The sequence below is a fragment of the Cricetulus griseus genome, chromosome 2 (genome assembly GCF_003668045.3).
Source record: "Cricetulus griseus strain 17A/GY chromosome 2, alternate assembly CriGri-PICRH-1.0, whole genome shotgun sequence".
Classification (NCBI taxonomy): Eukaryota; Metazoa; Chordata; class Mammalia; order Rodentia; family Cricetidae; genus Cricetulus; species Cricetulus griseus.
In genome coordinates this window covers 336,801,585-337,063,440 of record NC_048595.1, presented here as the reverse complement: position 1 = coordinate 337,063,440, position 261,856 = coordinate 336,801,585, and the positions used below count along the sequence as shown (strand labels likewise).

At 39.7% G+C, this 261,856-nt stretch overlaps 4 protein-coding genes across 14 annotated transcripts; 1 reads left to right on the top strand and 3 right to left on the bottom strand.

The window, feature by feature from the left end:
• Positions 1 to 36,792: 36,792 nt before the first annotated feature.
• Tmem267 (transmembrane protein 267) lies at positions 36,793 to 47,400 on the bottom strand. Of its 2 annotated transcripts, XM_027401406.2 has the most exons (5): positions 47,254 to 47,400; positions 45,338 to 45,446; positions 44,963 to 45,176; positions 40,521 to 40,907; positions 36,793 to 37,326 (listed from the first exon to the last, which is right to left on the bottom strand). In XM_027401406.2, exons 4-5 carry the CDS (start codon positions 40,833 to 40,835, stop codon positions 36,991 to 36,993), a joined length of 651 nt encoding a protein of 216 aa, XP_027257207.1. In that variant the 5' UTR covers positions 40,836 to 40,907; positions 44,963 to 45,176; positions 45,338 to 45,446; positions 47,254 to 47,400; the 3' UTR covers positions 36,793 to 36,990. The 2 variants fall into 2 exon arrangements, with proteins under 2 accessions (XP_027257207.1, XP_027257208.1); XM_027401407.2 differs by lacking the exons at positions 44,963 to 45,176; positions 45,338 to 45,446; positions 47,254 to 47,400 and adding an exon at positions 44,654 to 44,801.
• An 81-nt stretch (positions 47,401 to 47,481) lies between these two features.
• C2H5orf34 (chromosome 2 C5orf34 homolog) lies at positions 47,482 to 68,078 on the bottom strand. 3 transcript variants are annotated; one of them, XM_027401404.2, is made up of 13 exons: positions 67,747 to 68,075; positions 64,661 to 64,889; positions 64,433 to 64,522; positions 61,406 to 62,052; positions 59,330 to 59,431; positions 57,856 to 57,979; positions 56,778 to 56,869; positions 55,195 to 55,264; positions 53,302 to 53,472; positions 52,263 to 52,357; positions 50,795 to 50,890; positions 49,125 to 49,165; positions 47,482 to 47,891 (listed from the first exon to the last, which is right to left on the bottom strand). In XM_027401404.2, exons 2-13 carry the CDS (start codon positions 64,853 to 64,855, stop codon positions 47,698 to 47,700), a joined length of 1,917 nt encoding a protein of 638 aa, XP_027257205.1. In that variant the 5' UTR covers positions 64,856 to 64,889; positions 67,747 to 68,075; the 3' UTR covers positions 47,482 to 47,697. The 3 variants fall into 3 exon arrangements, with proteins under 3 accessions (XP_027257205.1, XP_027257206.1, XP_035296471.1); XM_027401405.2 differs by having other exon boundaries at positions 67,824 to 68,075; XM_035440580.1 differs by lacking the exons at positions 47,482 to 47,891; positions 49,125 to 49,165 and adding an exon at positions 49,287 to 49,924 and having other exon boundaries at positions 67,747 to 68,078.
• A 5,799-nt stretch (positions 68,079 to 73,877) lies between these two features.
• Paip1 (poly(A) binding protein interacting protein 1) lies at positions 73,878 to 99,923 on the bottom strand. Of its 4 annotated transcripts, none has more exons than XM_027401415.2 (11): positions 99,786 to 99,923; positions 98,306 to 98,472; positions 90,073 to 90,258; positions 87,310 to 87,422; positions 83,418 to 83,529; positions 82,318 to 82,443; positions 80,418 to 80,524; positions 79,612 to 79,729; positions 78,656 to 78,710; positions 75,181 to 75,274; positions 73,878 to 74,196 (listed from the first exon to the last, which is right to left on the bottom strand). In XM_027401415.2, the coding sequence occupies exons 2-11, from the start codon at positions 98,399 to 98,401 to the stop codon at positions 74,103 to 74,105; spliced, it is 1,101 nt and encodes a 366-aa protein (XP_027257216.1). In that variant the 5' UTR covers positions 98,402 to 98,472; positions 99,786 to 99,923; the 3' UTR covers positions 73,878 to 74,102. The 4 variants fall into 4 exon arrangements, with proteins under 4 accessions (XP_027257216.1, XP_027257213.1, XP_027257214.1 ...); XM_027401412.2 differs by lacking the exon at positions 99,786 to 99,923 and adding an exon at positions 99,036 to 99,502; XM_027401413.2 differs by lacking the exon at positions 99,786 to 99,923 and adding an exon at positions 99,276 to 99,499.
• On the top strand, positions 99,702 to 201,835 carry Nnt (nicotinamide nucleotide transhydrogenase). Of its 5 annotated transcripts, none has more exons than XM_027401410.2 (23): positions 99,702 to 99,839; positions 113,513 to 113,616; positions 120,716 to 120,918; positions 125,605 to 125,834; positions 129,099 to 129,316; positions 133,876 to 133,963; positions 137,321 to 137,409; positions 141,969 to 142,156; positions 156,726 to 156,859; positions 157,405 to 157,596; positions 158,091 to 158,244; positions 161,294 to 161,455; positions 162,504 to 162,614; positions 163,492 to 163,637; positions 165,941 to 166,136; positions 167,060 to 167,293; positions 168,355 to 168,515; positions 170,498 to 170,677; positions 179,437 to 179,596; positions 182,155 to 182,236; positions 196,243 to 196,361; positions 197,671 to 197,786; positions 200,177 to 201,835. In XM_027401410.2, the coding sequence occupies exons 3-23, from the start codon at positions 120,768 to 120,770 to the stop codon at positions 200,324 to 200,326; spliced, it is 3,261 nt and encodes a 1,086-aa protein (XP_027257211.1). In that variant the 5' UTR covers positions 99,702 to 99,839; positions 113,513 to 113,616; positions 120,716 to 120,767; the 3' UTR covers positions 200,327 to 201,835. The 5 variants fall into 5 exon arrangements, with proteins under 5 accessions (XP_027257211.1, XP_035296470.1, XP_027257209.1 ...); XM_035440579.1 differs by having other exon boundaries at positions 99,723 to 99,825; XM_027401408.2 differs by lacking the exons at positions 99,702 to 99,839; positions 113,513 to 113,616 and adding an exon at positions 116,352 to 116,505.
• The last annotated feature ends 60,021 nt before the right edge of the window (positions 201,836 to 261,856 follow it).

Genomic DNA, 261,856 nt, shown 5'->3' with positions numbered 1-261,856 from the left:
AGAAACAAGTAGCAAATGCAATAGTGTCAGAACTATTGGACTCCACTGTCAAAAGAGGACAGATCATTCACATATGAAGTCAGTGAGGAAACAACAGACTCGAGCAACACTAGATCAGACGTACCCAGCAGGTACATACACAGCATGCGACTCAACCACAGCAGAGTACATATTCTTCTGCTTGCACAGAGTAGTTAGTCTCCACAATAGATTACATACTAGGTAAGAGAATAAATTTAGGGAGGTTGAAACCATTCCAGATATCTTTTAGGTATGACCACAATGACAAAAGAAAACTAATAAATACAAGGAAATTTAACAACACACACTTGAACAATTTGTTTTAAAGATTTATTATGTATATAGTGTTATGTCTACATGTATGCCTTCAGGCCAGAAAAGGGCACCAGATCACATTGTAGATGGTTGTGAACTGGTGGGAATGGAACTCAAGACTTCTAGAAGAGCAGGAAGTGCTCTTAACCACTGAGCCCCCTTTAACAACTTTTTTTTTTTTTTTGGTTTTTCAAGATAGAGTTTCTCTATGTAGCTTTGGAGCCTATCTGGCACTCACTCTGGAGACCAGGCTGGCCTCAAACTCACAGAGATCCGTCTGTCTCTGCCTCCCGAGTGCTGTGATTAAAGGCGTGTGCCACCAACGCCCGGCCGTAGAACAACTTTTGAGCTAAGGAAGAAATCAGAATGGAAGCTAGGAAATATCTTGATATAAAGAAAATAAAAACAGAACACACCTTAACTTGTGTAATATTGCCAAATAGCATTGAAAAGAAAGTTTGTTTCAATGAGCAGCTACAGTAAAAAAGAAAGACCCCCAAGAACTTATTCATAATGTCCACTAAAAGCTAAATAAACTGTAGCACATCCAGTGAAATGAGGGATGTGCTAGATATAGATATGTTCAGATATAAATGCCCATACCTTAGAGAAAAAACACAAGAGCTGCAGTAGAAAGCCCATTAATATCCTGTCATTAGAGGGGAGTAGCCTACAAGGCCCCATCCCTCCCAGAGGACACATAGGCAGTTAATGGTTGCTGGGGGAAGGAGACACCTTTTTCAGTGGTGTAGCCCCTGGTAAGGTGCCCATTGTCCTATAAACAACCCCAAAGAAATTCATTGAGTCATAACCAAGAACAACAGCAGCAAGAAGACAAGGAAGTAGAAGGGTTCTAGTTTGGATGAGGATGAGGTGATGGCGGTGAATATGATCAAAATATGAAGATGTCATAATGAAACACATCACTATGTATGTTTAATATATGCAAATAAAAACTTTGGGGGAAAAGAATAAATGGTTTTTAGTCCAATGTATTTTTGTATCCTTGGGAAAATAGGGTACACATAGACTCTCCAAATATATGTTGATTATGTGTCTATGTAAGCTTATTCACAAAAGTCCTCAATAACTTCTAAACTACAAATTCTGGTTAATAACTGTATTTAAAATACAGCTATACAAGTGATATAAAGCATTTGTACTTCTGCTCAGCTCCACTGTTCAAGGGAGGAAAATGAACATTTCACAGACTAAACCATCATGCAGCAAGGATCTTCTTTTCCCCCCCAGTAATCTAGATGTAGTAAAAGGTTTTCATTTTGTCATGCGTATGAATATGCATAGAGTCAACTAGATGACATAGAAGTAGAAAAACATAATTCGTCCAAAAAGTATTTTTTGAGGGACCATCATGTGATAGACTCTCAATTTGAAATATCCAAATAAACAAGGCAAAGTATTTGACCTTATGATGCCTAATAGTCCAACAGGAGGCTGGAAGAAGAACAAGTTACTATAACCCATTAAGTAAGTATTAGGAAAGGGGTGTAGCTCACTGGTAGAGTGCTTGCCTACTGTGTAGGAGACACTTGGCTCCATCCCCAGCAAAAACCAAACAAAATAAGTGCCCAGTGAGATATGTTCAAAATGCTATGTGGTCATAGGTGAATGAATCCACCCACAAAAGTCCACATATTGTAGGACTCTGTTTGTGTGGAATGCCCAAAAAGGCAAATTTATAGAGATGAAAAGTGGATCAGTGGTTGCCAGAGGCTGGGAGGAGGGGATGGGAACAATTGTTAGCAGGAACAGGATTTTCTTGTGGTGTGATGAAAACATGATATAATTAGAGTGATAAAGCCTCCACGAATGTGATTATTAAAAATCATTGTCACATTTTAAAATGATGAATCTTGCTTTAGAAACACTAGCTGTAGTTATGTTTATTAATACATTGATTCCCTAAAATAATTTGTTATTTTAACTGCTTACTTTACAAGTCAGACTCTTAATATCCCAAACAAATTACAGTATTGAGTTTATCCATGTATTCATCCACACATTTATCCACCTCACTGTGTGTGTGTGTGTGTGTGTGTGTGTGTGTGTGTGTGTGTGTGTGTGTTATGGTTTGAATGTGGAGTAACCCTCACACATTCCGTATTGAACAATTGGTCTCTAGATGATGGCATTCTCTTGTGAGATGATGAAAATTTAGGAGATGGGACCTAACTGAAGGAAGTGAGTTATTGAAGGCATCCTGTTCTCTCACTTTCCTGTCTGCCATGAGTGAAGTGGCCTCTGCCACATGGTCCCAGTGAAGTCATGTTCTATCTTGTCACAGGCCCAGAATCAACAGAGTTGAGAACTGTAGACAGAAACTGCTAAGCAAAATGACTAATTTCTCCTTTTAGATTGTACTTCTCAAGTATTTGTCACACACAAGCAGAAAAAAAATCTGATTATTTTGCTATGCACAGTTCTTGGAGTGGAACCATGAGGAACCCCTAGTTTCAGGACTCGGATGTCAATTGTGTTCCAAGCAACTCTAAATCATGAAATGTACCTTTCAGAAGCCTGATGAGAATAAGGAGTCACAAGAGAACCTGTGAGTTGAGTAGTATAAGTTACTCAAGTGCTGATATCAACTCAAGGGATAGCTTTAAATCAGAAAGGCACCCAGGACCTATAGGTGTTTCATAAAACTGAGATGCGTTTCTCATATAAAAATGTAGGACTAGTTCAGCAGGAGACGACTTGATCTGTGAGATTTACTAATTAAAAGGCTGTGTGCAGCTAAACATTTAGTACATGTTGGTAGTTAAGGCCAGTGATGCCTTGACGTGATCCAAAATACAAAAGACCAGAAATAAATTTGAAGTGGTGCATAGGGGTTGGTTGGGTGGTGAAGAATGTGAGCAGGGTAGATTGGATGAGGGCAGCGCTAAGATTCTGTTGGATGACATTGCCCCCTAGAGGTTCTCTTATGCAAAGTCCTGTCAGCATTTTCCTTTTATAAAGCACTCCACTGCTTATTTTGATTTCAGTCACGACTCCAGAATTTTACATAAGAGAGATTTAGAGTAGATTCAAGAAGGTTGAAGAAGAGAATTGCATTTGACACTGCTAGTGGAAACATGGAGAGAAATCGTCAAGACACAGATAGAGGCAATGAGTTTCTGAGTATTGCTCTGGTAGCTTAAGGGACAACAGCTGAGATTGACAAATTGGATCACATCAAGTTAATAAGCTTCTGCACAGCCAAAGAAAAACAATGAAGAGTCAGACCTCAGAGTTGGAACAACTCTTTGCCAACTATCCATCAAATATCCAGAATGTATGCAGAACTGAAAGAAACCAAGCCCTTCAAAAGAATAACCTTATTAACAAATGGGCAAATAAACTCAATTGACACTTTCCAAATGAAAAAAAACCTAATTTATAAATACATAGAAACAATTTTCAGCATATTTAGATACCGGGGAAATAAAAATTAAAGGTACGATGAGATTGCTTTTCGTGGCAGTCAAAGTGATAGTCACAAAAAACCAAAACCAAAGCAAAGCAAAACAAAAAAACAGTGAACGCTGGTAAAGACACGAAGGACCCGATACATTGTTGTTGAGATTGCAAATTACCGCTGCCACTGGAAAGAAAAAATCAGCATGAAGATTTCTCAAAAATTAAAAATGGAACCACTATGTGATCCAGCTATACCATTCCTGGGGATGTTCCCGAAGGAACTGAAGTCAGTATACCACAGAAATACTCACAGGCCCATATTTATTGTGGAACTATTTGCAATACCCAAGTTATGGGATCAGCGAGGTACTCCTGGTGAATGAGACTGTCTCATTCACTTGGTACCCAGTGGGTGGCGCTGTTTGGTGGAGGTTGTAGAACCTTTAGGAGGTGGAGCCTTGCCAGGGAGACGGTATCCCTGAAAGTGGGCTTTGAGAGAGCTGCCTCTCTCCATTTCCTGTATGCAGTGGAAGTTGTGATCTCCCAGCTTCCTGCTCTGATTGCCTGCTGCCACGGTTTCCTTGCTTTTATGGACTCCCTCTCTGGAACTGTTAATAAACTCTTTCTTCTACAAGTTGTTCTTGGTCATGGTGTTTTATCCCAACAACAAAAGGTGACTTACACAGTGCGCATCAGTGGATGAGTGGATCCAGAGGAAAATGACGTGAACATAAAAGGGGCCTGCCAAGATTGCTCAGCGGATAAAGGGACTGACCAGCCTGATGACCCAAACCGGGTCTCTGGGAACCACATGGTGGAAAGAGAGAACTAACTCCTGAAACTTGTTCTCTGACCTCTACATGCACGTCCCTTGGCACATGTATTCCCAAATCCTCCCCCATACAAAGTGATAAAAAAAAAAATAAATAAAGGTAAAAGGGGTCTACTAGGAATGTGGAAGGGGAAGAGAAAGTTAAAAATGGTAATAGAAAGAGCACTACATACATGTATGAAAATGTAATGAATTGCTAATGAAAGGTAGGATAACATTCCAATTATTCTGCAGCTACATTGTTCTTATTTAGGCGACACTGTTACTTTGAGAAGGGAGCTGAGGAGGTTATCTCCTCCTAAAGACTGCACTAATGCCACCATTGCATGGGGCCAGGAATATCAGGGGTCATAACCTTTCTTTCCAACCATAGATTACACAAACAGATCTGTCTGATGGAGTTAGCATTTCTCTGAAGGGAATTAGATGAAAAATGTAAGTTCTAGAGAGGTCTGGCAGGGTGGGCTTGTAAAGCTGTACACACCTATAGACTAAATCCTACTAAAGTGGAAACTAGCCAGAGGCTGTGAACTGCCATTTGGTTCCGCCTGATCGGCTCCAGCTTCACCCACAACCAGTCCTACAGGTGCCAGTTTGCTTCGGAAAGGGCATGGCATAACAGATCCACATCAGAATGTCCTTTAAGAAGTGATTTGTGAGGTTGATGAGTGCCTTTTCCTGCTGCCAAGAGAAATAGACAACGAAGTCAATCCTGGAAGAGGCAGTTAACAATCAGTGGACACTGAGTGACTCATTTATCAACCTAGCAGAATGTCTTGCATGGGGTGGAAATCAAAGATGGACTACTTCTGAAGCAAATGTCACCAGAAGTTTATTACACGGAGGAAGGACAGAGAAGTCTGGAGTGAATATCAGGAAAGAATAGCAGCAGGCTACCCCAAAGGCAGAGTAGCTCATGACCTGATGGTTAAGCTTATACCCTCTTTTAGGCTTCCCTCTCTTGATGCTATCACATGTAAAGAAGTGAAGAGGGGGGCTGGAGAGATGGCTCAGTGGGTAAGAACACTAGCTGGCATATTGGTCTAGAAATGTTGAATTTATTTTTTTTTCATTTTGTACAGGGGTAACACACTATTAAATATGTAAGGTCTTATCTATGTGGGTTTGATTACAAAAACTAATAAAGTATTCTCTAACTAATGAAAACAAAACCCAACTAGCTGGTCTTCCAGAGGTCCTGAGTTCAATCACCTGCAACCACATGGTGGTTCACAACCATCTGTAATGAGATATAGTGCCCTCTTCTGGCCTGCATGGATACATACAGGCAGAACGCTGTATATTAAATAAATAAATAAATAAATAAATAAATAAACAAACACATCTTTTTAAAAAGTGAAGGATAGGCACACACACTCATATAGCCACCAACCAAATGTTATCAATTATACCTCATTTCCATGTCCACTTTCAGTCTTGTTTGAAGCAATCTGCTTCCAGGACTTCATTATTGCAAGCAAGATAGCACTGGTTATTCACTGTGCATGAGACATTAGTTCAATTAATCTTCACGGCAACTATAATCAGAAGGAACCGTCTGTATTCATTACATTTAGCAAGTGCCCAACTAATGTGCAGAAAAATTAAAGTTCCCTAAATCAAAGGACCTGGAAAGGGTGGTGCACGGGTCTGCATCCAAACCGGCCAGCCATTTAGAAAGCCTGGCGGGCTGTACCTGAACTGCTCCTCTGTATGTTTCCCTGGAGCTGCACAAGAACTCCACAAGGTCACCATTTCTCAAATTATAGCCGGCATCAGAATCGTTTGGAGTTATTTTAAGCCAGAGACAACTGTCAGTTCCTGCCATCCTCACATTTCTGACTAGTAAGTTGGGGTGACATCTGAACATGAACAGCCCCCTCAGCGTCCCTGGTGAGGCTGATACTGATGTTCCCAGAATACACTGTGGACCACAGAACAGACACCTGCCGGGAGTTGCTGGGTTGTAGGATGTGAGTGCATCTCCGCCTACACTTGAACCGTGCAAATAGCTCTGCAGTGACTATGCAGTATGGTGATGTATGAACTAGATGAGAGCTATACTTACAACGTTTTCAACATTTCATAATATTATCTTGAAATGTTTGTTACCTTTGCTGGGATTGGTGTAACTCAGCGGTAAAGCACATTCTTCGAAGGAACAGGCCCTGGATTCAGTCCCTGACACCAATACAGAAATAGCCGATGGCAGTTTAAAACTATCTCAACGTGATTTAATTTGTATTTCCTCATTGATGAGTTCTAAGCATTCAGATTTATGCTTTGAATTGCCAAGTACTAATCTGACAAGTTTTTTAATTAAAAAAAAATCATTTTGGCTAGGCGGTGGTGGCACACGCCTTTAATCCCAGCAGGGGCAGAGGAAGGTGCATCTCTGTGAGTTCGAGGCCTGCCTGGTCTCCAGAGCGAGTGCCAGGATAGGCTCCAAAGCTACACAGAGAAACCCTGTCTCGAAAAACCAAAAAAAAAAAATCCTGTCATAATAAAAAGTAGCTTTTCTTTTTACAGCTGGCATTTATTATATGTATATTATGAGTCAGAAATCTTTTTTTAAAATATGGCTACCCATTGTCTTAGAACTGTCCATTTACAAAGAGCAAAGAAACCATTTTCCCCTTTCCTAAGAGAATTTTCTTGTAGACATAGTGAGTGATTTGTGTATTTACATTTAGAACAATATAATAACATGTATACTAATATGTGTGCTCTTTTCCTTTAGTGGGGTAGGGCCTTGCTCCAGGCTGGCCTCAATTTTGTGATCCTACTTCCTTGGCCTCTTGAGAGTTGAAGTTATGGGCATGTGCTGCCACTATCATGAGAAATATGATTACATAGTCTCAGAATTATTTCCCACAAAAATGCGTAGGGACTACTACCAGGTGCAAATCTTAATCTTCTGAGGAGATGAGAATTTAGTCTTTCTCCCGCTCTGCTGTGTATGATTCTGTCTAACTTCAGTCAGATTCATGCTACCCTACTTCCTGGTACTCTGTTCATGCCTACCCAATAATGAAATGTGCCCATCAGTTGACAAGATGGGCCTCTTATTGGCAGAATTCTTCTGCTTCCCCAACAGAACTGCCATGCCTTCCTGATGCAAGACACACACCTCTTAAGTCTTCAAGTTTCTGTGTACACATAGGTCTGTTTCTGGACTTTCTCTTTAATTCCATTTACCTATATTTGCATTGTGCTGGATAGCTTTATGTCAACTTGACACAAGCTAGAATTATCTGAAAGGAGGGAACCTCAATTGAGAAAATGCCCCCATAAAATCTGGCTGTAGGGAATTTTCCTAATTTGTGATAGGGGAGAGCCCAGCCCATTGTGGGTGTTTCCATGCCTGGACTGGTGGTCCTGGCTTCTATAAGAAAGCAGGCTGAGCAAGCCATGGAAGAAAGCCAGTAAGCAGCACCCTCCATGGCCTCTGCATCAGCTCCTGCCTCCAGGTTTCTGCCCTGCTTGAGTTCCTGCCCCAATTGCTTTTCATGATGAACTGTTATATGGAATTGTGAGTGAAATGAACCCTTTCCTCCCCAAGTTGCTTTTGCTCATGGTGTTTCATCATAGCAGTAAAGACCCTAAAGACATGTACCAAGTCCACATTCTCCACTAAGATGCTTTATACTAAATCTTGATCATGATACAGTAAATCTATCCATGAAGTTTATTATCCACTGTTTTGTTGTCCTTGGTCTTTTATTCTTCATATAAATTTTAGAATGGATCTTATCATGGATCTATTTATAGGTATCTAATATATTTTATTCCATTCTGAATGTTCCTGCCTTGGATATAGGGCCTTACTCTGTAGCCCAGGCTGATCAACAACTTTCAATTCCCTTGCATCTATCTTCTGAGTGCTAGGATTATAGGTATGTGTCATGACCTCTACCTGAACAGGTTTTGAAAATATACCTGTAAAAATTAGCTATTTTTACATATTAGAAGGCAGTATATTGAGCTACAGGGAACCAGAGGCAGGGTGATGTCAAGCTCAAGGTCAGTTTGAGCTGTGCAGCTTGTGTGTGTGTGTGCGCGCACACACACACACACACACACACACACACACACACACACACACACACACACACACACACACACACACACGGGAGAGAGACAGAGACAGAGACAGATAGACAGAGGGGTTGGATGGGTGTCATATTTCAGAAAGCTTGTTGAACTTTTCTTAGTTATAACAATCTGGAGTAGCTTCTCTCAGGCTTCTTAATAGCTAATTTTTCATCTTAATTCCTATATAGGAAATAAAGGTGCTATGCTTTGGATGTTAATGTCCCCCAGTGGCCACTTTTAAATGCTCAGACTCTAGCCTGTGGTGCTATTAGGGGGCAGTTTAGAAGGCTGGGCCAGGAGGAGGAAGTTTGGTCATGGGAGGGTGTCTTTGAAAGGGAGAGGGACCTGTCACCTTCTGTTTCTCTCTTTGCTTCACCATGGCCATGAGGTGAGCAGCCTCTCCCACCATGCGCTGTTGTCATTGATTACTCCACTAGACCACTGCCCAAAAAGGTAAACCTACCACAGAGTGAAACCATAGGAAACTATTGGCCAAAGTAAAGGTTTACCCCCCCCCCTCACACTCACACACACACACACACCTTTCCTTTTTAACCTGCTACTCTGCTAACTGCCTAAAACAGTGTTTGGACCATGTAAGATGAATACACAATCTTATAGTTAATACTAATTAACCTATTTTTTCCCTTGTACAACCAGGAAAATTATACTTGGTCATAATTTATTCATTTTATTCACTCATTTGTTTGTTTAAAAATTGTATCTGTGTTCATAAATTGGTTTATAACTTTATTACCTGATGTTATCTTTGGGAGACTTGAGTATTAAGTTTACATTCATGTCAATGATGCACTAGACAGCTTTCTCTGACTTTTTTTATTCTGAATTCTTTGAAAAAGTTTGCATAAGTATTATTTGTTCATTAAGTTTTGGGCAAAATCTCTGGGCATTAGAGGCTTGAGTCTGAAGGAAAGATGTCTAACTCTTATTTTATAATTATGGGATACTTATATTTTTAAATTATTCACTGAAGGGCTGGGGTTGAAGTAGCTCAGCAGTAAGTTACATGCCTGGCTATGTGTGGAAGGCCCAGTTTATTCTCCAGTACTGTTTCCAAAACAATTTGCTTAAAAAATTGTGCTTCTTATCCACAACTTAAAATTTATTTTTACAAAGTTTCATAGCTATCTTACTGTGCTTGATATATATATATATATATATATATATATATATATATATATATATATATATATGAGAACACTGGCCCATATGAACATGTGACTCTGGCAAACCTTGTCTTTCTCTCCCACTCCCTCTGCTTAAAACCATTGGATTACATTCCTAAAGCTATCCATGAAGGTCTATTCCCTATTTGGCTAATTCCCTCTCCAGACTAACTACCAAGATCCAGCTATCAAGAGACTGGGGAGATGTAGAAAGGGAGGAGTGATGAGCAAAGGGGTCATGACCATGTTGGGAAAACCTACAGAAACAGCTGACCTGAGCAAGTGGAAGCTCACTGACTCCAGACTGACAGCTGGGGAAACCGCAAGACTGAATTAGGCCCCCTGAAAAGTGTGTGACAGTTGGGGGACTTGGGAAGTCTATGGGGCCAGGACTTATCCCTAGTGCATGAACTGGCTTTTTGGAGCCCATCCCTATGGAGGGATGCCTTGATCAGCCTAGGTACAGGGGGGAGGGCCTCGGTCCTGCCCCAAATGAAGTGACAGACTTTGATGATTTCCCATGGGAGGCCTCCCCTCTCTGAGGAGTAGATGGGGGATAGGATGGGGGTTGGTGGGGGGAGTGGGAGAACGGGAGGGAGAGGGAACTGGGATTGTTATGTAAAATAAGATTGTTTTTTTTTTCAATTTAAATAAAAAATGGAGAGAAAAAAAAGAACCAGCTATCAAAGTATTAAAGTCGAGCAACCAAACGCCCCTTTTGGTTCACTTAATTAACATACCCAATCAAAACAAAATATACCACCGCATCCTAGCCCATTCTGACACAGACCTGTCATTTTCTCTTCTTAAAAATGACACCTGCAAAGTCATTTGCTGCTGTTTTCTGCCTAAGTCAGAAAGCGGTCTATTCCCTGCTTAATAAAGAATCTCTCTGTGAAAACAAGTGTTTGGGTGTGATTTGTGCCTAATTCAGGGTCTGACAGAGACCCCCTGCTCTTTGGGGGATTTCCTTCAATATAATATTTATAAAAATGTTTTATAATTACATACTGGTTTGAAGAGCAATCCCTATGCAAAATAATAAACATGTACACACTTATTTTGCTTAGAAACTAAAAGATGCATTAAACTCATGGATTAAGGTGAAAAATCACAAAATACTAATAAAACCAGTGCAAAAGAATAATACTTATCTCCGGGCGGTGGTGGTACAAGCCTTTAATCCCAGAACTCGGGAGGCAGAGGCAAGTGGATCTCTGTGAGTTGAAGGCCAGCCTCATCTACAAAGCAAGTTCCAGGACAGTCAGGACTGTTACACAGAGAAACCCTGTCTCAAAAAACAAACAAACAAGAATAATATTTATCACGGATAGAATAGAGTTAAATTTAGAAATCGGTGTTTTTATTTAAAACTCATATAGAGAACAAAACTAGAGCTCTCATTAACCTGGAAAAATTAAGTCTCAGGGGACCGGAAAGCACGACCTGGCGACGCTTTACGGCTGTCGTGCTGGTGTCACCTAAGCCGTGCTGCTCTCGTTGGTACCTGGCGGCTCCAGAGCTGGAGAGCCTGGCCAGGGCGGTAGCCGGACTCGGAGCCGGGTGGCAGCAACTGGAAGTGGTGTCGCTCAGTGTGTTACTGTGGGGTCACCGCTTGCTGTCTCTCCTAGCGCCAGCCAGCTCGTGCACCTTAGAGAGCGAACCCACGCCAGGCGGCCTCAGAGCCGTCCCAGGGTCTAGAGGGGGAGGAGGTGCGCATGCGCACCCCCACACCTTGTCCCTCGGTTTCCTAGGTGGCCCAGGCCAGCCTCCCCATCTTGGATCTATCTGAGGATATCGTCACTTCTGAAATAAATCAGTAGGAGTTGTATAGTGTTTTCAGATTGCCAGGGAAACACTATCTATAGTCATATTTAAGTGCATGAAAATGGAATTTGTAAAAACTAATAAAATGCACACTAAAGTGAAAACAGACTCTAATCTCTCTCTCCCAGCACTCTGCTCACTTGCCTCATCTGGTGTGTGCCCTGTGTATGGTTATTGATGAAATTAGTTCAGATTCTTGCATTCATATCTCCATTGTAGCTTTTGGCTGAAGTCTTTTCTTTGTTAATATTAACATTGCTACACTAACAATTGGTTCAATTTTTGTTAAATTCATTTTTCAATTTGCCTTAGTTCAATTTAAGTGGCGGGTGCTGGGGACTGAGTGTCGTGCCCACCCACCCATGCTAAGCACACCAGCTCTTTGTCTTAAGTTTTATTTTATTTTTTTAATAGTTATTTATTTGTTTGATTATTTGTTTATTTATTTATTTTTGAGACAAGGACTCACTGTGTAGTCCAGGCTGGCCTCTAACTCATGGAGATCAGTCTGCCTCCTGACTGCTGAGATTAAAGGTGTGCATTGCTGCACCCACTTGTCTTACAGTTTTATGTCACCCTCTTCTCGGCTTTTTGTTTCCCTACTGATGGATTGGTAAGTTTTGTACATTTCTTTTGTTGTCCTCGGAGCTGAAGCCACACAGAAAGGAAAGACCGGGGATCGGGAGTTAAAAGACAACTTCGTTTTTCTTGCAGTAGGTGGGAACTAACACAGAGACCCACAACTGGACAACACTCAGTCCTAAAAATGGGAGTTCTTCATCAAACTTCTCGAGGCTCAGGGACCCATGTGGAAGAAGAGGCAGAAAGATTGGATGGGCCAAAGACAATGGATGGCACCATGGAAACAGTATCTTCCAGCTGACAGCAATGACGGACTTTTGAACTCACAGAGGCTACAGCAGCAGGAACTGGGCCTGCACAGATTCAAGTCAGGTAGGGTCCCAGGGCTGTGCGGGGGGCTGGGGCAGGGCAGGAAGTGGACATAGGTTTCCACCCCTAACTGAGAATCTATCTACAACTGATACCCTCTGGCAAACGAAATTTTAGTTTTCTCACTGGTTTATTAACCACACTTCAGGGTAGGCCCCAGCCTAGGAGTAGTTGGCAAACATAAAATGAACTCAATTGTATTTTTGTGGATGTTTTTTGTTTCATTTTGCTTTGGCCCTTTATTTCTGTGCTGGTATATTTTGCTTTCTATTTATTTTTTTGTTTATTTATTTTTGTGTCTGTGTTTCTTTCTTTTTTTTTTAAGAACGAGAGGAAAAAAACATAAAATTGGGTGTAAGGATGTGGGGAGGATCTGGGAGGAATTGGAGGTGGGGAAAACTATAATAAAAATATACTGGCTGAAAAAAAATTCAGAAAAAAAATTCAGAAAAGGCCAGTTTCGACTGGGCAGTGAGTTTGAGGCTGCCTTGGGCTACAAGAAACCCTCTAAAGATACAAATCAAAACAAAATAGAATCAGCCTTATTTGATGGGTTTCATCTATTAAAATACTGAAATAGGTTACCAAATACTATATAATGAAACTATTTAAATTGTAATATAACTTCACCTTTTTTTATAAATAAAAGGTTTTTTTGCATGTGTGTGTGTGTGTGTGTGTGTGTGTGTGTGTGTGTGTGTGTGTAAAAGAAAAGTGCAGTGTGTGCTGAGTGTGGCCATACACCTATAAGTTCAGCACTGTAGGCTGAAACAGGAGATTGTGAGTTTGAGGCTATCCTGGGGTACACAATGAAACTCTAGCTTAATAAATAAATAAAAGTGATGTACATAGTAATCCCAGCACTTGGGAGGTGGAGGCAAGAGGACAATGACACAACATACAGTGATATGGGATGAAGAAACCTTAACTGAGGGATTGATTTCCTAGATGGAGATTGACCTGGGGCCATGACTGTGAAAGATGATTGATGGAAGAGGGCCCAGTCCACTTTGGGCAACACCATCCCTAGGCTTGTGGGTCTGTGCTATATAGGAAAACTAGCTCTACATGAGATAGAGATAGAGCTCTTCCATGCCTGACTTTCCTGAATGGTAGACCAAGCAGAGCTCCTCCATCCCTGACTTCCCTGAATGGTATATTAGGACCTGGAAGTAAAAGGGGAAATGAAGCCTTTCCCCGTTGGCTGCTTTTGGCCGGAGTGTTTTATCACTCCAGCAGAACCAACCTAGGATAGTGAGAAACGTATGTGCCCACCTAATGGACCGCATAGTAGAGGCGCTGTGTCACATTGGATGCCCACTACTGTAAATGCGTAGACAGATTTATCAGTCTGTGATGTGTAAAGTTGCCCTGCCTGAATGAAATCCTCCCATGTACTTTTAGAACCATGGAATGTTTGGAAGAATGGAGAGGGTGGGAGGTTTCTTTTACTCAGGGTCAAGATGCAGTACTTACAGAATACACTCTAGAGTGCAGAAGGAGCTTGGGTTATTTTGTACTTTAAGGACGGTATTGAAACATGTGGAAAGGGACTACTAGGCTTAAATACTGCTTGTCACTTCTCAGCTGACACTGGGTGGGTTATCACAGACTTAATTCTGTTTTATTTTATCTATACTATGGAGATGGTCATAGCACCTATCTCCCAGGGCTATTATGAAGACTGTATGCATTTATACACATAACTGCTTAGAACATGGACAAGGAGCTGGAGAGATGGCTCAGTGGTTAAGAGCACTGGTAGCCCTTCCAGAGGACCCAGGTTCAATTCCCAGCACCCACATAGCAGCTCACAACTGTCTGTAACTCCAGTCCCAGGGGATCCAACACCTTCACAGTGCACATAAAGTTAAATGAATTTGAAAAAAAAAAAGAAAGGAAGAGAGGGCAGGAGAAAGGAAGGAAGGAAGGAAGGAGGAAAGGAAGAAAGGAAGGAAGGAAGGAAAGAAGGAAGGAAGGAAGGAAGGAAGGAAGGAAAAGAAAAGAAAGCGAGTAGTGGTCAGATAGCAAACACACCAGGATGCTAATGTGGGGGAGTGACTGTCTATGGTACATATCTAGACATCCACAAATGTCCATTTTTCACTGGTTATTTATTTTAGGTGTTAGAGCCCAAGGCCTCCTATGTGCTAAATGCTGTCCACTGAGTTGCATCCCAGCCCCACTTTTTTTTTTTTTTCAATTGATTTTAAAAATCAGCAAGAGAGGCCAGTGAGATAGCTCAGTGAGTGAAGTGCTTGGCACACATGTTAAAGCCCAGAACCCACATAAAGGTGAAAGGAAAAAATATCTACTCCACGGAGTTGTTTGTCCCCATCCCATCATACAAACACGCCAATCAATAATTTAAAAAACCTGAAAAATAGAAAAGCAAAAGCAAAACCTGTGGGAGGGGCAGGAGGGGAACTGACAATTGCGGAATGCCTACTCTATGCCAAACACCATGTATGTGATATGTGATTTATTTAACCATGAGGATAACTAAGAGAAGTATTGTTTTATAGAAAAAGAAGTAAGCTACGAGAGACTACGCAGTTTCCCTTGTTCATGTAGTTAGAGTTCTTAGTCTTGTAAGTCAAAGCCAGCATCCTAGTATGTCAGCATTTTTCAGGCTGGGTTTCATGGACTCTGGAAAAGCCCAGCAGGTGTTTTCCCAGGATCCATGAACTCTCCAGAGATCCAATGTATCAGTCCAGTGACTTTCCTGATCTTCCAGAAGGCCATCTTAGCAGAGCACTTTGAGGACATTTGAATTTTTCATGGTAATGCCAGTGAGGTTAGCAAGTACAGTATTGCCTTCATTGTCCCTGGACAATCAGAAAAGAACCAGCTGAACTTCTCAATGCATTCACACTAAGGGAAGGCTAAGTTACATCACTGAGGTTCATACAGAAATAGGCAAGGAGTCAGTAAGCACTTGTCACTTGGCCTGGCTGTATGTGCATCAGACCCTCACTCAAGCCACCTCTGCCAAGGATGTAGTGCTGTTCACAAGTGATTTTTACTTGCAGCCTAACTGTATTAAATTAATGTCAACATATTGAAGTCAACTCAGCTTTGTGGTTGTGGTTTTAAATTTTGAGCACTTTGTAGTAGTAGAAGTGATTTATAATTGCACAGTTATACTTGGTTTTGTTTATACATGAAGTAACAGTAAGATAATTTAAAAGTCAACACTGAGAATGAAGAGGGTGTGTCCCTTCAAAGGGACACATATGTTACTCATTTTGGAAAAGACTGCCATTATATTACACTGTTTCCTTAACATAGACAAGGATGTTTAAAAAATAATTATAGCCACACTACAGATACAACTGCTTTTAGGAACCTAAATATAACACTTTTGATGATCTAGGTTTGAGGAACTACATAAACTTGTGTTTTAACTGCAGGGTACACCTAATGAGAAACTGAAGGAAAGCAGGTTACTGGGCCTATTATGTCATGAACCTCTCTGCTGGTGAAACAGAGAGCCCCATCTGGAAGAGTGACTTTCCAAACATAAACATATATTGGTAATCCCCCTCTTTAAAATGATTCGGTAAGGCTGATTTTGTTTTTTGTTTTGTTTTGTTTTGTTTTTTGTTTTTTGTTTTTTTTAGTATCAAGCATATAACAAGTATCTGTGTGATTCAGGAGTCATCTGATGGTTGTGAGAAAGCAGGCCACTCACAGGTCAAGTAGGACTCGTGGATGAAGTGAAATCTTATAGCCTACATCTTTTTGAATATAAACGAAACCTGAGCCAAAGTACAACTAAAACAGCTTGGGGCCATCCAGATGGCTCAGAGGGTAAAGGCACTTGCTGCCAAGGTTGATCTGAGTGTGAGCCCCAGGGCTCATATGCTGGGAGAGAATTGCGTCCTACAAGCTTGCCTCTGACCTCCACATGATTCTATGGTGGCCCCTGCTAAGCATAGATTAAAATACACACTCATATATAAACAGTCAAGTGAGCCTAACCCTGGTTTCTGGAGTTAAATAAGCTGTCTCAGGACTACTAGACAACAGACAGCGCTCATGGCGGCTCTGGAGCCAGCAGCCACATCGACAGATGAACGGTGTACTCTGCCTCTGGATAGAGCCCAAGGTTTTGGTCATGGATAACATCACCTGCTTTGTGATTATTTTAGAACACTTTGGAAATGCCAATTCTTGAAGCATCACACTGAGATATTAGTTTAAGATACCATTAAGATAATGGAACAGTATTGTTCCTGAAAGAACAAAATGTGTTTCCCAGTCTCTAATTGGCACAGGCCACTTCCTTGTATCTTCCTCCAGTGTGCTGCATTGCCAAGGCCACCTGTCGTCTTTTCTACTCTGCCATGTCTTCCTCACCTCCCCCTGTATGTGGCTTTCTACCCCCATTTCCATTTTGGATCCAGAATCATTTAGTACTACCACAGGGCACCCTCCCCCAAATGGAAATTTACTGGAGAAGAATTGGCATTGGGCCTTCTTAGTTACACAACTGTTCTCAGTCCTACCTCCATTAATTTTAATTTAGTATTTTTTCTTTTCTTTCTTTCTTTTTTTTCCCCTGAGACAAGGTTTCTCTGTGTAGCTTTGGAGCCTATCCTGGCACTCGCTCTGGAGACCAGGCTGGCTTCGAACTCACAGAGATCCACCTGCTTCTGCCTCCTGAGTGCTGGGATTAAAGGCGTGTACCACTAATGCCCGGACTTAGTATCTTTTTTCAAGACAGGGTTTCTTTGTGTAGCCCAGGCTGTCCTGGAACTACCTCTGTAGACCATGCTGCCCTAGGACTCACAGAGATCTGCCATCCTCTGACCCCTAGAGCTGGCATTAAAGGCATGTACCACCACTGTCTGGCTATTTCTGGCAAGCAGTGCCAGAAGAGGCCAGAAGAGGGCATCAGATCCCCTGGACCTAGAGTTACAGACAGTTGTGAGCGGCCTTGTACGTGGTGGAACCGAACCCAGTGCTCTTTAACTACTGACCCATCTCTCCACTCCAGCACATACACAATCTCACTTATTTTAAATGGGGGAAGGTGGGGCTTGTCAGACAATGTGGTTTTCCTGTTCAAAACAGCCTCCAGTAAGGGCCCGAGGCTGAACCACAGGCTGGGAATCTCAGCTTTCTCATTATCATCACCAGATGTGCTTTTCAGCCACCTTCGCTGTTTGCTTCTTATCCCTCTCTACCAGGATTCAGCCTCTGTGAGGTTTGGTGCTGCAAGGCGGAGCCTTCCTTATTCTCTGCTGCTCTACCCTTCCATTCCCTATAGGAGGGCTGCTGGTGTGTGTGTGTGTGTGTGTGTGTGTGTGTGTGTGTGTGTGTGTGTGTGTTGGAAACAGATCCCAAAACCAGGAGCGAGGCCTCACCTTCATTTTAAAGCACTGCATGAAAAACATATTTGGTAGAGTTGCAGATGCCGGCTATCAAACCTGAGCCAGTAAATTGAGAGTCCCTGAAGGTCCTGCTGGAGCAACGGTGAACTTCTCTGGAGAGATATTGTGAAATAAATGAAAAGTTTCCTTCTCTAGACTGATAGAATTGGAGGAGGGCCAGGTTTTTCCTCTTCTGGTTCACTTAACGCCAAGTAACTTGCTGGACTACTTCAAAGTCCTCAAGCAAACGCCAAGAGGAAGCGCACAGTTAGTAGGGTGCAGACCACCCCAGAGAGGGACAGAAGCTCATCTACTCCCACCAGCTGTAGCCAGCATAAAGAACCACTGTTGTCAGGTCTGAGAGTTTTTTCTGCACAGGGACTTGAACCCAGGGCCATGAGCTTGCTAGGAGAGCTCTCTGAGAGCTCCAGTCTCCAACTCTCACTTCTAAGAGAAGCTGTAAATCCTGTTTGCCTGTGTGTGTATACAAAGGTGTGATTGTGAACTTTGTTTTGAAATGTTGGCATGTGCACTTAAAAAGCAGACCAGACAAAGTTTATACTCCACGTCTTCTCTGGACCCAGGGCCCATTTAGGATGCAGCATAAGAAAAGATAACTGGAAGAGATACATTATCCATAACTTTCTATGTGTTGAGAGCTTCTTTCTCCCTTCCTTCCTTCCTTTCTTATTCTTTGGGGAATTAATGCTCTATTTATAATCTATCTCCAGGAAGATACACTACTTAAACTTTCCATGGCCAAAATTAGTGTAATAGTTCATTCACATACATATTCCAGTCATTAATTAAGTGCTAGCAGGGTGTGGTGACTCATACCTATTATCCAAGCATTTGGGAGGCTGAAGCAGAAGGATTGCCACAAGTCTGAGGCTAGTCTGATATACATATGTGTTCTAGGCCAGCCAGGGCTGCCAAGTGAGACTCTTCAGTCTGTCCATAGAGGAGGGAATCTTAAATGGAGTAGTGATTGCTGCTGGAGTAGGTTGCTTTCAGTCCAAATGCAGCTATGATCTCCACATATTCACTACCAACACAGAAGTTAAGTTCTCTTCAGTACACTTTGTCTGGCTCATTCTCCTTGATCATGCTCCCCTTTCTAAGGGCTAGACTGAAGTTTGGTACCCACACGGCTGACTGCTCAAGAAACCCAGAGCTTGCCTGCCAATACTGTTTTGTTTTTCTCTAGGGGAAAAAACACATATACAAACACATAGACAAAGATGTGCACACGTGCCATGTAGACACATACACATACACACACACACACACACACACACACCTCTGTTCAGAGAGGTGTTTGGGGCATTTAAATGGAGAGCAGTGGCCCTGCCCCAGCTTCTACCTAGGAAAAGCTAGTATTGTGTCATAGAAAGAGCATGGAAGGGCTAATCTCTGATAGTCGATTAATTTTCCCAGGGAAATATTTCCTCCCCAAATCCCTGAACTTGAACTTGTGCTGTTCTCCAGATGATCAGAGAGCAATGAAAAAGTCTCACCCGAAGACAGAGACTCCTTCCAGCACCAATTTAGGAGGTATCCCCCCTTCCCCTGGAGCCCCAGGTCACTGGTGCCCCCACCTCACCTTCTGAAGTTCGAAGAGACACACACACAGCCACAGCCATGAGGGTAAGTGCTGCCTGCTGCATTCCTGCCTGACCCATTGAGTCTGGCAATGACTCAGGTGAGGCTGTGGGATCAGGAAGTGAATGTAAAGGTGTCCTTGGGTGCAGAGAAACAGCCTAAGTTGGCCAGGTAGCCCCGCCCTGGGAGGTTCTCACATTTCTTTCTTAACACCTGGTTTCAGCCTGGCGGTAAATTTGTAAATTCACAGCCTGATAGGTTCACATTGCCGGGGACTGTAGAACATCTGTGGCCGCTGAAGAGATCCTTACAAGTTGGCAGTATTCATTACAATCATTTGGATGCCGTTAAAAATATAGCAGTCTACATATCTGCCAGACTCCATCTCAACAACAGAGTTCTAGGGTAAGAACATCATTTGAATTTCATAGGAGCTTCATGGATGATTCTGATGGGCACTGCTGTTGAGAATCGTTGCTTAAAAGGAAGAGTTATTTTTGGTTCGGTGGTGATGGCACACACCTTTAATCTCAGCACTCGGGAGGTAGAGACAGGTGGATCTCTGAGTTTGAGGCCAGCATGGTCTACAGAGTGAATTTCAGGACAGGCTCCAAAGCTACAGAGAAACCCTGTCTCAAACTCCCTCTTCCCCACAAAAGAAATTGTTATTATTATTTCTTTCGTGGTTTGAAACAAGGAGTTTCTGGAGACAGGGTGTTAAGTCATAAAAAATGATCTGCATAGAAAAATAGGAGAAAATTCACCTGGCCTTGGTATGCAGTCAGATTTGGGTTTATTTGGGAGAGAGGCCAGTTAAGCCTCTGGTAGTGACTGTGGAAAGACTCAGGGCAGGGACCGGAGACTCCTGTTCTAGGCCAACCTTGCTGCCAACCGGCTTCCTAAGTGAATCCATAGGGCACTGAAGATCTCTGGATTCTAAAACTGCCTCTCCCCCTGAGCAATCTGTTAGCACTGTAACTAACTTCTCTGTAAATAATGATGCCTTCTAGCGTCATGCTTTGCTCCCTCTAGAGCCATGCAGGGACCAAGCTCTGGAGCACCTGCAGTGTGGCGGCTACTAATACACCAAATTCCAAAGAGTGACAAAATAATTTAAAAATGTCATCAGATGTCATGGCTTACTTAAAATGTATTGTTAAAAATATTTTCATTCAGCACATTCATATAACAAAGACATCTATCTGTTCAACGATGTTCATAGCAGCACTATTTGTAATAGCCAGAAACTGGAAGCAGCCTAGATGCCCCTCAACCGAAGAATGGATAGAGAAAATGTGGTACATTTACACAATGGAGTACTACTCAGCAGAAAAAAACAATGGAATCTTGAAATTTGCAGGAAAATAGATGGAACTCAAAGAAACCATTCTGAGCAAGGTAACCCAATCACAAAAAGACAAACATGATATGTACTCATGCATATGTGGATTTTAGACATAGAGTAAGGGATTACCAGCCTACAATCCACACTGCCAGAGAAACTAGTAAACAAGGAGCACCCTAAAAGAGACAAACTTTGTCCCCTGGAGAAGGGGAAAGGTCAGGATCCCCTGAGCAAATTGAGAGTATGGGAAGAGGGGGGAGGGAGCTAAGAGAATGAGAAGGGAAGAAGGAAGGATGTAGAGGTCATGAGGGAGCAGAAAAGTTGAGTCAGGTTTAGATTAGAAGAAAGGATATGTGATAGGTAAGGTTTTAGTTGGGGAGGTGGTAGGGGAGGAAGAGAGGGAGAAGGGAACTTGGATTGTCATGTAATTCAATCTTGTTTGTAATTCAAATAAAAAAATATTTTCATTTATCTCTTTGGTTAGTCTTCTGTTCTGAGACAGAGTCTTCTGTAGGTCAGGCCCTGGAATGTGTGATCCCCCTGCCTCAGCCTCTCGAGTGCTGGGATTACAGGTGTACCACCACACTTGACCTCTTTTTGATTTTCTAGATTACCTCAATGCTGTCCCCCTACAACCCTTCCCAAATTCATGTTGAAACTTAATCTCCAAACAGCACTGTTGAGAAATGAAGACTGATGGCAGATGCTTAGGTCATGAGGTTAGAGCACTCCTATGTGGAACAGTGTCCTAACAAAGAGGCCCTGCGTAAGTGGACTATGTCTCTTCTACTTCTCTGCTATGTAAAGGATGCAGAAATGGGCCATATCTTGGAGGCAGAGAATTAGCTTGGCAACCCCCTTATTTAAGACTCTCATCTCTGTAACTATGACAGAGTTTCTACTCCTTAAAATCATGCAGCCTTAGATACTCTGTCCTAGCAGTGAAATGAATTAACACAGTTACATAATCCCTGCCCGTGAATCAAAATTGTCCTCAGTTGCCAACCTATGATTTTACCTCCAAGAGCTAGATTGATAATAAAATAGACAACAAGGGCTTCTGAGAGCCAGTAGACTAATGAAAACTGTGACCACCTGAATGAGAAGCCTGCAAAGTATCTGTTCTGGCCTTTATTGATCGATCGGCATGGAGCTTCTGCTAGAAAAGGCCACGGTGTCCCCACCTGAAGCAGGCACAAGGCAGGTTCTGAGGACTGCAAAGCACAGGGATGCATTTTTCTCTCATATTCCTTCCTTGGGGCCCTAGAATGAAATGGTGGTTGGACATGGACCCTAGAAGACAGGCTTCACAGCATTTACAACTGAGGAGATTAAAATCCACTAGTGGAATGACTATGATGAGAATCACAACCTTGGGGCAAGGTTCACACCGTCACTGAGTTACAAACTAACCTGACATCCACTAGCAGGAATCTATAGATTCCCTGGAGGGTCGGATGCCACATTCTTCTGAATCAAGACACAGTCGAGGGAAATACCGGGTAGATTGGTTTTGGTTAAGATGAGGGAAAAACTGAATTATGAGGCTTTGTCGAGAGAAAATATGGTGTAAGTTCTGGTTATGGACTATGTGATGTGTGAGGAGAGGACAGTAAATCTAGCCTATGTCCAGGAGGCTACATGTGGCCCAGGATAGCTATGAGTGTGGCCCAATGTATTTATAGATGACAACATCAAGTTGTCAAATGGCAAAAGTTGGACACTCCTGCACATGGGCCAGCATTAACTCAGACCCTAAAATGGTGCTGTATGATGTTACAACATGGCTTACTCATGTAGCTCACAGCTTGCGAGGTTCAATAGCAGAGTGTCATCATCTTAGAATTCAGCTGAGTCAGAACACAATGGAGATGCCTGTGTCTGTGTGAGTGTAAGAGGCTTACAACATCAAACAGGAAATTGGATAGGAATAGGCTGGCATCCTACAATCCTTTGTGAGGATGCACTCTCAATAGAGTACCACTCAAAGGCTCCATCACCTCCCAACAGCATCCCTCTGGGGACTAAGGCTTTAATCACAGTCCCTGGAAGGATACTCAAATTCAGTTCATGGCAAGTGGCTTCTGAAGAACCTTTCCTATTTAAGTGAAGCTACCAATGAGATGATCTGGAATTGAGTGTCATTGGGGGCTAGGATGAAGCTAGAGGACAGAGAGTGAAAAAGCATTTGAGGACATTGAGGATATAAAATTATATGTGGCTTTGCGCTTTCCACCGTGAAACATCTCTTAGGCTAGAAAGCACCAGCTGTCAACTTCTACAGATTTATTTCTTTACCAGGAAAAAAAAATGAATAGTTTAAAGAGCAGTGAGATGACATGGATGGGCCAGGAGAGGGATTATGCTTTATGAGAAAAGACAGAGATAGAAAAATGCCGGGAATTCTTGTATATGGAAGCTGAGTATGGAAATCTGCAGCAGGGTGGTGGTCTCCAGAGTCTGAGGAGGGTTGGGGGCAGATGGAGAAGGATGGTTATAGGCGTGAGGGTGCAACTCAAGAGGAGGGATAATGTTGGATGTTCTGTAGCACAATGAGTAGCTACGACCGACAAAAATTAACCGTATATCTCAAGAAAGGGGTAGAAAAGATTCAAATGTTCCCAACACAAGGAAATGGTCAACATAGAGGTGGTTTGGGCTACTCAGTGTCTGACCTTTTGCACATAAACATTGGAATCTCACACTGTATCCAACAACTTACACTTTATGTTAAATAAGTATACACATATATACTTAAAGAGAGGGCAAAGTATCAACTTCATCCAATCAAGACAATGCCTACTGCGTTGAAGGAAAAAGACCTTCTAAAGGTTTCCAAACAGCACATTTCACATAACAACAAAAAAGTGGAAGTTCCTTTATCCTTTGTCTTGAAAATTTGCATACAGATATGCTATTTCAAAACTCCTATCAGCATTAAATGGCCTAGAATAATTACCTAGTCACCAAGACCCTCCCAACCCTCCTTTTGTATTAAGGATCATCACCATTTAGTGTGTATTAAGTGTGAGTTTCAATTTATGTTAATGGATTTGTTTAAACAGAGCAGGATCTCTTATTAAAAACTAGGCTCCAAATACTTGCTTAATAAAATGTAAGTATGTTCCTGGGTGTGGTGGCACACTCCTTTAACCCCAGCACTTGGGAGGCAGAGGTAGTGGACCTCTGTGAGTTTGAGGTCAGCCTGGTTTACAAAGCAAGTTCCAGGACAGCTGAGGCTGTTTCACAGAGAAACCCTGTCTCAAAAAAACCAACAGGTGTGTGTGTGTGTATGTTTGTGTGTGTGTGTGTGTGTGTGTACATGTGTGTGCATATATATATATATATACATATATATATATATATTACTATCTTCATATTGTATTTTGTTGTACCCATTGCAGAAAATTTGGAACATGTATAAAAGTATACAGTAAAAACTTAAATATCTAGAAACAAGCATCCTCAAGGATTTGTTGGCACATATCGTTCTATTCTCTCTATGCAGATCTAGTCATTTCTTTATGGAATAAATTTTGAGGAATGATCCGATTTATGAGAGACAATGTGCTGGACCCTGAAGACAAACGGTGAGCCAGGGGCACAGTCACTGCCAGCAGAGAGGGAGACAGCTCAGCAAGGCACACCTATTAAGTGTGGTGATGCCAACATAAACTTCGGGCAAGCCTAGCAGAGACATTTCTCCTGCCTAGGAACCAGTTAGCTCCAAGCTGTGATTTGTCACGCCTGACTAGTGTTAGCATTTCATAAAACAGACCTACTGTATTTTACAGACAACTGCTCTTAATGTCGAACATTAAGGTTGCAGGTTTGTAACAAGTTACTGATGCAAATCTTTGTACCGTTCTTCGGAAGTGATTTTGAAAAGCACTGTTGCAAAGCTCCTGCTGCAAATTCAGACTCACACTGTAGATCTTGTCCAATTCTTTTCCTTCAGCACACTATACATTTTCCCAGCACCCTGTAATGGTAACTATTATTATAAGAAAAAAAACAGATCACAAACTTTGTTATGATTTTCAGAGCATAGGACAGGGCTTTTCTACCCTCAGTAGACATTGTTAGAATTGCCTGTTTCCAAGTCAAGACTCAAGGGCTTTCTTGGTCAGGGGTTGCAAAGAATGGACACACAGGGATGGGGAGTTAGTTGGCTCAGTGGGTGAAGCATGAAGACTTGAGTTCAAATCCCTAGAACCTATGGAAAGCTGGGCACTGTAGTTTATATCTATAATCCCAGGGTTCCTATGGTAAGATGCAAGATGGAGACAGGAAAATCCCCAGAAGCTTGAGTGAGAGGCAGCTAGACTCCTCCACACAGTAGCAAATGACAAAAGAGACACCCTGATTTCAAACAAGATGAAAAGTGAAGATGGACATTTGGGGTTGTCCTCTGACCCCCATCTGCTTACAGAAGCATACACAAGCAACATACACTTGAACACATCCACCTACCCAAAAGAATGAACCAGAAGATGTTTGCAAAAACAAAAAGGCTCTTCTCTATTAATAACAAGGGGGAGATGAGGAGCACCTGTTCCTTTGGGCAGACTCCAGTGAGATGCACAACTTTTCAAGCAAAATGCCGACTGCGTTTCTTCCCAGACTTTTCCCAAAACAGGAATCTCTGTACAGCTATACACGCAGCCCACACTTTCTGTTTCTCTTTATGATTCTGTCTTGCTGCTTTTATCCGGACAGTCTTCCTGGTCTCTCTTATCCCATCTAGAAAACCCATTTATTCTTTTAGGTACATCTCTGACGCCTACCCACATCTCCCTACATCCTCATCCTCAGCTACACAAGGCTGCTTTCGTGGCTTTCCAGGTTGCCCCTTGAGAGAAGGGACTGCTAGCTTTGTTTCCCTCAGGGGCAGCTCTGTTTTGGTAGTTCCACCTCATATTTTCTGAAACTTATTCTCACTTAAAAATATACATTCTTTGTAGCATGTGAATATGTGTTTACATCAACATTTTTATTTTGGGAAGATATGTAGAAATTCAGTAGCCAGATACCCAACTTATACCAAATCATTATATAGCCACTTATTAATACCATTGCATTTAAACAAAAACAATCTGTTGTAACTCTTCTTTAGTGCTTGCTTGTATATCATTCTAATTTTCTCTGTGTTTGTAAACATATCTTTACAAAAAGATAGTACATCTTTTTTGTCAATTTTTTCTGTTAATGGGTCCATGGCTTTTTCTGTAACATTTAACCTTTCAATGATTTTACAATATTAAATCACAGGTCTGTTGTTGTTTTTGCATTTTTGAGGATTTCATTTTTTTGTTCTTTAAAGATTTAACATAATGTCGTGTGTGTGTGTGAATGTGTGTTCAGGTGCCTGGAAATGGAACTCGGGCTTCTACAAAAGCAGTATGTGTTTTTAATCACTGAGCCATCTCCCATGTAACCTGGGTTGGTCTTGAACTGGCTACACAGCTGAGAGTGACCTTAAATCCCTGATCATCCTGACACACCTCCAAATTCTGGCATTACACGGGTGCACGACAACTGGCCAAAATGTGCACTTTTGTTGATTATTTTAACTGAATATTCGGATAGCTTGGTTGTATTATTTTTCTGGTGTGTATTATTACTAAAATAATTTTGTTGCTGGAAATCGAACTCTTGGCCTTAAGCATGCTGGGTAAGTGCTCCATTACTATACTCTCATCTCCAGTAATGCTTATTACGACTATAGCAATGCAGCGGTGGTCAGTCTTGTTAACTGTGTCACTCATCTCAGTGTTTCCTTAAATAAATTCTTAGAAATGAGAATTCTCCAGGGCTAGGGAGATAGCTCAGTGGGTAAGGTGCATTCTACACAAGTGGGAGGGCTCCAGTTTGGATCTCAGAAGCCATGTGCAGGCAGAATTTGGCAGTGCACATCTGTAATCACAGCACTTCCACTGCAAGATGGAGGACAAGCCAGGAAAACCCACACAGACTTGAGGGCCCGCAAGCTTTGTGTACCCAGGAGTGAGCAACAGACCTGCCTTAGCAATGTGGCAGGGTGGGACTAACACCCGAGTAGTTCTCTGACTCCATCCACGTATGTTAAACCCACACAAACACACACACACACAGCATGCACATACACATGCAAACATTTTTAAAACATATGTCAGAATTCTAAAAATGTATGCCCATCTGAATCACTTTTAATAAAAATCGCTGACTTATCTCACGGCTCGAAAACATCTCTGCTCAACTTTCCTCCTCCCATTGGCTGAGCTCAGGAAGGGCAGGAAGTGTTAGTGTGCTCCTCATTATACCGAATGCCTAGCTCAGTCCACAACAAATAATAGATGCTTAATGTTTGTTGAACGGATAATAAACTGGATTACTGAGATGAGCTGGTCTTCAGTGTGTGGGGAAAACCACACCAGTGGGTTTGAATGGTTTTCAATTGGTACCCTTGGCCTCTTCTATGTACTTGCCATTTTACTGGCAATAATGCTATAATTATAATGCTATGATAATAATAAAATTCATCTCTCCTCAGGGATGATGTTCTATATTCTAGTAAAAACAAAAAGTATGAATTAGAGGAGGACTAAGGATCTCTAGATTAAATCAGGGGCGGGGGCAGGGGACACTGGTGGGGTACTGTGATATAATTCAGAAAACCGTATTCTCTAGGAACAATATTGGGCCTTTTCCAGCTAAGGCAACTTTGGATCTGTTTCATGGTTTATGCTCTCATGAAATTTGTGATAGGGATGGGCACATAAAATGCCAAAGCAAACAGGAAAGCATGGAGGACTAATCATGGGACACAGTTTGAGCCCGGAGCAGTGAGAAGGGGGTTTCCCTCCTGTAGAAATTCCTGGTTAACACTATAGTTTCCTGACTGGAAAGAACACTTTATGCTGGGCGTTGTTGGCGCACGCCTTTAATCCCAGCACTTGGGAGGCAGAGGCAGGCGGATCTCTGTGAGTTCGAGGCCAGTCTGGTCTCCAGAGCGAGTGCCAGGATAGGCTCCAAAGCTACACAGAGAAACCTTGTCTCGAAAAAAAAAAAACAAACAAACAAACAAACAAACAAAAAAACACTTTATGCTGTTGATGCTTTCAGATTTACGTTTCCCAGATCCCTGAATACTCTGAACTCATCTCCATGTCACTGTGCTCCATTTTATGCCGATGCTGAGGCACAGGAGGCAGGTGACTTGCCTGGAGTCTGTCCACAAGCTGGAAGGCAGAGCACAATGGTACTAACAGCTAGCAGAAACGAAAAAGCAAACTAGGAGCAACCAGTTGTTAAAATATATCTCCAACTGTAACTAAAAACAGTAAATGACTTGTGTTGTTATTTGAGAAAAGCAGCGCTTGAGAGAAAGATGCCATGCAACAGGGTTCAAGCTGAGGGCATTTTTATTAGGAAAGGGGATCATAAAAAGGGGAAAAGGGAGATAGGAGCAGCAGAAGAGAGGAGAAAGGAAAAAGGGTTGGGGGGGCAGACAGAGAGGAAGAGAAAGAGAAAGAGAGAAGGATGGGAGGTGGGCAGGGCCCTTTTAAAAGGGAACATAGTGAATGTGCACAGGTGGTGTTCTTAGTGGCTGCAGTTGAGGGCATATCCTGTCAGAACCCCAAGGACAGGCCAATACAAATGCCCAAATACTAACAACTGATGCACAATCCGGAATGTGCAGTGCTTTTGGGACTGAACACAGTTAGCCTGGGGCACATGGGAGCGAAGTTAGTTTTGACACTGGGGAAACTAGATCCCTCATTGACTGACTCTCAAACAGCTGGTTACCCATGTGTAAAAGCACAAAGTTGGAGCATTAAATTCTAATGTATTACATGTTTAAAGAAGTGTGGATTTTTTTTAGGTTGCAGAACAGGGAAACTCTTTTCATACAAAACAAGATTCATAAGCCATTAAGGAAATACATCATTTTACCCATGCAGGGGGATGAAGAAATGGCTCAGTGGTTAAGAGCACTTGCAGGTCCACTGTTCTTGCAGAGAACCTGTGTTTGGTTTCCAGAATCGAAATGACAGCGCTCAACCATCTGTAACTCTAGGCACAGAGAATTGCATCCCCCCTTCTTGCCTCCTCAGGCACCAGGCACATATGTGGTGCACATACATACAGGCAAACACTCATACATATTAAAAACAATTTAAAAAACTGACTATTCAAAAATATCAAATCCCAGCTGGCGGTGGTGGCACATGCCTTTAATCCCCGCACTCAGGAGGCAGAGGCAGGCGGATCTCTGTGAGTTCAAGACCAGCCTGGTCTACAAGAGCTAGTTCCAGGACAGCCTCCAAAGCCACAGAGAAGCCCTGTCTCGAAAAATAAAACACAAAACAACAACAACAACAACAACATACCAAATCCATTGTTGGAGCTCCATTACCCCAAAGTAAGGGAAGGCCTCCAAGCCCCCTCAGCAGCTACTTCTGCTGCCCTGATGTCTGCCTCATTCTCCAGTAAAACAACTCATGGAATCCACAGTTGCTCCTCTCTGAGGCAGGCCTCAGAAACTAGACCCTTCCCCAAAGCCAGCCATGATATTTGAAATTCCCGCCCTTCTGCACTTTGCTGTTTGGCTCTGTCAGAAGGGTCCTGCTTCACATTGTTGTCACAAAGAAGTCAAGAAGAACCTGAGCATTGTCCTTGCCAGATTCTCCACTGGATAGTCAGCATTAGATACACTCCATTTGGATAGTCAGCATTAGGCTACAGCTCTTCACGACTGTGCTGTTGTGAAGCTAGGCATAGAAATGAATGGTTTACTCAGTGCCTGAGGTCTCCAGTGTGGACGTTCTTCTGAAACTGTCTAATAATTGGTGTGTTTGTCTTGTTGACCTGTCTCTTGCTATGGAGTGTTGGCCTTGACTGTGATGAGCAAGAAAAGCTCACACCACTTTCCATTCCTGTACCATGACAGGTACAGACAGACAAAAGGCAAAAGGGTTCAGGTAGGTAAGGCCATCTTGTATGTTCACACGAAAGAAGTGAATGACTCAAAAGAAAAATCGGCTCTATGTATAAACAGGTAATTCAGAAATAAGGGCTTACAAATACTTCTGAGACAAGCATAGTGGTGAGTGCTTGTAATGCTTGAAAACACACACACACACACACACACACACACACACACACACACCCCACACACACACACACACACACACACACACCACCACACCACACACACACACATACACTCCACACATATACCCCACACACACATACACACACACACACACACACACACACACACACACACACACACACACACAATCTACCTCTCCTAGGGCCTCCAGGAGGAATATTCCTGATGATTTTACTCCAGTGAGAATGGTGATGGATTTCTGATACACAGAACTATAATACTTTTGTATTTTAGGAACCACCATTCAAGTCAATAATTAATTAAAGACAAAGCCTGTGTAGCTCATGCTGGTCTCACACTTGTAGCCATCTTCCTCCCTCAGTCTCTTGAGTACTGGAATTACAGGCAGTCACCACACTCAGCTGTGCGTGTGGTTATTATAGAAGCCAAAGAAAAGTAACCTAGGCAACACACACACACACACACACACACACACACACACACACACACTCTCTCTCTCTCTCTCTCTCTCTCTCTCTCTCTCTCTCTCTCTCTCTCTCTCTCTCTCACAGCCTATATTCCCCAGAAGACAAACTCAACATACTTTCTTCTCACCCTGTTGTCATTTTTACCCTTTCTAAGATCCCAGGGTTAAGTCTCCTCGAGCTCACTACAGCTGGCATGTTAAGAAGGAAGCAGAGAGCTTCCCAGAGATATGCTCTGAATGTCACAACCTAGGCAGGCTGGGCTCTTTCCAGAAGAGTTGGCCTGCAGCCCAAGCCACCTTCTGTGGAGGCTGGATTGCACAAGAGCCACCTGTGCCTGTCAGGTTAGAAGGTAGGGGAACACCATAGTCCCTGTTTGTAGGGGAGCCAGGTTCAACATATAGACTACTGTGAAAAAAACAAACAAATAAACAACAAAAAACAGGCAATTAGCTGTGAAAAACAGGCAGAGTGAACCGTAGTGTTTACGTAGGACTCTGTGTGAATGGAACCTCTGTGCACATAAGGGGATTTTATGTGCACACACACGGAGTTTGTTGTCTAGCAACTATCCTACTCTTAGGCTTTATTTAGTTATCAATCAAATGAACTTCCTTTGCTTTCTGACGTGGGAACACAAGAAGGGCTCAGATCAAGTCAGATGAACATGAAGAAAGGTCTGTGACCTCAGGAGGGCTTTCGTTGAAAGCTTCTGAAGAGATCCAAAGAGGAACACCCCCTCCATGGTGATCCTGGACTCCATCTGACCTTCTCCTACTATCTAGGCAACTCTGGGTTATAGGCTGGGCTGCCAGCATTGCTAACAGTGCTGTGAAGTGGACTCAAACAGTGTCTTGCAAAGTGAAGTATAAAAGGTTTATAGACCTTTCCATTGTTATCGTTATCCCCGAGGAGTAAAGAGATACCAGGGAAACTGGGCAATGGTGGTGCACACCTTTAAGCCCAGCACTTGGGAGGCAGAGGCAGGTGGATCTCAGTGAGTTTGAGGCCAGCTTGGTGTACAAAGCAAATTAAGTTCCGGGACAGCCAAGGCTGTTACACACAGAAAACACTGTCTCAAAAAAAAAAAAAAAAAAAAAAAAAGGACAGGAAAGAAAGAAATACCAGGGGATACTGATGACAATGCCTTGGAATTAAATTATTTGAAGTGCAATTTAACTGTGGAAGTTGGTTGGTTATTAAAAGAAATATCTCTCTTGTCGAAGAACACTGTCATAGTTCATTCACTAGCAGTGGATCTTTGCTCCTCTTTTCTGTGGTAATTTTAAAAACAAGTGTCAAGTTTCAAATGAGATCTTGAACTCATTTGAACTGCTTCTTGAACTCTGTGCTGGGCCTCAAATAAATACATGTGTAGTCTTTCCTTGTGTGTGAAGAAATAGTCACACTCTCAACAGAATAGGATGAAAACCTGTAACTATTTCAAGTTTTATCTTGAAATTTGGCCTGGAACTATGTTGATGAGCCTCGCTGGCCTTGAACTCACAGAGATCCATCTGCCTCTGTTTACCAAGTGCTGGGATTAAAGGCATGAGCCAACACCATCTGGCTCAAGTTTTATCTTTTAAGATATGAAAATAAATGATACTAACAAGGGAATTTCTCAGATCAATGAAAATGCCATTGACTTCCTGACTTGGGGCACCTTGGTATATATATTGCTGATGGAATAGTATGTTAAAAAATAGTGATATACATATATGCACAACGGAGGCATTGAACCCAAGCGTCGAGCAACAGCTGATCAAAGCTGTCTGTCCACGAGGACAAATAGCACCAGTGTCTGAGTGTCTGAGTTTGGGGAGCCAGGTGATGGTGGCAGGCCAAATATCCGTAGCCTAAAATTGCACTTATGGTAGGGGGTGGAAATGCCTTAATTGAATACTGTAAAGCATGATATAGATAGACATTCCTCATGACCCACCTGACTTACTAACTCCAGAGATGATCACCATCAACTACTTGATTTAGTGATTATTTTCTACACACACACACACACACACACACACACACACACACACACACACACACACTTTACAAAATGATAGCATACTGTCTGACTGATTATTTTAATTTTTAAATACTTAAGGCAGACAGTTTTATATAAATTGTGTAGATCTGGATCACACACTTAAATCTGTAGGCATTTTATTTCAAGGTTTGCATACTAATTTAGGTTAGTGATCATTTAGTCAAAGACTTTTAGGTACATTCCTGTCTGGTTTTTGCCTTCTCAGATCACCAACTGCCATCTCTTTTCCTCTGTGCTTATTTGTGTAGCTCTTTAGAATTAACTTCCTAGAATCGGAACTTCTGGTTAAAGTGGCTTGTATTTCTAAATATAGCAGCAGGTTTTCTCTGGCAATGATGTGGAGTTCTCTATACCTGCTTCCAATAGTGAGAATCACTTATCCTTTAGAAAACTACTAGGAAGGATTCAAAAACTACCTCTTAATTTTGCATTTTTAACTAACTACAGTGAATGTTTTGGGATTTCCCTTCAGATGATTATTTCAATATTTGAAATAAACCCTTCCTGCTGTTAACTGAGAAGTAAAAACTATCCCAGCCACACAGTATTTCTGCATTTATTTTAAAACAGCATTCATATCCACCCACGTTTGCACACTCCATCAGAATTAGGTTCAGCATGTGCTCCATTATGAAACATCACACACAGAAAAGTACTAGTTAAGAAATTCTCTCCGCCATACATTCATGTACACTGACATCTAGAAATGGCACAAATTATACAAAGCGATGGGCACTGCTTGCCAGTGAAGTACACACAATGGCTTTCAGTTCTGTTCACTTCCAGTGAGACCCTGCTGTGCCTGCAGGGAAGAAGCTAACACAGTTCTCAAGGTGCTTCCTCTCTGCAGCTGACCCCATAACAAGGCCCTGAAACCAGCCATCAATGAGAGACCTGAGCACCAACCACCATGTTGGAAGATATTGCTAATTTCTAATTTGCGGGCACATTGCTCATAGTACTTATATTTTATCACCTGATTATAGATGGTATTATATTAGATATTGGTAGGCTGACAAATCTACCTTTAACGGAGCATTTGCTATGTACCACAACATACATAATTATCCACACTTAAAAGGCCACCACTCGAACACGCCTTTAATCCCAGCACTTGGGAGGCAGAGGCAGGTGGATCTCTGTGAGTTCGAGGCCAGCTTGGTCTCCAGAGCGAGTGCCAGGATAGGTTCCAAAGCTACACAGAGAAACCCTGTCTCGAAAAAAAAAAAAAAAAAAAAAAAAAAAAAAAAAAAGCCACCACACTGAAGTACAGTAGTCGTAGCTAAAGGCTTTTACGGAACTTCAGACGCAGAAGTTTGAGTATCACTTTATCATCCCAGTGTTTGCCTAGTTGCCATAAAATTATGCAAGGTCCCAATGAAACTTATAGCTCTGTTATATAAATCAGACTTTGTATATTCAGATTTTATATGTATGAATAATATGGCATAAAGGGTTACTTTATTTATAATAGGATATGAGAGGCATAAAGTACTGAGATTATTCTTTAAACTTGTGTAAATGTATGACCAACTATCACGGGACTTGTCTGATTTGAAGGGAGGGCACAGGACTGAATGACCTTAGTCATCATTTTGTAGCTTTAGGAGACAAAGTCTATCAACTGAAATTCCCAGTATAAAAAGTAAATCCAAGCCAGGCATGAGATTGAAAGCTTATTATTCTAGCACTCAGAGGCACTCTAGTTGGACTACATAGAGAGATTTTGTGTGTGTGTGTGTGTGTGTGTGTGTGTGTGTGTGTGTGATATACTCTCACAAATGTACACAGGCCTGGATGAAAACACCCTGGGCTTTGGGGCTTGGAGAATACAAACCTTTAACAGTTGGGCATGGCTGTGTCCTGTGCTGCCTGCTCTCTTCTAGTCATGCTGTGGGTCAGAGTTTTCACCAGGTCGTCTCTGAAAACTAATCTGGTACCAGTTGGCAAGATGAGGGGATGGGTGAATGAGTGGATAGTGCAGTGGTGGCATTTTCCTGAAGACAGCAGGAATAAGCTGCTGTATGAATAACATAGCTTAAGGAGCTCAAGAGCAGCCTGGAAGGACGGACCAGTGAGGAGAAAAGTTGGTAAATAGACTTTGGGAAGAGGATGGAGAAGACACACAGGCCAACAAGAAATGGTGCATTCACAAACTTCCTTTATCAGTAGGACCAAGAATAGAGGGGTAGTATGGAGAGGGGGCTGCTGGATGTCCGTGTCCTAGAGATTGTAGCTATGACGTTCATGTAAAGAAGGGACATTTCTGAGGGTGGAGGTAGAAGCTGTGGTGAACCATCCCAAAACTTTATTATTTAAGGAGGGAATGATGGTCTAAGTGAAGTTTCTTTCTAGCAAAAGATAGATGACTCCCAAAGTGCCAAGGTGACATTCTTAAGCAAGGTCTCTTTTTTGTTGTTGTTGGCTTTTTGTTTGTTTTGTTTTTTTGAGATAAGGTCTCTCTACATACTCCTGGCTGTCTTGGAGCTCCCTAGGTAGACTAGTCCTCTATTTTAATGATGTTCTTATGTTTAATATGAAGAGAGAAAAAAAATAAAGGTTTTACAACTTAGAGAAATTTATATAAGATACAGACTTCATTTTTCATGGATTTAAGCCAGATGTTTAAAAATAAATTTAATTAAATTTATTCCTTATATAATATTTACTATCATACCAACCAAATTGACAGTTGCTTTTGAAAGATAATAGGTTATAAGATTTAGGCCATATAAAGTAATAGACTGCAAAGAATTTAATTTAATAATAAGAAAAATACTCTCCAAAGATCATGAACCTTTCTAACAATGTATAGAGCTCTCTGTAAAGCCAGAAGCTTGGTTCCAAACACCATGTTCCCAGTCGTCCACTTTTCCTCAGAGAATAAGGCACACAATTTCTAGTATTAAAAATTGCAAGTTTAACACAAATCTGAAGAAAACAGGAATCATATATGCCACAGAGACATATTAAGACCATGATAACATCAAACTGCAAATGTAGAATTTACAGCAGTGCACTTCCTTCTCTAGCAAAGGTTAATCATTTCAACAGTTGAATCTGAAATACCAAAAGGCGAGATTTCCAAAAAACTACTTTATCTTGACCATCTTTTAATTCTCACTACAGAGAAGACTTAAAAAAAACTATTCCACACAGTCTTTTACATTAGTTTGTAACAGTCTCCTGACTATTGCAATGTCAGTGGCCGTCAGGAATCTGCATCTGAAATGACAGCATTGTTCAGTATTGTTTCTATATAAGTTCAGTGATGACCCAGATATCACTTTATCAATGCTCTTTGTTAATAAATAGTTTTTAAACTTTCAGTTATGTTTTTTGAATTAGTGAAAATGCTACCATGAGATTCCTGGGCAAAGACACTAACTAACACTCTCCCTCCATAAATTTCAGTGAACGTAACTATAGGTAACATGTGATAATAATGACTTCCTAAACTGATTTCTGAAATCATAACTTAGATTAAATTCTATTATTTTAGATAGATTTTTTTTAACCAATAATTACAGTCCATAAAACATTTAAACTTATTGTTTCAGTCAGGATCAACATATCAGACACAAAATAACTGTTAGCCCTCAACATACAACTTATCATGATCTTATTTATTTTGTCCACGTCACTGTTTCCATATCTCAGGAAAATGTGAATCCACATATGATATGAGTTTTCCATAAATCAGTCACCCTAAATTTTGAAGTTTTTAATCAGGAAATGGACTGGTTTTGAAGAGAGACTGCCAGACAATTCAACAGGTGTTAATGTGACAAAACCAGAGAAGTCAGAGAAAACAACAGCAATATAACATAGCCTGAAACAAGGGCAAACCCAATACTGTACGAGACGGACATGTGACAGGGAAGTGTAAGCACTGAGCATGCCTCCTGAGCAAGAGGGCCCAAGGATTACAAAAACTAAATAAAGCACCTAACTTCGCTTTAAGAATTTCACTTGAGCCGGGCGGTGGTGGCGCACGCCTTTAATCCCAGCACTCGGGAGGCAGAGGCAGGCGGATCTCTGTGAGTTCAAGACCAGCCTGGTCTACAAGAGCTAGTTCCAGGACAGGCTCCAAAGCCACAGAGAAACCCTGTCTCAAAAAACAAAAAAAAAAAAAAAAAAAAAAAAAGAATTTCACTTGAGGTGGGGTGGTGGTGGTGCAGGCCTTTAATTCCAGCAGAAGCAGGTGGGTCTCTGAGTTTGAGGCCACCCTGGTCTACAGGGGGAGTTCTAGGACAGCCAGGGCTGCACAGAGAAACCCTGTCTCAACAAAAACAAAAACAATTTCACTTGAACATCACTGTCTTGCTTTACCGTCACGTGAGCTGTTTCCTTTCCGTAGGGCCATGTGGTCATCTATCTCAGACATCAATGCGCATCTCCTGTTTTGAAGACATCACCTGTCTGGTCCCTGTTAAATACATGAGGAATGAACACATATGTGGTAAGGATAATGTGGTTATCACATAAAGCCAGAAGGGCAAAGGAGAAGTTTTTCCAAATGGGCATATCCACAGGCCATGACGAATTCCGTCTCGGATATGGTGCGAAGCCCAGGAAATGAATAACATCCACGGGAGGAAGCACCATGTGTCTCTGAGCCTGAGCAGGTGCATGGCGAGCTTCACACTCACAACTGCGACAGGAATCACGGTGGAGCAGTGCAGAAAAGGTCTTCTCGGAAGGGTCAAAGCAGCCTGGGGGAAGAAGGGGCAGCTAGCATCATTTCCTTTGTACAGTCTCACTGCTGCTTCCTAATATTTTAACATGTCCAGCGTCAACTGGAAATACAAGAAAAACTAACACTGCACATGCACCAGACACACGGTTTCCAGGTCAATGCTTCTGTTTTCACTCTATGGTATTCTACAGTAAAATAAGTTTTCAACTTAAAAATATATATGACATGATAAAAGCAGAACCACCATATCCTTTGCATCAACAATAAAATGGAGGACGTGGGCATATAGAATTGGGGCTGCAGAGATGGTTCAGAAGCTAAGAGCACTGGTTGGTCATCCAGAGGGCCTGAGTTCAATTCCCAGCAACCACATGGCAGTTTATAACCATCTATAATGAGATCTGATGCTCTTTTCAGGTACACAGGCAGACATGCAGATAGAACACTGTGTCTATAATAAATAAATAGATTTTACTATTGTATTAATTTTACAAGTTTCCCAGTATTTGCTTAAAAAGTTACAAACATAATTTATATACTAAGTATGGGATTTGAACAACTGGGGTTTAAATAATATTTAAAACTAAAAACATTTCTATTTATTTTGTACATTTACATTTACTTGCTGAGCCATTTTATCAGCCATATTTTAAAGTTGTTTTCTTCCTGAGATTTTTTTCCTTTTTTTAAATTTAAATTAGAAACAAGCTTGTTTTACATGTCAATTCCAGTTCCCTCTCCCTCCCCTCCTCCCCTGCCCCCCACTCCATCCTCCTATCCCATCCCCTCTGCTCCCAGGGAGGGTGAGGCCTTACATGGGGGAATCTTCAAAGTCTGTCATATCATTTCGAGCAGGGCCTAGGCCCTCAGGTTCTTGAGATTTTTAAAAATTTCATTTATGTGTTTCTATCTGTGTGTAGGTATGTGTATAAGATGTAGTTGACCTTGAGGCCAATGTTTCCATTGGAGTTGGAGTTACAGGCAGTTGTGAGCAGCCACATGGGGGCTCGAAGCTGTACCAGGTCTTTGGAAAGGGCAACCAGTGCTCTTGACTGCTGAGCCATCTCTCCAGCCCTATTTTAAAGTTTCTAATTGACAAACAATATTTGCACATGTTTAAGAAGTACAATGGTGGGGTGGCACATGCCTTTAATACCAGCTGTTGGGAAGCAGAGGCAGGCAGAACTCTGTGAGTTCGAGGCCAGCCTGTTCTACAGATCAAGTTTCAGGACAGTCAGAGCTGTTACACAGAGAAACCCTATCTCAAACAAAACAAAACAAAACAAAACAAAAAACAAACAAAAAAGTACAGAGTGACATTTCCTACATGTATATAATGTGTGATGGAATATCTATGACTTCAATAGTTATAATTTTTTGTGTTGAAAATACAATTCTTCTTCACCAGCTATTCTGAAAGAGATACTATCTGTCAACTACAGTGCTATAGTCATTAGTAGTTTTTCCTCCTGTCCAGCCTCACCCCTGAACCTGTAACTCACCCTTGTTCCATCCCTTCCTATTCTACAGTTTGTGTTTTTAAAGAACTTCTTGAGACATCTAAGAGTATATACACACACACACCCCAAATAAAATATTCCTTCATTAATGCAGGGAAAAGGGAGAATATTTTTTATTATAACTGTTTCATAATAGCCATGAATAGTTCTGGAATTTACTACCAATACTGAAAGATAATTTTGAAGGGACCAGCTCCCCATTTTGGCAGCCATGACAGTAACACGTGCTCACCATGACCTTGTCCTAGTCACTAGAAGTCAGATGCCTGCCTCGTGGCAAGGAACCAATCAGAAGTTAGCTAGTGGTGCTATGCCTTACGGCTCTGGGTGTGCTTTACGGACAAGTGCACAGCAATGATGCGCAGAACATAGCAACCACCCTGGGAGGGCCTATGGGCCATAACAACCAATTGGCCAATCAACACAGGGCAAGCCCTCCAAGCCTGGAGGCACACCAATCCTGAGCCTGTGTGTACCCCTACACACTTACGCTGCCCTACAAGATCTCTCTCTGCAGCCGGTTTGAGCTGTCTTTTCTAGCCATCCGCCATGGCGGGTGGGTGAAAGACCTGAGCTAACATGGGGTTAGCTGGATAAACAACAATAAAGCCTCATGCAGTTTGCAGCAAGTTTTCGAATCCGCCTGGTGATTGGGGTGACCTCGGTCCTGGGCTGGGACCCCAGAAGCCTGAGTTTTCTAGGGGTCTCACAATTTTAAATTATTATTTTATTATTCTCCATGCTAAAGCAGAAGGAATAGAATTTTAACCTTGTGTTGCCTTCACTTACAGGAAAAAAAAGCTAAGATTTGTCTCAAACCAACAATCATTCCTCCTTCCCTACTGAGCTTCAGAGTCAGACAACCCTGATAAGTCCTTTGAGTGTGACAAGCAGGAAGAATGCTTTACCACCACTTGTCAAAGACTTACTGAACACCTGATAGGCGGGCCAGGTACTTCTCAGGCCAGTGGCTAACAAGGCAAAAGCCTTGCTTTGAATTATACTTCTTTTCCGCAATGTTTATAAATCATATGCATATAAAAAGGCAGGAAAATCTTTTGATATTTGGAAAGTATAGTATCTAGAGAATATTAATTGAGACATCATTTTAAGTTTAGTTTAAATTTGCAAGGCTGGTCATCACAAAACTAAACACTTGAATGCCTCGATGCAATTTTTAGTTTCTCTGCTACAGAGTACTGCAGCCAGTCTGTTGAAATTCAAATTGTTGGCCACAAGAGAGACTGGAGGAGTTAAACTACTGAAGTCATTCCCCTGGAATGAGAACAATTATAAGCCTAGTCAATTAATGGCACACATAGGAGGTGAACACTAACTGGAAGATATAAAGAGTAATAGGAGAGATATAAGTGTGGCCCTGAAGAGCAGACACTGACCCAGGAACACTAGCAATGAAAGCTGCTCATTTTCAGCAGTTTGCTAATGTATCCTCTGGGAACCAGAACCCAACTTCTCAGCACAGTTAATAGTTCTTATATCTACATGGGACTTCGTGACAGCAAATTTGATTAGCAACATGTCTGTGTGAATCCTTAGAAACTCAAAAAAGTTGAATGAATTAGCTTTCCTATTTTAAAGTAAGACATTCTCTCTAGTGTATGATGGCCAACAAAACCAGCATGGCAGTACTAAAGGCATTAAAGCCAGGAAAATTATATCGATGTCTTACCTTTAAAGATAGGGATCCAGCGAGAAAAAAATGGTCGATATCAATAACAGAGGCTAAAAACCCAGCTAAAAGGACTTCTCCAAAGTCAGCCTTCTTCTTGATTCCAATGACGACTGCCCATGACCACATGCCAATCACACCGTGTACTATGTTATCTGAGAGGGCACGAAGCCAATCATTTTGGTGAATTATGGAAAACCGGAGGAATCTATCAGCCACTAGGCAAAAGATCCCCAAACCAAGGCTGGAAATGAGAGATTCTGTGCTAAAACACTGTTGTAAAGCATGAGTCTTTTCAACTTTGGATGCCATCATAAACTGTGTCAGTACATAGTAAAAGCCATGGGGAACCAGCAGTCTATTCTTGTTGTCTTCATCCTGAGTATCCTAAAAGAGAAACCAAAAAAAAAAAAAAAAAAAAAAAAAAGAATGAAGATTATAGACTGTCACATAATATTTAAGCAAACAACGTCCATCATAATTATAAAACCAAACTGGAAAAATTAGCATCCTTTACATGGTACACAACATGGTATATGGTCAAAATAGTAAGTCAGTTTTACAGGAAAAGTTTATGTGGTACCAAGGAGAATTTCAGGAAGCCCATTGAATGTAATTTATTCCTGCCAGGCATTGAAATAGCTCTGTCAGAATGCATATGATATGACAGTGGGCATTCAATTTGTAATCCCAACAACTACTTTTATGTTTTTGAGAAAAAAAAAAAAAAGTCCCCTTTTAGGCCTGGAGAGATGGCTCAGTGTAACAGCACTTCCTGCTCTTTCAGAGGACCTGGAATACCGACAATGAGCTACTCACAACAGCCTGTAATTCCTTTTCTGAGGGATCTGATGCCTTCAGCCTCTAATGCATACCTGCATGAACGTGGTGCATATGCATACATGTGGCACACACATATACAAACAAAATAAATACCTAAATCTTTTTTCTTAAACACATGTCTCTTCCCTTTGGGAAAACTGCTTGTCCCTATGGTCCCTAAACTCTAGAGCTGTTCAATTAGAGTTCCCTGCCTCTCATATAGTGATGAGGGTCACCCAAGCTAAGCCCACCAGCTTTCTTTTCCTAAGCAAACCCAATGTGGAATGGTCCCCTTGGAGGCCACAAGCTCCAAGACACAAAACTGCTGAGGACAAGAAAGTCCTAGAGAAGCCCTTAACCCCAGCATTCTGCAGGCAGGGACAGGTGGATGGATCCCTCTGAGTTCTGGGCCAGCCTGGTCTACACAGAGAGACTTTGTCTTAAAGAAAAATATCCCAAAGAGCCACAAAGACAAAAAGCTAATAATGAAGCCATCAAATCCTTGCCTTCAGTGTCCAAGATTTTCAAAGATTCCCTAGTTCCTACAGCTCACCCTTTACTTCTAAGAGCTACTCTGACATCTCCCTTAACAAACACCCCTTTTATCTATTGCTTAGAATAACAACAAACCCTGAAATTTTAGCTTATATACAAAAGCAAGCATAATTCTGCACTGAGTTTTAACCTGGCACAGGCTACTGAAATAATCTGTCAATTTGTCAAACGTTTCGATGCTATATCACATCTGGTTTTTAATTTTGTGTGGGTGTTTGCCTACATTGTGAATGTGTGCCACCTGCATGTAGTGCTTACAGAGGTCAGAAGAGGGTATGGGATCCCTTGGGACTGGAGTTACAAACGAGTGAGCTGCCATGTGGGTGCTGGGAATTGAACCTGGGTCCCCTACAAGAGCAGAAGCCAGTGCTCTTAACCAGCCTCCTGTACGGACAAATAGATTGTAGTTCTTCATGCTGTTTTCTATTTTTCTGTATGCTTGGCATTTTCACTTAGAAAGAGAGGAGAAAGAAAAGGACAAAAAGTTAGGCAGTGAAAGATTATAATTTCCTCAAAGAGAAAAAGCATTTGTAGCATGAATAGTAAAACCCAGAGACAGATATTGGGGTTCAAGCTGAAGATCAGAGAAGCAAAGCAGCCATCCAGTAGCTCTTACCTCTACCAAGGCTGAAATAGAGATCCTGTCTTCCCTGTGACTGGAAACTAAATCTCTCATGAGACCCTTTGCTTCTTCCTTATATACCTCTCTAGTGCTGGGATTAAAGGTATGATCTCTGTTACTCTTTTAGACTGATTCATTCTCTTGTTGCCCTGGGTGGCCTTGAACTTAGAGAGATCCATCTGCCTCTGCCTTCTGAGTCCTGGGATTAAAGGTGTGGCCACCATTGCCCAGCTTCTATGGCTAATTAGTGTGGCTGGCTTTGCATTCTGATCCCCAGGCAAGCTTTATTAAATCATAAACAATATATCATCACAATCCTTCCAGTTTCTTTTTCTTTTCTTCCCTCCTGCCTCCTCCTCCTCCCTCCCTCCCTCCCTCCCTCCTTCCCTCCCTCCCTCCCTCCCTCCCTCCCTCCCTCCCTCCCTCTCCCTCATTTGCAAGGCTGAGTGTGGTAGTGAATGCCTGTAATCCCAGCACTTAGGAGGTAGAGGCAAGTGGATCTTTGTGAGTTCAAGGCCAGCCTTAACTTCACAGAAGGTGGCTTTAATTCCAGCACTCGGGAGGCCAAAGTAGGTGAATCTCTGTGTTAGAGGCCAGCCTGGTCTACACAGTTCAAGGCTAGCCAAGGCTACATAGTAAGACTCTGTCCAAAAAAAGAAGAAGAGGAGGAGGAGGAGGAGGAGGAGGAGGAGGAGGAGGAGGAGGAGGAAGATCTATCATATTATCCTTAATATGAAAACACTTCAGATTGGTAGCATGGTTCAGTGAGTAAACGTATTTGTTGTACAAGCCTGGAGACCCAAGTTCCACCACTATTATCCATGTAACAAAGTGGAAAGCTATTTTGTTATACTACAAATAATATTTATATCACACAACGTTTTATTAATGTTAATTGGTATGTATTCCAAAAGGGATTGAACCCAGGTCGTTAGGTCGGCAACACTCTCCTACCAAGCTACATACCAGCCCTCAGCTGATAAGCTAAACATTCAGAGGTGTTATTTGGGATGACTTCTCTACCATAAGAGCCAATCATCTAATTTTTCTTCGACTTCAAGAAGCCATTTTTTATAATGGTGTTTCATTTCATCCTTATTATAGCAAATGTCAGCAACTATGGGGACTTCCCAGCAAGCAAAATGGTCTTCTCCCTTCCCATAATTTCACACATATTAGCTGGTCTTTTAAATTATATGAGGATTTTTTTTTTGCTACCAATCATACATTTCTGTACAAACAAATGAGACATTCCCAATGTAAATGTCATGTCCTTCTTCAGTTCCTCCATCTCCCTAACCTTGGGGGAAACGCACAAAACCAAGATCTTGGGGTAGGTTACAAGCCCAGAACTCAGGAGGTTGAAGCATAAGTTCGCTTGAGTTCAGGGATTCCAGACCAACATGAAGGACATCGTGAGCCCATGTCTCAAAAAACAAGCCACCAAACAAACTCATCGCAACAAAGAAACAAAAACATGCTCTGCCCCAAACTGCTTTACAAATAAGTTCTCCTCATGGAACTAGAGTTGCTGTAAAAGTTAACACATTTAAATTCTTAAGTGCTAAAATACCAAAAGCAGATGCCAAATCCAATACTGGTAATTAATAAGGGAAATGAAAACAAATCTTGTTCACTTCACCATGACTCTAAGGCCATCCCATCTCTCTCTGCACGTAAAATATTTAGCGCTTGTAACGACTACGAACAAAAATATACAATTATGCTTTTCAACATGTTTCTAATCTCAGCCAATTCCTTAAGTCATACTTTTCAGAGGTCCGTGTGATCTAATAAGTTTTATAATGTCAAACGGGGACAGGAAGTCTTAGTGCTTGGAGGGAGGATTGGCTAACTCCGGCGTTTCAGTGGGCTGTCCTACTCAAGCAAAGGAGGCAGTGGGCTCTTCTGCCTGGACGCCCACCAGCTTCCTGCACCAGGCTGGGAAAAGCTCAGAGCCCAGGAAAGCAACACCCACGGGATCCGGAGGGCGAGAGAGGGAGGAGACGTAGGTAGGTGAGCCTGCCCACCCAGCCCGCAGCCCCGACCCTGCTCCGGCCCACCTTTGAATGCTGGGCTCTCCCGCCCCCCCTCGTCCCTCCCTGCCCGCCCGCCCGCCATAGCTCAGCCATACCCAGCTCGCTTCGCCTTCGGCGGGCGAGCCAACAGCGCTCCGCCCCTCGGCCGCACCATAGAGACGCAGGCGCCGGCCGGAGCGGCCGAGTTCTGGGAGTCCCTGCGGACGCCGGGATGCAGGCTCCTCTCTGAGCCGCTCCTGGCGCTCGCATGTTGATCTGGTTGGTGCCGTGAGTTCTGCACGTCTCCAATACCCCGGAGAGAAATGGAAAACGTTCTGTCGTTTTCTTGGCTTGACGGGCGTCGAGTCACCCACCCCGATGCACCCAAGTGGAGGCGAGCAGCCGGGACTGAAAAATCACCTCACCTGGTGCAGGATGCGCAGTGGGGCTGGATCTCGAAGGCACAAAAGTTTCTAACTTCCTTCATTGGATGCCCCAGGGCTGGCGATGCAAGATCTCAGACCTGACACACCCGCAGTGCTCCACCGCCCCCTTGGGGATTTCTCAAGTCTTTGCTAGACAGCTGAGGCTGCTCTTAGGACAGCAGGGGTCATGGCAAGAACAATCAGGACTACTAACCTGTTGGAAGCAAAAGAGCAATGCAAACTACACTCAAATCTCCCTTCTGAAACTGTGACTATATATATACACTCTTACTGCCTTGCTGAGGCAGGTGCTATCTTAGCACAAGGAAACATCTGGGGTGAAACAGCCCAACAATGCTGAGGGACATTCTTTACCTCTTCTTACTTCCTCAAAACAAGTATCAGGATGGAAAATGAGGCCAGAAGTACTCATGACAGTTGGAATCTTCAATATCAAGCAAACTTCTCGGTCACTTCACATAACCTGAAAAATCATCAACTGAACTTTCATTTGTACTACTTTAGGATTAGGGAGATGGCCCTTATGGCAGTGTGGTTTGTCTATGTGCCATACAGTCTAGGCTTTATGGAAGCCCACTGGCTGAAGGCAATGATTCATACAACACATACTGGATATTTTTGTTGTGCTCTGGCTGCAGAATAGCTTCAGATTAACTATGGAGCTCGATTACTGGAGGGTATTGACAACACGGAAATACACTGGGCAGATACTGATAAATACTGTTAGGGAAATAAACAGGGTGATATATTTGATTTGGGAGAGGCTAACTTTGGTGAGGTAGTTTTGAGGACTGTAGACAGAAACTTGTGCTGAGACCAGAAAAGTGAAGGAGCGCAGAGAGCTATAAAAGGAGGGCATTTGTCCACTCAACTAATTAGCCTTATCACTCTTGGTCCATTATCACTCCTTCCCTTTCCTTTGTCTCTTGTTTCCTGCCTTTTGATGTTAAGAGCCCGAAAGATTAGGAGTTAGACTCCCTGGGAGGCCAATAGGGAAAGGGGCCATAGCTGAGTAATAACGGTGGCAAATTTCCAAGATGGCCAGCTTCTTCCCACCAGCAATCCCCTGCTGATGGACTGGCTCAAGTTCAAGGCCAGATGAGGATAAGAACAGCTAGGACCAATCTACCATCCTGTCTCCAAACTGACCAACCCTAAGTAGGGAGAACTCTTCAAAGGCTTCAGATCCCCAGTCCTAGAGAGACTAGATTTTCACTTTCTGAGTGACCCTTCCGCTTTACAGAGGGTTTTTCCCCCTCTGGGAGTTTGCTGCATGTGTTTCCTCATCCCCAGTAAATGCTTTTCTTCAACTGCAGATTCTGTCTGTGATGGAGACTGCTCTGCTGCTCCCTGTTGAGCTTCAGATTTCCCATCTTTTAACAGAGAAAACAAACCTGATCCAGACCTCTAGACTGCATCAATAGATTGCAACAGGATTGCCTAGATTAGTTTTCCTTTTTGAAATAGTTTGTTTTGCTTTTTTAAAAGATAGTTCTGACAGAGATGGGAGTGATCCCCGGTTTTAATTGGAGCCAGTTACCATACAGTAGGCTCAAAACCCCCTGGATATTTTTTAAGTTATCTCTTTTGAGATAATGTATCATTTCTCCCCTCCTTTCCCTCCCTCCAGGCCCTCTCATATACATCTCCTTGCTCTCTTTCAAATTCTTGGAAAGTCTAGGAGGCCTCAACCCTACATATAGAATTACAGGCAACTAAGGATGCTGAGAGCCAGAGAAATAAGTCTTCCCTGGGGAAGAGCACACCACCTGGTTACCCAAAACCAGTCAGCCCCGAAAACACACATACAAGTAACATTACAAAGACTGAGCAGGTTGTATTTACTTAGGGATATGTGTGTGTGTGTATATGTATATATACGTGTGTGCATGTAACAAGTTACTGGGTTGCTGCCCTCCAGATAGCTGAATGCCTGCCTCCTCACCACTGTAAGAGCAAGAGGAAATGGGGCCACCAGCTTAACTGAGAACTCGTCCTCTTTCAGGTTTGGCAGGCTCTCCCTTAATTGAGCCTTATCTTGTTAGTCCATTTCAATATATCCCAGCCAATCAGAGCCTGTTTGGTGACTATGAAAACTCCCCAGCACCTGCCTTTTGCTGGTCATTGCCCACTCTGTAATCTTGCTCCTGTTTTTCCTCAACAGGCTTGCCCTCAGCCCTCATGTGCCCTTGGATGGCAGGCAGCCTGTGGCCACTCAGAGTTTTCACTGTCAATCTTAACTGTTACTCTCCTTGCTTTGTTCCACTTACCTTTCATTGTCTGTGTACTTCATTCTTTAGAGTAGTGAGACAAAAAATGGGATGAGAAAGAAGAAAATCTGCTCATTAGTTCTCCAGGAGAGATTAAACAGCAAATGATCAAATGTGTAATTCTGCACATTAAAAAAGAAAGTTGGGAGTTAACATTATTCTACAAGATTAAAAATGGCAAAACACACAACTTTTCTTATACATTTGATGTAAAAAATGAAATAGTTCAAAATTTAAATAGTTATTTATTTTAAAAATGTATATACATACATATATATACACACACACACACACTAACATTTACAAGTTAGGTAAAATACAATCAAAGGTAAATCAGTTCTGTACATTCTACAGAAGTAATTTTGCAATTCCTTGGGTTACTAGCAATTTCATATTAGTAATTTGAAACATCCTTAAGATTTAGTATTGTAATAATTCCATTCTTCACTTTCTAGAGTTTGACAGGAGACAGTCAATATCCTGAAGGATTTCAGAAGTTCTTTTCAATGCTACTGATACACTCTCTTTATTAGTTACTTCTATTGAGGTTTCTGAAGATTCGGATGTACAGTCATCAGAACACTGTTCGTTTTTCTTGCTAGAAGTCCAGTGGAGTACACCACTGTTTTCCAGGAGCCCTGAGTTACTTAGTTAAGGAGCTCCCCTCACAATTTCCATTATATAATCTGATTTTCAGGTAATCCGAAACCTGGCTTCGGTATGAAAATATTTCTCAGTTGCAATGACTATCTACTGAATTGATGATCCCATTGGGACTTCAGAGTTTATGGAATCCATCCTTATACATAGGGAAACCAGTCATAGTGTATGGAAAGTGGGGAATTTATGAGTTTGGATAGAGGTTTAATGGCAAAGAAGGAGATGGAGGTTTAGTAGGAAAGAAAAGAAAATTTCAGTAACACTTCTTAACCTACTAACATAAAAAGGGAAAAACAGACAGATGATAGGGTTAGATAGGGAGTGCATTTTTTAATTAATAAAGATCTAGAGTAAAAGGCAATTTGCCTTCTCTTGCAGAACTAGTTTATTATTTGAGTAAGGTTGTATAACTATTTGCTCCCAATTGAAACAGTCGCTTCTAGTGAGAGGAGGGAGCTCACGAAACTCAGAAGTAGATCAAATACATAATGCACAGGAAGAATATGAACCTTACAAAGCTCAGGAAGCTTCTAAAAGTTATCAAATTCCTAAGGTCCCTTTCTGAGGCTGTCTCCACAGGAGCAGCTGTTGGTGAGAGGTAACTCTGACTAGGTGAACTACTTATAAGTTGTGCAGCAAACTCCAGGGATGCAGTTTTTATGAATTGTCGGCAATCCTGGGCTGTTAAGGAGGCTGCCTTTGGGTCATCCTGCTTCTGTAAATTCCATCTCACAACCACACTCCTGTTAAGTGATCCCAGTAAACTCAGTTCACTATGGTGGACTTGGGCAAAACTGTCTCTTTGGTCTGTTGTTGGTCACCTATACGGGGTGAATAAATGTCGAATCATATCTCCCCAGGAAAAGTCACACAATAGTAAGATTACAGAAAAATGAAAAAACAAATTTAGATGAATGAAAAGGGTTCATAATAAAAGTTACAGACATATTTTCAACAGCTATGATTTAGATAATTATATAAGAGAAAAAGTCTCCAAAAGAGATCTTAATCCTACTTCATAATTCCTTACCCAATTTAAACATAAAAGCATAAACATTAACCTAACATCTATAACAAGAAAATATCTGACTCAGCAAAACTCAGCAACATGCATGTATGGATTAACAGTCATAAAGTCAAGTTACAGTCATTATTAAGCCCAGATTGAAATGGAATACTTCTGTAAATAATACATTCTCTTAAAAGGATACAGTTAAATTTCTGTATTTTCTCAAGTTCAGAAGCAACAGACCTATGAAAGATAAAGGATGACACTGGAACATGAGTTCTTACCACATATGACAGAAAGGGACAGAGACAAGTATGAGGGATGACTATAAAACTCTAGTAGAGCCCCTTATGTGAATGTTCTATCTTGTCTTCCCCACCAAGTTGGAACACTATACAAATACTATAATGACTACCTCTGAAAGATGAGTGAGGACGTTGTCTAAAAACAGTGTTTTATTCAAGTTACTAAGAAGCTGAATCAATAAGCTAATGATGGCAGGTAGGAAAAATACTGAAATACAATTTATTGTGCAATTGCTTCTCTTCCTTCAAACTACAGTCTTTGGCAAGACAGAGGATGGTGTTCAGAGCTGCTCCTCACTGCTTTCACCGGCAGCTGCTATCACCAATTGCACTTTTACTTTCGGTTTTATTTTTGGAGACAAAGTCTCACTATGTTGCTCTTGGCTGGCTCAAACTCATCAAGATCTACTGGGTTCTGCCTCCAAGTGCTGGGATTAAAGGCATGCACCATCATGCATTACCACACCTGACTTCCTTCTTGTTTTTTTCAAGGCAGGGTTTCTCTGTGTAACAGACTTGGCTGTCTTGGAACTCACTCTGTAGTCCAGGCTGGCCTCAAACTCACAGAGATCCACTTGCTTCTGTCTCCCTAATGCAGAGATTAAAGGTGTGTGCCACCATGCCTCGCTTCCAGCTTCATTTCTTAGTATGTCAACAGTAATAACCCTCTTTCAGCTTTATGTAAACAAGGCATTTACTAAAAACAAAAACAAAACCAGCTATCACTTGAGCAGTGCTTAGTGATCAGTTTTATAATCCTATGCCATTTCCCTTCTTCCCAACGGCTTTATGCAACTTTCCTGCTCTGAGTTAGAGTTGAAGGATGAAGCATCTTCAAAGTTGGATCCTGAGATGGTGGGCATACTAAAATCACCTCTACTATCTCCATTTGATTTATTCTAACAGGTATTCAGCCAGACAAAGGATATAAATCAGGCTGTGTGTGAGCATTATCCTGCTATATTGCTAAGTCACCTTAAACTTCCTTTTAAAAAGGTTACTAGATTAGGCTATGCTATAGTTCAGTAGAGTATTTCCTTATTATAAGCCTTTATCTACTTATACCCAATAACCAATACCAATTATATTTCCCTACTATAAGCCTTTACCTACTGAGCCATCTTGCCAGCTCTTGTGTCTTAGTCACTGTACTACTGATGTGAAGAGATACCATGACAAAGGCAACTCCTATGAAAGTAAATATTCAACTAGGGGCTTGCTTAAAGCTTCAGAGGCTTAGTCTATTGTCATCATGGCAGGGAGCATAGCAGCCTGCAAGGCAGTGGAACAGTAGCTGAGTGTTATATCCTGATCCACAGAGAAAGGCTGGATCTGGTATGGGCTTTTGAAACCTCAAAGCCCATCCCCTAGTGACATACTTTCTCCAACAAGGCCACACCTCCTAATCCTTATAATCCTTTCAAATAATTCCATTCCCTGGTGACTAAGCATTCAAATATATGAGCCTATGGGGGCTGTTCTTATTTAGACCATCACGCCTTGATACTAATTTTTAAGTATTAACTGGCTCTTATTCACAGATTAATTTTACAAGAAATATAGATACCAATTTTCTTTGTGAACAGGTGATAGATGTTTGGGCGCCTGTCTTGGACTAGTCTGGGTCAGTCTTCTGCACCATGATGTTACTGCTGTCACGTATCTAAAAAGAACACATTACAAACATTTGATAGGGAAATTCATTAATTTGTATAATTAATTTGTGCAATAACAAAAACGAACTAAAGTAAAAAAAAGACAAAAACACTTTGATTCTAAAATACTATGTAGCTAAGGAAACACAGAACTTCTAATTCTTATGACAAGTGTTAGAATTACACAGTGTGCTACCACACCTTGTTTTAGGATTTCTATTGACACCCCCCCAACTCCCCTTTGCTGGGTCCTTGTCTATGCTGAGGAAATGCTCTATTACCTAGCTATACTCCCAGCCTTAAATTGTATACTTTCTATAAATACATAAGAAATGAAAAAAATCAGCAAGACAGTTTCAAAAAAAAAGGATAAGAAAAAATTTTAAGTGAGGCAGTAAAATTATCTAAATCATATATATGAGACACAGATGAGATAACCTTTTTACATCATTCATAAACAATAAAATAATTTTATTTATATTCATAATATTATAAAGAAAACATCTACCTCAAAACAAGAAAGGAATACTTGCAGTTCATTTAAAGCTCAAATTTAAATCTCTAAAACATTTGCCAAAGGTATTATCTTTTTGAGAGAAATTGTTTAAAATAGCAACTGAAAGTTGGAGCATTTAGACCAAAACAAGACCACCCAACAGAAAAATAAATTCAAGATGTTAAGTAAGCAGTTTTGTGAGTACTGACAGGTGAAGTTGCTGTAATGTCAAGATGACTACAAGTAGAGCCACTACAACAACAGTGAACTACATCAACAGAAAAGTTACATTCCTAAAAACTAAGTTCAAGCTTCCTCCCACTTAAGAATATCTATCAGCTAGTTCTACTGTTTTATTCACAGACATATATACAATTTCAGTCACTTACAGTCATTTGTAAACTACCTGTCTTTCAATTTCGTTAAGGAATTAGAAAAGCTGCTAACACAACTGGCCATACTCTTCACAGCCAGTCAGACATGTTGGAAACATTATGTTGAAAAATCACTTGGATGCTAATAAATGTTTAAAGCCAACTTGATATGTTTCACTATATTAAATTTCAGTGTAACTGAAAACTCTGAAATCTGGAAAAACTAAAAATGCACATAACATTTAAGTTACATTTACGCTCTATCAGTTGAAACATGAAAATAAAATTGCTCGCTGGGTGGTGGTGGCGCATGCCTTTAGTCCCAGCACTTGGGAGGCAGAGGCAGACGGATCTCTGTGAGTTCAAGACTAGCCTGGTCTACAAGAGCTAGTTCCAGGACAGTCTCCAAAGCCACAGAGAAACCCTGTCTTGAAAAACAAAAACAAAAAACAAACAAACAAACAAAAAAACAACAAAAAAGAGAAAGGAAATAAAATTGCTCTTTTGTACCTGTCATATGCTCCAGGACGCTCAGTTTGAATTAACTGATCCTGTCCATCAGGAAACGTTAATCTGCACCAACCCAAGTTGAGACCTTCATTTACCTGAAGAAGCAAAAGGAAGAGGCAAGTTTTATCACTCTAAAACTAAAAACTAAAATATTAGCAACCTCTTTAAAAAAAATAAAGGCGTGGATGAATCATCACAAATTTAGTTTGAAAGACTGTACTTGAATAGGTTGTGAGTATGTATAAGTCATCATTCAACAACAATTATCAGAGAATACAAATGCCAATCCGTTTTTTTCCCCCCTTTGGTTTTTCGAGACAGGGTTTCTCTGTTTAGCTTTGGAGCCTGTCTTGCAACTTGACCTTACTGTAATGTGCTTTATATACATAGAATGACTATTTGTCATACTTTTCTGATTTTTGCTAGGAAATTCACTGAGATCAATAAAGCCTCTTGACAGGTCTCTGGCACCCAAATGGTGGCTCACAATTGCCCATGACTCTAATTCAATGAACTCAGATGCCCTCTTTTGATCCTAAGAGCTCCTGTGTGCACATGGTGCACATAAAATTACACATATATACATATCAGAGAACCCCAAAACATGATAATTTGAGATACAGTAGCACTGTTTTCTGTCGATAAGTAACCAATCAGGATACATTTCACACTGCAGATATCGGATATTTGAAAACACCCAGAAGATAGGATCTTGAATCATAAAGAAACGATAAATACTTGAGATAGATAATAATAATATATATTACACACATATAATAATATATATTACACACAAGATCAGAATGATATCTCATATGTGACAATTCTCAACCTGTGGGTCACAATCCCTACAGGGGTCACATATCAGAAATTCTTCATATCAAATATTTACATTAAAATCCATAACAGTAGCAAAATTATACAGTTATGAAGAAGCAACAAAAGTATACATGGTTGGGGGTCACCACAACACGAGGAACTGTATTAAAGGGTCATAGTATTAGGAAAATTGACAACCGCTGGTCTTAGGCATACTCACTTGTCTTTTTTCAGCTGAGGAGCTGAAATTCCAATTCAGCGTTAGAGTGACGCCATCTAAAAAGACAGCGTGAACTTTGTCATCAGAGTAGGCAAGAAATCTCCCCACACTGGGTATGAGTGATTCCTTCAGAAGTACAGGCAAATTATTGTTAACATTTACTCCAGATACCTAAAAACAAGTAAAAAAGATAGCACAAGGCAAAGCCCTCTATGAAAAAGATTTAAATAAATGAACTTTGAAGCAACTCAAGATTTTTATTGAAAAGTTGACTGCTACAGAACCTTTGTCCATATTTTAACTCTTCAAGAGTTACACATCCAAAACTGTCTACCTAATAAGATTAAGTTCTAACATTTCTGTAAGCTACCATCCTGCTATAACCTTTACATAAGCAAAAACTGAATTATAACAGCATACAAGTTTACAATTAAATGAGTATGGATCCCCAAATTAATGTCTAAGAATTATTTCCTCTAAGCCAGGATTAATAAATTTACTTTTACATTTATAAAATTAAAATATGATACTATCATAGTTTGTATTGACAGTGCTTTTACATAACTGAAATTCAATCAATTCCCATCTCTCCTCCTCCATTAAAACAAACAAACGAACAACTGGACAGGGTAGCTCACACATAATTGTAATTTCAGTACTTGGCAGGCTGAGGCAGGAGGACCTCAAGTTTGAAGCCAGCCTGGGATATGTAGTAAGCTCAAAGGCTAGCCAGGTCTACATAGCAAGATTCTGCATCAAAAGGCCAAAGAAAAATAAAAATGGGCTAGTATAGCTTTGTGACAAAGAGTGAGTGATTGGCATGCTCTGAGCCGAGGCTTGAATCCCAACAAGGTGGGGGTGAGGATTACATACAATAAGTATCTATGACACTAAAAGTAAAACATAGGGGCAAAGGGTGTGCCTACGTGATAAAGAATATCTGTACAGTATATACAGTATGCCTTGAGCTTAAAAAAAGAAAAGACTGGTTTTCCAGTCTATGAGGTAGGTATCTTTCTCTCTTTTAAGTATTCTGAGACAGGGTTTGTGCTGGCTGGTTTTATGACAACTTGACACAAGGTAGAGATTAGAGGGGCTCTCAATTGAAAAACTGTCTTCATAAGATCTTCATTTTCGGGGCTGGAGAGATGGCTCAGAGGTTAAGAGCACTGACTGACTGCTCTTCCAGAGGACCTGGGTTCAATTCCTAGCACCCACATGGCAGTTCACAACTGTCTGTAACTCCAAGGTCTGACACCCTCACACAGACATACATGCAGGCAAAACACCAATGCAAATAAAATAAAAATTAATTTAAAAAAATTTTCATTTTCTTAATTAGTGATTGATGGGGGAGAGCGCAGCCCATTTGGGTGTTGCCACCCCTGAGCAGGTGGTCCTGGGTTCTATAAGAAAGCAGACTGAGCAAGCTATGAGGAGCAAGCCAGTAAAGCAGGACCCCTCCATGGGCTCTGCATCAGCTCCTGCCTCCAGGATCCTGCCCTGCTGGAGTTCCTGCCCTCACTGCTTTTGATGATGAACTGCTATATGGAACTGTGAGGGAGATAAACTTACTCCTCAAGTTGCTTTTGGTCATGGCTTTCATCACAGCAATAGAAACCCTAAGTCAGGGTTTCTCTGCATACACCTGGCTGTTCTGGAACTTGCTCTGTAGACCATGCTAGCCTTAAACTCAGAGATCCACCTTCCTCTGCCTTCCAGACCCCCAGTGATAGGCTTAATGCTGTGTACCACTACACCTGGCTCAAGGTAGATATTCTCTTGAATAAACAAATTTGAATGTTACTAAGAATTTCTCACATGATTTAGATGAAAGTAGTTTGAATGTACAAGTATGAATCCAAACAACTAACAGTCTTGCTTTCAGCATACCATTTTCCAGCAGCAGACATGATAGTTGTGGCTTAGTGAAAGCCTTGTCTTGGCACAATGCTGAAGAATTCTGTGAACATAAAAAACATTTGATAAGTGTTTGCAAATAATGACATTTTCTCTATTTTCAAACACCTGGTTCTGTAAGGCAAAGTTTTTCCAACTGAGTTGACTGTGGCAACTCACTTTCCCAGAAAGTGTTAAGTTCCTAGATGGAGCGACCATGTTCTCCCTCTTCTCTATCTGGGCTAGCTAAGGAACTCCATGGATAATTTTCAGGTGCTCCTTTAAAACTGTTCAATTAGTTATTTGTAGTGTATGTCTGTGCACTCATGTGTGCAAGTGAGCAGTCACATGTGCCATGGCATGTGTGCAAAGGGCAGAGGACAACTTTGTGGATTTGGTTCTCTCTTGTAACGATAAGTCTTTCTGCCAAGGTGCCCGAGCCCCACCGCCACATGGGTGCCCGAAATAACACAGAGTCTTATAGTAGTAATTACAATGCTGCTGGCCAATGACTAGGATTTCTTATCTGCTATCTATATCTTAAGTATCAACCATAATTATTAATCTATATATTTTATAAAGACTTATCTGATTGAGGACACTGGTGGCATGCGTCCTCTCTTGTCGAGCTCACATTGTGGCTCCCAGAGAAGAGAGGAGGAGGAAGAGGATGAGAGTGATTTCCTGCTTGTTCCTGCTTATATTCTTAGTAGGCCTGCTATCTCACTTCCTGCCTGGATCACAAGATTTTTTTTTACTACATTTCCTAGAATCCCCCTCGATTCTTAGTCCCACCTATCTTGCTTCCCTATTGCCAACAGTACTTTATTTACCAATCAATAAGACAAACATATGCACACAAGGACTACTCCCATCACTCTCCTACTTTATGTGGCTTCAATAGGTAAAGCTCAGGCTACTGGGCTTGCACAGCAAGCACCTTCCTTGCTGAGCCTTCTTGCTAAAGAGGTGACAGAGTCATATGCCCAAGAGGTTTAGCATAGTCTAAAGATGGCAAGAAAAGCAGTTAACTATGTGTAGGATTTCAAATAATAATTTCCGAGCCTGTTAATAATCTGTTTTGGAAATTGTTTACAGATAACTTCATAAAAACAAATTAATTCAACATTGTGTTTCATTTATTTGGGTGCTGTAGATTAATCAAAGAATTTTAAAATAGTGAAATAAAGAACTAACCCACACTTTTATCTTTAGTACATTCTCCTAAAACTTTATTACTGTGAAAACAAGAAAGTGGGAAAATTCCAAATGTTCCCTCAAACCCCCAACTTCATTAAAGCAACCATAACGATGCTACACTTGTCCAGAGAAATGGCACTGTAGTCCTTCTCAGGACCTGCTCACTTCCTGTTTATCCAGACTTAACTTTCAAAGCCAGAAATACTCTTGTAATGACATGGATTACTTTTTAAATTACGAGACCAGAAAACTAGACAGATTTGTAGCAAAGACACTTATTTCCATTCCACCCACTGAGTCCTAACCTTAAGCAGAAGAAACACATCAAGGCATTCAGAAGCATGACTTTTCTGTTCAGTTGAACGTCATGAACTCACCTTGTTGCCTGCTTAATCAGAGAACGTACAGACAAGAGGCTTCCAGGTCTGTCTGGAGGGAGGTTATTTACGGAATAAGTTTTCTCTTCTCTCTGAAAGTTTAAAACAAACAAATCACAAATAATAAATCTGGCCCTTATTACTTAATTATTTTTTTCCTTGAAATATACATGTGTGTGTGTCCCTTACCACTTAACTATTTTTTTTCTTGAAGTATGTATGAATGAATGTATGTATGTATATGTGTGTGTGTGTGTGTGTGTGTGTGTGTGTGTGTGTGTGTAGGTATGTCTGTAGTACATGCACACATCAACAAAGCAAGCAATTATTTTAATATTCTAAAGCCCATAAAACCTACATATTTTAGTGGTATTTTTATGATGCCTTTCTGGTGGAGGAGAGATGCATGCTACTGTGTCCACTTTTTATGTGGGTCCTGGGGATCTCAACTCAGGTCCTCATGCTTGTGTGGCAAACATTTTACCCACAGAACTATCTACCTACCCCCAATACATGCTTTTTACTTTGCAAATATTAATTAAAAGTAGTATAATGATTCAAAGGTAATGCTCTGGGCTTTAGCTTTTTTAATCTACAAATTCTATGACAGAAGAAATTTAGCTTCCGATATAAACAAACTGTTTAGGGTGTTAATGGTAACAGTGGGTGTGACTATAGTAAAAATAAAGTGACTGGGGGCTGGAGCGATGACTCAGAGGTTAAGAGCATTGACTGCTCTTCCATAGGTCCTGAGTTAAATTCCCAGCAACCACATGGTGGCTCACAACTATCCGTTATGAGATCTGGTGCCCTCTTCTGGTATGCAGATATACATGGAAGCAGAATGTTGTATACATAATAAATAAACAAAATCTTAAAATAAAAAAAAAAGGTGACTGATAATTCACCAGGTGTCAATGCTGAGAGTAAGATTATATTAATTCCATGGTGAGGAGTGGGAAGTAATGTCACATAAAACAGCAAATTTCATATATATATATATATGTATATATATATATATATAAAACTTTAGAAAGAACTTTTAATCAGAACTTTTGAATTTTCATAGTTAGCTTACCTTTTCTGATTCTTCTTGACTTGAATAATATGTAAAATAGCTACCAAAATAAGTTCCTTCTGACTTGAAAATGGATCCATCTCCAGGATAAATCTCTATCGAGTTTACATTTTTATGGGTAAGCCTAAAGTAGAGAAATAATCATTTTTTTAAAATCAAGACTCATGTTTCTATGAAAGCAATCATTAAAACAACAAAATCCCAAGCAACAACCAAAAACAGAGAATAGGTAATTCTGAATGAAAGAGAAACAGAACATACAAAAGTGCCTTATATGTATATTTCAACAACTAAGCTCAGAGCTTCTAGAATTCAGAGAATCCTGTCTTCATATCCCCAATGCCAACCATAGGGACTAATACATAAAGAGTCATCAAAGCAAAGTCTATGCATAGCAGTTGAATACCACACTTCTAGGTTCTGAAAGTAAGACCATTCCTTAACAAAAATAATTGGTGTAATTAGTACCTGATGGCTAAAATTAACTATCTGTGTTAGATATATTACATAAGGAGCATCCAGGTATAATCAAAGCATCCGTTACATACAGCATGAAAATTACTTTTATTAGAATAGATATATCTTTTATATGTTTCTGGGACCATCAAAATGGCTCAGCAGGTAAAGGCACTTGCTGCCAAGCCTGATGCCCTGAGTTGAATCCCTAGGACCCACATGGAGGAAGGAGAGAAGTAACACTGGCAGGTTGTCCTCTGACTTCTACATGCTATTGAACACACACATGTTGCCATTCCCAGTAAAAAAAAATAAGTGCAATTTAAAACTTATGCTGTCAGAAGTGGGTGGGTCTTTATACAGGAAAGGGAAAGTCTTCTAGCAACCAAAAAACATCAGGTATGCTTTTCTAGTATTATTCATGGACGTAAAGATACATCTAGCCAACACTGTATTTCAGTAACTAGACAGTTACTCTGTGGTGGGGAAGGGAGAATTCAGTGGAGTAGTATAGATGCAGAGCAGCCACGAAAGGAATGATGTCCTGTGACTGAATTGGCCTTAGGCTGATTCCATGCTCACCAGGGAACACAACTAGACCTTCTAATACCCAGAAGGATATCCTAAGTCCCTGCTACAAACATTCATTTACCAGCAAGGTTGACTTTAAATGGCATTGGAGCTGCCATATAAGTCTTGTAAACATGTTTAGTTCAAGTCATAAAACCTCTGTGTGAACTAATAAAATTAGTTTCGTGACCTGTAAAAGTAAAGAGAAAATACAGGAGCCCAGTTGACAAAACTGTGTCTTTCTAAGAATTGGTTTGCAAGTATAGTCTCATTCCCACTTTGAGTTAAGAAACAAGCAAACAAAACTCTCAGTGCAACACAGGAGCCTGGCCTGTATGTAATACCCTTACTCCACACACAGGAACCTGACCTGTATGTACCACCCTTACTCCATACCAGAGGATCCTGACTTGTATGTACACCCTACACCGTACCACAGGAGCCTGACCTGAATGTAATACCCTTACTCCACACCACCTTCACAAGCTCAGGATAGGAATACTCTTCTTCATCAGACTGTCTTGGTAACAGTGAATCACAGAAGTTCCACCTGTGAAAGATAAAGTATGAGTATTAATTTTGGTTGTTCAAAATAATTGCTATTAAAAGTCAACAAAACAGCTGGGCGTTGGTGACACACGCCTTTAATCCCAGCACTTGGGAGGCAGAGGCAGGTCGATCTCTGTGAGTTCAAGGCCAGCCTGGTCTCCAGACTGAATGCCAGGATAGGCTCTGAAGCTACACAGAGAAACCCTGTCTCGAAAAACAAAAAAAACAAAAACAAAAACAAAAAACAAACAAAAAGAAAGTCAACAAAACAGAGCCACCATAATGCTTATTTCTTGCCTAAGTAAATGTGTGTGTGTGTGTGTGTGTGTGTGTGTGTGTGTGTGTATGTATGTATGCATTAGAGAAATTTAAAAGCAAGTCTTACTTTGCCATATATCTTTTTAGTAATTCTCAGTAATCTCATTAATGGATCTCAGTATGATGTAAATTTAAATTTTTATTAATCTTTAAAATCTACCCTGAATTCAAACTACAAATTTTTACTGAAATATCTATGGTAGGCCAGGCATAATGTTCTACGCACTGAGAATTTAATGTCCCCAAAGCAGGTGTGTTTTCTGTCCTCAGTGGAGACTTCCTATCTGGCAGTGTGGTAAAATCACCAAGTCTAGAGAGAGGGGAGGCAGTGAGTGCTATGGGCATGAATAAGGACCTAGCTTATCGACAGACTTTGAGAAACCACTCCAAGGCAGTAAGGCTTGAGCTGAGACAAGGAAAAGAGGTGGTGGGGAGGAGGGCAAAGTTCCTGTTGGAGCAAAGAGCAAGAGCAGGAGCAGTAGGGAAAGAGCCCGAGTGAGCACTCAAGTAGTTCAGCAAGCACAGGGAAATCAAGGACAAGAATGATGGCAGAGGTGAGGACTACAGAGAAGGAAGGGACCATGAAAAACCTGCTGAGCCATGTTAAGGAAATGGATTTCACCTAAAGCCAGTCAAAGAAACAATTTAGAAGCATAAAACCTCTTCTGTCACATATTTATAATCCTGGAATTTCCAGTTTTAAGTAGATAATTGTGGCAAGGCCAAGAGCTATTCCTGTATTTTGTTTTAAGTAAAAATGTATACTCAGAGAAAACCTAGGATCAAATTTCAATTCTACAAGTGCTTCTTTATCATTTCTGGATCTTAAGCTCCTCTATGAAAGGATCATAGCAATTCTTGTAATAGAGTCACTACACCAAATGCACAACTAGAACAGTGTCTTGTAAGTACTTTGTAAATGTTAATTTACAAAAAAAGATTGACTGGAATACTTATATAAAGTTCATGTTGCAAATGTTTAACTATTATTCATCTTTGAATGGAAGTTAAGTTTTGACCTAGCCATGAAGGTGTCCATATACTGAACCCTTTTGAAAAAGGACATACTTTAGTCAGTCAGCTAAAAAATAGGTAGCCTTTGGGGCTGACAGCAACAAAAGAAGCCATCATCAAAACTGTTGGGTCCATGATCTATCCTGTGGTGTCATGGGCAGGTCCATGGTCTATCCTGTAGGTCATAGGCAGGTAGGTCCATGGTCTATCCTGTGGGTCAAGGGCAGGACCATGGTCTATCCTGTGGGTCATGGGCAGGTCCATGGTCTATCCTGTGGGTCATGGGCAGGTCCATGGTCTATCCTGTAGGTCATAGGCAGGTCCATGGTCTATCCTGTGGGTCATGGGCAGGCCCATGCTCTAGCCTGTGGGGTCATGTACTCTAGCAACCAGCCAGAGGTTTCCCTATAGGCTTTCTCCCAAAGAGCTTTGAGCAGGCTCCTGCTCTTCTACACTTTGGCTTAGAGGCCAGCCTGGTCTATAGAGTTCTAAGGCCAGCCAAGGTGACAGAGAGACCTTGTCTCAAAAAACCAAAACCAACCAAACAACCCACCAGAATAGTATCAGATCATCTAGAATGTTATGCTCAGGTAAAGACGGTTCTCCCCAGATCTTTCTGAGCAACAAGCCACTCTTGCTTTACCTGTGCATGTGTGGAGCAGGGCAGCTGAGTAACAAGGCCCTGGGAAGGACGGAAACCTCCTTTCCACTTTCTTCTGGAGTGTCAGAAGTTACAATTCCACTTGCAGGGAAATCTGCATCAATTTCAGACACAATGCTAACTTGGTTGTAAAAACGAAGTGCTAAAGACAAAGGGTATTTCCACTGCTCTGGACAGGAGGCAATAGACCAACACTGCTTCACCCATGTGTACACACATCTGTGCTTTGTACTTGGGGAAGGCAGCTCCTCCCTCCCCTCAGCTCCATGCACACAACATATGTTTGCTGAAGCTTCTTTAGATTTCAAGATCTGGTAACGAAGTTCGTCTTCTTTATTCTTTAATCTTTGTCCTGATAAACTTCCACATGTGCAGATTTTGCTGGTCTTTCCAACTAGTTTATCTTTCGGGACTCGATTATTTGTTTCGGATAGTATTACAGATGAATCTGGCTTTTGGCTTACTTTACACAAAAAATGTACTGTAAATTCACGCTGAGATCTGGGCAGGCAAAGGTATGCATGTCCATCTAGGGATGTTATCTTCACAGTGCCACTCTCTGAATATGTGATGCTGTCATATCTATCAAGACTAGGCCATTTTACTTCTGAGAAATCAATGAAGATATGCTGAATTGAGAGAGGAAAAATAAAAACCATGATATTTTCTGTCAATGATCATTCTTTTCATAGTTTTAATATTACAAGTATTTTGTAAGAAAGAATTTATATACTTGTGTTTTTACTATCTAGGAAATAAAAACTGGAGTTAATATATGGGTTTTCAGACAATACTGATGGTAATAATATTTCTCTTAGAACACACACACACACACACACACACACACACACACACACACACACACACAGTGAGAGAGAGTGAGAGACAGGAAGAAAGAGGTATATACCATCTGATCAGTGCTAAACTTACTTTGAATTAGGAAGAGTTGGATTTACAGACCACTCACCCCAAAACTCTAATCTGAAAAAGCACAGACATGAAGGAGATGAAGGAGAACCTGGACTGTGATATGCTGTACACAAGCAATTGAAGCTTACATGGTATGGAACTAGTGAAGAAGTCATTGAGAAAACAACACAGATAACACAAAAACAAATTCAGTATTTAAAAATGTCACATGAGCTAGAAGAAAGATGAGAATTATTATTTTTAAGTGGGAAGTTTTATTGGGGGAAGGGAAGGGACTGGAGAAAAGGAAGGGAGATAGACACAGACAGACAGACAGACAGACAGACACAGACATACACACAGGGGGGTGGGGTGTCGGGGAGGGGACTGACAGGAAAAGTCTTGTCTGCCCTTCAGAGGAACAACAGGAGAGGCAGAATTATTTTTTTTAAAGTGGTATTGGAATTAGCAGACAGCATTAGGGAAATGCAGTATTATCAGATGAACCAAAAAGTAACATGAAATATCTGTCCTAGAAGGTGCCCAGGACAACACTGGCTAAAGTAAATTCCAGATGGCTTTAAAAATAATTTAAAACAATTCAAACACTCAAAGGGAAAGTGACCCTACCAAACAGCAGACTCAAAACAGTTAACAGTCTCTTTCTGCTTTTCATACAAAAAAAAAATCAGCAGTACAATATTTTAAAGATCAACTACTGTATATAGTTCAACATTTCAACTTCCATCTTTATTAAACCTTCATTTTACTAAAACTGTTGTCAAGAAACCTCTGTACAAAGCCACCCATATCAGAATACTCATGTTAGGAGAAGTGTTTTGTGCAAGGAGAAACAGTTAGGAAAGCCCACTGCCCTGTGACCACACTGCAGCATTGGAGCAAATAACACTGGGAAAAAAGCCCATGGAGTAAGTTACAGTTTACAACACTTTACAGCTCCTCTGCCTGCTAAGGTTTGCATATGAGGTGTCCTTCACAAAGGTGCAGGTGTTAAGTGGGTGCGAACTACAGGAGGAGGGGGACTTGCTGAGAGGTGACTGGACCATGAAGACACTAACTTCCTCAGAGGATTAATCCACTCATGAGTTCACAGATGAATGGGCTACGCTGGAGGAAGGAGATCTCTCACTCCCTATGCTTCCTGGTTGCTAGGATTTGTTTCCACCTACATTTCCCGCCATAGTGTTCTGCTTCAATGTAAGCCAAAAGGGATAGGGTCACATGACCGTGAACTATGATCTCTTTTCGGTTGTTCACCTTAGGTATTTTGTTGTAGTAATGTACACAGATATAAGACTACTAACACAGCTACAGCACAGTATGAACTTACTCAGTAAGGAGGCAAGAGAGCACCGGAAAGTAGTAGCAAGCAATTAACAGGAGCAGCTGGGCTGAGGGTGTGGCTCAGTGGTGAAGTGCCTGGTTACTAAGTGTGAAGTTCTGGTACTACTACCAAGGCTCATTTAGACTAGGCTCAAGTCCTAACTTTCCCACTTTGAAAAATTTCACAGATAAATCAGGTAAACTCTTTGAAACATAGTTTTCTGTCTGTATAAGAGCTGGTAACTCAGGAAATATTAGCAGATACCCATACCTCACTGGTACTACTGAAGTTCTGGTTTGTTGGAGACAGGACCTAACTACATTGCCTACGTTGGTCTCAAATTTAGGATGTCAAGTGATCCTCTTGCCTCAGCCTTTAAATATTTTTAAGATTGGCTGCTAGATGAAATAAATCCTTTTCTTCCCAAGTTGCTTTTGGTCAATGTTTTATCAAAGCAAACTAAGCTCATATCCTATTACACATCGACAGACACACAGTTCACTAAAATGTGTTTATGGAATTTCTTAATATTGAGACACATGAGAATAAAAAAATGATGATTTGAAATGCTATAACCCTTGGCTACAAGGAAAATGCTAAGGAGTTGAAATATGTGACTTCTATGTTCCTTAGACTGGTGAAACACAAAGGCCTGTGCATTCTGTAGCATGTGCCTATTTCCAAGTGCTAAACCAACTGTTTACAATCAGCCTGTACTCAAACATTACTTATAAAAATGTGGCTTTAAAACATACCTTTTTTCTTTCAGGAGGTATGAGGCTTTCAGATAAAAAAGGGCATGTAGCTGAAGAGTTTCGAAAATCGAGGGCTCGCTGTACTTGTTCCTAGAAAAAGAAATGTAAAATTTCTTTTAAATGAAAATCAGTTTAGAATAAGAAAAGTCCAGAATCCTAGTTTATACCCTTCATAGCAGCTTCAGCAACTTCTTTGTATTAAAAAGAGTATGTTGCGATATTACTTACTCGGTAGGTGCTAATGACAAAGTGTGTCCGTTGACGAATCCTCTCTGGTTGTTGTAAGGGATGTGTTGAAAGATGAGGTGCCCTTTCAAATAGGAATTCAGAGCCACAGGGCGAGAGCTGCAGTGTGGAGCCATCGGCATACTGCACCTGCACCGAGTCATCTTCATAAAGAACCATGCGCACTTCAGCTGCCATGTCTGCGCCTGGGTATGCCACACTTCAGCACAGGCTAAAGGAAATGGGGACACAGTAGCACAGGCAGCTTTCTCAATGCTCCAGAGTTCCACCAAGCTAGACTCATGCATTGCCTAAGCCCATAACGGTGACACACTGCTACTGTGCACACTCTTGGTGGAAGAGCAGTGGTCTCACCTCAGTGATCTAAAAGAACTTCCTTAACAAAATGCCTTGAGTAACCCCCTGAGTAACGTTACTCCACTGTTAAAACATAATGAAGGAGAAGACAGTTCACAAAGTCACAAATGTCCTTCTAAGTTTTGTGGTTTTACTGTTCCTCAAGTTTAATTTTTGTATATTATATGCTCAGGGTCTCATTTCAGATAAACCAGTTATATTTGGTAAGAAAAATGTAGCAATTTGAACAGGCTTGATGGTTCAGCGTGTGAAGGTGCTTGCCATGCAGGCCTGATGGACTGAGTTGTGTCCCTGGAATTCACCATGGAAAGCAAGAACAAAGTTATAGCAAGCATGTGCATGCCTGCACTCACACATCATAATACATACAAACAACAACAATAATAAAAATAAAATAATACAAAAAATCAGTTTTAACACCTGCAAAAGACAGGCTGAAAGCAACAATTAAGTCTAAGGAAAAAGACCATTGAAGAACTACAAATGCCACAATTTATTGTCCTTCAGTCTGGCATTAGGGAAGCAGTTAGTTAATCCAGTGTCTTCAATTCATTCTCACTTCTTGAATTCTATTTCTTTCCTCCAAAATGACTCTGTTTTCAGTACCTGTGTGGTGCAAAGGGGAGGTGGGCTTCATTTACACTCTACTACCAGCTAGGCAGATGCCAAGGGATGTTTGTTCATTTGTGAAATGAGAGGGTTACAGGACTGCTGTAGGGTTAAGTGACAAAATACCTATGACAGTGTGTAGCACCATGAAAGCCACCTTGTAAGGTCTCTATAAATATTATGAAATGTTAATTCTTTTCCTACATGAACCCTATCTGCCTCTATATTATCCTCTCCAAGTCAAGTGATCAAGTCTCATCTATTGAAAGCAACAAAATACTATTCAGGGATAATACTTCCCAAGTTTACGACCACTTCTATCAACAAACCTGTAAAGTACAGTAAACCCCTCATTGCCAATATTCTCTTGCTAATCATTATATTACAATCCAACTTTCTCCTCTACCATTCCACTGGCATTGTTTCATAAGCCCAATGTCTTCATACACTCAATGTCTTCAGTTGTCCTTCTACTAGACCTAGTCAGTCTGTAACACAGTTGTGCATTGTCCCCTCTTCCAAACTCTTCCCTCTATCCTACCTCCAACCCCACTTTGGGCTACTAAGGTTTTTTTTTTTCCTCTGCTTCTACTGCTGTTTTTACTTTAAACATTCTTATTCGTTACCTAAATCAAGAGATTCTTTAAGACCTTACCTTAATAACACTTAGTACGCTTTAGCCTCATCTTTTGGTTTTGTTTTTAAATATGCAATAAGCTATAAATAACATAGGCTAACATCTTATGTGGCGTATGTTTGGATGTAAGTAAAGGTTTGACTATGTGCTGTCTCTTAATAAGATTCACACAGTTTTAATTATTTTCTCTCTCTAAAGAATTTCTAAATCTACTCCACTCTTTGCAGAGATTTCAGCTAGAATCTGATTAAACTAGAACAAAGGCACTCCCACCTAAATCAGACTCCTGTAACATCCCTAAATTCACTCTTTAGCTGAAACCCACCAATCCTATCCATTTGCACACAGAATGAGATCTATATTCTTATACTAGAGCCTGCAGAAGCCACATGATCTAGCCCACATTGCCTCCAAATGTCACCTTGTTCAGATCACTTTAACAACATCGGCTTTTAAAAAATGTTCTCGAAATAGGTATTTTCCACCTCAAAATCTTGGTGACGTTCTGTCTAGCTTGTCTTCTCCTTGGCTTATCACACCACAAATTCCTGGTCAGCATTCAGGTCTCAACACAAATACCACTTGCACAAAGGCTCCACTTTATCCACTAAGCTAAACTGCTCCACATATTCATATCCTAGTTCACTTTTTGTTCTCATAGACTTCATCAATATCAAAACAGAATGGACCTCACCTGTCTTACTCACAAATCTATCACTGGGACCTAAAAGCATTAGGTAAAGAGTGATGTTAGGCGAATATACTTGCATCAAATAATGAGAAAGTGAACGTTTACCTTCTTTTTACCTGTGAGTTTGCCATAGGAGTTAACAACACCTCTGACTTCTCGATGCTTTCTTCCTGTAACAAGTTTGCTGCTGATTTTTTAAAATCTTGCTTGAATTTGGTCTTTTACCTCCTTTTGTTGGAAGCTCACCTCTTAATCCCTACAACTAAGCTCTTTCTCCTGTTTCTTCTCTCTCCAATGTATCCCAATATTCCTGTCACAGTTAACTTCCCACAAGTCAGAGGCACTGACTGCTTTATATCACTCGTTTACATACTTGCCAAATGTCAATAAACAAATACTATGACAATAGGTGCAGATACACACACACACACCTGTACATACTTTACGTGGTATTTTAAAAGAAAATAGATATTGACACATAATTGAAAGTCTGTGTTTTCTGATACCAGACTGTGAAATGGGATCACTGTCTTTGCATCTCCCATATAACAACTTCACTTCAGTTATTATATAAATAATCAAGCATACACTGGAGAGTGTAGTGTTTAAAACTCTTGGTGCTACCAAAGGACACCATAATCTGGTACCCAACCACTCTTTTTGGCCTCCTCTGCATTGTTTTATTCATGTTTGCATTCTCACTATTCATCACATTATGTCTGGTATAACGAACTGGAAAACCTCATCCAGACCGCCGCCAAACCTGACACTCACAGGGCAGGTCTCGGCTGTGAAGTTTCTTTCCACATCGAGAGGAGAGCAACCACGGCCGACCTCTATTTTGTCCGTACCGTTCGTGACTGCTTCTCCGGGGTTACTTCAGGAAAACAGTAACTATCGATGAAGGAAAAGAATTTCATCTGCAGAAGAACATGGACACAAGAAGTGTTTCGATTGAGGCGCCCGTTCAAGTCCTGGTGGCTGGGGCAGCAGCGGCGAGCCGGAGGGCCAAAAGGAAAAAAACAAAACAGGGAAGTAGCAGTTTGAACCTCCCGCATCAAAAAAGGGACGTCTCTGGAAAAAGCGGGACCGGAAGTCCCGCCTCTCTCACGGCGAAGGGTCGGACCGGAAGAGCATAGGTTTTTCCGGGTCGGACCCTGCTCTCCACATAATGGGTGTTCAGTCCTCCTGCGGAAGCGTTGAAGCACGGTAGAAATTAGGTTTGTGGACCACCTTTCTCCCCTACCAGGCAAATACTAACGCAAGGATGAGGTTTAGCGGAGTGACTAAATTCTTAAAGGTAATCGTGGAGACTTTGTTTTAAGAAGTGCCAGGAAATGTCTTTTAATTTTATTGCCTTTAGAGGTGTACAGACAGCCTACTATCTCAGTAACGTATGAGGCAGATTTGCCCAATTCATTGGGAGTCAGGATGGGGATTGAAGAATGACTGGGAAGACAAAATGATCATTTGATTAGTTGTGGGTGTTCCTAACACACACACACACAAAAAAAAAAAAACAAAAAAACAAAAAAATACAGCGATCTATAAGAGCATATAGTAGATCGAGAAAACATTTCCACTGAAATCTGAAGGGTTTTTTTGTTTGTTTGTTTTGACCATGAGCTCAGAGCAAAGTGGGCAAAACATCCACAGGGACAATCCATATGACCTTAGCTTGAAATCTGGAGTTTTAAATAGGTGCTTGGTTAGTACAAGCAAAGGTTACGGTTTTGTGTTATAGCAGTCCAAGGGAAGGATGCTTTCCCTTAAAGGGGCTGAAGAGTGTTGGGAGGAAGGAAGCCCAAGCACTGGGACCAGATCACTATGGATGGATCAAGTGTTAAGGGAATTTTCTGATTCTGAATTATTAAGAATATATCTAGGCAACTATTTTTTAAAAGTTTTATTAGGTATACTTGTTAGGTGCAAGACCTTTAAGGAAAGATAACAGCATCAAGGGGCTGGGAAAAAATTAACTCAATTAACCATTTGAAAAAATATACTGATATGCAAATTGTTCCCAATCTTATGTATTTTTTGTTTTTTGAGACATGGATTCTCTGTGTAGCTTTAGTCTATCCTGGAACCTGCTATGTAGAACAGGCTGGTCTCAAACTCACACAGATCCGCCTGCCTCTGTGACCTGTGACAGTATGTTTTATACATTGCACAGTTGTTTTCCACCCCTGCCCTTTCCCCCTCCAATGTTTAAGACCTGAATGGAATTTTTACTATGGGAGATTTCATGAATTTCTGAAAGATGTCTGGAATTGCCGATGGAGAATAGATTGTGGGCAGCAAGGATAGAAAGAAGAGTGCAGTAGGCGGCTTTTGAACAAATGAGAGAAAATAACCCTTAGAATGTAGGTCCTCAACACTAAGGAGACAGCAGCTCCAGCAATTATTTAGAATTAATTATATTCTTGGGAATTACTAGACTTGGGACTTCAGAGAAAGTAAGACTCTAAGATTGCACAAGTTTCTGATTTGGGCAAGTGGGAAGGTAGCAGAAATTATAATTTACAAAAAGTTTGAGCTGGACTCAAATTTTCTAAGCTCACTTGGTGAAAATTAAGATTTGGCTGGAATCGGGAAATACCTAGAGAACAATGGCTGTTGCATGCAAATTGAAGATTTAAGAATGAAAGGGTTGGGGTGCTGGAGAGATGGCTCAGAGGTTAAGAACACCAGCTGCTCTTCTTTACCAGCATTAGAAAAGGTCTTAAATCCAAGAACCAAGATGCTAGCTTCCATTATTGGAAAAGAAGAGCAAATATAACCCAGCATGAGAAGAATATAGGAAAATATAAGACAGTAAGTAAATAGAAGATACATAGAGACACTGAATAAGAATGATTCTGTGAGAAAAAAAAAAAAACCCTGAAAAAAAAAAAAAAAAAAAAAAAAGAACACTGGCTGCTCTTCTAGAGAACCTGAGTTCAATTCCCAGCAACCACATAGTGGCTCACAACCTTCTGTAACTCCACTTCCAGGGTACCAGACACTATTCTGTTCTCCCTGGGTACCAGGCACACACTGGTCCAGACAGACAGACATACAAAATAATTTTTAAAACTGAAGAATCAGGTAATGTTAAGAGAAGCCTACAAAAGCATTGCAGAAGAGCACAAAGCTAATTATTGTGTCTTAGATGCCTAGATGTTTTAAAATTTGTTCAGTATTGCTAGAGAGAAAGCTGAAACAAAGATCTATTAGGTTTAGTGAGGCAGGGGCCAGGGTCATTGGTGATTTCAGTGAGAATCATTGCATATAGTAGGAAAGAAAACAATGGATTTGAAGAACAAATAGGGAGACAATGAGAGGGATAAATATGGGCCACTTGAGAAGAGTATGTTCTCTGGCCCAAGAGAGCCAGATTTTACTTTTTTAAAAATTTGATAAGAATAGCATGGGGTACAGCGCATGGGGGGGGATTAAAAGAAAACAAAAAATAAGCATCATTAACCATTTAATAACAAAATTTAATAATTCACTAAAGAGGCAGAAATGTCTAGTAAGGATGCTTCCTGTAGAGGAAGATAAACTGGATACAGATATATTTGTGTACATTTGATTTTTAATGTTTTTCCTGTAAAGCAACTAATTAGGTAATGAAAGGTTAGAGGAGGGATGAAGCAATTAAAAACAGACCAAGGGAACACAGCAATCACTAGCAGTACAGACAGGCTAAGTGACAGTGGTGATTCTGAATTTTCAGTGACACATAGCTCCCAGAACCATGGCTTCTGAATGCCATGTTGCACTCACAGGATTATTTTTGCTAGACCAACATAATAGGGCAGCAGCACACATGAGCTTAAGTTATTCCTGCCTGCCAAAGTAGTCAAAGATCACCAAGCTCAAAGTCTGTTTGTTGGTAAAATTGGAAGGGTATCCTTCACAAGGGATGGAGTCCCATCTTTACTAAAATTTGAGTTGTTTTTTTTTTTTAAAGATTTTATTTATTATGTATACAACATTCTGCTTCCATGTATATCTGCACACCAGAAGAGGGCACCAGATTTTATAATGGATGGTTGTGAGCCACCATGTGGTTGCTGGGAATTGAACTCAGGACCTCTGAGCCATCTCTCCAGCCCAAAATTTGAGTTCTTGATGAAAGATTCTGATAAGTCCTGAGGGAAGGGAGACTAGTTTGGTGGAAGGGGCTGTTTCTGCAGCAACATAAGAAGCAGAATTTGAGTGCTGCCATGAAACAAGAGCAGTTTAGGAACTGGGTCTTTCTAGTAGAAGACAAGCAGAAGCATTTCCTGGGAAGATTGCTAGAAACAAAGCAATGGTCCTGCCAACAAGGCTAGCATCACATTTGCCCTTTAAAGCCACTTTAAGACTGGATGAAAACATGTTAACTTGACAGCTGCTCTGTGTTCACCCCAAGAACCTGATGGTAAAGGGGCTTTTTTTTTTTTCCTTTTTGAGCTGACTTTCAGCCATAACAGGTTTCCCATAATCCTACCAAACACCCTTCTCATTAAATATGATCAAACTTTTTAATAATAATAATAAAAAACTACACTCACCTGTCCTCCATGCAGGTTACGATTTAGTGGGATACCTACAGAATTACCTGGTCAAAGACTGTCTGACTTTAAACTCTAACAGCCTCTGGAGATAAGCTCTATGGTTCCCTCAAGTATATGTCCTCCATCACTGTGACAAGCCCAGGCCACTGAGATATAGCATGTTCTTGCCTTCTAGTTAAGACTGGGCCAGAGTTCATAAACTGACTGCCAATTAAGACCAATATTTCTTTTGTCGTCACAACTCAAGACTGACAATGAATGGCACCAGTGCCTATGCTCACTGGAAAGCACTGTGTTCCCATTTCTACAAGATATTTATATTTGTTCCTAGTGAAGACATGCATTCTACAAGACAATGTGACACAGGACCAACTCATTACAGATTTAGAACCAAGACAATAAATGCAGCCGCATGGCTTCTTCCTGTTTTGGTATGCCCAAGCCCAGAATCCAGCCAAAATGCTGTGAGAAGTTCAAGAGAAATGAAGCCATCTGCAAAATGTCAGTGCACCTAGCTTTAGTCTTCATGGCCACAAGATGGCTCCAAGCATTACAGCCCCCAGCTGCTCAAGCTATCACCATTCCACTGTTTTCACTACTAAAGTGTTCTTACATTTGATAGGGATCGAACTTAATTAAGGCCTCTTCTGCATGCTAAGCAGATGATCTAGCACCATTAGACCCTGCCTGAGTAGTTTTTTTTTTTTATGTAGAATCTACAATGCATGTAGATTCTGTTGATAAAGTACAGTAACAGGTGACAATGAGGTGAGTGGTTAAATACTGGATGTTTACACAGTGACCACTAAATGTCTAAAATATATGCAGCCCAGTTGTCTCTTGGTATCTATTTTTTAAAGATTTATTTATTATATATACAGTGTTCTGTCTGCATGTATGTCTGCAGGCCAGAAGAGGCCACCTGTTCTCATTACAGATGATTGTGAGCCATCATGTGGTTGCTGGGAATTGAACTCAGGCCTCTGAAAAAGCAGTCAGTACTCTTAAGCTGAGCCATCTCTCCAGCCCCTCTTGGTATCTGTTCTAATGTGCTATTAACTGTTAGGTTCCAAGAGTGCAGGCTGTGCTGGTATGACAAATTCCATAACATCCAACTACATATGTACTTGTTCTAGAAATTAATGTATTTGTTAATTTCCCAGGTTCATTCATTATTGAATTCACTTATTCAATTGGTATTGAATATCTTATCTATAATTTTTTTTTTTTTTTTTTTTTGGTTTTTCGAGACAGGGTTTCCTCTGTGTAGCTTTGTAGACCAGGCTGGTCTCGAACTCACATTGATCCGCTTGCCTCTGCCTCCCCAGTGCTGGGATTAAAGGCATGCAACACCACCGCCTGGCTGAATATCTACAATCTTACAGCAATTTGTCTTAACTTTTAAACCTTTAGTTTATTCATGTAAGCAAGCTTAACAACAAATTCTTTAAAATACCATTTCAAAAACTTAGGAGAACAAAACTAAAGTTTTATTTTCAAATTCTAATTTTAATATGGACTGAACAAACAAGCAGAAACGTGAGAAAACTAACTTTGTAAGCAGACACAGATGTACCAAATGTAAAACAATGAGTTATTAACATAACTATTTACATGCATATTTACAAGCAACCCTTTTATATTTTTAGTTAGTTGGAAAAAGATTTGACATTAGGTAAAAACATTAAACAGGGCTGAGGTGGTACATTATAGTAAAAGTATTAGAAAAGTGGTATATCAATTATAAAGCAGATGAAAACTTGAATGACAAATACCTAGTAAAATTCTCTAGTAAAAAGTCAATACAACCCATGCTATGAAATACAAATGAGAACACCATATAAAGAAAGCAGAATAATGCTGTAGGATGGAGGGTGATGAAGTTAGTCAGGTGAAACAAACAAAGCAAATGATTCTTGAATTGGAATAAATACACAATGAAGTCTTGGCTCCTTAGCTGGTGTTCCAAGCCCCACCCACCCCTCAATTAATGAGTTTAAAAGCCCTTGATATCAAATAGCATCTACATATGTAAGTTGTTTATATTCTCCAAGACTTTGGTGCTAAAGATTTTCATGATTGTGATTAGTATTTGAAACTCAATTTATAGAGAAACAAATGTTAAACTAAAATTAAAAGCAGTAATAGTCATGTCTAAAAAAGAATGCTACATTTTTGCAGTAATATGTATTTCCAGGCTAAGACTTTTTAACCTCAAGAAAAAGATGTTGAATGATAAGCATCTATTCAGCTAGCAAAATTTTCTTTCAACATTTCATTTATTTCAAAATCGATTTTATTGCAGCCAAAACAGTAGAATTAACTGTACATAATAAAACTATTATATATATATACACATTTTAAGTTACAGGGAATAAAGTTTATTTTGGCAGGTAGTGTTAAACAAAATTACAGTTGCATACATTAGTAACATAACTCAACATCCTTAATTTGGTATAAGTTTGACACAGTTTCTTGCTTTCCTGTGTTCTGCTAAATCACCATACCTAAACAAAAAAAAAAAAAAAAAAAAAAAAAAAAAAAAAAAAAAAAAAACCCAAAACGATAGCCTCAAATTTAACTTTACTGTTTTCGCTTACGCTCTGATTCCAAACAAAACTTTTCATAAGCTTCTTCAATCTCTGGGTCCATCTCATCATCAATATCATCCAAGTATCTGCAAAAAAAAAGCCAAAAATGATTCATGGAACTTTTCAGTTCACCGTTTTTCAAGTGTGGAAATGTCTGGAGATGTTAAGCTGCACTTTCCTAGACTGAATTCTGTTATACTTTTAGATATGTGTACCTAAAAATTAAAGATTTGACATATGTAAGTTCACACCTTATTAATAAACACATTAACTAGAACATGATTTCAGAAATGACATTTGCTTATGTTTTTTTTTATCCCACTCAAAGTTTTATCCTTCCAGTAGTTATGTCTAACTAACATTAAAGCTTATTTATGCAAGGCTCTTTTCACAATGATACAGATCTCAATGAAACCAGACTGTGTAACAGGAAGCTACTTCTGAGATTTATGTAATCCAGATGGCCCTGTGCTCCAAGTTCCAGCAGTTTAAAATGATGTAGGACACTGCAGCATGGTGGTGCACTCTTGTTATCACAACGCTCAGAGGACAACTTTGTGAAGTCCTTTTCTCCATCCACTTTACACGGGGAATCTAGGAGTCATCAGGCTTATGAAGAAAGAAGCCCTTCTGCCAGCTGAGCCATCTTCCTGGCCCCCCAATGCCATTCCTTTATCATCTTTCTTTTCCTTTAGTTATACTCAAAACTTGGTCACAAAAGCTTCATAAGAACAATGAGTAATAAGGGGTGGGGGTAGGGAATGATTCAGTGTAAAGCAGTTGCTACACAGCATGGAGGCCTAAGTTTAGCTCCCCAGTGTGCATGTAAAAAGCTGGGTGTGGTGGTTAGTGACTATAATCCCAGAAATGGGGAGGCAAGACAGGCACATTCCTATAGGTCAGCCAACCTAAGTGAAAGCAGTTACCTCCAGGGTTAGCAAGAGACCCCGATTCAGAATAACATGGACAGTGACTAACGGAGACACCTGACATCAACCTCTGGCCCCCTTATGCATGTACACAACAATACACGTTCATAAAACACATCAGTAATGAAAAAGAGAACTTACGGGTCACCAGCCCCGGATAAATCTGTTCCATTTTCTTCATAATCTGGAAAAAAGTCCTCTCTTTCAAGTAACTCCTGATACTTCTCTTGGTAATCTGTGATAGGAAGAAAATGAGCAGATCATCTTATGAAATGAGCAGTTTTGTCCCTACAACCTCTTTAAGAAGGACTTGTTTAAACAGAAAAAAATTACATAATATGCTTTCATAAAATGTATGTTCTATTCAGCTTGCTCTTATTTCCTTGCATGCTCCCAAACTTATACACACTATGTTTTAAATGTAAATATATTCCACAGTTGGTTACTGAGGATTGAACCTCAGGTCTCCCATATACTATGGCAAATACTCTACAGCTCAACTAATAACTCTGATATCTCCTAACTTTTTGTTTGTTGAGAGAGAGTTTCTATAGCTCCTGGAACTCCCTGTGTAGACAAGGTGGGCCTCGAACTCAAAGATACTCCAGCCCTCACCTCCCAAATGCTGGGGTTAAAGGCATGTGCCACCATACCAGGCTCTTTTCGCGGGGGGTGTGTGTGTGTGTGTGTGTGCGTGCGTGCGTGCGTGCGTGTTTTGAGACATGGTCTCTTTTTGTGGCCCTGGCTGCTGTGGAATTCCCTATGCCAACCATGCCAGCCTTGAACTTATGGAGATTTCTCCTGCCTCTACCTCCAAGCACTCAAAGCTTTGGGCCACCATGCCTGGCTTAAATTAGATTATCCTGAACCAGGATCTTACTAAGTTACCCAGGTCTGTGTTGTAAGCCTCCTGACTCTACCTCCAGAGCAGCTAGGATGACAAGCCTATATCACAGCAGGCTAATCTTCATTTTTATTTGGAAAGTTTATTCTATTTCTGGGTTAGGGCCAAGTTTTTCCAAGACTGTCTTTATAAAACTCTAATATAACATCAGGGGTTGGTGCCATTCTAATTTTGACAGGTTAGAGAAAATTTAAGCATAAAAACTCCCTGCTCTAATATATTTTTAAATGTATCAATGCACATCAACAGGGAACTCCAGATCATGCATATACACACTACAGCTTGGAGGCTCACAGAGGGTGCTGGCTTCAGTTGTCAAAGGGCTTGGCATTTAAAAACACACAGAACATTCAAAAGCAAGGCCCTGGGTCTGTGTAGAAGAGGAAGATAGAACTCATGCTCTATATACCTATCTCTCATCCTTCATAAACATCTAAGGGTCGACATCTTAAAAGGTTGAACCTGGAAAAGCAAATAAAACACCTCAGTGGCAAACAAAAGTTGATTATACGTTTGAGTATGGAATGAGGTCAGACACTCTGGAGAAACCATTTTCCCAGAGTTTGTAACTCTCCACATTAAAAAAAAAAAAAAAAAAAAAGCTGAATACGGAATAATTGTTATCAAAAGAACATCTGGGAAAAGGCCAATGGAGAATCCTTGTGCAATTTTTACTTTTCAGTAATTTTGAAGTAATTCCTGATTAAAGGTTTAAGAAAGATAAAAATGAGCTTGCAATAAAAATTTCTTGGGCTAGAGTGATTAATAGTTCAGTGATTAATAGCACTGGTTGCTCTTCCAGAGGTCCTGAGTTCAATTCCCAGCACTCATGTGGTGGCTCACAACCATCTATAATAGGATCTAATGCCATTTTCTGGCATGTAGGTGTATATGCAGAGCATCCATACATAAAAGACAAATAAAATTAAAAATCAAAAAAAGCATTGATGCCAAAATAATCTTTCTTTCTTTCTTTCTTTCTTTCTTTCTTTCTATTAAGATTAAGATGTGGCTTACCAGAAATAACATGATTTATTAAGAATAGTTCAGAACAGGTTATTGGTGTATAAAGACAAATACATGAACAAAGAATCTACATGAATGTATGCAGCATACCACAGGCAGCTTATTATAACTAAGAGAGGAAGAATAAGTTAATACCTGCTGCTGAGACAATTCAGTGAAAAAATATTTTACCTACTATATTCTCTATGTAAAAATTAGGTAGATATAAGGCTTAAATAGGAAAAATAGCAAAATGTGATTTTTAAAAGAAAATAAAATGTAAGTAAAAAACAACACAAATAAGACTGATAAATTAAAACTCAAAGCATGTATATGAAAATACATTATAAAGAAAATGGAAAGACAGTTACATAGCACAAAGGGATAAAAACCTTAACTGATCAAGATCATCATTTTGTAGACTTTGTAAAGAACTACAAATCATGCGGGGCAGTGGTGGCACATGCCTTTAATCCCAGCACTTGGGAGGCAGAGGCAGGTGGACTTCTGTGAGTTCGAGAACAGCCTGATTTACAAGAGCTAGCTAGTTCCAGGACAGCCTCCAAAGCTACAGAGAAACCTGCCTTGAAAAACCACATACCCCCCCCCAAACAACAACAACAACAAAAACAAAAAAACCCAAACAACAACAACAAACTACAAATTACAAATGATCCAGCAGAAATATGGGAAAAAGACAACCAACGGGCAATTTTCAAAGAAAAAAAAAATCAAAGGCAGGAAGAAATTCAGTATTATATTAGTCATAAAAATAACTACAGAGGTTTTCCTATAGTTGGGCTGACAGTAATTATGTCTATTAAGTGTTTTCAAGAATGAAAAATGAAAGTTATCTGAGCTTCGGGTGAGAAAACTAAATGGAACAATCATTGCTGGAAAGCAATATAGCAACACTGGCTTAGTGAAGCTGAAGATGCTAACCCTATAACTTAGTTCTACTTACTCATCCTAAAGAGACTTTTGTGCCAGAAGAACATTACAATGTTGTTATTCAGAGGAAAAGACTGAAAAAACTGTTATAGCTGGCTTTAGTTTGTACTAAATTAGAAGACTTTCAGTCTACTATCCCACCTGTCACAATTACTGCCATTTTTATATAAATAACCCTTTCCTGGAAGGTATGTAGAGATTTGGCTTGTAAAAAGGGTACTAATATGCAATCTGTAATTCTTAGTAACTGTAATAACATAAGCTGCTGACTATGTATGCAGTCCACTAGATTCACCTCTGCCTTCTAAGCATCTGAAAATGTAAGATGAAAACAAACTAAGCAGTACAAAATAAAAATGGCTGCACTTAATTGAGGGAAGAAATGTCTAACTGGTAAAATGACAAGACACTAAAAACAAATTACTTGGAATAGTCCCAAGTAATCAATTTAAATACAACATATGACAAATTGTAACCCTACAATTTTATAATATATGAAATCCTCCAGTAGGTGGTGGCATATGCTTTTAATCCCAGCACTCAGGAGGCAGAGGCAGGAGGATCTCTGTGAATTTGAGGCCAGCCTGGTCTACAGGGCGAGTTCCAGGACTACAAAGAGAACAAGCCAAACACCCCCCCCACAAAAAAAAAAAAAGAAAAAAGAAAAAAGAAAAGAGAAAGCCATACTTTGTACTGTCAAATGTTTTATATAATTACTACTTAAAAAAAATAGGGGAAGTGACTGAGACAACATACCTGGGTCAGCTGCAGTGAAAGGAACACCATCAGATGTATAAAATGTTGGTTCATTCTAGGATGAATCAAAATGATAAAAGTAGCCACTCTATTGTACACAAATAAGTAACCCCCAATTTACTGGCAATGCATATGGCTTTTAGGTTTCCATTTGGTCCTCATACCCTCTGTAGTTCTGGGTCCTGCTGTTTAGTGTTTGATGCATCCCTGGGAACTGTGATTTATGCTGACTTAGCTTTTAGCTTTGTTTTATTATCCTGCCATTTTTAAGGTGGTTACAAGATTGGGGTTGAACATTCCTCGGTAGCTGCTTTTCATTTGGTGACGTCAGAAGCTGTCCTGGTCTTTTTTACTTTACTACTACATGCACAGAACATCTGAGATGTAGGAATTTGGTTATAATGCTGACTCAAACCCAAGCATCATCACTCTTTCTTGACAATGGATGATCCTTTTCACTAGAGGGTCTCTCTGTATTTACACAATCTACTGGCTCCTATGGCAATACATTTTTTTAATTGGCACTGGATTATCAGAATAGCATTATATAAGCAATATATATAAGCAATTTCCAAAACTGAATTCACAATTCGGTAGTTTGAACAAGAGCCCTGTTAGGCTCATATGTATGAATATGAGTTGGTGAACTGTTTGGGAAGGATTAGGAGATTTGCCTTGCTGGAGGAAGTGTGTCACAGGGGGCAGGATGTGCAGTTTCAAAAAACTTTCATATCATCCCCAGTGTGCTTTGCCTTCTTTTTGTGCACTGAGACATGAGCTCTCAGCTGTTCCTACTTTTGCCTTTGCTCCACCATCACAGACTCTAAACTTCTGTAACTGCAGGCCCAATTAAATGCTTGCTTTTGTAAATTGCCTTGGTCACAGTGTTTTATCACAGCTATAGAGAAGTAATAGACAAAGCATTAAGTGAAACTTAAAATACAAACACAGCATACCATAAAGTAGTTAGGGTCATTTTCAGGGGTAGCTTCTCTGTATGTTGAAGTTGCATGGACTCTGCCCCAGTTACTTGATCGAAGTTCTACAAGCTTCAAGAGCATCTGTTTTACATCTCTACAGACAAAAATTAGAAACAAATTAATATGCATCCACTGCCCAAGTGCTGTCAGGCTCCAAAGTATTTCCAATGAGGCTCCATTTACTCAATTTAACACAGACACCTAATGCTTTAAATTTCTAGACACTTTCAATGACGTAATTCACTGTATTATTTTTACTAAAAAAAAAAAAAAAAAAAAAAAAAAGGCTTGAGTTCCAGGATAGGCTCCAAAGATACGCAGAAACTGTTTCAAAAAAACCCCACAGGCTTGAAACTTGGTTTAGTAGCACATGCCTTAGTCCTAGCACTTGGAGGCAAAAGCAGGCAGATCTCTGTAGGTTAAAAGACAGCCAGAGCTACAGTGAGACCCTGCCTTGAAAAAAACAAAAAGCAAAAAACTTGAAATCTGTTTCACTTAACTGACTATATATATGGTCATTAATTACACTGGTCTCTTACATTACTTATGGTAGAGTTCACTACACAAACAGGTCCATGTTTAAAGTCTAAATCATTTTCTTTCTCAATAGACTCATCATATCTTACCACAAAGAAAAATCTAAGTTTTTAACTGAACAAAACTTAGTAGTGAGAAGCCATAGGCAAAATACTAGATTGATCCATAATCTTAATTACTTTGATGAAGCATAAAAACCGGAAAGAAAAAAAAAAAGTCTGAGATCTACTGGCTTCTTTTCCTACCTGCTGCAGTTTGCATCTAGGACAACATTTTCAATTCTCTGAATTACTTCTTCCATATCAGTTTTCCCCTTTTCCTTCCAAGTATCTTCTAAAACTGACCCTGTCAACTAAAAGCACAGATGTCAGTAAAATCAGGAATGCAATAGAGGAGAGATTTTTAAAAGGTATTGGCAAAAGCTAGAACTTTTATTTTTTTCAAGACAAGTGTTTCTCTGTGTCAACAGCCCTGGCTGTCCTAGAACTCACTCTGTAAATCAGGCTAGTCTTGAACTCATAGAGATCCACCTGCCTCTCAAGTGCTGGGACAAAAGGCGTACACCACTACTGCCCAGCTCTATAACTTTTTTTTTTCTTTAAGCAAGATGAATTAAATGGTTAGGTATTTCCAAATTATTCTCTGCCTACTACCTATATTCAGAGACTTCTATACCATCTTTGCTTTTGACTAATTAGAAAATAAAGCTACATGGTTTCATGTCCATAATTATGTTATAGTCCCTATATGACTAAAATTGGCTATTAAATTTTAATGAATGCCTCTTTAAAAAATAATCAACAGCCAGATGTGGTGGCACATGCCTTTCATCTCAGCAACTGGGAGGCAAAGGCAGGTGGATCTCTGTTTGACAGTCTGGTCTACAGAGTTGATTCCAGGACAGCCAGATCTACATTGTAACACTCTCTCAAAACACACATACATAGATTCATATTTGTGTGTGTGTGTGTGTGTGTGTAAGCTCTGAATTAAAAAAAAAAAATCTCTAAGAAAAACATTAAAGGGGCTAGAGAGCTAGCTCATCCCATAAAGGCATTAATTGTGCAAATATGATGACTTTAGTTTGAACCCCTGAAAAAAAATGATGTGGTAGTACACACCTTTAATCCCAGAGTTCCTACAGAGGAATGGGAAGTAAAAGCAGGAGACTCACATAGACGCTCACCAGCCATATAACCTAGAGTATGAAGGCCAGCAGCATAAACAAGAGACCCTGCCTCAACAAGGTAGAAAGTGAAAGTCAACTCCCAAAAATCATGTGCTCTGCCCCCTGCATGTATACTTCTGTGTACAAACATGTGTACACACACATACACACACACACACACACACACACACACACACACACACACACACACACACACACACACACACACAGAGTATGTAAAATGTTTAAAATACAGAAATTAAGGATATGAATAGGCCATTCACAAAAATGGCAATTAAGCATGAAGGAATGCTTAAATTGACTACTGATCAGGTAACTTCAAATTATACTGAGGATTTCTTTTATTCACCATGACAAAAGCAAACCCAAATTGATTCTACTTTTCCCTGGCAGATGTGGAGAAAGGTATACTCACTCATTACCAGGAAGAGTATACTGTAGCTCAGCAAACTTGGATATTATCTGTCAATATAAAATACCTATGTTCATTGACCCTCTGAATCTGTTCAAAAATTTAATCTTCAAAAGTATCCATAAAGAGATAATGAAAGACTACTAGCAGTGCTACAGTAGCCAAATGGAAAATAGCCCAAATGTTCATTAAAATAATAGATGAACACTATATTTGAATACAACAGGATACTAAGAAGTTACTCAATACAGAGCTAAATTCTCTCTGAAATGATTAAGAATTTTCATCTGGGAGTCAAAAAAATAAAAAACCTAAAATAGACTAAGAACTGTTTTGTAAAAGGCACACAATCATAGAAAGGAAATTTACAAATGGGTTAGGATGAAAGATTTCCAACAACCAGAGTTCAATTCCCAGAATCCACACGGTAGAAAGAAAACCCCTCAAGTTGTCTTTTAACTATATGTGTGCACAAGCACACAAAAAATGATAAAAATTATTAAAATTATAATATTGTAAAATTTTTTAAAAGAGAAAAACCAACCTTTAGCAACTTTACTGCACAAATTAAGTTGTCATCCATAGGATTGGAGAACAGAGCATTCAGCAGTTCCCGTAGGCCAACCTGAAGAATATCTGCTCTTGTAACCTGTCCATTTGTTCCTTTGATCTTTAGGAGAAAAAACAGTAAGATGACTAAAAGCAACAATACTCAAATGTGATACAGATATATAAATAGCCTATGAATTAGTTGCAAAACTAAGAATCTCAGTTAAATATAGGAACACACACTGTGGTAACTTCAAATTAATTACAATTGTTCTCTATATAAATAAGACCTCTAATAAAACTGTATAGGTTATAGGTAAAATTTAATTCTTATTCATCACACATAAAACACCATGGAAATGTAAGTCTACTCAATACTGCTGCTTCACTAAACATGCTGTAATTTAAGCTAAATTGGTATTTAAAGTTTTTGTTTTGTGTGTATAGGGTGGCTAGGTGGTGGTGGTGGTGGCAGCAGTGCACACCTTTAATCCCAGCACCCAGGAGATAGAGGTCTGCCTGGTCTATAGAGCAAGTTCCAGGACAGCCAAAGCTACACCTTGTCTCAAAACCAAAACTAAGCAAAACAAAAAGACTGAAAAAGGAATACACTAAGACTTTAAAATAATGTGGCACTGAAGCTGGGTATGGTGGCTCTGGCTTATAATCCTAGTATACGGGAGACTAAAGCAGGAGGATTACAAGTTACAAGTTCGATGCCAGCCTGGTTGACAGAGTTAGCTTTCTGAGACCATAAGGGTTTTTAAAAGCTTAGTGGTGATTTTGTAACATCCTGCTCATGAGTAGAATAATGTTCCATTCAAATATAATTGGGTATGAAAAGATTTGCTTTCTCTATTACTCTTCATTTTGCTTAACACTCACAGGGTCAGGTCACACTATGCAACCTGAGCTAGCCTAAAACTCAAGATTCCTAAGTGCTGGGATTGCAGGCAGTTATCACCTGGTAGAGTTCATTACACTAATACCCCCCCCCCCTTTTTTGATGTTGTAAAAGTATAATGTGGACAAAAATTTCTCCCTGGAAGGATCTTTCATGTTCAAGCCTTGAGTACTAGTAAAAAGTGCTCTCACCTCCAGGTTAAGATACAGTTCTCCCAGAAACAGAACAAAGGCATGGAATCGTTTTCGAGTCACTTCATCTCCTTTTGCAGCTTCGTCTTTAGCTTCATATTCCGTCCGGCACCTAATAAAGATGTATCTTTTACCATCTCACACTGCTTTGTCTTTTCAACAGTAAAATGAGATAGTTGTCAGTCTAGTTACCAACAGTAATAAAGGCAAGCACAATGACTGTTTTGACCTCATCAAACAATGCAGTTTTAAGATACAGATCAAATTGTAATATTAACAATATAGATTTCAAAGGATCCGAACATTCTAGCACTAAAAGAGGAAAAATGACGTGCCTCAAAGGTATTTTTGCCAAAGAAACACTACTTTTCTCCAACTCTGAAGTGTTTTCTTTCTTTTCTGTAAAGAATGTATGTGTTTATCCAGTTACACTGAAGGGGTAGAGGGAGAAAAAGAAGCCTTGTCTTTTTTTTTTTAAGACTGACTCTGGGGCCTTGTGTGTATGAGGCAAGGCAACTATGAGCAATATCCCCAACCCCTTTTAGTATTTTGTAAATGGGTTTTGCTGAGTTGTTCAGGCTGGCTTGAACTCATTATGTCACTTAGCCAAGCCTTCAACCCACAGCCCTCTGCTCTGCCCTCCCAGAGTCCCGGTTTAGATGATGCACCAGCACACCCAACTACATTCTTTACTCCTGTATTTCCCAGATATATTATTAGAGATTATACCTAGGGTAAAAATGAACAGAGCCTCACCAGTTGAAATCACAAAGTCCAATTAATGTCTCTATTTTCAATGGAGACCAAAGGTGTCAAATAACTGATTTTTTTTATTTATTTATTTTTCCCTAAAACAGATAATGAACAGAAAAGTTGGAGTTTATACTCACAGTTTCAAGGCATCTAAACTAATCCTAACTGTCTACCACAGAATCTAGAGGGAAATTATGGTTAGCCACTATTACTATAATGGATGTTTTTAAAAGGTTTTCATTTTCTTTCTTTTTTTTTAAAGTAGGAAATGTCTGGGAAAGTAATTCATTTTATAAAATTGATGTTGGCAGCTATTAAGAGAAAGAGAGACAGACAGACAGACAGACAGACAGACAGACAGACAGACAAAGGAAGAGGCTGGAAAGATCACCCATCAGTAAAGAGCTTTTGGAGACTGAATGGTTCCCATATAGCCTCCCTGATATAAAGTAAATAACAATTTACTTTAAATGAAGAAATCCTCTCTTGCCCAAACATTTACCGGTCAGTGTGAAATGACCACAGACTTGTTTGCATGTAGTCCAATTCTAGTCCAATGCTATACCCTAATGAGCACCATCTTTTGAGTCAAACCTAGCAAGATACACATACTACCTTCTCATGCATATTAAAGCAATTCTCATTAGAAGAAATGTATGTAAAGGATACTGGTTAAGATAATAAAAGGGCTAATTAATGGCAACTCAGCTATCCAAATCTTTTCCTATTTTCTTTCTGTTGTAATTTTGTAGTTAAGTTTCGATAAAGCAGACGTTTTCTCCCCTAAATTTCTAAGGCCATATGATGTAAGACACAAAGTATGTGCCCAAGTAAATCCTTACCCCCCATACATGGATATTATCCAGGTGAAAGACCCTAAATCCTCTAAAGCTAATTATTTTCAATTATAGAAAGAACCTGTGTTTATTTCACAAAGGTGAAAACAAAGACCAGATAACACCCCCATGTCACTGCAACTTCATTTTGTCTCTTTCAAAGTATACATACATACATACATACATACATACACACACACACACACACACACACACACACACACACACACTTACTTTTAAGGGTAGAGTTGTGTTGTTCCCCACTCAGATTATTGATAGTATTACAGTACTATAGAAGTTCACACAGTGGAAAGTCAAAGAAAACTCAAACAATGAGAAATTTAATATGGTGGCCTTTTTGTCATCATACCCTGCTTATAGTCCAATTCCTAGAGATCTTTTACTAATAGAAGCTCTTATAGGAGAGCATTGCTATATATAAAATTTCTAATTTTTACTTCATATAAATTTGACTTCCCCCAGATGTAATTTGTATCTACATTTTGCAAGTTTATGGCCTATGTCTTGCTCAAAATAGCTTTGACAACCCAAGATATGTTTGCTTTTTAAATACTTCCCTATTTGTCTCCCTTCAGTCTGATGTGCTTGGTATTTAATCTGGTATAGGACAGGAACCCATCTCTCCTTTTACTTTTTCTCTGAATGGTTATACACTTGAGCTGCTAGCACAATTAATTCATCTTTTACATGTGCATTTGAAGTACCACTTTTATCAATGGGTTAACTTTTTAAATTTTAAGAAATTAAAATATAACTATATCATTCATTTCACCCCATCTCTCCCCCAAATACATAGCCTCTTACTTTTTAATTGTTGTTGGTGTATGTGTGGTGTGTGTGTGTGTGTGTGTGTGTGTGTGTGTGTGTGTAACCAGCTCAGACCCTTTGATGTTACTTGAATGCATATGACTTCAGGGCTGACCACTTGGTACTGGATAATCAGTGGGCTCTTTCCTAGGTGTGCTGGCTAGTTTTATGTCAACTTGACACAAGCTAGAATTATCTGAAAGGAGGGAACCTCAAGTGAGAAAATGCCTCTATAAGATCCAGCAGTAAGGCATTTTCTTAACTAGTGATTGATGTAGGAAGGCCCAGCCCATTGTGGATGGTGGCATCCCTGAGCTGGTGTGCCTGGGTTCTACAAGAAAGCAGGTTGGGCAAGACATGGAAGCAAGGCAGTAAGCAGCACTTCTCCATGGCCTCTGCATCAACTCCTGCCTCCAGCTTCCTGCCCTGCTGGAGGTCCTGTCCTGACTTCCTTTGATGTTGAACTGTGATACAGAAACGTAAGCCAAATACATCTTCTCCTCTCCAAGCTACTTCAGTCATGGTGTTTCATCACAGCAATAGAAACCCCAGGACACTAAAGACTACTTTCCCCATTCTCAGCATTCCTAGTTACCTGCAGTTCTGTCTAGGGTTGGGAGACTATGAGTTTTTTTCTGGATTAGCTGGGTTCTATGTTTAGAATTCTTACTCAGAAATATCTTGTAATCATTAATTGTTTGATGTGTGTGTATGAAGGCATGTACAGTGGAAAATGAGCTCAGAGGTTTGCACTCTAGTCTCAAAGTACATCTTTAGCCCTCCATTAGAAGTATGTTCAAGTAATTAGCAGACAAGAGATATTAAGCTTTTAAACATGAAAATAATCTTATTGCTAAAGGCCCCTCAAATGATGAGAATTTTTAAAAAATTAGTTTTAATTTTCTGAGGAAGTATCTCACTTTGTAGCATAGGCTGGAGTGGAATTTAGTATGTATCCCAGGCTAGCCCTGAACTTGAAGCAATTCTGTCTCGGGGTGAGTTACCACACTATAAGAAAATTAAAGTTTTCCCTAATAGTTCATGAATCAATGCCAACTATTAAATATGTAATAAATACCAACAATATTTGTGCAATCTAAGCATTAATTCTACACAGTAAAAATGTGTACAGCAAAGATTTCACAAGAGCAGAGAGACAATAAAAATTTTAAAGCTCATTTTAAAATAAGTATTACATAGCAATTAGAAGGACAAGAACAAATGATAGATGGAACATAATGAAGAGTCCATATATAAAGCTCAAGTTTAAGAATGTAGTGTGATGCAGGTGGCATTCCTAAATCCGAAGGCAAAAGCTATTATAGGAAAAACTGACATATTTGACTATAAGTTGTAAATATTTTGGAAATCATACTGGTCTGCCTATATTCCCCTGCAACTCTCTATATCAAAATGTCTTTTAGAAAACATCAATGGTCAAATTCTATTATCTGTAATTTTATATTCACACTGACCTTTGAAGTAGCAATTGGCGGAAGTTGCCACTCTGTGGGCTAATTGTCAGATGATGGGACAGGTAATTACACAGGCGAGCTCCCATGTAAGAGAAATTTGGGATAGACGTGGCCTTTTAAAAAGAAAAGTTTTGTATGACACAAATACATTATCATCAATGCAAACACTTAGCAATATTTTATGGAGGAAAACCATTTTGGCTACCAAAATTAACTATATACTATATGTTAAAAGGCTTTTGTTAGGCATAAGGAAAAATGAATCCTCTCACCTATCCTTACACTAAGAACTACAGTACAAAGAAAACTGTAAGGTGACTTCTTCGATTCCTTATTTACAATTAGAAAATGTCTCTTGATGTTAACTCATTTTTGCAGAAAATACAGATGTGTACATAGCTGCTTGGTAACAATTATGAATGACCAGAATAGCTGGCAAACTATTGATCAATGTTGCTTCTCAGGGTAATATAACACACACTTTGAGATCTAGCAGTCCACAACAAGACACCCAAATATTCTGCTTTGTGACCTTGGCTACTACTAAAACCTCCCTGGCTTCACTTGGACACACAAAAAGGTGATTAACAGTACCTGGCATAAAGATCCCAAAACACTTGGAATAAAAAGGAAATCAAAGCAACTACTTAAAAATAAAAAAGTAAAAAGTAAAAATTCAGTGAGGAAATACTACATCTTGAAGAGCATGGAATGTAGTGAAAACAGCACTTAAGAAATCTGACTGCAACTGCAGATTTCAGAGAACAGCGGAGGACACAGTTTAGCACCTCATGGTAGACAGGAAAACACACCAAGTGATTAAGAAGCCTGACTAGGGTCACAGAGATCACCAAACCACCACAGATTCTAGCCCCTTCTGGATCAATTATTCAACAGATGAGTTAACTTTTTTGCTCAGGTGTGTATAAAGTGGACAGAGGAGTGACACTTTCGACCACTGAGCTACAGTAACTGTTTATAGAGAATCTTAGCATTATCAGAAACATAGCAAATGCTTTATAATTAGACCTTTTTATTTCTAGGTTTTTTTTTGCTCACATTTGATTCATTTTGAAAAGAAAATACACTGATTTCTCCTTATAAGATATATGCTTAACAAAAGAAACCCAAACTTTTGCTTTTCCCATTATTGGTGATGGATTTTAGCTTCTGTAGGTGGGATTTTTCAGTTTAAACACAATTTTCTACTTGTTTCTCTACATCAGAAAATGGGATTTTAGCTACCACTTGCTTTACCCAATCTTATCTCCCAATCTTTCCACCTACAACATGATCTTTTTTTTTCTTTTCTTTTCTGAGACAGGATATATTCTTTTGTTGAACTTTCCATGAGACTGCCCCACACCCAAGTTAGAGAGAAACAATTCAAGGTCCACTAGGAATGCAAACCTTAGCATTCAAGTGTAAACTAGAGATCCAGTTTTAGACTACCTGCCCTTTCTTGTTGGTCTTATGTGGCAGAATTAAGTTATACACTTGATGATTAAGACAACCTTACTATTTTTTTGGTTGTGAGCCTAGCCTTTAACGGCTGAGCTATCTCTCCAGCACTCGGAGGCAGAGGCAGGCGGATCCCTGTGAGTTCGAGACCAGCCTGGTCTACAAGAGCTAGTTCCAGGACAGCCTCCAAAGCCATAGAGAAACCCTGTCTTGAAAAACAAAACAAAACAAAAAAAAAAAGACAACCTTACTAATCTTGATACCTAAGAATGACATACCTCTTAGAAGCTGGAGTAATGCCTGTGGGTTCATTCTATGTAATGTATGCTCCTCTGTACATGTTAATAACTCCTTTGGGTATGGTAAAAAAGGAACCTTCTCAAATTTAAAATTGTTCTGAAGACAATTTTAAAAAATAAAGTTCTGGGGGGAAAAGACAGCATTGTCTAAAACAGTTTGACATGCCCAATATGTGACTGACAACAAAAGTTGAATGTTATATGACATAGAAATATCAACTGGCAAGTCTTTTAAGGACTTAAGATACCAATATTTAAGCCCTAAGAGTAGGCATGGTCAAATCCTACAGCCTAGAGGGCTGAGGCAGAATTACCATTAGTTCAAGGTCAGTTTGGGCTAGATAGTGAGTTCCAGGCCAGCCTGAAATACAGTGAAACCTTCTCAAAAGCATATGAACAAATACATGAAGACTTAATACTGGACTATTTTGCAGCCGGACTTAACTATTTCAGTGCTAGGGACTAAACTCAGGGCCCTGCACTGGCCTGGCCAATACTCTGCCACTGAACTCAATCCTTAACACCACTTTGGCTTTTCGGAGAATTCATTTGTGAGGCAAGAAATTTCTCTCCCAACTTTTTCTCACCTTCTCCAATAATCCTACAGAATTAAACAGAGGGGAGAAAACCCACAACTATTTTGTGAATATTAGTTTCAGATGCAACAAAATGGGGGTATATGGAGGGTAAGTGTGATTCTTGTGTAGATTTCCTTGTCAGAGCTGACACTCCCTTCTGTACTACTGTTTGTGTGTACAGAGCCCTGGCTAAGCCATAAACACTGCTTCTACAGAGTAGCGACTATGTGGGTCAACTGACAGTGTAGCCTGGCTCTAGCCTTGGATCTCTAAATACATGATTTTTATCCAAGACAATACTTCAAAAGCTCCTATTAACCACAATGCATCAACAAGTACAGGAGCGTGGCCTCCTTCAAAGAATAGTCATCATCTATGGGCTCCAGGGAAACTAACAGGTCACCTCTGGCTACAAGCCTGCCTACCTGCTGGTAGATGAGTTCCACAAGCTCTTGCAAAGCATCGTCTGTTGTGACCCATCCATTCAGGGTTTCTGCAAACTGTTCAATTTCTGTTTCAAAACTGCCAGGCTGCTCTGTGAGATGATTCAGGAAATCCTGAACATATTCTGGTAGAGTGGGATAATCCTCACAAACATCCTCATAGGATTCCTATAGTTCAAAATAAAAACAAAACAAATGAAAACAGAATAAAACAATTCAACTCATATAACTAGCAAAACAAGCATGCAGTGGCTTTAAGTTGGGGTGTTTCTAGCAATGATTTTGTTTAGGGATCTCACATAACTTTAAAGAGCATAACAAAATGTAAGTGCACTCATATAGCTAATCCTCTTCCTTGCATACCTCATGTGTTTTAACATAAGGAATGCCATTAAGACAAAGAATTGTCTTTTTAATCCCTAGCAGACTTATATTATGGCAGAGAAATAAAGTTTAAAGTAACTTCACTATAATAAACAATATAAAAAATCTAGTTACAGATGAAATAAGACCTAGTTACTAATTTTTTGCATTAAAGGGGGCTGGAATGATAGCTCAGCAGTTAAGAACACTGGTTGCTCTTCCAGAGGACCCAGGTTCAATTCCCAGTACCCACATGGCAGCTCACAACCGTCTGTAACTCTAGTTACAGGGCTTGACACCTCACGAAGACATACATGCTGGCAAAATACCAGTAAACATAAAATAAATTTAAAAACAAACAAACAACCACAACAAAAAACTATAGGGAAAGGATAGCCCAAACATACAAAAACCAGAATTGCCAGCCCAGCAACATTCACTATACTGTACTCTACCCTACTATTCTGTATATCCTTGTAGATGTTTGACAACATCTGTATTGAAGAGAAAGAAAGAAAGAAAGAAAAACCAATCTGGATAGTAGCAATAGTTTTAAGATCCTTCTTGTTCGTAACAAAACTGTGCTGTTTTCAGGGATTTTGCTTTTTATTTATTTATTTATTTTTTTAAATGGAGTGTGCTGGATGTCTCTACAATTTTGTTTAAATGACTGCAGAACCTGGAAAAGCTGTTGCTGCTATTGATGCATAACATACTGCTATTATTGGTCTTTTTATATAAATATACACACACACACACACACACACACACACACACACACATATACATATATAATTTGAATTTTTGGAAACTTTAGCTGTGCTGTCAACGTTGGAAAAAAGTATCCCAGTTTACCGTGTTGAGTTGGCATAGTACAGAAATTAACAGCCATATTGGTCTAGAAATGTTGAACTTAATTTTTTTCCATTTGTACAGGGGTAACTTACTGTATTAAATATGTAAGGTCTTATCTATGTGGGTTCAATTACAATAACTAATAAAGTACTCTGTAAATAAATAAAAAAAAATCCTTCTTGCTCTCATTACATGGAATACTACCCAAAGCATGTTAAAGTTTATCTGTTATGTTCAAATACATACACCACTTGAGATTTTATCCTTCTGCAAATAAATTCAAATTGGAAATCATATGAAAAACTAATGAGCAAAATAGAGAAGCAACTTATGAAGAGCTTTAAGTTCTAGAGTCAGTGAATACAAAAACAAAACAAAAGAACACATAAGGGCAGTTTTTTTTTTTTTCCTGTGATGGATATATTCTTTCTGTAAGACTGTCTTGCATCCTTTGAAGGCACACACCAATAACCCCAGCACTGGACACTGAGGGTGATGGTCAGCAGTTCATGTTGAGTACCTACTAAGTGCCAAACTGTGCAGGTACTGAGAGTACTTCCACAAATAAAGCAAAGTTCTCTTCTCATAATCCCATGATGCAAGGTACATTCAGATGTTGAAACAACTATGGGAAGCAAGGCCAGACAAGAGTCTCGAGGGTTAATATCTGGGGCTGTGTGGACTAATGCTTAGTGGCTAACACATTTGTTGTATTTGCAGAGGATGTGGGCTTGGTTCCCATCACCTACATGGTGGCTCACAACCACCTGTTAACTCCTGTTCTATGGGATCCAATGCCTTCTGACCTGTGCAGGCACCAGGCATGCATATGGTCCCCACACATTACCTGTAGGTAGAACACTCATACACATAAAACAAATCTAAAAAAAAAAAAAAATTGAAGTAGGAGTTAACATCTGAACTGACAGAAAATGCAAACAAACAACAAAATCATTCCTTCCCAACCCCTAAAAAAATCTGTGGGACAGTATTCTATGCCCTAGGTATAAACAGCACGCTGGTTCTAAAGAGGGAGGGACTGGACCTAATACCTTTGAGGAAAAAAAGTCAATAGCTAAAATAGAAAACTGAGGAAGGGATGATGGCTATTAAGAGTCAGTTAGGGAGATAGATCATGTACAACTGGGGGGCGGGGTGCACACTAAGGAGGCTAATTCTAAATGCAGTGCTGGGGACAAGAAGTGTTCATATAAGGAAGAACTGCACACAATTTGAATAACTTGTATACAGTCACAAAGCTAATGGGCTTTCATATAGCCATTTAAGAAAACACAACAGAATATATATATGTGTGTATGTGTGATATATAATTCATTATAGGATATATATGTCCATCCTTCCAGAAATAGTTCCAAGATAATTAAATAAAAAAATAAAAATAAATAAATAAAAAAAGGATACATAACCCCCTCACACGCCCTCCCTTTTTTAAAAGAAAGGGACTTATTAGTACAGACCTAACATTTCTGCAACGCCAAACAACTGACAACACATTTGGACTGAAAAAATGTTCTTGTTACAAACATTGCTACTTTGTTAGAAAGTTGTGAAAACAGTTAAGCATTAAAAACATACACATTAATATATTTAACTATATCTGTGAATTTCAGAATTAAAAAGGTTTTGGTATATATGGTTAGTTTTATAGACTTAAAGAATTCTAACTTACTAATAAAATGACAAGGAGAATTCTGAAGGCATCAGGTGAAGCTACAAATTTCCCACCAAGTGTCATTCACTGTGACAACAGAACCCTCAAAATAGACCTCAAGTCTGGTAAGTAGAAGCAGAGTTGATGAGAGGCTCAGTGGTTAAGAGTGATGACTGCTCTTCTGGAGGACACTGGTTCAATTCCCCACCCACATGGCAGCTCACAACTGCCTGTAATTCCAGTTCCAGGGTCTGATACCCTCATACTGCCATATACACAGGCAAAACACCAATGCCCATAAAAAAAAAAAAAAAAAAAAAAAAAAAAAAAAAAAAAAAAAAAAAAAGGGTGAGCTGCTCTGAATACAGAACAGAGAAGAGCCCTCAGGCCCACCACCTTCACGGTATTCTGAACAGAGAGGCAGCACACCATGTTTGAGTCAAAGTCTGCATCACTTCGCCAGCATTAGATTTTTTTCAAAGAATTTATATGTCTTCAACTGAAGAATATCTTTTCAAGCTTTATTTTTTTATTTTTCTTAGAATTCTACAGAGAGAGATAAACCTTTCATGAAAGTATTTACTATGGGCTGTTAGGAGAACCAAATCGCAGTCAGTGGGGAGAGGAACCTGACCAGACAATTGTGAAAGGATTAAGACTACGTAGGTTAGCTGGACTTATTCGTGAAAAGCATGGAGAAGTGAGTCAACACTAAGTTTCTGCCATAACCTTGTTAGAAAAAAGGATCTAGAAAAGATAATTGTTTCACACTTAAGTTTAAATGTGAGGTCCTCATGAAGACCTAAAAGAAGTGGAGACACAAAGCCTAGAGTTCACAAAAGGGGTAATAAAATGGAAAAACACAGAATCTGAGGGACTATGACCTGAGGAGGATGATGATGATGGAGTAACATGAACTCAGAAACAAAAGGAGAGCTAACTAAGTGAGAATTCATAGGTTAAAATCTGAAACAATGTTGTTACAGTCTTAGAAGTAAAGGAGATTATACACAAAGACTACAAAAGGTAACTTTGACATCTACCACAGGACATATCATACTGGAACTTTGTGTGTGTGTTTTCTTTTGATTTTTATTTTTTTACATACCAATTCCAATTCTCCACCCATCTCACTCCCCCATTTGCTCCTCAGAGAGGGTAAGGCCTTCCAAGGGGAGTCAATGAATTCTGTTCCATTGAGGCAGGACTGCCCCCCCCCCATTGTCTAGGCTGAGCAAGGTATCTCTCCATAGGCAAGGAGCTCCAAAAAGCCAATTCATTCATTAGGGACAGCACTGGTCCCACTGCACACTGGAACTGAACACATTTTTATATTGTGTTCAGGGCCTAGGAGGCAGTTTAAAAAGATTACATATTTAAAAATCAGAGACCATTTACAGTCATAAAAATAGTATCGATGCATCTAGGGGATCAAACTGCAGAGATTTGCATTTAGTGAGCTTCAAGTAGTACCAATGATGATAAATTTTTACTACTGAAAACAAGAGAGGAAAAAGGCATCTTAAGTAGTAACTTAAGATGCTTTTAAGGAAAAAAAGCTTTCTTGCTGGTGACACACAAACATTTTTTACCTTTTAAGAAAGGCTTTATGAGTTCCTACATAGAACTTCTTTCTTCTAGTAAGTAAACTATGATTAAATATAATAGCTGTATTAGTTTGAGAAGTGACCAGGAACAGATGGATACTGTAACTTGCTAAAACAGCATGAAAAGAAGAAATTCTAGCAGTTGGACTAGAGGGGAGACTGAAGACAAAGAGCACAGGGTTTTACCACAGGTTCGTTTCTTTGTGTGTGCACGTGTGCATATGTCTGTGGGTGACAACCTTTGGGAATTGGTTCTCTCCATCATGTGGGTCCCAGGAACCGAATTTAGATCATCTGCTTAGCAGCAAGTGCCTTTACCTTCCTGGGCCATCTCATTGACCTAAGTATGTATAAAAGAGCAGATTCCAGAGATTCTGGAAACAGAAAGAAGACTACTAGAAAGAGCTCTATATAGACAGTTTTCTCCACTTGGTACAACATGACCAATGCCTGACCTGCAAGTATTGAACTGTTTGTGGAATGAGTGAATCTAGCTAACTTTGGATCATGGCTATTATCAGGAAAGTTTCCCTCATAGGAGCTTACCTGAAGAGTTGGGACAAATGAGGACTCTCCTGTCCTGTAACTAAATGGACTGAAAAACATTTACCTGGACTACAAGTAAACATTAGTGTAATTGAGGAAGGTTGAGAAAATACTAGGACAAGGTAGCAAGCCCAAATATCCATGAAATCCAGAATTACCACAAAGGAAGCTAGCCAGGGAAGAAACTGTTAATTATGCTGTCATTATGCTTCAACCAATTTTGCTTTTAGAATTCTAGTCCACTATGGCTATTTATTATGATCTGAACAGAAACCAGTACAAATAAACTTTTCAATATCCTACTTAAATGCTGACAACTAAAAACAATCTTTGAAATAAAAGATTAGATATCAAGAGCTAAAGAAGCTTCTGTTCATCATTTGTTTTGGTATACTGAACAGAGAAGCTGTACTAACAGACACCAAAGAATTCCTACAAGAAAAGACTGATTCTAAGTAAGTGGTGGTGGTGGAGCAGAGAACATCATCTCAGTGGTTAAGAGTATTGCCTACTCTTCCAGAGGACCCAGGTTCAAGTCCCAACATCCACATGAAGGGTCAACAGCTACCTGTAACTCCAGTTCCAGAGGACTCAACAACTTCACATAGGCATTCAAGCAGGCCAAACATCAATGCACATAATAAAAACAAATCATTCAAAAAAGAAACAAAGAAAAATGAGCATGTACCACTCCTACAGAAGACCTTGTTCCTTTCCTAGCATCCACATGGGCCACTCATAAGCGTCATGTGAATCCAGTTCTAGAGAGATCTGGCCTCTAGCCTGCTCAGAAAAAAAACAAACTCACCTGCACATACCCACAGGTCATCTGAACTGTATTCAGGACTTTGGGGAAAAAAAAACCAACAAAATTATTTCTCCCATCATAAAATAAATAGTCCATGTCAACAGGAAGTTAAATAAACAAATGGTTAACCATTTTTGGCAGCTAAAAAAAGTAAACATTTTAATTTTTCCTTTTACAATTTATTTTTATGTATATTGGTATTTTTGCCTGCATGTATGTCTATGTGAGGGCACCATATCCCCTGGAACTGGAGTTACAGATAGTTGTGAGCTTCCATGTAGGTGCTGGGAATTGAACCTTGGTCCTCTAGAAGAGCAGCCAGTGCTCTTAACCCCTACGCCATCTCCTCACCCCCCAAAGTAAACATTTTTAAGAGTTGAATTAGTCACCCGGTGATGATGGCACATGCGTTTAATTCCAGGACTCAGGAGGCAGAGGCAGGCAGATCTCTGTGAGTTCCAAGGCCAGCCTGGTCTACAGAACGAGTTCCAGGACAGGCTCCAAAGAGTTGAATTATTCAACTACTCACAGCTCTTCAATGGTTCCTTCCCTCTCTGAGCCAAATACACCTTTTTGGCAAGCTACTCTTAATTTTTATTTTTCATAACAAATGGCTCTTTTCACCAAATCAGCTGTTCTTCCTGCCATAGTCATACTCCCTCCTTCTAGTCCCAGAGCATTTTTCTAAAATATTCATGGAGTTTCTATTTCCACAAAGTGCAGATTCTCCATGGGTCAAACAGAAGAGAACCAAATACAGATTACAAAAGGCATGCGATCATTAATTCAAAGAAAAACAGAAACTGAAACCATACCTAGCTATAGCATACCTATCAGGTTGGCTAAACAGAAAATACCATATGCTGACTAGGCAGGACAACAAGTAGCAACCAAACCCTGAATGAAGAATGCACAGTGGAATGATCTCATTAGAGAAGACAGCTACTTCTACTAAGGCTGGCTACAGAAATTCTACTTTTACATATTAAGCAGAAATAAAGGCGCATATGTCAATCAGGAAATGGACAGAGATAATAATCTTATTCCCAATAGCCCCCAAGTAGAAGCTATCCATTCATCAATGGACAAATGGAACCTTGATACAGTCAAGTGATGTGAATACATTACCTTAAATTATATGTTACAATATGAATAGATATACTTAGAGCAGCAATCTAGTCTATTGACCTTCATTTATGTAAGCTTTGAAAAATGACTCTAACATGCCAGCACAAGAGGCTGTGAGGCAGGAGGGTATCAAGTTCAAGGACAATTAGGAATACACTTCAAAACTATCTAAAACAAAACCAAAACAAAACAGAGCCCCTGTGGCTACACCTGGGCATGAGGCATAATTCCAAGGGGATAAACAGGGCTTAGAGGATGTGGACACGTTCCTCTTTGGCTGTGATGCTAGCTGTCTGAGTGTTAACTCTGAGCTGAGTTCATACTGTTTTCATTCAATAATTAAGTGAGGCCTCATGTTAAGGTATACCAGTCATCTTTTCAATTCACCACTATTATTCCTAAAGTTAATCTCTATTCATTGACTCATTTGGGTTTAACACGAACAGCAAATTTCTTCCTATATATTCCAACCATGCTTTGTGCTTCCTCTTAAGAAAACAATTAAAATTTGCTACATTATTGACAGAGATAAAAAAAAAAGCATGAGAAGTTCTTTATACCTATGTATACTTTACTAAAATTGCTTACATACAATGCATGGTGAAATATACCTGTTAATTCCAGACTTGGGAGGCTGAGGCAGCAACACTGCCTTGCTTGCCTCAAAATCAAAACAAAACAAAACAAAAAATCAAGACAAAAAAAAAAAAAAAAACAATCACTAAAAACTTTCACAATGTTTCTGCATACAACACATAACCAGCACTATTAATATTATTTTAACATAATGGATGAATTCCTCTAGAAAGAGAGCCCTGATATGCATTTCTCAACTTTCATGGAACTACCTATTTGCATAAAAATGGCCACCAAAGAATATTCTGCAATCTGGCTAAAATCAAATTAAAGGAAGCTTTCCTGGCCACTCACTGTACAGGCCGTCCATAAAGTTCAGAAGTAGATTTTAGCTTCACGAATTGAAGATAGCCTTGACATCTTTTCTAAGTACTAGGAACACAACAATGAAACAAGCAGACAAGAATTCCTTGTCTTACAAGCTTACACTTAACACCTTGAAAAGAACTACAAATTATATTCCGGAATCCGTGACTTCAATGAATGGCTATTTCTGTGTGCAATACAGAAAGCAGCCAGCATACCGTAGTGAAAGACTTAACCACATTATTCCTAATAGTATTAACACAGAGTTGCAGGAGGTAAAAAAAATGTACTCACGGTATAATTAGAATAACCTGATGGGTAAAATTCGGGGGCGTTCGCAGACAGCTTAGACATTAGCACAGGAGCCACAACCACCTGGGGCTTAGCCATTGCTGACTCCGAGTTCTGCTGTGGGATTTTATCCTGTGAACTAGGTGGAGCTCTCTGGGGCCTCGTTTGTTCTGAGAAAGAAAAAAAAAAAGAGTGCTAGATGTATTCATTCCTTTGTATAAAACAACTTAACTACATACTGAGAAACCGTCTGAGAACTTCCGGATTTTAGGAGTTAAATACAAAATGTAAGATGGTTAACAGTCATACAAAGAGCTTGCAAAAAGGGAACAATAGCCTTGCTTTGGCTCACCAATGCACATACCTGCCTCCAAAACGAACGTTCCAGGGCTTTTCCCACCCCTTCCCTCTCTCTCTCTCTCAAGGAGTTGGGTTAAGAAGTGGATGCTCGTCTGGGGCCCGGGTTCACCACGGAGAGGGAGGGGATTCTGACTTCCTCCCTGGACGCCAGACCTCGCACCGGGCCTCGGCCCCTCCCCCAGCCGGAGCGCACAAAGGATTCCAGCCACCACCTCCTTCCAAACCCAGTTCCTACCCCGTGCCGAGCGGGCCCCTCGGGGAATGCTTTCGGGGAACCGGGGGGCGGGTTCGGCGCGCCAGGGTTCGGCGTGCGCGAAGGGCCGCGGGGGAAGGCTGGCCCAGGGGCACCGGGGCCCCTCGAGCTGCTCCGTACCTGGGAGCGCCCCAGGTCGGGGAGGCCGCGCGGAGCCGGCGGGGGCCTCGCTCTGGGCCCCTGGCGGCGGGGCGGTCCTGGGCTGGCGCAGCGGCGGCGGCTGCAAGAAGCCCGGGGCTTTGGGCTGCGGCGGCGGCTGGTGCCGCGACCGCTCCGCAGGCCCCGCTCCGTTCGGGAACCCGCCGCCCTCAGGCCCGCCCCCTCCGCGGCCCAGGCCCCGGCTCCGGCCCCGACCAGCACCTGGAGCCCGATCGAAACTGTCCGACATGCTCCCGCTCTCCAACCGAGGCCGCCGCCGCTCCGAATAGGACGCGCGGGAGGCGCCACGGGCCGCCCTGTCACCGCCGCGCCTCACTCAGGCCTCATGGAGGAGGAGGCCGGCGGGCCCTGCTCGGTCCTCCGCGCTCCGGGCCCCCGCCGACGCGCCGCAGCACAGTGCCCGCCTCCCCGGCTCCCTTCGGCTGGCGGACGCTCTCACTTAAGCCCCCGCTTCCCCCGCCCTCCCGCGACGCAGCGGGGCCGAGGCGGGTCACAGCGGCCCCCCGCGGCCCGGAGGCCCCGGGCTCGGCTGCCGACGTCTGCTCGCGTTCGCCTATGGAAGGAGGGAGGGCGGCCTCGCCTCTCCACCCCGGCCGCTTGGACCAGCGGGGTGGGGGTGGGGGGTCCCGGCCAGCAGGCGGCCCCGCAGACAGCCGCGTTCCGCATCTCGGCTCTCCGGGTCGGGCTGAGGGAGAAGCGGGGGACGCTTACCCGGCGACTCCGACCTCCTCGCTAGTTCTCTGGAGAAAAAGTGCGAGACTGACGGTTGGTGGCAGGAAAATAATCCGGGGGGAGGGGGCGTGGGCGCAGCGCCAGGGTTCGCCGACGCGCACCTCGGTGGGCGCGCAGGTGTGTTCAGAGATAGCGCTCCGGCCGAACCCCGAGGCCAGGCGGCGATGAAGGCCCGGGGCGCAGTCCTGCTGTCTTCTCCGTCTGCTCTATTAGCTGCCAGGGAGGGAAGTGCAAACAGAATCCAAATACAACCCGCCTCCCGGCTCCCACCGAGTGTCACCACACTAGGTCAAGTCTACCAAGCTTCCACCGCTTCCCTTCTCTCTTCCTCTTCCAGACAGTTTTTAGAAAAAGCACTGCCTTCTATTGCACGTCACCTTCGCCCCTCTTGCTTCTTCCATCCGTTCAGTGCAATTAAAACAACAACAACAAAACAAACGTGAGCAGAATTTGCTAGCCACTTAAGTGATTTGTAAATGTGATAGAAGCCTCCTAAAATTAATTTCAATATACTTAATCCTATATACTCAGATGGTATCATTACATCATGTGATTAATGTTAAATGTGAATGGCATAGTCTCTCTCTCTCTCTCTCTCTCTCTCTCTCTCTCTCTCTCTCTCTCTCTCTCTCTCAATTAGTTGAAGTCTAATGTGTATTTTATTCTTAAAGCATATCCCATTTGGGATCAGGCACATTTAGAATGCTCAAGAGTTACATGTAGTTACTGGCTGCTGTAGTGCACACCACAATTCTAGTAATTATGTGCAAATTGTTGTTTTTGTCAGGGCTGATGGTGCTAATGCCAAGTGAAAGGTGAATGTAAATAATGAAAAGTAGATGTGCTTACCATTGGATCGAACCATCTCCAGAATTCTGAGTTTAGCCCTGTGATTTAAGGAGGGCTTAATGCTTTCCCAATTTTCATCTACAGAACTATTTCAAATAGGGCCAAAACTTTCTTGTTAACTTTTCTTATTAACCACGAGAACATGCCTTCACATATACAAAAAAGAAAATACGGTTTTATTGAGTACAACCATGAGTAAATGATTTCAGTTTAAAAATTGAGTGGAGACAATGCTCTTGCATTTTAAAATGTGTGTGAATATGGGTCGTGGTCACTTTTCAATCACTTGTTTTTGTTTCTTTGGTGGTTTTTTGAGAATAAAGTCCCCTGCAGTTCAGGCTGGCTTCAGACTTTGAATACTGGATGCACCTGCCTCCACCTCCCAAGTGCTGAGATTACAAGCATGTGCACCATGCCTGGTTCATTGGTTACTTCTTGCTTAACCTTCTTCAGTTAAGACCCCAAACTCTTCAAAATCTGAAAGTGAGTTCTTACTCAAGCAGTTGTCCCATGCCTGTGCCCGGCTTTTGATTATTGCCCCTTTGTTTCCGTTTAACATTTTTTTTTTCTTGGTGGGTACTAAAATTGAACACAGGGCCTTGTGGATGCTAAGCTTGTCCTTCACTACCGAGCACACTGCCAGCTCCTCCCGTTAAAGCTTTCCTGGTGGATAGTCACCTTTTCTAACACAGACATTACTAGTGAGTATATGGTCATTCTGCATCAGAGAATATTTATGAGCTTCTTGTACTAGGGAATTAACTCAGAGACATCCTTGGCCATCTCCCTATTTGCTGTTGTGTAATTTTAGCCCTGTTCTTAGGAAATATTAGAGATGGACTTGGGGGTAACGCAAATGAATTTAATTTGTAATGTGTAACCAACATTTATCGAAGATTTTTAATCACGAATCTGCTACTGTTTTAAGAGTCTTGTCTTTATCACTTTATATAGTCCTCATATCCTGTGGGGAAGACATTCTAATATGCTCATTTTACAGAAAATATGCCAGGATATTGCTGAGACTCAGATTAGTCTGGGGACTATTGTAATGCTAACCTCCAGGTACTGGATACTGCATGACAGTAAGAGGCCACAGGAAAAAAAATAAGAGTACAGTGTGGGGCTCACTGAAAATCACTAGAAAAGCTAGAAAAGCTCTTCCTCTTCATTTATACATTGCTTATTGATTTGCAGCAAAAGGAATATAGAAAAACTCCATTCCAAGAGGTGGAAAGTGTGGTGTGCACTGTCAGAAGGGGACCTGCCACAAACTAGGGCCAAGGTACCTTCCCTTTACCTGTGCTTAGGAGGTGTTCTCCAGGAAGCCTTCATGAAGTTGCTAGACTCTCCCTTGAGACAGTTGTGCTCTGAGAGGGTGTTATCATGGAACCTTTGCATGCTAGATTGCTAGAATTTTTGTTTGTTAAAAAAAAAAAACTTTCTTATATGAGCTAGCTTGTTAGAGCCCATTCCCTATGGTAGGATGCCATGCTCAGTCTTAATGCATAGGAGAGGGGTCAGGCCCTGCCCCAATCTGTTGTACCAGACTATGTTGACTCCTCATGGCAGCCCTTACCTGTGAAGAGGAGTAGACTGAGGGTGGGCTAGGGGAGAGGTGAGGGGGGTAGGAGGAGATGAAGGGGGATGGGAGGAGGGGTAGGAGAGAGAATTGTGGTTGGAATGTAAAATGGAATCAAAAATAAAAAAAATAATAAAAACCTACTTCTTTACTGAACTATCTCTTTGAAGTTAGATAGTACCTTATCTGTACTTTGAGGTTACTGGTTCTCAGTCTGTGGATCATGACCCCCAGGTTCGCATGACCCTTTCACAGGGCTCACATATCAGATATCCTGCATATCAGATATTTACATTCTGATTCATAACAGTAGCAAAATTACAGTTATGAAGTAGTGACAAAATCATTTTATGGTTGGGGGCCACTACAACATGAGGAACAGCCACAGCTACACAGAGAAACCCTGTCTCAAAAAAACAAACAACTACAAAAATACAGTTCCTTAATCAAAGAGATACAGACTTAAGCTGCCACCTCCCAGCATGAGGAACTGCATTAAAGGCTTGAAGCATTAGGGTGGTTGAGAACCACTGTTCTAGGTTCTGGCCCAGTACTTGGTCTACATAATCTTCAAGCTGTAATGGTATTAAATACAATAGACTTGCCTTTCCTTTCGTCACCATTATAATTACAGTGATGAAGACTGGTTTTTAAAAATGACTTCAGGTTCATCAGTGGACTTCATGGGAATAGAAAGAGCATCTTTCAAGACCCCCTAATGAGAAAATTTTCATAAATATGAAGGAGGAAATATTTGCAAGGCATATATTTAACATGTATGTAGGAAATATGAAGAACCATTAAAACCCAACTATAAAAACAAAACAAAACAATCCAATTAGAGAATGGACATATTGCATTTATAGAACAAGGAAAAACCTGCATGAATAGATAGTTCACTGAAGAGAATATACAGGGAACATTTAAGTTCATGAAAAATGTTCAACATAATTAGCCACTAGTTACTGAAAATGAAAACTAATGACATTTCAATATTCACTTACCAAAAAGACAAAATCAAAAACCAAAAACAACCCACCCAGTAGCTTATACCGTATTTCAGAGGAAGATTGGGGAAATCAGGCAGTGTGTGGCAGGGTCAGTTTTCTGGCAAGTAGAACTTTATAGGGTGATTTTGAGGCTATGAGTGTGAAACCAATGTAATGGAGACCCCAGGAAGTTGGAGATGCCAGAAATATAGACTATCTAAGAAAAGCAGCATAGCCAGCTACTCCCTGGACCCCACAAAAAGAATAATAATGCAGGGCTGGAGAGGTAGCTAAGTGGTTAAGGATGCTTGCTATGCATGCATGAGAATGGGAGGGTTGGAATTCGGATCCTAGCACCTATGTAGCAAGCCAGGACCCAAGCATGCCTATAACTTCAGCATTGTTGGGTATGAAGACAGGAGGGTTGCTGGGGTTTGCTAGGTACTGGCTAGAACAAAAATTGTGAGCTCTAAGTTCAGGGAGAGATTCTGCCTTAAAGAACTAAGGTGGAGAATGATGGGATACTCAGTACCTTTCTCTGGCCTCTGCATGTACACACACACATATATCACTCACTCACACACACAACTTTGTACACATATTGTCTCCCATACACAAACAAAAGACCACATGGGCTGCAACTGGAAAGGCAATGATGGCAGGACTGCCCAAGCACTGTAGAACTCAGATGGTGCCACCATGTGCCTCAGCTCCCAGACATGGAACTTATGAGACTTAATATTTACCCTTCAGGGTTTTGTCTTTGCCATGGTCCCATTTTCTATTCTTCAGCTCTATTCTTTTTTTGAATGGGAATATTTAGTCTGTGCCATTTTATACTGGATTAATGTGATCTTTATTATACAAGGAGATTTAGACTCAAATCATTTTGAGTCTCAGAGATGTTGAATTTGGGTTTTTGAACAATGTTGAAACTGATGAGACTTTGGGGACTCTTAGAAATGAATTTAAAGCATTTTGCATTGGTATGAAAATATGCTTCTTGGGTGGGAACAGAAATGCAATCTGAAGATTTTAATATGTAATATTACACCCGCCCCCACCCCCCACTCACACATACTATGGTGAAGCCTTGGCTCCCAGCTGGAGGGAACTATTTTGGGAGCTAGTGGAATTTTTTTTTCTTTTCTTTTCTTTTTTTCTTTTTTTTTTTTTTTGAGACAGGGTTCCTCTGTGTAACAGTCCTGGCTGTCCTGGAACTCGCTTTGTAGACCAGGCTACTCTCAAGCTCACTGAGATCTGCCTGCCTCTGCCTCCCCAGTGCTGGAATTAAAGGCATGTGCCACCACCGCCCGACTGAGATAGTGGAATTCTTAGAAGACAGGGCTTAGCCAGAGAAATTAGGTCATTTAGGGATAGGCCTCTGGGGGCTCCCAACTGCCCTTTTTCCTCTTGTACCCCCTCTTTGCTTCCTGGTTGCCATAAACCGATCAGCTTTTCTCTGTTATCTTTCCTCCATGACATTTGCTCCTTGTCGTGGGTCTTAAAGCACCAAAGCCAGCCAGCCATGAACTCTGATAATTCAGAAACTGAGCCATAATCTTTCCTCATTTAAACTGTTTTTCAGGTAATTTGTCACTGTGCTAGAAAGTTTTATTACACAATAAACCTTGCTGCATCTTACTCAGTCATTCCTAGCTGATTCAATTCATAACCACCACAGTGAATTAAATGCCATTATCAATGAATGGAGGCATCATTAAGGAAGAGAAGAAGAATTAGCTGACGTGTCTGTCCTCATGGGTCTCATCTGTGTAAATTATCTTTCTCTGCGGGTCTCTTGGGTTCTCTGTGAAATACTTCAGCCTGTTAGCACTGGAGACTTCTGGATCAAGGAAAAGTCTCTGCTGGCCAAGAATGCTACCTGAGATCTCTCCAGTATCTACTGATACTTGTTTAATGTTGATTTATTATCTGCATTGTAAACTCCATGAGATTAAAATGTTGTTTATTTACTTGTTCATTCACTCAGCAAATATTGTTGCATGGCTGCTTTTCACTAGACACAGTCCCAGGAGCTAATCACATGTTAATTATAATATGAGATTGATGGGTGTGAGACCTATGAGAGTGAAGCTAGGAGACCTATTTGGTGTTGGTTATAGAAATTCATATAGAACAATATGGTGGTTACTGAGGTAGCAATAGTCTATTGGGGGGGAAAGTCAAATTGGGTGGATTCTCAATGAGCAATTGCCAGATTGTGTGTTATACATTAGTGAGAAGTCATGGATGAGTATAACTTACAGGATTCTGGATTGGTGCCCCAGCCATAAGCAGAATACCGGAAGGGCACAGGTTCAGGAACACGGGGACTTTTATTCCATTTGGACATTCCATTTCACATCTGAAGTACCCAAGCAGAATTGCTTAATGGGCAGTTAAGTTTAAGCGTTAGAGCCCAGAGGACTGTTGGGTGGGTGAAGGAATTGATGGCTAGACTCACAAGAACAAATGAGATTGCATGATGCCTTAGGGTTTACTATTGCTGTGAAGAGACAACATGACCATGGCAACTCTTATAAAGAAAACATTTCATTGAGAGTGGCTTGCTAACAGTTTCAGAGGTTCAGTCCATTATGGTCATTAAGGGGAGCATGGCTGTATGCAGGCAGTTATGGTGCTGGAGCGGAGAGTACCACATTTTGCAGGCAACAGGAAGTAGACTGACTATCACACTGAGGGAAGCTTGAGAAAGAGACCACAAAGCTCATTCCCACAGTGACATACTTCCCCCAACATGGCCACCCCTCCTAATAGAGCCACTCCCTTTGGGGGGCATTTTCTTTCAAACCACCACACATGCCAAATGTATAAAGGCAGGAAAAGAAAAGAGACATCTAATTTAGCAGCTTTACGAAGGAAAAAGTTTTGTTTTCTTTATATAGAACTGAAATTGAGCCAGGCATTGGCTCAGCACTGGGGAGGCAGAGGCAGGTGAATCTCTGTGAGTTCGAGGTCAGCCTGGTCTCCAGAGCGAGTTCTAGGACAACCTCCAAAGAAATACATAGAAACCCTGTCTCGAAAAAACCAGAAAAATAAAAAGAACTGAAATTGAGAGGCTAGCATAAAACAGAAGGTTGAAAAGGAACTCCAAGAGTGTCAGTTGTTGCAGAGCTGTCAAATAATAGGATGATAGAGTCCATGACAGTGCCCCTTGTCTGTGATTAAGCACTCCAGTGCCTACACCGGAGGTCTCTTACCTGAAGTCATTAAGCAATGGAATAAAACTACCCTTGAGAATCTGATGCACATGAAAGTTTACTATGTTAAATTTGCATATCGAGAGAACCTAACAGCAAAAATTATGGCTAATATTTACATGCTTATGTTTCAAGTAAATACTTTGCATTGATTATATCTCACTTAATCTTCAAAACAACCCTATAAAACAGGTACTATGTTCCATTATATGTATAAAAATATGGAATACAATTCTTTGAGTGTGAAATGTCCCCCCATAGGCTTGTGTGTTTGAATATTTGGTCCTCACCTGGTGCCTAGCAGTGGACATTGCCACTACAGATGGACCTCGAGGATTATATCCAGCCCTACTTCCAGCCCAGGTGCTCTTACTTGGTTGTTGAGCTCCTCTGTCACATGTTCCTACTGCTCCGAACACTGATAGCCTTTCCATACTGTGGTGGACTGTGTTTTCTCCAATCAGGGAGCTAATTATATGCAAAATAGAAATTCTTCCTCCTCTAAATTGCTTCTGTTGGGTATTTGGTCACAGTGATGAGAAAATTGAATAAACACTGCTCAAGAGCCATACTTGGCGATCGTTCTTGTTCTAGGTAGAATCTACAAGCTTAAATGCTACACAAGACGTCCAAAATAAATGGACCACAGAGACACAAAGCATCTTAGTCTCACTGAGGTCTATTTCTTACTATAAGCCAATAAGGAGGCAACTCAGTGGTGTTCTAATAGTAGTCAGAATAATATAGATTTGTGAGTAACTTGGTTGCAAGTAATTTTTAGTATTAGCAAATATAGAGAATGTAGACAGGTTTACTTAATTTTGATTAAATCAGAGGAAAGGATGGAATTAAAACCAAAACACAGACAAGAGTATGTCAGCTAAAGACAAATGAAGCAAAGGAATTCACCAGGGAAAAGGGTCATCATTGAAGGAGTAAAAGATGACAGGTCTCAAATTCAAAGACGAGGAGGCAAGCATAATCAGAAAGGATGAGAAGTGTGTGGGGGACTGAATATCGGGTCCCAGGCTCTAGCTGTCGTGGCCCGGCTTGTCTCAGCTTTAACCCACAACAGAAGTGAACACTAAGAAATAGAAACAGATGCGTGTAGTGCAGGAGTGGTCTCCTTGTCCTCAGTAAGGAAGGAGGAAATGTCTGCTAAGATGGAGGATGGTAGACTTGTCAGACAGGGAGTTTGAGGGAAGTAGCAATGGCTGTAAGGGCTTCTTGGGGAGAAAGGAAGTGCCCATAGGAGACCTGCCAGCTGCTGCTAATGCCAAGCTGAGATTGGGTGCTGCAGATTTAAAGAGAGAACTCTCCAAGTCATCCCCTGACCACCTGATGAACTGACAAACCTGTTAGTGGGAACCCAGCTGCATTGTGCCACTGAGGTTCTGGACTGCAAACTGTTCATGGTCAAGGCTAGATTGAGAAGGGTTGAGGAAGAAAGGCAGGTGATAGAAGGAAAAGTGGGGATCAGAATCAGAAATAAGGAGCCTGGAAATAAAGGGGTAGCCAGAGCCTGAGCTATAAGAGTAGAAAAATTTAAAGGAACTATGAATGAATAATTATAATATTCAATATTATAATTACACAGGTCAACTAATTGAATGGAGTGCTTGCTGGCCAGAAAGAGGTAATATAATAGCTGGGACTACTCACCTATCAGATGATGAACATAGTCAAAATTTTTCATCAAAGGAAATGGAGTATTAATGTTTAATACATAAATATCAACCATGAGGTCTTTTGTTTCTGGTGTATTATGTGTCCATATCTCTCTAGCTCAGTCTACACACTTGCCCTTTTATTGACAGGTGGTCCAAGTCAGTGTATTCTATTAATTCTTTAAAAAAAATGTGTATGGGTATTTTGCTTGCATTGATGTTTGCGTACCAGTTGCATGCCAGTGCTGGCAGAGGCCCTAAGCAGTAGTGGGGTCCCCAGGAACTGGAGTTACATATTGTGAGCCACCATGTGGTTGCTGGGAATTGAGCCCTGGTCCTCTGAAAGAGCAGCCAGTTCTCTTAACTGCTGAGACATAAATCTAGCCCCTCTTCCTTCTGTCTTAACTCCTATAATATACTCACGTATTTTCTTAGTTTTAAGAAGTATTTGCTGACTGAATAATGAAGCTACATATTCCTTTAGGTATGGATAGCCTTTAAATGAGTAATATGAAATGCAAGCCCTTATGTGAAAAAAACTTATGTGTAAGTGCAGAAACCAGACAGGTAGATAATAATAATGCAGGGTAGATTGAATGTTTATGTCCCTCCTGTATAATGTTAGAAACAAAGACAGACATGTTTATGTCTTTCCACAATAACAGAATTTATTAAATAACAATATATCCACACACTGCATCACTTTTATTGACTGCAATTTGCAAAGCATTCCTGGTTTCCCTTAATAGCTGGCCATTGGCCACGGCATTGTTGGAGGAGTTCAGTGGACTTACTGGAGGGGGCAGAGAGCTGAGAGTGATGCAGAAAGCCACTGCAGTGTTTAGATATTAATGAACCCGGCTGGAGAGCTGCTGGAGGTACTGAGGAGCAGAGGCTGCAGGATTGCAGGACTGGGTTTAGCTGCAGAGTTGAAATGAACTACAGAGCCAAGGTACAGGACAGTGGAAGAGGTAGAGGCCAGGCACAAAGAGATGAATGGATGAACATGAATGGAATGATAATAAGTGAAGCCGGTAATGTCAGTGGTGGGGACTGAGGTTGGAAAAGCTGCTCTGAGAAAGGAAGCTGATTAGGAAAGAAGGCACTTATAAGAGACCTGCTGGTTGCTCCTGAAGCCAGCCAGCCATAGAGTAAGAGTAAAAGTGAGATATACAGAAGAAAAGGAAAAAGCTCAGAGGTAAAAGGTAGCCAGGTTAATTTAAGAAAAGCTGGCTAGCAACAAGCTAAGCTAAGGCCTGGCATTCATAAGTAATAATAAGACTCTGCATGTGATAGGCAGCCCCCCCCCAAAAAAAACAAACAAAAGAGCAAAAACAAAGCACAACAGTGGGCTCTTGGCTCTGTTGTTCCTGCATCATGATGTGGCAGAAAGCATCTGCAAGAGCAGAACTTCTTATCTCATGGTCCTTGCAAAGAAAAGAGAAAGACACAAAGGGCCCAGGGACAAGACATAGCCTTCAAAGACTTGCCTCCAAATGAGCCACCTCCTCCCAGCAGGCCCCACCTCTTAGCAACGCATTCAGGACAAACTCATCAGTAGATCAACCCATCCTTATGACTCATACCTTTCAAAATGGCACTTCTCTGAGGACCGGGCCTTCAACACACATGAGCCTTTTAGGAAATGGTGCTTCATCTTCAAATCACAACAATGGCATATGCTTTTGCATTCGTATACCCATTATAGAAAATTAGGAAACATAACATTCCTAACAGTCAGTATGGATCTATATGTAATTTTCAGGTTTCTGAGGTTTAAGCCCCTGTTGTGGAATATTTGTATATTATGTTAAAATGTATTGCTGTGATTGGTGTAATAAAAAGCTGAATAGCCAATAGCTAGGCAGGAGGTCTAGGCAGGACTTTTGGACATAAAGAGAAGATGAGATAATTGAAGAGTAGGGAGATGCCAAGGAGACCTGGAGGGAGTTGGACATACAGAATGAAAGAAAGGTAAAAAGCCATGAAACAAAATGTAGATTAATATAAATGGGTTTATTTAAGTTATAAGAGCTAGTGGACAAGCCCAAACTAAAGCTGAGCTTTCATAATTAATAAGTCTCTATTATTTGGGAGCTGGCTGGTGGGACAGAGAAAGACTAGTTAAAAACCCCTAAAGTAGTTATTCCCCGAAACTATTTAAAAATGACTGAATTAATGCCATTTTGTCCTCTCCCCCAAAAGCCATCACAGGGAAGATGTCGCAGCTGATATATCATCTAGCCGTAGAATGTTTGAGCCATGCAACCCTTAGAGTGAACCTTGACCACTCAGGAGAAAAAGACAAGCAGGGAGAGGATCTGACCAGCACTAGGACAAATACTTTGGAAACTCTGGAGCAGAGAGTTGTAAAATCCTTGTCTCTAAGTTCAGGATGGCTTCCTGAACCAGTAACATTTGCTTCCTCTGCTTTAGAAAAGCCCCATCAATGAGAAACCTCCCAACAAATTATACCACAGGTAAAGAAGTACTACCTGATACTTTAAATAATTTGGCTATATGTTACATTTATCCCTTGTATGATGAGAATCTTTGGAACTTAATGTGGTGGGTTATTTGTACACTGTGAAGATGTATTGCTGTGATTGGTGTAATAGAAGCTGAACTGGCCCAATAGCTACGTACGTATGAGAGATAGGCAGGACTTCCAGGGGCGGAGAGACAAGAAGAAGGGGGAGTCGCCAGCCAGAGGTGGAGGAGTAGCATGGGCAATGTGGAGAGATGAGGTATCCATGCAATAGAATGTAGATTGAAATAAATGCGTTATTTTAAGTTATAAGAACTAGTGGGACAAGCCTAAGCTAAGATTGAGCTTTCATAATTAATAGTAAGTCTCCATGTCATTATTTGTGAGCTGGCCGCCCAAAGAAAAGTCCAACAATAACTTAGTCTCAGAATAATCGTAAGAGTCAATATATTATTTTTCTAACTTAGACATTATGTAAAGATTCAGCAAATTAAAAACATTTCATTGGTTCATACATCTTTCTCCTAGGTTTTTTTAATTAAACATTTTATTTCAAGGTAGTCATAGATTTCCAAGAAGTTGTATTGCTTAAAAGCGAAAACCTCTGTACTTGTTTCCTGGCTTCTCTCAGTATTAGCATCCTACAAAGATATAGGACAGTTTCACAGCTCAGGTTTTGTCTGTCATTGGTACAGTGAAACTACAGGACATCTCTAGTACCACAGGAACCCCTTGGTTACCTTTTTATAGTCACATCTACTTCTCCCATACCCACTCCTTCTTTAAATCCTGGTCACATGAATCTATTCTGAATTTCTATAATTTTGTATTTTCAAGAATGTTTAAAAAATGAAACCCATGTTATATAACCTTTGAGGTTGGCTTTCTTTTAGCATATTTGAAATTCATCCAAGTTATGTCTTCCTTTTCTTTTTTCAGTAATATTTCATAGTAGTCATGTACAACAGTCTCCCAGGTAGTAGTCCATTTAGCCATTCACTATTCACTAGGAACACCTAGACTGAATTACTACCAACTTTCATGTTTATGTTTTTGTGAGAGAATAAATTCTTATTTCTCTTGAATAAATGCTCAGAAGTATAATAATTGCTAGGCTATATGGAACTGTATGCTTAGTCTCTCGCCTACATTTCTGTCTTAGGGTTTCTATCTCTGTGAAGAAACAGCATGACTATAACAACTCTTTTTTTTTAAAATTTTGCATTTCTTATTTATTATTATTATTTTATGTGTATTGGTGTGAGGCTGTTGGATCCCCTGGAACTGATATTATAGACAGTTGTAAGCTGTCATGTGGGTGCTGGGAATTGAACCTAGGTCATCTGGAAGAGCAGCCAGTGAACAGCTATTAACCACTGAGCCATTGCTCCAGCCCACTATAACAACTCTTATAAAGGAAAACATTTAATTGGATGGCTTATAGTTTCAGAGGTTTTGCCCATTATCATCATAGATCAAGAAGTAAGAGTTTTACATCTTGATCCACAGGCAGCAGAAGGAAACTGTCACACTAGGCCCTGCTTGAGCATATAAGACCCCAGAGCTCATCCCCCAGTAACACACTTCCTCCAACAAGTCCACACCTACTCTAACAAGGCTATATCTCCAAATAGTGCCACTCCCTGTGGGCCAAGCATTCAAACACATGAGTCCAGGGCCATTCCTATTCAATCCATACCTTTGAAATTAGTTTTTTGTTTTGTTTTGTTTTTGTTTTTTAAGACAGGCTTTTATTTTGGTTGTGAGCTTAGCCTTTAACAGATGAGTTATCCCTCCAGCCCAAGACAGGGTTTTATGCTGTCACTCAGGCTGGCCTGGAAGTCAGTATGTAGCTCCCTGCTGGCTTTGAACTCAAGGGACTCTTTCTGCTGCAGCCTCCTCAGTGCTTGGATTTTAGGTGTGAGGACACCATGACCAGCTTGGGGACTTTTGGCTGCTTTTAAAAAGACATTTTTTATGGTTTTGAAGGCATATGCTACAAGTCTGAATGAAACTCAAAGGAAGGTAGGAGAAGCAAAGCTTAAGTAGCATTTTGAACTAAGGCTGAAAATGCACCCAACTAAAAGGTCATGTTATCGGCTGATCAGGTCTCAAAGGTAACATGCTGTCTGTTTTCAGAAGTCACATTTGTCAATCCCTGTCTGGGTTAGTGTCAGATCCCCAGTTTCTTCCTCTTGTGGTAAGTTCTTTGGTTGGTATATGGTGCTCAGGGAAAGCCTGTGTGCATCTGCCATTTACTCTGACTAGAACTACCTCAAAAGGATCAGCCTTTCAGTTCCTCTTCTGCTGTCTGCAGTCTCTCTGAAGAGTAATCTTTAAATATGTTAAACAAGTATTTCCGGGTAGCCTAGCTTGAGCTCCCTCATGGTAATGTGTTACAGTAATCCAAAGATGCTAGCAGAGTCTATCCTCTATTGTTTTCTCAGGTCCCCAAAGATACCATTTATCTTGATTTTTTTTTTTTTTTTTTTTTTTTTTGAGACAGGGTTTCTATGCATAGCTCTGGCTGGAACTCGATTTGTAGACCAGGCTGGCCTCAAACTCACATAGATCTGCTTGCCTCTGACTGGGATTAAAGGCATATACCACCACTGCCTGGCAATATCATTATCTTTATATTAAGTTTTTATTTTTTTTTGTTTTAAGTATTTATTTTTGTTTGTTTTTTTGAGACAGGGTTTCTCTGTGTAGCCTTGCTGTCCTGGGACTCACTCTGTAGGTCAGGCTGGCCTTGAACTCATTAGAGAAACACCTGCCACTGCCTCCTGAGTGCTGGGATTAAAAGTATGTGCCATCATCACCTGGCAAAGATTTGTATAATTAGCACTTACCACACAACTCTGCTAAATTAGTTTTCTTTTTTTTTTCTTTTTATTATTTTAACAGGCCCAGCCATCCTATGTTGCTCTGGTGCATCTCCAGCTCCCAGGCTCATGGTAGTCCCCTGCCTCAGACTCCCCAGGAGCTGATGCCACCTTAACCAGCAAAAGGTAGGTTTGTGGATGCTCACAGTGATTCCTAATGTAGGTGCTTTTACTTAAATAGATGAAACTGTCAGTTGGTGGTGTGCTGGCTGTTTGGTGTCAGTTTTCTTCCAGTTTTAATATTGACTAGCATCAGTTCAGTTAGTTCATGAATATATTTATTTCCTGAGGTCAAACACTCCTGATTGGTCGTCCTAAAACACTTAATTTCAACATCTTGCCTCTTTTGGCAAGTGCTTTGAGCCACACTCCCCAGCCCTAAAGATGATTCTTTTAAACCTGCCAAGTTTGTGATTGTTAGATATTACCAACTAAGATGTTTATCTCATGGAGCCTTTCAATTAGCCAAGAACAATAATCACTTTTTTTTTCTTTTCTTTTCTTTCTTTTTTTTTGGACACGTCCTTCTGCCTGGCCCAGTACTCACTATGTAGCCAAAGCTAACTTGGGGCACTCCTCTTGACTTAGCCTCCCAAGTGTTGGGATTACACATATGAACCATGCATACCCAGTTTAACCGCTATATTCATAAAAGGGAAACTTGAAATAGTAAACCGCTGACAAAAAATAATAACTGTGATAAAAATATATTAAATTAGTTACTTTTTGGCCTGGCTTTAACTAGATGTCAGGTCTTGGTAACAAGTTATCGCTGGAGTTCAGTATTTATTTAAATTTCTTTTTCAGTCAGGGTCTCATGCATCCCAGACAGGTCTTAGAGTTCAATGTTTAATTAATAGCACATCTTCTCAGCTTCAGTTTGCACTTTTGAGTGTTAGGTACCTCTTTGGTTTTCCGGCTTTAAAGTTGATGGTAATAGTATGTTGTGAATCTGATAGATTTTCTAGAAGATAATACTATCTTTAAACCTTTGTTGGCCTAAAAGTCTCCTAAATTTCGCAGGATTTAAATTTATATGTATCCCAACGATAACAAATGCTGATGTGGATGTGAGTAAATGGGAAACCTTATACACTACTGATGGGAGTATAAACTAGTGTAGCCAGTTTTGAAATCAGTCTGGAATTTTCTCCCCTAAACTAGAAATAGGACTCAGCCATACCACTCCTGGGCATATATCTTAAGTGTGGTTGTTTGAATAGAAATGGCCCCCATAGGTTCATGTATTTCAATGTTTGGTCCTTTAGGGAGGGGTGCTACTTGAGAGGGATTAGGGGGTGTGGCCTCTTGGAGTAGGTGTGGCCTTGTTAGAGTCTTTGGGAGTAGGTTTGGGGATTTCAAAAGCTCAGACCAGGCCCAGTGTCTGGCTCTTCCTGCTGCCTGCAGATCCGGACCTAGAACTCTCAGCTACTTCTGCCTGCCTGCCACGGTGCTCCCCGCTATGATGATAATGGACTAACCCTCTGAAACTAAGCAAGCCCCAATTCCACGCTTTCTCTCATGAGGCCATGGCGTCTGCTCACAGCAACAGAGCCCTGTCTAGGGAATCTGTATCCTACTAGAGGGACACTTGCACATTCACTCTCACTGATGCACTATACACAAAAGCTGGGAAGTGGAATCAGCCTAGATGTACATCAGTTGAGGAATGGGTAATGAAAATGAGCTACATGTGCAGAATGTAAGTTTATTCAGCTGTTAAGGAAAATGAAATTATGATATTTGCAGTTTAATGGGTGAAAGAGCAAGGCAACCCCCGGCCCAGAAAGGCAAATGCTGTATGCTTTCTCTCACATGCAGATCCTATCCTCAATTCTTTAGTTCTGTGTGTTTAACTTGGAGCACCTCAGAGAGCCAGGAAACTAGAAAAGGCCAGTGGGGTTCCCCCAAGGGAGGAGGGGTGATAGAACATTTTGTAAAATGAAGGTGGGGAAATATTGCTTGTGGAACAGTTCCAAGAGGGAGATAGGAAGAAGGAACAGGGCAGGGGAGTGTTAATCAAAATGAAGGGAAGGAATATGAAAAAAAACCAAACAATACTAAGAAAGCAATTTAAAAAAACATAAAAGGGAGTGTGGAGGCAGATGCCTTTCAAGGTTAGATTTGCTGGTTGTAGAAGAGCCTTGTATCGTATTTTTAAAACACCGGGCTGAGTTGACTTTGGATTGCAGTGGAGACTCTCTCTCTCTCTCTCTCTCTCTCTCTCTCTCTCTCTCTCCTCTCTCTCCTCTCTCTCCCCTCTCTCCTCTCTCCTCTCTCTCCCCTCTCTCCTCTTTCTCCCCTCTCTCTCCTCTCTCCCCTGTCTGTCTGTCTGTCCTGGAACTAGCTCTTATAGACTAGGCTGGCCTGGAACTCACAGAGATTCGCCTGCCTCTGCCATCCCAGTGCTGGGATTAAAGGCGTGCGCCACCAATGCCGGATAAGACACTTTCTCAAAGTAAGGGTTTCTCTGGGGGTTCAGTTATTTTTTAAAAGATACTGAATACCTATTTTTTTCTTCTGTCTGTTAAATATTTTAGTTAAAAAAACCCACCAATATTACACTGATATTTCCTGTCGATTCAGCGTTTAATAAGTTTAATCAGACTGCACCTGCAGAACAAGTAACAGACCCTAATCACTAACTACTGAATAGGTCGTTATGTTTTGAATTTACTTAGTCAGGAACGCGGGACAGAGTCAACTACGGGTACATTCCAGACGCTGCCTATGTTAACAGTAACACAGGGTTTCCTCTTGGCTGGCTTCGTTGTTGGAAGCCAAATACGCACATGTGTGTTCATTTTCAGGCCTTGACTTCGTTGGTGAGGAATTTAACCCCACCTCCCGTCCAGAATGGAAAAACAACACCCCCATTCCCGCCCTCGGCTTCCTCCCGCTTTAGTCCTCTCCAGTTACAGAAGTTCGGATTTTTTTTTCCTAGAGAGCTAGACGAAAGTCCGGCACCAAGAGTGGAGTTCAGAGTATCCATTTATTTGTTCTGCTGGGACCCGGGTGAGGAAATCACACTTTGTAACTTAGTCTCCAGGGGGAGAAGAGGCATGAATTCCTAAAAACTTGAGTTGCAGTGCTTGGCACCAGGTTTGATTGACAGAGACCGATTGAGCAAGAGCAAGGGGGCGGGGCTGCGGGCCGGGGGCCCCGGTTGAGACAAAGGGGCTTCAGCGGTCACCCGGAGAGGAAGGACCCTTACCGGCTGCTGCGCTCTAAGGGTGCATTTGGTGGCGTCTCTTTTTCCTTTGCAGGGAGGGCGCCTGATCGAGCGAAACGGGCTTGGCAGGAGGCAGCGGGAGGTGGAGAGGGGGTGCCGAAAGGGGTCCGGGTGGGGGCAGTGCTGTGTCACGTGGTCGTCGCTGCCGCCTCAGGGTTGGGGCTGTTCTTCCGGGTTGGAGGCGCAGCACCGCGGGCCGAGCCCGGGTCCGCCAGCACAGCGTGGCGTTTGCTCGCAGCCTGGGGTCGCCAGCTGTCCTGCCTGCCGGTCCAGGTGAGGCAACCGGCCCTGCGGCGCCTGGGGGCTGCTGGAGAAGGCGGGCAGCCAGCGCTGACCCCAGGTCCCGCGGCGAAGGGGACCTGTCAGAGAGCAGAAGGGGGGCGGGGTCGGCAGAGTCTAGCAAATGGGGTGCAAAGGCTCCTGCAGGAGACAGGCAGGCGGAGAAGGAATACCATGCCTTCAGGGCCTTCTTTTTGTGTGTGTATTCGATTGGGGTGACCGGGTGACGTGGAAGGGAATGGAAGGGTGGATGTGGGAACAGGGTCCCGGCAGAGGACAGGCAACGAAGACAGCTGTTCAGGTGCAAATCTTGGATCCTGGGGTGAGGGTGGAAGCAAGGACTGCAAAAGTTGTACATGGCTATTTGGCCATAAGAGGAATCGGAAGAGAGGTCATAGAGGACTTTTGATGAGCGGTGGACCTAGAAGAATGGCAGCTGGACTCCCCTAAGTTGTACTTGAACCTTGAGAGTGTTCAGGCAGAGTGCCCAGTTGGGTACATAAGAAAAGGTGTGAATGTAGGTCAGGACTGAGTGGTGGTAGTGGGGTGCCAGGTTCTACAAGAATGGGGGTTGTATTGGCAACGCAGGAGAGTGGGGTGAGGGTATAGGCCTGGGCAGAGCTGGTTCAAACTTGAGAGGGACAATGACTACTATGTGGCCAGAGCCAATGGGCTTCCACAGGAGGTTATAAATAGCTGTCCAGTTGCACGTGCCAGCGGGTGGCAGTTTAGTTGCTGAGGGAGGGGCACCACCTGTGACAGGGGCTATGGCACCCGTGGCTTTGGGCGAGGTCATGCTGCCTGCCAGGGTAGGGTACTGTGTCCTTGTTGGTATGCCTAGCTTTTAAGAAGCATGACTTTGTTTGTGCTTGCAGGTGTCCTTTATTCGTCCTGTGGCTGTGTGCAGTCATTAGGAAACTTTGTCTAGAGGGATGGAGCTTACTTGCCCACTGAACCCCATTTTTTGGGCAAATGTCAGTTATTTTTCCGTTCTTATTTTAGTATTTTTATCCTATTTTTTTATTTTGAGACGAGGAAGATCTCACTCTGTAGCTTTGACTGGTTTGAAACTCTATGTATAACCCAGGCTAGCTTTGGAATTGATTTGATCCTCCTGCCATAACCTCTCCAGTCCCGGCATCTACAACTATGAGCCACCTCTCAGTTCCGTCCATTTTCTTTCTTTTTTGTTTATTGCAAGGACAGTTTAGGATTATTCTAGTATCGGCAAATAGTTTATCTTTGCTGATGGGATTGGTTTTCTACAAGGCTGCACAAACATTTTGTTTCCAAAGGAAAAGTTCTGAAACTCTGTTTCAGAAATCTATTGAAAAATGGTTCTAGGATCCCCAGACCTAGTCCTTTAAGCGTTCTGTCAAAAATATTAATTGACTTACTCTGTTTAGTGCAAGGCACTGGGCCAAGGATAATAGCTGTGAGTGGAACAACCAATCAGGAGTTTGTGTTCTTTAAATCCTCTACACAACCCTGTGATCAGGGCATTTTGGTTTAATCCTCACAACTCTATGAGGTAGGTTTTTACTATTATTCTGACCTTAAAGATAAGGAAATCAGGCACAAAGAAACTGGGTGATTCAAGAAGGTCACCCTATAATTGCAGAAGGGGCTTCCAACCCAGAGTTCATACTTATAGTCTTCTATGCTATCTTCTTTTGCTAGTTCAGGTGTTTGCCTTAGACTCTAGAATATTAATATTTGTTTGGGGAAGGTTGAGGATGTAGTTCAGTGGTACTGTACTTTCCTAGTATGTGTAAGGTCCTGGGTTTTATCCTTGGCAACACACACACACACACACACACACACACACACACACACACACACCTACCTATCTACCTACTGGGGAGGCAGTTATCCTTATAACTTACATCATGAAGCTTCATGAATGCTATACAAAGCAGGTATTATATTCTTTTAAACTTTGAGTTGCAAAATTATCCCAATGTTGAGTCAAGGCTTGAGAAATACATGGAAGATCAGGTAATTGAGAATTTTGAAGTGAAGAAAAAGGGAAAATGTGACATTTTTGGAATAAACATGAATTAGCCAATGATAAAATGGTTCAGATATTTTCTGAATCCCTTTCAGAACCATTTATATTTAAATTAGGGCAAGTGCAGTGGACTTTTCTTGCCAATAAACAACCTCCTGATATTTGCTTTATATGTTTAAGGCTTGAATAACTTTTTGTTTATTTAAGATTGGGCTCCTGATATATGGTGCCCCTATTAGAGATCTGTTCAACACCAAATTATTATTTTCCAAGTAGACAAGACAATCATGGATTTTCTAGAGTCTAAAAGGACTTAGCAAACTGCAGTTTTCTACCACTTTTGTTGGCTAATGGGTTGAGGCCCAAAGTATAAACAATCAGGAAGTGGCAGACTTGGGCCATGTAGGGCTCCATTAAGGCCAGTTTCATTGATTTGCTGATGAAGTCTGGGGAAGTTTGGCCAACACACTGAGAACAGTGGTTGCAGGAACATGGGATTGCCCGAGAAGAGAAAGGGCCTCTCAGATTCTGTCCTTGGGTCACATTTGTTGAATTAAAGGGCATCTGATTAATAAGCAACTCCTGCATTGACAATTCCTGTCACCAGTGTGCCCTCTTGGTGTTTTAACGAAGTTTATTTAGGAAGTTGTAGTAACAGCTCTGAGATTTAAAATGAGCTAAATACTTCTCTGATGCCTGGAAGAGTGCTTGTAGAGCCAGCTTGGATTGAATGGTTGGCCCAATGAGATTCCATGGCATGGATCAGCACCTACAGGCATAGTGGGTAATATTAGCCAGGTTTGACTGATAGGCTTTAGACCCTCTGCTTCTTCCCATTTTTGAAGCAAAGAGAAATGTAGAGGAATGTGGAGAGTATAGAGATGCCTTCTGTGCATCCCTGGTGATCTGTCAAACAGGGCAAAGGTGCTGAAGATACAACAACAAAGTGATACTTCAGCTAGTTCTGTTAGGATTGGTAATGAGTGGCCACATTTTGGCTAAATAAACTTTATTATAAAAAAACTTGCAAATAATACTGGCCACTGTTGAGAACCACTTCCAAAAGAGTTCACAGTTATATGCACATCTGCAAGCACAGCCTGAAGTAGTAAAGATATTATGAGATTTTTTTGAGTCTTATCCTATGCATATTTATTTTCTTGAGAGGTAAACATGAATATCTTGTTCATTTAGGCATAGATCAGGAGATCTTACTGGCAGAACTGAGTATTTTACTGCAGCAGATAGGATGACAATGTGTTTTGTATAATTTAGTGCCTACCAGTGCTTTTTTTTAAGATAACTTAGGGGAAATTCAAATGTAACTTGATTATATGTAACTTTTTGGAAAATATGTTGACTTAGAAGATAGCTTTAGTGCAAGATGTGGTTTAGCTCTGATGTGTGTATGCATACATACACACACACACACTTATGTGATTCAGGCTTGGAATTTGATGCTAAATTTATAATCCCAATTTTAGGTAGGAATTGGATTTCAAATTTTAAAAGCCAAATTCAAAACAATTTTTGAAGTGTTGTCTACAAGTAAAAGACTTGACAGCCAAACTCTTTGTAGATGGCAGCATACAAATGTCTTCCAGATATAGGCCTTTAGATGAGCAGTTTATATGGTTTATCATGCTCAAATGGCAAGGTAGTTTTTTCTTGGCATATAAACATTTCCTTTTCTTTCTTTTTAGAAATTCACCTTCAAAGATTCAGTGATTCGGAAAGCTGGGAGCACAAAGCAGCATGGCACATCTACTGAAAGCGGTGGTGACTGGCTGTTCATGTCCTTTCCTTGGCAACTTTGGGTCCTGTAAGGTTCTACCTGGGAAGAAAGGCCTTTTACGATCAATTCATATTCATCAGGCACTGTGGTGTAAATCACCTGTAAAACCAGGTAAAAATTTACTTCACTGTGTGCTTCAAGTCCTCGATGATACATGCAAGGAAAACTCAGTATATTTTTATGACCCCGGTACTTGTGGGTGATCATTATACACAGAAAACAAAATGAGCATTGTTTTTTTCTTCATATTTTCCACTTACAGAAATTCCATTGCCATTGCTAACAGAGAAGAAGAAAAAAAAAAAAAAGGTTAACTGGTTGTATTGTATTTGGGAGCCTTTTGCTCATAGTAACCATTTCTCCTAGCAGCCTTCCTTTGTTCCTAGAAGGTATTGGGGAATTGTGCCATATATAGTTCACCTCTGCTCAGGAGTTAGCAATGAAGTGTATTAACTCATTACAAGAATACTCCTTTATTTGGTAAAAAGCAACCCTACTGCAGTTCATGTCAGAAATGTTAGCCATCCTACATGCTGTTAATAGCTACTGTTGAGCTTGGTTTTTGTATCTGTTTATATATATGTCTGTGTGTCTTTGGACACATGGACAAGTAACCTCTGAGACCAGAAGTGGGTGTTTGGTTCCCTGTAGCTGGAGTTACAGGCAGTTGTTGGTGTCTTGATGTGGATTCTGGGAACCAAATGTGAATCCTCTGGAAGAGCAGCAAGCACTTTTTTTTTTTTTAATTTTTAGCCATGAAAAGTTTTATTTTACTTATGTAATATAATTTTGCTTATGTAATACAATTCTATTTCCCCTTTCTAAAATGCAGCAAGCACTCTTAACCACTGAGCCATCTCTCCAGCTCCACCATTACCACTTTTATCACTTGGGTTCAAACCATCATTCTCTGTCACTGAAGTGATGCATGAGTTCCCTAAATTGTTTGTGTGCTTTCAGCCTCTGCCCTCCTACTGTTCGTCCTGCACATGGTAATGCACATACCCTTCTAAAACTGTAAGAGCACACCAGTTCTTTCTTCAAAACCACTACTGTCTGCTTGGCTCTTAGAGAACAAGAATGAAGGTTTCCAGTGGCCCATCAGGTCTTCTCTGATAGGAGAAGTCTCACTTGTTTCTGTCTAGGTGCAGGCCAGATGGAGGAGAGGCTCAAGGGGTCACCTTCTAAGCTGAGTCACCTCTTGTAGCAGTCTTCCCAAGGCTTGTCCCAGCAACACTGCCACTCATTGGCCAGACCTTAAGCATGTGGACATTTGTCAGGAAGACTCAGACATTTAGTTTTTATTCCAGATGGCATTATGCCCAGCTAAGAATGGCATTTCATTCCTAAGATGAAAGAATGGCATGGATATTTCTTCTTTCTCTTAAGGCTTGCAGGGCTGTTGTCTAGTCACCAAGGAGCTCTGTTACCTTGAATAGACTTTGTAGCCACTCTCCGTGTTCTCAGATGACAAATCACTGTTGGCATCGTACCGTTTCCCAAGTTTATCTTCAAAAACTTCCCTTTAATCTGCTCTGCAAAGCCAGGTTACCTAGTGATAAAGCTGATAAGATAGAAGCAAATGAAGACTGTATTTGTGAATAAATCTATAGACATCAAGATCTCTGCATTAATATGTTCAATTTTTGATTTTTTAAAAAAAATTTTCTCAACTATTTTTAAAAAATATTCTTTTTCTATAATAAAATATTAATTATCACATTGAAAAGCATGAAAAGTAATTCCAGTCAGTGTGGTGATATATTGTTTGTGATCTAATAAAACTTGCCTAAAGATTAGAATGCCATAGAAGCCAGGCACACACCTTTCACCCCAGCAGCCACACTAGTTAGCCGTAGAGGCTGGGCAGTGGTGGTGGTGCACACCTTTAATCCCAGCACTAGAGAGGTATATAAGACAGGAACACAGGGTCTCATGCAGCATTGAGTCTCCAGCCACACTGACAGGATCACCCCGGCCTTGGTAGAGATAAAAAAATCTCTAGTGGTTGGCTGCTTTGCTTTCTGATCTTCAGCTTGAACCCCGATATTTTCTTTGGGTTTTTATTATTTGTGTTACAAGTCAGTATTCCAATTTTTTCAATTGCTTCTTTTCTTTCTTACCACCCCCACTTTTTTTTTTTTTTGAGAAAAGATTTCTCTCTATGTAATCCTGACTGTCCTGGGGCTTGCCATGTAGACCAGGCTGTCTTGCCTCTGCCTCCCTAATGCTTGGATTAAAGTTGTGTGCCACCATACCCAGCTTCTATTTTTATAGTAGGCTTGCTCAAAGAATGGGCTAGAGTTCATGCGCTATATTTGCTTGCTATGTCTCTTATGACATATAAAAGACTTTTTCATTACTGGAAATCAGACCCAGGCCTTCAAACATGCTGGCCAGGTATGTGACCTGCCCTCCTACTGTTCGTCCTTCACTTGGTTACATCCTCAGCCCCTCCTTCCTACTTTTCTCCCTTTACTCCTTGAAGAATACAGTTGTTACTTGGTAGAATTTCCAGTGTTCCAAATTTGACTGATAGAGTTCCCTTGATTGGTTCTGCTGAATCAGTTTCTCTTCCTCATATTTTTTGGTAACATTTAGCTATACCAGAAATCTCTGTCAGCTTAAGGATACATTTCTGACAGGAATACCTCACTGGTAGCGGGTGTTGTAGATTATTGTATTACATCAGGAAGAATGCTTGGTAAGTGTAGGTGCTATTCTTGTGATCAGTCTGATATGAAGTGCCTATCAGCTTTTTTCTGTTCATATACTTTCAGATGCTTTGATTGATGGTCCTTAACTAAATTCATGATTTTATTAGGACTTTCGAAATGGTGAGGATCTATCATTCTTCATTTATCAGCTACAATTTTTCTATAAAGGAAATACATTTTCTCTGTTGTTTAGTTGTCTTGAGATGGAACTGGAATGCTCCATCTCCACGAATAAATGCTCTTTCCCATGACTTATTAGTTTTGCTAACAGTTGGCTCCCTTATGTGCTGATTTTCTACCCCCACTGTAACAAATAATCATGAGCCTACTGGCTTTTTAACCTCTGGAAGTCAAAGTCCAAAGGAGTTGTCACTGGGCCTTTGTCCAAATGTTGGCAGTTCTGCCGAGTCCTGGGAACTGTTGAGGAGAATGTTTCCTGTAGTTTCCCAGCTTCTGGGGAGCTGGTTGTGGCCCTGTCCTATCTTGACAGCCTTAGTGTAGCATCTTCTCATTGCTTCTTGACTAGGACTCTTTGGTTTCCCTCCTTTACATGTAAGGACTCTGTGATTGCATGCAGCATTCAAGCTAACTCAGGGTATTCTTCCTACTGTAGTCCAAATGATTAGCAACCTTAAGTTTATCTGCCATCAGAATTCTCCTATAGATAATGTATTCAGAGGTTGTAGGGATCAGGACGTGGAAACCCTCTTGGGAAGCTGTTATTCTGCACATCACTTTGCATATTCTCTCTAAGTTGAGCAATAACATTTAAAAGACTAAGTACTTTTTTCTGATAATCAACATGAGCTCATGGATTATAATGTCTTTGGAAGCATACTTTGGAAGCACTCTGGACTTCCCAGTTACAGCTTGTTGTTCTTTAAATAGCCACAATTGCTTTGCCTGCCAGTGTTTCCCTGACTTCTCTTTGATGATTGCCTCATGGCCTCATTGACAAATAACTTCTATATATCCACTCTCCTAGTCTCTTTCTGTGGCTTCTCTGTTTAAACCTTGTAGGAGAGAACACCATTTGGTATGTACTTTAGTTTCTTTTCTGTTTCTGTGATAAAAACACCATGCCCAAAAGCAATTTGGGGAGGAAAGGGTTTATTTCAGCTTATGACTTTCAGGCTACATTCCATCATTGAGAGAAGTCAGGGTAGGAATTTAAGGTAAGAACCTGGAGGCAGGAGCTGAAGCAGAGGTCATGGAGGGACTCTGCTTATTGGCTGCTCCTTGTGGCTTGCTCAGCCTGCTTTCACATACTATGCAGGATGATCTGCTCAGGGGTGGTACTGCACCCAGTGAGCTGGGCCCACCCACATCAATCATCAACTAAGAAAATTCACTATAGACTTCTCTACAGGCAAATCTTCTGGAGGCATTTTCTCAATTCCTCTCTTCCCAAATGTTCTATCTTGTGTCAAGTTGACAGAAAACTAGCCAACCCAGTAGGTTAATCAGTGGCCAACATGGACTGTCCCGAATCCACAATTCCTCTGTAAGTCATGTCTTAGACAGTGGCTTCTGGCTTCTCTCATGTTTGGCTTGTAGATGATTATCTTTGACCTGATTGCTGAACTCTTGCCTAATCATTTGCTGGTGGAGTCTCAAGATCCAGCATTTGGAAATCTCTGGGAAATTTCCTCTGGCCAAATTGCCAGGAAAGAGACTTGAGATGTGGCAGACATTAAAGTATCTATTGTAAAGCTATTTAGCAGTATTTTATTTCTGTCTTTATTAAAGGCCAGGATAGGAAGATTATAACCCCAGAGGGCGGAGGAGGGAGGTTAGCATGGTGTGTGATATCTCAACTCAGGTATTTTTCTGTTATGGATAGAGAAAACTTATCATGTGCCTTAAAGAGAGGCATTCAATTAAGTAAAATATCTAGTGTGTTCAGGGCATTTTGTACAAAAATTGATCACTTTCAAAAAAGATAAATGGATCACAATTATGAATCATTATTTTCAGTAACAACTTGTGTATAGTATGCTTTGAAGAACAGACTTACCTGATGTCTCCTTTGAAACATGCTCTTCAGCTTTTTCTAAACTTTGGCTTTGTTTGTTTTTAGGAATTCCATATAAGCAGCTGACAGTTGGGGTCCCCAAGGAGATTTTCCAAAATGAGAAGCGAGTAGCATTGTCTCCTGCTGGCGTTCAGGCCCTGGTCAAGCAGGGCTTTAACGTTGTTGTGGAATCAGGAGCAGGCGAAGCTTCCAGGTTTCCAGATGATCTCTACAGAGCAGCAGGGGCCCAAATCCAAGGGACGAAGGAAGTCCTGGCTTCTGATCTGGTGGTCAAAGTAATTATGCCTTTTTTTCTTCCTTTTGTAGTTTCTTTTCCTTTTTGAGACAGGGTCTCACTGTGTAGCTTTAGCTGGCCTGGATCCCACAAAGATCTGCCTCAGCCAATGTTGGGATTAAAGCAACTCTGGCTTTTCCAGTTTTCTTAGTGCTCTTCTCTTTGCTTTTAATTGGCATATAATAATTGCCCATATTCATGCACTGTGATATTTTGATATGTATATGCAATGTAATTATCAAATCAGAGCAGTTTGCATATCCATTGTATTAAATATTACCCATTTCAGCTTTTCCAGTTTTAAAATCATGCTCTTTTCCTCAATGAGATAATTCTGTATTGTGAATATTCTTTATGTCCCAGGATATGTGACCAGTTTTTAACCATTGAAGGGAAATGGAGATCTTCATATTTATATTCTCTGGGTGGAAGTTTCTTCTAATTGACTAGGGAAAGTTTTTGCTGCATGGCCCGTGTATATGCAGACTTCCTGCTGTTGATTATATACTGCTAGGATGAGAAGAAAACATTTAATCCAGCCTGGGATGCCATGTGCGGCATCTGATGACTGAAGGCAGTTATTTACACTGACACTGTGCTGTTGTTCTAGAAATGGCGGGAACATTCTGGAGGATGTAGCATTGGGTTGAGTGACCAGTAGGCTAACTGACCTTTAAAGGTCTAGGGATGGCGCAGAGGTTAAGAGCACTAATTATTCTTTCAGAGGACCCAGGTTCAATTCCCAGCACCCACATGGCCGCTCACAACTGTCACAACTCCAGTTCCTGACACCCTTACATGGGCATACACGTGCAGGCAAAACATGTAAAAAAAAAAAAAAAAGTCTTGAGATATCAGACAGCAGAAATCTTTGTGCTGAGGAACTTTATAACTAAAATATGAAGAAAAAATTAGATAAAAGGCTGTACTGAGTTTAACATGGAAGATAACTATAGTAATGCCTTAAATTTAAACCATTAAATATCCCGCAACTTAGGCAAGGAGAGAAATAGGGATGAGAAAAGTGTGATTATTACTAGGTTAAAGCAAACTCACTTTCTTTATAGAAAAAAAATAAGTTTTTCTTTTCTTTATTAATTGCTAAGAGGAATCACTCAAATAGTTGTATTTCTTTCCTCTCCACAACTCTAATGAATAGCATAATGGTATTCTTGAGGCTGAGATTAAAGCCAGGTCCTCAAGCATGTTAAGCATGAGCTCTACCACTTAGTGACATCCTGACAGCATGATGGGGTGATTTTTGAGAAGATACAAAATCAGTTTTTGCTATAGAAAGTTATTTATAGAATTTATGGTATAAATATAAGTTGTAATTTAGCTAGAACTTTAAAAAAAGTTTTGGATTTGCATATACTTGACAATACTCTTGATATATAGGAAAATAACTTATAGAAAGTAAAAAAAAAAGTACAACCCATTTCAGAATATGTTTTAGGACCCAAACCTTTTTGAGATAGCTCAAAAGGGAGGGGGGAGAGATATTAAGTGATTACACAAATTTGAAAATATTCTGTGTTCCTCCTAGCAATTCTTTTATTAAAATTGAACAAGTTATTAAACAAGTGCATGAACAAGATAAAGCTGTGTTGAGAAATGTGTACTATAAAAACTTAGATTTGACCCAGTTCCTCTCTACTGAATGGAGCCTGTTCACGTCCTGAGGAACACATTCAGGAAAACAGTCGCTTGGGTTGACATGCTCAGGTGACAGTAGTCTCAGCTGAACAGTTGATAAGGGCCAGTAGGATCAACTCTAATTAGCAGTCCTCTTATTTTTTCTTAATCTCTGAAGTAGATTTTTACGGAGAGAAAAAAAGCAGACCTTATAAAAGAGGTGGTTATGTGTATGTGCGTACACACGTGTGCACGTGCATGTGTGTGTGTTGCTGGTTTCACACATGCCAGGTAAGTACTCTACCGAATCACATCTCTAGCCCAAAGATTTGAAAAGTTCACAGCCCAGAGTCACATGAATCACCAGCTCAACACCTGGCATAGGAGTAATAGGCAAAGGTGTCAGGTAAGTTAAGATGAAATGCCATACTAGGAAGCAATGGAACCAGTGTTTTTGTTTGTATTTAAAATGCAAGTCATACAGGCTATGTTTTGTATATTTATTTCACACAAAACAAATATAGTAAAACATATATATATATATATGCCATACATACTGCATATATAATATACTATATCAATATATATTGACAATATATTATTGTCATTATAATAATATACTGAAGCTAGGGTAAGCTTAATTCAGTAGAGATACTGGTTTGAATTGTGTTTTTTTATAGGAATGGAATTTAAAGTGACATAAATCTATACCATGGAGTCTTTAGTTGACAGCATTATTAATGTCTCACTTCCCCCTATATTTATATTTGCCCAAATTAATAAAGATTGAGGACTGAGTCTTTCTTTTTCCTTTTTCTTTCATTCATTCTCTTTTCTTTTCTTTTCTTTCCTTTTCTTTTTCTTTTTGAGACAATGGTTCACTCTGTAGCCCTTGTTGGCTTCTGACTGGATTTGTGAACTAGGCCGTTCTCCCACTCAGAGAGATCTGCTGACCTCTGCCTCTGCAGTGCTGGGATTAACTATGCACACTACCACTCAGTTCTAGGACTGAGCCTTCAAACACAAAACAAATGTTTTTCTGTCTTTTTCCCCTAATATCTGTTAATTTTTAACAGAGTAGTAAGTTTGGGGAGATGAGGTTCATTGTAAAATCTTTATAATATTTCAGAGCTCTGCAGTTGTCACACCTGATCTGGTGCTGTGTATTCCCAGGGTGTGTGCTTTTTACTCAGAACGGTTTACCCAGGCCGCTAGTCACAGGTAGGCAGTATACATCTTCATATACATCTTCATGTGGTTATGTATGTTGGTTACAAGATAGTCAGTATACATTTTCATGTGGTTAAGTATGTGAGTCACAGGGTAGGTAGCATATATCTTCATGTGGTTAAGTATGTAAATCACAGGGTAGACAGTATATATCTTCTTGTAGTTAAGTATGTTAGTCATAGGATAGATAGTACATATCCTTATGTAGTTAAGTATGTGAGTCACAGGGTAGGCAGTATATATCTTCATGTGGTTAAGTACAGGTAGATGCTTATAGATGAAAGATTTACCTCAGAAGTATTATTTAAATAACAGTGTCTTACATAGATTATCCTATTTACTTAAAAGACATGATGAAGGCACTGATGGTTTTAATCTGTGGTTTGACTTTTTTTTTCAGGTGAGAGCGCCCATGGTCAATCCAGCTTTAGGCGCTCATGAAGCTGACTTTTTAAAGCCATCGGGAACTCTCATTAGCTTCATTTACCCCGCCCAAAATCCAGATTTGCTAAATAAACTTTCTGAAAGAAAAACTACAGTTCTGGCAATGGACCAGGTTCCAAGAGTCACAATTGCTCAGGGGTACGATGCTCTCAGCTCCATGGCCAACATTTCTGGGTAGGTATATTCTTTCTCCCTTCAGTTGAACAGAAACGTGGGAAGGGGGCATGGGCATTCATATTGCAGGTCTTCTAGAGTTTTACCTTGTCGTAACTGTTGGGGACTGAGCTTTTTACACTTCAATTAGCTTTTATGGTTTATTTTAGTTTTTTTTTTAAATAGTAATATATGTTACATGTCTTATCTTTGTAGTTGGAAGCAAATATCTACACTTACCAGAGGAAATAGCTGCCAGAGTGTTTGCATGAGGAAGCTATTTTTTTATGTTGTTTATACATGCATTGTATTGTTTTTATAGATCACTAGTATTTGAATACCGGCAGTTTTATGTGTTTTAATGGGATACAGGTTGAGAGCCACTGAAAATTTGGGACCAGAAGTGTATCAGATTTCAGGCTTTTTCAGATTTGGAATATTTGTATAATAAGGTGTCTTGAGCATGGGATGCAAGTATACACCTGGGATTTATTTATGTTCCATATGCATTTTATACACATAGGTAGTCTGTAAATAAGTTTTGGTAATATCACATATGAAATGGTGCATTTCAGAAGGTCTTTTTCCCTTTGAGGTATTTTGAATACCGTGTTGAGCTTTTGTATTTGAACTGTGACCCATGTTTTCTGCAAGGTTAGGTATGGGACTTTCTGCTTGTGATAATGTCAGTGCCCAGTGTGGAACAGTTTTGATTTTGGATTTTATATTAGCAGTGCTTGGAATGCTGTATTATTAGTTAATTAATGAACTATTTTGTAGTCTAACTATGAAGTTCAGGCTGGCCTAGAACTTGATATGTAGTTCAGGGTAGCCTCAGGCCTCAAAGTTGTGATCCCCCGTCTCAGCCTCCTGAGATCTGAAATTCCAGGCACATATCATTATGCCTAGAGTGATCATCTTGCTTAGGTTTCCTCTAGTAAATTCATAAAACAGTTAATGAATCAAGAACATTTCCACTAGAGTGGAGTTTTACCTTGTGTCAAAGTCTGTGTTTCTGACTTAAGCCTGTTCTCTTACTTCTGAGGCCACAATAACAATGGACTTCATTTTGCCTGTCAGCACTGCTACATTCCCTGTTTCTATTCTATTTTTTTTTTTTAGAACTCACCACTTTACCCCACCCCCCACAGGGTTTCTCTATGTAGCCTTGGCTGTCCTGGAACTCACTTTGTAAACCAGGCTGGCCTTGAGATCTGCTTGCTTCTGCCTCCAGAGTGCTGTGATTAAAGGTGTGTGATGCTGCCCCCCCCGAATTTTTACTTAATAATATTTTTTCATAATTCTAAACAATCTTTTTTTATTAATTTTAAAATTTAAATTAAAACAATCTTATTTTGCATCCCAATCCCAGTTCCCTCTCCCTCCTGTCCTCCCTCTCCCCTCACTATCTCCCCATCCCAACCCCTCCCATATACACCTCAGAGAGGGTGAGGCCTCCCATGGGAGATCATCAAATTCTGTCATATAATTTGGGGCAGGACTGAGGCCCTCCCCCCTGTTTCTAGACTGAGAGAGTATCCCTCCATAGGGAATGGGTTCCAAAAAGTCAGTTCATGCACTAGGGATAAATACTGATCTCACTGCCAGAGGCCTCATAGCCTGACCAGGGCTCCCAGCTGACACCCATGTTCAGGGGGCCTAGTTTGGTCTTATGCAGGTTCCCCAGCTGTTAGTCTGGAGTCTGTGAGCTCCCACTTGCTCAGGTAAGCTGTTTCTTTGGGTTTCCCCAACATGGTTGTGACCCCTTTGCTCATCACTCATCCCTCTCTACAACTGGATTCCAGGAGTTCGGCTCAGTGAATCTCTGCTTCTGCTTTCATCAGCTACTGGATGAAGGCTCTAGGATATCATATAAAGTAGTCATCAATCTCATTATAGGGGAAGGGCATTTAAGGTAGCCTCTCCACTATTGCTTAGATTCTTAGTTGGGGTCATCCTTGTGGACTCCTGAGAATTTCCCTAGAGCCAGGTGGTTACTACTATAACATTTGTACCACTATTATATCCTCACTACTGACACTGGGCTTTTTTTTTTTTTTTCAATTCATGGCTTCTGGGAGGAACATTATCTCCATGTGTAGAGTAACTTCAATTAAACACAAATACACACACACACACACACACACACACACACACACACACACACACCCCTATATATGCTTATAAAAGTAGTAGGTTTCTATATGACTTTCCCAAACATCCTTAGCAATTAAAACATTGTTGGAGGCATCACCATTCTTGATTTCAAATTATACTACAGATTTACATTAAAATAACATGGTACTGTCATAAAAATAGACATATATTGATCAATAGAATAGAACCAAGAACCCAGATTCCATATACCTACAGTCAACTGATTTTTCACAAAGATGAGGAATGATAACATCTTTTACAAAACTGGATATCTACTGGTAGAAGAAACTTGGTCCGATCTAAACACTGAGCTGAACTCTGGAATTCAGTTGCAGAGAGGGAGGAGTGATGAGCAAAGGGGTCAAGATCAGGCTGGAGAAACCCACAGAAACAGTTGACCTGAACAAGGGGTTGCTCATGGACCCCAGACTGATATCTGGTAAACCAGCATAGGATTGTTCCAGACCCCCTGAATGAGGATGTCAGTTTGGATGTCTGGACAATCTATGGGGCTTCTGGTAGTGAATCAGTATTTATCCCTAGTACACTAATGGACTTTGGGAGCCCACTCCACATAGAGGGATACTCTGTCAGCCTAGACACATGGGGGACGGTCTAGGCCCTGCTCCAAATGATATGACAGACTTTGTCGATCCCCATGGAAGACCTCACCCTCCCTGGGGAGCAGAAAGGGGTTTGGTGTAGGGGGTGGGAGACAGGGGAGGAGGGGAGGGAGTGGGAACTTGGATTGATTTGTAAAAGAAACATGTTTAAAATTTGTCTAATTACAAATATATATGTATGTATGTATGTATGTATGTATGTATGTATGTATGTATGTATATACGTAAAGAAACTTGGTCCTTACCTCTCACCATGAACTCAGATCAGATCCAAGTTGGACCAAAGACCTCACTGTTAGATCTGAATCTCTAAGACTTCTAAGAGGTAGTGTAGTATACACAGGATCTAGCTATGTAAGGGACTTTCTGAATAGGACCTCAGTCACTCAGGAAATAGGGCCAGCAATCAACAAGTGGGACTTCATGAAATGAAAAAGCTTCTGTCCTGAAAAGGAAACTATTAATCAAAGGAAGAGTCAGCCCACAGAATGGGAGAGATTCCAAGTGTCTTCTACCAAATGTTACATAGAAAGATCTAAGATCTGCTCTGCTTGCAGGAGTGTGCCCATGACCATGCTTGTCATGTCGTGAGGGACAGGGATAGTCACTGACTTCCTGCAGGGGTGGGAACATCTGGAGTAGGGTAATGCTTAGCAAAACAGCTTCTCAAAGAAACTAATTGAATTAGATTTTCAGCTAATGTGAGTGGGACACCAACAAAAGTATTAAAATGGAAAACAGTGCATGCAAAAAAACAACAATATGAATAAAGTCTTTCACAGAATCTTGCGTGACCTGGAAGGTTCTTAGGTTTTTGTTTTCTAAGTCTATCATTCTGTGTGTGTGTGGATGAGTGAATTTGGGCATACATGTATGGTGGTCAGAGCCAGCTTTCAGGAGTAGGTTTTTCTGCCTCATTGAGGAAGGGCCCCTTGTTTGTACTGAACTATGCGCTCCAGGCTAGCTGGCTTGCATCATCCTCCAGGTGATCCTCCTGTCTTCACCTCCTGTCATGCTAGAGCTGTGCTAGGATTACAGATTTGCACTACCATTCAGCTTTGAAAACATGGGTTCCGGGATCACTGTGAGGTTCTGTGAGGTTCACATGGCACTTTTATCTTCTGAGTCATCTCACTGGCCTTAGTTTTATGTTTTAGATGTAACATTTAAACTATGCCATGCATTGGATATGCTGCAGAATCTGCTTTGTGTTTCAGCTGTTCACCCCATTCTTGTGGGTTGTCATATGTTAAAATTAAAGCAAGTTAACTCGTTTTGGGGGCTGCAGTGATAGCTCACTCAGTATAGTGCTTGGTGCACATGCCTGAAGGACCCGAGTTTAATCCCTAATGCCCATGTAAAAGTTCCCTAGCCTCCCCCTCTCCTCCTTTACTCATTTCCCTCTTCTCCCTCCCCTTCTATTTATTCCCTCTGCCTGGCATCCCAACTGATCCTTTCTCTAACCAAGCTATTGGCTGTTTAGGTCTTTATTAGACCAATCAGGTATTTTAGACCAGCAAAGCAGCAGAGCCTTACAGAGGTAAACAAATACAACATAAAAGAATGTAACTCATCTTTGCATCACTAAACAAATATTCCACAGCATAAACGAATGTAACACATCTTAAACTAATATTCCACAGCAGGTTGAAGGGGCAAGTATATAAAAAATGCTTAGAAATAATCTTGCCATAGAGTACTATATAAACATTATGTTTCTGCAGTTAGGTAGCTGGCAGGTTATAATAATCTATGGACTCTTTGCCTTTTATTTTATTGTGGTTTCTATTTTTTTTTCAGTTATAAGGCTGTTGTTTTAGCAGCGAATCATTTTGGAAGGTTTTTTACTGGTCAGATCACAGCTGCTGGAAAAGTCCCTCCAGCTAAGGTACGTACAACTTCCAGTGTTTCTTCAAGAGAAGAATTGAAGGTGTCATAAAATAACTATTTTTAAACGCGTTGCTGTGTGTTAGCTTCACTGATGCTTTTGTACTTTGACATCTAAAGTAAAGCCTTAGTGTTGAACATTTAATACTGCCTGAGAAAGAAACTTTTGGCTTTTTGCTTGTTTTTTTTTTTTTTTTCCAGTTTTTGACTTATTTCAATTCTTAAATGGATTTTGGCTAGATTGATCTGTGGGCAAATTTACAATTATTTTTTAAAATGCTTCAAAGTATTTTTCAGTAAATCTGTAATTCTTGATTCCTGCAACATCATTAGATTGTAGAAAACACTTCGATTTCTTCACCCTTGTCTATTTTCTGGGAGGGGTGGCAAGGGGACAGGAAGTAACGGGATTTGGTATTAAGTTTATGAAGGAAAAAAAAAAAAGCAGGCCATGGGAAAAAAAAAGCAAGTCCTTTAAAGGAAGGCCCCAGTGATTAGCAAGAATGTATACATGAACTCCGTAGATGTATGGTTCACGAGACATTGAACTTCATATGTCTGAAATATGAAAGTTCATCTTATTGCATAAGATCATGAGGAAATGTCCGGCATTCAGACTGGCCATAAACTTGATGCTGTTCCTAAGCTGGCTGAATGTGTCGATGTGTGAGCCAACAACTTAGTTTTGATTAGGATCTTTGTAGAAAGGTATGGACATGTAGAGGTAATTTCTAATAGGGGATTAAAAATGTGAGACAAAAACTAAGAGGCTTAATAGGAAAGTCAGTGAATTAGTAAGAGATGGAAAGGTGACTGTGTCTACTAATGTTGGAATTCAGTGGCCCAGGGGTAAAGGCTTCTGCCTGCAAGCCTAATGACCTGAGTTCAATTCCTGGGACCAGCTGGTAGAAGGAAAAAAACCCTACAACTGTGAGTTGTCCTCTGACCTCCACATGTGTACTGTGGCACGTTTTCCTCTCCCCTACCCCTTGCACGCAAATAAATGACATGTCACTAAGAAATAAATTCAACTTAAGTAGCTTTGGTTTGATGTGAGAAATAATTTTCTAAAGTTGAAGAATTAGATCCCATGAGGCTTATCATGCAGAATATTTAAAAATTATTTTCAAACTTGTCTAGAATGAAGTAAAATCATTTTAATATATATGATGTGTTGAGTACTCAGTTTAAGCAAAAGGGACAAGTCTGAACAAGATAAACACCATTCCTACTGCACAAAAACTGCATTCCAGTGTGAGTCATGAGGATGGGAAAACCAACCCATCCTCATGAGATAAATATATGACATAAATGTAGTTATAAAAAATGAACCAGATAATCGATGATGTGCAATGACAACGTGCTAACCTCCTGAGCTATGGGCTAGGAAGGTGTAACACGAATTCTACTTGTTCTTATTGATAAAAACCCAGCTGAAGATCAGAAAAGCAAAGCAGCCAGCCACTAGAGAGTTCTACCAATGCTCAGACTGAAGGGGCGAGCCTGTCCTCAGGTTGCAAATCCAGACTGCAGTGCTTCTCAGACTGCCTCAGATTGCATCTGTCTCCACCAGACCTCAGAATGCTCTGAGCTCCTGTCTCCTCCCACCTTATATTCCTCTCTGTTGCTGGGATTAGGGCCATAGGGTTCCAAGTGCTGAGGCCACTATTGTGTGAGCTCTGTTTCTCTTTTAGACTGGCTCAGTCTCGTAGCTCAGGGTGGCCTTGAACTAACAGAGATCCATTTACCTCTGTCTCCTGAGTGCTGGAGTTAAAGGTGCGTGCCACCCCTGCCTGGTCTCTATGGCTAACTAGTGTGGCCAGCTTTGCACTCTGCTCTTCAGGCAAGCTTTTTATTTGTTAGATCATAAACAAAATATCACCACATTGAGGCCTCCCCTGTCATCTGAAACTAGAGATTTAAGATGCTGGCCAAAGGGAACATCCTATGTGTGTGTACATCAAGCAATGAGCTGTCTTCCTAGCCTAACTATTAGTTATCTTGGTGTACAATAGATCTCTTGAATCTTTTAATCTCCCAACTGTAATCATGTGTCCTTTTCATTCTTCTCTTTTTGTTTTTGAGAGACTGTCTTGCTCTGTAGCTCAGGTTGGCCTTCAACTCCTTATCCTTCTTGCTTTAGTAGCTCAGGTTGGCCTTCAACTCTTTATCCTCCTTGCTTTAGAATATGATTAGAATGATTTCATGCATCTGTGCTGTTTCTTAACAGGGGAATTGGCCTAGTCCTGTATGTTTTTTAAGACTGAGTGTTGTTATTAGCATTATTGAAACTTTTGTGTAGAACAGGGTTGGTTTGGAGTTTAGTCCCTGATGTTTGTCTGCCAAGGTCCCTTTCTGACCCAATTTCTGTGGACTTTGTCCTCTTCTGAACAAGCCACCATCATCAAAATCCGTTGGCATGGTTTCTGAGGTACTGCCTAGGGGGACACTGGAGCACACAGTTTTGACAGCATAGACTTGTTAGAAAAGCAGAAGGAGCCTGGACTTGATGGGTGGGTGAGAATTTACAAACTTCCTTATTTCTGTGGGTGACATTTGTTTGTTCCTACAGGAACAAGGAGTTGCCTTCATCTAGTTATTTATGGGAGGCACAACAAGCCTTGTTTTCTCAGGAAAGCCTGTTCAAGGCTAGAAGCAACACTGTTTTCACTGTTTCTGAGCAGGCGGAGGAGGCTGGAGTTTCTGTGGGATTCTTGGGTTGTCTCAGCTCTGATCGTCCTGTGGTTAGGGAAATTCACTTATAGTGCATCAGATTTCAGATGTGGGTCGCTCAAGACGGTCCTCAGCTCTGTATTTGGTTACCAGGTCTTCCGAAGCATTTGAGCTCAAAAGAGCAGTTGACATGGATGTTTTGTGCCCATCTCTGACACATATTTTTGGTGTTTTATGAACCAGGAAAGTCTTGGTTTTGGAGAGAGGCACAGGCCACTGGCAGAGGCTATTTGTTTGATTGATTTTAAAAACACCAGTGATTCAGCTGAAGGATAGACCCTTTGCTCCATCTATGTGGTGATCTGCACTACCATTCCTACCATTGATCCAGTGCTAACTGTGTACCAGGCACCAGGAGTTGCCAGCCGGTGATCTTTTGCCATCATCTGGTAACAAGCTTTAAAAGATTCCATGCCAGGCATTGGTGATACACGCCTTTAGTCTCAGCACTTGGGAGGCAGAGGCAGGTGGAACTCTGTGAGTTCAAGGCCAGTCTGGTTTACAAAGCAAGTTCCAGGGAAACCCTGTCTTGAAAAAACAAACAAACAAACAAAACAAAACAAACAGCAATGAAAAACCCAAACCAAACCAGAACAAAAACCATTCCTTGTTCTTTTTTTCTCAGATCCTAATAGTTGGTGGTGGTGTTGCTGGACTCGCTTCTGCAGGAGCAGCAAAGTCGATGGGCGCAGTTGTTCGAGGATTTGATACGAGGTGAGCACTTAACTAGTAATTAATGTTTAACTGAAAACACTTGTTTCAAATGGGGTGCATTACATTTGAGATAACAAACAGTAGCTCACCAAAGCTTTTCTATTTTGTCTTTCCAATTAAAAATGTTTTTCTTATCCGCCCAGTGTTGGTGGCGCATGCCTTTAATCCCAGCACTCTCGAGACAGAGGCAGGCTGATCTCTGTGAGTTCGAGGCCAGCCTGGGCTCCAGATCGAGTGCCAGGATAGGCTCCAAAGCTACACAGAGAAACCCTGTCTTGAAAAAAAAAAATTTTTTTTCTTTTTAAAAGTTGGCTCAATAAAAAATTTATTATTTACTGGGGAAGAATTAGACAAGCTTAGCCTCAGCATAGCAGAAATAATAAAGTACCTGAAAATTAATAGGCCACAGTTCTTTGTTTATATTGACAATGGGGCCACAGTTGTCTCTGGTGTGCTTGTAGCATGTTGCTTTACTGTGTCTTTTTTATCTTTAGAATGCTTCTGGGTACTAGGGAGGGTGTGAGCAAAGCCAGTGTGTACAATGGGAGGAGACTGCTAAGCATTGACCAGATGGAAGCAGCTAGGACTGACTAGTAACAATCTGCAAATACTTTTTTGTCTGGTGAGACTGGGTATTATACTCAATCCTCATACATGCTGGGCAAGTGCTGTGTCACTGAGCTACATACAGCTTCAAATCACTTCTTACCTAGGAATAGCAACACAGGGACTGTTAATTGTAGTATCGATGCTAAAGCGTTTGGTTTGGATATATAGAGAATTGACAATTTTTACCTGAAGATTATAGAACATGGGGAGAAACTACTTTTCTGTGTACACTGTATTTCTCAAGATAGCCATAAGACGTTTTCCTAGCTTGTTTGCAAAGAGAAGTTTAATTAAAATTCTTCATTGCTGATGATGCCAGATACCAGCATTTGTTAAACGCTTATTAAGTCCAATGATCATTTTGTTGTTCTATTTTTTTTGGGTGCAGTTCAGGACACATAAATGTTTATCGTCAACGAGGGCACTAGAGTAGTAACTCTACTGCCAATCTTATTTATTTTCCAGTGCCAGAGATTGATTCTAGGGCCTTGCGTATGCTCAGCACACGCTCTGCCAACTGAACAATACCCTTCCACTACCAATCATGAGTATAGAACAAAAATCAAAGTTGGAAAGACTGTAACTTTTAAACATTCATGGAATATGACCAACAGTCCTTTCCTGACCTTAGAGAAGTGAGGTGCTTATAAAGTCCAGTTCATCTCAATGAGAAAATGAGGCATTTCTGGGATAGCCATGATATCAGCTAGGGAGAGTTGGAGCCAAAAGTGACATTGCTTTTGTCCTTTCATTTTTAAGATTTGCTGATGATTGGATTTCCCCAAACCTTGAAGCCTTTAGAAAGTGGATTGTTCACCTTTTTGATATAATGGATAATGATAGTCAAGTAGCGATATATTGACCTAGAAATGATTTGAAACTTGCCCGGTTAGTTATTGAACATTTAATGTAGTGATGCCATTGTTCAAATTGTGAACTGCTGTTGTTTAAGTCTACTTGTGGTGGTTTGAATGAGAATTAACACCCCCCCACACACCAACCAGACTCATGTTTGGATACTTGGTCCTCAGTTGGTGGAAATGTTTGGGATGGACTAGGGGGTGTGGCCTTGTTGGAGGAGGTATGCTCCTTGGGCATGTTTTGAGGTTTGAAAAGCCCACACAGTTCCCAGTTAACATTCTCTCTGCCCCATGCTTGTGGATTGAGAGGCTGCCTCTCAGCTACTGCTCCAATGTCATGCCTGGCTGCCCGCTGCCATGCTCCCCACCATGGTGGTCATGGACTCTATCCCTCTGCAACTGTGAGTTCCAGATTAAATGCTTTCTTTTATAAGTTGCCTTGGTCATAGTGTCTTATCACAGCAATTGAAAAGTAACTAAGATTCTTTTATTTGTAATATATTTACTTAATATAAAAATCACCATAATGTAACAAATTACATTGTAATATAATAAAAACATCATGCAGCTAGCTTAATGTAGGTATCCAAGCAAACCCTTGCCCAGTCCCGAACTCCATCCATCTCATTGAATTTCTATACAGTTAGAATGGCCATTCTGAAGTTGTGGGTTTACAATTTTATTATCAATTACATTTTTTTGTGCATCATAAAATAACCATGACTGAATTAAGCCTAGAAAAGCAGTTCCCGGGAACATGTGTCCTTTGCTTGCATCCCACCTCTCCTCATCACCTAGTATTGCCTATTCTTGTTCTCCTCTCTAAATTATTCTATACCCTCATGTACATTTGCTTGTATATGTTCATATTCATGTATACATTACAGGCTAGGGTCGGAATGTGAGGGAGAACACAAGGTTATTATTACTTTTTCTTTGTGAGATTGGCTTTCCTTACTTAATATTATACATTCCAATCCATCCATTTTCCTGCAGATTTTACAATTTCATTTTTAAATTGAGATGATTTTTTCCATACAATATATTTTGATTGTGGTTTCCCTCCATCTATTTTTGGATCCTCTCCACCTCCCCATTCTTCCAACTTCATGCCCTCCCTCCCTCCCTCCCTCCCTCCTCTCTCTCTCTCTCTCTCTCTCTCTCTCTCTCTCTCTCAAGAAAACAAACAGGCAAATAAAAATGACAAACACAAATAAAACAAAATGAGCAACTCCCCCCACACAAATGAAACTAATAATAAAAGAGAAACAGAGAAAGAATATGAAAAATACACACACACACCACACACACACACACACACACACACCACACCCACCCACCCACCATAAAAACATAAAATCAGAAACCATAATACAAAAGCAAAGGACTAGTAAGATAGAAAATGCCCAAACAAAGCAATATGAGCCAAAGCATCTCAAAAGAACCTTTAAGTTCATCTTGTTTTTGGCATCTATTGCTGGGCGTAGGCTCTGCCCTTCAGTGTGGTTTGTATACTCAGGGAGGCTTCACTGTGAGAGTTTATTACTTAGACATAGCTTCTTGCTTGGGGATGAGAGTTTTTGTCTACTTCTCCATCTCAGTGCTGGGACCCTGTCTTGTTTGAAATTACTGCAGGCCCTGGGCATGCCATCACAGTCTCTGTGAGTTCACTGTACATCAGCCCTGTTATAGGTGTGCACACTAGCTCTGGTGTATTAGGTGGTTTTCTGTTGTTGTGATAAAATACCATGACCAAAGCAACCATGACCACATGCAGGGTTTATTTGGCTGATGGTTCCATAGGGAGAAGAGTCCTGTAAGACAGGTTGGTAGCATGGTGGCTGGAGGAGGAAGCTGAGCGTTATGGGGGACTTTCCTTCAAAACAGCACACCTGGTTAATATCTTCCTTTATGTAGAATATTTTGATGACTATATTTGTAGTTGTAGTAAGCACGTCTAATGATTGTTGTTATTAAGGAGATGTGGGATTTATTGTAGTGGCAGAGATATTAGTGATTTCCACCACTGAAACCTTTAGTGGCTTTTATTTTCCAACCAGAATCTAGTGATTGCATGGCATTTATTTGTTTCAAATTGAATATATTTTGCATAATTTAAATACGTTGGCTCTTCACATCTTACCATTTATTCATTTACAGTTTTCTTTTGAGATGCTGTATCATATGGTTTAGACTTTCTTTGAAGTCCTAATCCTTCTTCTGCCTCTACCTTCTAACTCTGGGAATGCAGGCATGCACCACTATATATGTTTGCTCTTTTAAAGCCAGTTTGCCCATTTATGAGGACTGAAGCCCTCAAATTACTTAGTTTAAATTATAAATCTTACAATGAAAATGAACTCAGGGCATTTGTAAATGAAAAACCTCAACATGTATGATGTGAGTGATATCTAATCTCAGTGTATATCAGATGTCATATCATTGTCAATATTGGGACCTAAAGGGCTATAACTGATATGGCAATAGTAACATTCTTCTTTTAGTTTAATTGAAGTTGGGATTCTTCTTTATTCCCCTAAGAAAAAGTATGTAAGAATTGCCTAAGTCTAAAAAGTCACTGAAGCAGTCAAGCCAGAGATAGCAAAATAAACTTTTGACTTTTGACTCTGTAGGGTTTACTTAAATCAGTGGTTTTCAGCCTGTGGGTTGCAACCCCTTGGAAAGCCTCTATTTCCAAAAATATTTACATTATGATTCATAACAGTAGCAAAATTAAAGTTATGAAGCAGCAATGAAATAATTTTATGGTTATGAGACACTGCATGACGAACTGTATTTGAGGGTTGCAGCATTAGGAAGGTTGAGAACCACTGACTTAAAGTATATGTCAAGTCTGGCAGTGGTAGCATACACCGTTAATCCCAGCACTCGGGAGGCAGAGGCAGGCAGATCTCAGTGAGTTTGAGGTCAGCCTGGTCTACAGAGTGAGTTCCAGGACAGCCAGGGCTACACAGAAACCGTGTATTGGAGCACCCCGCCCCCACCCCGAAAAAAGTGTATATGTAAATGAAGATTTTGATGTATGCATCAGGGGTCTAATTAGGTGCTGTTTCCCCTTCAACATTCCAGAGCTGCAGCTTTGGAACAGTTCAAGTCTCTTGGTGCTGAACCCTTGGAGGTGGACTTGAAGGAATCAGGCGAGGGCCAAGGAGGATATGCCAAAGAGATGTCCAAAGAGTTCATTGATGCTGAGATGAAGCTCTTTGCTCAGCAATGCAAGGAAGTGGACATCCTTATCAGTACAGCGCTGATTCCAGGTATGCTACTGGGGAAAGGGTTGTCTTTAAGGTGCATTTATGAATGATAATTTGAAATGTAAGATGAGGGTTGTTAGGGTTTCTGCTGCTGTGATAAAATACCATGACCAAAAGCAACTTGGGATGGAAAAGGTTTATTTCAGCTTACAGTTCTCAGATGACATCACTGATTGAAGTCAGGGCAGAAACCCAGAGGCAGGCACTGAAGCCGAGGCCACTGAGAAGTTCTGCATACTGGCTTGTTCCTCAAGATTGCTCAGTTTGCAACACAGGAGCTCCTTCTCAGGGGTGGCACCACCCACAATCAGCTGGGCCCTCCCTACAACAATCACTAATGAAGACAAATGCTCCAGTCTAGCCTATAGCACAGTCTAACGAAGACATCTTCTCAATTGTGGTTCCTTCTCAGATAACTCCAGCTTGTATCAAGTTCATAAAATACATGGAAGATAATTTTGTAATTATATTTATGGACAGAAAACTTAGCAGAGGACATTTAACCCATTTTAGTGACAAGTTCTTTGGCCTTCGACTTTTCCAGCTTGGCAATGTGAGTCACAGATTTAGTACCTGCAGTAGTAATTTCTCGTGGGGATCCCCAACCCGAAAATAATGACACGGAGAATTATTATTAATTATGAAAGCTTGGCCTTAGCTTAGGCTTTTCCTCAACTAGCTCTTACAACCTGTCCCTATTAATCTACATTCTGGCATGTGGCTTAGTTACCTCTGCTCTGTACCATTTGTCCAACTTCTTTAGAGTCTCGCTGATGTCTCGCCTTTCTTCTTCCTAGAGTCCTCTTTGCCCGAAGTCCTGCCTATTCTCTCCTGCCTAGCTATTGACCATTCATCTTTTTACTAAACCAGGATACATCTTCATAGTGGCAGCGGATCTCATCATATCTGTCCTTATAATGGCTCCTAATAGCTCCCACCAGCCTAGCCAGAGGACCCCTGTCTTCTGGGTTAACCTGTGTGAAGGCCATGGTGGAGAATGTTTTCTTGTGGACCAGCTACCCCAGCCTGGCCTTTCCTTTGATGATGCAGTAGGGGACCAACATCTTACCACACAGGACAGGCAGGAAGACCACTAGCTCAATGGGGTCTGTGTTGTAAGCATTTGCCCCCAGCTGAGCCTTCTTGTTTTCCACCAAGGTGGCAACTGTATTGCCCCAGGAACATGCAACCCACTTTCCCTGAGTGCTTGGATTGCTATAGTTACAAAAAAACAGTTACAGAAGCTGTGACTTAGGGTTTAAAAGCTGGATTTCACTCTCCACAGTGATTTCATTTTGAAGAAATTCACACACCATTGTGCTTGTTTAAATTTCTTTTCTAAGTGAGGTGTGTGTGTGTGTGTGTGTGTGTGTGTGTGTGTGTGTGTGTGTGTGTGTGTGTGTATTAGGAAAGTGAAAAAAGCACATGACAAAAATCACTGTAGGCCCTATTGCACAGAAGTCATTAATAACATCACATGATTTCTTTTAGTGTATTTTCATGTAACTGTGTTTATATCATAGGTTATTTTCTATGTACAACATTCTATTTTTAAGTGGTGTCTTTACTGTTTCTGATGAAGTGCTAATTTGTTTCTGTTCTCTTCAAGACACTATGTTTTCATTGTCAAAAAGCACCAGAAAAATCTAAAGAATTAAAAACAAGTCAGAAATTCTATCAGAGATCATCATGACTAATATTTTGATGATAATGTTTCCATATGAGAAGGTATTTATGTGTATCTATATGTATTTATGGGATTTCCAGGAGATGCTTTTATTTAAGGATATGGCAGTTTTTTTCCTTATTATTTCCTTTGGTGTGCTTTTATGGAAAGAGTTATTATGTTTATTTACATGTATGTGCATGTGTCCCTGTGTGTGTGTGCCACGTTGAGTGCAGTGCATACAAGCCAGAAGCGGGCAGCAGATTCCTTGGAGCTGAGTTAGGGGCAAAATGATACAAATGATAGGTGAGCTGGTTTCTCCAGCCACCATCCCACCAGAGTGCTGTTAGATGAAGCTGGTAGGCAGGAGGGCAATGTGGGCTCTGCCCATGGGCATTGTGGATGCAGATTGAAAGCCATCCAGGACAGTGTTTGTGGCATCTGTCAGCTAGGATGGAAATGACACACAAACAGTGTCAGGAGAGCACCCCAGGATTCCCCTTTTGTGACAGTGACTCCTAAGAAGTTAGGCAACCCATGCTGTAGGAACACCTGCACGGTTGGTGGAGAAAGAAGTCAGTGTTAGGAGCTGATGAGTATGCAACAAGTGGCCAGTAGATGGTGCTAAAACATTTGCTCATTGAGCGAATGATTAGGACAGGAAGCTACCCAGCATTAATCAACTCAGATTCCTAATAAAGAAATGGCAGTAATTTTGACATAGTGTGTAGCTTTGTTATTGATTATAAAGCTGTGAGTGATACAACTCAGGCTCTCTTAGGTAAACATACCGAGCTTTGGGCCTACCTGTACGGCTTGTTTTGAGACAGGATCTGGCTGTATAGCCCAGGTGGGCCTTGAACTTGTGATCCTCCTGCTTCAGCTTCCTAAGTGCTGGAATACAAGATTATAGATGGCCATTGTTTATTTATTTACAAGTAGTTTCTACTCAGTGTATTGTAGTAGAAGGTCAAATTGTGTGATAATCTTGAAGACTGTCTAAAGAGGTGTTGCTATCCCATTTCATTGTATTTCTTAAGCCATGATCTTCATGTTAAACTTGCAGGAAGTTTGTGGTCAGTACATTGTCCCAGAACCTGCCCTCATAGAGCTGGATGGTTTAAATCCTGAGAGAGAGGGAGGGAGGAAAGGAGAGAGAGACAGAGAGACAGCACTAGCTTAGTACAGATTGTATGTGGACTGACATAGTTATGGAATGAGGTAATTGTTGTGCTGCTGCCTCTACTGGGTCGGGTGATGGGTTAAAGGTGGGAATTTTACTTAATGCTAGTAGCTTCAGGATGAGCTATTTACAGTCTCAGTGGTGCTGAATGCAGAGGAGACAGTGACCAAGCTCCCTATATAGCCTCTGCTAGGTTTACTGTGGCAGAAACTACCTCTTTTACATTGAAAGTCATTCCTGATGATAACCCAATTAAAAATTCATGATCAGGGCTGTGGAAATTGCTTAGCAGGTGAAATGTCTACCATGCAAGCTTGAGGACCCAAGTTTGGATTCTGGGCACTGACATACTAACCAGGTATGGTGACGTGTGTATGTATCTCTAGCACTGAGAGGGAAGGTCCGAGATAGGTATATCCCGGAGGGTTGCTGGCAAATCAGCCTAGCCAAATGGCACTTCCAGGTTTAGTGAGAGGCCCTGTCTCAAAAAAAAAAAAAAAAGTAAGGTGGAGAGCAGTAGAGAAAGACACCTATCTGATGTTGACTCCTGGCCTCCCATGCCTGGGTGCGTGCACCCACAGGCACACACTCACACATACATGTATGCAACACATATGTATATGAACATGCACATATTGTACACACAAAACAATAAAAGTTCATGAAGACTGTGATTATATGGCTTTCCTGATCTCCCCTCTCTGTACTAGGCCTTGTTATTTTCAATGTTCTTTTATTGGCCCATTACTCCTGAGATTTTATTTAGTAATGGTGACTGTGTCTTGGTCCACTCAGGTTTCCAGCATCATTAGATGAAGGTATCTAGATTGATCAAGGTTAGATCATAGTCCCCTGCTCCCAGTTACCCATGTTATAAAGTTTGTATCTTTGGTTACCTTTAATTTTTTTTCAGTCCTAATTTAGCTTTTTGGTTTCATGTTAAACTTCTGTCCAACTAGTGTCTGCTGTCAGTCATGCTAACCAGTTACCACCTCTAATAATCTAAGATACTTTCATAACTTCACATACATTATTATTGTTATTATTTTGCTTGGTCACACTGTCTCTTTTCTTTCCTGCCTTTTGAAGTCCCACTCCATTCAGTTGCCATCTCTTCCACAGTGGCTACCACAGCAGCAGATAAGAAGTTTTCTGCACCCATAGCACTTTGCCTGTGCTATCATGGCAGTGCTTAGTCCCCTCCGCCCTTCATTGTCCTGTCTTCCTGTGAACACAGTACAAATGTTCCAGTCATCTGTCAGGGCCAGTGCTTGGGCCTAGTATTCATACATAATAGTGGCTCAGCAAATATTGCTCAACTCATAATCCTGGATGTCCTCATTAGGTCTTGGTTGGCATGGTCACTTTTATTTTTTTCAAGTCTATCTAAAGGAAGGGCAGAACACTCTGTTGGCTCACTTCCCCCCCCCCCCCACAATGTAGGAACATTGTGGAAGCTAATTTAAGACTAGAAACTAGCTTTCTTAAATTATTCAAAACTAGGATGTATTCCCTGTCTGCAATTTGAGTTGGTTAGTAGCTAGACCTTTCAGGCCCTGGAATCAGGAGTAGTGGAGGGTGTGTTTAGGGCCTGTGAAGTGTCTCATCAGGAAGGAATATATTCATTGAATATAAATTATAATATCTTAGGCTATTGTATACTTGGATTTGTTTTTTAGACTTAATCCCCATTAGGTAGCAGTGAGTTTTGCATTTACACTGGTTAGGGTCTATAAAATGTCCTTGTCACAGGACATTTAAATCCTCCACGACTGGGGAAGAGTTGGGAAGGAGGTGCTTTCCTCTGATGGGGCTCAACCTGAGATGTTTCAGTCTCCTGCAAAGTCCACATCGATTCTGCATCTGACGCTGCCCATATATTTTTTGAATGTATTATTCATAGAATAAGATAACAGTCCAAAGAGATGGCTTTCAGACCTGTGATTTTAGGTAGAATAATAATATGACAATAACTGACACTTGCCCGTGGAATTCCACTGAGATAATTTTTGTTTTGACAACTGCACATCTTTTAAAAAGTTAGATTTATCCTTCAGAGTCTTTTCTTCTCAGTGGATGTTATGATCTTCATTGTCAAAACTACACCATGTAGGTCAGTGACTCCCAATGCTTTGGAGATTATATTACTTTATTTTGACACTCTGATTCATATTTCATGCTCCCCTCCCTTCCATGTCGTTTATGACTCTATGGAATTTTAAAACACTGCTTCCACCCAACCACTTGTTTTGAGCATTTTGAAAGAGAGGAATACTTCTTTGTTACGACATCAAGGATCGATAACCACAGGCTGTCTCCATACCTCTTGGTAGCTTTCAACACAGATAGGGCCACTTGTCATCATATGGAGGGTGCCAGAATTCTGGAGTTTTCTGTTGCCATTTGTCAGTCTTGATTTCTTAGGGTGTGTCTGACACACTTTGTGAATTGCTGAGCCGTGTTTAACAAATGTTCTGTTAGGAAAATTTTTGCCACAGAGTTATATTCTGGTTTGGTCTGTTATTTCTCCAAAAGTATGTTGCAAGATGGAGAAGTGTTAACGTTCCTCTCTCTGCCAGTCCCTGAGTTGAGGCTCGGGAGGTGAGACTACTTCTAGGGAAGACCTATCATTACTGTCTAATCCTTATGACACAGCAGTTCTGAATTCCCGATCACTTCCATCTGCCCCATTCTTTCTTGTTGAGGTCTGGCCCTCAGTTTGCCATCATTGCTGTAACACATTAATCCGAGAGTGTAAAACTGTTTGATTCTTGTAGAAATCTACTTTTTTGCACACTTAACGTTAACAGGTGGTAGTTCTCATTCCCACCTCATGGGGATTCAGACTAAGTGTTGCTTATACCACGATGAAAGTCTGAAGGATCCTCTGGGCATGGTCTCTGTTTTGAGGAGTGTGCATGGGTGGTGTCACACATCAAATTCATGCTGTATCACTGCAAGTGTCACACATCACTCTTATTTCCACTTTTTTTTTTTTTGCTAAGACCAGTCACATGGTCAGAGCCATCTGTGAAGGAATCTATGAGTTCTTGTTTAGTGGTGTGCCTAGGAATAAGGTAACATTATTTTGGTTTGTTAAGGCTTCCATAGCAAAGCACAACTGACTGGGTAGCTTATAAAACAGAAACTTATTTTTTCACCCTTTGTGGGCAGGGGTCTAGAAATTTATGATCAAGTTGTGGGCAGGATTGGTCTTTCCAAAATTGCTTTCCTTGGTTGAAGAAGGCTTCCTTTCTTAGGCCTCTGTGTGTATGCATCCCTGGTGTCACTTTTTTTTTTTTTTTTTTTTTTTTTTTTGGTTTTTTTGAGACAGGGTTTCTCTGTGTAGCTTTGGAGCCTATCCTGCCACTCGCTCTGGAGATCAGGCTGCCCTCCCAGAGATCCGCCTGCCTCTGCCTCCCAAGTGCTGGGATTAAAGGCATGCGTCACCAACGCCTGGCTGGTGTCACTTTTGATATTTAATTTTTTTCTTCTTTAAGGATAGCAATAAAGTTAAGCTCAGGCCCAGGGTTAATCCAATCACACCTTTAACAACCCTATCTCCAAACTCAGTAAGTTTCATCGTTACTGCTGGGGCTTAGGATTCAACATATCAAATCCAAGAGAGGATACTCACACATCCCTCACCAACTGTGATGAAGTAGCTTTGATCATGGTGGACAGGAAGGAGGAGAGGAGGAGAGAAGAGAGGGCAGCGAGACTGAGAACGCTGTCTCTGCAGTCTTGTCCTCAGTGATGTGCGTTCTCCAAGAAGTCTACCCATCTCCCTTTCTCTCTCAAATCCCAAAAAGTCATCATATTATGAATCTACCAAGGGATTGATCTATTTATCATTGCCCTCAGGATCCAGTCATCTCCGCCCCATCCCATTAGCAATCAAACCCCAATTATGCAAAGCTCTAGAGGATAGTTCCTATTCATACCATGATAGTGCAAAATTCTTGTTATGCTGGGTATTTCTTCCTCCCCCTCCTCTTCTAGGGTCTCATATACTGCAGGCTGGCCTTGACTTTGCCCTGTGGCTGATGACTAGGTTGAATCCCTGATCCTCCTGACTTCCTCTGCCAAGTGATAAGATTACAAGCATATGCCACCATACCCAGTTTATTTGTTTGGTGTTTGGTTTTATGAGACAGCAGGGCTTCTCTGTGTAGCTTTGGAGCCTGTTCTGGCACTCACTCTGTAGATCAGGCTGGCCTCAAACTCACAGAGATCCACCTGTCTCTGCCTCTCTTGTTCTGGGACTAAAGGGGTGCCCCACCACCACTCTGCTCACTCTCAGTTTATACTGAAGTTTCTTAATGTGTAAAGCACTGATTGATGATAGAACTGTTTTCTTTACTGTTTTTCAGTTTTATGTTTAGTTAACACATAGTATGCCATTGCATTTAAAACTGTCCTTTGTAGTATGTGTTGATGAGGAATCCGTTTTGGTTTTAGGTGAACAGGTTCTATGATGTATGTTACACATCTGTAAGTATGGAGTTAAATTTATTGTGCTGTGTTAACGTAGAAAGTTTTTTTTGAGCCTCTAATTTGATGCTTTACAGGACAGGAAGTTAGGAATTTGCCCATGATTACATGCCATTGAGTAATTCCAGTAAATAATTCTCTGTGCTTTTTGGAATCATTATAAAAACTTGTGGTTAATCCATTCATCTTAGAGTCTTTTTGTTCTTAATAGTTTTAGGGGCTTCTTAATTCCTCACCCCTCCCCTACCTTCTACTCCTCTCCTCATCCTCTCCCCCCTCCTTCTCTCTTTCTCCCTCCTTTCCCCCTCCTCATCTTCTCCTGTCTCCCACCTTCCTTCCCTCCCTGCTCCCTCCCTGCCTGTGAGGATTTGATTCTTTTCCCAATACGATAGCCTCTGTGAATTTACTGGCTTTAGATGACCATATTTGCCTTCATTTATTCAGAGAGGTACATTCCAAGATTTCCCAGTAAACAGTTAAATAGTTTGTTATTTAGTTTAGCTGAAATCACTCTTTTTGAACTTAGTGCTACAGAGGAGCCAAAGATGTATTCTTTTGCTCTATGTCAGTAAGCTGTCTTGAAGTTGTTTTCAGAAATGAGCAACTTTTCTATTAGCTTATAATTTTGGTGTTTTCAACCTGAATCTCAGCATAAACTTACTGAGGAAATCATGATTATGAAAAAATTCTGTAAGTTCACTAACATTCAAAAATAAATTTCAGATGAGCATAATCTTGTAGTCTCATGTCTGCAACCCCAGCACTCGGGAAACAGGCAGGAGGATTACCAGTTCAGTGTTTGAGTCCAGGCTGAGTGCCACAAGACTGTGATTCAAACACAATGTAGATGAGTTACAGCCCAATATGCTTATATCAGAAAACAGGTTGTTTATAGACTGTACGGTTACATTTATGGTGCGACACAGACATTCCAAGGAAGCCGTGCACTAACCTGACACACTCTTGTTCATCTCCCACAACAGTTAATCGAACAGAAAATGGCATAATTGAAATTTTCATATGGTTTATGTGTTTATTTATTTGGGCACTAGGAACTGAGAATTGAACCTAGGGCCTCATGTGTGCTAGACAAGTGCTCTACCACTGAGCTACAACCAGATGAGTGCTTTTAGAACCCTGCTGCTTTTCTAGCAGGGAAAGGACCCCTAATGTCCAGGCTCTCGTCTTAGTTAGCTCTGAATCCATGACCAAATAGTTTTTCAATCTATTTTAAAAGCCTCAATTTAAAATTTAAGGCAGTTTAACATTAAAAAGGGTTATATAAATGAGTTATTTCCTTCCATATTTGGCCTATTGTGGTCAGGTACCAAGTGGTTGCCAGTTGAGTCTGTGAATGAATGCACATCTGCCAGCGCAGATGTCTTACCGGGGTCTTGGCAGAAGAATGGAAATAACTCCCAAATAGAGAGGATCTGAGTAGCTTTACTAGAGGGAGGAACTCAATGTCTCTGAACCAGGAAGGGCCAAAAAACATTTCATGAAGATTGTGTTAAATCTTTCACTCACTTTGTATCTTTCCAGGAAATAATGTAAATGATCTTCTCTCCTTGTTATTTTTTTTAAATATTTGTTTATTGATCTTTAGATGGGTGGTGTTTGTAAATCCTATCTTTTTTTAGATAAACAATTAAGTTTGAACCCTGGACTTCAGAATGGGAAAGCCCCACTGGTACCTTGAAAAAACAAGAACCCCCAGTCTCTCTCCCAGACCTCTTACCCATGCTTTTATGAGGTCCCCTGCTTTCTTCTGCATTTACGTCTTAGAAAATATGAAATTCTGGTTTTGCCTTTTATCCTTTTTTTGTTGTATCTTCTATTTGAGAGGTGTTGCAGTGGGTGTTGGAGGTCACTGTTACGTGGTGTGAAGTCTGTGTACATTTTCCCATTCTCATCTTTGTCTCCGCCTTCTTCTGTCAGGTTGTTCTAAGCACAGCTCTGTAGTCAGTTCACACTTTTTGGGTTGGTATGGTACGTAAATAGGTCAGCCCATTGTTTTTTTCCTCCTAACTTATTCTAATATCGCTGGTAATAAATATCAAACCATGTTCTTAACTTAAGTGATGAATTGACTGATTATCCAGGAATACTTTTATTTTTTTTTTAAACAAAAAGAACATGTGGTGCTGCAGAGATGACACAATACTCTGATAACATTATCTGTGTAATTGCTATGTCTGCATTTTCATTTACTTCTCCAAAATCTAAGGTAAAACTAATGACGGGGATGAATTCCGGTACTTTGTCTTCCTAATTTGCACATACCCAACAAACGGCTTTCTTGAGATTTTGTTGTCCATAATCTCATCAAGAGATTGTCCAGTTGTTTCATCTAAATATAGAGCACACTACTTTCTATTTATTAGCTTATGTAAACTGTGCATTTCCATATGTGCATATAATGTATTTGGATTATAGCCACCTCCTTATTACCCATCCTTAGCTCTCTACCATCTGTTTTCTTTCCCATCTCCATTCTTATATTGCTTTAGGCTCTTACTTGAGAAGCCAAAACAATTTCTCACTTTTTATACTTAATATTTCCATAATTGTCCTGGGGGTAAATATTTGTTAAAAATTAGTTACTATTTTTTAATTGATCATTTGTTTATATTGCCAGTTAACTATAAAAGTCTTTTAAAAAATGATTCAGAACCATTTTTAAAAAAATTTTTTCCAGTTATTTTTATTTGTGTGTGTGTGCTTGTGTAGGAGGAGGTCACTGGATCCTTTGGAACTGGAGTTAGAGGCAGTTGGGAGCTGCCTGATGTGGGTGCTGGGAATCAAACTCGGGTCCTCTGCAAGAATAATATGTGCTCTTAAGCACTGAGTCATCTCTCTAACCCTCTATTAAGCTCTAAATGTTTTATTTTGCATTTTAATTTCTGTGAATTACATTATTTTTTATTTACTTTCTTTTTGTTTTCCCCCAAATTTTATTTATCTGAGACAGGATCTTACTTTGTTTGTCTTGCTGGCCTTAAAAAAAAAACAAAACTTTTTTTTCTTTGTGTGTGTGTGTTAAGCATCCAGATGTCAGTATGTATATCCATGTTATGTCAGTGTTTCTTGGTCAACAGACCCCCATTATTGTGCTTAGTTGATGGATTTTATTCTATTAGCTCCATCCTCCAGAGAAATGACTATTTTTGACTTTTTTTTTTTGTCCTAGAACTTTCTGATTTAGTTTATGCTGAAGTGACAGACAAGAATCAAACCATTTCCCCCACTCAATTACATGTATGTTAGAATTTGTATGTGGATGCCTGTGCAATAAGTTTGTTTTCTCTAGCTTATTCATAGAAAAATGGATGACCTCCATTTTTCTGATTAGAAAAATGTAATTCGTAGACCTTGTAGAGAAAAGCACAAGGATAAAAAATATCACTCTAATCTCATCATTTAAAGATAAACTTTTGCCAGGCATTGGTGGCACACACCTTTAATCCCAGCACTTGGGAGGCAGAGGCAGGCAGATTTCTGTGAGTTCAAGGCCAGCATGGTCTCCAGAGCGAGTGCCAGGATAGGCTCCAAAGCTACACAGAGAAACCCTGTCTCAAAAAACCAAAAAAAAAAAAAAAAAAAAAAAAAAAAAAAAAAAAAGAAAAAAAGAAAAGAAAAAAGCATCCAGATGCTCATAGAGTTGGAATTATTTAAGCTGGCTTGTGTCTTTTGTAATTTTCCTTATTGTTTTAAGTTTAGGAAATCCCATTTTAAGTCCACAGACTAGAAAAAGATTCTAAAGTGTTTCACTTTCCTCTTTCTCTTTCTGGGTCAGTTCTCTTACAATTAATTTTAACCTACCTGGACCAGTTAGAAATACTAAGTTCAGTTTGAATAGAAAGCTTGCCCCCAGACCTATCTAAACCATTCATTGCCCTGTCCTTCCTTCATGTTTTGATTTACCATGCAGTTACATTTTTATCCTATTAGACCATTACACTAAAATCCTATGTTGAAATCTCCTTCCCGGTTTTCTCTCTCTTGACTATTCTTTTGAGGCTCTCTCATTTGGAACACTGTTCACTCTCCTGCTTCTCTTTTGGCTATATTCTTTCCCCTTCTGTTTTTAATTTTCATTTTCGAAGTTTCCAGAATAAAAAAAAAAAAGTTAATCCACATGTGAGTGCTTGCAGGCAGCTGTGCTGCTGTCCTTCATTGTTACCCCCTCCCCCCAGCCCTTATTGAGATTTCTTAATTTTAAAATTAGGACACTTGGGAGATAAGCAAAAGTACAGACAAGAAAATAAATTAGTTTTACTACTTAATAAATAATACTCTGATACTGGCAAAAGCTATATGACTGAATTTATTACAGGGTATATAGTCTATGGATAACTTACATATGCACATATAAAATAGGTATATGTATTATTATTATTTTTTTTTTTTTGGTTTTTCGAGACAGGGTTTCTCTGTGTAGCTTTGGAGCCTATCCTAGCACTTGCTCTGGAGACCAGGCTGACCTCCAACTCACAGAGATCTGCCTGCCTCTGCCTCCCAAGTGCAGGTATATGTATTTAAATATACATATTCTGTTATGTGCTTTAAAAATATGACCAGCAACGGAACTTGAAAACTGCCACTGAGCAAGACATCACATGGCCTAAATTTCTGGACTCCTTAATCCATCTTCTCTCATTTTATTTATTCAACCTTTATATGTTAAATTTGGTCACAGCTGACACAGCCTTCAAAAGACACCTTTGCACATTGGTGTCTTGACATAACTTAGATCGTCTGTTTTTTATTATTGTTCTAAAATTCAGTCATTTTTGAGATAATAGTATATTACTTCACATTGAATACTTAGTGTAAAGACCATAGGGTATCGCTAGAACCATTTGATCTAGCCAGGTATGGGGACACAAATACTCGTACAGCAGAGGTGGCATGATCAGAGGTTCAAGGCCAGCTCTAGCTACATAGTGCCTTTAAGATCAGCCTGGGCTATAGGAGACCTTCTCCCAAATCACCTCCTCCTTCCCCCAAATACAACTTAAGTTATAGATAAGCCACTGAGGTATATTTTAAAAAGATGAAATTTGGGTTAGAAATATAGTTACAGAGGTCAACCAATTGTTTAATATGCTTGAGGCCATAGATTCAGCCTCTAGCACCAACAAACACCCTAAAAGACCAAAACCCAAACCAAACACAAACAAACAAGACATACTTCCAAGTCAAAAGCACATAGCAGAGTTGGTGAGATGTATCAGGGGGTAAGAGTACTTGCCACCAAATCTGATGACCTGGTTTTGATCCCTGGGACTCACACAATAGAAAGCGAGAACTGACTCCCACAGCTGTCCTTAGACTTCCATTTGTACACCCTGGCATTCGAATACTCCCTACCCCCATCCACAATTACACTTAAACTTTTTTTTGTCAGATATAGACAAACATAAAAGAAATCTAGCATTACTGTAGCAGAACAAATTAGTTAGTTGCCAAATAAAATTTGTGGCATCATTAGTTGGGGGATTTATTCAGTGTTAGTCAGAAGCCAGAGGGGACCATCCTGCATTTAAATGGTTGTTTGAGGCCTCGTGGGCCCAAGTCTGGAGGGTATAAATAAGGTGGGAGTAAAAGCTACAACAAGAATGTGGCCAGTTTAAGCAGCAGCTCTGCATAAAAGGGTGGGATGGCGATGACAGTACACATCTGGAAAGTATAGGCTAGCACTTTAGATTTGCCTTTGTGTGGATGCGGCTACCTCGATTCAGTTACCAATCTCCGGGGAGCTGAGAAGTATTGGTTTTCTTATGGGAAAAGTTCTGGATATATATGGTTTTCCTTCTCAGATTCTCAAGGTTCAGGAAAATATCCAAGGTGCCTTTGTTTACTACTTGAGTAGAGTAGGGGGAAGGAAGACTGCCAAGGAGTTAAAAAAAAACAAAACAAAAAACAAAAAACAAACAAACAAGAAAAAAACACTGAAGCTACCAGGCTGTTGACTGGGAGAAAATGCTTCTTGATTCTTGTTTATTTATGGGGACTTGGAAGAGAGAACCATGTCATTTAAGGGATCTTATGGTAGCTGATCCAGTGTTGCTGAAGTGGATGGCCCAGAAGAGAAGCAACCAGTGGGGATGTTAGAAAGAACTGTGCACCCGGGGAGAAAAGCCTTTGGGAATCAGGATTTGGACTCTATCTTGTACAAAGTTTGTACCAAAAAGACTGAGGTAACACCAAACACCCACACATATCTTTATAATTGTTTTCATGTGCATTGCAACTAAATATTATTTTTTCCTTTTGGAATTGTATGAATCTCAGTCAAGTGGCTTGATAATTTTAATGTGAGAAGATTTTAATGCAAATGTAATGTTTGTTTGACGTCAGTATAAAAAACAGACTGCATATTTACTAATTGAAAATAAAAAGTAGGGGTAGAAATGAGGCTGTTGGTGCCCAGCTTTTAGTCTACCGACCTTGTATTGGCTCAGGTATTTGTTGGGACTTTATCTCATTGTAGGAACTAGTGAGCCTCCTAAAGCACCTTGTAAATTTAAACTGTGAGATAGCACATAAGCAGAATGTGTCTCACGAGAAAAGGGAATGCTGCTGTTTGTTTACCTCTGCACTCCCAGCACCAGGTATAGAGAGGGCTGACTTCACAGGATCAGTAGTTGGGGATGGAAGTACAGGCATGCTTCCCAACTCTTTGGAGCCGTGCAGTGCTACAGTGTTTATTTCATGGCACTTTCTGGTCTCTTCTAGTCGCTATCCTGTGTTAAATTAAGGTGGGTAATGATTTGGAAAATCTGGTGACATTTGCTAAAAGGAATGGAAATAGCCTATTTTGTAATTCATAAATTAGTACTGAATGTACTCTTGACATGTATGACCTTTGCGAATTGTTCAGCTTGGGTGGACATAGTTTCCATAATGGCTTATTTTACGTATTCTTTTTAAACAAGTAAAACCTCTCTGTAAATGGTCCTAGATGCAAGCCAGCTGGGAAAAGCATGGCTGACATAACTCAGGGCAAGCATTTGGCCAGGTTTGCTTGCCAACTGAATGGTGCCCTCTTTGCAGCCCACACGTATATCTTTCCCGAAGTGGATGACTGGTCTCGTTTATGCTCTAGTCTTAGGTGTATCCTGTAAAGAATTGACTTTTCACATAACCAAGCCTTGAACGCACAGAGCACACTGAAGCAATGAGAAGCATATCCTAATTTGTGCTGTTTTCTTTGATTTCATCAGGTAAAAAAGCTCCTGTTTTGTTTAGTAAGGAAATGATTGAATCAATGAAGGAAGGTTCAGTTGTTGTGGACCTAGCTGCTGAGGCTGGCGGAAACTTTGAGACCACTAAGCCCGGAGAACTTTATGTTCATAAGGTATACCGAGAAAATGTCTTCTGCCTGTCGATTCTGGTATCTAGTGATTTGTGAGGTTTAAAAAAATATTTTTCCCAATTCTTTGAGAATGTAATACACAGATACAATGTCTTTGAATTGTATTGGCTACATACTCCTTGTCCCAAGGCTTCCTGGGTCCTAGCCCCAGTCCCAAATTGAGGGTTTACTGTCCTCCCCCCCCCCCCCCCCCCCCCGCTTTTAAATTTTCTTACAGTGCTGGTGCTCAAACCCAGGGCTTCATGCATGCTAGGCAAGTTCTCTTCCACAAGCTGTACCCCAAGTTTTCTGTAAGAGCGGTTTATTCCTCTTAAGTATTTGTAGAAAGTGAAGTCAGAAAGTTTAAAAAAAAATCCTGGGAAAAGATTTAAAAAATGGACATAATTAAAGCTCACTTTGAAATGTGTATTTGTGTTTGAAAGTATATATGTGTATATCTACAAAGATATGTACTCTGTAAACCGAGCTTCAACTGTGAGTGAGATTGTAGGGGACTTACTTTTGTGACAATATCCTTTTTCATGTAGGGAATTACTCATATTGGCTACACGGACCTTCCTAGCCGGATGGCCACTCAGGCCAGCACTCTATACTCCAACAACATCACCAAACTCCTTAAGGCCATCAGCCCTGACAAGGATAACTTTTATTTTGAAGTGAAGGATGATTTTGACTTTGGTACAATGAGTCATGTCATTCGAGGAACAGTGGTGATGAAGGTAGGCCATTCCCCTCCTCCTGTGTTTTTAATGTAACTTGGATTTAAGGTTTCTGTTCATAGAGGAACCCCGTTTTGGAATAGAGATATATTGTAGTAAAACATTGGTATGCCAATTGAATTTGTTTAAAAATAGAGAATGATTTAAGGGAAGTATTTCAAAGACTCAAGTATGCATGAGCACTGAAAAATATATATCACTTTTGAAAAACAGAAACAAATTTAATAAAGTAAAAATGAACTATTCTCTCATGCACTTACTTTGCAGGGTTTGATCAGAATTCTTTTATATGTGCCCCAGAGATATAAAAATTATATATGTATAACACTAATACTATACTCTTACATACCGATTTTGTAAATTATATGAACTTACATTATTACACATATACATTAATATACATTAAATTATATTTACATGAAAGTTTTTTTTTCAGAGTAAGCCACCTTCTGTAAGTTATTTTGACTTTGAAAATGTTTTCTAATATTTGTTAGGATGGCAATGTGATTTTCCCAGCTCCCACACCAAAAAATATCCCCGAAGAAGCCCCAGTGAAACAGAAGACAGTGGCTGAACTGGACGCAGAGAAAGCAGGCACTGTTTCAGTATACACGAAGACACTGACCACAGCATCCGTGTATGCAGCAGGTGAGGATAGCATCTGTTTGTTTATTTATTTATTCTCTATTTTCTTTTTTATTTAAATTAAACAATCTTATTTTACATACCAATCTCAATTCCATCTCCCTCCCATCTCCCCATGCCCCCCACCAACTCCCCATCCCATCCCCCATTCACTCCCCAGGAAGGGTGAGGTCTCCCATGAGGGATCATCAAAGTCTGTCACATCATTTAGAGCAGGGCCTAGGCCCTCCTCCATGTATCTAGGCTGAGAAAGTATTCCTCCATAGGGAATAGGCTCCAAAAAGCCAGTTCATGCACTAGGGATGGCCCCATAGAGTGTCCAAACCCCCCCTCCCCCAACTGACACCCACATTCAAGGGGCCTGGTTTGGTCCTATGCTGGTTTCCCAGCTGTCAGACTGGGTTCCGTGAGCTCCCACTTGCTTAGGTCAGCTGTTTCTGTGGATTTCCCTAGCATGGTCTTGACCCCTTTGGAGGATAGCATTTATTAAGACTTAGCACTGAGTTTTGTATGTAGTATGTTAATTGTCATGATTAGTTAGTGGAATACTGTTGATATTTTTTGGATCCTATTATACTGGGCCTGATAGGTATGACTTTATCCTATGTTACCTGTCCCTCCTCTGTGGACTTAGAGATTGCATTGATTGCCCAAAATAACAGGGGCACTGTGTTAAATACTGGAGTGAAGGCATATGAAATAACATAGGGTATTAATACATTTTACAGAAAACATCTTCAATATAGTCATCAATATTACCTATATAAGCTGTTGAGTAATGGTGTCAGAGTGTGGTGATGTTGAACTATGTAAATCTATTCAAGATCTTTTTGTGCTTTGTAAAACACTAGTTGTGGCTATCTGTATAATTGGGTAAGACTGGGAAACCAAACGCTTGTTTGAATTATAAATAATATGAGGCAAGGGGGTAGCCTTGAATATTAGACTAACATTCTAAGTTACCTACTAAGAAACTTTAATATTTTAATTCTGACTTCTTTATAACTGACCACAAGTTTTTTTATTTTAAGAGTCATTCTTTTGAAATCACTAAAGTGTTACTGTAAAACAGTGAGACATATTCTTTCTAGCTATGTATTGTGAGGGGCTAAAATATGGGTATTTGATTGGAAATTTCTTTCTTCCTCATAGAAGGAATGAAGTGTGTTTAGATCTGCTTAGTGTCAAAGCAAAAACAAAACACAAGCAAACTATAACGAATTAAGGCAGCAGCAGCAGGCACACAGGATTCTTGTAGGCTCAGCATTCCCCGGATTCCCATGTGAGCCCAGATGTCTTAAAGCTAAATGTGTAACTCCCCTTGAATAAAGAGCAAGACTCAGCAAGAAGACTGAGAAGCTTCTGCTGGGTGCATATTGTGAGGAGATGGGGCAGTGTCCCTGCTTGCACTCACTTGTAAAAAAAAAAAAAAAAAAAAAAAAGAGTAAGATGATTGCATTGCTTGTGGGGTGTTTTCTAAGCAGGACTGTGAACTTCCAGTTCTCTTTGAGATGCAGAAAGAAATGGAGCAGGGAATATGTGACAACTTACTTTTTGAGGTTTCTGTCATGTTTATTGAGGCAAGGCATTCTATTCTGCTCAGTAATTAGAGTTGATAAGAAAACCTTTCTCTATGTGGTGGTGTTTGTGTCTTTGTCCATTGGGAGGCACTGTGGGTTTTGCTGAGTTAGTAATTTTTCACTATTGTGATAGGAATAGGCTAGCATTTAATGAGTACCAGTCATTGTGCTACATGCTTCATATACCTTAGCTCACTTACGCCTTATAGCAACTCAGTGATGTGGGATGTTATCATCTTCTTCTTTTGAGAGAAAGACATGGAGGGTTAATAATATTATGGATGACAACATTGAAACAGAGAGAGGAATATAACATGTCTAAGATCAGGCACTAGCAAGCATCAGAGTGAGGATTTGAATTAGGCAATCTGACTTAAGAAAACATGACTAATCATAACCCTATATAGAGTGTCTTATCAGAAACTGGAAAGCCAAAGCATTTATCTGAATCTCCAGAGATTTGACAAGCCATGTGTTAGAACTTTTGAGATACTGAATATGAACAAGGAAATCTACATTAAGAAGAGTCAACTTAAGGCAAACTGAATGCCCACTTATAGCTGTTTCTTCAGCCATGTCACTAATAAAGCAATAGTTCTTGCTGAGAAATCAAGGCCCCTTATTCAGGAAAGGGTCCTTCCAGCTCCCCAACAGCTCAGTGTCTCTGTTCTTACTGACCACTAGGTAACCCTTTCTTTGGTTGCAGAACAGCCATCCACATGTTTGTTATTAAGGAAGGCGATAATTAAAGATGTATGTTCAGAGCTGACTGTTTATATTCTGCACATTCTTAATTTAATTTGTAGGTTTTTTCCCCTTTTTTCTTTGTAAAACTGTTTGCTGACTTGGTGTTGAGGTTGGAGCTGACTGCCCTGGCCAGCAGTTCAGTCCAGATTCAGGAGCAATTGCAAAATTTCTCTCCTGGGTGGGTGGAAGCCATATGTTTCAGGGAGGCGCTGGAGTGAATGAAATCCTTCCTGGTCTTTGAAAACCTCTCTTGCTCAGCCACAACTCAGAGTGACATAAAATTGGCCTCATAAAAGTCCTGTCTCATAAAGGTTATATCCTGCCTGAGCCGAAAGTGCTTTGTAGCTCTTCTGTCGGCCTGTCACTTTGGTCTGAAAATGCATGTATAAACACATGTGACACTGTCAGAAGATGTTAAGACAGAGAAGAGGACAAAGTTAGGCACAGGGAAATGTGCAAATTGTTATGAAGGTGACTCATAAATATTACTAGAGCTTTGCAATTTCATTTTGGGGGAGTGGTCAGGTAAGGTAGATTTTGTCCATAATCTCCCTTGCATCTTAATGGTCAAATGTCTTAATAACCTGCTGATTATTGGCAAGGGGGATAGAATTTAAAACACTGACTATTCTATTGTGTGTGTGTGTGTGTGTGTGTGTGTGTGTGTGTGTGTGTGTGTGTGTATGGTCATTGCAGGCCATCTCACTTTTTCTCTCTTCCTCTAGGTCTCACTGGGATGCTGGGTTTGGGCATTGTGGCCCCCAATCTAGCCTTTTCTCAGATGGTGACCACTTTTGGCTTGGCTGGCATTATTGGTTACCACACTGTATGGGGAGTGACCCCTGCTCTCCACTCACCACTGATGTCTGTGACAAATGCGATCTCAGGTTTGTTCTTTGCATCTTTGGTTGTCTGTCATAGGCTTCTCAGCTCTAGGAGTAGTCCCAATGAACTTTATAAAGTCTATTTTTCAAATCTTGACTCCTGGTGTCTACTGTAGCTATTGTAATGGTTTGGGGAATCCCAAGGGTAAGTGGGCTTGTCAAGTAGGATGACATTTAGACTGTTAGCCCTTCCTGTGTTCCCATTTCCAACTGTGTGGATCCTTTAATATTTCTTCCAATTATCATGTAATTTAAGGAAACGATTCCATTGATGAAATTTAAAAACCAAAGTGTGTTTCACAGAATCAGTTGCAACACCCTCTAGGGTCTCTTCTTAGAATCAACTAAATATTCAATCTACTAGGCTCTAGTATACTTTGTATGGTTTGGGTTGACCATGTTGGTTAGGGACAAGGAACCAGTTTGCTAGGAAATGGTACCAGGCATCTTTCTTTGGTGAGAGTTTTCATATCAGTACTCACGGCTGCAAGGAGCTCCTCTCTTTGACCTCCAGTAGCAGCTTAGATGTGAGGGAATGGGAACCATCTGAGTAGCCAGTGTGAATGAGCACATGATTATCTCTTGGAATGTCCCAGGCATAGCTCCTAGGATTTCTGCAGGGGGCACATTCAGTTTCAAAAAGTGCCACATACCAGAAAAGCTCAAATTGGTAGCAACCTGATCAATACCCGTAGATCATGATTGGCTCCCTGTAGTTTGGTTGCAAGTTATCCATTCACAGTCACATTTCCCTCTAAGCAGTGCTCTAGTGACATTGATGACTTACCTTGATGAGAACACAGGTAGGAAGTTGAAGGGGATATCCTTATGCCAAAGGATGCAAGGCTTGCTAGACTTTGTCCACAATAGTTCTTCAAGTAAGAAAGATGCACAGGTGTATTGCCAACAGTTTTGATCAGGAAGATTGCTCTTGTTCTTACCATTTTAATGGAGATCTAAGAAGGCTGTCTTGTCTTTTGATATTTCAGTTATAATGTTGGATTTGGAGAGGGCACTGTACTTATTCATCACATTGATGTTTTCTTTCTAGGTTTGACTGCAGTTGGTGGGTTGGCATTGATGGGAGGACATTTTTATCCTTCCACAACTCCACAGTGTCTTGCTGCTCTTTCTACATTCATATCATCAGTCAACATTGCAGGTAGGAGAAGAAGAAAGAGCTCAAACTGCTGTTTTTGGTGACATGGGAAGCACATACCAAGTCAGGCAAAGTAGACTTTCTGAGTTTAAGCATTTAACTGTACCTTTAAAAATGACTTCTCTCAGACCACTAATGTTCCTTTTGAAGGAAAGTCAAATATTTTGCCTATCTGTAATAGTTAGAAACTGTATTGATAAAGAACCAATCCGTCCATACCCTCAACCGCGTAATGAGTCTTGCTAGAAGCTAACTGGAAAGCCGTGGAATGCATAGCCTTGAATTATGTTGACTTCTGCTATCACCGTGACATCTCTGAATAAGTACAGCTGTGGATAAAATGTTAGTCTTTTGCCTTATCACACTTTGTTTGTTCCTGAAAACGGAAAGGCTAGCACATCACTCATGTATGACACTCATTTGATGCTAGTTTATAGCTAAAAATTCCTTAATGTGTCCAAGAAACCTGGTGTCTGTTGATGCAGTATTTTTTCCCTTTATCATTTGTTACAGAGTTTGACAAACAGAGTAACCTATCAGAGAATAACACTGACTTTTGATCCTTTGTATTTTCAAGCTTTTAAATGGCTATTTGCTTTTAGTCATGCAGAAACCGTTGGCCCTGCATTCTGATAGCAAGTTTTGTTCTTAACTGTATTGAGGGTTCCCCATGCTTCTTCCATCCTAAGGGAACTGGCTTTGATAATAATAGAATAATTTTTGTTTTTGAGGGTCAAAGATATTACTTGAAATAACAGTTGTCACTTTGTGATGGTTGGCAATAAAGGTTTACCTAGTAAAGAGATTGTAGCATATGGAAAAGAGTCATGCTGTCCTATGTGATTCCTTTTGCTGTTTGTATTTCTCTTGCTTTGATAAGGTGGCTTTCTGGTAACTCAGAGAATGCTGGACATGTTTAAGCGACCCACAGATCCCCCAGAATACAATTATCTGTATCTGCTCCCTGGTGGTGCTTTTGTGGGTGGATATCTAGCTGCCCTCTACAGTGGTTATAACATTGGAGAGGTAAGAGACCTTTGGGAGTTTTTTGTTTCTACTACTATGTCTTTCTCCCTTTAAGAGTTAATGCCAGCCGGGCGTTGGTGGCGCACGCCTTTAATCCCAGCACTGGGTGTGTGGGGGGGAGCAGAGGCAGAGGATCTCTTTGAGTTTGAGTCCAGTCTGGTCTACAAGAGCTAGTTCCAGGACAGCCTCCAAAGCCACAGAGAAACCTTGTCTTGAAAAACCAAAAAAAAAAAAAAAAAAAAAAAAAAAAAAAGAGTTAATGCCACTAGCAGAATTCATACTATCAAACTGCAGTTCTCTCAGCAAATACAGTAATAACCTGGAAACGTTCTGATATCCTAAGGACCAGGAGCTGATGTGGCTTACTTGTTCATTTTAAGTTTTTCACATGTAAAAATTGTACTTTCCTTGTGTACCTGGATTGTTGTAAGGGTACAGCGAAGTAACCAGTAGTCAATTTGAAAATGTTTATACTTTCTTCCTCCACAAATATATCACAATTTTTATAGTAAAAATGTTTATAACAAAAGACATTATGTAATACACTTATAGAAATATAGTAATTAAAGAAATTTAAAGATAACCAGGCACCGGTGGTACATGCCTTTAATCCCAGCACTCAGGAGGCAGAAGCAGGTGGATCTCTGTGAATTTGAGGCCAGCCTGGACCACAAAGCTACACAGAGAAACCCTGTGTTGAAAAAAAAATTAAAGACACATTTTTGTCATTTTATATTATTTTATGTGTATGGGTATTTTACTTGCATACATGTCTGTGCACATGCATTCCTGGTGCCCCAAGAGGTCAGAAGAAGAGGTTGGATCCCTGTTATTAGAGTTACAGACTGTTTTAAGCCACTGTGTGGGTGCTAGGAATCAAACCCAGGTCCTCTATAAGAGCAGCCAGTGCTTTTAACCACTGAGCCATCACTCCAGCCCCATAGAATTTAAAAGTTTTATGTTGTAGGGCAGTGGCTTTCAATCTTCCTTGTGACTCTTTAGTACAGTTTCTCATGTTGTGGTGACTCCTAACCATAAATTACTTTCACTGCTATTTTATAACTGTATTTTCTACTGTTATGAATTTTAATGTAACTATCTGTGTGTTTTGATGGTGTTAGGGGACCCCTGTGAAAGTTTCATTCAATCCCAGGGGGTCACAACCCGTAGGCTGAGAACCACTGTTGTTGTAGGAGCTAGGGTGGTAGCTCAGTTGGTAAAGTGCTTGCTGCACAAGCATGAAGACATGAGTTTGATCATCAAAACCTGTGTGGAAAGAAACCTTGGGTATGATCCTGTGCATGCTTGTAGTCCTAGCACTGGGGAGGTACAGAAAGGCAGATCTCTGGAGGGATAGCTTGCCCAGGGAGCTCCAGGAGAGTGAGAAACCCTGTTTCAAAGAACAAGGTGGAGTGGCACCTCAAAAAGGACACACGAGGTTATCCTTTGACCTATATATACAATGAACATGCATCCACGCACACACATGCCCACACATGCATGCACACACAGTTTTATGTTACATAATAAGAAAAGAATAATCAGCTGTGAGCTCAGAAAGTTCCTAGGTGAAACAAACAAACAAACAAACAAACAAACAAACAAAAAAACAAGCTGAGGCTTTGCTGTGAGTTTACTTAGTTTACAGTTCTTTCCGGTGAGTGCTACTGGATCATAGCTTCTCTGATGGCAGGAAAATCACGTCTCCCTTGGTTTCTTCTGTGCTCGCAATATGCAGTGTTGCTGGAATGACAAGATCTTGTGTTGAGCAGGGTTGAAGCAGGGAGTCGAGAGACTCAAGTCTGAGCTCCAGATGTGCAGCTTACTGATCTTACCTTGGAGAAGTTCTGTAACCCCTGAGAGCTTCACTTCTCCCTTTTATAAAGTGAGGATAATGGTTCTTTCCCCCTGTGGCTGTCATGAGACTGTTACAGTATAATTAAGGCACAATTCATGCTACCAGTGACATGGGTTGGCTACTTTATAACATTTGGACACGTTTAGTGTTTTAAAATCTAAAACTTTTAAGTTTAAGTACTTTTATGTATTTCTGTACATTATCAAATCCAGAAAAAAAAACAACTCCTATAAATGGCATAACTATAAATACAATTTAAAGTATATAATATATTTATATTCATAATGGATAGGAAAATGGTTTGAAATGTTAACAGAAGAGTTCAGGTCTATCTGTTGACTGTCTGAATTTAAATTGTCCTTAGTGAATCGTGTTCCACAAGAGAGGTCTTCTGTGAGCCAACAGACTGACGTTTTTAATAATCTCTCTTCTTTCCTTTGCAAAGATCATGTACTTGGGCTCAGGCTTGTGCTGTGTTGGTGCCCTGGGCGGCCTTTCTACTCAGGGAACAGCTCGACTCGGCAATGCCTTGGGCATGATTGGAGTTGCAGGAGGCCTGGCAGCCACACTTGGAGGCCTGAAACCAGATCCACAGCTGTTAGCTCAGATGTCCGGAGCAATGGCTATGGGTGGCACCATTGGTAAGCACTGGCGGGCTTCTGCCTACAGACGCTCTCCTGTCCTTCATATATCTGAAGAGGATTAGGCTCTGATACTTAATATTAAAAAATTCTTTAATATTGGGGGTATATTTTGACGAATGCATTGTTAGGAAGATTTCTCTTTAGGTAAACACCACATAGCTTATTTTTATTCAAATACATATTCAGATACCAACATTCTAAAACATGGGAAGGTGTATCAGCTGAGTGTGATTAGGAATGTTTGCCTTCGGCTGCCTTTTATACTTCCTCAGGAAAGCTGTGGGCCCTTTGTGTCAATTCCAAGAAAGACGTTTGAAGGAAAATGGTTGCACTGTAGGCTCATGATGGGAAATTGCTTACTCATGACCTTAAACAAATACCCTATCCCCACCAGTAATTCTGTTCACTCACTGAAACTGTAAAAATCCTTTAGAACTAGAAAGTATATTACCTAAAAGTTTTCTTCAGTTTTACCCTTAGCTCCATTTTCCTGAAAACTCAAGCTTAATTTTATTTCCTCAGAATCCTATCTGTATTAATTGTATGCACAGGTGTAAGCACTGGCTGTAGAGAAGAGAGCCTCGAATATTCGCTCAGTGGGACACAATAAGAGGACATAACTGGAGCTTTAAGTAACCTTCATAAGCTTTTGTCCAGGGAAGTATTAGCGGTTCGGGAGAAGCGGAGTGTTATGCTGTTATTTGATGTTGGTTAGATGAGGCAAAACAATGAGGGATTTTGACCTGATGTATATATAGCCAGTGGCTTTTTTCTCTACACTGTCTTTGTAGGAGCGTTTAGTCTGTACTGGGAACCAGGCAATCTTCATTTGTGACAGTGATGCAAACCCTGTTCTGAACGGTTGTCGTTTTCCAAAGGTCTGTCACATTTATTTCTCTCTGGCCTTGGTTTTTCAACAGGCTTGGCAATTGCGAAGCGCATCCAGATTTCTGACTTGCCTCAGCTGGTCGCTGCTTTCCACAGTTTAGTGGGTTTGGCAGCAGTGCTTACTTGCATGGCTGAGTACATTGTAGAATACCCACATTTTGCAATGGATGCAACATCAAATTTCACCAAGATTGTGGCCTACCTTGGTACTTACATCGGTGGAGTCACCTTTAGTGGGTCTCTTGTTGCCTATGGGAAATTACAGGGTAAGTGATTTGATATAACATAGAGCTAAATATCCATTATTCAGGGTATCCAGGGGTTTGTTTCAATTTTAGAAAACTCTTCACAGTAGAGAAGGGGTTTGCATAGCACTTAGACAGATGTAAAAGATTTTCCCCTTAAAAAGAGAATTCATTTTAATTCTTAGAGGTTCTAAGCTTTGTGACATTTTCTTCTGCAGACAGCTAATAGTAGCAATTAGTACAGAAATTTGTAGACACTAAGGGATATTTGATAATACATATGACCAAAATAGCACCTCCATAGCCTTTGTCTTGGAGATGTCTATGGAGATGTCTACAGAAACGAACTTGTGTTTCCTAGAATAGAGAGATGCTTATTATCCACTAAGTTTGGTTAACGGAAGTTATTCTGAAAAACAGCACATGTTTTAGCACTCTGCCGCAGCAAATTTTACTCCTGCGATGATGAATCATGAAGATGGAAGCAGAAAGAAAAATCCAGAAAGCCTCCATGCAGTGTGGTCACAAACAAGTCCCTAGAGAAAGTTGTGTGTGATGTAAAAATATGGTTTTGCCTCTGAACAATCAAGTTATTAAATGGGGAAACTTCTATGAAACTTAAAAAAAATCACAAATGAACTTCAAGTCTCACCCATTCTTGTCTCAGGCTTTTTCTTTAGAAATAGCTAACGGGTTCTTCTCCCTTGGGCTCAGTGGATAGCATTGGGAGCACTAATGTTCCAGAACTCCGTATTGAAGTTGTAAATAAACAAAACCACACTTAACAACTTCTGTGTTGGTCATACAGGAAAAAAAATCGGTTTTTAAGATTCCATGACAGATTAAAAAAATTATGTGGTCAAAAAGTAGGGAAAAGAACAGTTAAGTTGAACCATATTTTCTCATCTCTGCTGATGTGTGTTACATGTAGACCTTTTAACATGCCTTTATGTTTCCATATCTGGTGCTGTAAAGTGATGTCTGAAGTACCACATTATTATTCTGATATTAACAGGATTAAGTGACTTGTAGAGTTTCCCACGATACACTCTGGGTTCTGAGTAACATCTGCTTCGGCCCAGGTATTCTGAAATCAGCCCCTCTGCTGCTCCCTGGGAGGCACGCACTCAATGCAGGCCTGCTGGCTGCTAGTGTGGGTGGGATAATCCCATTTATGATCGACCCCAGCTTTACCACTGGCATTACCTGTCTGGGCTCCGTGGCTGCACTCTCTACTCTCATGGTAAGTTGCTGGAGATGGAGAAACCCATACTTCGGAAAGAGCTGGGGATATATTGTTAGACTACAATTGGATCGTGTTTCTGTCTCTTCATGATCCCTGAGGGAATAAAAATGTCTAATAGCTATGTGCTGTCACTTTAGAATGTAGAAAGTTTAAGAAGTAGGAGAAGAAATTCTCTTATTTGACTATTTAAAGTTGTCACATCTGACACCTTCAGTACTCTGGAGTTCTCACTGTACCAACATGCTGGTGAAAAAGAATTTTAAAAGCCAAGGGCTTAACTCTGTTTAGTAGGCACCTACTATATAACAAGTTTGTGTAATATGTGTAAGATGGTGACAGCTTGTAAGCTGATCTCACGTTCCCTGGAAGATGTGATATGGAGTTCAATAATTATGTAAAATGAATTACACTTAATAAACCCAGTGTATTCACTGAGAGAATTCTTCCCTTCATGAATTTTCTCTTCCTCCCCTGTCTGATTTTGTATATAATATATTGATAAAACAGAGATTCTGTGTGTTACAGTTTGGCATTTTATTAGTAGAAGATGCTATTACATGGATTTGCTATTTACTATTGCTTCTTCACATTCTTCTAGACTGGCTTATACTTTGTAGATGATAGCCTTTACATTTGAAGTTGAGGAAATATTTATAGCACCTAGTACAGAGTTAGCCATCTAGTGATTGTGATTTCTTTTCAAATACTGACTCTTTGATTCAGAAACACAAGATCTGTAGTATATGAATGGGACTTTTTTGCGAGTGGTCATAAGGTTAGGTCATGGGTCAGTATAGGCACTTTAGGACATTGGGAAGGGCTTGAAATTCTGCCTTGGTACCCTTTACAGTCCAGTTTTCTTCTGTCTTATCTGGTTATGACTTTTTTGTTTTATTTTAAATAATATAATTTTTGTTTTTTTTATCTAATCAAGCAGAAATTTTCAAAAGTCCCCATAATCAAACCTATAATATAGAAATTTAAATTTTTAACAAATTGTTATTTTTGAGAAATAATGAATATATTTGAAAGGAACTTATTCCCAGCATGAAAATGTCTCCATAATGCAAAGGATATTTTAAATTGCTTTGGCTTATATATTCTCATAGAAACAAAACACAAAAATGGAGGGGTATATGGAATGAATAGTAAAATCTGCCCTCTCCATCTTCTTTACTTTCCTGTATTTAATAACTTTGAATTGCATCATGGACATTGTCAATGATGCTTTTTAGACACATTGGATTCTGTTGTATTCATCTAGAGTATTGATAACCATTCATGATTTATTTTACATTTTTTAAATATTATTTTTGTTTTTGGGTAGCTAACTTGGTTAGACTAAAGTTTCAGATTCTGGCTCTTACAGCACAGCAGCTGAAACCTGTTGTTATTTTATCCTTAACAGAGTTGCCTGCAGTCTAACCCAGAGTTTTAAATATCAGCTAGAGATTTGGGTAGTGTTTGTACACAGCATTTGGGGCACCTTCAAATCATTCTAGCTTGTTCCTTTGTAGGATTTTCTTTTTCACTTTCCAGCTGTCTTTGTCACCAAAACCATGTCCTCTGGATCGTCAAAAAAGTAAGACGTGGACTGATGGCCTTAGTTTTATCTCCTCCACTTGATACCAGCAGGGGCCCGACTTCAGTCTAAAGCCATCAAGAGCTGGGACATTCACTTGGTATCATTTAATTTTTCCTAGTGGAGATTCCTTTCCAGTTTATGCCATATTTTCATCACTACTTTTATTCAGGGGATTTTGGGGGTGGTGATGACTAAATGTTCCTAGTTGCTATGTCAGTGAGTGAGTTGGTCATATGGGAGCCTTGGTCATCACCAGAAGTAGAACTTCTATGAAAATATACAAAAAAAAAAAAAAAAAGAAAGAAAGAAACTGGAATGATTAAGAACCAATCTGTGGAATGTTAGAGGTTTGTTGTATATGTTCACTTGGGATTCTTCTTTGGTTTTCTCATAGGGTGTGACTTTGACAGCTGCTATTGGGGGTGCTGACATGCCTGTTGTCATCACTGTGCTGAACAGCTACTCAGGCTGGGCCCTGTGTGCCGAGGGCTTCCTTCTCAACAACAACCTGCTGACCATTGTGGGTGCGCTCATCGGCTCCTCTGGTGCAATCTTGTCATACATCATGTGTGTGGTAAGAAATACATGTGAAAGAGAGTAGAAATGATGTCCTGGAGACATGAATATGCTTGTTCTTTCTTCCATTTGTAGTAAAAATAGATCTATTGGTTTTAATTATTTTCAGCAGAAATATGGGGATTTCCAGAGCAAATTTCTGAGACTGTTTTAAAGATATTCAACTACAAAGAATTAGGAAAACTTAAAAATAAAACTCTTTGAATGTCTTTCTCCATCTTGAGGGTAACATATAATATTTAGTTTAGTTATTTTTACCATTCTTTTTGTTTGTATAGTACTATGTATTTACTTGTTTGACCTTATTGAATTTTTCAATTCAGTTAATTTTTTCCCACCCTGTACTGTGAGACAGGTTCTTGCTACATAGCCCTGGCTGGCCTTGAATTTGAGATTGGAACTCTTGATCCTCCTGTCTCCCAAGTGCTAGGATTACAGGAATGCATGATAATATGCTTTACCTAGCTTTCACTTACATTTTAAAACATTACGTACTACATATTGCCTTTTTAATCATGAAAGACCCTGCCTTTAAAATGGTATTTAAGGGGCTTTATAGTAATCTATCATGTGGATTATACAAAGTTCATTTAATCTTCACCAGTACTTCACAACGTAGGTTATTTGGTTTTTATTTATTTTTTGTATAGAGTACATCTTTGAATTTTTCTTTTTTTAAAAGTTTTTAAAAAAGATTTTATATATTTATTATGTATACAGTCTATACAGTCTTCTGCCTGCATGCCAGCAGAGGGCACTGGATCTCATTCAAGGTTGTGAGCATCATGTGGTTGCTGGGAATTGAACTCAGGACCTTTGGAAGAATAGTCAGTGCTCTTAACCACTGAGCCATCTCTCCAGCCCCATCTTTGAATTTTTCATGTGTTTTATTTTATTGTTTGAAAATTTCATCTATCTATCTATCTATCTATCTATCTATCTATCTATCTATCTATCTCTCTATCTATCTATCTATCATGTATGTATGTATCTATCATGTATGTATATGTACCTACTATCTATAACTATTTTGATCAAGTCCAGCCCCTTGTTGGGTATGGAAGCACATGCCTTTATTCCAGCTACTTGGGAGAAGGCAGAGGCAGAGGCAGAGGTATGGTCTCAGCATGAGACCAGCCTGGCCAGGGTTACACATTGAGACATCGTCTCAAAAAGAAAAATAATTAACCTCCCATTTCCCCCTCATCCACTGTTCCTTCCCAATTTCATGTGCTTTGTTTTTTTTTTTTTTTTTTTTTTTTTGTCACTAAGTTCACTTAATGTGCATGGTGTAGACAATTTGCCAGAGCCTGGGTAGACTCTCTGAGGCTACATCTCCCTCTCTGAGGCCCCGAGAGACCATCAGTTAGCAGTACTTCCTTAGCTGGGGTGGGGCTTCATGATTCCCTCCCTCATCTATCCATTTGCACTTTTAAGATACAGTTCTTAGAAAGAATGCATTTACTGTTAGGGCCTTTTTCTTATTGTTCGTTTCCATTTCCAGACAGCTTGTTCTGATCACCCTCCTCCTGGTTACCTATGAGTATGCCTGTTGTAAAGGTTTATGGTCAATGTTTTTTTTTTTTTTTTTTTTTTTTTAAAGAAGAAACCAGAACAGAGAAGTAGCAATGCAAATACTTCTACTTTCCTCTTTGTTCTTAATTATTTCTCTTCTTGATGGCAGAAGGTAGCTTGTAAATGACTATAAATTTGACTAGAAAACTTGCTTAAATTAGTTATTACTCTCTACAGAATTGTTTTGGGTTACTGTTGAAGCCCATTTGCATTGCTTCATAACAAACGGGCTTAAAAAAAAGCCAAACTTTTTTTCAATGTCTATATCTTTACAAAGACTATGTAAGAAATATCTCTGAACATTTGAATTTGAAAAGGTCACTTCCTGGTTTCAGTTCCCAGCACCCACCTTGCAGCTTACAATTGACTGTAACTCCAAATCTAGGGGATCTGACACCCTCACACAGGCATACATGCAGGCAAAATATCAATCACATAAAATAAAAATAAATAAATCATTAAAATGTCTCTTAAAAACCTACTCCAAGGTTTACAAAGACATCTCAGGTTTACAGATAACCTTAATATATGACACCTTAATAATATATTTAAGACAGTTATAAGCATCTGTGCTTAATTAAATTAAATTTTAATTAAAAAGATTATTCATTTTTTTAATTAATATTTTTGAGAGCTTTCTACATGAACACTGTCACTCTCCCTTCCTTCCCATCTCCGACTTCTCCCATATTGCTGGGATTTCAAGGGTGCATTCTCCTTGCCATGTCTAGGGGACTGTCTAGCAGCAGGCACCACCCTCTGGCTCTTACAATGTTTCTACCTCTCTCTCCTCTGTTATCCCTGAGGCTTAGGTGTACTGTCTGCATTGCAGATGTATCCTTTGGGGCTGGGAGCCCTGTGGTCACTCTGTATTTTGCTCAGTTGTGGATCCTTGTAATAGTCTAAAAGCTTTTCGGGTAAGGGGCGAGAGCTACACTCACCTTGCTTCTTTAGTTACCTCCGGTTACACAAAAACCTTCATTTGAACATCTCAGCATTTTCTTGTCATGTTAATTAAAGTACTGAAGTTACCTTTTTGCAATAAAAGTATTTTTGTGCTTTTGCTCATCTTGTAAAACACAGGGCTCTACAGCCCACGTTTAAAACAGCCCGATTATTATGCTAGTAGTAGTAGTTTCCAAGTAGTTTGGAAGATTTGGAATTTGGAGATTTTCTTTCCTGTTGAAAACTTCCAGGCTCTCTGGTGTCTAAGTTACAGATACTTGCAAAGGAAAGTTGTATTTAGTTCTAGAGTTTCCTTCAAAAGTGAACTTCTGAACCATTTTGTTTCTTTTGGAGAATCTGAATGACCAGCAGAGGGCAGAAGATTTTCACAATTACTTAAAGGAAAGAGGAGTTTTAAAATCAAATTGCAAGATTTGAATAATCTTATTTTTTTATTTTTTTTGCTTGTTTATTTTAGACAGTATATCACAGTTAGCCAAGGCAGGTCTCAAAGTAGGTATCCAGCTGCATCAGCCTCCTGAATGCTGGAAATATAGGCATGTACCACCACACCTGGCAAAAGATTTGAATTCTATCAATGCTGGAGGCTTCTCATTGCAGAAGGATCGGGGAAGGATTTGTATGTAGTTCCTGAATGGGCAACCTGAGTACCTTTCCCATTTTTATCCTTTTTTCTTTAATGGTTTTCTTTAGATTCATTATTATTATTATTATTATTATTATTATTATTTTAGCAATTTTTGTTCCAAGTTTCTAATCTGTGCCTCTTCCTTCTTGCCTTCTCTCTGTTTCATCTCTTTGTTATTATGTCACAGCAGCACAGTGACATCTACAGTAACTAGAATGAGTTACCCAGGAAAAGGTGCCTGTCACACACACTCTCTTTTGTGTGTTCTTGTAAAATGATCTCATCCCCCCCACCTTGTTCTGCCCTTTCACATTTTAGATGTTTTTCTAGTCTTTGTCTTCTTTCTATTTCCACTGCCCCAATTAGACCACGAGACAATAAGTGTTCTACTTTTGTGAAGAATAGCTGGAGGCGAGGTGGTAAAAGGAGAGAAACTAAATGTTTTGAGGAACAAAACACATTTTAAGAATTTGAATGACTTCCTGTTTTAGTTAGGGTTTCTGTTGCTGTGATAAAACACCATGACCGAAAGCAACTTGGGGAAGAAAGGGTTTATTTCACTTCCAGTTCCACATCACAGTCCATCATTGAGGGACATCAGGATACAAACTCAGGGGAGGAGCTGATGCAGAGGCCATGGAGGAGTGCTGCTTATTGGCTTGCTCTTCATCACTTGCTCAGTCTGCTTCCTTCTGGCACCCAGGACCACCAGCCCTGGGGTAGCACCACCCATAGTGAGCTGGTGCTACCACAGGCTTGCCCACTGACCAGTCTGGTGGGGGCATTTTCTGAACTGAGATTCCCTCTTTCAAAATGACTCTTGCTTATATCAAGTTAACATAAACTAGCCAGCACACACACTAGCCATGAATCAATGCTTTTTACATGATGACTACTTCATGGGGAGCAAAAAACCTCAAAACCATTTAAAACCTATTCTAATGGTTGTAGTCCATCCACTATATTACTTAAAAGCTTACAGTTATTAATCTATTACTTTTTCAAAGACAGCACTCTATTTAAAATGTTTTAAAAAGTATTTAGAAATCTTTAGTAATGCCACATCAGAACAAAAACAACAAAAAACAAAAACCAGGGTCATCCACACAACAATGCAACAATAAGTAGGCCAGTGACAACCTTACAGAGACATTTACACAGCTGGGGAGGTCTAGCAATAAGAAAGAGGGGAGAAGGACTGTGGAAAATAGCCATACTTTAATAAATAACATAAATTTTCAAAGATGATGGATAAGGGGATAAGAGAAAGTTTGATGTTTTGAGTTCTTATACTAATAAATCCTTATAGTTGTCTAGGATCATAAACATATGAGATCAAATTAATACTCTGTAATATTATTTTTTTATTTATTTGGATTTAAGGACAGCTAAAGCCTTAATTAAAAAGACTACTCCAAGGCCAGATGTAGTAGTGTGTGCCTTTGGTCTCAGCACATGGGAGGCAGAGGCAGGCAGATCCGTGTGAGTTTTGGCTAATGTGATCTATATAGTGAGTGTTAAGCTAGCCAAGGCTACATAGTTTAAAAACAAACAAACAAAAATAAAAAACCCACTATGAGCTAAGCATAGCAGCACACACTTGTAATCTTAGCGCTTGGGAAGCTGAAGTAGGAAGATCATTGCTTTTTGAGTGCAGCTGGGATTGCATAGAGACTTCAAGGCCTGCTTGTACCTATGAAAAACCTATTTCAGAAAAAAGTTATACATGTGCAAGATATAAGGAATTCGGCTGAATAAAAAAGGTTAAGGGAAAATAATATGACATAATTCATACTCATCATTTAACTGTTAACGTTTGACATTCTAGTTCCAGATCACTGTGTTGACGTTCATTCTCCTTTTTTAATGTATTATGTTTTTCTAATATTTAATTTTCTTTTTGTAAGGATTTATTTATTATGCATAGTCTTCTTTAGGCATGTACGCCAACATGCCAGAAGAGGGCGCCAGATTTCATTATAGATGGTTGTGAGCCACAAATATAGTTGACTAGGAATTGAACTCAGGACTGATTTGTAGCATGTACTGGTTTAGTATAGGAAACCTTTTTTTTTTTTTTAAAGATTTGTGTTTAATATATTGCTCAAGGTAGTTTAGAATAAAAAATGATGAAATTCTGGTTGCTCAAAGTTACTTTAACTCTGCAAGTCTTATGCTGGGTAATTTACAAATGTTAACTTATTTAATCCCCACAGTAGTTTTGGAGGTAGGAAATGTCTCATTTTGTAGAGAAGTATTTTAATACACTCACCAGTGTGCCTATGAAGCCTGATCTAGTACATGGCATAGTCAAATGGACACACTGCTTGGTAAATGAACCTCGAATGTTCATTAAAGGACATTAAAGGGCTGTTTTGTTAGTTTCTGTATTATTTTGGAGTCTTCTATGGGTAGGTTATAGTAGCAGATGCTGCTAGAGTCCATAAGCTGCCAGTACACTGGCCTTCTGTAGTGTTTATTGAAGCAAGCATGGCAGTCCAAACCAAAGCAGGGTGGTTTTATTGTGTGGGAGGAAGTGGAATGCTCCCCAAGTGACTAACCAACAATCTCCAAAATCACATTTTTCTTCTGACAATGAATTCCTTTGGGTACCCTCTGAGCCCAGTGCTGTGCTCACACAAGAAGCCATATAATAAAAACTAAAAAACGTTGACATTGTCCAAATAGCAAAAACATATCCACAGTTTGCTTTATACCACACTATAATAATCAGTCTCTTTATGATTCTGCAGTCCCTCTGCTTGTAATATCACCTGGGAGATGGAGCTCTTAGCAAACAGGAAAAGCATTTTTTTAGACCCCTCCTCCCCAACCCCCCCAAAAAATCCCTCTGTCTTTTCAAATGGAACAAGTCAAAAGCAAGGCAAATAGAATTGTATTTTTTTTCTTTCTTTGTGATTTGATTAATCAGTATCTACAGAGTATTGAGACAAAAGACAGTACTAAATGGTATATATACTATTGCTTCAGTTTTGGCTATTTTATGACCTTTCTTTTGTCTACAGTCTAATTTCTTTCAGTGTAGCTGGAATTATGTGAGTTAATGACCTCTTTAATGTAGAACACAACTTGCATTATAGGACTTGTTAGCTCAAAAGGAACAGGCTTGGACAGTGTGGCAATTTTATTTTATTTTTTTGGTCTTGGAATCTGTGATTAAGTGGCCACAGGATAGTCTCATGAATCACGTGAGGAAGCAAATCAAATAAGGAAAAAAAAAAAAAGAGGCACAAAGCTGTAAACCCTAAACATTTGTTATGAACATGATGTTGCAATGGTAAATTAAGAGATGAAAAGTAATGTAATTTTAAAGAGGCCACATGGAATCCGCATAATGGGGGTATAATTTTGCTTATGTGTTTAATGAGTAGACCTTGATTGTTAAGCCACTATTTTTTCTCCCTAAGTTCCATTCCAAGTGAGCACACTTTAATTAAATGTCCTTGGAGATTCTTTCCTCCTCTCCAGTTCCGTTTCATAGGAGGAATAATGCTTCTTCCTAAGCCAAGCTAGAGAGATAGGCTCCTGTCTTCACACATCTGTCTACATCATGCGCTTATGTGATCTGCTTGTGCTCTCATAAAGTGATGAGGATCTCTGTCCACTGGACAAACAAGTTTGCTCTAACAGCAACCTCAATGTCTAAATAGTCTTTGTGTGTGTGTGTGTGTGTGTGTGTGTGTGTGTGTGTGTGTGTGTGTGTGTGTGTGTCTATGTATGTATGTATGTATGTATGTATGTATGTATGTATGTATGTATATGCACACATGCGTGCTGGGCCTGTATGTATGGAGGACAGAGAGGGCACTGGGTGCCTTCCTTTCTCACTCTCTGCCTTGATCTTTTGAGGTGGGGTCTCATGCTGAGTCTGGAGCTCATGGTTTTGCCTAGGCTAGCAACCTACCTCAGGGCTGCTTCTCAGTGCATTGATTGCTGTTGTGTGTGAGACCATATCAAACTTTTGGGGTGGGGTGGGGGTTAACTAGGATCTAACTCCCGTCCTTATGCTTGCTCAGCAACCTCTCTTAACCACAGAGCCACCTCTCCAGACCCCAAAATAGGTTTTAAAAAATTTAATTTTTAATGACGAGAGTTTAGTAGAACATACTTTTTGATAATTGAATCTCTGAATCTCACAATCAAAACTGGAAAAGATTTATAGACATCAAAAATTGAATGTTTGGGGAGTCCCAGTTGTGACTGTTTCAGTTTTTATTCAGGAGTTTACAAACTTCCTGCCAGGCTGGGATTAGGATGTTAATTCAAAACATCAAACTTTTTCTTATCCCCTTATCCATCATCTTTGAAATTTATGTTATTTATTAAACTGTGGCTATTTTCCACATTCCTTCTCCCCTCTTTCTTATTGCTAGACCTCCCCAGCTGTGTAAATGTCTCTGTAAGGTTGTCACTGGCCTACTTATTGTTGTATGGATGGCCCTGTATTTTTATGATGTGGTATTAGTGAAGATTTCTAAACACTTTGTATGTTTTTTTTTTAACTTTTTAAATAGAGTGCTGTCTTTGAAAAAGTAGTAGATTAATAACTGTAAGCTTTTCAGTAATATAGTGGATAGACTACAACCAAATTTGAAATATCGAATTTGCCTTACATTTCTTATTCTTATCATAGTAAATTCTCAACCAGTAAATTGCCCACATGTCAGGTCAGTAGTCTTTCTTCATGGAAAACCTTTAGAAGCATTTAGAATGACGAATCCATCTGCCCCCATGAGAATCAGGCATAAGATTTCATGGAACTGTAATAGATTTGGAAAGTGAGAGTGTCCATACCCATATTTTGTTTGAATGCAAAGGACTGTGGAGTTCCCAGTGAAATGTATAATTATCATTTGAATTCCTTCTGGTTGTATTCTGACAGCTTGCATGCAGTAGCAGAATCTACTGGAGAGAGATATAAAATTATTTTGTGAACATTTTCTTCTTGCAAATAAATATGTCTCTGGTTTTCTTTCACTTTGGTAAAGTACATTTAAATATGGAGAGAGAAGTTGCTTATTTAATATCTAGACCATAACAGTACATCAGAATTTCCATTAATTTTTATACTTTGTATAAAAATATTAGTGTAGCCAGGCTGTGGTGGTGCATGCCTTCAGTCCCAGCACTCGGGAGGCAGGGGCAGAGGCAGGTGAATCTTTGTGAGTTCAAGGCTAGCCTGGTCTACAGGCTGGTTAGTTACTGAGCTAGTTTCCAGGACAGCCTCCAAAGCCACAGAGAAACCCTGTCTTGAAAAACCAAAAAAAAAAAAAAAAAAAAAAAAAAACCCAAAAAAACAAAACAAAACAAAACAAAAAAACCACTACCACCAACAAAACCCCAAAAATATTAGTGTGCAGTTGACCTGGTTAGAAAATTGGTATGGTTCTTACATGTCTCTGTTATTTAAGTTTTGAACTAAATTTAGAAGTCAGTCTGGCTAAGATTCCTTAAATAATTAAATAAATTCCTTTAAATTGATGTTGAGTTTCATGTACATATACTTCATGCTTTTCTTAAAGAATTCCATGGGTTGAACTCTCATAGGTGATGATTTTGCTCTTTAGGCAATGAATCGCTCCCTGGCTAATGTGATTCTTGGAGGCTATGGTACAACTTCAACAGCCGGTGGTAAACCAATGGAAATCTCTGGCACACATACAGAAATCAACCTTGACAATGCAGTTGAGATGATCCGGGAAGCCAACAGCATTGTTATTACTCCAGGTAAAATAAAAGTAAATTCTACATCACAAAACAAGCTATAATGGCTGTTCTAATTGATTACATTGAATAATAGGAAAAAGGTAAATTGAAACCTCCTCATTAAAGATTGTATTAGTTCTTTGAGAAGTTCACCTACGTTTTGAGCCCTTTCATCCCCAGCCCTTCCCAGACCTATCTTCTTTCTCTACTCACCCAACTTGTGTGTGTGTGTTTTTATTTCCTCATCAAGACCAGTTTGTGTTACCCAAGTTTTAGTGGGTGTGTGGTCCTCCTGTGGAGCATTGTTGACTCAACACGAGCCCTGTCATTAGCAGCTAACAGTTGCCAATAACTTCATTGCTACGAGTGGTATTTTGTGCCCAGCTCCCATCTCCAGGTTGGGATTTGGTCTGGATTGGATTTGCATAAGCTTAGAGCAAGCTATGACAGCCACTGTGAATTTGCATGTGCAGCTGCCCTGCTGTTCCCACAAGATAATGTCTCCTTGTGGTCATCCACCATTTCTAACAGAGGTGTTCTGTCCCTTCTGCAATGATCCCAGGAACCTTGGGCAGAGTGGCTGCAGTAAATAAGTCCCATTTCACTGAGTACTCTTCAGTCTCTTACTCTGCACCTTGACCAGATATGAGTCACTGTGGTATTCATGGTAGAAGTAGAAGCTTCACAGATGAGGTTTGAGAGATGCTATGGGAATAAAAACAAGTCTTTAGGAATCAATTTAATACCATGTCCATTTAGCAGTGTAATAGGAGTAGATTTTCCTCTAGGGCCTATGACCTGTGTAGCCATAGGAACCTTAGTTTTGAAAACACAATGGAAATAGTAGCAACTGAATGGTCACTGAATGAGAATATTGAAAACTCTCAGTTTACGTTAATATTTTGGAGTAACATTAAATATTCTGTCAATTGATGTAGCATGTTCTAGCCATCTTTTTGAGCTCTAGATACATGTGATATTATTGGTAAGTCTTGCTTATGGTGAAGATTATATTAGGTATGGCATGTGGAAACATTGGACTCATTCATTAGACTCAATAAGCTTAGTCTCTTTTCTTTTTTTTTCTTTTTTAATTTGAATTAGAAACAAGATTGTTTTACATGTCAATCTCAGTTCCCTCTCCCTCCCCTAGGAAAGACATATATATATATATATATATATATATATATATATATATATATATATCTTTCCTCCAGACACTGTCTATCCCAATTTAGAAGTCAGATAGGGAGCTAAATGATGTCAAGTGTGTTATGACAGTGGCTAAACTGAACCACATAGAATTTCTTTTTTCTCATGAGGAACCTAAGAAGGGTTGAAGGGATATTAGGATTTGTTTTGAGCCTTAGAGGATGGATGGTGTTGTGGGTAGGAGAAAGCAGAAGTGATAGATAGAGCAAAGAGTTGGCAATTGGAAAAAAGGGCTAGGAAAGTATGAACAGATATGATTTGTCACTCTACAGGTAATATGGACATAATCTTAGAGTTAATGGAGAAGGGAGGTGACTGACATTGTTGGTTATACTTAAGCAAACCTCAAGTAGGAAGGACTATTTTTTATATATTTGAATATGGGAGAATAGTTGGAAGAGAAGGGTTTTCAGTTCTTCTTCTTCCTTTGAAGACATTAAGTTTGGACAGTGGTCATGCTGGAGCTCAAATTGCAAGTTGAGCCAGCAGGACCTGGAACGATTGCTGAAATCCTTAGGTTAGCTATAAGGAGAGGTAACAGACAAATTGGAAGCCTCGAGGGAAGAGTTGGCCATTTAAGGAGGAGAACAGAAGAAAAACTATTCAAGGTATTAGAGGAAGAATAGTAACAAAGCCAGGAAGAATCCACAGGACTACAATATCATCAAAGACACATACAGAGTTTAAAAACACACGAGAGTGGACATAGACTAGTGTGAGCATGGAGTGTAGCAGGGACATAGACTAATGTGAGCATGGAGTGCAGCAGGCACATTCTGTAGCATGAGACTCATTGGGAGATTAAGGAGGCGGTCATTAGATTTTGAGTCTCAAATTCAGGATAATATTTTTTCTTTTGAATAAATAAACTTTATTTAAACTTTAAAAAGTGACTTTAAGTATATATTGAAATCTATGGAAAGTTTGCAATGAATGCCTGTATTTTCTTGAAAAGAGTCATAGATATTATCAGACCGTTGTTTTTCTTCTGTCCTATGTTTGATTTCTTTTATTGAAAAGATTTTTTCCATACATTATATTCTGATTAGTTTCCACTTTCCCTACTCATCCCAGTTGCTTCTGGATCCACACCCTTTCTGTCTCTCACTAGACAAAAAAAAAAAAAAAAAAAAAAAGCCACAGAAGGGATAATAATAAAATATAAACACAAAATATATAAAATATAAAATAATAAAAATTTTAAGTTTTTATTTTTTAAAGATTATTTATAATAAATCTGCTTTCATTTGGTCCAGTTAACTGCTCATGTTGGAATAGAAATATGTTTTCATCAAGAGAGAGGTTTTAATCTATAGATTTTAAAAAATAAAGCCACATTCTTTTGTGTTTTTAATGTCCCCTCTCAGGTTACGGCCTCTGTGCAGCCAAAGCTCAGTACCCCATTGCCGATTTGGTGAAGATGCTTACCGAGCAAGGCAAAAAAGTCAGGTGAGAGCATTGTGTGTAAGTATTTGGGTGTGAAGGAAAGGGAATTGACAAGTCTTTGAAGAGATGACTGCCTCTCCAGGTGACTTTTAGGACGAGTAACCCTAAATGAAGGGATGAAGTTGTCAAAACGCCTCCAAACCTCTTTCTGCTTAGTTTTTTGCTGCTCTGTCTAATAGACTCATTTTAGAAAGAGAAACTTTATTGTTCCAAATTGTAGGATATTTATGAATGGGAATAGCTAGAAATTGTGTTTCTTTGTGCTTTGGGGCAAGGTCGTGCCAAGAGTTTGAGTTGCACTAGGTTGTGCTCTTTTTGTTTCACTCCAAAGAAGTGTTTTGTTTTGTTTGTTTATTTGGAGAGTGAGCCCTGTATGAAGCCTGTAGGCTGCTTATTGCTGACCTAGTTTTGAGACTGTTGGGTGGGAATGACTGCTGGAATGCTCCTCTGAAGCTGTGAACTTTTTGAAAACTACTCTCACTGCTGCTGTTTCTGCCCTTTGCCTTGGGAGCATTGGATACTCTTGGGAGTGAGTAAAGCAGAGAGAAGAGTGGATGATTGTGCACACCTAGATCATTCCCCATCGATCTCAAGGAACACAAAAACAGGGCTTTTGTATGAAGAACTTGATGGCTGTTGCAGTGCTGTGCTTATGTACTGTTAAGGGACATTGTTTCTTAGCATCTACTAAAGACAGTGTGAGCTTTTGGGGGTTTTCCTTCATAGGAATACTGCTGTTCATTTTGTGGGTTCCTTAGCAGTTGAATTGACTTGGTACCATAAATCAGAGACACAAGATAATTCATGGAATGGAGTTAGTTCATTAGGAAGATGATGTCTGTTAATGATAATTCCTTTTAGATGTCAATCTTATGCTTTTGTCTTGGGGCAGATGATAAGGAAATAAACCCAACAGGGGGCCTAGATCTTGTCAGAGTATCTGTGCCAAACTGGATAGAGACTCACTCTCCATCTTTGAATGTCCTATCCACTTAGGATTATGAAAGAGGCATAGACTAGAAGGTCAGAGGTTACTTAGATGGTCTTAGTGTCAGCTGAATTTTACTTCTTCCTTTCCTTTTTCTTCCTACCCTTTTCTCTGTCACTCCTGCCCTGTCCCTTCCTAAAACATATGGTTGTATTTTTAAATACAGAAAGAGTCAAGATGCTATTTTTGTGGTGGAAGGGACCACCAACATTACTGTGATGTGGAGGATTTTCATATTTGGTGATGATCTTAAATAAATTGAAGATGAGAAAAGTCATTGACTTTAGTTTTCATTAAAGTATAAAAAATAACTCATTTTTGATTACTCATTCTTATTTCTACATCAGCTATCAATCTGTCCTTTCTTTTTGGCCATCATCTTGCCATTTAAAAGCACTTGCAAGCCTACAAACGAAAAGGATGTGTTAAAGAACCTTATATGATTTTCCTAAAGAAGAAACTACTTTCTTTATTCAGTCCACATGTGAACAAGTCTAATATATTAGTAACGCCTCCCATCACCATGTGAACATTTAGGGGGTGAGTGGCGATTGTAATAAAACAGAGCATGGAAGGTCACTTTCATGTTTTGGTTATCCTCAGCGAAGGAAGTCCTTAATTTGGCCTACCTCTCTTGTTACTCACTTGTCACTCAGTCAGGGGAACAAGACAGCTTAGAAAGCCAGTTGTGTGTTAGAGGAGTGGATGCAGAGTCAAAAATGATAACCTGAAGGGATGAGGAGGTAGTTTAGTAGGCAAAGTGCCTGTTGCCCTAACATGAGGACCTGAGTTTGATTTTCCACACCTGTGTAAACAGGTGGGTGTGGTGGCCTGTGCTTGTAAGCCTAGCATTGTGGAGGTAGAGACTGATGGACCTGGTGCTCACAGGTCAGCCAGCTTAGCCTAATTGGTAAGCTCCATTCCCGTGAGGTAAGTTTCTGGTACTTGAGTTTGACTTTTGACCTATGTGCATGCACGCCATGTACACGAGCACTCATCTCTCCTCCCAGAGAAGGTCCTCATGAATGTTGAGTGGCTTGAACGAAGTTAGGGAAATGGATAAGAGAGATGAAGAAGTCTGAAAAGATATCAGGCAAATGAATGTTTAATTTATCAGGTTAAAATGAGAATTTTATCCATGTTGACATATATAAGCTATGACTGTATACAATGGTTTCTGCCAGTCTGCATAGGGAGATAATTGTTTAAGGTTTATGAGAGATTTAATTATGCATTCAACAGGGGGTTCTTAGCTATAAGTTTTCTTTTACTGAAGTGATCTTCTGAATATAACAGAAACCTTTTCATAAAAACACCCCATAGTCTTACATAATTGTTGAAAACACTTGTTAAAAATAATCAAATTTGTTGGTAACTCATAATGTAGGATCAGAATAAAATTATTGCTCAGTCTGAGTTCTCTAGTTGTAAGTTATAAAAAGATGCTTGTTTAGGTTCATCTGCCTTTCATATTAAAAATGGAGTTGCATATGATACATTGTACTTTTTACTATCATTTGATGAATTTTCAGCATAGGCTTTGGACAAGACGTTTTGAATTTTGTATTTTGAATGAAATGGAAGGGAACTATTCTTACAAACATGGTGACAGTGGTCTGTCAGACTTTTCCAGCTTAATTTCTATGTGGATTTTCTGTAATTAGAGGAAATCAGTTAAACTTTGATTTTGCTTTACATATGTGTTATCATTTTATAGGAGAAATGAAAATTTGATAAAGCACACACACACACACACACGTACACACACACATACACACGTATATGCTGTAGCTTTTTTTTTTTTAATGAAGAGGCATATGTCTGTGTGAATGAGAGGTGGCTGCAGCAATTACCTCGTCTTTTAATGAAGCAAATCTGTATTTACAGTTTGTGGTAATGGAGCCCTTTCATCACTCTGTACGTTCCCACGGTGTTCATTGAGAGCAGCTGGGTTTAGCAGGTCTTTGTGCCTCGGGACCCCAACATGCCCAGCATCCAGATGTGGTGACATATTCACACACATCCCCCGTGGAACCGTGCCAATGTGGACATACGATTGCCATCAATTAGTTACACCCACATGGTGCCAAGAGAAATTGCATCTGTCATACAGTCTGTCTGCCTTCATGGCCCATGATTGATTTATAGTCACTACTGTTTCCCTTTACTTTGGCCACAGTCATAACATGTTCACGAAGACTTGAGGTTATAATGAAGCACACGACGTTTCATGACAAGAACTCATTTTTGGTCACCAGTGTCATGAAAATTTAGTGAGAATCATTTGATTCTCAGTTGTTCAGTTTAGAAAACTCATGCTGATTTTTGAACGTTTTAAGACAAAAACCTTAGAGTATAAGAGTGCATGTATTTTTTTTCCTCTTCTCAAACTTTGTATAGCCTTTTCAATATAAAACAGTAATAACACTTCTAATGAGTAAACCTTAAAAAGTTGTGTTTTTTTCTCATTTGCAATTAATAAATACTTAATTTTCTTTTCCTAAAGTGTTATCACTTGCATTACTGTAGAAGTCTTTTGAATTTGTGGAAACACTTTGATTTCTTTGGCTATTTGAATGTTATATGTTACTTTGAAATTTAATTTAATTCTGTCTGTATGAGTGTTTTGCCAGCATGCATATTTAAATATCACATGCATGTCTGATGCCTGTGGAGGTCAGAAGAAGGCATCAGATACCCTGGATGGTTGTGGGTCGGGAATTAAATCTGGTCCTCTGGAAGAGCAGCAACTGCTCTTAACTGCTAAACCATCTCTCCAGCTTTTTTTTTTTTATGTTTATGCTAATATTGAGCTGTATCTATCAACAGTTTACCAACAGTATTTTATTTGCTAGGTATTGATAGCGCAAAGCTATAAAGTTCAGCTACCAGTCTCATAGCTATGAAGAAAAAAAAAACTATAAATAAATGAGTAAATTCCATTTAGTGGTAGTAAGGGGAGTAGAGGCAGGAGTATAAAGCACATACTGCTCAGGGAATGTTTTCAGTTATCTGTACTAATAACATGAACTGTTATCATTTTTAGGGTTAGAATAAATTTTGTGTGTGTGTGTGTGTGTGTGTGTGTGTGTGTGTGTGTGTGTGTATGTGTGCCACTTCATCTAACACATTAAGTTGCAGTTTATTAGTGTTTTACAATTTTATGTAGTATGTCTATTGGTTTAAATGTATGTTTTCTTCCCTAGGAAATCAATTCTTCAACACACTTAAAGAAGATTTTTTTTTTTTTGGTATCTCTTAACTAGATTCAAATGGGCAGAATTCAACTTTCTATGATGTGTTATGTTCAGGGTACAAAAGGAGCCTACCACATACAGATTTGTGGTGTTACAAAGGCATATGCTACTAAAGGGAATGGAAAGTGGGCCAGGTGAATGATCTAGTAGAGTATTTGAATAAAGATCAACATTAGCTGGCAGTCTCATGATAGTTTTGTAGCAGTCTTTTCTTAAAGACATGACTATTCATATTTGTGATCAATCACAGATAATCATGAAGTACTTTGCTTCAGGTACTATTCTCAGTCCTGGAGATAGATCAATGAATAAAACATTTTTTCATAGTTACTATTCTATTGCTATGAAGAAACACCATGGCCAAGGCTACTCTTATAAAAGCAAGCCTTTAATTGGGGGATTGCTTACAGTTTTGGAGGGTTAGTCCATGATCATAATGGCAGGAAGCAGCAGACAGGCAAGGTGCTGGAGCAGTAACTAAGAGCCTTATATCCTGATCTACAGGCAGCAGGGGGAGAGAGAGGGGGGGCACAGAGAGAGACAGAGAGACAGAGAAAGAGAGAGACAGAGAGATTGGGCCTGGTATGGGCTTTTGAAAATACCAAAAACCATTTCCCAGGGACACACTTCCTGCAAGAAGACACACTTCTTAATCCTTCCCAAATAGTTCCACTAACTGGGGCCGAAGCATCCAAACAATGGATTGTTATTCAAACCACTGCAGTGCTTTAGGGCTTTGCATTCATTGAGAGGTTAGGTAGTAGATTCCAGAATTCAATTCTGAATTGGGAGACATTTATAACTGGCCAATTCAGACGCTAACTGAAAAGACAGAGAAGAGAAGTATTAAAGATTACTTGGTCAGTTCTAGCTACAGCTGTTAGTGATGGCTTAGCTAATATTTTTTGTTATTTTGCACTTGGCTTGCCTGGTTGAAAAACAGTACTGTAGACAAGGTTGGGAGGGAGGTTATTTGTGCAGTTGTGCAAATCAGTAAAACTTTGGCATCAGAGAGGAAGAAGAAGCAAAGCAAGTATGTACATTCATGTAGATTTGAATCCTTTGCCTAGGCTCATCAGCAATCCCCCAGATCAAGAGTGTCAGGGAAGAGTTTTGGAAGTCGAAGCTGTCTCTCCAGATAATTTGGTGGTCTATTGTCCTACACCCTCTCCAGATCGGTGTATGGTAGACTGTCTGGTAACAACTAGAATTCCAGGCACTTTGTTGTAATGTCTTCTCTAAAACTCATTCCTTAGAATTGCTACCCCACCCCACTCCATCCCCAGGCATGCCAGGAACTTGAGGAAGAGCACTTCATCGATGAAGTCAGTGTTTCTGACCATGGGGTGGTTTTTGACTTCTAGTTCAAGATTAGTTATTATTAACTCAGTTTATTTTAATTTTTCAATGAGATTCATGTGGACAGAGCAGTGTAAATAAAAGTCCTCTTTTTATTTCATGTTCAGATTCTTCTGTATCTTGCTTATAATTGTCATTTTACGGTGCTTGTTAGCTATTGCATTCCAAGAGCATTCAACAGAATTATTATCCAGGCAAATGGATGAAATTATGTATAATTTTAACTAAACCACTACAATATGCCAGAATGTAATGTTGTAGAACATTAGTCAGAAATGGAAGTTTAATTTTCACTCGTGATATCACCATTCATGGTATTGTTAATTATTTTGGAAACAGAGAGTATCAGCAGTTGGGAGGTTACCACTCTGAACTAGATAGCTGAATTCAGTTCAGGCATAGACAGGCCAGGCTGTATCACAGTGTTCTTGGTGTGAGAAAGACAGAGGACTAGGTTGACATTCAAATGGGATTGTAGTACCTGATCCACGTGGAAGACTGGTTATCTTTTTGAATAGCCCAATGCTGTATGCTACATGGACAGATGGAAGGCATGTCTGTAGATTGTCAAGCATTTCTTCACTCATACTCACAGAACAGGGTCCATTATTCTATGTTAGAAAAATTGTGCCCCTGAGACACTTTCATAAGCTCTTTGACTTGCATAATGTTTTTTCCTCCCCAAGGAAGGAAAGAATATGGATGAATACCAGATTTCAGAACTAGAGTAGCTCTTAATTGCCTTCAAATGGAGAAAGGAAGGTACAAAGCATTATCCCCATGCTGGCAAGCCATAGGAAATTAAATGAAGTATTTCTTTTCATTTGGAATTGTATGAGTGACTTTGTCTGAACTTCTAATAACACTCAGCATTTTAGAAAGTGCAGTATCTGTGTTTAGCTTGAGAAGCCTCACAGAGAGAGAATGACTGCATGACCTTTTGTGGTGAATGGTTTTTGATGAAGATTATTTATCTCATTACTGTGATTCTCTTTAGAGGAAAAGACTAGCCCTGCCCAGCTGGTCCTGGTAGTGTCCAGAGATGATTTGGGTAATATTTACTATGTTGACCTCATATTTAAGAAGTTTTTTTTTAATTTCAAACAAATTTACTAAAATTATTCCTAAAACAACTTCCCTTTCCTTGTGTTTTTTAAGGGACTTATGACTGTCAGTCAATAATTCTGACAAGCATTTGATAGACCTAAAGCCCTTTTCTTTTAAGTTAGTCGGCCATGTTTAACTCTAGCAATGAATTATTTTATTACTTTCAGGGACCCTCCTCAGAATAGGTTATTGTCACATGCAAATAAAGAACACAGAGGTTCTTGAAAGGCCATTTATTGCAGTTACAGTGTTTATATAATTGATGTAACTCCAAAAAACTGTTTCCTCTCCTAGAATGGCTTTAAGGTCCTGGGAGGATCTTTAAGGTCTAATTGCACTATTAGGGTGTGATGTTCCTCTAATTTGGCTTTAGTGTCTCTGCCAGAAGGGGATTTTAAATCTAGCCCTGTCCTGGTGGGGCTTCTGGGTAGGTGGCACAATGGTTGTTTATGGTGTGCCTTTCATATGACATTGTTTTCCTGATGGATGATCTAATGCCTGAAGGGCCAGTCGGTGACCTTAATTCCTAATAGGTTGCTGCCCTGTGTCTCTTGATTGATATATGCCCAGTAAATTCTATCATGATGACAGTCCCTAGGAGAGGCCTACAATGAAGAGGGTGTGTTGGCCAGGTTAGATAGAGGAGGAAGCCTAACAAATTGTGTGACATCACAGGAGCAGTTTATTATTTATAAATCTCAGTGAGAAGAGGGTCATAGATTAAGGCCATCTGGGAAGATTAGAGGGTAACTATCAAGTTCAGTCAGCAGCTGAGGAGAGAGGGGGGAGGGAAGGGGACAGAGATAGAGACAGACACACATACACACACACACACACACACACACACACACACACACACAGAGAGAGAGAGGGAGGGAGAGGGAGAGGGAGAGGGAGAGGGAGAGAGAGTGAGCTATAAACTATAAGCTCAGGTCTTTGCTGGGTCCAAGGGAGTACCCAGCCTTGGACAATTTCTCTGTGATGAAATCTGTTTCATGAGTTTAGAGAAAGTGAATAGGAATCTATGGGCTATGGTGAGACTGCAGCATAGCACCAGTTGTATAGGGACGAATCTGGATCAGCCTCAGGGAGGAGTAATCAGAAAGCTTGAAAATGTCAAGGACCACTAAGCTGTGTGTCTTAGGGTTTCTATTGCTGTGAAGAGACACATGATCATGGCAACTCTTATAGAGGAAAATATTTAATGGAGGCTGGTTTACAGTTTCAGAGGTTTAGTCTATCATCATCATGGCAGACATGGTGCTGGAGAAGGAGCTGAGAGTTCAATTATCAACATTAATCAGCAGGCAACAGGAAGTGAATTGTAACCCTGAGCATAGGAGCATAGGAGATCTCAAAGCCCACTTCCACAATGACACACTTCCTCCATACCTATTCCAACAAAGCCACACCTCCTAATAATGCCACTTCCTATGAGTTTATGGGGGTCAATTACATTCAAACTACCACACTGTGTTTCTTGAGTGTGACAGCCCTGTCTGCCTGTCACAGAGGTAGCATAAAACTATAAGTATTTATAGAAACAGTTTGTTTGTTTATTCATTCTTCTCCCATATATTACATCCTGACCTCAGTTTCCCCTCTCTCCACTCCTTCTGGTCTGCCCTCCCCTCTCCCCATCCACTCCTCCTCTGTTTCCCTTCAGAAAAGACTAGGCCTCTGAGGGATATCAACCAAACTTGGCATAATAAGTTACAGTAAGACTAGGTATGTATCATCATATCAAGGTTGATGAAGCAACCAAGTAGGAGGAAAAGGGTCCCAAAAAGCAGGCAAAAGAGTCAGAGACAGTCCCTACTTCCACTGTTAGGAGTCATGACAACAATTTTAATGATTTAGAAATATTTATGGTTTTAAGATAGAAGAATGTTTTGAGCCAACGAATCTCCTTTTTACTTTTCTCTCTGTTTTTACTAATTTACTAGTCACAAAAACACGAGAATTGTGAGGCAATGGATTTTAGATGGCAGAACTCCAAAATATTTTCAGCATACATTGCCCCAATTTACAATTTGTTTTTAAAATGAAAATCACTGTAAAGTAAGGGAAGTTAACCCTTCAAAGATACTAAATATGGAAATAATTTTGCACAGTGACTAAAAAGAGTTAAAACCAAGTGGTTGAAGGTTATAAAGTACATCTTTAAAGAAATGAACAAAACAAACAAACAAAATGTCTAGGGAGCCTTTCAGTATTTGAAATTTCAGAGTCTACAAGCTGGAGAAAATACTAGAAGTTTTAGGATGGGGCCCCATTGGACTTAGTTTCTTTGTCTAATTGTTGAATTAGAATGCTCAATTCAATAAGCCATTCTTCATGTTTCATAGCTGACCAAGACAGACATTTCCATAATGTCAAAAGGAAAATAGGGTTTATTTGAACTGTTGTGGTAGGACCCATGTGGGGGAGTGTTTTATTATCTTTAATAGCTCCACATGTCCAAGACCAACTGCTACAGTGAACCCTGGTTAGGACATACTGTCTTCAAAGCCTGTGATCATGGGAACTCATGTTGTGTCTCCTTTAAAGCATGCAGTATTTGGAATCTAATGTAAGTCTGTGAAAAGCTGCAAGAATAGGGTTTATGTCCTTGCCGATTATAAAGAAGCTTTACAAAATGATACTTTTGAATTGATCCCTTCCAAGATTTTATCCAGTTATTTGATATTCATGAATAGTTCTGTGTGCATTCTTACTTGTTTTTATTTTTCTTGGCTAATTAAAACCCAGAGGATTAGGTTGTTTCATTAAAGTAGATTGCTCCATTTCTCCCCACTCCCAGGTGCTTGCACCTATTTTTAATTGGTAACTTGAGTGCTAGGCATCTTTGTTATATAAGGTCATACCCACAGACTATAATTTTCATAGTTGAAAGACAAAAATAACAAAAAGTGTGGAAGATGCTTGCAGAGACTCTGACTTTGGTGATATTTGCCATGTCTGTCATGAAGCAAGACTTTTCTGCCTGTTTTCTGGTATCTATTGAATGGTTAGCTGTGGACTTCTGTGATATCTATGATAATAATTATTGACCTTAAATTATATTGATTGTATCATTTCTTTAATTTTTTTGCAAGTACAAAGAACTTCTAGCTTTTGGTGGGCCATATTAGTATTTACTATATACTATAGTAGCATTTCCAGGCAAAAAATAGAAAAGCAACCTAGAGTGTTGCTAAAAACCCCCAACATTTGTTGTAAGGTAAAATGTGTGTTGCTTTGGAATACGTGAACATTAGAAAATATACATTAGAAAAAATGTTGAGTGCGACGAGCATTTATATAATCAAGGTGTATTTGAACAGAATACTGTAATTGCTGCACTGGGTTATTTTCATAGCCAGTGTTCTATTTCTGTGAAGAGACACCATGACCACAGCAACTCTTATAAAGGAAAGCAGTTAATTGGACCTTGCTTCAATTTCAGATATTTAGTCCATTTTTATCATGATAGGGAGCATGGTGGCACACAAGCAGACATGGTTATGAAGAAGTAGTTGAGAGTTCTACATCTGAATCCACAGGCATAAGAGAACGAGGGTCACTTTTTGAAACCTCCAAGTCCACAACTGGTGACACACTTCTTCTAATAAGGTCACACCTCCTATTCCCTTTTAAATAGTGACACTTATGACCAGGTATCAAATATATAGTGGCCATTCTTTCTTTCTTTTTTTCTTTTCTTTTTTTTTTTCTTCAAGACAGGGTTTCTCTGTGTGTAGCCATGGCTGTCCTGGATCATACTCTGTAGACCAGGCTGGCCTCAAACTCACAGAGATCTGCCTGCCTCTGCCTTCTGAGTGCTAGAATTAAAGGCATGCACCACCACCACCCAGATTTGGGGGCCATTCTTACTCAAACCACCACTGTTATGGAGGCCTTTATTTGTTTGGTGCTAGTGAAAAGCACTGTGTAGGTAAAGTTCTTTGTTAACTGTCTTATTTAAATCCCACAACTCTCCATAGAGGCTCTCCTTTCAGTTCCATCACCCTCATGAAGAAACCGAGGGCTGTAGAAGTTAATTGTCCGAATGCTTGTGCAAATGAATACGTGTAAATGCTACCCAAAGTCTGAATTCTTTCATTAGAAAGAGACTTAAAATTGTGTCTTCTTGGGATATGCAACCTAAAGTCCTCTTCTTTTCGTTGAAGGTCTGACCATAGGGACTGAGTGCCAGGGACTCCTTAGTAAGACATGGCTCATGTGTTCAAGGAGCCCTTGGTGGGCAGAGCACAGTAATACTTCCCTGTAAGAATGGTGCAGGAGGGGAAGGAAGAGATGAAGAAAGTTCTGGGTGTGTGGATTGTCACTCTGTGGTTGCATGTTAGCAGTTATTTTCCTTTTGTAGAATCCTGTTGTGGTCAGGGATATCTGACTCAGTGTTTAAGGTATGTGCATAATAAAGGATCATTTTCATGGCCCAAAGAGAAGAGCTAAAAGGCTGGTAGTCTTTCTATGTTAGAGCTCTGGATGTTCGTTATGTGATGATGGAGCATTGATGAGTTTGGCCGGTCAGTTCATGGAAATTGCTGGTTATGGCCAACCTGTGTCTAATACAATTAATTTTAATATGTGCTTTGGAGATTGGCCAGCTAAATGGGCCAGAATTGTTATAAACTCATGTTGACTCATCAGCATGCATATATATTTCTACAAATTTGAATGTGTTCTGTTGTTTCTCTCAAAACATTGGCATTCTCTTTTAATAATCTTGCATGTAGTTTGCTCCAAACACAGAGCCCTAAAGCTCAGTGTAATAAATTATTATGCAAACAGATATATAAAGTGATCCCCCCTTTGGGATAGTCATTGTAACATGATGGTTAGCTTTGTGATTATTTACCCTTCACAACTAGCCAAACAGAAACATTGTCTTTATGCAGTCTGTAGCTAATCAAGATGTTAGAACAAGAGCTAATATACTTCAAGAGTCTCCATTATTTTTTAACTTGGTCCAAGACATCACTATTAAACATAAAAATGGTAGACAGAGAAATTTAAAGATAATGAAGGCAGTATAAAAAACAAAAACTAGAATAAAATTAAATAAAAAATTGGAAGCAAAGAGGCTCCCAGCATTGAAGTCTAAAAGGAGAACACAGAGTGTATATTGGGCTGTCAACTAAAATAGAAACCCTAGGTTTATGGACTTTTAATATTACTTGTGGTTTACTAAATGACACACCTCCTCCATACATGCATGTTCTAATCCTAAAATTCTTAGACGTTTTATCTTATAGTTATCCTAGGTTATTTGTGTTGGTTCAAGGTGAGCATTAAGGTCCTGTGGGAATGTGTGCACATGAATGCAGTATGTACAGAGGCCAGAAGAGGGTGCTGTATTTCCCAGAGCTGGAGTTGTAGGTGGTTGTGAACAACCTAGGATCCTGGGAGCTGTGCCTCTCGTCCTTGGGAAGAGTCATTTCTCCAGACCTCTCTTTCTCTTTTTTGATTGAGTGAGATTATAGGGTGGCTGTGGTAATCATTTGGATAGGATTTTAACCTGGTAAAATATACATGCGGGTGACAAGGGTTGTGTAAGGGGGTGTTATTAAATATGCTTTGCTGTGAGTAGAGGTTCCTGTGAGATTTCTAAAAAAAAAAAAAAAAAGTAGGTTTCTGTCTAGGGAAAGTATAAGGCCGTATATGTGTAAGTCTCTCCCCCCCATGTTGTAATTTATTTGTTGAGAATTTTATACAATATATAGATTATATTCTTCCCCTTCTCCAGTGTCCTCCTCCACCTTCCTACCCACCCAACCTCATGTTCGTTCTTTCTCTTAAAAAAAAGAAAACAAAACAACAGCAACAAAAACTACTAAAGACCCTTGTGGAGTTTAGTTTGTGTTGGCCAACTACTCCTGAGCATAAGGCCTGCATGTGGTTGATATACTCAATGTCATTCCCTTAAAGGAAACCGACATTTCCTCTCCAAGGAGCTGTCAATTGCAAATGACTTCTTGGCTATGGTTGGGAGTCTGTGCCTACTTTCCCTCCTCTGTGCTGAGATTTTTTTCTGGCTTGAATGTGAACTTTTTTGTGTTCCTGTTCATGAATTCCTGTTTCCTTGAATTTCCTTGAAGTCATCCACTACCTCAGGCTGGCTCTGTCTTCCCCCTCTTGCACATATATCCCCGAGCCTTGAGGAGAGGGGTGTGACATAGATATCCCACTTAGGGCTGAATACTCCAAAGTATTGGAGTTGAGTTGTGGGTCTTTGTATTAATTACTCCTGCAAGAAGTATCTTCTCTGAGGAGGGTTGATCTGTTGGTCTTAAGGATAATTCATTGCTATTTTAACATTCTAATTAGAAATGTCTATATGCAAAAAGGAATATTGTTGATATCTAGGTACCCTTCACAGCAAGTGTTTGTTGTGCTGGAATTCCTGACTCTGAGCTGGTGAGAAGCTCTATCCAAACTTTGGGATGGGGGTTGTTTTCTCTGTCCTTTTTCCCGTCTCTCCATCCTCTCTCAATTAAAGCTGAGGTTGGATGAATATCTACTAAGAGATTTTACAAATTACATTTCTTCTCTGAATTCATTCATTTACTTTTTGTGATCTCTTCCTATGTGCCAGGTGTTGAAAGAGACACAATGGCCAAGAAATAGGACTAATATACAAAAGACAGTGTGTCTGCTTGGAAGAAACCACTTGATGCTTCAGCCTCTCTGCTTTAACTACAGAACTCTATGTGTTATGTTCTCTTAAATACTCCAGTGTGCCACTGTCATGTTTCTTTTTGTGGTGTTTAATATCAGTTTCTGAAAAACTGTGGCCCATAAACACTATGTGTATAGTATTTTTTCTCCACCTTTTATCATAGGAGCTAAAATGGAACATGGAGGCAACATTTGCTAGAATAATGTTGACTTTTAAATTGGAAACAATTCAGACTGATTTACTGTTTTGAAGAGATTAGGATTTATCAGAAAGTACCCTAAGAGAATATAATGCCTTTAAATGTGAAGGGATATTATTTATTAATACTGTTGAAAGGTCATGGCACCTAAGACATATATGGAAGAATAAGGTTACTGTGTTATTTTTTACGAAGTTATAATTTATAAGTCCTAAGACCCTGCATTTCCAACTTTAGCATTTGTAAAATGACCATATTTCTCGGTGAATTCCCTTTCTGCTTGCAGAAATCAGATAGGGCTAGGAGAAAGCTGAGGTGCCAAGAACAAGGCGTGCAGATTCAGGGGGGGATGCTGGGACCTCAGTACACTTGGCCTATCAAGTAAGGCCAGCTGTTCATTTGTTTCATGTCCAGGTTTGGAATTCACCCAGTTGCGGGCCGAATGCCTGGTCAGCTTAACGTGCTTCTGGCTGAGGCAGGAGTGCCCTATGATATTGTGCTAGAAATGGATGAGATCAACCATGATTTCCCAGGTAAGCAATGGAGACGACAGCACACTTCAGACACCCTTTAAATATTGTGCATGAGGCAGTACTACATTTAGAAATTGATTGTGGCATCATTGAAGATTGACAAGTTAAAGAATGATGTAAATATAATAGATACAAGGCCACAATTAGACAAGTGAAGGATATTATTCAGTGAGTTACAACAGATTTATCAAAAGTGTAGTTAAATTTTATTCTTTTGTGAGAACTGAAGGATGCTAAAAATCCTGGGGCATAGTGTGCAGGTGAACCTGAAACATGGGAGAGTTGGCTTTTGAATCCAGGTCCCTGCTCTCAGTAGCTTGTAGCCTTGAACTCCATACACACCACAGACTCCTCGTTTATGGAAGTGCTTCCGTGGACGAGTTCTTGATGTCCGAAATGTTACTGTTTTCCCATTGTACCAAGTCTTGAACAGTGAAGTAGCTAATGTGTTCTGTTTCTCCTTCTCTTCCCCTTCCTCCCTCCTTCCTCCCTCCCCCTTCATTTGTAAGTACTGGGACTTCATAAGATAAGGCACTGTATTTTATAGCTGTCATTGTGTAGATGTGGAATAGTAATGATGTTTGGCCCAAGATCATGTTTGTTAAAATTAGACTAGTTCCCTCTGGCAAGTATCCACTGTAAACTTAAAAAAAAAAAAAAAGAAAGAAAAGAAAAAAAATAGAAAAAAAAACACCCCACTGTTTATTAGAGGAAAAAACAACAACAAAATTGTGTGTATGTCTAGATGCACATGGCATTTCTGGCAGCATCCTTAGGTAATTTAAATTATAGTCTTTAAAGAGAGAATTTAGGCCATTTTAATTTTATGCTCCTTTTTAAATTTAACTGTTGTTAAATTATGTGTAAAACCAGCCAGTTCCAGGAATTATGGACACAGCTTTAATACAGTACAGACTTTTAGACATTGTTTTTTTTTTTTTTTGACATTAGATTGCATCTTAATTGGTTGTTTTAAGACTTGAAAATGGATTCAGATCTTATAAAATCATGTGAATAGCAAGATAATTTGAGGACAATAAAAGAATTATAAAGTCAGATTAGGTAGATCCGATGGGAGGGGTAGCATAAATCGGGCCTTAGAGGACATGTAAGCTCTGTGCAGGTCCTACTGCTGGCTTCTGGCTTGGTGACATTTTCTGGTAAAGCTGTGTGTCATTCCCAGCACAAGTGAATCTAAGTATTTATTATTATTTTTGTTAATAAATCACTATAATTTGCTTAAGAAGAAGTGTAAGTACTCCACTGTGTTTTATACTTTCCGTCTCTCCTCTCTTGTTTTCAAATACAGACACGGATTTGGTTCTTGTCATTGGTGCTAACGACACTGTGAATTCAGCCGCTCAAGAGGACCCCAACTCTATTATTGCAGGCATGCCAGTCCTTGAGGTCTGGAAGTCTAAACAGGTATGTTTTTTAGACTTACCATTCATTCCCATGATCAAACATCACTTGAAATATACACCCGCAAAACTTTCTTTGGTCACTTGATGAGAATTAGCAAAGCCTTTTAGGAGGCACAGGGGTGCAAGCATAGCTGAAGGCCAGGTCCCCGTGTCCAGCTTCCTTCTGTTCTCTGGCCACCATAGAACCTGAGTGAATGCTGCATTGTGAGTAGAACCAGATGAGATTATGTGGCTGGATTAACAAAATCTGTTGCCCCAGCTGAGAAGGGGGCTGTAAGCAATTGGAATGTGTCTGGCCAAATTCCAGATTGAGTCTAGTGAAGCAGATGGCTTCCCTCTGGGACAGTGAGCCAGTATCATCGCCTTCATATACCAAGATGAGCACATTTTTTTCCAATTTATTTTTTATGGGGTATTTGTATGCTGTTATGGACTGTCCAACAGAGAGGTGATTTTAAAATCCAAATAATAACATGGCACAAGAAAGGACACTTCGCTCATGCATATGGCTCCTGCACAAAGCTAGCTGCTAGATTTTAGAGAATTCAAAGGCTTCTAAATGCTCTTCTGATCCAGCAGAGGGACATTTCTTTACTGCTCCAGAGACATGCTTTTATTCTAAGAATTATAGCAGTGCTGTGGCCAGAAGGATTCTTAGCTGTTAAAGAGTGCATACTGCTCTCACAGAGGGCCAGAGTTCAGTTCCTAACACCCACAATGGGAGGCTCACCACCCCCAGTGACTCCAGCCTCTATAGGTCCAGCACCTTCCAGACTCTAAAGTTTGCATTTGCACACCCTGCCGTATACACATAATTAAACTAAACTAAAATACAAAGTAAAAGGAATTATAGTAACATAATGTACATTCCCCATTAATTTTGTTTCATTTGTTGCAAATACATGAGTTTAAAGTGTACTGTTTAAGATGAGAAGATCCAAAATGCCCTTGCTATATGGCTATTTTTGATCATACCAGTGGTCAGTATGTGAAAGACTCAGAGTTGTATTATTGTACTAATGTCATAGAATGCATGAACACATTTTCACTTCTTCCATTTTCAAGTAGATCACATGTTCCAGAAGACATGCAGAGGCTTTTAATTTCTTGAGGACCAACTTGACATTGGCAGGCTAGCAAAATCTGTAATAAATGTCAGTATGTATATCTATGTTATGGCCAGGTGTTGGTGGTGCACGCTTTTAATCCCAGCACTGGGGAGGCAGAGGCAGGTGGATCTCTATGAGTTCACGACCAGCCTGGTCTACAAGAGCTAGTTCCAGGACAGCCTCCAAAGCCACAGAGAAACCCTGTCTCAAAAAAAAAAAAATCTATGTTATGTCAGTGTTTCTTGGTCAACCGACCCCCATCATTGTGCTTGGTTGATGGATTCTATTCTATTAGCTCCATCCTCCAGAGAAAATGACTGTTTTTGACGTGGTTTTTTTTTTTTTTTTTTTGTCTTAGAACTTTCTGATTTAGTTTATGCTGAAGTGACAGACAAGAATCAAACCATTTCCTCCACTCAATTATATGTATGTTAGAATTTGCATGTGGATGCCTGTGCAATAAGTTTGTTTTCTCTAGCTTATTCGTAGAAAAATGGATGACCTCACAGTGTTATTTTTCTCATTAGAAAATGTTATTCGTAGACTTTGTAGAGAAAAACACAAGGATAAAAGAAATCACTCTAATCTTATCACTTCAAGATAAACTTTTACCAGGTGTTGATGGTTCACGCCTTTAATCCCAGCACTCAGGAGGCAGAGGCAGGCGGATCTCTGTGAGTTCGAGGCCAGCCTGGTCTCCAGAGCAAGTGCCAGGATAGATGCCAAAGCTACACAGAGAAACCCTGTCTTGAAAAACAAAACAAAACAAAACAAAACAAAAAACAGCTCCCCACCCCCCCCCAAAAGATAAACTTTTAACAAGAACTTCCCTCTAACAGGTGTAAGAGTATGATTAAAAATGAGCATTAATGTAATCTAAACATACATTTAAAAATAGTATGTACTGAACAATTAGTAGTGAGACAGGTCTTTTTAATACTCTGGGAAGAAATCCTGTGTGCTATTGTACAACTGGGTTCTGTGAGTAATGTCTTGTATATTTCACAAAGCTGGAATCGAGTAGTTTGACTGTTCCCACCATAAATACATGATAAATGTTCAAGGAGATAGACACATTTACCTGATTTAAGAATTGAGTAGTACTCACATGTACTGAGATACTGCCTGTACCCTATAACTGTGCATTTATATTTTCATATATGCCATATAAATAAATAAAAGTAAAGGACTAATACACAATTAAGACAACAACAAAACCAGGGCAATACTTTGCACCTACCAGGTCCTCTTGAATGGATTCTCTTTTCTCTTTGGTTCTTAGGTCATTGTCATGAAGAGATCCCTGGGTGTTGGTTATGCTGCCGTGGACAATCCAATCTTCTACAAACCCAACACAGCCATGCTTCTAGGGGATGCCAAGAAGACGTGTGATGCTCTGCAGGCCAAAGTTCGAGAGTCCTATCAGAAGTGAATGTTAAAGATCAAGCTGGTGTCTTCAGTTACAGAAACAGAGAAATAAAGTATGAGTGGATGAGCAAAGGCTCTCAAGGCCCCAAAGAAGCCCCACAAACCAACAGAGAGTGTCAAGATCTGCAACCCCTGATCTTCAAAAAACATTGCAAAGTCTCAACATCTACCTATTTATAGTTTTCATTGCTAAAAGGCAAAAATATTTTGTAGACAGTGAAAGAGTAGCCTCATTTTGATGCAACTCTATTGGACTTTTAAATTCTCTTTCAGTACCTAAAAATGAGTTCAGAAGTTGAATGTGGAGAATTTTAGGATGTATTTTGGTCTGAAAAATATTAGACAGTGTGAACATCACAGACCCCGGAATTTAGTTTTTTTTTTTTTTTTCACCAAATGTGACTAATTTGAAACTTTTATCAACTCCTGGCCTGTCCCCTTGCATTTTATCCATAGTCTGAACAATCATACCAAATCTGTTTCAGGTTATCAGGCTGTACTTTAGATTCTAGATTCCAAAGATCTATTTTCTCACCTCTATTTTAATACATAAAAGGACTATATAGCCTTTCAGAGATGCTGAAAATATCACTCTGCTTGATATTTTCAGTAAAATCTATCTTAAAAGTAATTAGCTGTATTTTTAAACACCCCATGGCCAACTGGAGATTGCTCCAGATTCAATTTATAATGTGTGATACCGTATTAACTGCTCTTGAATGGAATGCAGCCATTTGACTAATAAATGAGTTCATCATGTTTTCAAAGTGATATAGACTTGTCTCTGATGACAAAGAGCTGGAATTGAATGGTTCTACTCATTATTAATACTGGAGGAAGACCTAATAGGCAGAATTGATCTCTCCTCATTGTTTAGAAGGCCAAATTGTTTTTCAAAACTGGAGTGACTTTTGAGGTCATATGTAATTTGATAATACTCAAAAGTGGTTAACATTTTTTAATCATATCTTTAAGCACCAGTAAAAAACAAAAAAACAACAAAAAAACATGTCTTTTAAAGAAGTCTAGATTTTCTTTTCAACTTTACCTTTATTTCAAAAACACTTAAGTGGAGACAAATGTGGTACATTACTATAATTGTCTCTCTTTGTGCTCCTCTTGGTGAACAAGTCTCTCAAAGCAATTGTTAAACCCATACGAGGACTGGGGATATGGCTCAGTTGGTAGAGTGCTTGCTTTGTGTGCTCGAGGTCCTCAGCTCAATCCCTAGTATTGAAAAAACAAAACAAACCCCAAATTATTGAGTCATACAAAAACTATCTCTAAATCTGAAGATTACCGATGCAAAATTTGCTCATCTTTACCAAGTTTATCAAGTACTAGATCTGTTGATTTGATGAGCAAGTTGTTTTGCTGTGTCTGAGATAAAGGATGAGTGAGTGAAGGAGGGGGAGGATGAGGGGAGAAGGAAGGAAAGGAGGGAGTCTGAGGATGTTAGAGCAGCAAAGATTCCTTTTAAATGTCAAAGAAATAAATGCAATTTACTAACGGATCTGAGATCACTAGTTACTTCAGGGTTGGGGTTTGTCATAATTTATGTCTATCAGAAGAAATTAAACAATTATCTTTATTCATGCCCCCTTCCTTATTTTAAAGTAGCCATAGGTGTTTCTAGAAAGTAGCAAGTTAATTTTTGAAAAGTAGTTCCCAAGTCCAATTTATATCTAAAAATACTTGAGGGGGGGATTTTGCTTCTTTCCCCAGGTGCCTTTTGATGGTGTGTATCTAGAGACAGTTTTAGTTATCAGAACTGGCAGATGCTACTGCCATCCAATGGGTAAAAAGTCAGTGATGCTGAGGAATGATCATCCTAAATGCACAAGACCCTTTCCTGCACTGTGTATTACACAGTATTATCTTCCCAAATGTCTACAGTGCCAACAGTGAGGAACCTTGGTCTGCTCTACTCTGATGTCTTTCTTGGTGGTTTAAATACTACTTACAATATCTAAAGCACAGCAATTTTAGTTTATGGCACATAGTGTTTATATGAGAAAAAAAGGGGCACCTCTGTTTTCAATGAGGGACTATTCGAGACACACTAAAGGGCTTTGCTAATGTACATTATATATACAGTATATATAATTTACATATATATATATATATATAGTCATATATGCACTATATATGACTCCTTTAGAAGCCGATGAATCAGGAAAGCGAAACTGAGTCATGGTACACACACCGGGAGCAGTCTCTGTTATTACTGGCCATTGATTTCCAGAAGGGAGGGGCGAATCACTGGGGTGAAGATGACACTAGACCTGGTTTCCTTTGGACAAAGCCGCTTTAGTTGTAGAAGGAGAAAGAGAGGCATACTCATAGGATCTAACCCTGAAAGCAGTATCTGGCATTAGTCCTAAAGACAAGCACTGAGGACTAAGACTGCGTTCTGTTGCTGCAATGGCTTTTAAGAACCCTTCCAATGAAGAAAACAAGTGACAGCAAAACAGGAGCAGGCTGCATGCTGGCTCATGCCTGTAATAGCAGCAATTAGGAGACTACACAGTAGGACAACAAGTTCCAGGCCATTCTGGGATACATAGTCACTAGTCTCAAAAAGTGAAAAAAAAAAAACTCAAACAATCACAGTAAGATTTATTTACTTTTGTTATTTATAATGAACACACACACACACACACACACACACACACACACACACACACACACACATGCCTGCCAATTCTTAGCCATCTAGTTCATGATCCAGTTGGTTTTACTTAACTTTATTGCACAAGATATTTAAAGGATTCAGTTAAAAGATTTTTCAAGTATTTAACTCCTTAAGTCAATCCCTCCAAAGGAGTAATGGCTTATGCCTGCAACTTTAATGCTGGAGAGGTAAAGGCAAGAGGATCAGGGGTTGAAGGCCAGGCTCAGCCATCTAGCAAGTTTGAAATGAGCCCAGACTACATAAGAGTCTCTATCTCAAAAACCAAACCAAAGCAACTCCCCAAATAAGAACAAAAATATTTCCAAAAGGTTGATGGTCTTGGGTTATTATTTGTGGTAAAATCTAAAAACCACAAAAATGACTTTTATAAAACCCCATTTCATTTCTCCATTCCTGATAAGTCATACATCTGATAGATATGACTCATTTCATATTATTCTTTTACATTATTGTTTTATTCAGCTCTTTTAAATCTGTTTGTGGGCTTTAGCAAAATACTTAGGAATGAATTCTTTATAAAGAACAAAGGTTATTTGGCTCAGGATACTGGTGGCCAGAAAGTTGAAACAATTTGACCTGGCATCTAACAGCAGAGAAACACAAAGACTGGCCTTAGCTAGGAGCCCAGATGGGAGGTAGGAAGCTATCGAATGGGATCAAAGTCAGGCTTATACTTTTATTAAGATCCTGTTCTTTTTTTTTTGTTTGTTTTTGTTTTTTTTCGAGACAGGGTTTCTCTGTGGCTTTGGAGGCTGTCCTGAAACTAGCTCTTGTAGACCAGGCTGGTCTCGAACTCACAGAGATCTGCCTGCTTCTGCTTCCCGAGTGCTGGGATTAAAGGCGTGCATCACCAACGCCCGGCTAAGACCCTGTTCTTAAGTAAAGGAATCTAACTTTAAGAGACTTGGTATACTCCTTAGAATAGTAGCAATCCATTTCTCAGAGTGGACTTAATTACCCTCACTAGGTGTCCATCCTAAAAGGGCTTAGTGGTTTTTGAGACTGAACCTTTGGAAGATAAATCACACTAACAAGTGTGTGTTTTTGTGTAATAATGTATTGCCCATTGTATCATACAATCTGTTCATCTCCAAATGACTGAAATTCTACCATTTTTGTTTGTCTTATTGATCATCTTTAGTTTTCTCTCATCTGTTTCATTTGGGAATTTCTTTTAAAATTAATCATCTAAGTGAAAATTGTATATGCCTTTACTCACACATGTGTTTTTGTCTTTGCATATTTAGACAGTTTCTATATATAGATACACTATCATTCCATAGACTTTTCTATTCTGGGCATTAGAATAGAGAGGACAGGTAGCACTAATTCCTCTAGGTAGCAGGTGTCAGAGCTTCAGAGAGCCACCGGATATCATTAAGCATTTGATACTGACTAGAAAATGAATCTTCATTCTTCCAATTCCACCCAAGTCATGACCATATGTTTTATAGTCCAGTGTATTCTCTAATCCAACAGAAATGTGGAATATATTATGTTTCAGTTGGCATTAGGGGTTGTTAAGTTTTTTTGATTCCAGAGCTTTTATTCTATAATTAATAACTCATATATTCGTCTAACTTAGAGGCAAATTTTGTATTCCCCTATGGCATAGACTGCATGAATTGAAACATTTTAGTATTAGAAAGCTGGGTAGCTTTTAGTATAGCAAGAGAGAGTAGTTCAAATATCTAATTTAGAGCTCTTGCCAATTTTCGAGTGCTTTGCTAGCAAATATTGAGTCAGAATATAAGAAATGGTAAGAAACATGAACCCCTTCCACACACGATAATCCCAAACCAAAGTCCTTTATTCTGGTGGTAGCAGTTTGCACAACCATGCTGCTCACCAGATTCTCAAAAGAATCAGCTAATCAACAAGGAGAAAACAAAACTTTCCTAAGCAAAGCTTTCAAAAAATACTAGACCAACAAAGCAGCAAAAATGGTCTCAAGTGATTTTCAAAGCACTCAAAATTCTTGTTCTTCAACTTTATCTTTAGGAAATCACTCGAGCTAAAGGCCTGTTTTCCTTCACTATTTAAACCAGTTTAGCTATTTATACTGGCAACATAGTGATGCATGAGACAGTAACTGAAATAGCCAATATTTGAAGCTTTTAAATATAAAGTGGTTGAAGAAACTAGGTATGATAGGTATTGAATAAAATGATTATGATAGAGGTAAAAAAATAAGCCTGGGCTATTAGAAGAACAGAACTGGTGGAATGATTGTATGTTTGAAAGGGGTTTGGCTTATGTCACTTAGGCTGGGGAGTGCAAAATGGCTGTCTGCAGGTTGGAGAGGCTTAGAACTCGGTAGCTGCTCAGTCCATAAGTCTGGGTGACTCAGTGGTTCCAGTCCAGCGATGAAAGCCTAGAGAATTTCCTGGAAAGCCACAGGTCTTCAGCCCAAATAAAAGCCTGAAGAAGCTGGGTTCTGAAACAAAGGGTGACAGTAGTAGAGTGGCATGTTTCTACGTAATGAAACACTTTGGGTCATGTTTCTATTTCTAGAGTGTTACCTCTTGATAAAGTAAGCATGAGAGCATTTCTATCTAAGTTTATATAAATATTAACACAGGCATATCTTAAAACCTTGTAAGGAAGGAAAAGGTTATCTTAGTTAGCTTTAATTGTAACTTGACACAACCTACTGTCATCTGAGAGGAAAGCCTCACTTGAGTTGCCCACATCCTATTGGCCTGTGAGCATGGCTATGGGGGATTGTCTTGATTATTAATTGTGAAGGATGGCCATCCCACTCTATTCGGCACCATCTATAGGCAGATGGTACAGGACTGTATAAGAACACTAGCCAAGCAGGATCCTGTAAGCAAGCTAGAGAGCCAGCCAGCAACCTCCTTCATGGTTACTGCCTCTAGATTCCTGCCTTACATTCTTGCCCAGCTTCCTTCAGTAATGAACAATGACCTAGAAATATAAACCAAATAAATCCTTTTCTCCCCTAAGTTGCTTTTGGTCAGAGAGTCTTATTCTCAGCATCAGGAAGGAAACCAAAACAGAAGGATAAAGGCAGTTACTTCTGTTTCACATTCACTTTTGTTCAAGACCCATGATCTAAAGGCTTGTCGTATTTTTTCTCTTTGATTCTGGATAGAAAGACTCTGCTCATCTTCTCTTCAAGTATACACCAGGAAGAATAGCTGCTGGTTAATGAATTCTTACTCAGTGCTGGTATCACCGAGAATGGCCACAGGACTTCAGATCTGGCTGGTAGTAAAGTCCATTTAACCAGCCTGTTGACTGCTGCTAAACATAGATAAATTAAAGAAATGATGGCATTCATGAAATGGCAGGACCATGCCACACAAAACTAAAAACATAGTTTTTAAACCCAAGTTATATTTTTAGCAAAAGATGTCATCTACACTCAGAATGATGAGAAAACGTTAATTTCCAGAGTTCCTACTGTTTTCTCTAACTTGAGAAAGGTTATTGGTAATAGAGTCATTATTTGTGCTCTCATTCATTCTTTTGTCAAGAATATGCTACTGTTATTTAAAACCTTTTATAAAACCTTTTAAAGGCATAGTGGTATATACTTTTAATCTCAGAAATTGTGAGGCAGAGTCAGGCAGATCTCTGTGAGTTCCAGGCCAGCCTGGTCTACAGAGTGAGGTCTAGGAGAGTTGGACCTATATAGTGAGACCTTATCTTGAAAAAAATCCACCCTCAAAAAACCAAAAACAAAACAGGAAACTTTTTTCTTATTTTTAATTATAATTATTTTTATAATTATAATTAATTTCATGTGTGCTAACATTTCATAAATATATTTAATTGTGTGTGTGAGAACACTGCATCTTTAAGAGCTGAATTTCTACCTCTCTAAGTTTCATATCATGTGATCCTCCCTGTGACACTTCCTGGCTCGACTTGACCTGTATAGTTTTCTGGTTAACTATTCCAGCCCAGCTTTGTGCTAAAGAGTTTTGACCTTCACAGTCCACAAACTCAGATGTGCCAAAATAGGTCTTTGTTATTCTACAACTTAACTTAATTTCTCTTTTGAGTCATGAATTTTCCCTAGAGAATGAAATTTGACTTTAAGTTAGGGTTGTTCCTTGTCCATGTCTTATTTCTGGGGACACATTGGAGGCAAAGTGGGATGGAAAAGCCAGTGACATATTGTCACTGAGTGGAATGAGAGAGGTCCTGGATCTTCATCTGTCTAGTTGGAGATGCATTTTTGCCATTCTTCATGTTATGACCTCTTGCCTCTATTCTTCTTTGGTTTAAATAAAGGAGTTTTGATGCTGAAATAAGTTTGGATTGGGATAGAGGAACTATGCAAGGCAGAGGGGATGATCAGTTCAAAATATTACGAAAAATTTCTCCAATTTATATTTAGGGTAAAATATCTAATGGCCTTCATATTATTGCTATTGCTATTCCCACAAGGAAAATACTGGGCACTCTATTTAAATAATTTGGCCTGAAATTTATCCCATTGTTTTAAACAAAGAGGTTTTAATGAAGACCTATTTAATTCATCAGTTGAGATGAGCCGAATAGCTTCATGAGCCGAATAGCTTCAGAAGTTTGTATTTTAGGAAATGTATTGAGATGTTGAACTGTTTTGGGAAGGGTTTTTCTTTTGTCCTATGAGGATTAAAAAGTGCCTCATCATCTAATTTCAAGTCATTTATCAGCAATGCTTTGGTATTACATCTACAGCCAAAATTTGAGAAGAATCATTAATTTGTAGTTGGAGCACACATGAAACAAAGACAGAAAGGTCAAAACGCAGCTCTACTGATAATTATTCTTGTTTTCTAGGCCATGCAACTTTCCTGTTCTGATGTATTACTCATGAAGTAGTTTTTTAAAAAAGCCACCCCTCTGTATGTTACTAGTTGCAATTTTAGCTAGAGAAATTGGAGCAAAACCTACCGCAAACATCCTGTAATTACTCTGTGGCAGATAGAAAAGCAAAAGTCATAGCTTTCCCTTAAATTGTGAGTGCTTGGTCATTTCTGGAAATGTCATGGCTCCGATACTATGCTCAAGCTTTTTGATCCTCTGGAATAATATCCCTTCCAGAAATGAAGGGAGGTGAGTAAAATGAAAGAGGTAAATATGTTTACAGTTGCCATGATTTAATCCTTTCATACCTGAGTATGGCATCAAAACAGGCTGCAAGGAGGATACATGGCAGCAGCATGACAGGCATTCTTCATAGACTTGACCTCGTAGGATGAGAAGGCCTTTTTGAACCTAGGTGGGGAGAGTGAAGTGGCCATTGATAAGCATAAAGGATTTTTCATATGAGTTAGGGAGGAAAAACTAAGGGAACATTTGTGAGATGGAATAGAACATAAACCATTATAGTTCTGGATTAAAGTTGGGGACAGAGGATGTCGAAAGGAGGTTTCATTTTTTGGAAGAGATGTAGTGAGCTGCAATTCAAACTAGAAGCTGGGGCTGGGAATATGTGTTGTTGATAGAATGCAGTGCTAAGTAAGACCATTTTCTCCCCGGCAGCCTGCATAGCTCCTCCCTTGCACTATGCAAGTTAGCCAGCAGGGCAAGAGATTCTTGATCAGTTTGTGAGTTATTTTGGGGGTCCTACAACAAAGTGTGTGGTGTGTTCAGACATATGGTCTCATCATTTAGTTATGGTGACTAACTAAGAGCAATAGCAAAAGCTGTGTTGTTTTGGAACCTCCTTGAGCAATAACTTAAAGGGAGGTGTTCCATGTCTGGCAATTAGATTTCCATTAAATAACATGTCTTCTGGGAGTAATATTGCCTACTCATGCAAGGTACCATGATCAAACTCTCTCTGTATATGCTTATGTGTAAGTGTAGGTGCTCTTGGAGTCCAAAATAGAGCATTGGAACCCCAGGAGTTGGAGTTACAGGTGGTTGTGAGCCACTTGATATAGGGCTGGGAACCAAATTTGGGTCTTTTGCAAGAATAAGAACTGTGTTCACTGAAGCTTTCTTTCCAGCCCCAATATTTTATATTTCAAAATTAGTTTATAAACTAGTAGATGTCCTTAAGGCTTATTAAATTCTTTTCATTCACTTGCTTATTTATTTGATTTTATTTTAATGTGTGTGCATACATATGTGACCATGTGTGCATGCTAGAGTGCATGTATGGAGGACAGGGGACAACCCATGGGAGTTTGTTCTTTCCTTTCACTACAAAGGTTGCAGGGACGGATCTCAGGTTGTCAGGCTTGTTGGCAAGTGCTTTACCTGCTGGGGTGCCTTGTATGCCCTAATTTGTTGATTTTGACATTGGCTAACCTCCCCGTTTAAAACTCTGTTTTCAGGCCAACTTAAAAAAAAAAAATTCCCAGTATTTCTCGAAATCTGTTCGTTACTCAGCCTTCGTCAGAGCACAAGTGAAGGAAGAACACCATGTTCTTTGCCTTCCAGACTACTCAATTTACCAAGAAAACACCGAGTCAATTGAAACCAGGCATCAGCAATTCAGTTGTACCAGCTTGTGTATCTTCTGGGGTCTTGTTTGCCTGCTCCCTTTGACCTCAGAGGATCAGCCTATTAGGCAATGAGCAGTCTCACTTTTGATTGCCAGTGGGTCTGGTTATGTAGTTTGGGGTCAGTTTGGTCAGAATTTTCTTCCCTCATTCCATTTTAGCTGGGTTCCAACAGAAACTGTATGAGATCTGGAGCATGAGGTCCAACAGTTACCATTTTGTCACGGAGGGTTGGTCAAGCCCTGGGCATGCCTCGAGCTCTGTGTGCAGTGTGACTCATCTCAAAGCTTATGGGTGTGTTCCTCAATCCCCTGCTGGATATCTTTGCTTAGCTGCTTTCCCTATGACAAAGGCTATTGACAGCTGCTTGTGGAAGGGCAGTAGCCTCTGTAGGTTCCCCATATCTCTACCAGGGAGGTACATAGGCAGACAAGGGCTCCAGTTTGTCCTTGCCTCTCTTGATTAATGTCCAGCCAACAGTCTTGTTTCATGGCAGTCACTTCAGGGCCACCACCAGAAACAGCTGAGAACTTTTCATAGGTACTTACACTGACACTCACAATTGTGTTTAGTCTCCTTCTCAGTAAATATCTTCATTCCCATTACTTAACAGTTCTTGGATCTAGCCTTATTTTGATACAATTCCTTTACAACAGATTAAAAGTGGGAATTCAGCTAATTTATAGTTATTCATGTAAGCCATCGAGATAATCAAAATATCACATTTAATAATTTCAACTATTTCTAGCAAAGTAATTGTATTTTTTTTTCAAAAGAACAATTAACACCAAGCACACTTCAACACTTACAGCACCTACTCTCTCTGGCAGAGTGCAGGAGTGCACATTTATAGATATGAGGAAAGGCAGCCAGATGTTTTTAATGGCATTTTGGTGACAGTGTATACTTGTTTTCACAAATGCCAGCTCCTCATTCTTGATTCTGGGCTTGACTATATGGCTTGTGTTGGCCTATAAGATATTGACAAGTGACATACAAAAAGAAACTTGATTAGTATTTGTGTATTGAAACTAGGTCTTTAGGAAAATTCCTTCTTGGGAGTCAATTTTGTTATGCTATGCTATGTTGTAGCATGCACAATAAAAGCTCAGGGACAGATATTGTCCTGTTTCTCTTTTAGACTTACCCATTCTCATGTAGCCCAGGGAGGCCTTGAACTCACAGAGATCCATCTGCCTCTGTCTCCTGAGTTCTGGGATTAAAGGTGTATGCCACCACTTCCCAACTTCTATGGCTGTGGCTAGCTTTAAATTCTGATCTCCAGGCAAGCTTTATTAGATCATAAACAATGTATACCACACTATGCTATGTTGTGCTGTGTTGTGTTATGTTGTGTTGTGTTCTTATGTTATACTTGATGGAGTCATGACAGGCAACACAGAACCTTGGAGATAGTCTTTGTGTCAGGCAGCTGCTTGAGCCCATTGTACATGGAGCAGGATTACCAGGAGAAGAACCCGGTCAGAATTCCCAAAAACAATAAATAATGTTGTGAACAATTTGTTATACAGCAATGGAAGAGAAAGTATGGCAGACTCAACAATAAACTTAGTTCTTCAAAACAAAACAACTCCCATAAAATTGTCCACTACTCATTTGTGACAGTTCTTCTATCTTGCCCCTTAATTCTTTTTAATTTCTTCCTATTGTCTCTATTTCTATCTTCCCATGGAAGAGTAGATGGCTGATCCATTCTTGGGCACTGTGGCTTGGGAGACACTGGCAAGTCCTACTTACCACAGAATATTTTTCATAGCCTGCACTACCACTTGAAAATGTCAACATCATGCAAATACAACTTTTCTCTCTCTACCTAAGAATTCTAGCTTAAAGATGAAACATGCAAGTATCCTTAAATGAAGAACACCATTCTTTGTCAAGCATTATTGAACCACAATTGGTCACTTAATTTTCCCAGGACACAGCTGAGAGTAGCTTCCTACCTGGGACCCCATTGATAAGAAGTATTGTCTGTGTTTTGACTTCTGCCTGTCAGGCTCTTTTTTTTTTTAAATATAGTTATTTTTTGATTTTCATTTTTTTAAATACTAATTTTTAAATTTAATTATTATTATATTTACCTCCCAACCAAAGTTTTCCCTCATACCTCTTCTCCCAGTCTCTCACCCTTACCTCCCTTCTTCCGTCTCCCCCACCCCCACCCACTCTTTCTTCACGTTTTCTTCAGAAAAGGGCAGGGCTCCTATGTATATCAGCCAGCCATGGTATGTCAAGTTATAGTAAGACTAGGTACCTCCTCTCTTATTAAGGCTGGATGAGGCAGCCCAGTAGGAAGAAAGGGTCCCAAAAGTAGGCAACAGAATCAGACAGCCCCTGCTCCCACTGTTAGGAATTCCGCAAGATGACCAAGCTACACAACTGTAACATATATGCAGAGTGATTGTTAGTTTTGTCTCTGTTGAGCCCTTATGAACCATGCTTAATTTTTTCTGTGGGTTTTCATGTGATGTCCTTAACTCCTCTGTCTCCTATACTCCTTCCCCCCGACTCTCCCACAGGATTCCCCAAAGTCCACCTAATGTTCTGCTGCAGGTTTCTGCATCTGTTTCCATCAGTTTCTGGATGAAGCCTCTCTGATGACAACTGGGGTAGGCACCAATCTATGAATATAGCAGAATATCACTAGGAACCTTTTCATTGGCTTTTTTGGTGTTTGTTTGATTCTATCCTAGGTCTCTGGGCTATCCAGCCTTTAGATCTTGGCTTTCTAGGCAATATCAGATGTAGGCTTTTTCTTATGGTATGGATCTCAAGAATCCATTGGCTGACCACTCCCACAATGTCTGTGCCAACTTTACCCTAACATATCCTGTAGGCAGGACAAATTGTAGGTCAAATTATGTGGCTGGGTTGGTGTGCCTGGTTACAGTAGATGGACGGTTCAGTCCATATACCCCATTGCTAGGAATCTTATCAAGGGTCACCCTCGTAGATTCCTGAGAATTTCTGTTGTACTATGTTTCTACCTCATTCCTGAGACCTGCCCCCAGTCCAGTTGTCTCTTCGAGTACTCTCTCCCTCCATCCTTCCCCCAACTGATCCTTTTTGTCCCCATCCCCCCTCACTCCCTCTACCTTCTATGTTTATTCTATTTCCCCTTCCTTGGGAGATTCCTATGTTCCCTCTCTTGAACCCTCCTTGTACTTAGCTTCTCTGGGTTAGTGGATTGTAGCATGGCTATCCTTTATAGCTAATATCCACTTAAAAGTGAGTACATACAGTGTTTGTCTTTCTGGGTCTGGGTTACATCATTCAGGATTTTTTTTTTTCTAGTTCCGTCCATTTGCCTTCAAATTTCATGACGTTATTTTTTAACAGCTGAGTACTATTTGATAGTGTAATTTTAAAAACAGTGTGTAAGGGACACACACACACACACACACACACACACACACACACACACACACACGCGCAGAGGCAGAGACAGAGACAGAGACAGAAACAGAAACAGAAACAGAGAGACAGAGGGAGGGCAGGATTGGTATATTTCTTGGCTAGGCTAATGTTGAATTCTTATACTTAAACAATCCTTCTTCAGCTTCCAAGTAGTTAGAACTACATGTGTTCATCACTGTGCTTAGCTTTTCTGACCTGTTGACTCCACTAACATTTCCTTAGAGAAATGGTCCTTGACCTTCATGATATCTGAGTCAACTTTTCTGTTATAGATAATTAAAATGATATGTTATATGAAAAGCTATGTGCATGTGTTCTCTCTCTTGAAAGAGTCAAGGCAAGCCTGATTTGGTAGTGTACACCTGTTCCTACAGCCTTTGGGTAGCAGAGGCAAGAAGATGAGAAGTTGAAGGCTACCACGGGCTTCTTAGTGAGTTTGAGACAAATTTAGGTTCTAGGACACTGTCCCATATGAGACAAAGCAACCCCAAAGTAGTAACAACAAAAGAAGTGGAAGAATTAGGAAAAATATTAATAACTTTAGACTGTGCTTAGGTGTGTGTAACTGAAACCATGGGAACCGAAGTGCTAAGGGGACCTACTCCTTTAGGCTTGGTACACTGATCATGAAATCAGAGTTAGTTAAAGGAGTAAATGAAAGCCTGAACAAAAATTATGAATAGTTAAATTCCCTTCTTACCTTCCCATTTTAGAAATCATTTTCTATTAGTAAATTTTGTTCTTTCCCAATTTCATACACATACACATATACTTCAGAAATTCTCACGATGAACATGCTGTTTCATTGGGGGTAAGAAAGCTTGCTGTTCTAAAACTCTATGATGTTTAAAGAATGGAAATTACAGTCAAAAGTACCAAAATAAAGACTTGTTGGAATAACAAGGGTGCTCCTACAATGTCTCATCTGTTTAGATTCTAGCTCATGAACAGGTCTTCCCAGAAGCAGAAGTAACAAGACTTAGCATGCATTGTACTGGCATGCATTGTAAAACCATCACTGAGGATACCATAAATATTGCTCCCATTTTCCATGCAATAATAGTTTAAAAGCTTCCCTTTCTTTTACAATTAAATAATTTCAGCTTTGTTAAGGAAGAGCTAAAGTGCTTTAATACACTTTGCAGTTCTCAAATTAATCTTCATTAAAGTCTGTAGTAATTCGCTTAAATGCAAAATTATTTATATTGGGTTTACTAATGTAAGCTGAAAAAAGGAAGCGACGGAGCTTTAGATTTTATTTTAACATTGCTATTCTGACTTTGAATGGGTTGAGTAAGAATGACAATCATGGCTTAACCAATATTCAAATTATGAATAACATTTCTATAATTCCCTGGGCAGTGTGAATCAAAACTCCCTGCTTTTATTGCCCAAGGGTGGCTTCTGTTTGTTCTACAGTTCAGAATATCTGGGAAGTGACTAACCTAGAGAAGACCCACTCCCTCCCCCCACGCACACAGTGTGAAATTAATGGCAGGTAAAAGGAAAAAAATGGCTTCTATGGGTAACATAAATTTTGGAAATATTGGATTAAAGTTGTATGCTTTTCTTTTTATAGTCACTTAATTAAAAATTGGAATGTGAATCACCAAGAAGAAAAGATATGTTGAACTGAACTTCCTATTGTCATCTGATCATGGAATTTTGAAACTTAATAAAGTGGTCTCTTTCTTCTTAGTTTTTTTTTTTCTATTTTGACTTGGTTTAGTGAGTCCTTGGGCATTCTTATGGTTTTGAATCAACTTAGAGAAGTTTCATCTTATTTACATAGAGAGGTATGTATGTGATCTGATTTCCAGTGATGTGGTATTTCTGTCTCTTCCCATCACCACAGACCTATGATCTCACTCCCTTTCTGTCTTCCAGTCTTGGATGCAGATGATCACAACAGCTAACATTTATGAAGCGTTCATTCACTAAGCATCGGTTATGGTCTGGAAGACTTTCCAGGTTACAGCTCATTAACCATAGCGGAACAATCCTCCTGTAGGTGTCCCGTTTTCAGACAGGAGTCCAACTAATTAAGCAGATGATGGAATCAGGATTTGAACCCGCGCCATCTGGCTGCATTTGAAACCACAACACTACGGTGTCAGAACTGATTTTCTGTAGAAACAGTTTTCGGCTAAGATGGGAACTACTTGTAATTTGTGAAGTCTCCAGGATACTACACAAAGAAGCAAGGGAGGGTTCATCTGACACATTTGCTTGACTTTATGCACACACTTGGCTGAACAGATTTCCCCTCAAAGATTCTTTGTAACTTGGAGAAATGCAGAATCTTCCGTGTGTTGTCAGGGGTTCACATGTTTCCTTTCTAGGGCCAGAGCTACTCATTTTGAAGTGCAGGTGGGTTTTGGGTTCTTGAGTCTCTCTCTTCCCTCTTTTATCTTCTTCCCCATTCCTTTCATGCTCTCTCTTCACTGCATCATATAATTAACTACACACAGCACTGCCATGGGTTACAAACACTTCACCTACAAAAGCACTTTGTTCTTGTGCAAACTGCTGAAATTACTAGGAAATTGAAAAGCCTATAGTATTGCCTGGCTTGGATAAGATCTCTCCCTTTCTTTGCCTAGTTTTTCCTCGTTTAGTCTCTAGGTTCTTCATCATTCCCTTATTCTCTGTCTCAGGCTGGTCCATGCTCCCTGCATAGGATGCTTCATTAAGGCAGAATGATAAAGATTTTTCACAAAAAATTGTCTGATAGGCTTTTACATAAATAAGTGTAAAACAAAAAATAAATCCCCAAACTTATTGACTGTTGGAAGCAGAGCATAGTGGAAGCTGGATGATAATCTAGGGGTAGTAAGCATATAGTGCTTGAGTTAAATGATAGTTTGCCCCTCTAAACGGTGGTATTCTCAGTGCTTAAATCATGAGAACGTAACATTAATCTAATACTAGTTCAATTTTGCACTCAAAATTATTTTATTTTTTAGAAAAGATTGATTTTTAAAATTTATGTGCATGCATGTGTGCGTGTATGTGCACGTGTGTGTGTGTGTGTGTGTGTGTGTGTGTGTGTGTGTGTGTGTGTGTGTGTGTGGGCACACGCACAGTGCCTCTGGAAGCCAGAAGAGGACATGGGATCCCTTGGGACTGGAGTTATAGGTAGGTGGCTGTGGGTTACCAGACCTGAGTGGGAGCAGAGTGAAGCTTGATAAGTGCTTATAACTGCTGAGCTGTCTTTCCAGCTCCCTGTTTTATTTTGTTTATGAATCGACACTACAAAGGGGTGATTTCCTTTTTGCTCATGTTCTCTTAAGACCTTGAACACTTTTGCTATTGGCTTTCACTTTAGTTATTTAAGGGAAATCACTCTTGAAAGCCCACCACAACCCTCTTTTTTTTTTTCTAAATATGAATGTAAGAATGTTTTTTTTTTTTCTTGGATGTTCCTGTAAGAATTACCAGTGAGAAAACACTGGATAACATCTAATTAGGAATTACTTCTTCATCTAGGCACATTAACTCTTTTGATACTTTCTCCCGTTGTACTGAACTTAACTAAAACCCTAAACTTTTTCTCACAGATACTGCTGACAATCTATGTGGCTTCCATTTATAGTTCTGTAATTTTTAAAATATTGACTGTCTGGGCCAGTTTTCTATTTTTTGAGATCAGGCCCCTGAGCTTGATGTCCACTGAGTTGACTGTTCCTTTTAGTTTTGTGTCCATTGCAGGCGTAACGTCCACCATCCCATTGCATTCACTGAGGCCAAAAAGACAACCTCATGTATAGAGATTAGAGCAAAAGTGAATAACGTGTGCTAAAACTGTTTTCTAACATGACTTTAATCTGTTGAGACAATTAGGTAGAAATAGTAATAAGTGGAATATATTGAACTCTAATTCCTTGACTTTTTTCAGGTAGATAACTTTTTTTTAAGAAAAAGTTTGCCTTTTTTAAAAAGGCAATACTTTAAAAAATTAGTATATATTAATTATAAATAACAATTGATTTCATTATGACCTTTCACACAGATAAATGCATTTTGATCATATTCATGACTTTTACCCCTCTGTCTCTTCTCCTCCCATTGGTCCTCCTCTCTCCAACTAGTCCCCCAGGTCAATATCTTTAGAACTCTGTCAAATGTCTTCTAGAAGTATACAGAAAACTAACTTGCACAATACTCATACCAAACCTAAATGACTTAATTCTGGTAGCACTTGTTTCTTAGGAACTAAATCTGATCCACACTGAGCAGGGTTCTCCCTTTCATATTTCATAGTCTGAGCTTTTAATAATCTGTTCAGAAATGGGGCTGAGCAAGACTATTTGTGATATCTCTTCTTTGATATTTAACAAGGAATATGTTTTCCCACCTCCATTGTTGTGGTTAATCTCAAGTTCCTCCCGATGCCCCAATGACATACTCAATGTCTGAGCACAGTTTTAAGGTGAGCAGGTCTTTTACAAAATTGTCTGTTTTATGATTCCATCTAAAGTCTTCTATTTTAGAGCAGTTTTTAAAATGATATTTTCAATAAAGAAAGCAATATGGTACTTGGAAAAACTTTTCTATTTTCTTCTTGTTTTTATGGCATCTCCAAAGATGTCTATCTCCCATACTCCCATTTTCTCTAAATACAGATTAAAGAACCAAGTTTATTGTTTTTATTTTTCCATAATGTTGAGCTCATTTTATGTTTTTGCTTTTTAAAAATACAGTTTATATAGCTTTGTGTCACTTTAAAAATATCATGTTACTTTAAATTTTGAGGCCTTAGAAATACTATAGAAAGTCTCTTTTGCATAAAATGTATTTATAAGTATCAGCTAAAGTTTTCATGCAATTTTATATATTATAGAAAAACCTAAAAGATTCTTTAACTTAGTTTGGATGCAGAATTGTTTTTGACTTTTTTCTTTCATCTTTTACAGTTGTTTTATTTGTACTTGACTTGACATCAATTCCTTTTTCTTTCTTTCTTTTTTTTTCTTTTTTTTTTTTTTTAGTTTTTTTCAAGACAGGGTTTTTCTGTGTAGCTTTGAAGGCTGTCTTGGAACTCGCTTGGTAGACCAGACTGGCCTCAAACTCATAGAGATCGGCCTGCCTCTGCCTCCTGAGTGCTGGGATTAAAGGCGTGCACCACCACCGCCCAGCAACATCAATTCTTATACATATTTTTTGTTGTTAGGTGTATATACCAGCTAGTAGGACAGTGACTCAGGGGTATTCATATTAGCCCACTAGCCCTGAACATTCAGCATGTAGTTGGCACAAATCAATGTTTCTACAGATACAGTGGACATTGTCAACAAATGTGGCAAGGTGGCTCGGTGAGAGTTAGCTAAGAAAACTTCTGCTCTAGGATAAGATGTCTTCATCAGCTTTCATTGAAACTATAAAATAGCATCCAATGCCATTTGTGCCTCCTGACCACAAACGATTCATTCCACCTTAATGCCTGCCATAAAACTTAACACAATCTGTTTCCCCAAAGACTCAGTCTACTGGAACAATGGTTTTTAGGGAGATCTTACCCTCAGTAAATGATTAGATAAGTGTATAGGACCTAAAAGGAGTTGGAGGAGGGGTGTGAATATGATCGACACACACTGCATGAAATTCTAAAAGCGCTAACAAACATCTCACAGTGTGATAAATGAGGTAAGGGGAATGTGGGGTGACATGAAACCAAAAGGATCATCAGAAATCGTCCTGGGATGTTGGCACTGTGCAGTAACCGATCATCTATAGTCACTGAGGATAGAAAGATCAGTAGAGACTATTTTCATGATAAACTGGAATTTTGGAAACTACTTTCCAAAACCTTAAAACAATGGAAATCCAAAACATACAGTACTTTTGGCCTCAATCTGGGATGCCTCAGGCTTTGTTAATACAACAAAACAGGGCCCTCTCTCTGGGAGCCATCCTGCAATTATCCCACTTCGTCACTAGATGGTGCTTGTGGGCTAAGAGAAGAAAAACTTAAGTTTTGTTCACTGAAGAGGAAATGAGAAATTTGTGAATTAAATAAAACAAGGCAATGAAAATTAGAACAATTTAAGAGAACTCTTTATAGTTAAGTTCAACTACTTGGACAGAACCTTTTTGTCTTTCCTGGTATAAATGTCAAACTCTTGGAAGAAAAAAATTACTCATTAAGACAATTGCAATCATCAAATTCTGGCTGTGGGCTGTTTAAGCACAGTGAATTAAAAAATTTCTTTACTCTTTTCTCTCATTACAATACATAATTAATATTCACAGGAAGCAAACACATTTAACTTGGTACTAGCAGAGAGTGATTCATTACCTAAGATATTTTATGAATTGGGTTGTTGTCCCGTTTTTTAAATTTAAATTAAAAACAATCTTAGTTTTGTTGTCCAGTTTTTAAAACCCTGTCTGATATATAACATTTTCTTATTTGTATACCAGGGCACTGAATTATAGAAGACATTTCTGAACCCACACTTCTTGGGTTTAAACCCTAGACCTTTTTTTGAATCTCTGTCAACTAACTGTGCAAAGTTGGTACTTTGTCCATGTGTGTTTTCTTTTTCTTATCTGCAAAATGAAGGTGTCATTGGTTCCCACCTCATACAATCACTACAATTTAATGTATATGGAAGACTTAGAACAATGTCTGGCGTACTGTAAGCACCCAAAATATTAATGGTAATGACATATTTTGTTGTTTCAGGTTCTAAAGGACACTGGAACACCCAAGTCAATAGTAGAAAACTTCTGTTCAACTTCATATTTCTTTATTTCCCCTCTCTTTAGGGTTTGAAACTATGACTACTCTCCCTACTTATATGAAATTCACTTGCATTGTATTAAGCTCTGTTTTCATTAAAGCAGTTATGGTCTAATTGTAGATTTAGAGATGGTTTAACTTCCAAGCCGAAAGGAAGGGGTTTATTTTTATGCTGTAGTTACTGAATCAGAACTATTAGTGATTGACAAGAAGCCTCTGCCAGGGGGTTGCTATTGCTGACAGATTGCTGTCACTGGCTGGCCAGTATCAGAACAGAAAAGAGAGTGTACGAGGGGCAAATTATTCAAAAGAAAATATCTAGGAGGCTGAGGCAGGAAGATTGCTGCTAGCCTGGGTTACAGAGTGAGATCCTTCTGGCTAGAAAAGTCTCTCACAATGGTGGTAAGACAAATGGGTGAAAAAAGGAGCATTTTGATGATTACATAAAGAATTCTTATGGCTGTATTTAAGAATTCAAATGATACAGTTTTTGTCCAAAGTGAGCCCCTGCAATCCACCTTACTGTTATCATGTGATATGATTGACAGGACCTATGGTCTATTGCTTCCAAATAGAGGGGGATAATATGTGACTGTAAAACAAATTTTTTTTTGAGCACCAGTGATAATCACTCAGTTGGTATTTGCCAAAAACTACTTTGGTGGTAGGAATCCACCTGATCCATCTCCTTTAATCCTTACCACAACTTTATGAAGTGACAATTATCACCCCACTATAGAGTTAAGAAAACTGAGGTTTAGAGAAGTTCAAAAGCTTTTCCTAGACTTAAGAGTCCATGCATGGTGAAACTAGTGTTGAAACCTAATTCTGTCTCACTCCAGCATTTATCCATTTTCTTGGGATGCCAGTTCAAACAAGAAAATCGAATTGATTCTGAAAATATAGGCAGCAACCTAAGCCACACATTTCCTAATTGGCTTGCCTTATTGAGGCATTACCTTGTCACTATACGTTGTTATGCTTCTTTGGTGTTTTGCATGCCTGTGTAGTTATAGAATGAAACTGTCCTTGGTAATTTGAAGATGATACCACCACACATGAGCCTGTGGCTGGGAAAAACCAGTGTCTGACAAATGGCTCTTTCCACATCATGTATACATGACAATTGCTCTCTGGTTTGTGGCACAAGCTTCTGTTGGCAGAGTCTTGCTTCTGTATCTTGTTCTGCCAAAGTGCGGTCGGCTGAAGCTTGGTTTGAAGAAGGTTATGCTACCACTGATCCTATAGACACACTGGGGTGCCCTGGGTTCTTGTTCCCAGCAATTCTTAGCTTTGTCAGACAGTCTTCTGGATTATAGGCTGTTCAGAAGTCTCTCCCCCACTACAACTGAATTTTCTCTGAGATAACTTTTAGTGTATTGTAGTCTTTCCTCCTCCCCTTTCCCTCTTCCCTTTTTCTTCCCTCTTCCTTTTTCATCCTTCCCTCTCTCCTTCCCTGCTTCCTTATGTCTCCCCTTCATGTCTTTCATCTCTCCCTCCCTCATTTCTTTCATTCTTTACTTTCTCTTCATTTCTCCTTTCCTCCCTTCTTCCCTCTCTCCCTCCTTGCTTTCTTTCTTCGTTCCTTCCCTTTACCTATTTTCCTCCTCCCCATCATCTCCCTCTTTCTTTGCCCTCACTCTATCCCTCCCTCCTTTTTTTTCCCTACTGAGACAAGGTCTTCTCCCTACATAGCCCAGACTTCTTTATGACTTGTGATATCCCAGCTTCCTGATTGCTGAGATTATAGGCATATGATGACCCAATTTTTTTAAACACGCATCTGTTTCATTAGACAGAAGACATTTGAACTACCAGTCTTCATAAATAGCTAGTGTGTTTCTCCACTTATTATGATCACATCTAAGATATCTGTGGAATTGGACAGAGTGGAGATGCAGTTCAGTTACAAGACAGTTTGGTGACTCACCCCTCCAATCTTGATAAAACTTCAGTTTGGCCAAGTGTTCAACTTCCCTTCTGAAGCCTCCTAGTTTGAAATTATTTTCTAGTCACTTTGAAACTGATTTTATTTAGATGGACAGGAAATGGCTGCAAGTGAAGGTACAGTCCAATGGTGGTATTTTGGCATTCACAGGAGCAAAAATCAGCTGTGGGAAGCTCATGGCTTCTGTATAGTATCCATTCTCCTCTTTCACTTCTCTCACCCTTTTCTTCTTTTGCTCCTCCCCCTCCCCTTTCTCACTTTCTGGGTAGCATTTTTCAACTTCACACTCCAGGGCAGAGATTGATTAAGTGAGGGCTTCATAACCTCAAGACTCTTCATATTTTGGTTCAAATAATATTTTGCTTTAGAAATTTGCCCTCTGAGTAATAGTATATGAAGACCACCCCTAATCTCCACCTACCAAATCAATAGTAGCCTTCCTATCTCTGTAGTCAAGACAATGAGAAATATTTCCACACACTATTAAATCTCCCATAAGGCAAAATTACCTTTGATTATGAACCACTGATCAAATAATATAATCTAATTTAATTCTCATAATGACTTTTGAAATAGATCAAATGTCCTACTTCCTATTGTAAAGGTGCTGAAATGGAGGCTTACAATGTTAAGTATTTGCCCAGAGCCACATGAAGAGTGATTTCTGAATTGGACAGAATAGTGAAAATTTAACCCCAGAATTGGATGTCGCATTTGTAAGTTATGTTCACTACCACTGAAAGCTTTTGTCCAGAATATGTGTGTGCTGTTAGTCTTCTCTTGAAAGTATCCTATTAGACTTATTTAAGTATTTTCAGTCCCTAAATTGCATTTGTTTAACTGGTTCCCTTCTTTTGCAATACTGTAGCTTCTGCCTATATCAACTTTGCTCCCCTTTTCTACATATGGGAAGTGAGTTAGGGAATCCTTATTGTCTGAGCAACAGTGTTGCATCTTTTATGACCTAGATGTGGTCATACTACATGCTTGTTTGCTCCGATTCCAACAAATTATCATGGCATTTTGTATTGCACAGCACAGATTCACTGGATGAAAACTGTCTTGGGATCCTTCATAAACTAGTTTGTATTGACTTTTGCACTTGGTTCCTGTCTTTGTACTTGGCCTCTTGCCTGAAAGGATAGGCTGTATTGCAGATAGTCATGGAAATACAGATGTTTACTTCATTCAGTTGTGCTAGGCTGTGATCTATGTGCTTGGCCATACTCTTTTGAGAGATACTACCTGTTTGACTTCTTGTATTTCATGATCCATCACACACACACACACACACACACACACACACAGAGAGAGAGAGAGAGAGAGAGAGAGAGAGACAGACAGACAGACAGACAGACAGACTCATGCTTTACTTACCTTGTACAGACCATTCATTCATTGATCTCCTTTTTTTCTGCACTTGGGTTATGATTCTTATCTTGCGTCATCTTTCTCTATGGAGGCTCTTTTGATTCATCCTCTTCCATAAAATCTTTAACTTCCAGTGTTTGGTGTAAGAGACATAATCCAGAAGAGAAATGGTAACTGGAGATCGTGAAACTATAAATGGAACCCAAGAGACTTGAGTTTACTTAGGGAGAGAATAGAGACCAGATGAGGCCCTATACTCTTACACTTAAAGCTGTAGAGTATAAAGAAAAAAACATCAAGAAAAATGGAATAATGTCATCTCCCAGTAAATAAAGAGAACGAAGAAATAAGAGCACCTCTTAAGAAAAGGGAAGAAAATATCTTAAGTGAAAATTATACTGTTGACTCAGAAGAAGGGAAGTTGGCAGTGCAGAGAAGAGTAGGAACAACTGTAGAGGTGATGGTCTTGATTACATGACAGTAGATGGCAATCATGTGGAGGAGTCGACCCTGAATAAGACCATGGTTAAGTGAAAATTTGTAGTAGACAGAAAAGCAGAATACAGAGTGGTAAAAGGATTGTGTGGAACATGTAGGAATTACTGTTGTGATAGATTCCATTCTCAGTGATAGGGAGGGGGCAGAGGAGGTGTTTTTGAAGTGAGAATTGTCCTAAGAGCATTGTTTTGTGAATGGAATAGCTAAAATATGGTATCAAGAGCTTCCCCCCTTTTTTATAGATTACTAACAGTAAGTAGGGAGTGAGATTTGTTGCATGGTTCCTTACTTCTCTCTAGCCAGAATGAACTGCTCATTCTATGTTCAGAATATGTGGAAAGTTGCATTTAGGTAGAAATAGACTTTCACTAGGAATCCATGAGAAGAGGAACAAATGGCACTTTCATGCGTATGTGTCAGTGTACTTTCGTCTTGTCCCATCAGCTACGGCACTTCTTGTGCCCTCTCCAATTCCACTGCCTTCTCTTTCTCTCTCTAGTTAGTCCTTCCTCCTCCTATTATTGTATTAAGGTATCCCATTACCCTCTCTATGTCCCATTTCCCTTGTGACCTTTCCCTCTCTTCTCATAATTCCTTTAGTTTTGTAAATTTTCCGTACATATATAAATGAAAACACACACATTCAAACACACTGATACACAAATATACATGCACCTACATGCAATTTTGAATTAAGGTTCCACAACAGAAGAGAACATGGGATATTTATTTTTCTGAGTTTGGCTTATTTCACTTAACATAATGATTTCCAGTTACATCCATTTTCCTTAAGTTGTTATGATTTAATTTTTATTGCAGTTGCATTAAATTCCATTGTGCATATGTGTCATATATTTTATTTTTTAAGACACAGACTTTGTTCAGAAAATTTGCGTATAAGGTACTTTGATTGCTGTCTTCACCATCCTTCCTTGTCTCTCCACACCTCCCACTTCTGTTAACTCTTCTGCCCTACAAAGCTCTTTTCCACATTCATGTCTTTTGCCTTGACTTACCGATTTTAACTATGGCCAATTGTATGCCCATGGATTTGGAACTATCCATTGGAACTTTGTGGATTCACCTGTAGGTACACATTTGAAGATAATGACTCCCCATCTCTCAGATTGTGCCACTTCAGCAGTAAGGATTGGGGCTTCTTAGGCACCTCAGGGATCTTTGACTAACTGTTGACAGTGATAGTTTTGTGTTTTTTTATCCATCCATCCATCCATCCATCCATCCATCCATCCATCCATCCAACCATCCATCCATCCATCTGTTGATTGATATTCAGGATGGCTCAATTTCCTGGCCTTTGTGACTAGTACCACCATAAACATGGATAAATAAGTATATCTGTAGTGTGTTTATCTAGAGTCCTTTGTGTATATACCTATGAATTGTGTAGCTAGAACACATTGTAGTTCTATTTTCAGTTTTTTGATGAATAGCTGTAGTGATTTCCATAGTGGCTATACAAGTTTGCATTCCATCACAGTTACTAAAGGATCCTTATTCCCCACATTCTTGCCAGCATTTGTTATTATTTACTTTCTTGATGATAACTATTTTATCTGGAGTGGGAAGGAATCTCAAAACAATTTGCATTTCCCTGATGATTAAGGATGTTGCAAACATTCTTATTTATTTAAGTTTTTATTTATTATTTGTAAAAATATTTATTTTTACTTTATGTGTATGAATGTTTGCCTGTATATATACCATGTGCATGCCTGGTGCCTGGAGAAACTAGAAGTGGTCTTTGAATCCTCTAGAACTACAGTTACAGATGGTTGTGAGCCATAATGTGGGTTCCAGAAACAGAACCCAGGCCCTCTGTAAGTATTGTTGTTAAGAGCCATCTCTACAGACTCCATTTTTCTTTTTGAGAACTTTCTGTTTAGCTCATTTTCCCATTTGTTGATTGAATGACTTAGAATTTTTAGTGCTTGATTATTGGAGTTTTTTTTTTAAATATCCTAGGTATTAATCATCTGTCTGTAAACAGTTGACAAAACATTTCCCTTTAATCTGTAGGTTGTCTCTTCACTCTTGTCTTTGTCAGTGTTCTGTTACTGTGAAGTGACACCATGGCCACAGCAACTATTATAAGGAAATGTTTCAGAAATGTTGCCCTCATGGTGGGGAGCATGGTAGCTGAGAGTTCTATATCTGGATCCACAGGCAGCACGAAGACCTACTGGGCCTGTTTTGGACTTTTGAAACCTCAAAGCCTACCCCTAGTGACACACTTCTCCAAGCAAGGCCATACCTAACCCAACGAGGTCAGACCTCCTAATACTTACAAATAGTGCCACTCCCTAAGCATTCAAATACATGAGCCTGTGCAGACCATTCTTATTCAAACTGCCCAAACTCTGATGACTGTTTCTTTTGTTGGGAAAATGCTTCTTAACCTCATATATTCTCAATTGTCAATTCTTGCAACTATGTATTGTGCTATAAAAGCTCTATTCAGAAAATCCTTGCCTATGCTATTCTTCTATAGCATTCCTTCTATATTTTCCCTTATGATTTTCTCACAAGTCTAGGAGTCATTGGCTCATTTTGAGTATTTGTGTGAGTATGTGTGTGTGTCCCTGTGTGTATCCCTGTGTATCTCTCTCTCTCTCTCTGTCTCTCTCTCTCTCTGTCTCTCTGTGTTTATACAAGATGAGAAATATATCAATTACATTGTTCATTCATCAAACACTAAGTATGTCAGGCTCTAACTGAAAGTACTATGGACTTACAGATGTTGAGATATGATTTTTACAGATGCGGGTTTATATTTTTATTATTTAATAAGTAGGATGAAAAGCTTATATAATAATTATGATACATGTAGTTGAATGTTTTTCTATGTCCCCCTGGACCAGTTTCTCTCCTGATCATGTGTCCCTACTGTTGTAATTTAAAAAAAAGCAGCTTGAGAGAGAAAGATGCCATGTAACAGAGTTCAAGCCAAGGGGTTTTTATTTAGGGGAAAAGGATTTTAAAAGGGGGAAAGGGGAGGGGGGAGACTCTGGGGACAGGAGCAGCAGGAGAGAGGAAGAAGAAAGAGAGATGAACAGAAGGAGAAAGGAATGGGAGGTGGGCAGGGCTTTTTTGTTTGTTTGTTTTTTTCCAGAGAGGATTTCTCTGTGTAGCTTTGGAGCCTATCCTGGCACTCACCCTGGAGACCAGGCTGGACTCGAACTCACAGAGATCGGCTTGCCTCTGCCTCCCGAGTGCTGGAATTAAAGGCGTGTGCCACCAATGCCTGGCTGGGCAGGGCCCTTTTAAAAGAGAACATAGTGAGTGTGCACAGGTGGTGCTCTTAGTGGCAGCAACTGAGGGTGTATCCTGTTAGAACTCCAAAGTCAGGCCAGTACAAATGCCTAAGTACTAACACCTGCAGCCACTTATGAAATAATTACTCAGAGATTAATACTAAATATAATTGTTTGGCCAATGGCTCAGGGTTATTACTGGCTAGCTCTCTCTTATAAATTAACCCATTTTCAATAATCTGTGTATCACCACATGGATGTGGCTTACCAGTAATATTCTGGCATCTTACCCCTTTGGCAGCTACATGGCAGTGTCTCCCTGACTCTGCCTTCTCTCTCTCTCTCTCTGTTTTCATTTCCCAACTAGCCATATTCTACCTGGTCATTGGCCAAAACACCTTTATTCATCAACCAATAAAAACAACGTATATTTGCAGCATATAGAAGGACATCCCACATCAGATACAGATTCCTAAATATGACTAGAGATAAAGAATCATGGTTAAGAGAAAAGTTTCTGGGATGGGGGTATAGCTCAGTGGTAAATTTCTTGTCTAGCAGGACCACAAAAGAGAGAAAGAGAAAAGTTTCTATGACATACAGAGTTCTAATTCTAATCCTTGTAATCACAGCTGTGTGATTCAAGCACCAGGGAGACGTGAACTTTTCAGTCTTAGTTTCCATGTTATACAATGGAGAGAGTGACAATATTTTCTTTATAAGGTTGTTATTTGACCTATATTGATTCATATATTTTATTCATCATCATTTGCACATGTAAGAACTTTATGCATCATTGGCTATTATTTGTATTGTTAATTTTGGCTCATTCAATCTATGTTGAGAATGTGAATGAAAGTATATCAACACTATTAGATTGCTCCATAAATGATAAGTTTATAGTACAAAAGGTAAAAGTTAGACTATCAGAATTATCACATATGTGGTGGTTTTAATAAGAACCCCCCCTTCCCAGACAGAATCATGTGTTTGGATGGTTAGTCACCACAGAGTGGAACTCTTTGATAGGATTAGGAAGATTAGGAGATGGTGGCTTTATTGGAAGAAGTGTCACTAGGGGTAGACTTTGAAGTCTCAAAAGCCCATGTTTGTGGATCAGGATATAGCACTCTCAGCTACTGTTTCAGCATCTGCCTTTATGCCACCATGCTCTCCACCATGATGCAAATTTACTAAACCTCTGAAACTGTAAGCAAGCCCTCAATTAAATGCTTTCATTTGTAAGAGTTGCCTTGGTCATGGTGGCTCTTCATAGCTGTAGATCAGTGACTAAGACAACATATTAAAAAGGAACATTTTGATGCATAAAAATGGAACCCTTGCATACTGTTGGTGAGAATGCAAATTAGTATAGCCATTGTGCAAAGCTTTTTCTCAAAAATTTAAAAATAGAACTACTATATGATTCAGAAATACCACCCAAGGTTATTCATATTCAAAGGAAATGAAATCAACATGTCAACAAAACATCTGCATTTCTGTGTTTATTTTAGTACAATTGAAAAACAGTAAAGAAAACAATTTAAGTGTCTGTCAGCTGATAAATGAATAAAGAAAAATGTATGTAAATATACATCATAAAATACTAGTCCTCCATGAAAAGGATGAAATTCTCTTGTTGTGACTACGTGGATGGAATTATAAGCCATTATAATTAAATAAAATAAGCCAGGCATAGAACCAGAAGTACTGAAAATGTGGATGTCACAGATGTTGAGAGAATAGTGATTTGTAGAAGGTGGAGGTAGTAATAGAATGGGAGAGATTAGGAGAGGCTGATTACGGGGTAGTAAGTTATATTTAGAAGTATGAAGTTCTGGTGTGCAAATTCACAGTAGGGTGATTATAGATAGCAATTAGGTACCATATATTTAAAAATAATCTATACGGAAGGATTCTGAATTATGTGTGTTTTTTCCCCCACAAATGATAAACGTTTGCAGAGATACATATGTCAACCTGACTTGAACACTGGGACATCATATTGTAAGTACCATACTAATATGTGTCATTTGGCATTATATATATCAGCTAAAATAAAATTAAAAAATTATTAGTTCAAATTAGGAACAAGCTTTCTTCACAAGTCAATCCCGTCTCCCTCTCCCTCCTCTCCCCCCACCCCATCCACCTTACACTCCCCAGGCAGGGTAGGGCCGGCTCCCCAAAGTCCACCACATCATCCTGGGCCTAGGTCTTCCCCCGTGTGTCCGAGAGTGCATCCCTTCATGTGGGATGGACTCTCAAAGTCCATTCTTACAGCAGGGAAAGATACTAATCCACTACCAGGGAACCCCTAGAGTGCAGAGGCCTCCTAATTGACACCCATGTTCAGGGGTCTGGAACAGTCCTGTACTGGCCTTCCAGACAGCAGTCTGGGGTCCATGTGCTCCCCCTTGTACAGGCCAGCTGTTTCTGTGGGTTTCACCAGCCTGTTACCAACCCCTTTGATCTTCATTCCTCCTTCACTGCAACTAAGTTCCAGAGTTCAGTTCAGTGTATATCTGTGGGTGTCTGCCTCTGCTTCCCTCAGCCAATGGATGAGGACTCAGGGATGGCATAAAAAGTAGTCATCAGTCTCATTATAGGGGAAGGGCATTTAGGTTATCCTCGCCACCATTGCCTAGATTGTCAGTTTGTGTCATCCTTGTAGGTCTCTGGAAATCTCCCTAGTGCCAGATCTCTCCTCAGACCTATAATGGCTCCCTCTATAGGGAATCTCTCATCCTGCTCTTCTCTATTCTTCCCCCAACTCAATATTTCTGCTCCTCCATTTCCTCTCCTCTACTTCTCTTCTCTTGCTCTTATTGTAGCAGCTCCTTCCCCCCTACCCTCATGCTCCCAATTAGCTCAGGACTTCATGCCACTTCCCATTCCTGGGGACCATTTATCCCTTAGAGTACTTCATGTTTCCTAGTTTCTTTGGTGAAGTGGATTGTAGGCTGGTAATCCTTTGCTCTATGTCTAAAATTCATATATGAGTGAGTACATACCATGTTTGTCTTTTTGTGATTGGGTTACCTCACCCAGGATGGTTTCTTCTAGTTCCATCCATTTGCCTGCAAATTTCAAGATTCCATTGCTTTATTCTGCTGAGTAGTACTCCATTGTATAAATGTACCACATTTTCTCTACCATTTCTTCAGTTGAGGGGCATCTAGGTTGCTTTCAGGTTCTGGCTATTACAAACGATGCTGCTATGAACATGGTTGAACATATGTCCTTGTTGTATGAACGTACATTATTTGGGTATATACCTAAGAGAGGAATTGCTGGATCTTGAGGTAGACTGATTCTCATTTTTCTGAGCAACCGCCATACTGATTTCCAGAGTGGTCTTACAAGTTTGCACTCCCACCAGCAATGGAGGAGCATTCCTTTTTCTCTACATCCTCTCCGGCATAGATTGTCATTGGTATTTTTGATTTTAGCCATTCTGACAGGTGTGAGGTGGTATCTCAGAGTTGTTTTGAGTTGCATTTCTCTGATGGCCAAGGATTTTGAGCACTTTCTTAAGTGTCTTTCAGCCATTTCAGATTCCTCTGTTGAGAATTCTCTATTTAGTTTTGCACCCCACTTTTTAATTTCATTGTTTGGTGTTTTGGTGGCTAGCTTCTTGAGTTCATTGTATATTTTGGAAATCAGCCCTCTGTCAGATGTGGGCTTGGCGAAGATCTTTTCCCATTTGTGGGCTGTCGATTTGTCTTACTGACTGTGTCCTTTGCCTTACAAAAGATTCTCAGTTTCAGGAGGTCCCATTTATTAATTGCAGGTCTCAATGTCTGTGCTACTGGTATAATGTTCAGAAAGCAGTCTCCTGTGCCAATTCGTTCAAGGGTATCTCCCACTTTCTCTTCTAGAAGATTTAATGTGGCTGGATTTATGTTGAGATATTTGATTTATTTGCACTTAAGTTTTGTGCATGGTGACAGATATGGATCTATCTGCAATGTTCTGCATATATGAATCCACTTGTGCCAGCACCATTTGTTGAAGATATTATCTTTTTTCCATTGTATAGATTTTTCATATTTGTCAAGATTAAGGTGTTCCTAGGTGTGTGGGTTAATATCAGGGTTTTCAATTGGATTCCATTGGTCTATCTGTCTATTTTTTGTGCCAATACCAAGCTGTTTTCAGAACTATGGCTCTATAATAGAGCTTGAAGTCAGGGATGGTGATGCCTCCAGAGGATCCTTTATTGTACAGAGTTGTTTTGGTTATCCTGGGTTTTTTGTTTTTCCATATAAAGTTGAGTTTTGTTCTTTCAAAGTCTGTAAAGAACTGTGTTGGGATTTTGATGGAGATTGCGTTAAGTCTGTAGATTACTTTTGGCAAGATTGCCATGTTGATTCTACTTATCCAAGAGCATGGGGGATCTTTCCATTTTCTGGTATCTTCTTTAACTTCTTTCTTTAAAGATTCAAAGTTCTTACTGTACAGGTCTTTCACTTCTTTGGTTAGAGTTGCACCCAGATATTTTATGTTGCTTGTGGATATTGTGAAGGGTGATGTTTCTCTGATTTTTTTCTCATTGGATTTATCATCTGTATAAAGTAGGGCTACTGATTTTTTTGAGTTAATTTTGTATCCTGCTACTTTGCTGAAGGTGTTTATCAGCTGTAGTTTCCTGGTAGAGCTTTTTGGGTCATTTATGTAAACTATCATATCATCTGCAAAGAGTGAAAGTTAGACTTCTTCCTTTCCAATTGGTATCCCTTTGATCTCCTTTTCTTGTCTTATTGCTCTAGCTAGAACTTCAAGTACAATATTGAAGAGATATAGAGAGAATGGACAGCCTTGTCTTGTTCCTGACTTTAGAGGAATAGCTTTGAGTTTCTCTCCATTTAGTTTGATGTTGTCTGTTGGTTTGGTGTATATTGCTTTTGTCATGTTTAGATATGTTCCTGTTATTCCTGTTCTCTCCAAGATTTTTATCATGAAGGGATGTTGATTTTGTCAATGGCTTTTTCAGCATCTAGTGAGATGATCATGTGGTTTATCTTTTTCAGTTTGTTTATATGGTGGATTACATTGATCGATTTTCGTGTGTTGAACCATCCTTGCATCCCTGGGATGAAGCCTACTTGATCATAGTGGATGATTTTTCTGATGTGTTCTTGGATTAGATTCTCCAATATTTTGTTGAGTATTTTTGCATCGATGTTCATGAGGGATATTTGTCGGTAGTTCTCTTTTTTAGTTGTATATTTGTGTGGTTTGGGTATCAAAGTGATTGTAGCCACGTAAAAAGAGTTTGGCAATATCCTTCTGCTTCTATATTGTGGAATAATTTGAGGATTACTTGTATTAGCTCTTGTTTGAATTTCTGGTAGAATTCTGCAGTGAAGCCATCTGCCCCTGGGCTTTTTTTGGTTGGGAGGCTTTTGATGACTGCTTCTATTTCATTAGGGGTCATAGGTCGATTTAAACTGCTTATCTGTTCTTGGTTTAATTTTGGTAAGTGATAACTATCCAGAAAATTGTCCATTTCCTTTAGATTTCCGAATTTTGTGGAGTTCAGGTTTTCAAAGTATGACCTGATGATTCTCTGGATTTCCTCAGTGTCCTTTGTTATATCCCCCTTTACATTTCTGATTTTGTTAATTAGCATGCTCTCTCTCTGCCTTTTGATTTGTTTGGATAGAGGTTTGTCTATCTTGTTGATCTTCTCAAAGAACCAACTCTTTGTTTCATTGATTCTTTGTAATGTTTTCCTAGTTTCTTGTCATTTTCTTGTCATTAATTGATTTCAGCCCTTAGTTTGATTATTTCTTGGCATCTACTTCTCCATGGTGAGTTTGCTTCCTTTTGCTCTAAAGCTTTCAGTTGTTCTGTCAATTCTCTAGTGTGACTTTTCTCCAGTTTCTTCATGTGGGCACTTAGTGTTATGAACTTTCCTCTTATCACTGCTTTCAGAGTGTCCCGTAAGTTTGGGTATGTAGTGTCTACATTCTCATTAAATTCTAGGAAGTCTTTAATTTCTTTTTTTATTTCTTCCTCAACCCAGGAATGGTTCAATTGGGTGTTATTCAATTTCCAAGAGTTTGTAGGTTTTCTGCAATTTGTATTGCTGTTGAATTCTAACTTTAAAGCATGGTGATCTGATAAGATACAGGGCATTACTTCAATTCTCTTGTATCTGTGGAGGTTTGCTTTGTTGCCATCTATGTGGTCAATTTTAGAGAAGGCGATGAGAAGAAGGTATATTCTTTTGTGTTTGGATGGAATGTTCTCTAAATATCTGTTAAACTCAGCTGGGTCATAACTTCTGTTAGATCCTTTGTTTCTTTGTTAAGTTTCTGCCTGGTGGTCCTGTCTAGTGGTGAAATGGGGGTGTTAAAGTCTCCTACTATAAGTTTGTGTGATTTTACGTGTGGTTTGAGCTTTAGTAATGTTTCTTTTACAAATGTGGGTGCCTTCGTATTTGGGGCATAGATGTTCAGGATTGAGACTTCATCTTGATGGACTGTTCCTGTGATGAGTATGAAATGCCCTTCTTCATCTCTTTTGATAGATTTTAGTTTGAGGTCTAATTTGTTAGATATTAGGATTGCTACACAAACTTGTTTTTTGAGCTCGTTTGATTGGAAAATCTTTCCCAACCCTTTACTCTGAGGTAATGACTGTCTTTGAAGTTGAGGTGTGTTTCTTGTATACAGCAGAAGGATGGATTCTGTCTTCATATCCATTCTCTTAGCCTGTATTTTTTTATGGGCAGGTTAAGACCATTGACATTGATGGATATTAATGTCCATTGATTGTTGGTTGGTTGTTTTTGATTTATTGTTGGTGGTGTCATTGTGTGTGTATTTCGCTATCCTGTTTCTTTTCGTGTTTGGTAAAATTGGATTATATATTGCCTATGTTTTTGTGAGTGTAGTTATCTTTGTTGGGTTGGAGTTTTCCTTCCAGAACTTTCTGTAGTGCTGGATTTGTGGATATATATTGTTTAAATCTGGTATTGTCATGGAATATCTTGTTTTCTCTGTCTATAGTGATTGAAAGTTTTGCTGGGTATAGTCTGTGTTGGCATCTAATGCTCCCTTAGTGTTTGTAGTATATCTATCCAGGACCATCTGGCTTTCAAAGTTTCCATTGAGAAGTCGGGAGTGATTCTGATAGGTCTGCCTTTATATGTTACTTGGCCTTTTTCCTTTGCTGCTCTTAATATTTTCTCTTTATTCTGTAGGTTTGGTGTTTTGATTATTATGTGTCAAGGGGACTTCTTTTTGTGGTCCAGTCTGTTTGGTGTTCTGTAAGTTTCTTGTACTTTCATAGGCATATCCTTCTGTAGGTTGAGGAAGTTTTCTTCTATGATTTTGATGAATATGTTTTCTATACCTTTGAACTGTATTTCTTCACCTTCTTCTATACCTATTATTCTTAGGTTCAGCCTTTTCACGGTGTCCCATATTTCCTGGATATTTTGTGTTAGGGATTTGTTGGACTTGAGATTTTCTTTGGTCGATGTCTGTATATCCTCTAGTGATTCTTCAACAACTGAGATTCTCTCTTCCATCTCTTGAATTCTATTGGTTATACTCACATCTGTAGTTCCTGGTCGTTTATCCAGCCTTTCTATTTCCAGCATCCCCTTAATCTGTGTTTTCTTTATTGTGTCTATTTCAGCTTTCATGCCTTGAACTGTTTGAAGTGTTTCCTTCACTTGTTTGGTGTTTTTTTTTTTTTTTTTTTTTGGCTTTCTTTAGGTTATTTAAGAGATTTGTTTACTTCTTGAATTTTTTTTGGTTTGTTATGAATGACATTGAAATAGCAAAAATAAAAACAAAAACAAAAAAACATTTAAAGTCATTCTCAGTTATGGGAAAAATCATTTGAATGGGGATATTTTAATTTGGTATTTCACAGAGAAAAATACAGAAATTTTTTTACTGTTAAAAATTAAAGTGATCTAAAGAGGGAAATGGGAAATTGTGTTTGTGGACTAGTTAGGGAGAAGTGAAGGGAGATAAATACAGAAAAAAGAAGAGGCTAAAATATTAGTAAGAATGTCTGAACAAGTCATAAAGAATCATCTCATTAATTATCTACCTTAAATACCTATAATAGATGTAAATCAGTATATTAGCATTTATATTGTTTAGATGGAAATTTCTCATCCAAGCTGACAATGTTTCCCTGCCCCCAAGAGCCCTAGACCATTTAACAAAAGTCCCAACACTAGGCATGAGAAGCCCTCTTTTAAATAGTTGGCCAAACTTGTCCAAGAGACTCCAAAAATGGCTATTGATTCTGCCTTTGGATACTCCCCATTGGTGAAAACTAAGTCCCTATTGTTAAAGACACCATCAACTTTGGACACAGGGCCCACAGGCCCTGAGATGGATCTGACTTGAAAGCCTCCTCTCTGTGGACTAGTTATTATGGAATCAGAAGGTGCCATGCAAACTTCTGAAGGAGGGAAGCAACCAACAGTCTCACCCAGCTATGACACTGATGAACTGCAACTACTAGCATGGCACAATGACCCCAATGATTCGATCGTGGCATTAATACCTTGGTGGTAACAACAACTCTCTAATTGATACTAATACCTGCTTAAACAGAGGGAAATCATGCCTGGTACTGGAACATAGCCAACTACCCAGGGCTAGTGATGTCATGAATGTTGGAGGAGAACCTAAAACTTCCACTTTAACAAACCAGCACAATCCATAACTATGTCTTAAATATTTGTCCTTATACCCATAAAATAAGTTTAGTTCTCATTCCCTGTCTTGGAGTTCCTACTACTGTGATAAAATACCATGACCGTAAACAACTTGAAGAAGAATGGGTTTATTTTACTTATGCTTCCCCATCACAGTTCACCACTGAAGGAAATCAGGACAGGAAGTCAAGCAAGACAAGAATCTGGAGGCAGGAGCTGATGCGGAGGCCATGAAGGAGTGCTTCTTACTAGTTTTCTTCTCATGGTTTGCTCAGCCTGATTTCTTATAGCATCCAGGACCACCAGCCTAGTAAACTGGACCCTCCCCTATCAATCATTAATCAAGAAACTATACCACAGGCTTGCCCACAGACCAAGCTAGTTAGGATATTTTCTCAATTGAGTTTCCCCCTTCCAAAATTCTGGTGTCAAACTTGACACAAGACTAGGCAGCACATCCCTCATCAAAGAAATTTCTTTTTGCAACAGAGACCATTACAGAAAATAACAACTGGTCAGAATCAATGGTGGAGCCCACTACTCACTGATACATCTATAACATAACTCCTGCACCTCAGGATCATTGTGGAATAGGGCACAGAAAGATTGTAAGGGCCAGAGGAACAGGGAACTTGCTTTGAGGTTGTATTTCCTAGTAATGTCAGAAGAGACACCCATGATGTTTCTCCAACATGGCTGCCTAAAAAAGACCAAATAAAGACGACACCAATAGACATGCTAACCCGGAAGAGGGAAAGTTCAGGAGGCCTCCATACTAGACAAAAAGCTACAGACAACCAAGGAAAGCTGAGAATGGGAGAAATAGCTTTGTTTTTTTTTCTTTTCTGGAGAACAGCACAATAATTGGGTATTCAATGACAAATACCAATTGGCTATTCAATAACAATGATGGACTGTGACATGGAAGGGTAAGTTCAGTCCTGGAGCTATACATCCAAGTGATGTTATATGGCCTGAGCAAGTTCTATCTATGTACTTAGGAAACACACATATAAGTCACACACACACACACACACACACACACACACACACATATATATATATATATATATATATATATATATATATATATATATTGGGGTGGGGTGTATATGGGAGGGCTTGAGGGAGGAAAAGGGAAGGGGGAAATGATGCTATAATCTCAACAACAGCAGCAACAAAAATCAACAGCAAGGAAATGGACAATCAGGTGTTTATACATTACAGAGAAAAAGGGAAATGTACTTCAGAGATAAGGTAACAGATGAGCACACAGGCTGGCATAACAATGGGAACAGCACCACACTGGGCTGAGCAGAAAGTGACTAGGCAAATGGACCAATGCCATGAAATGGGAGTAGGCGAGAGCAAACAGAAATTCCCACTGATTGCACTCCTCACTCAAGGTGCTTTAAGTAATGCCGTTATGCCTTTTGTTTGTAGAGCTGACAACCCTTCCCACCACTTCAAGGAGATGTGTATTTAGTATTGATAAGTTATCCACAAAATGTTTACTTTTCAGAATGGTTTGCTGATTTCTTTCCTTTTGGTTTTGTAGCAAAGTAGTTGTAAAGCATCCCCTCCTAATTGGATAGAACATTTCATAACTTTAATTGTGCTAATGTATTTATCAGGGAATTATGTATTTCAATGAGAGAGTGTGTGAAGTTTTCATTTCATCTTTGTAGAGCATGTCTATATCACATATTGATAAAGGTGAGACACCAAGAAGACTGATAGCTTGTTTGTGTAATACAAACCTGGGCAAGGTGTAGAAATAGAGTTGTATACAAGATCTGTGTGCTTTAAAAAATCATTCTACATAGTTTTTAGAAATTTGTATTTCATTATTTAAAATGTCCTAATAGCATTCTTTATTTCCTGTATTCTTATTTTTAAGAAACAAAGCATATTCTTCATATTTTTATTACATTAAACTATGTATTATTTAGTTTGTGTGTGTATGTCTGTCTGTATGTTTATATCATGTATGTGTACATTACTGTACATATGTGGAGGTCTGGAGACAAGTTTGAGAAGTTGGTTTTCTGGGGAATTGAAGTCAGATCATCAGGCTTTTTACTACTGTTTTAATCTCCTTGCTTGTTAAATGTTTGTTTAAGTTGACTGTATATGTTTGACTTTCTTTCTTGGCTCTCTGTCCTGTTATTTTGATCCCTGTATCTTTGTTTTAAGATGGCACAAAATTGTTGATTACTCTAGCTTTGCAATATAATTTTAAATTAGGAGTTGTGATGCCTCCATCTTGGTTTTCCTTCTTCAGAATTGCTTTGGCTATTTGGGGTCTTTTGTGGTTCACTGTTATCGGTGAACCACAGTCAAAAGAATGATACATGGTGAACAATGCCTTGGGGAACTGTGAGAGAGGCTCCAAGAAAAAAGGCAGAGGGCCTTTTACCTTAGGTGCATTTTGTTCCCTGGATTGTTTTTGGACATGATTTAGTGCCTCCCGTTACAAACATTTCAATTAATTTATAAGATATATTTATTCTTGTTGGATGCCAGAGCATAGCTATAGAACCCAATCTGGTCAGTGTACCCTGAATCTAGATATGGCCTCTGTCTGGCCTTTATGTTTTCCCAGATATAATCTCTAGTATGTGCCAGCAAATTGTGTTTAAATTGGTCTATCCTGAGAGAGTTCTGGGAAATGGCTGCTTTGTTAATATTTAGTATGTGCTTACTGACATTTTTTACATGTTTTTTCTGCACTCAAACAGCCTTTCTTAGATCACTGATTTCTTTGTTTCATTCCTGTATAAAAGTATACTGAAATGGAAATAAGGATGTCTACAGTATTAGACCATAGACTGCCCATTCTTTAAGATCCTCAGATCCCAGGTCCAGCAGACAACATATGCTTAGGTTGGCTGAAAAGTCAACACAGTGCATTTCTAGATTGTAGCTTCTATTCTGTGGGGTTAGTGAAATGTGGGTATCAATTTCTTCAAATCTATGTAGTGTACTGTGTAGTATTGGCAGTTTTTTGAAGCTTGTGGACAATTATATTAGATCCTAGAAGATTTCCATGGCAGGCAAGCTGTAACTTCAGCAGCTGCACAAAGCAGGAGAAAGGAAGAAAGAATGGGGAAAAGCCACACCATTTAAATTGACATGAAAGTCAGACACATGGGTGACAAGCAGCCATGTGACTGGGAGGAAGGCTGTAGAGAAAGAGTATGGAAGCCCAGAGTATCACAGAGTATTACAGTAGATCCCTTATTGCAACTGACTCCACGAAAGAAGTTCCATTCAGGCCATAAAACTCAGCACATAGACAGCACCCTCTGCTAAAGCAAAAATAAAGACCTAATTCATCAAAGTCCATAGTTCTGGAAAAGTCTCTAAATGTACTCACCATGCCTTTTTTTGTGCTTAAGAGCTCACTGTTTAAGAGTTCACTCTGAAAAAGTGTTGGGATTACACTGGGATCCAGAACACCCAGTGTAGACACCCTCAAAGTTAATAACAACTTTTTACAGTCTTAAACCTGAGCAGTCTTCTCTGGTGAATACCCCACAGCAAGAGTATCAGAAAAAGCTTACTTAGGTCCTAGCCAGTATCCAGCATTGATATTTTAACATTGCTAATTTTTCTACTCCATGGGCATAGATATTTCCTCACTCATATATATTCCTAATTTTAACATTTTGTGGTTTGTAGCATACAAATCTTTTTCCTCCTTGGTAAAATTTATTTCTGAAAGTTGTTGTTGCACTTTGTCAAATACCTTTTCTGTAATAATCGAAATAGTTGTGTTTTACCTTCAATTATGTCACTATGCTGTATTACACTGACTTATTTACACATATTAAATAAACCTTGACATTTTAGGGGTGAATCTCCCTTGGTTATGATATGTAATGCTTTTTGATGTATTGCTAATACTTCATTGAGGATTGTTGCATTAATGTCAGTCAGTAATATTGTTTAGTTTTCCTTCCTTAAGCTGTCTTTATTTTACTTAGATATCAAGATGATGATTTCACAAATCATGTTTAGAAGTATTCTTTCTAAGGAATTAGGTGGAGAAGAATTGATATTAAGTCTTGTTTGAATTCTTGGTTGAATTTCTCTGGAAAACCATCTCATCATGGAGTATTTTAGAAAGATCTTAAAAAATTAAAGCAACTATCTGTTCCTCTAGACATAATCCCTCAGTTTTGTCCCTGGCACTGTAAAAGATAACCAGCTGTAGCCTCCCTTGCCCCCTGCCCACATCTCCTGTGGATCCCACAGACCATCCCTTCCTAACCTCCCTCCCTCTCACTTGTCATTGTATCACCAGCAGGCATGCATTCCCTGAAACACACCAACTGAGCAGGCCAATAAAACAGGAAACATACAACAATTACATTCAAATAGACTGAGGAAAAAAAGCAGAGAATCAACATCCTTCACAATAGCCACAAAAATATAACCTATCTTAGGGTAACTCAAGCAAGTGAAAGACTTGTATGATAAAAAATTCAAGTCTTTGAAGAAAGAAACGGAAGGATATCAGAATATGGAAAGATCTCCCAGAACTCATGGATTGGCAGTATTAATATAGTAAAAATGGCCATCCTATCAAAACCAGTCTACAGATTCAGTGCAATCCCCATCAGAATTCTAATACAACTCTTTGAAAGGACAGTTCTTAACTTCATATGGAAAAACAAACAAAAAAATATACCCCAGGATAGCTAAATCAATCCTGAACAATGAAAGAACTGCTGGAGGTATTGCCATCCCTGATTTCAAGTTGTACTTCAGAGCTATAGTAACAAAAACCCCATAGTATTGACATAAAAAACAGTAATGTTGATCAATAGAATCAAAATGAAGACACAGACATAAATCCACACACCCAATGACACCTGATTTTTAATATAGAGGTCAAAAATATACACTGGAAAAAAGACAGCGTCTTCAACAAATGGTGCTGGTCAAACTTGGTGTTGGCATGTAGAAGAATGCAAATAGGTCCATACTTATCACCATGCACAAAACTCAAGTCCAAGTGGATCAAAGATTTCAACATACACTGAACCTGGCAGAGGAAAAAAGCAAGGAATAGCCTCTCACCCATTGGCACAGGAGAAGACTTTCTGAACAGAACACTGATAGGGCAGGTACGAAGATCAACAATTAATAATTGGGACCTCATGAAACTGAAAAACTTCTATAGGGCGAAGGACACTGTCAATAAGACAAAGCAGCAGCCTACAGAATGGGAAAAGATTTTTCCCAACCCCACATCTGATAGAGGACTAATCTCCAAAATATATAAAGAACTCAAGAAACTAGATATAAAAATACTTAATTCAATTAAAAATAACATACAGATCTAAACAGAGAATTCTCAATAAAAAAATCTCAAGTGGCTGTGAAACACTTAAAAGAAACGTTCAACATTCTTAGCATTCAGAGAAATGCAAATCAAATTACTCTGAGATTCTATCTTACACCTGTCAAAATGGTTAAGATCAACAACACAAGTGATTGCTCATGCTGGCAAGGATGTGGAGCAAGGAGGAACACACCTCCATTGCTGGTAGAAGTGCAAACATATACAGTCACAATGGAGATCAATATGATGCTTACTCAGAAAACTGGGAATTGATCTACCTCAAGACCCAACTATACCACTCTTGGGCATATAACCAAAGAATGCTCCATCCTACCACAAGGACACCTGCTCTACTATGTTCATTGCAGCTTTATTCATAAAAGCCAGAAACTGGAGACAACCTAGATATTCCTCAACAGGAGAATGGATAAACAAAACGTGATACATTTATTCAAAGGAGTATTACTCAGCTGTTAAAAAAAGGACATCATGAAATTAGCAAGCAAGTGGATGCAACTAGAAAAAAAATCATTCTGAGTGAGACAACCCAGACCCAGAAAGACAGAACTGTATGCATTCACATATAAGTGGATATTAGCTGTTAAGTAAATGACAACCAAGCTACAATCTTTAGATGCAGAGAAGTTAGGTAAAGAGGAGGAATCCGAGGGGATTCATGGATTTCCCTAGGAAGGGCAAGCAGAATAAGCTTTTGCAGGTGGACTCTGGGTGGATGGGGATGGGAATGGGAGGGATCAGGTGGAGGGGAGATGAGATGGAAGGAGCAAGTGTGGCGAGAGATGACTGGAATTAGGGGTCATTTGAGTGATCATGTGGAAACCTAGTGCAGTGGAAACTTTGTGGAACGTATGAAGGTAATCCTAATGAGGACTCTTAGTAATGTGGCATATGGAGTGTCAGCTGGCCCTCTCTAGTTTGTAGCCCTGCAGGCTTCCAGTGGAGGTACTGGCTTATATTACATTGAGTTTTTGGCCAAGGGGGTCCCATGGAAATCTCCAAACAACCTAGGTTGATGCAAAGACAAAGTGTTGCTCTTTGAAAACTGACAGTGGGGACCTCTTGCCAAGGACAACATCCACAACTCATTGAATGTGGAAAAGCTGAGTTGGTACCTACAACCCCACATTCTTGTCTCTTTGGTGCAGGGAAGGTATTCTGCAGGCTGCTAAAAGAGAAATGTGAACACAAATCCAGCCACAAAACCTTTGGTATACAATCTATCCTGCCTGCAAAACATGCTAGGACAATGGCACAGAACTTGTGGCAGTAGCCAGCCAATGTCCGAGTTGACTTAAGGCCCACTCCACGAGAAGGAACCAATACCTAACACTGTTTGGGTAACCAAGAACCAGAGAATAGATAGGTTAGAGACCTAGGATAAAACCAAACATGACTGGTCTTAAAAAAATCAACAAATATTCCTTATGATATTCTGCGATAGTCATAGATCATTGCCTTACCCAGTCTTCATCAGAAAGACTTCCCCTGGCAGTGGGTGGAGCAGATGCAGAGACCTGCAGCCAGACATTATGTGGAGAGAGAGTCTAAACTGAACTTCTCCATCAAATTTCTCCCATCAGAGCACAGAGAATCTTGAGGAAGAGGAGATGGAAATATTGTAAGAACCAGAGAGGATCGAGGACACCTGGAGAACATGGCCTTCTGAGTCAACTAAGCAAGGTGCATATGAGCTCACAGAAACTGAAGCAGCAGGCACAGAACCTACTATTAGCTTACTACTCTATAGGAATCCTGATTATGAGAATCAGTGGGTCTCTGACTCTATTACCTGCTCTTGGGGACTCTTTTCCTCCTGTTGGGTTGCTGAGTCAAACTTCAATATGAAAGTTTTTGCTTCTTATTGTATTTTCTTTTGATATGTTTGGTTGTTATCTCTAAGAAGCTTGTACATTTTTAATGCGTGACAGAAAAGGAGTGGATATGGAGGGGAAGGGAGTAGGAGAGGAACTGGGAGGGCTAGAGGGAGAGGTTGGTGGCACATACCTTTAATCCCAGCACTGGGGGGGGGCAGAGGCAGGGGGATCTGTGTGAGTTTGAGGCCAGCCTGGTCTACAGAGTGAGTTCTAGAACAGGCTCCAAAACAATACAGAGAAACCCCGTCTTGAAAAACCAAAAAAAAAAAAAAAATTAAAACAATTTTTATTTCTAAATATAGGTTTATGTATATGGGCATGTGCACATGAGTTCAGGAGCCAGAGGAAGCCAGAAGACATAGATGTCAAATACCGCAGAGCTGAAGTTATTGGAGATTGTTAGCTACTTGACATAGGTGCTAGTAATGAACTTGGATCTTCTGCAAGAATGGTACATGGTCTTAACCAGTGAGCCATCTCTCTAGGCCCTGAGGAACAACCCCTCCCCGATTTTACTATTGTCATTGGCCTGTTCAAGCTTTACACTTTTCTTCTTAAATCTCAGTGGTTTTATTTTTCTGAGGATTTATCCTTTTCCTTTAGGCTATCAAGTTTATTGGCATATAAACTTTAATACTTTTCACTTAATGATCCTCATTTCTGAGGTATCTGCTTTAAGGTCTTTGCCTTCATTTAAAACTATATATATATATATTATATATATATATATATATATATATATATTCCTAAATATAACCTGTTAAGTCCATGTTACTTGTATGCATATTTCAGGGCTGACCATTTGGAAAATACACCTTTACTTTTAGGTTATATATATTTTTTATTTAAATTAGAAACAAGCTTGTTTTACACATCAATCCAAGTTCCCTCTCCCTCCCCTCCTCCCTTGACCCCACTGATCCCCTATCCCATCCCCTTTCTGCTCCCCAGGGAGGGTAAGTCCTTCCATGTGGGATCTTCAAAGTGTGTCACATCATTTGGAGCAGGGCCTAGGCCCTCCCCTGTGTGTCTAGGCTGAGAGAGTACCCCTCTATGTGGAATGGACTCCCAAAGTCCATTTGTATATTAGGGATGAATACTGATACACTACCTGAGGCCCCATGGACTGCCCAGGCCTCCTAACTGACACCCACATACTGGGGGTTTGGATTGGTCCTATACTGGTTTCCCAGCTATCAGTCTGGGGTTCATGAGCTCCCCCTTGTTCAGATCAGCTGTTTCTGTGGGTTTCTCAAGGCTGGTCTTGACCCCTTTGCTCATCTCTCCTCCCTGTTTGCAAATGGATTCCAAGAGTATGGCTCAGTGCTTAACTGTGGGTGTCTGTTTCTGCTTCCATCAGCTACTCTAGGATGGCATATAAGGTAGTCATCAATGTCATTATCGGGGAAGGGCACTTAAGATAGCCTTTCCACTATTGCTTAGATTGTTAGTTGGGGTCATCCTTGTATATCTCTGGACATTTACCTAATGGCAGATTTCTCTTTAGACCTATAATGGCTCCCTCTATTATGGTATCTCTTTTCTTCCCCCAACTCAGTCTTCCTGCTCCTTCATGTCCTCCTCTTCCCTTCCTTCTCCCTTTCTCTTTCTCCTAACTCCCTCTCCCCTCTTGTCATGCTCCCAATTTGCTGAGGAGATCTTGTCCCTTTCTCCTTCTCCAGGTACCATGTATGTCTCTCTTAAGGTCCTCCTTGTTTCCTAGCTTCTCAGGCGGTGTGGATTGTAGGCTGGTAATACTTTGCTCTATGTCTAAAATCCATAAATGAGCGAGTACATATCATGCTTGTCTTTTTGTGACTGGGTTACCTCACTCTGGATGGTTTCTTCTAGTTTCATCCATTTGCCTGTGAATTTCAAGATTCCATTGTTTTTTTTTTTTTCTCTGAGTAATGCTCCATTGTGTAAATGTATTACATTTTCTTTATCCACTCTTCAGTTGGGGCATCTACGTTGCATCCAGGTTCTGGCTATTACAAAAATGCTGCTATGAACATAGTTGAACTGATGTCCTTGTTGTATGAATGTGCATCTTTTGGGTATATGCCTAAGAGTGGAATTGCTGGATCTTGTGGTAGATTGATTCCCATTTGAATCTTATTTTTTTAATTAAGTCTATCTTTTGATTGGATAATTTATTGCATCTATACTCAAGGTTTTATTGATAGATAAGGAATTACTCCCACTCTTTTGTAATTTATTTTGACTGTTTTATAGAACAAAGGTTCTCTTTGCTGATTATGTGTTTTTATTTCATCATTTTCTATAGTGATAACTTTTGTCTTTGTTCTTTTTTCATTTGTGTATTTTCACATCTTTTTTTGCTTTGAGATTTTCATAGAAAAATTTTCACTTTTAACAGATAATTTTTGTTGGGAGCTGCAAAGTACCGCGCCTAAAAGATGGCGCTGGTTTCCACCTTCCGCCAGCCCGACGGCGAGTGCTCTCTGTGGTAAACAACTCCTAATTTGGTAAAGGTCATGTATCCTCTTAATTCTGCTTGGAGACAACTTATCCTGGCGCACCACGTAGGGTTAGGTGATTGGTAGATGTAGACTATATCTGGCCCCGTCTTCCTCTACCCAGGGCCGCCATTCACTGTAAATCAAGTTCCCGATTAAACTGTGTGAAGAAGATTCCTCGGTGTTGCGTCGTTCTTGCTGGTCAAGGGTGGACGTGACAAATTTTAAGCTCATAATGACGTCTGATACATAGAAAAACATAGCATTTTAACTTCCCTACACAATTTATATTTTTGATGTGACAATTTTTATTATTAATATTCCTTAACAACTTGGTGTAGCTTTGCCATTTTTATCATTTTGTTTCTATGTTTTTGCTTATTGTTATTGCTTGTCTCTTTTTATCAAACTTTATAACTAGGTTTTCTAGGTTTTGGGACAAGGCTCAGTGTTATTTTCAGCTCTTTGCTATATACTATTGTTTTGATCAGGCAGAAAATATTTTTTATTGATTTCATAAGTGGACAATTTGAATTTTTTTCTCTTGCTGACTGACTCTACACATTATTTAGACTACTCAACAATTGGTGACACAAAATTTCCCTTTTGGAATAAAGAGTGCAGAGTTTTGTCTGAGATCTCAGATCCAAGGATGAGAGGAATTATAGAATGAAAGCTGGTCGGATGAAAGTCTTCAACTCATCATTGTTAGTTTATGTATTTTATAAACAGTTTTTCCTTAACATTTTCCTCCCACAAAGCATACAATTCTTTCCAATTACAGCTTCATAATGCATTGCGTGAAACAAATTCCTCACAATACAAAGCATTCCAAAAATTGCTAAAAAGTATTAGACAAAATAGAAAGATTGGACTTATACATTCTTAATTGCATACAATCAAATGTATATACTGTATGAAACTAACCTAATTTTGTTTGCACAAGTTCGGATAACTGACACGCTATGGGACATAACCACAGATTACAAGCCTTATAAACGCTCATTTCTCTGGAGTAGAACACTTTCTGGAACACTCTTTCTTTTTAAAATTAACAATGCAAGTCAAATTATCACGGGCAAATAGTTGTGGTGTAACATAAATCCACAGTATTAAGCATTAATATTTTACTCATTACCCCCCCCCCCTTTGGAACTCAGTCTTTTTTCATAGAGCTGAATTTTGCTGATGTGGTGGTTTTGCATTAAAACAGAAAGGAGTTGTTACTGCTTGCTAGATCATTTTTAATTGGTATCTTACAAAAAAACTGTGTGTGTGTGTGTGTGTGTGTGTGTGTGTGTGTGTGTGTGTGTGTGTAGATGTCTGTGTGATTAAGTGTGTGTGTATTTGTGTGTGTGTGAATGCCAGAGGTCAATCTTGGATATTGTTCTTAATGAGTCACCTGCTTTGTTATTTGGGACAATATCAATCACCTAGGACTGCCTAATATGGTTAGGTTGTCTTGCCCCTGGTGTTTAGGAACCCATTTGTGCCTGCTTCAACAGTGCTAGACTCACCAGTGTGAGCCACTACACTTGACTTGTTATGTAGATCCTGGTGATAAAACTCAGGTCTACACACTTGCACAGCATCACTTTACTAACTAGTCTTATCTCTTGAATCCCCAAGAAGTATTTTTCTCCCAATTTGACTGTTACTTGTATTTATTGAAAGCACTGTTAACAGCAGATTATTCAGGGGATGTTTGAAATATGTCAATGTGTCAAACTAGATAGATTGTCCATGGTTTAGATGAACCTAAATTACAATGTTCTACCTTCCAGAGAAAAGTCATTATTTTTTTTTTTTGACTTTTTTAATTTGAATTACAAACAAGATAACATTATTCTTACATTATCATATAGAGTTAGTTTGTGAAGAACATGGTCATGAGTTTGGGAAGTTACATTGCTAAGGGTGAAATCTTGGCTTTATCTCTGGTAATATGAATTACATAAATAAATTAACCAATTAAACCATAGCTGAGATATAGGGTTGTTGCATTACATGTGATATTTTCAAATGTTTAGCTCAATATTTGACAAATAATAGACTATACCATTTAATGAATTAAAAGCAAAGGTATATGTTCCATTCTACTGTCTTTGTTACATCTTGATGAAGATGAAAGTAGTTTAGGATTTACATCAAAGAGGTCTTCTCTTAGTTAGGGTTTCTTTTGCTGTGAAGAGACAACAATACTAAGGCAACTATTTACAGTTCAGAGGTTTAGTCTATTCATCATCATGGTGTAACATGGTGGTGGGTAGGTAGACATGGTGTTGGAGAGGGAGCTGAGAGTCCTGTATCCTGACCTGCAAGCAACAGGAAGTGGTCTAAGACACTGGGTGTGGCTTAAGTATGTATGAGATCTCAAATCCCACCCTCACAGTGACATACTTCCTTCAACAAAGCCACACCTACTCCAACAAAGCTACAGTTCACAATAGTGCCCCTGTCTATGAGACTGTGGGGGCCAATCACATTGAAACTACCACAAGCCTTAAGTTGGGTTAAGGACAAAGGAGGAAACCATACTGGGAAGACCCAGGTTTCACTACATTTGTCACACTGTCTTTGTGATTGGATGCACAGTCCTAATGTTCTCATCCAAATTACAGGTCTCCCCTCCACCTGGTGAAACTAGCTACTTTTATCTTCTACAAAGTTTCTTTGATTTTGGACAAGGTAAGGAGTGTGATCGAATAAAACTTGAGGTGGAGGCAACCATTTCAAGGTAATGAAACTGAGAAACCTTCTAGACGAGAAAATGCAGTGCAATTACAACAAGCTATCATAGAGGCTGCAATAGTTAATGCTAATCTCTTTGTTAATATTCTGCTTTATAGAGATACCAGCCCTTTCCCATTTCATGGAACAATTATTGCAAACTAATTAACTACCTCTACTGACTGAAACTCAAATCTCTATGCAGACTATAAATATTTATGAATAAGAGATAATGAGCCTGGATGTCTTTTCAATTATTTTGGACCTAGGAAAACAAGAAGCAATTTATGTAAGTTGACATTCACTTTTCCAAGATTTCTTTTGACACTACAGCACACAGTGAAATGAATGCCATATAGATGTTTTTCTCAGTGTTGTCATAGGTCTCTAAGATCTATGCCTTCATGTCCAGGAAAACCACAAATAGTGAAATTAAATGGAAACTCAGACAACCCTTTGAAATAGTACATGTAACATAAAGAATCCTTAGGACCATTATGTAATTATCTGCTTCTATAAAAAATAAAACTGTCTCTGCTTGTAGAAAGCATTTAGTAGCATAAAGGACTAATACAAAATGAAGCGTGTGCTAGAGCCAATCCAGGCAAAAATGCCTCCAAGTAGAACTGTCTTAAAAGACCCCAAATCTACATGTGCTGTGTTTTTTTTAATTGTTTTGTGCATTCAATTATTCAACATATACTTATGTAGCATCTAGTCTTACAATGCAGAGTCCACTGCGTGGTTGGTAGTAATATAAAGGACAAGGCATGACCCTTACATGCTAATAAGAAAACAAGTAGTAACATCATTGTTTATATTGTGTCAATGACTCAAAGGCAAATAGACCAAAACAATGGATAACTTTCAAAACTAGGATTTATTTTTAATTACAGGTGTGTGTGTGTAGGGTTGGGGGAGAGGTGTCTGAACACCCTGAAGCTGGAGTTACATGAAAAACTGTGAGCCACTTAACATATGTGCTGGGATTTGAACCTGGGTTCTCTGTAAGCACAGTCAGAACTCTTAACCACCAAGTCATATTTCCAGCTCCAGGGGTGACTTTTAATATAGAAATCTGAAGAAAAGCAATTTAAACAGAGGTTTGGATAACGCATAAGAAGAAGCTGATAGAACTTACTTTGGATAAAGCATAAGAAGGACTTCCAGGGAAGGATGTTCAGATGGGTAAAATATCAGGTTCAATGGCTGGTACTTGAAGGGTTCTTGGTGTTAGTTTTCATGGTTTATTTATTTTTATTTAATGTGTGTGGGTGTTTTTTCTGCATGTTTGTCTGTGTGCACAGAGGTCAGAAAAGGGTATGATATCTCACGGAACTGAGTTGCAAATGGTTGTTAGCTGCCATGTGGTTGCTGGGAATTGAACCTGGCCCTCACAAGTGCAGCCAACAGCTCTTAACTACTGAGTTATCTTTCCAACCTAGATTCTTAGTATGAGTGAGGAAAAGCAATGAAGAGAACATAGTCAGAAGGCTGAACGGGTAGGGGCTGTCAGCTGATAAATTTCAAAGAGCTGTTGTTGTTCTAATTGCATAGGGCTTGGTTAGTTGTGATGACCTGTTCTGTGTGAATAGAAACTTCTGGAAGGTTCTGAGAAGTGGATTAAAATGCAAATGACTCACTATTTTAATAACACAGTGGATTCAAGGTGAACAATAGAACATGGAAACGGGTTAGTTGGGAACTATTTCTGAGTTCATGCAGTGATACCAATTCAGAAGAGGGTTGTAGGGATAGAAGGTAAGTATACATAGGGTTTCTTTGGTGTTCTATGGGGGTAGCCTTCTTGTACCTTTACACCCATGTGCATTGGTACTTAAATTGTAACTGGACAGTGTTAGTTTAAATAGCAAAGAACAGGAAACCAAATAATCATCTTAAACAAAGAAATCATTAATTAAATTTTAACTAACTCATACCAAGGATAGTTATGCAATTACCTGAAAATGAGATAAAACTGATAAAAGGTATGCTTATATATGTATGCATGTGCATTATATATTATAGTCTTATAATCTCATTATTTTATGATGTGGGATAATGTTCTTGTTCACTGTAAAGATTTGTCACTCATATTGACTTAATAAAATGCTGATTGGCCAGTAGCCAGGCTGAAGTATAGGCAGGGCTACCAATCTAGGAGAATTCTGGGAAGAGGAAAGGTAGAGAAGAGTCACCAGCTAGATGCAAAGGAAGCAAGATGAGAATGCCGTACTGAGAAAAGGTGCCAAGCCATGGGGCTAAAGATAGATAAGAATCATGGGTTAATTTAAGTTGTAAAAGTTTGTTAAAGCCTGAGCAAAAAGCCAAACAGTTTATAATTAATTTGAGCCTCTGTGTGTTTATTTGGGACTGAACAGCTGCAGGACCAGGCAGGACAGAAACTTCTGCCAACAATTTTACTTATTTTTTAAGACAGGGTTTTACTGTGTAGCCTTGGCTATCCTGGAACTCACTATATAGATCATACTGGTCTTGAACTCACAGAGATCCATCTGCCTTTGCCTCCTGAGTGCTGAGATTAAAGGCATGCACCACTATCCTTGGTTTCCTTTTTTGGGGGAAGGCAAATACTTTATTATTATTATTAATAATATTATACTATTATTAATTTCCTTTCTTTTTATAGTTTATCTGGGACTTTTATATGTGACTACACTGTGTTTACAACATTTCCACACTCCCTCTCTATTCTATTTTTCCTCTGTTGTGTCCCCAGCCTCCTTTTTCAAATTCATGACCTCTTCCTCTATCATGATTGTTTTTATATATACACATCCACATAATCTACTGAGTCCAGTTAGGTTTGGGGTCTTGTAACAATAAATCTTTCTGCCAAGCCACCCAAACCCTGCTGCCATGTGGGTGCCTGAAATAACAGACAGTCTTATATTGATTACAATGCTGCTGACAAATGACTAGGATTTCTTATCTACTATCTATGTCTTAAGTATCAACCATAATTATTAATCTATATATTTTATAAAAATCTTTTCTGATCGATGGTGGCATGCATACTCTCTTGTTGGGCTCACATGGCAGCTCCCAGAGAAGAGAGGAGGAGGAAGTGGAAGAGAGTGATTTCCTGCTTGTCCCTGCTTATATTCTGAATCTGCCTGCTATGTCACTTCCTGCCTGGATCACAAGACTTCTTTTTACTACATTTCCCAGAATCCTGCTCAACTTCTAGTCCCACCTATCTTGCTTCCCTATTGGCCAATGGTACTTTATTTATCAACCAATAAGACAGACATATACACACAAGGACTTCCCCCATCTGGGTCTTGTCTCTGAAAAGCTGGCTCTCTTTTCCTCATCAGCCATTGACTTCTGTCACCTTGTGAAAATTTCCTCCAGCCATGTTGACATATTGTAAAGAAAAATATAATCATGAAATTTGCAGATAAATTAATGAAACTGGAAGATATTATACTAAGTAAAATAACCAGAAAGGTAAACATGAAATGGTGTCTCTTATTTGTAAATCACTGACAAATATCTAAGTTTGAATACATAAGTTAGAGTAACTGTAGAAGCCAGAAAAACAGAAAGTGACCATGGAGGGAGGAGTGGATAGTCTCCAGAGAAGGGGATAGCTGAGTACAGGTGCAATGAAGGATGAAAGGAAGAAAAGGAGAGGGATTAACTGGAGAGGAGAAGAAAGGGTAGGAGAGAGAGAGACAGAGACAGAGAGAGAGAGAGAGAGAGAGAGAGAGAGAGAGAAAGAGAGAGAGACATAATAATATGGACAGCACTATGTACGTTGTTAAGAACACGTATCAACAGTCCTTCCCAGTTGTAAAGCCTGAGAACCATAAGAACCAAACTAGCAACATAGCCTCAGTGGGACAATAGTGACACTGGGATAATAAAGAAACTGACAATTATCTAATTGGACCCAATGCTCATCCAATTAAAGGGAGCTCATGTCTGGTACTATAAACCTAGCCTAGAGCCCATGATTAGAGATATCATAGGACCTAGAAGAGAAATACTATGATTATGTAGTTAATGTGATATAGCTTCCAATCAATCACCTCCTAAGTACTTACCCTTATACACATAGATAGGTGCAACTTTCCCCCTCATTATTGAATGAAGCTTCTTCTTCTTCTTCTTCTTCTTCTTCTTCTTCTTCTTCTTCTTCTTCTTCTTCTTCTTCTTCTTCTTCTTCTCCTCCTCCTCCTCCTCCTCCTCCTCCTCCTCCTCCTCCTCCTCCTCCTCCTCCTCCTCTTCTTCTTCTTCTTCTTCTTCTTCTTCTTCTTCTTCTTCTTCTTCTTCTTGTGATGGAGGCTATTACAGAGAACCACAACTTCTCAAAGTGCAAAGAATAAGTGACAATGGAGTGGCCAGCCCCAATGAGCCATATATACAATACAACCCCTACCCCCAAGGTTCAGAGGATAGTGTGGAAGACTTGGTGAGAGATGTAGGAGCCTGAGAATCAGGAGTACTGCTTTGAGACAGCGTCTTATGAATAGGACAGCAGTGTTACACTGACAGATTCTCAGCAGTATGATTATTTGCACAAGACCTGGAAGACCTTTATTATTTTTAAAGCTAGCACACCAGAGAATGGATTGCATCATGTCATTTGTATACCCAAGAGTCATTGTATTTTGGTATAATCTGCATTCCCTTCATTTCCTTCTCTTGTGCCTTCTGCTCATCTCTGGCTTGTTTCTCTCATGTTTTCAACTCAGCCCTCCTACCTGATTTCTTATCATATGCACTGTGCTACCTTCTCTCACCACTGTTAAGATGCCCTTTTCCTTTCTCAGATCCTCTTTCTAGATTTCTGACCTATACATACATACATACATACATACATACATAGTGTTTAGCATTTTTCGTTATATGATTTTCTACTTGGAGACCTAGATAGAGATGGGAGTTGGATATTGAAATCTTCCACTATTATTGATTGCATCAGGACCTATCTGACATTTTATGCCTATGCATCTTTGTTTTATGAAAACTGGTGTGCCAACATTTGGTGTGTGTGTGCTTGCAATTTTTAAATCATCTTGGTGAATTGTTCCTTTTATTTATATATAGTGATCTGTTTCCTCTTTTGGCTAATATAAAAAATTGCAAAAAATAGCTTTAAATACTGGAGTGAATTTTTCCTCTGTCCTTGAAATGCTAGTTATGTTCATGGAGGAGTCTTGATGAACTTTTGAGCTCTTGTCTTTCTTATCATTTATGCCAGTGTTGGGTCTATTCTGGACAGGTTGTCGGGTGTCCATCAGAGTTTTCACTTTAGTTTTTCTTTTTTGCACAGGTGAGCCTTCTGCTGGCCACATTTAGCTCTGCAGCCAATGAGTTCAGTAGGTTCATCCATCCAAGGTTCCTCAGATCACATCACACTCCCTGGGGCGTTCAACATTCCAGCGACAGGGTTTCTCCCACTGCAGGAGAAATAGCCCCTTAGGCACAATAACTTAGCACTGATGCAGCTCTGTAGGGAGAAGGAATTGGAGTTGGACACCAAAACTTAGCATGTATCTTCTACATGTAGTTTTCTATAGTTTTGCAAGGTAAAAGTGTACATAAGTTGTTGTTAAAACCATTTCAATGTTGGAGACTGAGAAGATAGTTCAGTCACTATAATGCTTAATCTGCAAGTGTGAAGACTTGAGCTCAATTGCCAGCATCCATGTAAACAGCTGGGTTCTTAAACCCAGTGTTGGGAAGGAGGCTGCAGGAGGAACCTTGGGGTTCACTGGATGGCCAGCCTACCCTAACCAGTGAGCTCTAGTTCCCAGTGAGAGAGCCTGTCTCAAACAACAAGGTGTGTGTCTCCTGGGAAATGACACATACAGTTGACCTCTGGCCGCCACACTTTCCCACGTGCATAAACATACACACATATATTTGTGCATACACTCGCATCTGCAAGAGCACACACACATACACACACAAATGAAAAGTGTTTTCAATATAATCCAACCTAATAAAAGATTGAATTTATAATCTTTTACACACATGTGAGCGTATTAATTACTTCTGAGGATACTAATGTGAAATGAGCAGGTACTGACTTCTGAGTGATGTCTGAGTGTATTTCCAGCTACCCTGGATGATCAGTCAGAAAAAGGGATGTTTAGGTTGTTAAAGATGGACTTAATCCATTTGATCTGGAGTTGCTAGGTTTGGATTTTTTTTAACTTAAAAATATACTTGTATATATGCATGTGTATCTCTGTCTGAGTATGTGAACATCACTGCTGTGTTCTCAGAGCCAGAAAAGGCCCTGGAGCTAGAGTTACAGGCAGCTGGGGATAGAATTTGGGTCCTCTGCAAGAGCAATACCTGCTTTTAACCACTTAGCCATCCCTGTAGCCCCAGATTCAGATTTCTTAAGCCAACATCATACACCTTACCTTTGAGAAACATTTCTTTATGGTTTTGGCCTTTAGCTAATAGCTTTCCTAGAAACCTATATGTTTAAGCAAGACCGTGAGGTTGTAAAGTAACATTTGGTAATTAAAGCAATGTTTGTATGTGAACCTCTGTCAGAGGAATTCTGGGAAAGGGAGTGGTTTCTTCACCTTCTGAACTCTCTGTGGGTCTACCACTGACTGGTCATTCTGGCTAGCCAGGCTTGGCCTACGTACTTCCTCACATTGAGCATTTGGCATGTTAGCTGACTTCTGACCAAATGGCACTTTAAACAAGCCTTGTTGATCACTGGGCCATATTTCTCCATCTGCTTTGACTTTTGAAGTGATTAGTGAATATCATCTCATGGGAGATCGGGAAAGAAGATTTTTTCTCTTTCTTTCTTTCTTTCTTTCTTTCTTTCTTTCTTTCTTTCTTTCTTTCTTTCTTTCTTTCTAACCTTTTCAGAAAGGCTGTTCATTCAGTTTTTTAACAAACCTCCAGAGATTTCCATTGTTTACAAACTTTTCCGTTGTGTTGTGTTTATTTGCCAAGAAAAATCTTGCACCATACCAACTTGTGTTAGTAAAACAAACGGCTCCTTTCACAACACAACTCAGTGTGTTTGTATATTTACACAAGTTTCCCAGCCATGCTCCTGGAGGAGAGAGTCAGTTATATCTGCACATGTTTTGTTTTCCTTTGTGTGTAAGCTTTGACCTCCCAAACTAGTTCCCAATGAACCCACAGGCTGTGGATTAGTTGGGGGCACTTTGCCAGGCTCAGTTGGACAGTTTTGTTGGAATCTTTGAAACAAATAGGGTGTTTTCAGGGAGTCTGTGCCTGTTTGAATATTTGGGTGAATTATGAATGAGGAATGACTGTGCCACATGAATCCTGTGTAGCTAGGATGATCAGAAATTTACTGACATGGTATCTGCCCATATCACAGTCTTAGCCCCCCAATGCCCCAGCACCCCAGACTATCCAGAGTCTGCCAGCATCGCAGTCTTGGCCCCACTATGCCCTCAGCTTGAGGTTGAGTTTTGGTCCCCCCATGCCCTCTGCATGAGGAGAACACCAGGAGAGGGTGAACCATCCAGAACTGTTGACATCAACGTCTTGCCCCACCTACATTCCCCGGGAGACAGGAGGAGAGGGAGAAACCCTACATGCACCCACTGGAAGACGACAGTATAAGAACACATACAACAACAGAAAGACCAATATGAATCTAGGAACTCTACACAGCAAGACCCAAACATCCCAACAAAGATGAAGAGAAGGACCCTAAAAACAACTTTATGAAGATGTTAGAGACCCTCAAAGAGGAAACCAGAAAATCCCTTAAAGAATGGAAGAAAAACAAACAAAAAATATAGGAAATGAAGGAAAAGAGAAACCAAAGAATTCAAGAAATAAACAAATCTCTTAAAGAAAGCAAGGAAAGCCAAGAAAAAACAAACAAACAAACAAATGAAGGAAACAATTCAAACAGTTCAAGGCTTGAAAGCTGAAATAGAAACAATAAAGAAAACACAGAATGAGGGAATGTTGGAAAAAGAAAAGCTGGGTAAACAATCAGGAGCTACAGATGTAAGTATAACCAATAGAATACAAGAGATGGAAGAGAGAATCTCAGGTATTGAAGACTTACTAGAAGAAATAGAGCCACCAACCAAAGAAAATCCTAAGTCCAACAAATTCCTAACACAAAATATCCAGGAAATATAGGACACTGTGAAAAGGCCAAACCTAAGAATAATAGGTATAGAGGAAGGTGAAGAAATACAGCTCAAAGGTATAGAAAGCATATTCAACAAAATTAAGGAAGGAAACTTTCCCAACCTAAAGAAGGACATGCTTATGAAAGTACAAGAAGCCTACAGAACACCAAATAGACTGGACCACAAAAAGTCCCCTTGCCACATAATAATCAAAACACCAAACTTATAGAATAAAGAAAAAATATTATGAGCAGCAAAGGAAAAAGGCCAAGTAACATATAAAGGCAGACCTATCAGAATTACACCTGACTTCTCCATGGAAACTTTGAAAGCTATAAGGTCCTGGATAGATATTGTACCAACTCTAAGAGACCACAAATGCCAGCCCAGACTACTATATCCAGCAAAGCTTTCAATCACTATAGATAGAGAAAACAAGATATTCCATGACAAAACCAGATTTAAACAATACATATCCACTAATCCAGCCTTACAGAAAGTACTGGAAGGAAAACTCTAACCAAAGGAAGTTAACTACACTCACAAAAATATAGGCAGTAGATATTCCCACTTTACCAAACACTAAAAGAAAAAAAAAGGGGGGGGGAATCCATACACTACCGTCACCACCAACAAATTCAAAACAAACAATAATTAACAATCAATAGTCATAAATATCCCTCAATATCAATGGTCTTAACTCACCTGTAAAAAGACACAGTCTAACAGAGTGTCTGTGAAGACAGAATCCATCTTTTGCTGCATACAAGAAACACACCTCTACTTCAAAGACAGATGTTACCTCAGAGTAAAGGGTTTGGAAAAGATTTTCTAATCAAATGCACCCAAGAAACAAGCTGGTGTACCAATCCTAATATCTAGCAAATTAGACTTCAAACTAAAATCAATCAAAAGAGATGAAGAAGGTCATTTCATATTCATCACAGGAAAAGTCCATCAAGATGGGGTCTCAATTCTGAACATCTATGCCCCAAATACAAAAGCAGCCATATTTGTGAAAAAAAAAACCCTAAAATTTAATCACACATAAAACCCCACACATCTATTGTGGGAGACTTTAACATCCCACTCTCACCACTGGACAGGACCACAAGACAGAAACTTAACAAAGAAACAAAGGAACTAACAGAAATTATGGCCCATTTGTATTTAGCAGATATTTATAGAACATTCCATCCAAACACTAAAGAATATACCTTCTTCTCGGCACCACATAGAACCTTCTCTAAATTCGACCACATACTTGGCAACATAGCAAACCTCAACAGATAAAAAAAAATAGGAAAATCCCCTTGTATATTATCAGACCACCACCATGCTTTAAAGTTAGAATTTAACAACACAAATTGCAGAAACCCTACAGACTCATGGAAATTGAACAATGTGCAATTGCGCCATTCCTGGGTCAAGAGGAAATAAAAAAAGAAATTAAAGACTTCCTAGAATTCAGTGAGAATGAAGACACAACATATACAAACTTATGGGACACTTTGAAAGCAGTTCTGAGAGGAAAGTTCATAGCACTAAGTGCCCACACAAAGAAACTGGAGAATAGTCACACTAGAGAATTAACAGCACAACTGAAAGCTCTAGAACAAAAGGAAGCAAACTCTCCCCGGAGGAGTAGATGCCAGGAAATAATCAAATTGAGGGCTGAAATCAATAAAGTAGAAACAAAGAAAACAATACAAAGAATCAATGAAACAAAGATTTGGTTCTTTGAGAAAATCAACAAGATAGACAAACCTTTATCCAAACTAACCAAAAGGCAGAGAGAGAACATGCAAATTAACAAAATCAGAAATGAAAAGGGGGACATAACAATGGACACTGAGGAAATCCAGGGAATTATCAGGTCATACTTTGAAAATGTGTACTCCACGAAATTTGAAAACTTAAAGGAAATGGACAACTTTCTGGATAGATACCACCTACCAAAATTAAATGAAGAACAGATAAGCAATTTAAACATACCTATAACCCCTAATGAAATAAAAGCAGTCATCAAAAGTCTCCCAACCAAAAAAAAAAAAAAAAAAAAAAAAAAAAAAAAAAAAAAAGCTCAGGGCCAGATGGTTTTAGTGCAGAAGTCTACCAGAAATTCAAAGAACAGCTAATACCAATACTCCTCAAAGTGTTCCATACAATAGAAACAGAAAGGTCATTGCCAAACTCTTTTTATGAGGCTGCAATTACCTTGGTACCCAAGCCACACAAAGACACATATAAGAAAGAGAAAGACAGACCAATATCCTTCATGAACATTGATGCAAAAATACTCAATAAAATACTGGCAAATTGAATCCAAGTACACATCAGAAAAATCATCCTCCATGATTAAGTAGGCTTCATCCCAGGGAGGCAGGGATGGTTCAACATTTGAAAATTCATCAATGTAATCCACCATATAAACAAACTGCAGGAAAAACCATATGATCATCCCACTAGATGCTGAAAAAGCCTTTGACAAAATCCAACACCCCTTCATGATAATAGTCTTGGAGAGATCAGGGATAACAGGAACATACACAAACATAATAAAGGCATTGTACAGCATACCAACAGCCAACATCAAACTAAATGGAGAGAAACTCAATGCGAATCCTCTAAAATCAGAAACAAGACAAGGCTGTCCACTCTATCCATATCTCTTCAATATTTTCCTTGAAGTTCTAGCTAGAGCAATAAGACAACAAAATGAGATCAAGGGGATACAAATTGGAAAAGAAGAAGTCAAACTTTCACTATTTGCAGATGATATAATAGTTTACATGAGTGTACTGAAAAACTCTACCAGGGAACTCCTACAGCTGATAAACACCTTCAGCAAAGTGGCAAGATTCAAAATTAACTAAAAAAAATCGGTAGCCCTACTATGTATAGGTGATAAATGGGCTGAGAAAGAAATCAGAGAAACATCACCCTTTACAATAGCCACAAACAACATAAAATATCTTGGGGTAACACTAACCAAACAAGTGAAAGACCTGTATAACAAGAACATTGAGTGTTCAAAGAAAGAAATTAAAGAAGATACCAGAAAATTGAAAGATCTCCCATGCTCTTGGATAGGTAGGATCAACATAGTAAAAATGGCAATCTTGCCAAAAGCAATGTACAGACTGACTGCAATCCCCATCAAAATCCCAGCACAATTCTTCACAGACCTTGGAAGAACGATACTTAACTTTATATGGAATAACAAAAAACCCAGGACAGCCAAAACAACTGGGTACAAAAAGGGAACTTCTGGAGGCATCACAATCCCTGACTTCAAGCTCTACTATAGAGCTATAGTAATGAAAACAGCTTGGTTTTGTCGAAAAAACAGACAGGTAGACCAATGGAATCAAATTGAAGACCCTGATATTAACTCACACATGTATGATCACCTAATTTTTGACAAAGAAGCTAAAAGTATACCATGGAAAAAAAGAATGCATTTTCAATAAATGGTGCTGGCATAACTGGATGCAGACAAGTAGAACATTGTAGATAGATCAATGTCTATCGCCTTGCGCAAAACTTAAGTCCAAATGGATCAAAGACATCAACATAAATCCAGCCACACTGAACTTCTTAGAAGAGAAAGTGGGAAGTACCCTTGAAAAAATTGGTACAGGAGATTACTTCCTGAACATAATTCCACTAACACAGACACTGAGATTGTCAATTAATAAATGGGACCTCCTGAAACTGAGAAGCTTCTGTAAGGCAACAGACATAGTCAACAAGACAAAATGGCAGCCCACGGAATGGGAAAAGACATTTACCAACCCCACATCTGACAGAGGGCTGATTTCCAAAATACACAAAGAACCCAAGAAGTTAGTCACCAAAACACCAAGCAATTCAATTAAAAAGTGGGGTTCAGAACTAAATAGAGAATTCTCAATAGAGGAATCTAAAATGTCTGGAAGACACTTGAGAAAGTGCTCAACATCCTTAGCCACCAGGAAATACAAATCAAAACAACTCTGAGATATCGTCTTACACTGGCCAGAATGGCTAAAATAAAAAAAAAAAAAACACTAATTACAGTCTGGCTGGAGCTGATGTGGAGAAAGGGGAACACTCCTCCATTGCTGGTGGGAGTGCAAACTTGTTTGGCCACTTTGGAAATCAGTATTGTGGGTTTTCAGGAAAATGGGAATCAGTCTACCTCATGATCCAGCAATTCCACTCTTGGGCATATGCCCAAAGGATGCACATTCATACAACAAGGACATATGTTCAACTATGTTCATAGCAGCATTATTTGTAATAGCCAGAACCTGGACGCAACCTAGATGCCCCTCAATTGAAGAATGGATGGAGAAAATGTGGTACATTTACACAATGGAATATTTATTACTCAGCAGAAAAAAATGAAAACTTAAAATTCACAGGCAAATGGATGGAACTGGAAGAAATCAGGAGAACAAGGTGGATCAGGAAGACTGAGTCAGGGGAGGAATAGAGGAAAGCAAGAAAACAGATACCTTAATAGAGGGAGTTAGTATAGGTTTAAAGAGAAATCTGGCACTAGGGAAATGTTCCAAGATCCACAAAGATGACCCCCAACTAAGAATCTAGGCAGTAGTGGAGAGGCCGCCTTTGATGTCCTTCCCCTATAATGAGATTGATGAGTACCTCAATTGCCATCCTAGAGCCTTCATCCAGTAGCTGAAGAAAGCCATAATCAGGCACCCACAGCTAAGCACTGAGCCATACTCCTGGATTCCAGTTGTAGAGAGGAATGAGGGATGAGCAACGGAGTCAAGACAGTGTTGGAGAAACCTACATAACAAGCTGACCTGACCTAGTGAGAGCACACAGACCCCAGGCGTAAAGCTCGGGAACCAGCACCGGAATGAACCAAACCCTCTCAATGTGGCTGCCAGTTAGGAGGCCTGGGCAGTCTATGTGACCTTTAACAGTGGAACCAGTATTTATCCCTAGAGCACAAATGGACTTCAGGAGCCCATTCCCTATGGAGGAATACTATTGCAGCCCAGATACATGGAGGAGGGCCTAGGCCCTCCTCCAAATGTTGTGACAGATGGTTATGATGCCCCATGAAGGCCTCCCCTTCCTTGGAGAGCAGGTGGGGGTGGTTTGGGGAATGTTTGTAGGGGGCAGGGGAAGATGGGAGAGGGAATGAGGGCATTGATATGTAAAATGATTGTTTCTAAATAAAAAAAAGAAAAAAGTTATGACAAAAAATAGTTACTGACACTTAGCTGACCATTATGTCTCTTGGGATGATAACAAGTAGCAGTTTTTGAGAGTCAACAAACATGGTGTTGGCCTGTTTGGGTAATCTGGACTGGAGTCAGGTCTTGTGCGACTAATGTCACCTTGTATGTTCAAACGACAATGCTTCCAGATAATTTGTGGCTGGTCAATAAATAGTGTCAAAAACCCCATTTCCTAAGTTTCACGTAATTTACAATTTATGCAATTTAGTTTTCTGAGGACCTGCTAGATAGTTTCAACTGCTTTACCTGGGCCTTCACAAACCCAACCAATTGCTTGTTGGGTGGTTGTGGTTAGGAACTCCACTCCTTTGCACTTTGCTTGCCTGTACTGTGAAATATGGGTGATAATTTCAATTTCATAGGCCTATTGTTATGAAGACCCAGCAGAATAACATAATAAAACACCTAGGACCATACCAGGTACATAGCAGGCAATCTGTGAACAAGAACTATTGCTGCTATGATTACCTTGGCTGGGATGATGGTTGTTATTTCTATGGATGCAAGGGACAGGTGACTGAATTTGCATGAAAATGAAAGCATCC

Coding starts and splice junctions, on each gene's coding strand:
- Tmem267 (XM_027401406.2), bottom strand. CDS start 40,835: ATGATGGCATCCAAAGTTGAAAAGACTCATGCTTTACAACAGTGTTTT. Junction 37,327..40,520: donor CTGGATCCCTATCTTTAAAG/GTAAGACATCGA, acceptor TTCTTCCCCCAG/GCTGCTTTGACCCTTCCGAG.
- Paip1 (XM_027401412.2), bottom strand. CDS start 99,303: ATGTCGGACAGTTTCGATCGGGCTCCAGGTGCTGGTCGGGGCCGGAGC. Junction 98,473..99,035: donor CCGACCTGGGGCGCTCCCAG/GTACGGAGCAGC, acceptor TTTCTTTCTCAG/AACAAACGAGGCCCCAGAGA. Junction 83,530..87,309: donor CGCCAATTGCTACTTCAAAG/GTCAGTGTGAAT, acceptor CATCTTTATTAG/GTGCCGGACGGAATATGAAG.
- Nnt (XM_027401410.2), top strand. CDS start 120,768: ATGGCACATCTACTGAAAGCGGTGGTGACTGGCTGTTCATGTCCTTTC. Junction 142,157..156,725: donor CAGTACAGCGCTGATTCCAG/GTATGCTACTGG, acceptor TGATTTCATCAG/GTAAAAAAGCTCCTGTTTTG. Junction 158,245..161,293: donor AGCATCCGTGTATGCAGCAG/GTGAGGATAGCA, acceptor CTCTTCCTCTAG/GTCTCACTGGGATGCTGGGT.
- C2H5orf34 (XM_027401404.2), bottom strand. CDS start 64,855: ATGGCAGCTGAAGTGCGCATGGTTCTTTATGAAGATGACTCGGTGCAG. Junction 57,980..59,329: donor AGTAAGGGTATTACATTCAG/GTCAGGCTCCTG, acceptor TCTCTACTTTAG/GCTTACCCATAAAAATGTAA. Junction 53,473..55,194: donor ATGTCTGCTGCTGGAAAATG/GTATGCTGAAAG, acceptor ACTTGTTTTTAG/GTATCTGGAGTAAATGTTAA.